The sequence below is a fragment of the Giraffa tippelskirchi genome, chromosome 3 (genome assembly GCF_054371585.1).
Source record: "Giraffa tippelskirchi isolate mGirTip1 chromosome 3, T2T-mGirTip1v1.2.pri, whole genome shotgun sequence".
Taxonomy (NCBI): Eukaryota; Metazoa; Chordata; class Mammalia; order Artiodactyla; family Giraffidae; genus Giraffa; species Giraffa tippelskirchi.
The window spans coordinates 41,375,035-41,640,400 of NC_137277.1; the positions used below are offsets into that span (position 1 = coordinate 41,375,035).

A 265,366-nucleotide genomic window follows, 5' to 3' on the forward strand; every position below is an offset into this window, starting at 1 on the left:
AATCCATGGTAAATTGCAAATTTTCATTTTCACCAAAAGCTTCAGTCTCATTTTTTTTTTAACTTTTTATTTTGTATTGGGGTATAGCTGATTAACAATGCTGTGACGGTTTCAGGCGAACAGTGAAGGGACTCAGCCACACGTATACATGTATCCATTTTCCCCCAAACTCCCCATCCATCCAGGCTGCCACACAACATTGAGCAGAGTTCCATATGCTATACAGTAGGTCTTTTTTGGTTATCCATTTTAAATACAGTAGTGTGTACATGACCATCCCAACCTCCCTAACTATCCCTTCCCCCATCAGTCTCATTCTTAATGCTAATTACCTGGGGAAAAATCATGAGATACCCCATTCCACTCTCAGAAGCTCTATTTTATTTATTTATTTGGCCACCCCATGCGGTATGTGGGGCCCTGGTTCCTTGACCAGGAATTGAACCCAAGCCCCTTGCAGTGGAAGCTAGGAGTCTTAACCACCGGACCCCCAGGGAATTCTCCAGAAGCTCACATTTCTTGCCCTTAGCTGTCCTTATCAGAGTTAAAGACGGCTGCCAGACCCCCGTGAATGGTCTCTCCTTCCCTATATCAGCAAAAGAGGGAATGAAGGAGGCGTAAGAGGCCAGGTTTCTGACCATTTAAACACAAAAATCTCTTCTGTCAGGTCAGCTCTGCACCCCTGCCTCTGTTGATATACTTATGAGCATTACCTCTCAGTTTTAATTATGACATAACTATGGCAGCAATCTCTGTTTCCACTTAAAAAACTTTATTTACTTGGCTGTGCTGGGTCTTAGTTGTGGCATGTGGGATCTTTAGTTGTGGCATGCAAGATCTAGTTTCCTAACCAGGGATCAAACCCGAGCCCCCTTCATGGGGAGCATGGAGTCTTAGCCACTGGATCATCAGGGAGGTCTCTCTAGCTCCAAGGAGTTGATCATTAGCTGGATTGACTGCAAGGCCATGTTGCTAAGCAAAAGTAGAGATGAGATTCAAACCCCTGTCTTCTAACTCTGGGTTAATGCTCCCTCCTCCTTGGCTGGCTGCACCCCCAGAATCCTAGTCATGCTCCCCCCTCTTCTCCATCCATCTGGGTACCACCAAGTTCCAGGTCCAAGGCGAGGCCCCCTTTCTTCAGGAAATAAATGCTGCAACTTAAAGCAAGATGCTTTTGCCTGATGTGAATATAGTATTGCTTAGCTACATAATGTGCTTCTGGGCATTGAAAGCTCAGCCCCAAAAGAGCTCTTTCAGGCAGCGTCTGCTGAAGTCTGTGGCTAATTGACTGTCTGGGGAGGCTGATGCAGCTGTAGCGAAATGCTGATCTTCCAGTCTCATCACTCAGAGTGAGCTGTTGAGCTGGGATACCGCTTCCTCCATGTGTCAGCATTTTTGAAACAGCTGCTGACGACTCTGGTAAAGCCCGGTGGGAAGTGGGGACTCCCCGAGAGCAGCCTGCGACCTAAAGACATTCAGCCCCCAGGCCAGTGATCCCAGCCCTACTGAAAGCCAGAAAGCAGAGGTTCTCAGCCCTGGCTGCAAGCTGGACTCACCTAGAGAGCTTACCAAAAATTCCGAAATCTGGGCTCCACCCCAGTGCTATTGGATTGAAACTTCTTGGGGATAGAAATGGAATGTGCATGCGTGCCCAGTCGCATCTGACTCTTTGCGATCTCATGGACTGTAGCCCGCCAGGCTCCTCTGTCCATGGGATTTCCCAGGCAAGAATACTGGAGTGTGTTGCCATTCCCTTCTCCAGGGGATCTTCTTGACCCAGGGACTGAACCCACATCTTTAGCATTTCCTGCATTGGCAGGTGGCGGGCAGGTTCTTTACCATTAGTGCCACCTGTGAAGCCCTAGAAATGGAATATACATATATTCATATATATATAGGGTTGGTCAAAAAGTTCATTCAGGTTTTTCGGTAGGATGTTAATGGAAAAACCTGAATGAACTTTTTGGCCAACTCAATATATAGTTAACTGTCTCCTTCCCAGGTGATTCTAATATGCCACAAGGATTGAGAACGATCATTGTAGTGAATCAACAAATAGGAGATGGAGTGTTCCAAAGAATGAACAGAACTGTAGTTCCTTTTAAAAGAAATCTTGCAAGAGAGGTCACTGAGCTCCCCTCACTCAGCCCTGCTTCCATAAAGCCAACACCGGTTCGCTCTAAGTGGGCGAGTGCTACTCCCTCCACTCTGGCACCTTCTCCTTTGGGCTCCCTTCTTACTTGACAACCAGTAGCCTAGACCTTTCTTCACAGCAAACTGGAGAGCTCAGCTGGGTTCAATTTAAAAAAGGCAAACAAATACACACACTCATCCAGAAAGAAAGGATAGGGTTGCAGATGTAACAGTAGTCTGGGAGTTGGCAGAATGTATCCTGCTTTTAAGATTTTTAAAAAGAAAAACAGTGTTGCTCAGTTATTTATAATGGGATAAAAATGGGAAATCACTTTATAGTTTAAAAAAGAGTGCTATATCCAGGGACTTCCACTGGTGGTCCAGTGGTTAAGACTCTGTGCTTCCACTGCAAGGGGCACGGGTTCGATTCCTGATCGGGGAACTAAGATTCCGCATGCCTCAAGGTGTGGCCCACCTCCCCTCCCAAAATAGTGTTTGCTGTTGTTCAGTCGCTAAGTCGTATCTGACTCTTTGTAACCCCATGGACTGCAGCATGTCAGGTTCCTCTTCCCTACACTATCTCTCGGAGTTTGCTCAAATTTGTGTTCATTGAGTAGGTGATGCTATCTAACCATCTCATCCTCTGCCACCCCCTTCTCCTTTTGCCTTCAATCTAAATATTGTAATATCTGTACAATTAAATAATCAGGAGTTGGGCATCTGCATAATGAAATTCAACACAACCATTGCAAAGAATGGTATGGCTGAAAATTTAATGACACTGGAGGCTCTATATGCTGTATTGCATGAAAAAACCTGGTCACAAGATAATACATACCATAGGATCCCAATTTTAAAAATATGCATGTAAGTGTTTAAGATATTTTTTAAAAATGAAAAACATTCCAAGTGTTAACAGCCAATTATCACAGAATGTCAGAGATAAATACTTAGTTTTTATTTTTGTTTTTCTACTTTATCTTTATTTCTACAATAAACACACATTAATTCTGTGAGGGGAAAAGCATAATAATAAGCTTAGATGCTGAGCCATTGAACTGATCCCTAAAAATCTGTCATTTTCAACAGAATGATGCAGAGTTTCAGGCTGAAATAAAGTTTCACAGCATAATTAATGATATTCAAATAATGACAACAATATAGATCCTTCCCTGGGATAAAGAATTTCTTTAAGGCAAATGTCCACATTTCCTTGGAGTTAAATGTTAATCTGATGGAACCTAGCCCCCTGGAGAGAAGATGGATTTTAACTTATGTGAAATTTTTATGAACTCATCAGTGGGTTGGAGCAAAGAGCAGGACCAGAATAGAGTCACAAAGAGGTCTAGGAAGACAAAGCATTTCTTGTTAATTCACTACTGCTTTGTTAAAAAGACATGAACTTGGATGAAGCTCTTACCTACCTGGGGTCTGCAAAACAACACCTACAAGCCTAAGTCACGTCCCAAGGTGGGAAGCAGGACTGGAAGCAGCAAGTCTGCAAGAAAGGAAAATTTACCAAATTCTTTACCATAGACAGGCTGGGAAAGCCATGCTTGGCATCTCTTGCCATAGTTCACCTTCTGCAGGGAAGAGAGAAGAAATTAAAAAACTGGAATAGTATTCACTTAAATAAAAATTATCAAGTTGGCTTGATGGGGTCTTAGAGGAGCCGTAGTCCAGACGTCACCACCGTAAATGATTAAATACGATACGTGAAATCCTCAATGTCTCACGAACAGTCCAGAGCTCTAGTTTTCTACCAGTGTGGATCAATCAGCTCACAGTGCCTAACTTCCCTGACTGAACCCAGGGAAAGGAACTTGAAGGGCTCGGCTGCTGTAAAGCAGGAAGGCGGCAGTTAATGAAGAGGCCATGGTGTCTGACGACATTCATTTCCAGCATTACGACCGCTGCACTTTGATGCAGGGCAACCAGGTTCTTCCATTTAACTTTCTTTCCTTCCTTCTCCTTCTCAATACTTACTGAGCACCTACTATGTTGATTGATAGGGGTTGTGGGATCACAGAGGAAAATAGCAGGCACAGAGGAGGAGCAGGTCAGAAAGTCTTCCCAGAAGAAAGACCATTTAAGTGGTTTTTTTTTCTTAATTGAGGTGAAATTAACACAGCATAAAATGTATCATTTATTTTATGATAAAGATTTTTAATTAAAATTTAAAATTAATTTTTATTGGCGTATAGTTGCTTTACAATGGTGTGTTAGTTTCTACTGTACAGCAAAATGTATTGGCCATACATATACTAAAAATAATCACTTTAAAGTGTACAATTCAAGGACTTCCCTAGTGGTCCAGTAGTTAAGATGTTACCTTCCAGTCCAAGGGGTACAGGTTTGATCCCTGATCGAGGAACTAAGATCCCACATGCCTCAGGGGCCAAAAAACCCAAACACAAGCAACACTGTAACAAATTCAATAAAGACTTTAAAAAATGGTCCATATTAAAAAAAAGTACGGCTAAGCCCCTTTGCAGTCCACCTGAAACTATCACAACACTGTTAATCAGCTATATTCCAATGTAAAATAAAAACTTTTAAAAAAGGAGCAAAAAGAGCACAATTCAGTGGCATTTAAAACATCCCCAACATTGTGCAACCGTCACCTATATATCGTTCCCATTCTGTCACCCCAAAAGGAATCGCCATACCCAATAAGCAGTTACTTCCTATACATAGAGTTTAAAAACAAGAAGCAAGCATTTCACAGGCAGGCTTGGAAAGAAGGCCATTCCAAAAGAGGAAATTCACAAAGCCCTTGGGACATCAGATCAGTTGGGATGGTGCAAATGTGTGTGTTGCAGAGGTGAAGAAGTGATGGGATGAGGCAGAAAGGAAAGGCAGGAGGGGAGGGAAAGATCACGGTGCCACCTAGGTCCCGTTAAGCAGCTCGAGTCAGTCAAGGGTGGTAAGGAGGAATCAGTGGTTCTGGGACACAGTTGAATAATCTTCAACTCTGGGGAGATAATGTCAACTTTAACACGAATGCAGTTTGAGCAAGGGTTTCTCAACCTTGGCACCACTGACATTTTGGGGCCTGATGACTCTTTGCTGTCCTTTGCACTGTAAATTTTTTTCACAGCATCTCTGGCTTCTACCCACCACCAGAAGCATCCACCCTACTCTACCCCAGTCCAGTCATGACAACCAAAGATGTCCCCAGAAGTTGCCAAATATCCCCTGAGGGAGGGGCATATCATTTCCCCACTTAACATACCATGGGGATCATTCAAGACCAGTACATAGCAAGTCACCTTTCTTTTTTAATAGCTGCATAGTATTCCATGATAGAGATTTACATAATTTATTTACCCATCCTCCTTCTGATGGATATTTAGGTTACCTACCATCTTTCTTTTACTGTCAGTGCTGTTATCAACATCTTATATATGTGAAGTGAAGGTGAAAGTCACTCAGTTGTGTCTGACTCTGTGACTCATGGACTGTAGCCCTCCAGGCTCCTCTTCCATGGGATTTTCCAGGCAAGAATACTGGAGTGGGTAGCCATTCCCTACTCCAGGGGATCTTCCTGACCCAGGGATTGAACCCAGGTCTCCAGCATTGCAGGCAGATTATTTACTGTCTGAGCAGCCTACATTATTTCTTGAAAACATTCTGAGCAATTTTGTCCCACTGTTACCTTTGATTTGCTCTCAACAACTGCATCAAGTTGCTCGAGTCCATTTTGCAGATAATAAAACTGAACTGAGAGTGGTAATAGTGACTTGCCCTTGGTCTAAGAGCATCACATCCAGTGCCAGAATACAGGATTTCTGACTCCAAGCCTTGTTCTTTCCATCATTGCACCCAGTGGCTCTGATGATTCTCAAGAGAGAAGGAAACTCTGGTTAGGCAAAGGGCAGCTGATGGCTATCAGGAAGACTCTGTGATCTCTTGGGCTTGTTTATATGTAAAAGGAGAAGGCTCCCTCACTAAGAGAACAGGATTTTGTAAGTGATGTGTGTACGCATGCATGCATGTACAAAGCAAAGTACTGGGTGTATATTTCACATGTTAATGTGCTATAATACATTGGCAAGGATGGAAGGAAGCTGCCAAATATTCTTAAACAGAATGATGAGAAATGAGAACTTGTTTAGGAAGATAAACTAGGCAGCTATGTGCAGAGCAGGAGGAGAGAGGTTAGATGGGAGGCGGGGCACCCTGTCTACAGGGTGGCTGCTGTGTGCGGTTTGGAAATGAATCACAGGGCCCCAGCTTGTGGGAGAGGACTCAGAACTGATTCCAGGGCAAATACTCCCCAAATGCTATATTCTCAGACTGTTATCTTTTTTTTGGCAGCATGCAGGATCTTATTATCCCAACCAGGGATCAAAGCTGTGCCTCCTGCATTGGGAGCATGGAGTCTTAACTACTGGATCACCAGGGAAGTCTGTGTGTGTTATCCTTAATGAGGAGAACTGTTAAAGAAAAAAAGTGCCATATTTACTAAGAGAGAACTTGTCACTTTGCAGGAAATAATTATGTTTAAACCGTATTTTCTTGGTACTGAGTTAAAAGGAGCTCCCAACCATAGTTGCCTGCTCTTCCTCAAGCTGTAAGCAGTTTCACCAGTAAAAGACTCACTCGATGTTTGAGAGAATCTAAAAGAAATGTACTAATTAAGAGAAAGTGACTGTTTCCTAAATAGCTGTATATCTCAAAGGAGGGAAAATGAATAGCACGGATCAGGATCACAAATTAGTAGGCGATTTTACAAGGATGATGAGAACACTGTTGAGGATCTCTGGGATTCCTCTAAGCAGAAAGTTAGGACAGCCTTTCAGCTCCCAATCTTCTTGGCTTTTAAGTGTCTTCGGAGAGTTAGTAATAAAGAGCTCTGCAAGCTCATCAGCTCTGCCAAAGTGGGAAATCTTAGCCGAGTGGAGCAGAAGGTGTCGGGCTGAAGTGTATTCCTCTCTGTTTCAACTCAGCTGGCAAATCTGTCTTCAGGAGGAGGAATACACTTGTTTTTCTCATGGCTCTTGCTTTAGAGAAAATGTCCTGAGAGCTAACACCTTTGGTGAGATTCCCTGACCTTTTTTTTTTTTTTTTTTTAAAAACTAGGCATCTCTGATAGCAGAGGAGGCATGACGGGGTAGAACCTCGGATCCTAAGGAACATCCAGGTTAAGTAGCAGCTGGCAGCCTGTTAAAGCCACGCCACCTGAAGGGAAAGACAACGTGGTCTGGGTGGCACTGCCCGAGGACTGTCCTGAGGTGCTTTTTCAGGATCAGCCTCAGCTCTCAGTCTCTAGGAAGACCTCTGAGGTTCTAAACTAGAAGAAATGGGCAGAAAGTTTGGTTCAAAGACACTAAAAAAAAAAAAATTTTTTTCCCTACAACTTCGGTGAATTAGTTCTCATAAAGAAATAGTAACTTACAAATGAGAACCCTTTATGAACCACTTGGCTAGTAGTTAGCATTCCTTGAAAATGAGCCACTGGGCTTTAAATATTCTAAATGCATTGCCTGTAATATCAGGCAAAATTGGTAGTTCTTCTATAGCTTCTTGATCATGAGTTAAAATATATTTTGCAGAACTATGACAGAACTGCAGCAAGGTTTTGAATCAAAGAGCCCTCAAGATTCAAATCCTTTAACTGTCCTCTCTGATTTTGAGCAACTTAGTCCTCTGTGCTACTTTGTTCATCTGTAAAAGGGAGGCCTCCCTCTCTAAGTGGTGTTGGATTTTATGTATGACTATGTAGGTGTACATTCACAGGGCTAGACACGTTAGGAAGCCAAAAAAAGGGTCAAAAAACCAAAGAGGTGGCTTTAGAGGCCATGTGAATGGATGGAAGGGAAAAGTTGGAGTGGCCCACAAAGGAGAAACAGTGTGGTCAGATAACAGGGATACAGGGGGCTGGGGAGTCATTACCAGTGGGGACAGGGTTTCTTCTTAGGGTGATGTACATGTTCTAAAGTTACACAGTAGTGCTGACTGCACAACTAACATACTAAAATCCATCAGTACATTTCGAAAGGGTGAATTTTGTGGTGTGTGAATTATCTCAATTTTACTGTTATTTTTAAAAAGGACGCAGAACACACGAGACGAGTGGCAACATTTGGAGAGGCAATGGGAAATGAGGAATTCTCAAATTCCTGGGGGTAAAGAACCAATTCCTGATCTGTAGGATAAAATGTCATTCTTTAGGGAGCGCAAGAACCTGTTTTTCTTGCTAAATTCTACAATTGGATATTTCTGTCATACTTCTTGAAGTTTCACTCTGATAGATTCTCCTTCACTTCTTGGGATAAATTATTAGTGGAATATTCCTATGATGTTTTTGAATGATAGTTTGATAGCTTCAGTGTCCGTATTATTTCACCTTGGGTTTCAGAACGCTGTGAGAAATACTTATTAACAACAAAGATGTCATAATCACTCTCCCAAACTGCCTCAATGGTACTGTTCCAATACAAAGAACCACAGACACACTATTCAGATTTCTAATTTATTATTAAATTACATAACAAAGCTTCTTCTATACAGTCAGAAAATGCACATTTAGATGAGAACAAAAATGAAGTACAAATACAATAAACCTGGTTTCAAGAAGCCATTTTAAAAGCAAAAAATTAAAAAGTGCATTTGGAATAGATTTTTAAAAATCTGTATTGGCATTTTTTTCATGAGGAAACATCTTCCATCATAGTAAAGTGTGATTGGAATTGATTTCTCTCCCTCCCTAAGAGCTAATAGGATAGGAATGGACGCAAATACTATGATACGAAAGTGACACTTTGCAGTAGACACAAAGAAAATAAGAAAGATGCCTCAGGACATGGCTCAGCTGTCTCAGCTTCTTATCCAGTAACATCCTCAGAGTCACTGGTTCCTCATTTTCTTTAGCCCTATAAAACTTATGGGTATGCAGGTTCATAAAGGAGTAAGATTAGTTTATAAAGATCATGATGAAAAGCTGTATCTTTTTGGAGATCAGGCTAAACAACTCCTACCCTCAAGGAAGAATGGAACACAATCATTTTAATTCCCAATAGAATCCATTTCCTCTTTACATTTGCCACAAAATTCAGTGTAACACTAGACATGGCCATTCACCCTCAATAGCTTCATATTGCAAGTCAGAAAATGCAGTCAGTTTCCAAGAAATCATATCTGGCTAGTGAGCAAACATGAGGTATTAGAAAACCAAAAAGGCTTAGTCCAGTTCTTTAAAGTCCTTTTCATCAGGTTGAGATCATTAACAAAGAAACAGAAAAATTCATGATGGGAATGCAAGTCCAAGGTGCCTCAGTTCCAGAGAGGCCAAAAGTCATTATTGCATCAAAAGGCTCAATAAGTACATTTTTGTATTCAGCATCCAACAGGAAAGAACTAAAGTCAGTATTATTTGGTTCCAGGTACCAAAAGGGCCCTCATGCTGACTTCTCTCATTACCCATCTCCACTCTCAGGATCCTACTCCCATGTCTGATATGAGTACTGGGCAGGATGTAAAAAGACATTTTCTAAAAAATTTTAGTAAGCAGGAGAAAGGAAGAATGGAGAAGAAAAGCCCTTTTCTAACATTAGAAAAATATGGGTGAGCAATGCTGCTTGTTACAAGGACTCCCTCAGTATCGTTAATAGTAACAAGAATATGGAAATATCCAGGACAGATCAACTAAAGTACTTGAATATCTGGGCTTGAACTTGAGTAATAGATTCATTAACCATTTTAAACTAAAGTTACTGGCACACAGTAAAGCAAACTCTCAGAGAAGTACGTCTTTTGAAATCTCCTGACCTTTATGTTGCCATGGTTTTTCATTTCAAGTGAAATGGAAAGCTGAGTGATTTAAGATCCCTAAAAGACATGGCTTATATAAGACATGACTGAGAGAGAATAACTTCCTGTAACAGGCAACATTTGGGACAAGGAATAGAAAACTCCTTGCACCTGGCTCCAATAAGCAACTTATTGTCAGCCCCTGAGCCTAGTAACTGGTTTGTAACGACAGAAAAAGTTGAGAAAAGTAAGCTGTTAAAAAAAAAAAAAGGCTAAATGGCATGAAACTGAAAAGAGTTCAAATCAGCTACCATGGGATCCACAGTGAGCCTCTACTTGTCAATGGCACACGTCTGTCCTTGCTCCAGGGCTTCCTTCCACAAAGGAAGGAACCGTAAAGGAGAAACGAGCCCTATGTTTGGTCCCGCGTCACCTCACTATGGGTTATACCACTGGGAGGTTAGTCAGACCTGTCTGACACCAACAGTTACACCACACTTTTCAACTTCCTTAGAAGAACTTGTTTATTTTCATAAAGAAAATAATCAACATAATTCTATTACTTCATTTAAGCATAACCCTAATGGAAAGGCTTACCAGCTATCAAAAGTGTTTGTTTGCTCAGCTGCAGCAAGCTAGATTAGTGTGGGTCCTAGTTTTACTCATGCCACCATCAGCTTTCATGAACACACCAAATAATCAGACCAGTAAAAAACACTGGTAGTATAATTAAATAAATAACTTTATTTATGATACTTCAGATTTTATAAATGCTGACTATATAGCAACCAAAGTCCCACAAATTCTAGCTGAGGCACAACCACCGATCAAGACCCTTTGAAAAATCAAAGATAAATAGAGTCAGAGGAGAGAAATTTTGTTCTCCCAGGAGAGAATTTAATAAATGAACTTACTACTTCTCTGATCTTTCAAGGTTCACAGTGGGAAAACTTAAATTTTCTTTTAAGGGCATCCCCAATCAACTGACTGATCAACCCATATTTAGAAAAATAAGCCCCATAGTTAAAAAAAAATATATGAATTGCTCTTCATACCCAGAACATAATGAAACTCTAATGCCAGAATGAAAAACCTCTCAGTTTCTGTACCCAACCAGAGGTTAGTCTGCCGATCAGCCTGTAATCAAGTTCATCTGAATGTCACCATCAACACACTGTGATGGAGTGAAGAACTACGTGCTAATATCCTTTTATTTTCTGTGGCATGGTCTCAAGCCAATACTATAAATACCACAGTACATTCCAGAGGTGAAGAGTAGCCTTCTTTCTTGGTAAGAACAGCAGATGTTGGAAGTCGTCGACCTATTTGTGGTGGTTCAGTTAGAAAAGTCGTAACATTTACAGAAACCGGGAAATGGTTAAACTTGAAAAGAATTCTGGTGGGCGGTTTAAGATTTTGTCACTGTCCAGGGTGGTAACAGAAGACAGATTCTGACAGTGCAGATAGAGACAGATTCTGGTTATCTTCTCCTTCAGTAGTAAAGCCCCTCATTCTCTGGATGTTTGGAAAAGCTAAACAGATTTGGAATGAATAGGTTTTCACAGAATACAGAATTCCTGGTACATAAGACAGGGGTTCTTAAACTTTTGCTCCTACATGTGGAACATTTACAAAAGGAATCATCTGAATGGTGGCCCCTCACTCAGTGTCTTTTTACATGTGGCTTGTTGAAGAGATCTCAATGAAAATCAAGCATTTTCCTCACTTGGTTGTCAGTGTTAATCATGACATGAGGAGGGAAAGTTAGGGGCACTGACAGATACTGGCTTTTTGTCGTGGCAGAACTGGAATTTTGTTTTCTTGTAGTAATAGATATTACTCAATAGAAGAAATTAACAAAATGTAAAAACAATGACTGACCGAAAAAAAGCCTGTCATTCTTGATGGTTTTTCCAGGAATACAGTTAACCCGAGTGTGGGCATGATTAACAAACAAGATAAAGTCTTTTTTGCAGTGTTTGTCTTCTGTTTCAGATAACCTCAACTGTGTTGAAGATGGCCTGTGAAAATCTCAAAGATTCTTTGAGAATTGCCATTTCTTTGAACACCAAAAAAGTTGGGGACAAAGAGTAGAAATTTATAGCACAGATTATCAAGAAATGACTTGGGATTTCTCATCATGAGTGGAAAATAAAAGGAAAAAGCTATTTTTATTCATAACTCCATCTGGTGGCTGAAAGGAAAGCAGTCTTTGGATATAGAGAAACCTGGTTTTCTGAAGAGTCTAGCCTCATGACCTGGCTTGTCATCAGCCTTCAACACTATCATCGACGCATGGAAATTCTGTTTCTGATGGGTTTACTTACCTCTTGGGGAGACAAAACATCTTTTTTTTCTTTAGAAACTAAAAACAGAGGGAAATGTGTGTTAGAAAAGATAGCACAGAAAACCTGTGACTTCAGCTCAACCTGACCATGTCAGAGTCCATAACTATCAGTCTTCAATGAATCCTGCCGGTCAGGCTAATTAGCAGGTCAGTCAACTTCTCCTTCCTATTTTTTCTTCTTCTGGATCAGGGTGTGAAAGTGGTGGCTGTCAAAGAGTCCCTGGAGATGTCCCATCAATGGAATGCATACAGCAGCAACAGAATGGTACAGACGCCAATAACACCACCCAGGATGAGGGAGTCTCGCCGCTTCCTAAGGTTGATTCGCTGGATGAGGCTGTTCACAGCAGGAAAACGATCTTTGGGAAATCTTTATTAAGGTCATATGTGGAAGAAGCCTCTTTAATGAAAAGTCATAGGAATCACAAAAAACAGAGATCAGTGGAGTCCAGAAAGACAAATGATGAGAAGAAACAGAGGGGAAGAAAATCACACTGAGGGAGCTGCAGCAAACACCAATGCCTTACTGCTCAAAGTCCCAAGCAAATGTGAGTCCCCTGGTACACGGTAGGACACAAGCAAGAATAACAGAAAGGAAAACATTGAAAGAGAGGAGGAGATAGCAATGATGACTGCTGCCATGTACTGAGGGATTACTGTCCGGGTAGGAGCCAGTGTGGACAGGAATGAAGGAAGCCTGCAGGGCAGGGAGGCAGAGGTACAGCCAGCTACCACCACCACCATCCTGCATTTCCTTCTCTTCCTCTCTCTCTCTCTCAAATCCCTTTCCTCGGGATACTGGGAAGTTCTTCCAGAAGGGTTTTGAGGAGTACGTGATCTCCCCACAGGGTGATAAGCCCCCCTGGATTCAGACAATTGGTGGGAACAAACTCTAAGGGTCTGTATAATCAAACACTGGTTAATTATTTAAAAATTTTAAATTCACTTAGCAGGAGTGGGCAGGAATAGGGTCAGAAGGTGGGTTAAACTGCTCTGACTGCCCTTTGTGGGGAATATAACAAAAGGAAAGAGGAAACTTTCAGTTTCAGGAGTTTTAGAGCAGTCACAACTGTATTTTATTTGGTATTGTAAAATATCTTCATATCTCACTTGGTAGTATGTCATAATCAAAGCACATGCCTGTGCATCCTATACTGTTTTGCATTTCCAGCAGTGGTTTCTGACTACAAAAACTTACGTGGTGTCAGGTACAAATCTCATATAAAGAAGATGCTTAATCTTTTCTGGCTTGGTACAAGAAGGATCAACACTGCCCTTAGAGGAAATAAGAAAACTTTTGACATTAGGAAACCCTGTCTGTAGTGAACACATTTCTACCTAATTTATCTTTTAGGGGACTCTCCCTGCTCCTTCTCTAACAATCTAATCTAGTTCAGTTCATGTAACTGGGTACGGCTGATGTTGTCCTCTGCCATCAGGTGTACATACCCACTCAGGGTTGGCAAGAGGGAACAGTCCCTCCTTGGCCAGTGGCTGGGTTAGCCAGTGACAACTGAGGGCAACCACAGTCCTCTTTGGACATGTGCCAGAGCTGTTAGAAATTCCATAATTTTTGATCTGGCAGGTGACCCTGGTAGCCATCTCATACCGGCACGAGGAGAAAATGTGCCTGAGAATAAGGCCATCACGTAAGTAAACAGAAATAAGAGATGGAGGAGAGGAACAGAGAGTGGAAAGGCAGATTCTTGATAATAAAATCTGAGCCTCTGCATCCAAGCTATCCATTAAGCCAAATTCTACCCCTGAATTTTACAGACATATGAACTTTTTTTTTTTTTTTTACAGACATATGAACAAATTAATTCCCTCCTTTTCCTCATTAGGTCAGTGTAAATTAGGTTTCTATTATTATCTTTCTATGGAGTCCTAACTAATCAAACCCATTTTATTTTTTTTTAAAACATATTTTTGGAAATGATTCTAATTTATGGTACTGATAAAATGAGATAATGTGTATCACAGTACTCTACTAGCTGCAAAGCCCTATATAAAACAGAAATGATTTTAGATGTATGGTTTTATACTTAGGGTGACAAAGCAAGAACAAAATTCACCAAAAACTGGAAAATATCAACACACTTCAGGATATTCTTTTCCTTAGGCAACTAAGGGTTCAAACTAAAAGTGACCTCAAATTATCTAGGATCAGATGATACTTAACTTTTGAAATTATAGGTCCTTTCCCTATTAGTAATCAGGAAAGGAAACTTTTTTCTCTAAAAGACTTGATTCCTCAAAGGAAACAGAATGTTTTTGGTCTTAGCAGTTTCCCTGCTGGATTTCTCAGAGTATAAGTAGTACTAATTTAAACTGGGAAACTGAAGAACTAAAAAAGGTAGAGGTCACAACAAACAAGCAGCAAATCTATACTAGAGTTCAGCTTGTGCAAAATGAAAATACGGTAATCAGCAGTGATCAGCACTGGCATGTATGGCTGTCTAGTTCCCTCCCTTTCTAAGCATATGCCACTGACTTATTCTCCAAAATGAAAAAAGAAAGAAGAAAAAGCACAAAATTTATGACCTCTGTGTAAAAATAGGGTACACTGTAGAGTTCTAACACGGATTCAAGAGCTTTTAAGATGCAAAATAATTTTGTGAATAGTTTGGAAATTATCATTTTTTTCTAGATCTACTAGTATGAGACTCCTGGTGTGCTATCTTTTAGAAACAGCACTAAACAGTATGAACCTTCACAAAGCACAAGTGCAGGGCATATTCATAACACAGAACCACAGATGACTCCTTCTGTCACTGACGATGGCAATCTGCCCAGGGGAGGGAGAGAGTGGTGAGGCACACAGAGATCCCGCCCCCCGCAAAACACCGATTTCAACCTGTCAAAAAGGATACTGGCCAAAGTGTTCATTTTACTCTGAATTGATTTCAACATTCCTCTCTGTGAAGTCATATTTTCTTTTGTTGCCATAGCAATGCTGCAAGGGAGAAAAAGAGAAGCTCATCAATTGACGTTTAATATGATCGTGCATGGATTCATCGTACTAATAAAAATGAACAGAAAACCAAGGTGAATGACATCAGCTTTGAAAAGCACCTGGGAAGGAACACTGAAAAAAAAAAATCATTTCCCAAGTCATCTTCCCATTGTTCTTTTTCTGAATGATCACTTTATCCCCAATGCTATCTTCTGATATTTTTTTGGACAAGGCAGTGGACCATTTCCTGTGTTTCGTTTTTTTTTTTAAATTCAAAGTAACAAATGAAATAAGACAACTGACAAATCATACATTACAAAAGCTTCTTAAAATGGTTTTAAAAGGGGCCAACTACCAAAATATCCATAATCAGGAAAAACTCTTTGAGAGGGAAGTAGGGAATTACAATTATAAAAATAGAACCAAATGTATAACATATCACAAAATATTTATATACAACCAGCCCTTAATTTATGAAAAGATTATATTTCAAAATTCTATTTGAGAATCAACTAGACAACGTATTAAAAAGCAGAGCTATCACTTTGCCGACAAAGGTCCATACAGTCCAAGCTATGGTCTTCCAGTAGCCATGTATGGATTTGAGAGTTGAACCATAAAGATGGCTAAGTGCCAAAGAACTGATGTTTTCGAAGTGTGCTGGAGAAGACTCTTAAAAGTCTCTTGGACTGCAAGAACATCAAACCAATTAATCCTAAAGGAAATCAACCCTGAATATTAATTGGAAGGACAAATGAAACTCCAATACTTTGGCCATCTGATGTGAGAAGCCAACTCACTGGAAAAGACCCCAATGCTGGGAAAGATTGAAGGCAAAAGGAGAAGAGGGTGACAGAGGATGAGATGGTTGGATGGCATCACTGATGCAGTGGACATGAATTTGGGCAAACTCCAGGAGACAGTGAGGGACAGGGAGGCCTGGCATGCTGTAGTCCACGGGGTCACAAAGAGTCAGACACAACTTAGCAACTGAACGACAACAGGAACTACACTTCAAAAAAATATAAATTGAAAGATAAAAGGAACCAGGAAAAATGCATGTTGTTGTTCCATCATTCAGTAATTGGCTACAGTAGGGCAGCTCCGTAGACCAACACATATTTCCACCACCCAATTCTTATCCTTGGTCAAGAACAGGAACCCCACTTGCAGTGTCTATAACTAGTATTCTACAAGCAACCCCCCTTCCCTTTTTAGGGGTTAACACTTACCCATATGACCCTCTCACAACTTACTGTTTTAAGTCATGGACAAGTTAGGTGATGGCACAAACTAACCTGCTATGATTAATATCATTCCACTTTTTCTAAACGTATAACTATACACGTGTCTGCCTTTTTTAATGAATATATTAATATTTTGAAAATCATTTTACATAGATATGAAGAGCTACATAGAGAAAAATATGGAAGCACACCAAATTATTAACCAATGAGGTTGTTGTATTTTAGGTGAATTCTTTTTCCTCCCTGCTTTATTTAGGTATATTTGACAAATATAAATTCCATATACTTTTAAAAAGAAGGATCAAGAAGGAGGGAAGAAAATGATAAATGTAAGAAAATTTCTCAGATCTAAAGGTAAGTTTTCAGACTGTAAAAGCCCACCAAATAGACTAAAAATGATGCATGTCAACCTCATCATGGTGAGATTAAACACAAATAAAAACATAGGGGAAAAGGGATGATCCTAAAAGATTTCAGAGGAAAAAAGCATACCATTTACGAAAAGTGAAAGTGAAAGTTGCTCAGTCGTGTCTGACTCTTGGCGACCCCATGGACTTATACCATCCATGAAATTTTCCAGGCCAGAATACTGGAGTGGGAAGCCTTTCGCTTCTCCAGGGGATCTCCCTAACCCAGGGATCGGGCCCAGGTCTCCTGCATTGCAGGTGGATTCTTTACCAGCTGAGCCACAAGGGAAGCCCATCATTTACGAAGGACATAAAATTTTAATTGGCACTGGACTTAAAGAGCAGTACTGGAAACAATGCCTTAAAAATATGTGAAAATTATTTTCAACCTACAATTCTGATTTTTAGCTAAACAATGAATCAAGAATATGGGTAGAATAGGGACTTCCTTGGGGCCTGGTGGATGGGAATCTGCTTGCCAATGCAGGAGACACGGGATTAATCCCTAGTCCAGGAGGATTCCACATGTGGAGCAACTAAGCTCATGTGCCACAACCACTGAGCCCATGCTCTAGGGCCGCTAGCTGCAACTACTGAGCCTGTGTGCCTAGAGGCTGTGCTCTGCAACAAGAGAAGCTACCACAGTGAGAAGCCCATGCACTGCAATGACGAGTTGCCTTCATCCACCACAACTAGAGAAAGCCCATGCAAAGCAACAAAGACCTAGTGTAGCCAAAAATAAAATAAATAAAATTGAAAAAAAAAAATAAGAATATGGGTAGAATAAAAACTTTTTTGAGATGTGTAAAGTCCAAAAAATTTACTTCTTATTCTTTCTGAGGAAGTTACTAAAGAACATGGTCCAACATAATGAGGGGATAAACTAAGAAAGTAGAAGACAGTAAATCCTAGAAATAAGTGATTCCATTTAAGGAGATCATTGTAGGATAATGGTAAAGACATCCCAGGACCCAGACAGTGAATGCACCAGGTCTAAAGCACAACCAGTCAAGATTTGAGCAGAAAGAGGCAGGCAATGTCAATTTTATAACACATTAAATTTTTATTTTTTTAATTAATTGATTTTAATTGGAGGATAATCACTTTACAATATAGTGATGGTTTTTGTCATACATCAGCATGAATTGGCCACAGGCATATATGTGCCCTCCCCCATCCTGAACCTCCCTCTGCACCCTATCCCTCGGGGCTGTCCCAGAGCACCGGCTTTGGGTGCCCTGCTCCATGCATGGAACTTGCACTGGTCATCTATTTTACATATGGTAATGTACATGTTTCAATGCTATTCTCTCAAATCATCCCACCCTCGCCTTCACATTGAATTTCAGATCCAAGATCATAAGAGTGAAACTAACAACATCCTTTGTATCACTAGATCTTATTCCTAATTTTTCAGGTTAAGTGTCTGTCTATGATAGAATATGATACATTTAAAATGTAGTTGTTTTATAGTAAATTTACTTTACCAGATATTTTAAAATAGGTACTATAGCCTTGAAAAAAGTAACAACTCAAACCTGGGCTGAGTAACAATCTTTGAATCACATATCCCTCTGTTTTCTTAAACTGGGATTATTACCATCTCCTATGCACTCTGACTCAGAAGTAGAGAAAATTAAAAAAATAATTCCCGCAAAGCACTTTGTATTCCTTGGAGAACAGATATTATCATCATACATTATGTTATTATCTTGTTGAATATGCATGATTTCCAGTACCACACAAAGTATATCTAGATAGCCTTTCCTATCTCATTCCATCATCTGGAGTCAAGTGGAGTGAAATCTAGGCTGTTGTTATTTCAAGGGTCAAATATGCAGGGACAAAACAAATTCCAAATAATATGTAATGCTTTTAAAATGATAAATCATTGATGTTTACTGGAACTACAACATCCTCACCTATCCTGTGAACTAAACTCGGACATTTATTTTTTTTTAACAATTGTTAAAAAAACAACAAATGACTCTTTTGCGATTGTAGCCCACCAGGCTCCTCTGTCCATGGGATTTTCCTGGCAAGAATACTGGAGTGGGTTGCCATTTCCTTCTCCAGGGGATCTTTCAGACTCACGGATCCAACCCACATCTCCTGCTTGGCAGGTGGATTCTTTACCACGGAGACACCTGGGAAGCCACTTTTTCAACAATAGATAATACTAATTATACATTTAAAGCTTAAGAATAAACTTATAAATATTAGGTCTTTTCAACAAATTGATGCCAGTTTATATTCAGTTGTGTACATTGTTTTTAAAATATAGCTCCAAAAATAAAAGGTAAAACTTTACAGGTAGAATTACAGGGAAAGTTTAAGAAAAGAATCTCTGATAAAATGTGACCCAACTTTATGCACTGATGAAAGCAAAGGAGCCACAAGGGAGATATTTCAGTCAACAATTAAGCAATTTTGTGAAAACTGTGGAGAGATGGAAGACTCAGTGTATGAAATTCAAACAAAATTCCAAAATATGATAAATTCATCTTATAAAATTATAATTTATGATTTTCAATTATAGGAATATACTATAATCCACTGAATAGAATAAGAATCCATGAGCTCATTTCAATATAAAAATTTCAGGATATGAACACTGAAACTGAAATATTTAGAGGTAAAGAGGCATCATGCCTGGAACTTATTTACAAGTAGTTCAGAAAAAAAATAGTGAAAAAGCAAATGTGGCAAAATGATAACATTTGGGGAATCTAAGGTAAAAGGTATGTGTAAACTCTTAGTACCACTGGAACTTTTCTGAAACCTGAAATATCAAAATAAACAGTTAAAAAATATTAATAATAGAGCTGCCATTTAAATTAACTTAGTAGCAGCCAGGGGATCTTCTCAACTAAAGGATTTTCCTTATATTATCTTTTTCCTTATATTATCTTTAATCTTCACAACAATCTTTTAGGGTGGGTATTATCATCAATTCCATATTTTTAAACACATAAGAACATGAAGATTCCAAGAAACTTGTTCAAGAACAGAGATCTAATTAAGTAGCAGTCAGGTTTCAAACCAAATCATACTCCAAAGCTCATCCTCTTTCAATAAGGCAGGAAATGTAGTAGTGGTTTAGACAGAGCTCTTGCTCTAAAGTTAAGAGACTCAGGTTTGAGGATCTGAATCCTCAATACTATTTGTTACTAATGTGATTACGGGCAAACTACTTACCTTAACTTCTCTTTTGTTTTGAAGATAGTACCTAGTGATCAGTGCCTATCTCATGAGTTACTGAGATTAAACAACACATAGCATGTACAACCCTTGAACACAACGCATGCTAAGTTGCTTCAGTAGGGTCCAACTCTTTGAGACCCTATGGACTGCAGCCATCCAGGCTCCTCTGTCTATGGGATTCTCCAGCAAGAAAACTGGAGTGGGCTGCCATGCCCTCCTCCATGGGATTTTCCCAACCCAGGGATCGAACCCACATCTCTTATGTCTCCTGCATTGGCAGGCAGGGTCTTCACCACCTGGGAAGCCCTGAACACAATACCAAAGTCTATGATAAGAATACAAATGTTTGTTGTTTCCATGTATTTCATGCTACCTTTCCTGAAAAAGTGCTTTAGACAGTGCTTAATTTTGAAGAGTTGAGACCATTACTAGTTAACTTTTTTTTTTACTGTCTTAAAATAGGTATTTAAAAATTTATCAAACCTAGGGAATTAAGCAGTTAAAACCAACAAACAAATTTCCCTTACATTAAACAAGAAGTTACTTCAATATTATTACAGATAATACCAATTACTGCAGACTTTCTATAGCTGCTATGACAGAAACCAAGTCCACATAAATGTTACACATAAGACACTTAACAAATCACATGTTCAAGACTGTTTTCCATTAAAAAATGAGAATAAAAAGACAGAGGCTGAAAATATTGAGAATGAATTCACTAGAAAAATTAACCTAGATAAAACACCCTAATTCTAATAGTTTCAAAACAAATGTTTTAGGCTTCAAGTATCTTATAAGGGGAAGTCATAGTAAAAATACATTACCATGTAATAAAATTCCCATCTTTAAGGAAGATTAACTGACTTTAACTCTAGTTATAGGATTAACTTGATCTGTTCATTAATGTGCAAACAAGCAAAAAAAACACCCCATTTTTCCTACCTTATTGTCTCTTCTATTAGACGATCTGAGCTGCAAATAAAAAGAAAATTCAAATTCTGGAATTATTAAAAGCACATTTAAAACTTGCACTTAATTTTTCTATATTTTACAGATAGATTATTTTTCCAGTCATTTATGTGAAAAACACCCAGACTTTTGAAAGCAGCAAGAGAAAATTCTGGACTCTGAAATTAATTAACCCACATATATAGTTTTCATCTTAATTTGTTGGCTTAAATCTCTTTCTTCCACAGAGATACTTAATGATTAAAGTCAGAACAGTTTTAATGAGAGCACAAAAAAATAAAACTACTTCTTTAATCTAGATAGCTCCATGTTGTCATCACTGTCTATCCAAAACTTCAGAATTACAGCCAACTTGTTGAGACAGGACAGGCAATATAGTTTCAATGCCTACAAGCAGTAATTATTTACTTAAAATTTCTTCCTTTTTTGAAAAACAAAATCAAATCTCAATACAAAACCTTGAATAGCCAAAGCAATCTTGAGAAAGAAGAATGGAACCAGAAGAATCAACCTGCCTGACTTCAGGCTCTACTACAAAGCCACAGTCATTAAGTCAGTATGGTACTGGCACAAGGACAGAAATATAGATCAATGGAACAAAATAGAAAGCCCAGAGATAAATCCACGCACCTATGGACACCTTATCTTTGACAAAGGAGGCAAGAATATAAAATGGAGAAAAGACAATCTCTTTAACAAGTGGTGCTGGGAAAACTGGTCAACCACTTGTAAAAGAATGAAACTAGAACACTTTCTAACACCGTACACAAAAATAAACTCAAAATGGATTAAAGATCTAAACGTAAGACCAGAAACTATGAAACTCCTAGAAGAAAACATAGGCAAAACACTCCCCAACATAAACCACAGCAGGATCCTATACGACCCACCTCCCAGAATATTGGAAATAAAAGCAAAAATAAACAAATGGGACCTAATTAAAATTAAAAGCTTTCGCACAACAAAGGAAACTATAAGCAAGGTGAAAAGACAGCCTTCAGAATGGGAGAAAATAACAGCAAACGAAGCAACGGACAAACAATTAATCTCAAAAATATACAAGCAACTCCTGCAGCTCAATTCCAGAAAAATAAACAGCCCAATCAACAAGTGGGCCAAAGAATTAAACAGACACTTCTCCAAAGAAGACATACAGATGGCTAACAAACACATGAAAAGATGCTCAACATCACTCATTCTCAGAGAAATGCAAATCAAAACCACAATGAGGTACCATTTCACGCCCGTCAGAATGGCTGCTATCCAAAAGACTACAAGCAATAAATGCTGGAGAGGGTGTGGAGAAAAGGGAACCCTCTTACACTGTTGGTGGGAATGCAAACTAGTACAGCCACCATGGAGAACAGCATGGAGATTCCCCAAAAAACTGGAAATAGAACTGCCATATGACCCAGCAATCCCACTGCTGGGCATACACACTGAGGAAACCAGACTTGAAAGAGACACGTGTACCCCAATGTTCATTGCAGCACTGTTTATAATAGCCAGGACATGGAAGCAGCCTAGATGCCCATCAGCAGATGAATGGATAAGGAAGCTGTGGTACATATACAGAATGGAATATTACTCAGCCATTAAAAAGAATACATTCAAATCAGTTCTAATGAGGTGGATGAAACTGGAGCCTATTATACAGAGTGAAGTAAGCCAGAAAGAAAAACACCAATACAGTATACTAACACATATATATGGTATTTAGTTAATCGGTAAAGATAATCCTGTGTGCGAGACAGCAAAAGAGACACAGATAAATAAAACAGTATTATGGACTCTATGGGAGAGGGCGAGGGCGGGATGATATGGGAGAATGGCACTGAAGCATGTAAATTATTATTATTATTTTTTTTTTTAATTTTATTAGGGGTGAAGTGAAGTCGCTCAGTCGTGTTCGACTCTTTGCGACCCCATGGACCAGGCTCCTACGTCCACGGAATTTTCCAGGCAAGAGTACTGGAGTGGGTTGCCATTTCCTTCTCCATCTGAAGCATGTAAATTATATGTGAAATGAATCGCCAGTCCAGGTTCGATGCATGATACAGGGCGCTCAGGGCTGGTGCACCGGGATGACCTGAAGGGATGGGATGGGGAAGGAGGTGGGAGGGGGGTTCTAGAAGGGGAAAACATGTACACCCATGGTGGATTCATGTCAATGTATGGCAAAACAAATACAATATTGTAAAGTTAAAAAATAGATAAATAAACTAATTTAAAATAAAAAAAAAATCAAATCTCAGCTTGCCACAATTTAGAATTCAAGAATCTGAATAAAGATACCAATGCACCATTAATCTGTAAAACATTTCCACTTATGCATCCAATACTGGAAAGAAAGACACCTCCAAAAAATCCATTTTAGGGAGGAATGCACAGGTAGCTAAGCTTGGTAAAAGGGCAGCTTTACAGCAGAAAGAAATAAAAACAAACTCCCAGACATATGTATCCATTTGGCATAAAGACAGCATAATCTAGTAAAAACAATTTAAAATTACTCTCCTTTGGGGATACATAATATATAATCAAGTGGAATCATCCTTCATAAACAAATACTTCATAACAGCCCAGAGGTATTCCAAAGAGGCATCTGTTGTCTATGATTAAGCAACAAGTTTCTGTTTCTTTCAAGAAACCAATTTAAACTAAGTGAAAACAATGAGCTAAATTTCATCATCAATTACTGTACCAAGGAATCACTAAAGCCACACTTAGATATTAATTCTGTTTAAAAGGTAATTCATTTCCCTCAATATGCAAACTGCAAATGATACAAATTTCAAGCACATATTTTAAAGCAGTTTAACAAAATGTAAGAACCTGGCAAAACCATTTAGGTTAATAACTAGTAAGAATCTTTTAAGAGAGGAGGTGAATAAAAGAATAATAAACAAGTAAATGAGTAAGCAAGCAAGAAAACAAACAAGTATGTAATAAATAAAACTTAAAAACTGATCCCTTTGTAAACTGTAAAAAAAATCTGATGAAGCTGTCACCAACCAATGAGATAATTTACATCAAGCGCTGTAGTGATTTCAGTCTTCCACCTACTTACAGTTAACCAGAGGGACCCTATGTCTTATTTACTTTTATATAAATATCTTCTAAGAAATGTGAACAATACTATTAAGCCACAATAGGACACAAAAAGTGCTAACAGAGTTTTATATTACAGATAACATTCAGAAGATACAGAAAAAACAAAGATGAACATAGAAATCATTTGTAACCGCTATTCCATGAACACTGATATTATGACACATTTGTTTCTTGTCTGGGTAGCCCAAGGAACATCTTTTTGTTGTTGTTGTCTTTCTTTCTTTCTTTTTTTGGCCACTCTGTACAGTGTGTGGGATCTTAGTTCCCCATAGGAGATCAAACCCGCATCCCCTGTATTGGAAGGCGGACTCTCAACCACTGGACTGTTGGGAAGTCCCAGGAATACCTTTACTTGTATTTTTCATGGTTTATTTAGTACAGAAATTTTGTTTTATGATCACATGAAGTTACCTAGAGACAAAAAGTTAAGCACCTGACAGAATTCTTCCCAGTTCAGTCAGAGGGAGAAAAAAGAGAAAAATTAAAGCTGAATTATTAGCAATGAAATCATAAAGTTACATTTTCTATTTTTAAAAAAATCAGTAGACTTTTTAGAACAGTTTTAAGTTTGCAGAAATATTCAGCAAAAAGTACAGAGTCCATATACCCATCCTCCCCCACCTACTATTAACATCTTATATTATTACTGAGGTACACTTGTTCCAACTGATAAACCAATATTGATACATTATTAACTAAAGTTCATAGTTTACATTAGGGTTTGCTCTTTGCAGCTGTACAGGTCTATGAGTTTTAACAAGTGTATAATGTAATGTCATGTATCCACCATTACAGTATGATATAGAATAGTTTCACTGCCCCAAATATCCCCTGTGCTCCAGTTATTCCTCTTTTTTCCTCTTCTTCCCACTCTGAACCTCTGACAAGTTGATCTTTCTACTGCCTATAGTTTTGCCTTTTTCACAATGTCATGTAGTTGGAATTATACAACATGAAGTATACAAAAAAGAAGACTGGCTTCTTTTATGCATTTCAGGTTCCTCCATATCTTTCGGGGCTTGAGCCTGTTTCTTATATCACTGAATAATAGTCCATCGAATGTATGTACTTAACAGGCTGTTTATCCATTCACTTTTTGAAGGACATCTTGGTTGCTTCCAACTTTTGGCAATTACAAGTAAAGCCGCTATAAACATTCATGGGCAGGTTTTTACTTAGACGTATTTTCAATTTGTTTAGGTAAATACCTAGGGCTATGATTGCTGGATAGTATGGTAAGACTATTTAGCTTTTTAAGAAAAACTGCCAAACTGGCTTCCAAAGTGGCTGTTTTTTATGATTTCAAGTGTTTTTTTTTATGATTTATGATTACAAGTGGCTTTATATTCCCACCAGCAATAAGAATTCCTATTGCTCCATTTAGTGGTGTCAATGTTTTGGATTTTAGTCATTCTAATAGGTATCTAGTTGTTTTAGTTTGCAATTCCCTAATGACATATGCTGAGCAGTTTTCACACTGTTCTTTGCCAGCTGCTTATCATCTCAGATGAGATAGGTTTGGATCTTCTGCCCACTTTTAAACTTCAGTATTCTTGCCTTGAGAATCCCATGAACAGTATGAAAAAGCAAAAATATAGGACACTGAAAGATGAACTCCCCAGGTTGGTAGGTGTCCAATATGCTACTGGAGATCAGTGGAGAAATAACTCCAGGAAGAAGGAAGAGACGGAGCCAAAGCAAAAACAACACCCAGTTGTGGATGTGACTGGTGATGGAAGTAAAGACCGATGCTGTAAAGAGCAATACTGCATAGCAACCTGGAATGTTAGGTCCATGAATCAAAGCAAATTCGAAGTGGTCAAACAGGAGATGGCAAGAGTGAACATTGACATTTTAGGAATCAGCAAACTAAAATGGACTGGAATGGGTGAATTTAACTCAGATGACCATTATATCTACTACTGTGGGCAAGAATCCCTTAGAAGAAATGGAGTAGCCATCATAGTCAACCAAAGAGTCCGAAATGCAGTACTTGGATGCAATCTCAAAAACAGAATGATCTGTTTGTATCCAAGGCAAACCATTCAATATCACAGTAATCCAAGTCTATGTCCCGACCACTAATGCTGAAGAAGCTAAGGTTGTAGGTCTATAAAGACCTACAAGACCTTCTAGAACTAACACCCAAAAAACATGTCCTTTTCATTATAGGGGACTTGAATGCAAAAGTAGGAAGTCAAGAAATACCTGGAGTAACAGGCAAATTTGGCCTTGGAGTACAGAATGAAGCAGGGCAAAGGCTAATAGAGTTTTGCCAAGAGAATGCACTGGTCATAGTAAACAACCTCTTCCAACAACACAAGAGAAGATGCTACACATGGATGTCACCAGATGGTCAATACCAAAATCAGACTGATTATATTCTTTGCAGCCAAAGATGGAGAAGCTCTATACAGTCAGCAAAAACAAGACTGAGAACTGACTGTGGCTCAGATCATGAACTCCTTATTGCCAACTTCAGACTTAAATCGAAAAAAATAGGGAAAACCACTAGACCATTCAGGTATGACCTAAATCAAATCCCTTACAGTGGAAGTGACAAATAGATTCAAGGGATTAGATCTGATACACAGAATGCCTGAAGAACTATGGACGGAGGTTCGTGCCATTGTACATGAGGCAGTGATCAAAACCAACCCCAAGAAAAAGAAATGCAAAAAGGCAAAATCATTGTCTGAGGAGGCCTTACAAACAGCTGTGAAAAGAAGAGAAGCGAAAGGCAAAGGAGAAAAGGAAAGATATAACCATTTGAATGCAGAGTTCCAAAGAATAGCAAGGTGAGATAAGAAAGCCTTCCTCAGTGATCAATGCAAAGAAACAGAGGAAAACAATAGAATGGGAAAGACTAGAGATCTTTTCAAGAAAATCAGAGATACCAAAGGAACATTTCATGCAAAGATAGGCTCAATAAAGGACAGAAATGGTATGGACCTAACAGAAGCAGAAGATATTAAGAAGAGGTGGCAAGAATACACAGAAGAACTGTACAAAAAAGATCTTCACGACCCAGATAATCACGATGGTGTGATCACTCACCTAGACCCAGACATGCTGGAATGCGAAGTCAAGTGGGCCTTAGGAAGCATCACTATGAACAAAGCTAGTGGAGGTGATGGAATTCCAGTTAAGCTATTTCAAACCCTAAAAGATGATGCCGTGAAAGTGCTGCACTCAATATGCCAGCAAATTTGGAAAACTCGGCAGTGGCCACAGGGCTGGAAAAGGTCAGTTTTCATTCCAAACCCAAAGAAAAGCAATGCCAAAGAATGCTCAAACCACCACACAATTGCACTCATATCACACGCTAGCAAAGTAATACTCAAAATTCTCCAAGCCAGGCTTCAACAGTACATGAACCGTGAACTTCCAGATGTTCAAGCTGGATTTAGAAAAGGCAGAGGAACCAGAGATCAAATTGCCAGCATCCGCTGGATCACTGAAAAACCAAGAGAGTTCCAGAAAAACATCTACTTCTGCCTTATTGACTATGCCAAAGCCTTTGATTGTGTGGATCACAACAAACTGGAAAATTCTTAAAGAGCTAGGAATACCAGACCACGTGACCTGCCTCCGGAGAAATCTGTATGCAGGTCAAGAAACAACAGTTAGAATTGGACATAGAACAGACTGGTTCCAAATCAGGAAAGGAGTACGTCAAGACTGTATTTTGTCACCCTGCTTATTTAACTTATATGCAGAGTACATCATGAGAAATGCTGGACTGGATGAAGCACAAGCTGGAACCAAGACTGCTGGGAGAAATATCAATAACCTCAGATATGCAGATGATACCACCTTTATGGCAGAAAGCGAAGAAGAACTAAAGAGCCTCTTGATGAAAGTGAAAGGGGAGAGTGAAAAAGTTGGCTTAAAGCTCGACATTCAGAACACTAAGATCATGGCATCTGGTCCCATTACTCCATGGCAAATAGATGGGGAAACAGTGGAAACAGTGACAAACTTTATTTTTGGGGACTCCAAAATCACTGCAGATGGTGACTGCAACCATGAAATTAAAAGATGCTTGCTCCTTGGAAGAAAAGTTATGACCAACCTAAACAGCATATTAAAAAGCAGAGACATTACTTTGCCAACAAAGATCCATCTAGTCTAAGCTATGGTTTTTCCAGTAGTCATGTATGTATGTGAGAGTTGGACTATAAAGAAAGCTGAGTGCTGAAGAATTGATGCTTTTGAACTGTGGTGTTGGAGAAGACTCTTGAGAGTCCCTCGGACTGCAAGGAGATCCAACCAGTCCATCCTAAAGGAGATCAGTTCTGAATACTCACTGGAAGGACTGATGCTGAAGCTGAGACTCCAATACTTTGGCCACTTGATGCGAAGAACTGACTCATTGGAAAAGACCTTGATGTTGGGAAAGATTGAAGGTGGGAGGAGAAAGGGATGACAGAAGATGAGATGGTTGGATGGCATCACCAACTCAATGGACAGGAGTTTGAGTAAACTTCGGGAGTTGGTGATGGACAGGGAGGCCTGGCATGCTGTAGTCCATGGGGTCGCAAAGAGTCGGACACGACTGAGCGACTGAACTGAACTAAAACTGTTGAGTTTAAGAGTTCTTTTTGTATTTTGTCTAACAGTCCTTTATCAGATATGTTTTACAAATACGTTCTTCCAGTCCACTTCATCATCTTGACAGTGTCTTTGGAAGAGCAGAGGTTTTTCATTTTAATGAAGTCTATCTTAACTTTTTCGTTCATGATGTTTTTGGCATTGCATCTAAAAACACACTGCCAAACCCAATGTTACCTAGATTTTCTCCTGTGTTATAAAACTTCTAGTAGTTTTGTACTTTATATTTAGATCTATGATCTGTTCTGAGTTATTTTGGGAAAAGGTATAAGGTCAGTGTCTATATTCATTTTTTTGCATGTTGATGTCTGGTTGTTCTCACACCACTTATTCAAAAGACTATCTCTTCTCCATAGAACTGCCTCTACTCTTCTGTCAAAGATTATTTGACTATATTTGTGTGTCTGTTTCTGGACTTTATCTTCTGTTCCACTGACCTATCTGTCTGTTCTTTCACCAATACCACACTGTCTTCATTACAAACAATACCCAACAGGAAGTCAAGTTTAATGGGGACACAGTTTTTGCTTCTTCTTTTCCCCCCTCAAAGTATTTTAACAAATATTTTGGTGTAAAAAAAATTTTTTTTAATGTCAACAAATTTGTTTACAGCAGAAACAGAAAGCCTAAAAGAAAACGTGAGGAATCACAGTTTCCATTTGTTGTTCTTTCGATAAATGGTATAAAAGGATTGAAATCATAAAAATCTACCTGAGTCATAAAGAATATGAAATATTAAGGAAGCATTTTATAATTTGTTTCTGAAATCTCTAAAAAAAACCTTGTATACCAATACAAAATAATCTATTATGTAAATTAACAACTGCCCTCAACTTCATCAGCTCATATTCCACTCATCAGCTCATATTCCACTCAACTTCATCCTGCCTCAGTTTCTTTCTGTATAGAATGAGCAAATACAAACTTTTTCACAAGATGCTGAAAGAAATATATGTAAAGTATATCCTACATAAAATCACCTGAGAAACAAAAATGGAAAATACCGTTTGATAGCCAATTTTACGGTTGTTTTTTATAACCCTAAACACATCATTTAAGCTGTGTGACCCTAACCTAATGTATTTTTCCCCCTGTAAAATGGACAGTGGGAACGGTTTTCTTTGAATTACTAAAATGAATGCAAAAGTAAAAATTTTCATATAAAATTTATGACAATGTGTTCTGAAATAAAGAATATTAATTTACATAACTGATAAACTCTTTTCAGCATCAAATCATCCTTAAAGTAAACGACTGCATTTCTGTTTAACTTCTTTTGGGGTTGAGGAACATAAAAATGTTAATGCAAGCTCATCTTTATTTTTGTGCTACTTGAGTATCCTATTCCTTAAATTACTTTGTACCCCAAGAATATATTAATATATTTTCAGATACAATGCAAAATTCTTTTTTGGTGGTCTTCATCAAATACAAAAAGAACTACCAAAGCTATAAATAACTATAAGCTACTCTAGGAAAGACTGCCCCCTTGTGCCAGTCAATAATATTTAACATACTAAGAAAAAAACACTAAAAACTTTCTTCTACTAAACTTTCTTCTACTAAAATGGTCTTGATCTTTCCATGTTCTGATTTCAACAGCTCATATTTAAAGTGGTGATCTTTAAAGAAAAGTAAATTGAACAGGACATGAAGCTCGTGTGGACATGACTAATTTATGACATTCAGCAGCAAAAGCATAATTCATATCATTTAACTATCATGGTTATTAGCTATTCAAGTGTTTAGAGGCTGAGTTCAGAGAGATTAAGTAATTTTCTGATCCTTAAGTTCTATAACAAAATACAAAGAAAATAATTAAAGAAACCAGTATATTTCAGAAGAAAATCAGACGAAGCAGGAATAGAGTATGGTGGTTTGTTTTAAAATATATGTATACATTCGTATATATATGTGTGTGTGTGTGAACATATATATATACATATACAGTTCATCCAAGGTTTTAGGAATTTTGAGTTCTTAGAAAAGATATTTTCTTTGAATTTGATGTATGGCTAATTACCCTTTATAAAGCTTCTTGACATATATAAGTAGTATCAGGCCATTCAAATATAAGTCAGTATCTATATTATTACGATTAATCTAGAGTAGTAGACAAAGTATTAGGGCAATAGACTTGCTAAAGAAAACAAACATTAAGGTAATAAAAGACATATTACAGTTACAAATACATTACAGATTACATTAACAAATAAGTAATGTGAATGCAGACTTTTGTGTATATATTTGACAGCAACCTATCTTTCCTAATTATGGTCAGAACAGTTGAATTCTATTTCTGCCAAATAGGATCATTAGAAGAATTAAATAAATTAGCATTGGTAAAGCATTCACTACAATAAACACCATAAAATGTTTGCTATATATGTAAATAAATTAATAAGTATGTACCACATAGTATGCATTTATTCAATAATACCTACTTTCGAAGGTGGTCATGTTCTTTCAAAAATAGTTCAGTTCTTCTGTTGTTTACTCCAGACCCACTTTTATATGACCTAGAAGAAAGAAAATTTTAGAACGTTTTTGGCAGACACTATAAAAAAGGATTAAGTGATTACTCCAGTAATATCCAAAGTGGACAAATTGAGCCTCTCCATATACAACTAAAATGTATAATCCTTTTCATCTCCTTTTAAAAATGGCATCTATGATAGATAAATATGCATGGCTCTCTAACCTAAGGATTTATTTTTCACTAAAATAATCCAACATTCTTAGACAAAAATCTTACTTTTCCTTTTTTAAATCTTAATATATACATTTGATAACTTCTAAAAATGTGTATTTTGTATCAGTTGCCAAAAAGTCCAACTCACTCAAGTTCATGAAAAGAGAATATATATTCATTCATTTGTTTATTCATTAACTCAGCAAATATTTATTCAACATCTGTTAGGTACCACACATTCTAACAGTAAAACATGCTACTTAGCCATGAGTTGTTCACAGTTTAAACAGGTACATAAATTATTTGATTTTAATTCAGTGTAATAGGAACTATTACTATAACATTTATACAAAAAAGAAGAGAGTAGTCATTACCATAGGGCAGAAGGTAGATTAGAAAGCTTGTGAGAAACACAGAAACCTTCTTAAATAGAGAAAATCCATGAAGGACATACTACAGAGCAAGTGATAATTTACAGTTGTACAAAGTGGAGGATTACTTCAGGAAGGAAGGATTTCATGTGCAGTGTCATGGGGTGTGGAAGAACACAGTGTCTTCAAGAAACTTTGTATCGTCTATCTTGCAGAGTGAGGTTTAGGAGGATACTGTAAAAGATGAGGAAAGCAGGGGCTTTTAAAGCCTTTTCCTTTCTCTATTATTTCCTCGTCTTTATTTTCCCCAAGTGGGAATAATATTCCTGATTGATTGCGACACAGCACGAGGTAGGGAAGCCACTGAAACAGAATGTTTCCCTAAAAGGAAGCTACAGATTTGCCACCTGTGGAGTACTTCAGGATTTCTATGCTGGCCTTCAGTTCATTACAATTTACAAGAAAATGCTTTTTATCATTACTACCAACATTTTCATGTTTCAGTTCTTTACTTACAAAGTATCAAGAACCACAACAAAAAAATTCAAGAACTGCACATATACTGCAGTGAGACAAAAGGGGGTCATGCCATTAAAAGTGAACCACTACCTGAGAGTAGGTTCTAATGTGCAAAGTGCAGCAGGAAAGAAAACACCAGGAAAAGCTTCACAATATAACCAACACCACACTGGACTGCGAAGACTAATGTTGTTTAGTTGGTCAGTTGTGTCCGACTCTTTTGCGACCCCACGGAGCCTACCCAGGCTCCTCAGTCCATGAGATTTCCCAGGCAAGAATACTGGAGTGGGTTGACATTTCCTTCTCCAGGGGATCTTCCCAACCCAGGAATGGGATTGAAATCGTGTCTACTGCTTGGCAGGCAGATTCTTTACCACTGAGCCACCTGGGAAGTCCATGAACCAGTTAACCTCAAACAAGACTCCTAATACCTAGTTTTATAAAATGGGACTAATAATTTATATCTATATCAAAAGATTATATGAAGCCAAAAGAGAAATAATATATGAAAAAGCAGTAATTGCAGGAAAAAACTTAAATATCAGTTATTACTACTATCAGTCACTCAGTTCAGGTGTTCAGTTCGTGTCCGACTCTTGGTGACCTCATGGACTGCAGCACACCAGGCCTCCCTGTCCATCACCAACTCCCAGAGTTTACTCAAACTCCTGTTCATTGAGTAGGTGATGCCATCCAACCATCTCATCCTCTGTCGTCCCTTTCTCCTCCCGCCTTCAGTCTTTCCCAACATCAGAGTCTTTTCCAATGAGTCAGTTCTTCGCATCAGGTGGCCAAAGTACTGGAGTTTCAGCTTCAGCATCAGTCCTTCCAATGAATATTCAGGACTGATTTCCTTTAGGATGGACTGGTTGGATCTCCTTGCAGTCCGAGGGACTCTCAAGAGTCTTCTCCAACACCACAGTTCAAAAGCATCAATTCTTCAGCACTCAGCTTTCTTTATAGTCCAACTCTCACATACATACATGACTACTGGAAAAACCATAGCTTAGACTAGATGGATCTTTGTTGGCAAAGTAATGTCTCTGCTTTTTAATATGCTGTTTAGGTTGGTCATAACTTTTCTTCCAAGGAGCAAGCATCTTTTAATTTCATGGTTGCAGTCACCATCTGCAGTGATTTTGGAGTCCCAAAAAATAAAGTTTGTCACTGTTTCCACTGTTTCCCCATCTAATTGCCATGAAGTGATGGGACTGGATACCATATTAGTTTTCGGAATGTTGAGTTTTAAGCCAACGTTTTCACTCTCCTCTTTCACTTACATCAAGAGGCTCTTTAGTTCTTCTTCACTTTCTGCCATAAGGGTGGTGTCATCTGCATATCTAAGGTTATTGATATTTCTCCCGACAATCTTGATTCCAGCTAGTGCTTCATCCAGTCCAGCATTTCTCATGATGTACTCTGCATATAAGTTAAATAAGCAGGGTGACAATATACAGCCTTGACGTACTCCTTTTCCTATTTGGAACCAGTCTGTTGCTCCATGTCCGGTTCTAACTGTTGCTTCTTGACCTGCATACAGAATTCTCAGAAGGCAGGTTAGGTGGTCTGGTAGTTCCATCTCTTTAAGAATTTTCCACAGTTTGTTGTGATCCACACACTGTATTACTTTCTTTAATTTAACAGTGATCCACAGAGTGTATTACTACTGTATCTCATCTCATTAACCATATTCTGCCATATATTATACTAATTTGAATATGTGCTTACTCCCCTCCAGCATCTAAAGGGCCAAGTTAATCTTTTCATTTCTACCTGCTACTGTGACTGACATATTATCTGACAGTTGGTAATCAAGAAATATTTTAGCAAATGGATGAACATGCTTCTTTCATGATAAACTTTAAGAAAACAAGTTATTACACTGGAATGTAGTCTAGCAATTCCCACAAATTGTGTGGTAGCTAAATGACTATACATTAAAGGCTGTCTGTTACACTGGTTCTCAATGCATTCTTTAAAGTATGTATGTATACAGACTACACAGAAACTAGACACAAGACCTACGTGTACCTGAGAACTAATCATATTACAAAATTCCAAATATAGCAAAAATGTTTCATTTTCTTTACTCCTGTATGTTACACAAAGTACATATGACTAAATATAAGAAAAACAGATAAAACAAACAATAAAAATTAATTTTCCAAGATAATTTCTTAAGGTAAAAACATAACTGATGACTGGACAATCCTGGGCTTAGAGTTTTGAGCAAAAATTTTGAATAGAATGAATATTAAGTGGTTTGTGCTGTAAAACTGTCTTACTGTTACAACAAAATAAAGGAACTCCAAGATAATGTTTATCAGAGTACACATGATATGTACAGTTCATAATATGGTAGTACACATCACAGTTCATGAATCATAAGTATCATACTTATGAAACCTAAATACCATAAGTCTATCACAGGTAAGACAATGAAAGGTCTCAACAGATGGCCTAAAAGTGGAAAGACTGCAGCTTTAATTAGATGCCCAATGGATTTGACCTTGTCAGTCAAGAACAGTTGTAAAAAAAATTTCAAAACTGTGTATAAAATGCTATATTATTAAAGGTGAGGTAAAGGGAGGGAGGAAAAGAACACAGTCAAAAAATTATGGATTAAGAGCAGCATAAAAATGCTAGGAGTCCTTAAATAATTTGATATAAAGCTATGAGTCTGTATAAAATCTGGAAAAAACAGATTTCGGATTCTGGGGCAGTAAAGGCTACTCTAATAGCTACTTAAGTATGTAATTGTTGTGGTAAGGGGAAGGGTAGAGGGACAGAAAGGGTCATGAGGAAGGGAAACGCAGAGAGCTTTGGTTATTGGTAATGTTATTAACATAATGCTCATGGTGGGTAGGAGGCAATCAGAGAAAAACTCACAAAGACATCATCTAAACTGGACTTTGAATTAAGACAAGAAAGCCATAGTTGGTAAGAGTCAATGATAAAACTAGGGTAAGCTGTAGATAAGACCAGCAAAGTAGATTAGGACCACATTGGAGCAGCAATGTTTAAAGAACTGTGAAATGTGAAATGGAAACCTTGAAATCTAAATCATGGTTCTGCTACTCAATTTGTTGTTAATCACAGATACACTTTAATTCTGAGTAAACACCCTACAAAATAATATAAAAGGTAACTTACTCAATATCCTTTCGTACTGATCCCATGAGATTCTCCCTTTCCCGTATTGCCACAAAGTTTGCTTTGGTTTTATGGAATTCATGTGTATAATCCTGCAATAAATTAATATCCAGTCTCAACATAAACTTTTACCTTATTGAGCCAGTTATGTATCATTATATTACAAATCTCTGTCAAGAAAACTGCTATTTAAGAAATCTAATTGTCAAGAGGTAAAAATACCATTATAATCAGTTTCCCGAAGAGTGACCAACTTTTTTCAAATGAGAATAGTTTGGCACCAGAGGGGTGGTGGTAGTGGTGTGTGTGTGTGGTGTGGTGTGTGTGCGTAGTCACTTCAGTTGTATGTGTGTATGTGTGTTTGTGAAGTCACTTCAGTCTTGTCCGACTCTTTGCAACCCACTGGACTGCAGCCTGCCAGGTTCCTCTGTCTGTGGGATTCTCCAGGCAAGAATACCAAAGTGGGTTGTCACGTCCTCCTCCACAGGATTTTCTTGACCCAGGAACCAAACCCATGTCTATTACATCTCCTTCCCTGGCAGGAAGGTTCTCTACCACTGGGAAGCCTGGCACGAGGGTAATAGTGCCATTAGATCAGCATCCTGTGTATCCTCTCATACCCTGTCTTACGGGGCAGAATTGTAAAGAAAAAATAATCCTCAGATAAAATAACTTCAAATAGCCTAGGATAAAACTTCGGAGGCTCTTTCTACTCATTAGTGTACCCAATGGGGCTTATTTTCAAATTTCATCTTTTTGGAACTCCTGCAGAAAGTTAATTTCTAAACCAATCAAATGAAGAGACTCAAGAGAGTTGTAAAGAATAAAATAATTTTAGAATATTTCCTTTTCTTTTTTCTACCATATTTTTAAGTTATTAAGGAATATTCATTGCTTTTTAAAAATTCAGATAAATATATTAAAAAGATAAAAAAAAATAATCCCACCTCCCAGAGAGCCCCTATTGATCCTTTAGAAGCAAAAATAATACATGGACATGGGGTACCATGAACTAAAAGAGCACCAAAGGAAATATAAGTAAAAACCATCCTGCTCCACAGTTCTTAATACTATCATTCTTTTCTTTCAGTTTCTTTCAGGAAATATGTTTTTGCATACACAAGTTTATTACTTCTTTCATTTATGCTAAAAAAAAAATCATACCATAGTCTGCTGTAATCTTTTTTTAAGTTCATAAAATATCAAGTAATCTTTCCCTATTAGCAAGTTGAATATATACTTTTTTTTTTTAGATGTTTTTTTGATGTAGACCATTTTTAATGTCTTTATTGAATCTGCTACAGTACTGATCTGTTCCACGTTTTTTGGTTTCTTGGCCACAAGGCATGTGGGATCTAGTTCCCTGACCAGGGATCGAACCCATACACCCTGCTCTGAAAAGCAAAGTCCTAACCAGTGGGCCACCAGGGAAGTCCCAGAATCTATATTCTTTTTAAAATTTAATATATAACTTTAAAATTATGACTGCATGCTAAGTGCTAAGTTGCTTCAGTTGTGTCTGACTCTTTGCTACCCTATGGACTGTAGCCCGCCAGGCTCCTCTGTTCATGGGATTCTCCAGGCAAGAATACTGGAGTGGGTTGCCATATCCTCCTCCAGGGGATCTTCCCAACCCAGGGATCAAACTCAAATCTCTTGTGTCTCCAGTGTTGGCAGGCGGGTTCTTTACCACTAGCGCCACCACTACTGTAATTTAATAAATTCCCTACTGATAAACACTTTAGTTGCCTTTTTCTTTCTCTGGCTGTTAAAAACAATAAACAAGCTGTGTATATATTTTACTGTACTCTCTAGGTATATTTAAACGGTAAACGGCTGGTAGAATAACTGGGTCAAACAATCTTACACAAAAATTTGGATAGTGCTAAAATGCTTTCTAGAAAGGCTATAACTTACATTCCCAGCAAATGGAAGAGTGCCTATTTTTCTACACTCTTGCCATAAATGGGTTACAAACGCTTAATATTTGCTAATCTGACAGGTGAAAAATCTTATCTCATTTTGATTTGCATTTTTTTCATTTGAGAATGTGGTTGACCATCTTTTTATAAATTTGGCCACTCATTTTCTGTAAATAAGTTTGAATCCTTTTCCTACTTTTCTATTGGGCTCCCTTTTTCTTATTTCTATCAATGTATCTCTGTATATTAGCAAATCAGTCACTTGCGGAAGTTTCTGGTAAAAGGTCTTGCTTAAGAAAGTTGTTTACTACCCTGAAATGTATAATTTCACCATGCTTTATTCTGAAATTATATAGTTTCTTTTTCTACATATAAATCTTAGACCCATTTGGAATTTACTCTGGATAGGAGGAATGAGATAGAAAGAGTGCTTCCTCCCTCCCTCGCCCTGTCAGAAATTAGCCAGTTGTAACAACTCCATTTATTTTATAATCTCTCTTTTCCCCATTGATTCAAAATAGCATCTTTCTCAGAAACTAAATTTTCATGCATATCTGGGTCTATATGAACTCTGTTGTATTCTATTAATCTAATTTTTTTCCAGAATCAAATGGTCTTCATTATTCTAGATTCTTAACAGGTTTTAGTATGTGGTAGAACTAGGCATCCTTTACTACTTACCTTCATCTTCACATGTTTTCTTCTTGATTATTTTTGTATGATATAATTCCAAATAAACTTTGGTGGCATTTTGCCATTTTGTTAAAAAAATGAAGCAAAAAAACCCCCAAATCCTGTTGTTCCTATTGGGATAACATTCAATGAAAGTGAAAGTCTCTCAGTTGTGTCCGACTCTTTGCGACCCCATGGACTACATAGTCCAAGGGATTCTCTAAGCCAGAATACTGGAGTGGGTAGCTTTTCCCTTCTCCAGCGGCTCTTCCCAACCCAGGAATTGAACAAAGGTCTCCTGCATTGCAGGTGGATTCTTTACCAACTGAGTTATCAGGGAACATTCAATGGATAGGCTGATTTAGAGAGAAATCTTTTACGCTCCTCAGCAGAACTTAAAAGTCCTTCCTATACATTCTTATTAAATTATACATAAAAACTTTCAGTTTCTTCCACTGTACTTTCTAACAGGGTATTGTTTGTGTGTAGGAAAACTGCCTGCTTTACATATTAATTTTGCAAGTCATCAAATTACTTTGTTTCTAATTTTTGTTTAGTTTTCTTGATTATATTAGCTATTTAATCTTATCACTGGTACAGAATACAGATCTTTGTCTCCCTTCCCAATATTTATATCTTGTTCTTTTTACTGTATAATTGAACTACAAACAACTTCCACACAATGTTAAATAAATATCTGTGGGGATTGTGGGGTATCCTTGTCTTCTTTTTTTTAATGAGAAAGCTTTTACTGCTTTATTATTAAGCATGATGATAGATTTTAATCTGATGTACACATTTCTGTACTAGGTAAATAAAGTATTCTATTTCTATTTTTTTTTTAATTAGTTTATTTTCTATTTTTTAACTTTACAATATTGTATTTGTTTTGCCATACATTGACATGAATCCACCACGGGTGTACATGTTTTCCCCTTCCAGAACCCCCCTTCCACCTCCTTCCCCATCCCATCCCTCCGGGTCATCCCAGTGCACCAGCCCCGAGCACCCTGTATCATGCATTGAACCTGGACTGGCGATTTGTTTCACATATGATAATTTACATGCTTCCATGCCATTCTCCCATATCATCCTGCCCTCGCCCTCTCCCATAGAGTCCTTAATACTGTTCTATTTACCTGTGTCTCTTTTGATGTCTCGCATACAGGGTTATCTTTACCGATTGACTAAATACCATATATATGTGTTAGTATACTGTATTGGTGTTTTTCTTTCTGGCTTACTTCACTCTGTATAATAGGCTCCAGTTTCATCCACCTCATTAGAACTGATTTGAATGTATTCTTTTTAATGGCTGAGTAATATTCCATTGTATATATGTACCGCAGCTTCCTTATCCATTCATCTGCTGATGGGCATCTAGGCTGCTTCCATGTCCTGGCTATTATAAACAGTGCTGCAATGAACATTGGGGTACATGTGTCTCTTTCAAGTCTGGATCTATTTCTATTTTTAATATGAGTCTTAAAAATTAGAAAAGACTGAATTTTTTCAGTATTAAAAAATTTGCTTTCCAATTTGTACTACTATATTTTCAGCACCCTCCCATGTAAATCCTTTAAGAGTTTATTTGTTTCATTGGTATATTTTTAATATTTTTCTTAAACAATACACTAAATATAGCAAATTACTTCTCTTCCCTGCTATCTTCAAAGCCTGATGAAAGTATACTAGAAACAATCATGACTGCTTATGTATGACCACTGGCTACTTAAATGCTTCAGCTGGGTAGCAAGATCTCCCACAGCAGTAACATACTTATCTACTGATGAATATGATTCAATTTTACCAGCAAAAGAAAGAGCTAATAAACATTTTTAGAATTTTATAATAACAACAACAAAAAAAAGCAAAACAGGACAAACTTCCATAGCACAGCATTTACCCTCCTGGAAGATTTTTCCCTTTGTTCTCCTAAATACATGTGCACATGTTCTCTTCATGGAGTAAAGAAAACTCAAAAACCTCCTATAATGACATAACACACAGTGATGTATTACCTGCAGTATGTCTCTGTGTCGCTGTAACGTGTGCATCAGAGCTGCATTCAAGGAGGGGACACCCGCACTATTGGTATACTCTGCCATCTTATCATTTACTCCTGTGAGCTAAAACAGAAAGAAAACAAAAAGAAAACCCAAACAAGCATTTCGGAAATCACAATAAAGAGAGAAAAGCAAATTAACGCCTATATGCCCTTCTGGCTAACAGCAAAAAACTAAAAACAAGAAGACAGCATGTAAGGATTCAGTATTTCCCCAAAATAATCCAAAAGGGCTAATAAAATAGGACCTTGGAATGGCTGTCATCAAAACTCAAGTGGCCTGGGGAGGCACACATCTTGAATGAAAGGGTAATTTCAATAAATATGTCTGCATTAATATAATCTAATACCATACCTAACAAGTACACAGTTACTAGGAAAATAATCCTTTAACAGAAGGTACTCACTCTTGCCAAAAGCTGTTCAATCTCAATTGCCATAGTTTCAAACATTCTGTCTTGGCTTGATCCATTTAAAAGGGGTGTTGTGTCAGAGCTAAAGAGAAGTTCAAATAAAGAGAATCTATTACTTAAACCTAATCCTTTAAAATATACTTAAAATGATAAGGTAATTAAAAAAGGTCAAGTGGAACCCCTGAGACATTCTTTTTGTTTCATAAAAAAATATAATTTTTATTGAAGTTTTCCTATAAAGATTACACATCCTGAATATTAAATTCAGTATAAAATAAAATTGAATGTATGACTGTCCCAATCTTAATAATGCAAAGAAATTCTAAATGCTTGCTTCCTGTTTCCCAAACGAAAATAACTTAAGCTATGACAGTGCCTAATTAAATGCTGGATCTGAAGGAACAAATTATGTGAAATAAAACCGCAGAACTACATAGTACAGCATGTAAGAGGAGCCATAAAATGTATTAGAGATTATGTTAGATCTGTGAGGAATAATCTTTAAATTTTTTACCTTAATTTAAGTTCTGTCTTCCTTCCATGACTCTTTCCAAAAAGAAAATTGAGATTTAAACAATCCACAAACCAGATAAATAATATTAAACAATCAGGAATTGGCTTTAAGTCTAATATAGATAGCCACGTCTGGCAGAGAAGTTTTAATACCAATCTTTTACCTTTCCTCTTAGGTTATATAATTACTTCTATTTTGCTTTGCAAAAATGTATTGAACTGTCTTCTAAACTCTGGAAAGTCAAACCTAATTTTTACAAGTGAAACTTATGTTTGACAGATTCAAATTCTAAAACCATATGTCTGGAAAGTTTCTGTCTCTTCTGAAAAACCATTAACCTTCATTAAGTCCCCAAGTGGTATATATCATCATATGAGCAGCTGTAGCTCAATACTGATCTTAGTCATACTGAACACAGATAAATACCAGACAGTGACTCTGTTCTCCAATCTTACTAAGACTTCGTCTTCCCCTGTGGCAGTTGCTTCATCAGTTTGCTTCTCTGGTGGCTCGGATGGTAAAGAATCTGCCTGCAGTGCAAGAGACCTAAGTTCAATCTCTGGGTCAGGAAGATCCCCTGGAGAAGGGAATGGCTACCCACTCCAGTATTCTTGCCTGGAGAATTCCAAAGACAGAGGAGCCTGGTGGGCTACAGTGCACGAGGTCGCAACGAGTCCGACACAACTGAGCAACTAACAGTTTTTTTTTAAATGGCAAAATTTACCTTGGCTCTTTCTCTTTTCTACATACACATTTACAGCAATAGTAACAGTGAAATAGCCAAAAAGTGGCTAATAAGGAGGGTTTTCAATTTAGGATGCTTAGGTCCAAATTTTTCTTTAAAATTTTAATTCATTCACCTTAAAATATCTCATTCTTTATGTCAGAGTCAACCCAAGGTTCTGTGGTTATCTCTTCGAATGTGCCCAGGGGAAATACTTTATACACTACTAATACAGATATATGAAAAAGCACAATAGACCAATGATATATGCTCCATCAGGAAGAAAACTGCCTCTGTCTTGTTCACAGATACAAGCCTACCACCTAGAACAGTGCTTGGCACATGGTAGATGCTCATTAAAATAGTTGCTGAATGAATGAGGAGGCAATCTTTACATTCACCACTCTCAGGGAGGTATGAGTCCAGGGAAATGAAGAAAAACATCCTTTCCACAATACTGAGATTCAGTTAAATTTAATTCATTTCATAAGTATGTGGTAATTCACAGAACATATAGTTCTCAAAACATAGAAAGTAAAAAAATAACTCCTGGAAGAAAAATTCTGGTCATCACCGAGTTTATTCATTATGATGTGCTTTCAACCTGGGCAACAAATACTTTAAGATGCACACTGGATCCTCATGGCCCTAGGTTTCTTGTTAAAAGGGACAGTGAGAGTGAAGTAACTCCACAAACTCACTCTCAATTTGTTGTAGAATTTCTGATGGAATGTTTTCGAATAGTTTCCCCTTTAAAGGAGTCATAAAAGTACAAGTATACCTCAGAGATACTGTGGGTTTAGTTCCAAACCACGACAATAAAGCAAGCATTTCAATAAAGTGAATCACATTAATTTTTTTGTTTCTCAGTGCACATAAAAGTTGTTTACACTTTACTGTAATCTGTTAAGACTGCAATAGTATTATTCTAAAAAAAACCAATGTACACACTGGAATTTATAAATACTTTATGGCTTAAAAATGCTAACCATCACCTGAGCCTTCAGTGAGTAATCTTTTTGCTGATGGAGGGTCTTGCCTTGATACTGATAGCTACCAACTGCCTCGGGTGGTGGCTGGTAAAGGCTGGGGTGGCTGTGGCAATTTTAAAAAATAAGACAACACTGAAGTTGTTAATTGATGGACTCTTCTTTTCATGATCGATTTCTCTACAGCATGCGATGCTATTTGACAGCATTTTACCCAGAGCAGAACTTCTTTCAAAATTGGAGTCAATCCTGTCAAATCCTGCTGCTGCTCTATCAACTAAAATGTAATATTCTAAATCCTCTGTGGTCATTTCAATGATCTTCACAGCATCTTCGCCAGGAGTAGAAGCAGATTCTATCTCAAGAAACCATTTATCTATAAGAAACTTAGACACACACAGATATATATTCATGCGCGTGTGCGTGCTAAGTCGCTTCACTCAGGTCTGACTCTTTGCAATCCCATGGACTAGAGCCTGTCTGTCCTCTGTTCATGGGATTCTTCAGGCAAAAATACTGGAGCAGGTTGCCATGCCCTCCTCCAGGGGATCTTCCTGACTCAGGCATTGAACTCACATCTCTTATGTCTCCTGCACTGGCAGCCGGGTTCTTTACCACCTGGGAAGCCCATATATATCCATAAGTATATATGTATCTGTATCTATCTGTAAATATATATAAGAAACAACTTGGCATCTGTGGCAGTTCAATCACAGCTTCAGACTCCACCTCTAACTCTAACTTCTAATTCTCTTGCTATATCCACTACATGCACAGTTATTTCCTCCACACAAGTCTTGAACCCCCCTCAAAGTCATCCATGAGGGTTGGAATCAACTTCTTTCAAATACCTGGTAACATTATTTTGACCTCTTCCTATGATCTTAATGCTCTTAATGGCATCTAGAATGGTGAATCCTTTCTAGAAGGGTCTCAATTGACTCTGTCCAGACCTACTGGAAGAAGCACTATCTGTGGAAGCCATAGATAGCAGCTTCCATTATTTATTATTTCTTCAGTAGTAAGACTTGAAAGTTGAAATTACTCCTTGATCCATGGGCTACAGAATGGACACTAACACAGGCATGAAAATAACATCAATCTCACTGTACATCTCCATGAGAGCTCCTGGGTGAGTAAGGTACATTGTCAGTGTGCAGTCATATTTTGAAAGGAATCTTTTTTCCGAAGGGTAGGTTTCATCAGTGGGTTTAAAATATTCTGTTGTAAACACATGTGCTGTCATCCAGGCTTTGTTGTTCAATTAATGGAGCACTGGCAGAGCAGATCTAGCACAATCCTTAAAGGCCCTAGGATTTTTAAAATGGTGAGCACTGGCTTCAACTTAGAGTCATCAGCTGCATTAGCCCCTAACAAGCGAGTCAATCTGTCCTTTGAAGCTTTCAGACATCAACTTCTAATTATGAAAGTCCTAGATGACACCTTTCAATAGAAAGCTGTTTCATCTATATTGAAAATCTGCTAGTTAATGTCACCACCTTCATTAATTACCTTAGCTGGATCTGCTAGATAACTTGCTACAGCTTCTATTAATATATCAGCACTTGTGGCTTCTCCTTGCTCTTTGATGTTATGGGGATGTCTTCTTTCCTTAAACCTCACAAACCAACCTCGACTAGCTTCTGTAGCTTCCCTTCTCAGCTTCACAGAACTGGAGAGAGTTAGTGCTTTGCTCTGGATTAGGCTCTGGCTTAAGGGAATGCTATGGCTGGTTTGATCTGTTCAGACCACTGAAACTTTCTTCGTATCAGCAGTGAGGCTTTTCACTCTCTTATCATTCGTGTGTTCACAGGAGCAGCAGTATTTAACTTCCTTCAAGAACTTTTCTTTTGTGTTCAGAATTCGGTTGTTTAGCCTAGCTTTTGACCTATCTCGACTTTCAGTATGAATTCCTCTCCAAGCTCAATCATTTCCAGCTTTTGATTTAAAGTGACTGACATTTTCACTTGTACACTTAGAGGGCACTGTAGAGTTATTAATTGGTCTAATTTCAATATTGTTGTGTCTCAAGGCATAGGAAGGCCTGAGACGAGGGAAAGAGAAGGGAGAACGACCTGTCCATGAAGGAGTCAGAACACACACAATATTGATTAACTCTGTCATCTTATAAGGGTGTAGTAGTTTGTGGTGCCCCCAAACAATTACAATAGTAACATCGACTAAGCCCATGTGCCACAACTACTAAGTCTCTGCTCTAGAGCTCAGGAGCCACAACTACTGAAGCCCATGTGCCCTAGAGCCTGTGCTCCACAACAAGAGAAGCCCCAGCACTGCAGCGAAGAGTAGCCCCAACTTGCCACAACTAGAGAAAGCCCATGCAGCAACAAAGACCCAGCAAAGCCAAAGATAAATTTTTTTTTTTTTAATAATGTTAAACAAAAAAGCAAGTTAAAAAGTAACCATTATGAACTGTTCAGGAACACAAATATAGGTAGTAAAAATATATGGAAATTATAGGGAGGGAGAAAATGGGATGCCATCAGGGGCTTCAAATGAATTGATAATGATTATTTCTTAAGTGGGAGATAGGCACACAGGGACCCATTATATTATTCTTTCTATCTTCCTAACTGTCTTAAGTATTTCCTAATATTTTTTTTAAATAAGTGGATGGCCTAAAGTGAGGTTCAAAGATAAGAATACATTTACATCTGTTCAAAGAGGAGTATACCAGTTTCTCAAAAAAGAACAAACATTACATGTACACACTGCTATATTTAAAATGGATAACCAACAGGGACCTACTGAATAGCACAGAGAGCTCTGCTCAATGTTATATGGCAGACTGGACGGGAGGGAAGTTTGGGGGAGAATGGATGCATGTATATGTATGGCTGAGTCTCTTCAGTGTTCATCTGAAATCATCACGACCTGTTAATCAGCTATACCCCAATAAAAAAAAAAAAAGAAGAACCAAAATTTAAAATAGCTTGGATGGTTAACAGTGAGGACATACACTGCATTAGATTAATTCTAAACCACCAGAATAGCAGTAAGTATACTTTGTATTTGAGTAGTCCCTTAGATCCATTTAGCAATCGGAAAATATAAGAAACACAATGTGGGCAAAGCAACATTTCCTATACGGGATGAAATAGAAATTTACTTCTGATGAACTCATTCTTAAGCCTTAGCATTTCCCTCCTGATGCCAACACAATATTTGCCTAAGGATTCCAAATAAATGTCAGTCTCTAGAATTAAGGATTTTTATAAATCACTTTAAAACCCATCAAAAATTTACCAATAGACCAAGTTACAGAGTTATATATTTTACTTTATTTTTTAAAAATGCTTTTAATTATATAAGGCAAAAGAGAGAGAATCTGGTAGTACCTATGTCTGTCGCGTCTTCCATCTCGGGCACTGCTGTGACTGTAACTTGTACACAGTTTACTGAAGGAGACTAGTTTCAGGTCAAGTTCATTTTCCAGCTGTCGAGCCTGTTTCCTGAGATCTTTAACAAAATTACAAAAGCAAATAATTAGACATAAAAAGTCCATCAGTAGATATAAAAAGCACAGAACTTTTCTGAAGAAAACAAACTATGCAGATGATCATAGATCTAGAGTACTAAAAGATGCAAACCAAACACTCCTGAAAACAAACTGACACTTATTTAAACTTCAGATGAGGCAAAAAGGGGAGAAAGAGTGGGAAATGCAAATTTTGGGCTTTATCCTAAAGACAGCTAGACAACAAATGCTGTTCTAACGTCCCTGAAATTATTTCTATAGCAGTAACTAAAATTTTGTAACTCAGGGGAAAACAGAAGAGAACAAATCACCAAAGGAGCTGAATATGGTTTATGATCAGCACTGTATCCATTTACCAGCTAATTTTATAAAAAAGAAACCATCACTATTTTTGACAGGGAATATCCTATCTCTTTAAGTGCCAAAGCTTTACTAGGCTTATGAAATTTATTAAATTCTTAACAATAGAGTGATTGTTAAAGAAAAAAAAAATCACTGACAAAGATTTAAAAAACTATCTTTCAATAAGCTTACTGGAAGGTATTTGAAGAGGCTGAGTTTAACAGCAAATGAACAATGTGCTACCGACAAGGTCAACTCTAAGTATGACAGAAATAAGAGCATAAGTTTGAAAAGAACAGAAGAAAACATACATGGAGAGAAACTGGTATCATGTAATAGTTTGGTATCTAAGTTGAGTGAGAGAAGCCAGTCCAGTAACTCTTATCTAGAAATGAGTCCTTTCATTCATGATGAAGTAGAGGTCAAAATAAAAGTGTTGGAATATAGAACGCTTAGTATAAACATCTCATCTTTCAGGAATAAGAATATAAAACATTATTTCAATGCACTAATCAGCAACCAGATGTAGGAAGCACCATGTAGGTAATACAGTGAAGTACATTTTCCCAGAGACCAAACTTCAGAATCTCAGCTCAGCCTAAAGTTCTGAAGTTTTGAGAACTGGCTCTGAGATTTATTCACAATCGACTTAACCTATGAATCTCTGCTTTTTGCTTTATAAATTACCTTCAGAGTTTTTCTATGCATTACTAATCATGTATTTAAAGCGCCTGGCACAGAGTAGACAGTCAGTAAGTCACTATAGATACAGGGAACAAACGTGCTGGACACAGAGGCAGGTGGGGAGGGTGGGGTGAACTGGGAGATTAGGTTTGACATAAATACACTACTAAAAAAAAAAAAAAAAATAGGGCTTCCCTCATAGCTCAGTTGGTAAAGAATCTGCCTGCAAGGCAGGAGACGTGCGTTCGATTTCTGGGTCGGGAGAAGGAAATGGCAGCCCACTCCAGTATTCTTGCCTGGAGAATCCTATGGACAGAGGAGACTGGCAGGCTGCAGTCCATGGGGTTGCAAGAGTTGGACACAGACTTAGCCACTGGAGAGAGAGAGATGCCTAAAATAGCTAGTGGGAACGTACTGCCTATAGCACAGGGAGCTCAGCTCGGTGCTCTGTGATGATGACCTAGATGGGTGGGATGGGAGTGGCAGGGGGGAGTTCAAGAGGGAGGGGATATATGTATACACATAGCTGATGCACTTCACTGTACAACAGCAACTAACAACACTGTAAAGCAAGTATACTCAATAAAAAAATAAGCTGCCATAATTATTATAGCACGATGCTTCAACAAAGTATAGCCTAATGACTAAAGATACCAATAACCACTTCTACATAATTTAAAAATATTTTCTAGCTAGCACACACATTTCAAATAAGCGTTTTAATACGTCTGAAACTATCAGCACGCTTCTCTGTAATTAGTAATTGTCTTCTCTAGTATAAAATATCAAGTAAAAGCATACTGAAAGTATGACAGGCAAGTACCCATGAACTTAGAATGAAGTATTTTAGATCAAGAGGCTGATAGTGACAATCTGCTATTTGTGGTGGTCTCCAGAGGCTTCAACGGGGAGCAAGAGGAAATAGGTTAAAAGGGAAAGGGGTTTCGGCGAGTAGTTTCTATCATATTTTACAGTAGAGCAAAGAGACAATTGGAAAAAAATAAACGTGAGCCTTCTCTGATCTCTGTTCATCATCATAGTCCAGAAATGAGTTTTACCTGAGACCCCTTATCGAATCATATTTTCAGGAATTAAATAAACGTACTTGTCAAGTCACAAGATGGGTTTTTGTTTTTTTGGCAGAAGTATAGCAGATGCAATCATTACAATTCACATTGATTCTCTCAACTTTCTCTTTTTAACAAAACCGATCTCCGGAGCAGGGGGTAAAGTTATTTCCTCTGCCTTCAAACGCGACTCGCCACCCAATCCTCGAAGTCCCAGCCCGAAGCTGCCAAGGGGACCCCACAGGAGGGAGACATTCCGCTCACACAACTTCCCTCGATGGACCGGACTGACAAGTTCCTCCTTTCTTTTTTCCTACTCAATTGTCCAACAGCGACCTCAACTCTAAGGCGCTGACTCCTCCAGTCTTCTGGACTCAACACTCGTTTCCTCTCACGAGTTCACACCCCAAACCCCTCCGTCAAAGTTCCGCGACCGCCTCAGCCCAGCTCTCCTCCGGAGAATCAGGCCCTCTTCCTGTCGGCCGCGGCTCAGCCTTCTCTGCCCAACACCTGCCCCAGGTCCCAACTGCCGATCAGATCAGCCTCCTCCCCAGACCGTACGGTTTCTACAACTTCTAGGCCCGAGGACTCCCACTAGACCAGCCCTACCCCTCAACTCAGCCGCTCTGAAGGCCAGGCTCTTCCCTCTGCTGCCTCCGCCAAGACTTGTCCTTACTCAGCCCCTCTGCCCCTTGGCAAGACGTACACGGAGGTCTCCCCTCACCTTCCCAGTAATTGCTCGTTCCTGCCGCCATCTTTGTTGTCCGACGTCAGTGGGGATAGGAGAATAGAGACGAGGCGAGCCAGAGAGTCACGTCCACGCCTTCTTCCGCTGGGCGCCAGGGCCGATGGGATACATGAGCTTCCACAGACACCGCCACCTGGTGGTCAATATATCATATTACACCTTTTGAGTAGCGAGACGGACAGCTTCAGATTTAGCGCCTGACACTCCCTGAACATCTGTCTTTTGGTGTCTGTATTCGCTCTCCGCGTCCCAAACCTGCATCATCGCCTTGAGCTGGCTGGGTTTATCCCATCTTTAGGCGATTCCTCCTCTGGAGAAGGACATGGCAACCCACTCCAGTACTCTTGCTTGGAAAATCCCATGAACGGAGGGGCCTGGTAGGCTACAGTCCATGGGGTCGCTAAGAGTCGGACACGACTGAGCGACTTCACTTTCACTTTTCACTTTCATGCATTGGAGAAAGGCAATGGCAACCCACTCCAGTGTTCTTGCCTGGAGAATCCCAGGGACGGGGGAGCCTGGTGGGCTGCCGTCTATGGGGTCGCACAGAGTCGGACACGACTGAAGCGACTTAGCAGCAGCAGCAGCAGGAGATACCTCCCAGGCTGAGAAGAAAGTCATCCTCAGACCCAACTATCTGTTTCCTTCACCTTCTCTCACATGTGTATCTTCAGCCACCTCTTTCTCTTCTTGGAGCCAGAGGCTCTTTTCTTTCCGACACCAACCTCTGCATCCTACTTCCGCCTTGTGTCATGTTCTGTTTCAAGAACCTTCTTTAGCCATTTGTTAAAAAGTAGTTCAGCTGGAGATAAATTCTATTAGTTTTTCTTCGTCTGAGATGTATGGATTTCCCCTTCATTCCTGAAAAATTTCGTTGCCAGATTAGGAATCTGGGGCTGACAATCGCTTTTTTCCCCCAGCACTTGAAAAATGTGTCAATTCCTTCCTGATTCCACAGTTTCTGATGAGAAATTGGCTGTTATTTGAATTTTTTTCCGCTAAAACTAATGTATCTCTTCTCTCTGCTTTAAAAACTTTTTCATTATCTTTAGTTTTCAGAACGTTGATTATGGTGGGTGTTAGTGTAGGTTTATTTGGTTTTAATCATTGTATTTTTCAGATCAAAAATTTTCATTTGGTTCCTTATTATATCTTCTATTTATTTGGTGAGAGTTTTTCTTTGTGGAGATTCTTTTTATCATTTATTCTAAGATTATTTGTAATTGCTCAGTGAAATATTTTTATTAATCCTTGCCAGATAATTTCCATGTCTGTGTCATTTTGATGTTGGCATCTGTTGTCTTTTTTCATTCAAGTTGAAATTTTCTGGGGTCTTGGCAGATGAGTGATTTTTAAAATTGTATCCTGGATATTTTAGGTATTATATTCAATAAGACTCTGGATCCTATTTAACACCTCTATTTAAGCAGAGCTCCTTTGACTCTATGCTGATGGGAAAGATAGTAGAACCTTGTTACTACTAACTGGGAGAGAAAGTTCACACACACACACCCCCCATCCCCTCCATCTTGACCTTTGTTGTTAACCCAGGTGGGAAGGGTGACTTGTTACTGCTCCCCACGTGCCCTCCACTGACACCACGAGAGGGAACTTCATTATCACTATATGGTAGTGAGAGTCCTAGCTCCCCACGTGGCCCTCTTTGATACCACCCAGGCAGTGGGGAAGAGTGCTAGGCTGCCTGTTCAGCCTATGCTGGCGGAGGGTAGAGATGGCCTCGGTTTTTTTCTGTAGCAATTGGCTGGAGTAGTACAATTGTTATCTAAGACTGTTCTGCCCTGGTAGGTTGCCCCTTTCCTGGTTCTTTGGCTGGAGAAGGCTTTTCTTTACTTTTTTTTGTCTGCGCCCTTTGGCATTTCTGGGTTGTTAGTGTCTCCAGGATCCACTATGGGATACATGAGGCAAGATCTATTATGAGATACATGAAGCAAAAAAGAAAACCCAGGGAACTTACCACTATGTCATTCCTTGGATGCAGGAGGTCACTTGGAGTTTCCTGGGTGGTCTGCCTTCTTCTCTCTCCCTGAGTCTCCTTTATTTTATGCATAATGCATGAGTTTTTTGGTTTTTTGCTGTGCTTGGTGGGAGGAATAAAACTACATCTAGTCCATTTTGTCCTGAAGTGAAAGTCTCTAATTTTTAATAGATGTTAATTATCTGCCAAGGGCTTCCCAGGCGGAGCTGGTGGTAAAGAACCTGCCTGCCAATGCAGGAGATATAAGAGACTCGAGTTCAATCCCTGGGTCAGGAAGATCCCCTGGAGGAGGGCATGGCAACCCACTCCAGTATTCTTACCTGGAGAATCCCATGGACAGGAGCCTAGCGGGCTACAGTCCATAGGGTTGCAAAGAGCTGGACACAACTGAGCGACTTAGCACAATTATCTGCTAAAATTCTTCCATCTTATCTTTTACTTTCCTGAATTTATTCCTTGCCATTATTTTAAAGTCTGATTGGTAACTGAAGAATCTGTGACTCCCATGGCACTGTTTCTATTTTTTCCCTTGATCTTTCATCATTCGAGATGGGATAATAAAAGGAACTTTTAATTGGATGTTATACATTATAGATTAAAATTTGTAGTAATCATAGAAGACTCTAGGGGGTATCTTCCTCCACACAATTTTCTGCTTCTTGTAGGCACTTCATGTAGGTGCAGATCAGTTTACTCCAGTGTAGGGTGGGACTAATACCAAGTGGGATTCTATGTAAAAATTGGCCTGTTTCGGTTACCTGTAATTACTGCTACTTGTAATGTGTAGTCATGCAAGTGTCCTAATTGAAAGTCTGATGACCAGTAGTGCCCCCTTCCTTGACAGGTGCTGAACTCACATTACTTGCCTAAAGCTTCTGTGTGGGTTCTCTGCTACTGTGTCTCTTACTCACCACTTACGAGTCAACAAATGCCTTAAGGTGAAAACTTCATTATGTTCACCTCTGAACTCCCTTTGCTAGGGTCTTGACCCTTAAGTCCTTGTTATTTTAGTAACTTTCCAATCCTTCAACAGGTTTTATCTTTTTTAAAAAAATTTATGTCTGCGCTGAGCCTTCCTAGTTGCGGTGAGCAGGGGCTACTCTCTAGTGGTGGTGTGTGGGCTTCTCATTGCGGAGGCTTCTCTTGTTGAGGTGCACAGGCTCTAGGTACGCAGGCTTCAGTAGTTGCAGCACGTGGACTCAGTCGTTGTGGCTCACAGGCTTAGCTGCCCTGTGGCTAGTGGAATCTTTCCAGACCAGGGATTGAACCCGTGTCCCCTGCGTTGGCATGCAGATTCCCCACCACTGAGCCACCAGGGAAGCCCAGTTTTCATTTATCTTGCAGGACTCTAAATTGTCCTCTTTCTCTTTTTGTTCTCATTGCCCAATTGTCAGAGGGTGCCTCTTCTTTTGTGCTTTTTCCTGTGTGTCCAACATTGACTCCTTGTTGTTGTTTATTGTTCAGTCACTAAGTTGCGTCTGACTCTTCTCGACCCCTGTAAGTTACATTCACTCCAAGGCCTCTTCTCTATGGTTTGTGCTCTGATATGATCTGCTTGGACATGTTGGTTTTTTTAGGCCATTCAGACTTAAGGTGCACTCTTTCTGGAAGTAGTTTTATACTAACTTGAGGCCCAGTGCTGCAATTCCTCCTCTGCCTTTTCTCCACAAACCCTTGTACTGGGCTAGGGTTGGGGCAGAGCGTGTGAGAGTGTATGCTGAGATTTGGTTATTTTTCTCATCTTATTGTTAGTTTGGAGTTTTGAAATTCTCTGTCTTCAACTTACACTGAGGTTTCTATTTACTTTTTCCTTCTTGTTTTTTGCATTATTTTCCAGTGAAATATTGGGAGACAGGTAGCTTAGGCTGCCACCAATGTTTTCAGTGACCTGGATGTTCACCTCAATGTTTATGACATAAACCAAAAGGTTCTTGTTCTTTCTGAGAAAACTCCAAAAATTCAGGAAAATACTTCATATATCGGGGGACAAAGAACCATCATTACTTGTTCATATTTCTTGCAGCAGTTAAGTAAGCCTGTTTTCACTGAGTAAGTATAAATATAATCTAATTTTACTTAAAACCAAATATGAAGCATTTGGCATAATTTAAAATTTTACTGCCATTCCCAGGCGGCGCTAGTGGTAGAGTCTGCCTGCCAACGCAGGAGACTTTAGAGACGCAGGTTCATTCCCTGGGTCAGGAAAATCCCCTGGAGGAGGGCATGGCAACTCACTCCAGTATTCTTGCCAGAAGAATCCCATGGACAGAAGAGCCTGGTGGGCTACCCAGTCCATAGAGTTGCAGAGTCAGACACAACTGAAGCAACTTAGCACAGCACAAGCCATGCTATATACAATTTATGGAACCACATAATGGAAGTTTTTATTTTTAGTATTCATGTCTAGGGACTTCTTCTAAATTAAAAAGGCACCTGTAAACCGATCTTTTGTTCATATATGTGATTAAAATAACTTTCTTTCAAAGGGATCAGAAAACAGCAAAGGATACTGGTTACCAAGGTCATTCAATTTCTGAGTTACATACAATGCTAGGCCCTTTGCTAATATCATTTTGCTTCATTCCCACTACAGTTCTATCAGGTATTATTCCTTAACCAGTAGAGAAACTGAGACTCAAGAGAATGTTAACAAGCTGTACAAAACAAAGTCACAGAGGAAGCAAGTGGCAGAGCCAAGAGTCAATGGGAGACTGATTCAGCTCTCAAGTCCATGCTCAACTCTGTGCTGTACCCCTTCCATAGCAGACTTTCTTTTTAGAGGAACCAGTCGCAACAGAAGTACAGCTTATTTCCATTTCTATTTCTCTGGCCTGGAGTATGAATTCCTGCAGAGCCCATATATTTTTTTATATATATATAACTTTGTTTTCTCAATTCCTGTTAGAGCAGCAGTATCAACAAATCATTGCTAAATGAAAAGGGGCTTTTAAGTTCATTACCACTGTGTCTAAAAGTGCCAGGATACATTACACTAACTCCACTTATCTATAAAAGGAACCAAATTTAGAACAAACAAGCTTGAGCTGGATACATAAACCTTTCCATGGCCAGTTTTATTATGTTCATTGTGGAATGACTAGACTGACACATCAATCTAGCTGAACTGTGGCTATTATGTAATTATTTCAGAAACATAGTTTTATGTTAAGCCAATTCGTGAAGACAGAAACACTCTGCGGCTAACAACCTGTATTCCTTGTCTGGTACTATTTTTCTCCTGGAATAGGTAGAAACACTAAATCCGTAAATTTTGAATTGAGACAATAACCTTTTCTGGTCTACTGCTTTTGAAAAAAGATTATGAGACAAAACACAAAGAAAGACAGACATCATAAAATAACCTTTATACAGGATTAGTAGATCTGTTTACATATAAAAAACAGAAAGGACCTCATTACAGTTAGATTTCACATAAATTACACAGATTGACTTTTTTAAACTACTATTCAGCTTCATTTAAAGTCCCTTTTAAAAATTTCGTTTTGAAGGCACAGTGCATGATAATAAACCAAAGACTGAAGCACTTGAGATGAAGGAGTCTTGGGCACCTCATGTAAATAGCTATAGATTGTTCTGGAGCTGGGGAATGTCACTCTGCAAAAGTGGAGAGGTGAAAAGTTGATTTTTAATCTGAGAGTAGAAAAATACCACTATGTCATACCTCCAGAAAATCTGCAGCATGGCCAGCAGAGAATGTAGCTTGTACACTCATATTATGCCATTTATAAAAGCCAGAGTCATACACATTTTATAGAATTTATACCCAACTGCCTCAAAATGGTAGCCTGTTTTCAAATTTCACAATAGATGCTGCCAAATCAAAATCAACTAGGATAATATTCTGAAAGTCAAGTGAAATATTCATGAATTATTGCTAAAAACAGGAGAATTGGGTATTGGGAAATATTTCTTCCTGAACTGGAAATCCAAGTTTAGCTGACATTAATCAAGGGCTCTAATCACACCCCCCAAATCTGCTTTAATTACAACAAATCAGAAATCCAAATACTTATCAAAAATTTGCTAGCTAGAAAATCACTGAACATCAACTGTAGTGGAATTTTTGTAGTAACATTAAAGTTGCTACTGTTAAAAACGATTCTGCTCGAGAACCATAACGTAGGGCACTATGAGGGCATTTGCAGCCCAGAAGCTTTTAATGCAGCAAGGACAAAACCTGGCACAAGTGCGTTTCTGGCCACAGGAAAATAAAATGATTTACTGCTGAGAATAAATGGAAATAGAAGAACAGGTCATGGTTATACTGAGTAACCTGGTGTTAGCTCAGAAACACAATAAGCTCAGTCATCAGCACTACCTTTTATTTATTTGCCAACTCATAGTTAGTTTTACGTTCAAGACTCGTTAATTCAGCAAATCTCATTCAGGTGAAAGTTACCAAAGGTTAACCAGTCAATCACACTGGGCCAAATATACATTGTTTCCTTTCTGGAGGATAACAAAATCCCAAAGCACATTCCCTCCAAAGAGAATTGTAAGTGTTCCTCAACTGGATGGGGTCCCAACCACTACTCAAATGTTCAGCAAAATACATCAAAACCAAAGGGCCTTTCCTTCTGAAATTAACTTGAGTTCATCTTATTGAACTGTATAATCAGTACAAGTGCATTTACACAGGCAGACACTTTGAACATGACCTACTCAGTCACTTTGCTTTTATTAAGGAGTTGCGAGGGAAGAAGGCTTACACACTGATCACCAGGACAAAAAATAAAAAAATGCCTTGTGAGTAAAAAAAGGCACAACTCAGGTTTTGGGAAAATTTCTTAATACTGTGATACTTACTTGCCTCCATGACTCCAGGGAAATGGAAAGTCTCTAGGAGAAATACTGAAGAAATGCATTCCCCATGCCATATGGCTTCAATGCCTTAAGCAGTTAATGTGGTCTAATATTACATTAGATCCACAAATAAAAGACCAAGCAGGGTAGAGAACACAGTCTTAGTAGTCATGATTCTGTACATTCATGTTAACAGGTTAACACAGGCTGAGAAGGCCTTGTTTTCCAGAGCAATGCATCATTTAGAAATTCATTAGAGATTCAAGATTTATAGCAGAATTTGGTTTTCCTTTCAAGAAACATTATTAAAAGAACTATTTGTATGTTCATCTCTAAAAATATTTTACACATGCTGAAAAGGCATGGAATCCAGTCACTGTGATGTACAGTGAAAGATATGTTTCATTCAAGAGAGAAATGAATTTAAAAGGCATCCTCTAGTGAAGACCAATGCTAATAAAGTTGAAGGCTGTCTCATCAACTTTGTTTCACTTCTACCTGCAATTGTCCCAAGTGGAGCCAGCCACTCACAGGCCCTTTGTGGGTTTTCTGACTTTGCACTCTTAAAAATAAAGCTGAAAAGAGCAATGCCACCACATCATCCCCTTAAGGAAAATGTAAAGTATTTATCAGAAGAAACTAAATCATGTATATTTCCTTAAGTTTCAAAACCCCATGACCTCTGTTCTGTGCATGTGGTGAGCTGACAGTAGGGTAGCAAGGGCTCAAAACTGAGAGTTGTGTTGATAACAGAATTAATACCAGAAGGGCTTAACCCTGAATCACCCAAATTAGACTACAGATACTCAGTAATAAATGTCATGACTTCATTACTCCTGCTAAACCAGATCTCTTTGCGTAAAGCTACTTTGGGTACATTTCTCAGGAAACTGGGTTGAATGACCTAGATGGGTGGTAAACCACTCCATGTGAAAGCTTTGGGATGACTGATACATGAATGGATATAGAATTCAACTTGAAAAGATGAGAGCAAGTTTTCTGATCCCCTGATTTAGTAGAAGTTCAGCAGCAGCTTGGCCATTAAAACATTCCAAGGTATTAAACCATTAGATCATTGGTAAGACTCATACCCACAAAAAAGCATCATTTCCATTGAATAGCATAATATCACAGACACAGTAAAATGCAAATCTTTTAGGCGTTTGCAATAACTTCAGTGGCACTGAAGGGATACTTTCTCACTGTGGTGTTTATGTTTGGTTTTTTTTTTTTTAATAGAGGGAGCCATACTTAAGTGCTTTCAACTGAACTTTCAACAAAATTGGTTGATCAAGAAGAGACTGCCAAATGAAACATTAGGACAAAGAACCCAATCACTTGTAGAGGCCTTTATGAATAAGGCTGGCCAAGCTATTTCAGTAATAGGATGCTATGAGAGGGTGCCGGCCTGGGTTGGACATGAAGTGTAGATATTTTGTGTTCAAATGTAGGTTAAGAATGTGCAAGGAGGTTTCTTCCATACTTCCAGGTATTTTCAGTAGAATTCAGATCTTGTCGATTGCCAGGTCATCTGAAAACCCTAAGTGTACGACATAGAAAAAAGGTTCGAATTTAGGAAGTATTAGAGAATTAGGCATTTCTAGAATAAACTAGTGCTTCACAGATAAAAGCAACAGCACCTGTGGGTTTTTACCGCGTTAAAAGATAGGCAACATGAGTTTTAGCTTTTGCTAGATCTCCTTCTTGGCTCTACTCAAGTGGACATTGAGATCTTTTTACAACAGAGTCAATGAGTTATCCCTTAAAATGAGGATGTTTAGAACTTTGCTAAACCTTAAAGAGAGGTAGAGAAATCCTCTGTGCTTAGAGCACAGCCCACTAGTTCTGATCTAGCCTTGGAACAGGTAGAAAGCCCAATACAGAAGCCCATTTATTCATTTCCTAATGCTCTATATAAGTTTCAAAATCAATTTAGCCTCCATTAGACCTGAATAATGAGAAACTCCAGCTATTCAATAACTAGAGAGAAGTATTCCTCAATAGGTTAAAAAAAAAAGTGAGTTTTTAAAGCTTTATGTCAGATTCTGACTGCTGTCCCTGCCTTAATGTTTCTGGATTCTTTTGGCCATATAAAATAAAGAGAAAAAGCTAAAGCCACTAGTAAACCACCTGATGTGCAAAAGACAACATCCACTAGTTGGCTTTGTGCAGTTGCAACATAAGCTCCAAACAGCTCATCTTAAATTATAAAAGAAAAACGAAGTGGCTGTCCCATCTCTGCTGTATAAATAGAAAGCAGATTTTTTTTTTTTTTTTAAAGGTAAGAGTATTTAAGGAGGGGAAGTTCAAAACTGCAGCCAAATTCACAGAGAATACAAATTTAGCAAGTTAACTTCCCAAAGCTCTTTGAAGAAACAAGACAGTCTCTCTCCTTGATGCAGTGTCTCCCGAAAAGAACTGTAACTTTGCTTGGTACTTATGCTGGGAGAGATGCAAGGCGTGTGTTTCAATGTTTGCTGGAATATAACGTTTCCTCCTCAGTGTCTGTTTCGTCCTGGAACTCGTGGCTTAAGAGAGACTTCTTGGAGCCAGTTGACATCATGCGAATTTCATCTTCATACTCATCGTGATGCTGCCTGAGCCGATGAAAGCCATCCTTGTGTCTGTTAGACTTGATTGAGCAGATGCACCAGATAATGCAAGCTGTTAGGATCAATGCCGACATGGTGGCTCCTGTCAAACAGAATCATCACATGAGTAGAGCTCTAGCTGAAGGGTGCAAATAAGCAACTGCTTACAATGGCACTTTTTAGCATATTCCCTTCATTTATTTATTTCATGCACTTAAAAACAACCTTTTATTATTATAGAAGTAGTAACATGTATTACGCACAAAATTAGAAAAATATAGATAAGCAAAATGCCAAAAACCCAAACCCCAAACTCTACTTCCTCACATTTCCATTATCCTCAGATCCTTTTTAACAACCCTAGTGCATATTTTTTCTGGATTTTCCTCCATGCATGTGTGTATGTATACATATACATTTTTTTCTTTTACCACAATGCAGAATTATGGCTAATGCTGTGCAACCCGCTTTTTAAAATCAATCAATGACTTCTACTTTTCCTTTCCAGTAAATTTTCATCTCATTCCAAATCCCTCATTTTTTATGTAAAATATTTTTACATAAGGTTATCAGAATAAGAGTCTAAGAAACAGAAAATACAACTAATGAAGTCATAATAAAAATTAAGCACACAACAGCAAATGGGTGGCAGAGTCAGATTTAAACTGAATCCCAGCTTCTGTCTTTCTAAGCACTTCGTGATTCATGCTTTATCTGGTTCACGTTAAGAACTAGTCTACTGTAGACACCACACAACAGGCCCCATGATTTGCCCATGTTTCCAATACACCACTCTGTCTCAACCAAGGGTCTCTCCCCAACACACCCTGTAATAAAACTTGGTTATTTTCTAACAGGTCCAAGCTCTCCTTAGAAATAAACCAAGGTTCTTTGTGTCCAAAGATACAATACAGCAGTGTTTATTGTTTTACCACATTTTTTCCTTCTTAAACTTTCAGTAATTCAAGCAATGGCACATTAATCCTGGAGGAAACAAATATTCCCTCCTTCCAGGATCGTGGGAAAAATAGAACTAATATAAGTCAAAGTCCAAAGTACTTATGATCTTAGCAAGTCATTCATTCAACCAACAGTGAAGTGGCTCTTCCTTAAGACCCACTACATGCCGCCCATGGTTCTAGGCTCTGGGGAGGCAGATAAAAGCCCTTTCCTGTCAGAGCTCATGCTTTAGAGAGGGAGACCAAATACAGACAAATAAATGACCAAACATATAATGTAATGGCAGCTAGTGAGAAGTACTTTAACCCAAGCATGTGAGGCAAAGACAGTGATAGGGGTATTATTTTAGCTAGGGTAATCAGGGAGGAAGGTCTCTCTGTGGAGATGACGTTTGAGTATAGACCAGAAAATGGGAAGGGGCAAGCTGTGAGAACATATGGGAAAATATTCCAGGAAAATCATGTTTAGGTAGGAGACAGTAGAGGAGAAGGTTCAGATGATTGTGGAGCTGATCCACTCTCAACCTGAAATGTCAGGATGAGTTTTTAACTTTGACTACTGAAAATTTACCTGATACAGTTACCACAAGCTCCCTTGGCAAACCAAAAATCCGGTTATCTGTGTCAAAGACTATTACCACAGAACTTGCGGCATCATGACGCACAAAGACCTAGGAAGATAAAGTGCAAGAATGAGGAAAAAGTTTACTTAAGGTATACTATATCCACACTATGTTCCTAGGGCCTTTACAGCAAACCAAGGAGATGGTTGGCTGTCATCTAAAGTATACAAAATGCTACAAAGATTTCCCTTTTGTTGCTAAAGGATAGAAAGATAACTATCATAATCAGGAGATGGTCCATTTTTCTTTGTTGCCTACAAGCTTCCTAACAAGAGTTTAATGTTAAACAGAAGTTTAATCCCTGGTAGCTCAGCTGGTAAAGAATCTGCCTGCAATGCAGAAGACCCCAGTTCAACTTCTGGGTCAGAAAGATCCCCTGGAGAAGGATAGGCTACCCACTCCAGGATTCTTGGGCTTCCCTGGTGGCTCAGGTAGTAAACAATCTGTCTGCGATGTGGGAGACCTGGGTTTGATCCCTGGGTTGGGAAGATCCCCTGGAGAAGGAAATGGCAACCCACTTCAGTATTTTTGCCTGGAGAATTCCATGCACAGAGGAGCCTGGTGGGTTATAGTCCACGGGGTCGCAAAGAGTTGGACACTAGGCAACTAACATATATATCTAACATATATATATTCCTGTTTCTAGAAGCATTATTAACAAGAATTTACGTTATACCACTCAAGTTGAGTTTCTTACCTGTGAATGTTGTTGCTGATACCCATCAGCGATGGCGTTGATGTTATGGACACCTGGGGCTAACAGTACGTGGAAATAACCTCCATCTTTTGTGTGTACCTTTATTCCTTCATTGAGCACAATGACTGCTTTAGAGATTGGTTTTCCAGTCTTATCTTTAACAAATCCATGAACTCCCTTATGAACCTGAAAAAAAACGTTTAAAATATAAATTTGTGTTTTTGATAAATGGAAATATTGCCTGCTATATCAGTAAACAAAGAATGTCACAGTCATCAGCGATTGTAGCCACAGCAGATGGTGAGCTGGTAAGCCCTGAGGGAACTTAGGAAGCAAAAGAATATTTGCCTTCTAGCAGCCATCAGATTGCAGCCACTCCCCATGGTGAGCCCTGAGAAAGCTCAGAATGTGAAAACACAGGATACTGGCCCCAGACAGCTGAGGTGCATATCAAAGGAATGATTTCAGTGGGCTCACACTCTTGCATCTTCCCATGTATAGAAAATGGCTAACTTCCTTAACTTGAGATAACTGGTTTTCTTTAATTAACAACAATCTTTTGATGTTAAGACTACCTGCCCTTTGTTGCAAAACTCCTATATATCCTGGCTCCTCCCCAACTTCCTTGGAGCAGTTCTTTCAGGGTTACTGGAGATCCTGCCTCCAGGCTTTAAGTCCTAAAAGCTCTCACTGAATAAAACATAACTCTCAACTTTTAGGCTGTGAATAATTTTTTAGTCGACATTTTCATGATGCCAGATATCTGAGGGGCAATAGATTGAGACATGACATAAACCAAAAAAAACCCTCCAGAAGGCTGGCTTATTTCTCCCTCCCCACTGACTCTGACCTTGTTTGCTACTCATTCACTGCTGCAGAGGCACAGAGATGGAAATAAGTGAAAAGAGGACTCTGATATAGTCAAGCCTAAAATGTTAGAACCCAAATCTCCTATGCTTTGAATGCTTCACTTCCCACCTCAGGAGTAACGCTGTGTGATATTTCAATGGAAGAACCTGTGACATCTCACAGGGTTAAATTACTTCATCATACAGCAGGTATGTGAACTCACGGCACCTATTTAGGCAATATAAAAGGAATAAAACTCTCCTTTCTACATCATTTAAAATAAATAATACTGAGGCTTCCCTGGTGGCTCAGTGGTAAAGAATCCACCTGTCAATGTCAGAGACATGCGTCTGATCCCTGATCTGGGAAGATCCCATATGTTGTAGAGCAACTATGCCCCTGTGCCACAACTACTGAGAGCCTGTGCTCTAGAGCCTGGGAGCCGCAACTACTGAGTCCACGTGCCCTAGGGCCCTGCTCCCCAACAAGAGAAGCCACTGCAGGGAGAAGCCTGAGCACTGCAATGAAAAGGAGTCTCTGTTTGCTGCAACTAGAGAAAAGCCTGTACATCAGTGAAGACCCAGCACAGCCAGAAATAAACAAATAAAAATAAATAAAATTATTAAAAAAATAATATCAATAACACAAAATTTTGGTAAAAGATGAGTAAAATGTTTTCATAAAAGTTTCCATTGAACATACTCCTGGGAGTTCGCTTCTAAAAGAGGATTACTCACCTCCACCAACATGCTGAGAAGAGATTTCTTATTTTCTGCCCACAACGAAGGGAGTTGTGCTGCACTAGGAAAGTAGCAGCAGCTCGTATACACTGTGATCTCTGGACAGTGGCCATAGGTGACACTATAATCCTGGAATATAAAATTCACAGACAAATGTAGGAAGATGAATAAGCACAAGTAAGAATGGGGCTTTGTAATGCTCAAATGGGATGAATGGAATAAAAAGATAACTTGGCTGATGTAAACAAAGAATCTGTAAAGCATTTCACAGCCAATATAAGCAAACCCCTTGGTATTATAATCAGTCACAAACACTTCTACTCCTAAGAGAATTCTTAAGACCAGGGGTTATGTCTAATTCATTTTTACATCTCCAGTGCTTCCTACAGTGCCTGGTTGGTAGAGGGGTTGTTGCTATGGTTTGTTGAATAAATGAAAAGTACATGCAGAGTGCCAGCTTCCCTTTAAATCCTGGAACTTCATTGCTGTTACTGCTGTTTTTGAAGTTCTTAGAGGCAGAAGCACAAGTACTTGCTCTCTGATACCTGAAACCTGGAGGCTCAAGCCTACCATACAGCAATATAGCAAATATTTAGGTGGGAACTACTTGTGTGGACAAGTTCCAAAACCTAACTTTCCACCTTCCCCCGACTGCCAAACCTCTTCTTCTTAATTCAATTCAGTTAATGACAATAACTCATTTTATCACACGGATATGAAATCTTTTGTCTTTGATTTCTTGCTATCATCTAGAATTTGCCAAATCTGGTGAATTCCACCTCTACAGTATCTCTGAAACTTCATCCCTCAATTCTACTCCCATTGCCACTTTTCTATTCTCGGCCGTCAGTGGTTCTTGTCTAGGCTATTCTAAACCAATCTCCCTGCACCACAGTCTCTCCTTCCTCCAAACCATCTTAACCCACTGTTAAGAGATTGATTTTTCCATAGCACAGCTCAGATCATGTCACCATATCCCTGTTCAAAACCTCAATGGCTTCCCATTCCTTACTAAAACAAAGCATTCAAAGCCTCAAACTCTCTTTCTATTCTTATCCTCTGTTGCTCTCCATTACACCTCATATTCTAACTAACTTAGGCTGCTTCTCTTTTAAAAAACCTTTATGTTGTATTGGAGTATAGCTGATTAACAATTTTGCGTTAGTTTCATGTATACAGCAGAGTGATTCAGTTCTACATATACGTGTATCTCTTCTTTTACAAATTCTTTTCCCATTTAGGTTATTACAGAGTATTGAGCAGAGTTCATTCACTTAACTGTATCAGAAAAGCCACCTATTCTTTCACTCCATGTCCATTACATATTTACAATCCCATTCTCACCGTATTCTATAAAACATACCTTCATGCTGCCCAGGTGACTGTGCCATTCTGCTCCACGCATTACTCCTCCTGGAATATTCTCATCTATAAAAGCATTGAGAGATGTAATGTCAATAAGATCATATAAGGCAAGTCCTTGTCCTCTCTCCAAACAGCAACAACAGTAACAAAGGGTAGGGAAAATACCTACCTGATTTATTGGGGCAACTGGGCTGACCTATATGCATCGATGGATGGTTGTTTGCATAGAGAGATGCCAGATGCTTTAGAGTCTCTTTGTTTTCCACTACAAAAAGAAAAATTCAAGTTAGCAGAGAAATCAAAAGGATTTTTCTCCAAGTTCAACTTCATGGACACAGAAATCATATTCCTTTCCTTCGAGTAAATCTTGTGCCTCAAGGAAGTTGATTGAGGAGTTATTATAATTAAGTACATGGTTCTGTTCACCCCAAATAGGGAAAGGAGTATGTCAAGGCTATATATTGTCACCCTGCTTATTTAACTTATATGCAGAGTACATCATGCTAAATGCTGAGCTAGATGAAGCACAAGCTGTAATCAAGATTGCTGGGAGAAATATCAATAACTTCAGATACACAGATGACACCACCCTTATGGCAGAAAGTGAAGAGGAATTGAAGAGTCTCTTGATGAAAGTAAAAGAGGAGAGTGAAAAAGCTGGCCTAAAACTCAACATTCAGAAAACTAAGATCATGTCATCTGGTCCCATCACTTCATGGCAAATAGGTAGGGAAACAATGGACACAGTGACAGATTTAATTTTCTTGGGCTCCTAAATCACTGCAGATGGTTACTGCAGCCATGAAATTAAAAGGTGCTTGCTCCTTGGAAGAAAAGTTACAACCAACCTAGACAGCTTATTAAAAACCAGAGACATTACTTTGCCAACAAAGGTACATCTAATCAAAGCTATGATTTTTCCAGTAGTCATGTATGGATGTGAGAGTTGGACTATAAAGAAAGCTGAGCGCCAAAGAATTGATGCTTTTGAACTGTGGTGTTGAAGAAGACTCTTGACAGTCCCTCAGACTGCAAGGAGATCAAACCAATCAATCCTAAAGGAAATCAGTCCTGAATATTCATTGGAAGGACTGATGTTGAAGCTGAAACTCCAATTCTTTGGCCACCTGATGTGAAGAACTGACTCATTGGAAAAGACCCTGATGCTGGGAAAGATTGAAGGCAGGAGGAGAAGGGGACGACAGAGGATGAGATGGCTGGATGACATCACCGACTCAATGGACATGAGTTTGAGCAAGCTCCAGGAGTTGGTGACAGACAGGGAAGCCAGGTGTGCTGCAGTCCATGGGGTTGCAAAAAGTCAGACACAACTGAGTGACTGAACTACTCTAGTCTGTTCACCCCAGAATAATCTGACCAAGAAGAGAAGCAACTTTCTTTTTTTTTTTTTTTTCCTTTTTTCTTCTTTTTCTTTTTACAAACCCTTGTGTCGAGGGGCAACTTTCTTATATTAAAAGGCACTGTGAGTTTAACAAGTCACTGCAGAAAAATACAAACCTATTTTGGTATGTTTTACTACATATGGGGGCAACTGTGGCCTAATTACAACATTCCTTGTAAGCTTGAAAATGTATTGAAAACAACACAAATTATCTCCACATACAATGGCCTCAGACAGATTCAACAGGCAACTGTTTAACTCCCCACAAAGTGCAGTCAGGCACAGTTTAAAGCAGGAGAGGGGAATTCAGTACCATTGCTTCCCTGATAGCTCAGTTAGTAAAGAATCCGCTTGCAATGCAGGAGGACCCTGGTTCAATTCCTGGGGTCAGGAAGATCCACTGGAGAAGGGAAAGGCTACCCACTCCAGTATTCATGGGTTTCCCTTGTGGCTCTGCTGGTAAAGAATCTGTCTGTGTTGTGGGACAGCTGCTCCAGTATTCTTGCCTGGAGAATTCCATGGACTGTATAGTCCATGTGGTTGCAAAGAGTCAGACACAACTGGGCAACTTTCACTTTCACTTTCAATGTTTGGTTACATGATACGAATTTCTTGGGGTGAGCATTGTGTCTTATTCACTTTTGTATTTCCAATATCTACAGACATAATAACTGTTCCATAAATGCTTATGGAGTGAACTGAACAGGTGTGACAAGATGGCTACACTGAATAAAGAAAGCTAGGCTCCCTCCTACAAAGAACTGTTTGAACTGTTGATGGATGTACAGTCTTCTTAGGCTGGTTATTCATGCAGTGTGCTCAAAGGCTCACCATTTTAAAAAGTTTCAGAAGGGACATTACTTAATTGAAATTTGAAATTTCCTATCTAAGCTTAAATGCTATATATGTAAAGTGACATTCTACATACCTGTTTGCACTGGCTTGTCATATGGGTATGTGACCAGCACCGAACCACCATCTAGAGCAACAGAAAGACTGAAGTCTTGTTTCTGAATCAAGTTTTCAATGATGGCTTTAGTCTCAGGTTGGGAGGCATTACCTAAAATATAGAAAAGTCAAACATAAAATACCGAGTTTTGAAATTTTAGTATGAGCAGTTAAGAAAATATTCCCTACTTGAACATAGTCAAAAGGTTAACTTACAAAATCTGTAGATATATACTTTATTACACTATAAGCCACGATCTCAAGAAAGAAAGATACATCCTAGAAGGCAGGTTATTTTGAGTTTTACATATTTTAGATAATACTGAAAGGTCAATGACTCTTAGCAAGTTTAAGAAAATTCTTACTGGAAACAAAAAGAGATAGAAATATCCTCTCTCAGAAAATGATAACCTGTTTTTGAAAGAAAATAAGATTTTCAGAAATTTTCTGCAGCATTGTTTGCAAGAACAAAAATTAGAACGAAACTAAATGTCCATCAGCAGGGAAATTGTTGAATAAATTAGAGTACTACAATACATTAATAGCATACTAAAATGTCATTAATAAGAATGTTAGAGATTTGTAAGTACTAAAATAGACAGATATCAGTGATGTATCCAGTGGAAAAAGTTGCAGAATATCTGTAGCTGATGATCCTTATATTTAAGTAAATAAGAAACAGGCCTCTTCAAATCGACACACACATACATCGTGTGTGTGTGTGTGTGTGTACACACATATATAAGAGAGTAGAGAGAGAGAATATCCATCTCTGTATAACTAGTGATGGCAACTTCTCCCCAATATTGGATTTCGAAGAAAAAACTTGAATTACCTTTGCAAATGAAAAACAAAGAAAACCTGCAAAGTTTTCAAGATGTCTCTATTCATTTATACTGTACATCCTAGACAAGACAGCACCCCTTACTCATTTAAATAATAGGCTCAACCGATCTCCTAGCAAAGAGAAATAAAATTATCTGCAAAGTACTTTAATGGCCTAAAAATAAGTCTTACTTGTGAAGTCTGTATCCAGGTCTTTGCCATGAGCATTTGTCTGTCCTGTCTTGGAAGTACAGTCTTTCTCTTGTGCTTTCTCTCGCCCATCTGGATTTAGAGAAGGGACAATCACAATTCTAGTCCTGTCAACCAACTAAAACAGAAACAAAAATAAATGGGTTTATTAGCTCTATGTGAAATCAAAAGATACCTTGCCATGCCTCAAACAGAAAGTCTTCATTATTTGTTTTAAACACAGATTTAAAAGGCAGAATTGAAAAATAAAATAAAATTCTTTCTTGCTCCAAATAAATTTTAAAAAGAATCAAAAACTGTATAACTAATGTTCCTAGAGACCTCCCGATAACTTACATCAAGGGTCAAAAACCACCGCCTATAGACTAAAATCCCCTGGAGGAGGAAATGGCAACCCACTCCAGTATTCTTGCCTGGAAAATCCCATGGATAGAGAGGGCTGGCAGTCTACAGTCCATAGGGTTGGAAAAGAGTCAGACATGACTGAGCACACATATACATAGGCTAAACCCAGCCTGATGCTTGTTATTGTAAATAAAGTTTTACTGGTGCACAGTCTTGCCCATTCATATGACTGTTTTCATTCTGCAATGGCAGAGTTGAGTAGTTGCAACACAGAACATCTGACCCACAGAGCCCCAAGTGTATATTATGTGACCCTTTACAGAAAATGTTTGCTGACCACTGGCTGGCTTAGGTCAATAATAATGGCAATATGGTATTTCCAGATTAAAAACTAGAACATATAATGTTCTAGTTGACAAATATCAATGTACATCTGGAAATGATGAGACAGAAGAGTTGAAATCAGCATATCAAAGAAATATGGGGTAGGATATTTGTCTTACCCAAATAATTTCTCCTTCAGATGATCCATATCCATTGGTGTTAATACCTATATTTATGGCATGAACTTCTTATGTAATTTATCCTAAATATTTCTAATAGTAAATCAGAATAAGTGATCCCTGGTTTATTTGTTCTGGTAAAACAGTCAATAGCTTGAAAATATATTTGTAATCCTTTAATTAATTTATTCTAGAATCTTTCCCCTGAGGGAGATTTTCTTCCTAAAGTATATATGTTTGGGCTTAACCACAGGTCTCTGGTTATATATATATTTCTTTGAAGTCTCCAGACAATTCTGACACTTAGCTCAAAACAAATGGCAATCTAAAGCATTGTTGTTGTTGTTTAGTTGCTTAGTTGTGTCCGACTCTTTTGCGACCCCATGGACTGTAGCCCACGAGTCTCCTCTGTCCGTGGGATTCTCCAGGCAAGAATACTGGAGTGGGTTGCCTTTTCCTTCTCCAGGGGATCTCCCCACCCAGAGATCAAACCTGTCTCTTGCACTGCAGGTGGATTATTTACCAATGAGCTACCTGGGAAACCCAATCTAAAGTGATCTAAGCCTAATTAGACCAGTGAGGCAAAATCTCATAAACTAGGAGTTTTGAAATTCATAGATGTTGTACCTTTTATAACCATAAGATCAGTAGGTAGCAATTGTGGCCAAATAATAGAATACTCTAAGGAGCTTTTAAAGGAATGTTGAAAAAAAAATAAATAAATAAAAAAAAAATAAAGGAATGTTGATGCTTCTGGGGATGGAGCCCAGCCACTGAGATTTTTAAAAACTTCCCAGATTTTTCAATGTGTAGCCAGGGTTGAGAACCACTCTCCTAGGTAATCTCCCATTTTTAAACAACAACATCAACAAAATCTTTGAAAACAGGAAGAAGTCAATGGGATCTCCTTTTTTGAAAATTTTTTGATCAAGTCTGATTTACGTTCACCTCACCTAATCCCATATCATGGGATCCTAATCATGACATCAGTTCTTTCCAAATTTCTCTCAGTGGAGGCAGTAGAGTAAAACAGAATAGCATAGGCTTTAGAGTGACACACACCTGGGCTTAAATCCCAGCTTTACCACTTAGTGCTGTGTGACCTCCTGTAAGTTATCAAATATCTCTGCCTCGGTTTTCACATCTATTAAATGGAGATAACATAATTGCAGGGTTGAGGATTAGATTATGATATATGTAAAGTACCTACAACATAGTAGGTATTAAACAAATACTACTTCCTTTTCCCTTTCCTAAGTTCTATACAGACAGTGCCAATTAGTGAGTGTTCTAAACAGAGGCGTACTCTTTCCTTCCTTTCTCTAACACAACACAGAAACTAGGCTGTTTAATCATATATAAGCAGCTTCTGGACCAGGATTATAGTCTCTAGTCATGGATGACTGGAGTTGGCACTGCTGTGCCACTTTTTCTAAAATCTCTTAGCATCCAAGGTGTCCAATACTTTGATCTTTATTACATGAAAAGAAAAACTATTTCTCTTCCACCTCATTTTTCAATATAGTACCCTAACTGTAAATAACTGGCAATGGAAATCCCTCAAATTAGAGTGTATATCACTGTGAGTGAAGAATGGAAAGGTAACATAAAGGAATAGAGGACTGGATGCAAATCTTTATTATTTCTTTTCCTCTCTGGCTCTTAATATATACAAAGAAATATAATAGACACTATTAACAACTGTATACCAAGGTCCATTTTTAAAGAGTAAAGTTTATAACGATCTTAAAAGTACCACTGTATAAAAATCTAACAGGAAATTAAATTTTTTAAAAAATGATGCCTTGATATCAGTACACAATCAGTGAGTCACTGAGCTTTATCCTTTTAAAGCATGTCAAAACAGGTTATTCTCTTACCTGTGTAACAGCTGGGTTCTTTTTGTAGTTTAGACAGAGAAATTCTGCCAAAGCCAAAAGAAGTTCAGTTCCAACTGGAGCATTGCCATGGATACCAGCAACAAAACGAATCTTTGGTTCTTCAGGCTCAGATACATTGGGCTTATTGGAGATTTCAAGGGACCAAATGTGACGATATTCAGCACTCTGTCCCAAACTGTCAAAAACCAGAATCAAAAAGTCAGTAAGCGATCAAGTTACTTACTTGATTGCTTGATTACTGTTAATGCTGCCTTACAGATTTTAAAAACAGAAATGAGAACAAAATTCGAAAAGTCTTAAAAAAATCTTTAAAGAATAAATCTCTGTGTCAGAATACTTAAAGAAAATTAGGTTCCCTTGATCAAAGAAAGTCAAACAGATGTGAGATACTATCAGATTTAGGAATGACTATGATTGAGAACTGCATTCCTTCAAGTCCAGTCATTCCTTGATCATCTTCGTGATGTTTACCCAATCTTCTGTAATCTGTACTATTTCTTTAGTTAGCATATGTCTCTTAAGTTAACTCACTTAAATTTTTATTACTGAAATCTCTAAATATACACAAATGCACAAAATCTTACTTTTAAGATCTAAATTAATTTATGTGAATAAGACATTTTATATTTTAAATGCAGTACCAGAATCACAGAAAAACTAATTTTAAAGGCCTGCTTTCTCTGATATAAAGAAAGACTTATTAAGAGTTAGATAGAAAAAAAAAATTGGCACTAAACCGAGGATTAATAGTATAGACAAAGCACTGCTTTTGCACGAAGGTATTTAATGATACTTAGTAACCACTGGAGGGCCACCTAAAACTGTCTTGCATCCCACCACAGGCAGATGTTGTACATTAGTGGGGAACTATTTTAACAAAAAATGCATGCTCAATTGCATTTAAAGGTTGAAAAACTTCACTAAGTAAACGGAAAGCAAAACAATGTCCAATTTTTTTTTATTTTAAAATAAGAAAGTCTTTAACCTCTATATTGCACTAAGATGGACAATATTAAAACATGACCTGGGCAGAAAAGCTCAAGAATCAGTTGAGGCAAAGGAAACTATAAACAAGGTGAAAAGACAGCCTTCAGAATGGGAGAAAATAATAGCAAATGAAGCAACAGACAAACAATTAATCTCAAAAATATACGAGCAACTTCTGCAGCTGAATTCCAGAAAAATAAACGACCCAATCAAAAAATGGGCCAAAGAACTAAACAGACATTTCTCCAAAGAAGACATACAGATGGCTAACAAACACATGAAAAGATGCTCAACATCATTCATTATTAGAGAAATGCAAATCAAAACCACAATGAGGTATCATTTCACACCAGTCAGAATGGCTGCTATCCAAAAGTCTACAAGCAATAAATGCTGGAGAGGGTGTGGAGAAAAGGGAACCCTCTTACACTGTTGGTGGGAATGCAAACTAGTACAGCCACTATGGAGAACAGTGTGGAGATTCCTTAAAAAACTGGGAATAGAACTGCCATATGACCCAGCAATCCCACTGCTGGGCATATACACCGAGGAAACCAGAATTAAAAGAGACGCGTGTACCCCAATGTTCATCGCAGCACTGTTTACAATAGCCAGGACATGGAAGCAACCTAGATGTCCATCAGCAGACGAATGGATAAGGAAGCTGTGGTACATATACACAATGGAATATTACTCAGCCATTAAAAAAATACATTTGAATCGGTTCTACTGAGATGGATGAAACTGGAGCCCATTATACAGAGTGAAGTAAGCCAGAAAGAAAAACAACAATACAGTATACTAATGCATATATATGGAATTTGAAAGATGGTAACAATAACCCTATATGCAAGACAGAATAAGAGACACAGATGCATGGAACAATTTTATGGACTCTGAGGGAGAAGGTGAGGGTGGGACGTTCTGGGAGAATAGCATTGAAACATGTATATTATCGTATGTGAAACAGAACACCATTCCATGTTCGATGCATGAGACAAGGGCTCAGGGCCGGGGCAATGGGATGACCCAGAGGGATGGGATGGGGAGGGAGGTGGGTGGGGGGTCCAGGAAGGGGAACACATGTAAACCCATGGCTGATTCATGTCAATGTATGGCAAAAACTATTATAATATTGTAAAGTAATTAGCCCCCAACTAAAATAAATAAATTTATAAAAAAAAAAGAAAAAAAGAATCAGTTGAGGAAGAGAGGTAATTGGTATCTTCCAATGGAAGAGAGGTAATTTCAGTTCAGTTCAGTTCAGTCGCTCAGTCGCGTCTGACTCTTTGAGACCCCATGAACCACAGCATGCCAGGCCTCCCTGTCCATCACCAACTCCTGGAGTTTACCCAAACCCATGTCCATTGTGTCAGTGATGCCATCCAACCATCTCATCCTCCGTTGTCCCTTTCTCCTCCTGCCCTCAATCTTTCCCAGCATCAGGGTCTTTTCAAATGAGTCAGCTCTTCACATTAGGTGGCCAAAGTATTGAAGTTTCAGCTTCAACATCAGTCCTTCCAATGAACACCCAGGACTGATCTCCTTTAGGATGGACTGGTTGGATCTCCTTGCAGTCCAAGGGATTCTCAAGAGTCTTCTTCAACACCATAGGTAATTGGTAATTGCCAAAGTAAATATGTGCAATTTATGTGCAAAAGTAAAATCCTTTGCAATCACAAACATTATAAACCAGAATTTGAGAAACTAAATTTACTGGCAAAATGAAAAGAAACAGTGAAGGAAAAAAGTGAAAAGTAAAAGGGTAGATAATGTTCATTTGGTTTGGAGTAGAGACTTGTTAAGCTCAGGGAAAAATGTAAAGGAAAGACCCTGCAATAGGCAAACAATAGGAATAAACAGATCAAGGAAATAATTTTGAAACAGTCAAAGTGAAGCAGAGAAGCACAATGAAATGAAGGTAAAACTTATCTCAGTCATCAGTTTCACATAAGCCAGTACTGCATGTTTTCTCAGAACCCTTAATCACATGAGCCCCTAAGGCTTCAGGGAACAGTAACTGTGAGTAGAGACTGAAGCACAGAAAATGACAGCCAACCAGACTTCATTTTCTAATTTGAAGAAAAGGTTAAACATTATTCCTGACAAGTGAGCTCATAGTTCTAAACCTATCCCTTGCCCCTAGCAAAATAAAACTAAATAATATTTACTCAGAACATAAAATCTGCAGCTGAGAAGTGGAAAGTGTTTTGAAATCAAAGTAATCATTGAAAGAGTGGTTTTACGTTTTCTGGAGGTATAGGCCGCACATCACTGAACTAACAAGTAGCTCTGCTCCAGTGTTTCTTGTAAAAGTGTCCAAGATTCATTGCTAGAAAGTTCTCCAAGCAAATATCTGTTTCAAAATAAGTTAACGCCAACTCTATACATTCAACCCAAATATTTCTAAATGAATTACAAGAATCATTTAATGTGGTTTATGCTGAATGTAACCTCTGTAAAAAGAATAAAGGTAGGAAGGAAGGAAGAAAGGAGAAAGAAAGGAAAAAAAAAGTCAGTAAGAAGGTGACACTTACTTGGTAAGATTTGTAATAAGTGGATAGTTCATCACAAGCCCTCTCAGAAACTCTGACAAGTCCTTGTATGAATGGTAACGATAAAGAGCCAGATTTGAGGAGGAGCGTAACATGAGGCGTTCCAAACCATTCTCAGCTGAAAGGTCTTTAATTAATGCTTCAAACTCTTTACTGGTCGGATCGCTGACATCATCAGTATTGGTACTGTCCCCCTTGCCTTTCTTTGATTCATTGTTTGAATCTGTTGAAGATCGGACAAGTGTGAAGTTGACCTGAACAGCACCTTCACTCTTTACGGTCACATTCTTGGTGACCGGGTTATACCTGCAATAAAGTAGACAGATCAGGGCCACACTTCTGCAGCTGGAATACCTAAGCCCTGGGAAGACAGGGCAACTCAAGGTTGCTCAGCCTCTACAGGGCTTTCTGGCGATAATCTTCCAGAATAGAGCTGTTTCTTTCATCCTCAAGCACTCAATTTCAGCGCATTCAGTAACTCACCCTCGAGCAGATGCGGTGATTTTATAAGTTCCTGGAACCAAGAGACGCCAGTAATCTCCATTTTTGTAAGTAGTTACTGGGTGATTAATTTCAGCAACACTAATGGTGGCATTTAATATACCTCTGCCATCTGTGGCATCTAGGATGAATCCTTTGACACCCTTATGGACCTGGATAAAGCACAAGGATACCCAGATTTTACTGATAAAGATTATCATCTAGTTATTTTGGGAGTTCACATCCAAAATAACAGATTCTTAAATAATGTAAACGTGTGGAACAAACAGGAATTCAGGACTTCAGAGTACAGCTAACATGTAACCATCCACTAAATAAAACATTTTATTTTCCGAAAGGCTAATTTTTCATAAGTTATATGTGTCTTTACCATGAGGAATATAAACAACTGTTTAAACTTCAGCACCAATTTCAGAATATAGGACATTCAACAAGAAAACTGCCCTGACCGCTTTAAAAAGGAAATGTCATTTTAAAAAAATAGAGGACTACTCTAGATCAAAGAGAGTAAAGACATGTAATAATCACACCAAATGCAATGCATGAATCTTGACAAGATTGTGGTTCTAAAATACAGCTATAGAAAGACATTTTGAGAAGGAGGAAATTTGAATGTGGACTAAGTATTAGGCAGCATAGGGAGTTAGTGTTAATTTCCTCAGGTGCTCTCTCTCTGCTCTGCTCAGTCATTTCAGTCGTGTCTGACTCTCTATGACCCTATGGAGTGTAACCCACCAGGCTCCTCTGTCCATGGGACATTCCTGGCAAGAATACTAGAGTGGGTAGCCATGCTCTCTCCTCCAGGGGATCTTCCCAAACCCAGGGATCGAACCTGTATCTCTTGCATCTCCTGCACTGGAGGTGGATTCTTTACCATTAGTGCCACCTGGGAAGCCCTTTTCTTAGGTGAGATAATAGCAATTGGAGATGTCAGGTAGGAGAATTAACTCTATTTTTAGGCTACTTTTAAATATTCTGAAATACTTAGGGATAAATATCATAACACCTGCAATTTATACTGAAATAGTTCAGCAAAAATATGTGTATGTGTATATACGTGTGTGTATATAAAAAATACAAATGCAGCAAATGTAAAAACTGTTAAACCTAGGTAAAGGAAAAGTAGTATTTATTGTGTTAGTCTTACAATTTTTCCCAATGTTTAAAATTTTTCAGAATAAAGTGTTCTAAGATATTAGTATGTAAAGTGAAAGTCACTCAGTCATGTCCGACTCTTTGGGATCCTCCAGGCCAGAATACTGGAGTGGATAGCCATTCCCTTACTCCAGGGGAATCTTCCAAACCCTGGGATCAAACCCAGGTCGCCCATATTGCAGGCAGATTCTTTACCAGCTGAGCCACAGGGAAGCCCAAGAATACTGGTGTGGGAAGCCTATCCTTTCTCCATCAGATCTTCCCAACCCAGGAATCAAAGCGGGGTCTCCTGCATTGCAGGTGGATTCTTTACCAACTGAGCTATCAGAGAAACCCATTAGTATATAAACTCACACCCTTTATGCCAGTTTACTCAGAAAAGTACTGGCACAAAGGAGTACTCAGATTATCCTAATAATTTTCATCATTATTAGCATATTTTTACAGTCTTTACCTATTGGCTACCATGCACATTCAAACAAAAGGAAACTAATCATTTCACAGTAAATCTATGGCAAAAGAAAGAAAAAAAGCACATTTACCCCATAGCCCATCTTTTGCTTCCTTAGTCACTCAGTTGAAACTGGCCCTTTGTGACCCCATGGACTATATAGCCCACCAGGATCCTCTGTCCACAGGATTTTCCAGCAAGAATACTGGAGTGGGTTGCCATTTCCTTCTCCAGGGGATCTTCCCCACCCAGGGATCGAACCTGAGTCTCCTGCATTGCAGGCAGATTCTTTACCAGCTAAGCCACCAGGGAAGCCTAAAATGATGAGCTTGCTCATCACTTGACAAATTTTTAGGTGTGTATCCAATTTACATTAGTCTTTTATAAAGACAAGGGTAAAAAGTGACACTGACCATTAAGTGTAAAACATCATCACTACATCATTTAATCATTTCAAACTTTTCTCCACACATAAAAATAAACTTATTTACATCCATAATTCTAAATAAATTTACTAAAGCATGAATAGGTCAAACTGGAATTCGAATGAGGTGTATTCCAAAATCAATGCATGAAAACAACATCTACACACAAAAATCTTGCTCTTGGGAGAAATTTCTGATGTCACTCCTGAATAGTCACCTGTTTCATAAACTGGATTAGGGATCTCCGATTCTGTGCCCAATATTTTGGCAGGTCTTTCTCAAATGGGTATTTCACACAACCTAGTTCAATAGTCACTTCAAAGCAATTTGTTTGCAAATAGTTCCAGTCCTGCATACCACCTGAAGGATAAAAACTTTAAATTAGTTACTCTGAAAAAGTTCTGACTAGCTCAGATCCCAAATGGTAAGCATCATTCCTAGTAAAAAGTCAAATTCATTCTTTTATCAGCATAGTTGAACACCAATAATGTGTTCATGTAAGAGCACTTCGATGCTTGTGGTACAGGTGAAAAACATCTAAACTTTCATGTTCAGGAAGAATTAAAATGTAGCTCACACTCTTCTAATCAGCACATCTAATGTTCTTTATAATAGCCAGAGGAAAAATATAACATTTTCATCAAGTACAATAATTTTACTCAAAACTCAAAGTGCACCAAATACAAAAAATAGTTGAAAAAGTAATTGAATGTTTTAAACTAATTATAAAATATGTTTAAAAGAATGATTATTTCTCAAAACTAAAAACTCAGTAACAAGCAGTACCATTGGGAGGACAGAAAATCCATCAAGTTGCATGGCCTTGATATAAAAAAATGTTTTACCTGGGACATTGTACCAACTGGCTCCATTTGTTATTCCATGAGGAAAATACTCATTAGGGTACATATTCTTACAAGGTCTACCTTGAAACATCTGCGAGTTTTCCTTAAAAAAAAAAAAAAAGAATCTTTACTTGTATTTGTTTGTATCTGCATCAAAAAAACATGAGGGGGATAAGGAAAGATAATAAGAGTGGTTACCAATAAGGTATATGTTGGGGTGGATGGAGTCATGGAAGCAGAGACTTTTCAATGTATAGCTTTCTGTGCCACTTTGATTTTTTACTCTATGGATTTATTACCTACTTTTTAAAACCAAAATTAAACAGTTTATGCTCTGTTAAAAAAAGACTTCATTTATTACTTGTAGTTACAAGAAATATAAAAATCTAACCCAGTCCCTCTCAAACACAAAACCAAACTGTTCATATTCATACTTTCATATCATGATCTCAAGAGGCTTAAAGTCCCTAAAAGGTAGTTTACAAACAAGGACAGGTAAGCATCTTTCTCTGACTTGTTAGGGACCGAGGCAGCCCCTCTGTGCTCTGCACTTTGTAGTTATTTTATTCTGCTGCAACTGGTTGCACCTTTTTCTTCCCTAAAGACAATACCCTGCTCCTTGAAACAGTTTGTGTCTTTGTGTCCTCAGTGTCCAGCAGTGTCTAGCACGGCATGTGTGCAATTGTTTGCTCAATACAGAGTAAAAAAAAAAAAATTCTACAGAGGCACAAATAAACACTATTGAAAGCTAGAGGAGAGAAAGATTATTTCTGACTGGAGTGACAGGGGAATTTTCCTGAAGAAACTGAGCTTTGAAAGATGGTCAAAACTTCATCTCTCTCTTTTGTAAGTAGAAAATAAAAACTACAGAAAAGTATAAAGAGAGCAATAATTTCTTACTTTCCCACCACTGAGAATTAACCATTTAACTTTAAAATATACAAAACAATCCCCTTCCATAAACTTAACATACCATTTACAGGCTTACCATTTACACCACTCTACTATCACATGAAAGTTATTACTTTGGATTACTGGAATATTTATGTACATGTTGTATATGTGTACAAAGGGAGAAGACAAGAGTGTTAGACTTAAAGTTTAAAATAGACTTCTGGTGACCTTTGAGGTGGCATTTCCAGGTGAAACAGTGTAGGTGGAAGATTGATGACAAGAAACTGAGGCATGAGAGAACAATAAGGACGTAGAGACAAGTGGAAACCATTCAGTTTTCTTATTCTTCTTTTAAACTAATTTTAGACTTGTAGAAATGTTGCAAAAATACTACTGAGTTTTATACAGCTTTGATCCAGTATTTCCTATGTTAGCATTTTCTATAATCATAGCACATTGATCAAAATAAAAAAACTAATTCAGTCGTGTCCGACTCTTTGCAACCTCATGGACTGTAGCCGATCAGGCTCCTCTGTCCTTGGGGATTCTCCAAGCAAGAATACTGGAGTGAGTTGCCATGTCCTCCTCCAGGGGATCTTCCCAACCCAGGGATCGAACCTAGGTCTCCCACATTACATGCAGATTCTTTACTGTCTGAGCCACCAGGGAAGCCCTAATATTGGCATGATACTATTAACTAAAATAACCTACATTTTATTCAAATACCACTAGTGTTCCACTAACGCCTGCTTGAAATTTTCTCCTCCCTTGATATCTGTCACACTGTATAGCTCTGTTTTTTCACTTTCACTTAATTGAATTAAAATTAAATTTCATTATACTTAAAACATAGTAAAAGTTATTGAAGAAAATTAGAAAATTGAGGCAAGCAAAAAGAAGAAAAATATAAAGCCAGAAATCACCAATCATTTCCTATTTTGGCATATAACTTTTGACCATTTTTTGACCCTTTTCTCTTTTCTCTTCACTAATTGTCAAAGGGCAGGCACTTCTTCATTTCTTTTTGCTTTTCTTCTCTCCCAGAAGCTATATGTTTGGAAGATTTTCCTTTAAATCCATCTGCCCTTTTAAATTGTGCTTATCCCTTTAAACACACCAGATCTTTTAATTTGTATGTACTTTGAAACCTCTTCCATGTATTCCACTGCTTTCACCTGCCCAGTTATTATGTTAGTATTTTCAGATTTAGGTTTCAGATTAAGGGCATATTCACTGCTTGGTGGTCATTCTGAATCACCTTAATGCCTACCTTTCCTTCAACTTCCCTCTTTTGTCTTCATTGATTTTTGGAAGGTTTTATGCTTATTTGAAATAAATCATACAAAGAAAGACAAATACTGTATGATATCACTGATATGTGGAATTTAAAAAATACAACAAATTAGTGAATATAATGAAACAGACTCAGAAATATAGAGAACAAACCAGTGATTATCAGTGGGGAGAGGAAAAGGGAAGGGGCAATACAAGAGTAGGGGATTAAGAGGTACAAACTACCGTATATAAAGCAAGCTACAAGGATATACTGAATAACACAGGGAAATAGCTGATATTTTATAATGACTATAAATGGAGTACAGTCCTTAAAAATTGTGAATCACTATATTATACACCTGTAACATAGAATATTACACATCATATGTACTTCAATTTTAAAAAAAATTAGAAAAAAATGAATATGAGTAAAACAAATAATAATTGAGAAGACAGAATCAGAATGAATGCATATCAGATTATTCACAGTTCTGCTTTAGTTCAAGGCAAAGTGATCTACTGAGAGAAAGACAGTAGATAAGAAGGGGATCAGAAGGCTCAAGTAGAGGATAAAGGCTCATGAATCACCATAGCGGTAAATGAGCCAGGGAGTCAAGTTGCTTGCTGGGGAGAACCAAGGGCTCGGCTGAAGTTAAAGTGCACTATATATACTTACTGTAGTCAACTGCCATAACTGTGTGACTTTTCTGGGATGTATCAGAGAGATAACTATAATTAATAAGGGCTGGCCATTGGCAAGGCAGATATGTCAAAAGGGCATAAAAGATCCTAAGACCCATCACTGAAAGGTATGTCCATGGGTCTAGGCTGGGTAGAAAAGAAACCAAATCAAAGGGGTTAAAGGTCAAAGAAAAAAAAAAAAGAGGCTAAGGAACACAAAGTTATGAAGAGTGTGAAAAGTGGAATGACAATAATGGGCAGAATGTGATGGGGATACGTATAAAATTTTATCTCTTAGTTTCTACTTTGATGATTTGGAAGTTTTCTCATTAAAAAAAAAAAATTATTTCAGGTATATCTCTCTAAAATGGCATGTCCAAATAGAAGACAACTATACTTTAAAGTGAAATAAGACACGCACTCCCTGTTAGAAACTCTGAACAATCTCACAAGGTCACCTTGTATGGAATGAGGGAGTGGGAAAAGTAGAATGATAGAAGGGTCTGACTAGAGCACAGCACTGCAGTAAGAAGTTTCACTCATCAATGACCAATAGCATCACAGACTGAGTCAGTAGTAAGACCAAAAACAGAAACTAACAAGCCTAGTTCCCAAGCCTCAACTTTTAACATGTTTTCTAAGAACAATTTTTAAAATAAAATTTCATACAACATTTCTGATTATGAAAGTAACATATATTCATTATAGGAAGTTTACAAAATACAGAAATTTCTACCTGCTCCCTTGTAGTATGTTACTAGTAGGTGCTTAAATACCTTAGACTATAGGTTGGCAATTTTTTTTCTGTAAAGAGCCAGACAGTCAAAATTTTAGGCTTTACATACTCCAAAGGTTCTGTTGTAATGACTTGATTCTGTCCTCTGCATCTATTGAGATGACTGTAGTGTTTTTCTTCTTTAGTCTGTGAATGTGGTGAATTACACTGACTTATGTTCAAATGTTGACTGAGAAAGCAGCAACAGACAATATTTCAAAGAATGGATGTGGCTGTGTGTCAATAAAACTTTATTTACAAGAACAGGTGGTAGGTTGGATTTGGTCCTAGAGCTGTAACTTGTCAACCCCACCTTAGACTACTTTATGAGATTTATAGTTAAGTATTTGTCAAATGAAATAAACTAGTAGGTTGTTTAGTTTATTACATTCCAGGTACTATGCTAAAAGCTATAGATGAAAAGACATTACCTGAGCTTAAAGGCTAATGGGGAAACACACGCAGTACATTTAGACGAGACTGGGAGCGTTCAGGGTGGTATGGCCGTAGACCACATGCAGCACATTTAAAAGGGGGGTGGGAAACAAAGAAGAAAAAGAAGTAAAGTGGTCTGCAAGGAAAAAAGGAAGGCTTAACAGAGAAGAAAGCACTTGACCTGAGACATGAAGGGCTTTGTCTTAATGCATCTTTTAATGAAAAATTAATTTTTATAACATTTTATGTTTGAGCACAAGCCTACCTTGGAATAAGAAAGTGCTATTTGTTGAAACACAGCATCATCTGGTGATTTACTATACGTGGCAATGCCTTGTTCATCATCATCAAAAGGGTAGTTAACCACCAAAGTACCTATAAGGGAAATGAGGAAAATGTATTGTGTTATTTCTCGCAAGATGGAGCATTAACAGAAAGTAAGCTTCATAATACTGCCAGGGACAGGACACCAATGCAATTTTCCAAGATTATTTTCCTCAATAGAAATGAAAAAGTTGCTGATTTCCTTGAGAGAAAATCAAAGTAGATAAATAAAATATTAATATTAAACAGCTGTGTATGACACTTAAAGGCTGCGTTAACTGGAAAGGTCTTGGGAGTTTACCTGAACTCACAGGCATAATTTACACATTAGAACTGAAATCAGAAGTATACAGGCTTAATTAAACAATTTCACTTTTGTAATACTAAGGATCAGAAAATGTGAGCAAAACTTGATATTTTTTTGTAAATTCAGACATTTATAAGCTCAAAGAAGTTTAAAATAAGAAAGAACTCTTGAAGTCCAATTAACCCACTCTCTTCATTTTGTAGATGTGGAGTCTAAATTGGAGATGCTAAACAACTTATGTTATGGATAGGAGAACTAGTCCCGACCTTTACCCAGAAACAAATGCTAAAAATTTCTTTTATGCTCATGTTATAAATTTATTAATTGGAGTTATATCATATGTTTTTTTCATGACCTAAAGTACAGAGAGTGTGTTTTAAAACATAAAGAAAGGATGTCAACTTCCTTCATGGTACCCACAGGCAATGAAGCAATTAGGATGCTTCTCTGGCAGGAGCCCTGAGCCTACTCCCCCACCATAGAATCAAATCCCTTATCTTCCTATTATTCACATCAATTTCACTTGTCCATGTGTCCATTTATTCTGCCTTCATTAGGCCATTCATTTTGCCTTTTTGTCATGCCACTTCCTGCGTGTGGAAGTGAAGGAACATACTCAACTTGAATCCAGATGAAGTAATCCTGTGGTAACAAATACCAGCAAACATCCATCTGTTTTAAAAAATTTTCTTTAAGAAACAAGTATGAACACTCATTTTATTTCTCAAAACAGTTGTAATAAGGTAAGTGTACTTCAACACTTGTTTTTAGACAAATTACTCCAAAAAATTCTTTAAATTTCACCCTGAATTGATGACTCAGGTTTAAAAATTACAACTGAAAAAAGTCAACTTCTACTTAATATTGCCTTTCAAATGGTTAATTTTCTAAGGCCAAAAAAAATTGTCATAAAAGACTTAGGATATTCCTATAAAAATTTATTTTTAAAAAATTTGTATCAACACAAAAAGCATGAGCTTTTTACAAAATTTACAAAAAGAGAAATCTGACTTCATCAATATTAAAAAAAGTGTGCATCAGAGGTCATTAAGAAAGTTAAAATATAGCCTATGGAATGGGAGAAAATATGTGCAAATAAGCAATTTGACAAGAGTCTAGAGCCCAGACTATGTCAAGAAATCCTTCAACTCAACAAAAAGATGAAAAATGGGCGAACAACTTGAACTGGAATTTCTCCAAATAAGATATACAAATGACCAAGAAGCACACAAGAACATGCTCAATATCATTAGGCATCAGGGAAATACAAACCTAAATTTCAGTAAGATATCACCTTTCAGCCACTAAAATGGCTGCGATCAAAAAAACACAAATTAACAAGGTAAGTAAGGATGTGGAAAAACTAGAACCCTCATATATTGCTGATGGGAACATAAAATGGTTCTGCTACTGTGGAGTAGTTTGGCAGTTCATCAAGAAGCTAAACATAGGTTAACCCCAAAGAATTGAAAACAGGGACTCAGATATTGTATGCCAAAGTACACAGTAGTATTATTTGTAACAGTAAAAAATAAAAACAACCCAAAGATCCATCAACAGATACATAGATAAACAAATTATGGTATATACTTACAATGGAATATTATTCAGTCATAAAAAGAAATAAAGTACCAATAAATGCTACAATGAGAATGATCTTTGAAAACATCATGCCAAGTGAAAGGAGACAGACACAAAGGGTCATATATTGTATGATTTCATTTCTATGAAATATCCAAAGTAGGCAAATCCATAGAGACAGAACTTACCTTGTTAATTTGTGTTTTTTTGATCGCAGCCATTTTAGTGGCTGAAAGGTGATATCTTACTGAAATTTAGGTTTGTATTTCCCTGATGCCTAATGATATTGAGCATGTTCTTGTGTGCTTCTTGGTCATTTGTATATCTTATTTGGAGAAATTCCAGTTCAAGTTTTTCGCCCATTTTTAGTTGGGTTTTGGGGAGATGAAAATGTTTTCTAACAAAACAGAGGTGGTTATGGCACAACATTGTGAATGCACTAAATGTCACCAAATTATTTACTTTAACATGGTTAATGTGATATGAATTTCACCTAAACAAAAATTAATATAAAATTTACAAAAGGAAATCTTACTTTTCTCTAAATTCTTTCAAAATCCTTCTAAATTGTTAAGTTGGCAGCAAAGAATTCCTCTGTTAAATTTTTTTTGCCAGGATTTCAAAACTCATTTAAAGATTTTAAAGATGAGAAAATGAAATATGTCATGGAAAGAAACATATCTACATGATTAAAGATGTATCCCCACCATGCCAAGGTCTTGATACCACATGTGTATATACATAAATTATTCTCACTAGAATGTAGCTAGAATTATGTTTTCAGATTTAATCAACATGACATTTGATGTATTCTGAGAATATTTTCAAAAGCTCAAAACAAAAAATATTTTCTGTCAAACGTGGTATACAATCAATAAAGTGAGAAAAAAGCAAAAAAAAAAAAAAAAAATTGCTAACCAGGCTGTAACTTCATAATTCCTATTTGTGTCTTTGAGAATGGTCCATGATTACCAGTTATAGAAGACTTTTATACTACTATTGGCAAACTTTCAAAGCCATTTTGGGGGAATCTTGATTTACTTCTTAAATACAAACATCCTTAAACACATATTTTCATTTCTAAAAAGGCAGGTTAATCTATATGCCATCAAATCTCAACTGTGATACTTTCTTGTATAATCTAACAAATGTTGACAGTAAATTTCTTACCCATTGCCCCTGGTGTTAATACTTTCACTCTTTTTTTTTTTTTTTTAATTTACTGAGATATAATTCAAATACTGTACAATCCATCCATTTAAAGTATAAAACTCAATGTTGTTCCATATATTCACAGGGTTGTACAATCATCCCTACTAACTAATTATAGAACATTTTATTACTTAAAAAACAAAAACAAAATCCATACCCATTAGCAGTGATCCCTTCTCTCCCACCTCTAATCTATTTTCTGTTTCTATGGATTTGCCTATTTTTGAGTATTTGATGAAAATATAATCATATAATATATGGTTTCTTATGATTGAATTCTATCACTTAGCATGTTTTCAAGGCTCATTTATGTTGTAGCATGCATCAGTACTTCATTCTTTTTCATTGCCAAATAACATTCAATTATATAGCATATTTCATTTAATCATCAGTCAGTCAACATTTGGGTTATTTATATTTTGGTGATTATGAACACCCACATACAAGTTTACATGTAGACATAAGTTTTCAGGTCTCTTGGATATTGACACTTATTTACACAACCATAGTTGGACATTGTAATGATTTTTAATCTTGACCTCTCATCCTATTCAACTGATAAATTCCAGCTGAATTATATGGAAGTGTATAAGCTCAGGTACTATATAAGAATGAGGTCATTATGTTGCAGTTAAATACACAGCAGATGAAAGACAAGAGAATGTCAAAATCTAAACCTACATAAAAGGGCTTATTAAACTTTAGGGAGAAATAGAACTAAACATTTGGATCTGTTAGTGTTTAATTTTTATGAATGACAAAGAACATGTTACCAAATTCCCAGGAAAAGGGATAAATATAAAACATGTGTGAGGGATAAATATAAAACATTTGTGAGGGATAAATATAAACCACAAAAAAAAATAAATAAAAATAAAAACAAAAAGAATATAAACCACTTGAAGAACTAGGTGAGAGAGAAATGGAGGAAGGGAGAAGGAGGAGAAGGGAAGCAGGGGAGAGAATGAGAGACAGAAAGAGGAAAGGGGTGGAGGTGATGGAAGAGGGAGCACAGAGGAGTACAGGGACAGAGGAGGGGCGGGAGGGGAAAACAGCCAGGAAGTTGGCTTAAAAAGTAATGAGAGAAGACCTTTGTTGTTGTCTGCCATAAAAGCAATAACAGGATACCCACTTTAATAGAGCCTAAGACAATAAACACATAAAATTCCACCAGGATTTTCAAATGCTCTCAACAAGAATTAATTAGTGGAATATCAAACTGCTGTTACCTCCATGCAGGTTTGCTGAGAGCACAAATGGATAGGTCTTCATCCAGCTCATTACAGCAATAGTTTCTGGTTGGGTGGGCTCTGTGATCTGAACAAACTGGTCTGGGAAATTCCGGTTCAGGTCAAAGTTGTTGCTGTTGTTTCTGCCGATTACACTTACTGGATCTCCTGTATGATAAAAGATTCAAATGTAAGCTATATTTCACTTACATTTTAATCCAGCACAAATGACTTCAGCTATTTTAACTCAAAGCAGACTGTGGTTCAGATCATGAACTGCTTATTGCCAAATTCAGACTTAAATTGAAGAAAGTAGGGAAAACCACTAGACCATTCAGGTATGACCTAGATCAAATCCCTTATGAGTATACAGTGGAAGTGACAAATAGATTTAAGGGACTAGACCTGATAGACAGAATGCCTGATGAACTATGGACAGAGGTTCGTGACATTGTACAGCAGACAGGGATCAAGAAAATCCCCATGGAAAAGAAATGCAAAAAAGCAAAATGGCTGTCTGAGGAGGCCTTACAGATAGCTGGGAAGAGAAGAGAAGCGAAAAGCAAAGGAGAAAAGGAAAGATATTCTCATCTGAATGCAGAGTGCCAAAGAATAGCAAGGAGAGATAAGAAAGCCTTCCTCAGCGATCAGTGCAAACAAATAGAGGAAAACAACAGATTGGGAAAGACTAGAGATCTCTTCAAGAAAATTAGAGATACCAAAGGAACATTTCATGCAAAGATAGGCTCAATAAAGGACAGAAATGGTATGGACCTAACAGAAGCAGAAGATATTAAGAAGAGGTGGCAAGAATACACAGAAGAACTGTACAAAAAAGATCTTCACGACCCAGATAATCACGATGGTGTGATCACTCACCTAGAGCCAGACATCTTGGAATGGGAAGTCAAGTGGGCCTTAGAAAGCATCACTACGAACAAAGCTAGTGGAGGTGATGGAATTCCAGTTGAGCTATTTCAAATCCTCAAAGGTGATGCTGTGAAAGTGCTGCACTCGATATGCCAGCAAATTTGGAAAACTCAGCAGTGGCCACAGGACTGGAAGAGGTCAGTCTTCGTTCCAATCCCAAAGAAAGGCAATGCCAAAGAATGCTCAAACTACCGCACAATTGCACTCATCTCACATGCTAGTAAATTAATGCTCAAAATTCTCCAAGCCAGGCTTCAGCAATACGTGAACCGTGAACTTCCAGATGTTCAAGCTGGTTTTAGAAAAGGCAGAGGAACCAGAGATCAAATTGCCAATATCCGCTGGATCATCGAAAAAGCAAGAGAGTTCCAGAAAAACATCTATTTCTGCTTTATTGACTATGCCAAAGCCTTTGACTGTGTGGATCACAATAAACTGTGGAAAATTCTGAAAGAGATGGGAATACCAGACCATCTGACCTGTCTCTTGAGAAACCTGTATGCAGGTCAGGAAGCAACAGTTAGAACTGGACATGGAACAACAGACTGGTTCCAAATAGGAAAAGGAGTACGTCAAGGCTGTATATTGTCACCCTGCTTATTTAACTTCTATGCAGAGTACATCATGAGAAACGCTGGGCTGGAAGAAACACAAGCTGGAATCAAGATTGCCGGGAGAAAGATCAATAACCTCAGATATGCGGATGACACCACCCTTATGGCAGAAAGTGAAGAACAACTAAAGAGCCTCTTGATGAAGGTGAAGGAGGAGAGTGAAAAAGTTGGCTTAAAGCTCAACGTTCAGAAAACTAAGATCATGGCATCTGGTCCCATCACTCCATGGGAAATAGATGGGGAAACAGTGGAAACAGTGTCAGACTTTACTTTTTTGGGCTCCAGAATCACTGCTGATGGTGATTGCAGCCATGAAATTAAAAGACGCTTACTACTTGGAAGGAAGGTTATGGCCAACCTAGATAGCATGTTTAAAAGCAGAGACATTACTTTGCCAACAAAAGTCCGTCTAGTCAAGACTATGGTTTTTCCAGTGGTCATGTATGGACGTGAGAGTTGGACGGTGAAGAAAGCTGAGCGCCGCAGAATTGATGCTTTTGAACTGTGGTGTTGGAGAAGACTCTTGAGAGTTTCTTGGACTGCAAGGAGATCCAATCAATCCATCCTAAAAGAGATCAATCCTGGGTGTTCATTGGAAGGTCTGATGTTGAAGCTGAAGCTCCAATACTTTGGCCACCTCATGCGAAGGGTTGACTCATTGGAAAAGACCCTAATGCTGGGTAGGATTGGGGGCGGGAGGAGAAGGGGACGACAGAGGATGAGATGGTTGGGTGGCATCACCGACTCGATGAACATCGGTTTGGGTAGACTCCGGGAGCTGGTGATGGACAGAGAGGCCTGGCGTGCTGCAATTCATGGGGTCGCAGAGAGTCGGACACGACTGAGCGACTGAACTGAACTGAAGTGTGAACACATCAGGCTTCACTATGATCAATCACACCACAACTGAAATGGAGCAGGACCCTGTGAGGCCTTCCCAGGTACAAAAGCTCCTCTGCATGCCCTGATTCTTGTCTGCAAAAAAAAGACTTTCATTTCTGAGGTCTTCCCTGAGTTCCACAAGCAGTGACTAATTAGGGAAGTGAGGAAATTCAGAAACAAAGGAAAAGAAGTTAACCAAAAAAAGTAATGACAACAGTTCAGGATAAAACTGTCCTAGTTCCTCCTCCAGGACACACATAATCTGACACATCTCCTTGAGTTGTTCAGCAGGAACTAGGGCCCCTACTTAGTAGGGGAAGATGACTCTGCTGAGCACAAGCATGTAGACCCCAGACTGGTTGAAACCAACTGGTCAACCTTCAACTGAGACACCTGATAATTGAGAGTCCTGAAACATCATCCTGTTACATCACCACCAACCTGAAGAAAGTCATGCACCGTACACCCTCACCCCAAATGTTGCCTTTAAAAACCCTTCCCTGAAAGCCATAGAGGAGTTTGGGTCTTTTGAGCATGAGCTACCCATAATCCTTGTTTGATGTCTGCAAATAAAATAAGTCCTGTACTTTACTTCACGGCAACCTGATGTCAGTAAACTGGCTTTGCTGTGTGGCAGGTGAGCTGACCCAAGTTCGGTCAGGTAACATGATTAAAACACACTGTTTTTACGTTTTTTTAAAAAATGTATCTCTTCTAGATCTTTTGAATAAGAAGGTAAAACCATTATCCTTTCATTTCTGCCTTTCATTGTACTTTGAGGAGGAAAAAAGCCCAATCATACGAATCATATGAAAATATTGCTCAATTGTCAATAATCCACATACAACAATGTAATCACAGTATTAAGTGGGCAGGACTGACATGAGGGGGATTTTATTGTACTGATATATAGGTCACCAAACAAAGTTAAAAAAAAAAACAAAAGACCAAATGAAAAGAAAAAAGTTACAGTATGCTTATATTAAAGTGATCACTATTAAAAGGTAAAGTTAGTCAAGAACACAGTTGGAAGTTTAACCTGATGGAAGAGAAAGAGTACAACCTGAGCTTATTCCATTTTACTAAGGGATAAGAAAATGAATGCAAGTGAGTGAAGAAAGCCTACTAGAGGGCTTACTAGTAGGAAGTATGAGTTCCATTTTTCAGAAAGATCTCAAGGGAGGAATGTGAAAGGGATTTGGGAGGCTGACAAAGAATGAGTTCCTTAAGAAAAGAATCTAAATAATATACATATATAAGGATTAACCTAGTCATTCACAAATCGATTCTCTCCGTGTTCAATCAGTGACAGTAACAAACCATGTGGCTGCATATTCATATTGTGGGATCTATTCTATTCACTGGTATCACTGTCTGGAAGGAACCACAGGTTAGGAAAAGACAGATTCTCACTCTGCAGTGTTCTGCATAAGGTGGCCCATGTAATAAAATTGCTCTCCTTGCCCTTACTGTGATGCCCCAGCAGAGACAGGCTAGCCCAGGGAAGGCACAGGAACGGGAAATCAGTAACTTAGCAGGTTTAGACTACATATACATGAAGAGTAGAACTGGGAGTCAAAAAAAATTTGGTTTGAATTTTCACTTATTAGATAAAGTTCCTAACAAAATAATTTAACAAAAATTAATGTTAAAATGGAGCACTTTATTAAAATCTTACATTATTTTAGTAAATAAGAACCATTACAAAAGTGGAGACTTCATTAAATATAAACTTGATGGCATAATTGTTGAATAAACCAGCCTATCTTATAAGAATACAAAAGCTAAAACCCATGATAAATTATAAGAATAAAACAGAAAGAAATTTAAGGGAAACAACCAGTTCAAATTATTTTCTATGCTCAAATAATTATGGCATATGATAAACAATGGACATGAGTCTGAGCAAACTCTAGGAGATGATGAAGGACAGGAAAGCCTGGCATGTTTAGTCGCAAAGAGTCAGGCATGACTTAGCAACTGAACTGAATTGAAATGAACTGAATGATAATCAAAATGATTAAGCATTAATAGACAGCTATTCTTTACCTTCCTGGGCCTTTTCATACCCATCAGGATTCATGGATGGCATAAGGTGAATTCTAGTGTTAAGAACCAAATCTGTTACTTCAGGATCTGTGCCAAAGTTCTTACAAAGGTATTCGATGAGGTTCAGTAGCAGTTCTCTTCCAACCACTTCATTTCCATGCATATTTCCAATGTACTTAAATTCTGGTTCACCTGAAAACAGAATTACATGGAAGACCTTTTTTCCTCTTCATTCATCCTAGACTTGCTCACTTTTCACCCAATACACAAAGACTTTGAACCAAAAATTAAAGCTATATTTTGACAAAAGAAACAGGAAAAAGCATCTTATAAAGCAGCTTCATTACTACTACATGTCAGATAGCAAGCTCAAAGTAAACATATATTATATATATATGAATACGTATATATACACATAAGGGCTTCCCTGGTGGCTCAGTGATAAAGAATCTGCCTGCCAATGCAGGAGACACAGGTTTCATTCCTGGGTCAGTAAGATCTCCTAGAGAAGGAAATGGCAACCCACTCTAGTATTCTTGCTTGGGAAATCCCATGAACAGAGGAGCCTGGTAGGCTGCAGTCCATGAGGTCACAAGAGTCAGACACGACTTAGCGACTAAACAACTTATGTATACATACATACATACATATATCTATCATATGCTACAAAAATAAAAATACCGTTAGCAGGAAGAATCTAATCTATGTGTGTGGTATGCTAAATATGCTGCATAATACATAAGTTGCTCAGTTGTGTCTGACTCTCTGTGACCCCATGGACTACAGCCTGCCAGGCTCTTCTTTCAATGGAATTCTCCAGGCAAGAATACTGGACTGGGTAGCCATTCCCTTCTCTAAGTGATCTTCCCAATCCAGGGATTGAACCCAGGTCTCAGTCCCCCACATTGCAGGCAGATTCTTTACCATCTGAGCCACCAGGGAAGCCCATGGTGCATAATATAGATTATCAAATGGATTTTTTTTTTCTAGCAGAAGACTGGTTCCATTTTCTTTGATCCAGCTATAAATACTACAAGTGACCTTTCTAGATGAAGCAAAGAAATATAGCCCACAGCTCTGAGAAGCAATAGGGAAATTATGTGTGAAACTACAGCAATTACCTGGTTCATGGACACCTGGGTTGTCAGATATCTCCATTACATAAAGTTCTCTTGACTCTACCGATTTTCCCAGTGAATAAAGGCGGGTGATGTTAGGATATTCATTGGCAAATCTTCTCAAGAAGATTTCCATGTCAGGGAAATGGTGGTGGTGAAAGTCCTGTGGTTGAATTGGCTGGTGGGTAGACTGTGTTCCAAGAGGACTATTAAGTGTAGCGACTGTGCTAGCTGTTACTACAGCCTCAGTTGTGTCAGGGATTACTGAAGCCACAGTCGGTCGTAGGGGAAAATTCACCTTTGTGGCTGGTCCGTCTTTCACTATGATATTATTAACAGTCAGTGGCATATACCTGAAAAGAAAAATTCGAAAAAGTAGATGGGCTTGGAGTTAAACTGAAACAGACAATGCTTTAACATTATAAAAGCACAACAGCCTCTTCATACTCTTGCACTGTCTCTCAAAAATCAAATCAAATAAAGAGAAATGTGCAAATTCAAGACTTTTAGGATATTATTTCACAAATAATCTCAGATTAAGTCTTTAAAGAACTATTTCTCTTACCATCCTTTCAGGTTCCACACATTAGAATGCTTATAAAAAGTTATACTCAAAGAAGAGAATACAATGAAAAATGGAGGTTGTTGATCCATTTGTAACCATTCCTACAATACTCAAAGTAGGGATAAATGATCTGATTCTTCGTAGCACCTTATCAAACTGACATTCCAACTACTTTACCAAATAGGAAAGTTCAAAACTGAAGGTTATTTATTTGCTACAGGTAAATCCTTAGCAAAATGAGCTTACAGAAAGGCTTCTAGAGGGCGTATGTAACCACACATTTTGTGTATTAGAAAGCTGATGGTAAGACAGCTCTTCAAAGTGTCTTTTGTAGAGTCCTGAGTTTTTTCTACCCTGGTATTCAATTAGCCTTGAGCTTTTAAAACTCCTTCCTCCCAATTTTACAACTATGCTTCATATCCAGTTGTATAGTTAATGTGACAAAAGACTCTACTATAGTATTTTCTTATTACAAAAGGGGGAAAAAAATCAGAAAACAAGGAAAAACAAAAGCCAGATATACTAAGATCTCCCTGAATGTACTTCTGTCTAGATATAAACAGAAGCTTGACATTTTAAGAGTCTATTTTAAATTCTTATCTAGTTATGTTTAGAGAAGAGCTAACATCCATCCTGCTCAAACTCTTCCAAAAAACTGCACCGGGAGGAACACTCCCACACTCATTTTACCACCATCACCCTGATACCAAAACCAGAAAAAGATAACACACAAAAAAGAAGATTATAGGCCAATATCACTGATGAACATTGATGCAAAAATCCTCAACAAAATTCTAGCAAAGAGAATCCAACAACACATTAAAAGGATCATACACCATGATCAAGTGGGGTTTATCCCAGGGATGCAAGGATTCTTCAATATACACAAACCAAGCAATGTGATACACCATATTCACAAATTGAAAGAAATTCTTACCCAGTTAAAACTGCTGTAATGTTATAAGTTCCAGGGACAAGTAATCTGTGGAAATCACCAAACCTTCCTGTTGTGATATTATGATTAATACCAGCCACTGAGATAGTTGCATTCTCTAAGCCAGCTCCTGTTACTGAATCTGTAACAAATCCTTTAACTCCAATGTGGACCTAGAAAAACAAGAATCAACATAGACTGCTCAGAGAGAGTCCGTTTGGAAGGCAAGAGAGAATAGCCTCTCTGCATTGATGCTGCTGCTGCTGCTAAGTCGCTTCAGTCGTGTCCGACTCTGTGCGACCCCATAGATGGCAGCCCACTAGGCTCCCCCATCCCTGGGATTCTCCAGGCAAGAACACTGGAGTGGGTTGCCATTTCCTTCTCCAATGCATGAAAGTGAAAAGTGAAAGTGAAGTCGCTCAGGCATGTCTGACTCTTAGCGAGCCCATGGACTGCAGCCCACCGGGCTCCTACGTCCATGGGATTTTCCAGGCAAGAGTACTGGAGTGGGGTGCCATTGCCTTCTCCAGCATTGATGCTAGAATTTCTCAAAAATAAAAGTTATTCCTCTAGCCCTCTGAAACATTTTTCAATCCCTCCAACTTAAAATAAAATACAGACCAAAAAGCTTAAATCCTGAAACTTAAGTCATCTGAAACCTAGACTGATAAAGTACTTTTGAAATTCCCTCTTCTCAAAGCTAGACTTCTGCTTTTCTCAACGAGATACTAGTTATAATATCTGGTATGTGTGCGCGCATGCTAAGTCGCTTAAGTCGTGTCTGACTCTTTGAGAATCTATGGACTGTATCACGTCAGGCTTCTCTGTCTATGCGATTCTCCAGGCAAGATTACTAGAGCGGTTTTGCATGCCTTCCTCCAGGATCTTCCCAACCCAGGGATGGAACCTGTGTCTCTTAGGTCTCCTGCATTGGCAGGCAGGTTCTTTAGCACCATCTGGGAGGCCTCAATTTCTGCTATAAGCAATAGTATATTAGCATGCTTGATATTTAAGTTAAACTTATGTTGTGGTTCATATGGTGGTAAAGGTTCTCTAGCAAATATGATCACATGGTGTTGTAAGAATCTGGTAATACAACTTTTGCTAATTATTTATTTATTTGCTAATTATTTCAAGTTGTAAAAGTGTTGTAAGATAGTCAAAGGAAGCTCTCCAGAGGAAAAGAGCTCAGGGGAAGGGTAATGGGAGGCTTAGAGTATGTTCTGATAGCTTCTAATACTTTCTAAAGATTATCCTCTTAAATAACAAAAAAAGACAAATAAAGGGTATCTAGCATAGACTTATTCATATACACAAATTTCCCCCCTATTTAATCAATTATTTCCATGCCCACCCTCCCATATAGCTGCTTTTACCTTTTCAATCAATGTGATCAAAGACTCACGATTGTTCTCCCATTCTTGTTGAAGTTGTGAAGCAGGTGGGTACTTGCAACAGGATAGTTCTAATGTGATCTCAAAACAATTGGCCCATACATAATTATAATCTTGCATACCACCTGAAACATGGAAGAAAAAGTAAGTTTATTCTCAGGATTCTACTCTCAAAAAGACCAAAGCCATCTCTGCCTATATAAACTCTCTTTCATTAAGTTGTTTGAAATCAGAGAAGGCTCTTGAATTACAGAGGAAACTAACAAGGAAGGTAAAAGGAATACACACTGGAAAGGAATATATATAAAGGAATGTATCTGATCAATAGGTAAACAGTTATAAAGAGCATGAATATACCAGTTAATAATAACAGTAATAATGATAACAGCTCTATATTTGAATGTTTACTGTATGCCAGTGTTACTGAGTCCAAGCTCCCTCTGCTCCCTCTGCCACATGACAGGCCAAAGTTGAGGCAAGAAATACAACTTTATTTGAAAAGCTGGCAGACTGAGAAAATGGCAGACTAATGTCTCAAAATAACCATCTTGCTGGGGTCTGGATGCCAGGTTCTCTTACAGACCCAGAGAAGCGGTGAGGAACTAAAGTCAAAAGGCACAATAAAGAGGGACAGGTAGTGAAGAAGTAAAGTTTTTAAAAAGGGCCATCAGTCTTGCAAAGTATCTCTAGGAATGGGCCAGCTAGTGAAAGGGATGTTTTAATTTCTTCTTTCTTGCAGCCATTCACAGGTTATCGATGAGCTGAACAAAGGCACTTTAGGTTTTTTTTTAAGTTTGAGATTTTATTCATTTATTTATTTTTATTTTTTGGCTGTGGTGGGTCTTCATTGCTGCACATGTGCTTTTTCTAGTTGCAGTAGGAAGGGGCTACTCTTTGTTGCAGTGCCCAGGCTTTTCATTGCAGTGGCTTCTCTTGTTGTGGAGCACAGGCTGTGGGCACTTGGACTTCAGTAGTTATGGAATGTGGGCTCAGTAGTTGTGGTTTATGGGCTCTAGAGTGAGTGCTGGCTCAGTAGTTGTGGCGCACAGGCTTAGCTGCTCCAGGGCATGTGGGATCTTCCTGGATCAGGGATCAAACCAGTGTCCTTTGCTTTGGGGTTCTTAACCACTGGGAAGCCTGGCACTTTAGTTTAACAGTCAGAAAGAGGGACAGAGTCCTTTGAGGCAGGTCAGTATGTATGATTATAATAACAAAAGCAACAAAAAGCAAGTCAAAGAAACAGTTTCAACAAGGAGTCAAAATTGGTTCTTCTCTGCAACCTAGCTCTGTTCTATGACCTTTACACATACTAACATTTGGTCTTTAGAACAACTTATGATGTAGGTATTGCTATTTCACCCATTTTACAGATGTGAGAAGTAAGGCATAGAGAGGTTAAGATTTCTGACAGAATGAACATGAAAGATACTCAAGTGATCTTCAAGTTATGAAGGTCATTCATGTCAAAACATTATTAAGGGCCTACTATCCATCCTAAAGGAGATCAGTCCTGGGTGTTCATTGGAAGGACTGATGTTGAAGCTGAAACTCCAATACTTTGGCCACCTCATGCAAAGAGTTGACTCATTGGAAAAGACCCTGATGCTGGGAAGAATTGGGGGCAGGAGGAGAAGGGGACGACAGAGGATGAGATGGCTGGATGACATCACCGACTCGATGGACATGAGTTTGGGTAAACTCTGGGAGTTGGTGATGGACAGAGAGGCCTGGTGTGCTGCTATTCATGGGGTCGCAAAGAGTCGGACACGACTGAGCGACTGAACTGAACTGATTCTAACTGTACTCTTCTGTACCACAAAGGTGGCAATAAGGGTCTGAATCAAAATGGTAGAGTAGAGGGACTTCCCTGGTGATCCAGTGGTTAAGAATCCACCTTGCAATGCAGGGGACAAGAGTTCAGTCCCTGGCTGGAGAACTAAGATCCCACAGGCTGCAGAGCAACTAAACCTGAGTGCCACAACTACTGAAGCCCACATGTTGTAACTAGAGACTCTGTGCATCACAATGAAATATCTCACATGACATAACAAGATCCCGCCAACTAAGACCTGATGCAGTCAAATAAATTTAAAAAAAAAATTTTTTTTTAAGATAAGAGTAGAAAGATCCTGAGCTCTCAACCTCACATAGCCAAAACTACTTACAGAACAACTATCTCTGAAAACAACCTGAAGAAGAGCAGAAAAGATTTTCCACAACTAAAGATATAAGAAGGAACCACAATAAAATGGGTAGGGAAGAGGCAGAGATGCTCTAGTGAGGACCCACACCTCTGGAGTAATGACTCACTAGCAGGAAGACTATCAGCATTGTGGCAGTCATCCCTGGGGAGCAAGGAGTCCAAGACCAACACCAGGATCCCCAGCCCAGCGTCCTGCATTAGGAAGACAAACCTCCAAAAAGTCTGGCTTGAAAACCAGTGGGGCTTACGTTCAGGAGCATCAAAGAGTTGTAGGAAGTCAAGACTCTGCTCCTAAGGGTGCATGCAAAAATACACTCGCTCCAAGTCCCATTACAGAGGCAACAGTTTGAAAGGCATCTGAATCAGACACACCTGCTGATCTTAGAGAGCCTCCTGGAGAGGCAGGAGGCAGCTGGGACTCCTCTAGGGGACTGAGATGCTGGCAGTAGCTATTTTTGTGATTTTATTCTATCATGCTGAGATGGGCACCATTTTGGAATCTTCCCTTGAGTCTGTTAGAGCTGGAGGCCTGCCTCACCCATCAGTGGTCAATGCTGAGCATCACCACCAGTGTACCCAAGCAGTTGGCCCTACCACAACTGAAAGGAACAAGCAGCCCACATAGGGAACACCCATGAAGTGTCTGGTTTGGGTAGCCAGAGGGGAGCATGTTGCTGAGCCCATAGGACTTCTCCAAGATTGGGAGACATATAGAGTTACTTTATACAAAGAAATCAACACAGAAAATCAGGCAAAATGAGGAGACAGAGGTATGTGCTCCACATGAAAGACTAAGACAAAACCTCAGAAGACCTAAATGAAATGGAGATAAACAATCTACCTGATAAAGAGTTAAAGGTAATGATCATAAAGATACTCACTGAAGAATGGATGAACATGGTGAAAACTTCAACAAAGAGTTAGAAAATATAAAAAAGGACCAATTAGGGTTGAAGAATACAATAAATAAAATGAAAAATACACTAGAGGAAATCAACAGTATTATATACAATGGAATATTATTTTTAAACTTTTAAAATTGTATATATACAATGGAATATTACTCAGCCATAAAAAGGAACACATTTGAGTCAGTTCTAATGAGGTAGATGAACCTAAAGCCTATTATACAGAGTGAAGTAAGTCAGAAAGAAAAAACAAATATCATAAACTAATACATATATATGGAATCCAGAAAGATGGTGCTAATGAACCTATTGGCAGGGCAGCAATGGAGATGCAGACATAGACAACAGACAGGTAGACATAGTGGGGGGCGAGGAAGGAGAGTGGGAAAAATTGACAGAGCAGCATGGAAACATATATACTACCATATATAAAATAGAAAGGCAGTGGGAATTTGCTATATGACCCAGGCAGTTCAAATCGGAGCTCTGTGACAACCTAGAGGGGTGGGATCAGGTGGGAAGTGGAGAGAGGTTCAAGAGGGAGGGGGACATGTGTGTACCTATGGCTGATCCATACCAATGTATGGCAGAAGCCAACACAACACTGTAAAGCAATTGTGTTTTTTGAAAAAATAAATAAATAAAATGTTTTTTGAAAAAAAGATGATGGCAAAAAAAAAAATACACTAGAGGGAATCAACAGTAGATCAGATGATATAGAATACTAGATCAGTGATCTGGAAGACAGAGTAGAGAAAAATCACCCAAGCTGAACAGGAAAAAGACAAATGAGGACAGTTTAAGTGACCTCTGGGACAACATCAAGCATACTAACGTTTATATTGTAGTGTCCCAGAAGGAGAAGAAAGATAAAAAAGAGAACTTATTTGAAGAAATAGCAACTGAGAACTTCCCTAACCAGTGGAAGGAAACATATATCCAGTCCAGGAAGCACAGACAGTCCCAAACAAGGTGAACTCAAGAGGTGCACACCAAGACATATTATATTTGAAATGCCAAAAATTAAATATAAAGAGATTCATAAAAGCATCAAGAGGAGAAACAACTAATTACATACAAGGAAACTCCCATAAGACTATCAGCTGACTTTTCAGCAGAAACTTAGCAGGCCAGTAGGGAATGACACGATATATTCAAAGTGCTGAAAAAAATACAACCAAGAATACCCAGCAAGGTTATCATTTGAAGGAGTGATAAAGAGTTTGACAGATAAACAAAAGCTAAAGGAGTTTATCACCAATAAACTAGCCCTTCAAGAAACATTAAAGGGACTTCTCCAAGCAGAAAAGTTCACAACTAGAAATAAGAAAATGATAAAAGAAACAAATCTCAATGGCAGAGACAAACATATAGAAAAGATAGTGGATCAACCACTCACAACATTAGTAGAGAGGCAAAAGTAAAGAAAGTAGAAGACAAAAGTAGTAAAATCTATTACTATCTTCCAAAACAGTTGTACCGTTTTGCACTCCCATCAATAATGAACGAGAGTTCCAGTTGCTCCACCTCTTCACAAGCATTTGCTGTTGTCAGTGTTCTGGACTATGGCCTTTCTGATAGGTTTGTAGCGGTAACTTGTTTTAATTTACATTTCCCTGTTGACATATGATGTGGAATCTTTTCATGTTTATTTGCCATCTGTGTATCTGTTGGTGAGATGTCTGTTAGGTTTCTGGCCCATTTTTACATGAGGTTGTTGTTTTATTAGTGTTGAGTCTTAAGTGAAAATGAAGTGAAAGTGAAAGTCACTCAGTCGTGTCTGACTCTTTGCGACCCCATGGACTATACACAGTCCATGGAATTCTCCAGGCCAGAATACAGGTGTGGGTAGCCTATCCCTTCTCCAGAAGATCTTCCCGATCCAGGAATTGAACCAGGGTCTCCTGCAATGCAGGCAGATTCTTTACCAACTGAGCTATCAGAGTTTTTAAATATATTTTAGATAATAGTCCTTTATCAGATGTAATTGCCTTCTTTTTTTTAGGCTGAATAACATTCCACTGGATGTATATACCACATTTTCTTCATTCATCTGTCAATAAACATTTAGGTAGCTTCTTGGCAACTGTGAATAACACTGCAGTGAACATGGGTATACAAATTTTCAAAATCCTTTTTTCAGTTCTTTTGTATTTATACCCATAAGTGAGATTGTTGAATCATACGGTAATTCTATTTTTAACTTTTTGAGGAAGCTCCATACTGTTTTCCATAGCAACTGCACTATTTTATATTCCTACCAACTGTGCAAAGGGATTGAAATTCTCCACAACTCCATCAAACTTGCTATTTTAATTCTTTTTAATAGTGATCATCCTAGGAGGTAGAAGGTGATATCTCTTTGTGGTTTTGATTTGTTTTTCCCTGATAATGATATTAAGCATCTTTTCATATGTGTGCTGGTCATTGATGTTTTTTGAAAAAATGTGTATTCAAGTCCTTTGTCCATTTACTAACCAGATTACTTGTTTTCTGTTGAGTTGTATTCTGAATATTAACCCCTTATCTGATAAACAGTTTGCAAATATTTTTCAGTAGGCTGCCTTTTCACTGTTGATTGTTTCCCTTGATGCACAGAACATCGCAGGATTTTGAGCAGAGGTGTGATATAATCTGAACTGCCTTTTTCAAAGATCATTCTGACTGCTGGGTGAAAAATAATGGTAGAGAAACAAAAAGAAAAGCAGGGAGATGAATTAGAAGAGAATGATGGCTTCAATTAGGTTGCTGGTAAAGGAGATGAAGCAGAGAGATCTGGGTGTGAGAAAAGATTTGTTTAAAAGGAATCAAGGATGACTTCTTGATTTTTGGCTTGAGAAACTAGGGAGACAGTGTCATTAACTGAGAGGATGAAGGAGAACAAAGGAAACGGATATGGCATGCCTAAGGTTTTGTCTTTGGTCCTCTTCTCTTACTTTACTTATTCCCTTGGTGTCTCATGCAGCCCCACGGGGCTTAATATTATCTACAGGCCGACAATTCTCAAATGTCTATGTCCAACTTACACCTCCTTCCAAAATCCAGACTTGTCCATCCAATGGCCTATTCAATATCTCCAGTTGGGTATCACAAACCTAACAACAGCCTCATCTTCCCTAAACCTGCTCCACCTGCAGCCTCTCCCACGATGGTCAACAGCACTGGAAGAATCTAGTTGCTCAGGGTCAAAAGCCTTGGAGTCACATCTCACATCTAAAGCATTAGGAAATCACGCTAGCTCTAACTTGAAGATATATCCAGAATCCAAAGACTTCTCAACTCTACTGCTGCCACCCTCATATAAGCAATGATCCTTTGTCCACCAGGACTTCTGCAATCACTCTTAAAGGGTCTCCCTGTTCCTGCCCTAGCATTTCTGTGTTCTTTTCTCCAGAGATGCCAGAGTAATTCTGCCAAAATGTAAGCCAAAGGTTATTCCCCTACACAATGACTTTCTGTTGCACTCAGACTAAAAGCCAAAGCCTAAGGCGCTGCATCATTTGTCCACTACCACTCCCCTTCCCTCTCTAACCACCTTTTACACTCTCCCCATCATCATCTCTCTGCACCAGCCACACTGGCCACCCCGCTGGTCACCAGATACACTAGGTACCTCCTGACTTTGGGTCTTTGCTCTAGCTATTCCCTTTGCCTGGTGTGCTCTTCCCCCAGATATCCCTACTTGACTCATTCCCTCACCTTCAGCTCTTTGCTCCAATTTCAACTTGACAATGAGGTTCATCCTGATCTCCCCACTTAGTTTCTAGTCACTTCCCATCACTGTCCCCAAGCCCATCTCACAAGCACTAACAATTCCTCTCACCCTTTTTCTTTCTATAGCACTTTAAAATTTACCTATTATGTTCATTATTTATTGTCTGTTTCTCTTTGCTAGATTATAAGCAACACAAGGGCAGAGATATTTGCTATACTCATTGACAGATAGTCCAAGCACTAGAACAGTACCAGGCACATGGTATTCCTTCAATAAATATTTGTTGAAGTAATGAAGGAAAGTAGCCTAGGACAGTGAGAAATTAAGATTTCTATTTTGAATGCATTAAATTTGAGATTCTCATTGACCATCCATGTGGATATGTCAAATAGACTGTCTTCCTAAAAGACATGTGCAGGTTTACCATCACTACAAGCCTGGTAACTTTGTCTTAACCTTTTTTTCTTAGAAGGCAAGCTATCCATCTCTGGTTTTCTGTTATCTCCCAGCATCTTGGCACTCACTTTGGGTCTGGCAGAAAAGGTGAGAGGATGATTTTTCACCTCCCTACCAGTCATATTTTAGGGCTTCCCTGGTGGTTCAGACAGTAAAGAACCTGCCTGCAATGCGTGAGACCTGGGTTTGATCCCTGGGTCAGGAAGATCCCCTGGAGAAGGGAAAGGCTACCCACTCCAGTATTCTTGTCTGGAGAATCTCATGCACAGAGGAGCCTCATGGGCAACAGTCCATGGGGTCGTAAAGAGTCGGACTCAACTGAGCGACTAACACTTTGACTCACCAGTCACATTTAGTCATTTAGTGACGTTGGTCACTTTCAGTCATTATTGACCTCTGATCGCCTTTGGTAACTCTGGCAGGCATGTACATATGCGGACATATGTATGCTATTCATCATAAATCATATTTATTAATCTCCAATATTAAGTACTATATTGGTCACAGTACGAATGGACACTGTGTGTAAGTCATCAAACTAAGATTATAGGGATTTATAAATAGGAGACATATTTCCGTTCCAGAGATTAGAGTCTTGAGGAAAACAAACACAGAACACTTAAAAATAATTTCAGAGCAATACAAGTGTGAACTAATCTATTTTTCTGCATATGAAAAACTTAATAGGAAAAAAATATTCTCATCTAAGGAAAAAAGAATAGCTGTACTAAATTGCAAACACAGTCAACTCACACTTTAATTATGCCAGAAGGCAGTGAAGTAGACTCTTATAATACTATAATCATCAGGCTTCATCCTAGCATTCTTTTGTTAACCCCTTAAATGTCTTACTTCAGCAGCAATTTAAGAAATACTAGCTAAGAGCAACAAGAAGACAAAGTTACATGAATTTCTGGGTTAAGGTCACGCCTATTCTAAAGATTTTATATAGATATGCTAAATTGTTACCCAGAAATATTCTCCATGCTTTTATTTTTATCCTTTTTTTAAATCTTTTTCACTTTTTTTAAGGCAGTTTTTTAATCAAGAGATATTTTACAATTTTTAGGTAGCTAAATTTATCATTCTTTTCCTTTTATGGTTTCATAATACTTTGCTGTCTAGAAAGGCTTTTCTCATTCTGAGTATAAAAATACTTGTTGGCTTCTGGTTTTGTTTATGGCTACATTTTTACATCACATTCCATATGGACTTAAGACTTTATTTGGTATGATCTGAGGTAAATCTCACCTATATTTTTGTCTCGAAGTTAACCAGTTATCCCTATAATTCTTTCCCCATTGTTTTAAATGTTTTTAATTATATCCCAAATGCTTTTGTTTCTGTTACTATGCTTTCTATTTTGTTCTGCTGGTCAATTTATTTTGATATCTTAATTACACTGATTTAGCAAGCATGGTTTTATAATACATTGTTCAGTTCAGTTCAGTTGCTCAGTCATGTCCAACTCCTTGTGATCCCATGGACTGCAGCATGCCAGGCCTCCCTGTCCATCACCAACTCCTGGAGTTTGCTCATACTCATGTCCATTGAGTCAGTGATGCCATCCAACCATCTCATCCTCTGTCGTCCCCTTCTCCTCCCGCCTTCAATCTTTCCCAGCATCAGGGTCTTTTCCAATGAGTCAATTCTTCACATCAAGTGGCCAAAGTATTGGAGTCTCAGCTTCAGCATCAGTCCTTCCAATGAATATTCAGGACTGACCTCCTTTAGGATGGACTGGTTGGATCTCCTTGCAGTCCAAGGGACTCTCAAGAGTCTTCTCTAACACCACAGTTCAAAAGCATCAATTCTTCAGCACTCAGCTTTCTTTATAGTCCAACTCTCACATCCATACATGACTACTGGACAAACCATAGCTCTGACTAGATGGACCTCTGTTGGCAAAGTAATGTCTCTGCTTTTTAATAAGCTGTCTAGGTTGGTCATAACTTTTCTTCCAAGGAGCAAGCATCTTTTAATTTCATGGCTGCAGTCACCATCTGCAGTGATTTTGGAGCCCAAAAAAATAAAGTCTGTCACTGTTTCCACTATTTCCCCATCTATTTGCCATGAAGTTATGGGACTGGATGTCATGATCTTAGTTTTCTGAATGTTGAGTTTTAAGCCAACTTTTTCACTCTCCTCTTTCACTTTCATCAAGAAGCTCTTTAGTTCTTCTTCACTTTCTGCCATAAGGGTGGTGTCATCTGCATATCTGAGGTTATTGATATTCCTCCCGGCATTCTTGATTCCAGCTTGTGCTTCATCCAGTCCAGCATGTCTCATGATGTACTCTGCATAGAAGTTAAATAAGCAAGGTGACAATATACAGCCTTGACATACTCCTTTCCTGATTTGGAACCAGTCTGTTGTTCCATGTCCAGTTCTAACTGTTGCTTCTTGACCTGCATACAGATTTTTCAGGAGGCATGTCACGTGGTCTGGTATTCTCATCTCTTTCAGAATTTTCCAGTTTGTTGCGATCCACACAGTCAAAGGCTTTGGCATAGTCAGTAAAGCAGAAGTAGATGTTTTTCTGGAACTCTCTTGCTTTTTCAATGATCCAACAGGTGTTGGCAATTTGATCTCTGGTTCCTCTGCCTTTTCTAAAACCAGCTTGAACATCTGGAAGTTCACGGTTCACATACTGTTGAAGCCTGGCTTGGAGAATTTTGAGTATTACTTTGCTAGCATGTGAGATGAGTGCAATTGTGCGGTGGTTTGAGCTTTCGTTGGCATTGCCTTTCTCAAGGATTGGAATGAAAACTGACCTTTTCCAATCCTGTGGCCACTGCTGAGTTTTCCAAATTTGCTGACATTTTGAGTACAGCACTTTCACTTGACTTTGTATTCCAAGATGTCTGGCCCTAGGTGAGTGACCACACCATCGTGATTATCTGGGTTGTGAAGATCTTTTTTGTATAGTTCTGTGTATTTTTGCCACCTCTTCTTAATATCTTCGGCTTCTGTTAGGTCCATACCATTTCTGTCCTTTATTGAGCCCATCTTTGCATGAAAAGTTCCCTTGGTATCTCTAATTTTCTTGAAGAGATCTCTAATCTTTCCCATTCTATTGCTTTCCTCTATTTCTTCGCATTGATCACTGAGGAAGGCTTTCTTATCTCTCCTTGGTATTCTTTGGAACTCTGCATTCAAATGGTTATATCTTTCTTATCTCCTTTTCTCCAGACTATACAGTGGAAGTGACAAATAGATTCAAGGGATTAGATATGATAGAGTGCCTGAAGAACTATGCACAGAGGTTCGTGACACTGTGTATAAGAGGCGGTGATCAAGACCATCCCCAAGAAAAAGAAATGCAAAAAGGCAAAATGATTGTCTGAGGAGGCCTTACAAATAGCTGTAAAAAGAAGAGAAGCGAAAGACAAAGGAGAAAAGGAAAGATATACCCATTTGAATGCAGAGTTCCAAAATACTACATTGTAATATCTGGCAATTAAAGTCTCTATGATCATTATCATAGAAATTCTCCTTTTAATTACTATAGACCCCATTGTATGGATGTAGTTATTGTTTAGTGGCCAAGCCGTGTCCTCTGTTTTGTGACCCCATGGATTGTAGCCCCACCAGGTTCCTCTGTTCATAGACTTTCTCAGGCAAGAGTACTGGAGTGGGCTCCCATTTCCTTCTCCAGGGGACCTGCTGGACCCAAGGATCAAACCTGCATCTCCTGCATTGCAGGCAGATTATTTACGGCTGAGCAATTGGGGAAGCCCTCTCTTTGTTTATTCAATCACTATGTGGTGGGTATTTGACTTGGTTTCAGCTTTAGGTGATTATGAATAAAACTGTGCCTAAGTCTTAACATGGATAAATTATTTCATGTCTTTTGGGTAAATACCTAGGAGAGGTGTGGCTGGATCATGTGGTAAGTGAAAATTTAACTTCACAAGAAACTGTTTTCCAAAGTGGCTGTACTGTTTCACATTCCCACATAGTCAGTAAAGCAGAAGTAGATGTTCCAGTAGTAGATGTTCCAGATGTTCCAGTCTTGTTCCAGGTATAAATGTTCCAGTTGCTCTACACCCTTAGCTAACAAGTTGCTCAAGCAATTGGTCAGCCTTTTGTAATTTTAAGCATCCTGGCAGGTGGATAGTGCTATCTCATGGTGGTTCCAACCTGTATTTCCCTGACAACTAATGACAGTTAACACCCTAAGGTATCTTTATTCGTGATCTATTTTGGGAGACCTTGGAAGTGACTGTAGACAGGAGAGATATCAAAAAAATGATCCTATAAAGTTTCCTGTGAACTCCTGGGCTCCACTCTGAATAGCATATGTGAGGGTCTGACCCTGAACAGCATACCAAAGTCACTGAGAACTGATCTACAGAGAGAGCACTGCTCCCTGGGTGGTACTCTCACAGGACAAATCTGAACAGGTAGGACAAAGGTGTTGAAAACTGAATTGACATTGGAATCACAGCCTACTGAAGGCAAGTAAAAACTTGCAATGGAACCTAAGTGGGTCATTCACTAACAGAATGGATAAACAAAAAGTTACCATTTTTATAGGGTTTAAACAAGGCTCCAATCTTATATGATTCAAAATGTCCAGAATATAATCCAAATTATTTGACATTTAAAGAATTACTCAAATGTCAACAGCTTGCAAGGAAAAAATAATGCACACCAACTCCAAGATGACCCAGTATGGGAATTATCAGACTAACCTTAAATTAATTATTATAGCCAGGTAAATATTAAAGACATAAGATTAAACAGTCTTGAAGTGAAATAAAAGAAACAAATAGAAGAGGTTAAAAAAATAGATTTCAGAAGTAAAAAATATAACCAAATTTTAAAATTTATTGGATGAGTTCAACAGAAGAATAGAAATGACAAAGCGGAGTCAATTTGAAGACAAATAAATAAAAATTACCTAATCTGAACAACAGAAAAAAAAAAATAAAGTAAAAGAACAGAGTTTTAGGGACAGTATCAGAAGGTCTAATATTCTAGCTACTAGAGTCTCAAAAGGGGAGGAAAAAAGAGTGCCATGCTGAAAAAAAAAAGTTGAAGAAACAATGGCTGAAAACTTCCCAAATCTGGCAAAAGACATAAACTTATATTTCAAGAAGCTTAGTAAATCTCAAACAGGAGAAATTCATGCCTAGATACGTCACAGTCAAACTACTGAAATCCAAAGACAATGGGAAAAATCTTGAAAGTTGTTAGTGAAAAATGATACATTTATATAGGAAGACAATTCAAGTGATTGTGAATTTCTCATCAGAAGCCATGAAGGCCAGAAGGCAAAGACATACACACACACAAATTTTTTTTTAAAGAATAGTCAATCCAGAACCCAGAGTTTTATATCCAAGGAAAATATCCTTTAGGAACGAAGGCAGAAATGATATTGTCTGTGATGGGAAGCTAAAAGAGTCCCCCACAGGCAGACCTGCTTTAAAAGAAATGTTAAAGAAGGTTTTCTGTGTAGAAGAGAAGTGATAGCAGAGAAAACCTTGGAACTTCAGGAATGAAAGAACAGAAATGGCAAATATTTGGATAAATATAATAAACTATTTTTTTCTCTTAAGTTTTCAAAACTATGTATATCAGTTGAACGCAAAATGTATAACACTGTCTGGTGGGAGTTTATAGATATAATACATAAACCACAACTGCAACATAAAAGTGGGGGAAGTAAAGGGTATGGTGGTAAGATTTGTGTGCTCTTCTTGAGGTGGTAAAATATTACTTCTAGGTAGAACTGTAAAAAATTATGCAAATTGTAATTTCCAGAGCAACTACCAAAACAAATTTTACAAAGAAATACAGTAAAAAAATACTATAGTTAAAATTATATAAACATCCATATAATACAATGGAAGGCAGGATAGAGGAAACAATGGAATAAGAAACAGAGGGACAAAAAGAAAAATAATTAAAAAGTAGAGCTTAATCCAAACATATCAACAATTACATTCAATGTAAATGATGCACATATACCAACCAAAAAAAACTGTCAAACTGAATCAAAAAACAAGTCCCAACTATATGCTCACTTTAAATAGAATGGTATGGGTAAGTTAAAACAATGAGAAAAATATACAACGCAAACATAAATCAAAAGAAAGATGAAATGACTCTATTAAGATTAAAGTAGACTTCTGAGCAAGGAAAAGTACCAGATAGAAGGAGGGATAGTTATTGTTCAGTCACTAAGTCATGTGTGACTCTTTGTGACCCCACAGACTATAGCTTGCCAGGCTCCTCTATACATAGAGATTTCTAGGCATGGGTTGCCATTTCCTTCTCCAAAGGGATCTTCCCAAATCAGGGACTGAACCCATATCTCCTGCATTGGCAGGAGGATTCCTTACCATTGAGCCACCAGGGAAACCCAAGGAGGGATAGTACATAATATTAAAAGAGTCAATTCACCAAGACAATATAACAATCCTAAATGTGACATCTAATAACAGAACTTCAAAACACATGAAACAAAAACTGATAGTACTAAAAGAAGAAATGAGCCAATCTACAGTTAACAGTTGCAGACTTCAATATTCCTCTCTCAGTAGTCAACAGAACAAGTAGACAGAAAATCAGCAAAGGATACACAAGAACTGAAAAACAGTGTCACTGAACTAGATCTAAATGACATTTATAGTAGATCCTACCCAACCACAGCAGAAAACATTCAAGTACATGTGGAACATTTAAACAGACCATATCCTGAGTCATAAAACAAACTTAATAAATTTAAAAGAACTGAAATGATACAAAAAATGTTGTTTGACATGATGGAATTTCATAGAAATCAGTAACAGAAAGCTATCTACAAAATACCCTTATCTCAATGAAACCTCATAAAAATTAAGCACATTTCCTGAGTCTATAATAATGAGCCATCCCCAGGAGGCAATTTGTGAGCTATGATATATACCTTAATCTATCTCTTTAGAACCCCATAGGAGTAAATGTCAGAAAAGAAGCAAACTTTTAGTTTGCAAAACAAAAATGACAAAGCTCTCCTACCTTTAGAACATCAAAAAGTCTTTATTCACCAACTTCAAGCTTTAGTTTAAAAATTACTTAAAAAAAAAAAACTCATCTAAAAAGCTGAAAACAAGTGGGGATATTAACTGAGTAATGAATAATTTAAGAATTTTTGCGAGATGCCACAAATAGGCATTATTTGCCATCTGTGTTAAACTTCACATAATTTTTCCAATACTAAATATCAAAACTGCATAGTAAGTAATCTTAGCTAAGTAGCTGGTTCAGATTCATTGTCTTTTTTTCTTCCTTAACAGAAAACGTACATATACAAAGTTCACTGTCACAGAGAACATTGATCTGCAGATACATCTGACAATACTGACTGCTGCAGCTACTGTCAGATTCAGTTAATACATGTGTTTATTTTTTAAGCTGATATGTTGTACGGCTCAACATAGACTAAAGGATAAAATGTCTGATATATCAGAACATTATCTTTATCCAGTCAAAGAAAAATGTTATTTTGGGAATGAAACACACACCACAGGCATACCTCAAAGCAATAAAGCACTTTACTAATAATATAAAGGATCTGTTCTTTATCCTACTTATTAACAATCATAAATAAGCAAGTCTGTAACATCCACTAGTCTTTTAAGGGGCTAGCTAAACTAATGACCTTCAAACTTTTTATTCATAGGAAAATAACTGAGAAATCATTCAACATCACATATTTTAAAGTTGGTATCTAAAAGATTTGATTTTAAATTTAAATAGTTGCTAACAATGTGATATTTTGCATAATGTCCATTTTTATTTATTTTTTATTTTTTTATCTTTTGGCTGTGCTGCACAGCATGTGAGATCTTAGTTCCTCGAATAGGGATAGAACCAGTGCCCCCTGCACTGGCAATTTGGTGTTTTAATCATTAGATCACCAGGGAAGTCCCAATTTTTACTTTTTAAATGAAAATATTACACTATTATTTTAGGTGGAGCCAAATAGAATACTATAGAGATTTGATTCCCAGAATCAACTTTTAAAACTTGTATGAACACTCTTCAACAGGAGGAATTTTACAGCTTCCCTTTTTCTTCTTGAACTTTTATTCCATTCCGTTTGCTCTACAGATTGCTACTCAAATGGGATATACTTTTATGCTTTAAAGTCCTTCATTGATCCCTATAATACTTCAATCTATAATAATACATATGTATGCATGTTTAAGTTTCTATTAATTTTCATTACCTTAATGCCCTGTTACATTTTTGAATTCTAGATTGAATTAGCACAATAACTACTGGTATACAATTTACCAATAAAGGCATAGTTTTATTACAGATTTTGATAAATAAACCTAAGTAATAATTACTGAAAACATATCTTTTAATGAGATGTTTCAGTGATGCTTTTATGATATGATTAATCACCAAACTGTCCCTTCTGTTTTTGGTGCACTGGAAGTTTGTAAAACTTCAACCTATACTGTGATTCAGATGGACAGAAAAATATGCCTTTCTTCAGTCGAGTGGGAGAAGAGGATGTGAGATTGAATCTCCACTTCCAGCATCTGTCTCAGGCAGACCAATATTAAGAATAGGTATGGAAGAGCTGGAAATTTATTTCCTTAAAGTTATCCAAACTAACTGTTCTCTTCCTTCTCCCCACATATACCCAGTTTGAAAGCCACTGATTTAGACTATTTCCTCTACTCCCAAGGGGAACTGGCAAAGAAAGACAAAAGGTTACGTTTTGCTCTTAAGCCTACATACCAACCCAGTTTTCTATGCTTAGAAAAAATTGAATGCAATGTTCTGTTACCCTATGTTTTCATTCCTTTACCAACACTAAAGAATAAAAGTGTAACCATTAGAAGTCTGTCCAGTACGACAAATTGTGATCAATGCTAACTGTATGGGTGGCTAAATCAAAGGATCATACTCACTCAATTCCTTCAATCCATTTGTCTCACACTAATGTTCATATGATTTAAGATGCTCAGTTCATTGCTATCATATCATGGAACCAATCCCTATTACTGTTTTCGCTAGAGAAGTCTAGCTTTAAGGAGATGGAGGGTATTTAAATAAATTCAATCATTCATTTAAATGACTCCCTCTAATGCCTCATGCAGAAAGTCAATGTAAAAAAATACAATCAATGCTATAATGCTGAGACTTAAACAGAGCAAGTTGTTGCTTTTTTTTAACTTGCCTTCAGTAGGCCAGCTATAAAGTATCAAACTTTATGATACAAGAACCCCATAAATCTTTTACAGAAAAAAATGCAATGTATTCTTTTTTTCATTAGGAAAAGTATTTTAGAATGTGTAAATATAGGCAATTTCTATTCTATATTTAAATTTGGAGCTTACTGTTATTTCTTTAATGAAAGTACTTCACAGGATCATGAGCAGTTCTCATAATTTTTACTTTTGTGAAAAACTTATTTATAGATAGTGAGTTATTAAATGATAATTTTGCACTCCTTGAGATATTTTTAAAAGCTAATGAGCATGATTGTCATACAAAATTTTAAGTGGAAGATCTAGGTCAAATGAATGGAAAAAAACAGAGATTGCCCTTGAAAAAATTTTCCCATATTCCTGGTCTTTAAATTCAAGTTTGCTTTGACCAAATCGTACTTGAACTTGGTCTTTGTATTCTGAACAACTTATCTTATGAAAATCTATTTCCTTCACCACTCCCACTGAATATATATTTGCTAACGATATGATTCTACAAAGTTAAAGTACAGAGTCCTGACTCTGTTTTCAGTTTTGTCTAACTTGGCCAACACTTTATCTCACATAATTCTTTGAACTGCATTTTCCTTTTTTAAGATTTTTTCAAAATTTTAAAAGCATTTTATTTGCCAATGGTACTTATTTTTAGTTATGGAATTTACTAAGTAAAATGATGACAGGAACAAATTGTTGTGTTCCTGTGTCATTCTGAAAGCAATTCATTTTCTGATCTTTTAATCCACTTCTTCCCGCTTGGTCTTGTCTGTTGCTGGCCAAGCTTCCAGAGGCAAGTCAGGAGCATGGGGGACAGAGGCTGCATGGGGAACACTGGAGGCAAGGTGGCTCTGGCAGCAAGGGCTGGATGGGGTAGCTGGGGTGGCAGCTAGTGAGCCTGTGGCTGGATGGACTAGGGTCAGAAGGGCTGCTGCATGAGCAATGGAAAGTTTGGCTGGTGCTGTTGGGTTGGATTCATGGAGTGTTGGCCAGGGACTGGCACCACTGGTTGCTGGGGGACTGTGGGTTGTTGAGTTGACACCATGGTGATGTGGTGATGAGGCTGCAGGGTGAGATTCTGGGAAGTCTGCTGGGACATCACAGGAATGATTTGGTGGTGCAGCCAACCACCCATGGGTTAGTAACCATAGGACGGGTATGGGTGTCTTATCATGTTCTGGTACCACTTCAGAGGGGTAAGCACTTCAGAGCTGAAGTTAATACAGCCAGGGTGCCCAGGATGAGGTGGTAGCTTTTATAGGGAGAGGGAAAGGAAAAGAAAAAGAATGAGGGAGGGGAAGGCAAGAGGGATAGGAAGAAGGGAGAGCAAAAAGGGGAGAGAGAGAGAGGTTTTTTTTTTTTTAAGTACTTTCTCATTTTCTACCATCTGTGTTTTAAAAAAATAAAAACACATCTAATTTTTAGACATTGTATCTGAAGATTTAGAGACCAAATCCTAAAGTGGTATTTATCATTTGGTTCTCAACCTTCATGAAAGTCTATTACTACATTACAAAATATACAAGCACACTGTTTCTGAAGGTGTGATTTTTTCATATGAGGGTATACTTCAGTTTGCTAAAGCAAACTGGTGACTCAAACAGAAGCAAATATCCTGTTTGAGTATCATTTTACATCTTTGCTTTCCTTTTAAACGAGGTGCCACTCAAGTTAAAAGACAGAGAAAAAAGGAAGAGGTCCAATGTACAAAAGCTCCTTAATATACAAAATCAGATAAGACCAAAAGTCCTTTACTAATGCACATTTGATTATCGATAGTATTCTTAACATATGAACAGGGTGAGAATATCTAAACTGTTGACATTCCTTAAAGAAAACATCCCAGCACAAAATGCCAGAAGTATATTCACTTTGGAGATGAAAAAGCATCCATCTGTTCATATATATACATATATATTTTTTTTCCTAGCTGAATTTCTGGCTCCAAGCAATTAAATAATGCCAGGAAACAATATCAATTCAATTTTCAAAATCAAGTTCACTGACATATGCTTTCCACATGTCTCATAACTCCTAAATGTCTTTATCATCTTAACCTCTTTCACAAGCCCCAGAGCCTATCTTCCAACTGTACATTAGGTACTCATAACTGGTACATCCAGTACCACCTCCAATTTCACTCTTCTCCCATCTAAAGAGAAAACACACACACGCATTTCTTCCAAGTAGTTTTTTTTTTTTTTTTTTTCCCATTTCCGTGATCATTCTTACTAATCCAGGCTCAAGGTCTCAAAGTTATGCCTTTCTCTGCATAGATACTCTGTCCTACTGTCTCACTGTTAATTCTGCAACTCTTCTCACACAACTTCTTATATATCTCATACTCCCTTTTCATTCCCATAGCATCCCTCTAGATAAAACGCTTATCTCCAAAAAAAGATCTTATTCCAAATAACTGTAAAAACCTCCCCAGTCTCACTTCCTGTAGGACTCTTCCCCTGGTGATACATTTTGTATGAACAGTACCACACTGTCCTTATCAAGGCCTTCCTGGGTAATTCAGGCGGTAAAGAATCTGCCTGCAATGCAGGAGACCCCAGTTTGATTCTTGAGTTGGGAAGTTCCCCTGGAGAAGGCATAGGCTACCCTAGTCCAGTATTCCTGGGCTTCCCTGGTGGCTCAGACGATAAAGAATCCACCTGCAATGTGGAAGACCTGGGTTCGATCCCTGGGTTGGGAAGATTCCCTGGAGGGCATGGCAACTCACTCCAGTATTCTTGCCCAGAGAATCCCAATGGACAGAGGAGCCTGGCAGACTGCATACAGTCCATGGAGTTGCAAAGAGTTGGACACGACTGAGTGACTAAGCACAGCACAGTCCTTATCAAAGAATTCACACTGGAGCAGAAGATACAAAAAACTAACAGAAGTAGATAAACATTTTACTGATGTTAAACAAAAAGCTCTAGGAAGGCAACAGAGTGACAATTACTGTAGCAAAGGTTTCAGAGGAGGTTACAGCTGAACTGGAGAAATGCATTCTAGATAGACAGCAGCCCAATACCTGGAGGTTCACATTTTTGGAGAAGGACAAATTGTTCAGGGCTTCCCAGGTGGCTCAGTAGTAAAGAATCCACCTATCAATGCAGGAGATGCAAGAGAGGCAGGTTCGATCCCTAGGTTGGAAAGCTCTCCTGGTGTGGGAAATGGCAACCTGCTCCAGTATTCTTGCCTGGGAAAATCCACGGACAGAGGAACCTGGTGGGCTACAGTCCATGGGGCTGCAAAGAGCCAGACATGACTGAGCGCAGCACAGCACAAGTAGTTCAGTGGTGGGTGAGAGGTAGGAGAGAAGGCTAGAAGCGTATACAAGGCTAGAAGGCTAAGTGTCAGACTGAAAAGTTCAGACTTGATCCTATTAAAATGGGAAATAAGCAAAGACATAAGAATGCTTTAAGTTTAGCATGTTTTAGTATGGTTGTTTTTAACATATATACTTTAGAACAAAGTAACACAAAGCACTAACAGAACTAGACACACCTACCTTAAGTGGGACCAATGGTAAACTCTTTATCGTATATACTTTGGATTATAAAAAGACTCTGCAGGAAAATTAGATATGAGGACAGCATTTTGTACATGTTCATTAGATCAGATTGGTTTATGTTATTTAAATCATCTGTGTACTTACTGATATTTTTGTCTTCATGATCTAAAAATTACCAAGAAAGGCATGTTTAAAATCCCCTACAGTAATTATGGATTTGTCTATTTCTTAAGATCAGATATTATATTTCTAGACTGTCCATTTGATTCTTTTTATTTTATATAGATTCCAATTTTCTGGTGACAGGAGAATTATAACTTAATGCCCTGCTTAATGACACAGATAATGCTACTCAAGAATAAGCTTTTCAGTCCATTTTTGGACCAAATCTAACCTTGTATGCTGTTCAAAACAGCTTGGTTTTCTTTCCCCCATGCTCTTTCCTTGGTCAGCAGTCTACTTCAAGCCAAACATACCTCAACATTTAGAGCACATTAGTGCTGCTCAGTCAGACCTCTACTTTATGCAGAGAATGGCTGCCCACATGATCAAAGGAGCTTAAATTCACACACACATACACACACACACAAAACCTGAATTAGTTACAAACACATTATCTGGTCACATTTCATACCTCTCTTCTTTTTATAGGTGGTTACTTGCCCTTTTAAAAATTCCTGTCAGTTGAAAGAGGGCAATTCTTAAAGTTGACTGAAACTATAATTCAGTTTCATTAAGTTTCCTTTAGAATAAGCACACTAAACCATCAGAGGATTTTTTTTTATAATGTCTTCAAAACCATGAAGAAAGAAAATAATAAAGAATGGTAAACAAAAGGCATACAAATCAGCACCTTGTGGTTTAAAAAAAAAATAGAACGAGGACTGCTGCATGAATAGGTTGAGCTTAGGCTGTCACAATAACAGGCTTTAGCAGAAGACAACGCCTATTCACAGGCCTTATTAGGATAGTCATTCCCTGGATGGAGCCTGAGGTTTGAGAGACATGTTGAGAGAAGCAAGGCCACCCACGTAGGTAGCTAGATATACTGAATCAATCCTGGCAAGGAAAGTGAAGGTTCTGGGGGCCAAATTGCCTCACACCCCCACTACTAATGTACTTCCTCATCCCCAGGAGCAGGAACTGTTTGTTTTGTTCACACTGTGTCCTTAATACAGTATATAGGATGTGGCAAAGGCTCAGTAAATATCCGCTCGGTAAATAAATGATGCCCACAAGTTATTTCACTGCTAAAGCCTTGATTTCCTATAAAGCAAAAGAGTTGGACTAGATCAATACATTCATTTTCAGCTCTAAAAGTCTCTACTTCTTTGAGTTAGAATTTCTCAATACATCACATAAAGTGTCAGTAAAGTTACTCCAGGACATCTGGGTTTGAATATATGCCTAGTCACAAGGTTTCACAACACCTTACTCACTCCAGTCCAGTATAAGATAAACAACAAATTTGCCCTGTTGAAACTACTGAAACAATATGTATGTTTCATGGGTACACATATATGTTGAAACTTACCAAACTGTACACTTTAAATTTGTCCAGTTTATTGTATGTCCATTACACCTTGATAATGCTGTTAAAAAACACACACACTCACACACACTCACACTCTCAAGAAACTACTCAATATTGCTAAGGCAGTAAGAGATACAAGCTAGTTATTGCAGAAATAACATAAAATATGTCTGACCACCCAGCTAAAACAGGAGAGAAGCAGATGCTCACAAAAACAAGAATAGGGACTTCCCTGGCGGTCCAGTGGCTAAGACTCCAAGCTCCCAATACAGGGGGCTGAAGTTCCATTCCTGGCAAGGAAACTAGATCCCATGTGCTGCAATTAAGACTCTGTGCAGCCAAATAAATTAATGTAAAAAAAATAATAATGGCAGCAGCAAAATTGAGCTCCTTTAGATGCTCGAAGATTCAGAAAAACCTGTTGCCTGGCTTAACCAAATGATCTTACTTACTGTGAAGGAAACACACTTAACTTTTTAAATAGTATAACATGTATTTATCTTCCTTAGTCAACTGTCAATTAGAAATTATTTTCTAACCTTTAACAACATTCTCCAAAAAGGAAAAATTAGTTTTAGTCCATTATTTTAGATAGGATCTCAAACAATGAAGCAACTTGACAACATCACAAAACCACTAGTTCAAGAAATCTGGTTTTATTAAATATATTTGCTAAAGGGAATTCCCTAGCAGTTCAGTGGCTAAGACTCCAAGCTTTCACTGTGGAGGGTGTAGGTTCAATCCCTGGTCAAAGAACTAAGACTCCACAAGCCCTGTGGAGTCTTAAAAATAAATATATTAATATTTGCTAAAGACTGAAATGAGATTAAACATTAAAGTATATCCCTTATCTTTAAGATTTATTAATGGTTTTCAAACCACCTCTAATTGTTACAGGCAGAAAGTTTGGCTTCTATATATTTCATACCCCTTTCTAAATAGTTCAACTCGCTAGTTATATATAAGAAACATGGGTAGAAACTATAGGAGAATCAGAAAACTACAGAAAGTATCAAGTCCTGAAACTTAGTACCCAATTTCAGTATTCTTGGCTTGACATAAAAAGTCACAGACTTATTCAAATATTTTAAAGAAGGCACATTAAGAGAAATGTCATAAGATACTTTCTAATGTGACTGACTGCCAATAAAAATAATAGGGTAAGCGAAAACCCAAGGCAGCGGTCCCCAACCTTTTTGACACTAGGTACCGGTTTTGTGGAAGACAACTTTTCCATGGAGGGTGGGGGGGATGGTTGTGGGATGATTCAAGCACATTATACTTATTGTGTACTTTATTTCTATTATTATATCAACTCCACTTCAAATCATCAGGCATTAGATTTGGAGGTTAAGGACCCTTGATCTAAGGCATTCATCATGGGTAGATTCTAATAAGAGAAAAAAATTTAACACTGATAACATTTTCATGGATTGACTGTTCCTTCTGATTACTCTTAATTAAATTGTCTAAGCCTGTGCATAAAAACAAAAAGCTGTTATTCAAAGGAAACCAAAAGTTTAAAAAGAACAATAGCTGTTTTTATAACACTTAAGAGAAATGGTAAACAATTCAAGCTGACTGATTTTATGTGCCTCTTCACGTGATCAGTGTAATGGTCTTGCTGGAAATTTGGACCTAATAATCTTATCATGAAGAAATTGACAAATCTAGAATATGGGCTGTTCTATGGGACAACTGGCCTGGACCCCTCAAAAGATTCACCATCATTAAGAAAAGAGACTGTTGACATGACTGTTTTAGATGAGGGAAACTAAAAAACACAAGAGGCACATGCAAAATGCTGGAAACTTGACTGCATCAAATCAGGAAGAAAAGGAGCTGTATGGGAGATGTAGGGGGTAATAGAGGAAATTCGACTTACATGTGAACAGCATGTGGGATGACAGCCCTGAGTTACTGTTGATTTCTCAATTACAGTAATGGTACAGGGGTTATATAAGAGAATGTCCCTGTACTTAGGAAATACAAACTTGAGAGGTATTTACAGGTGAAGTGTCATGAAATCTGCAACCTACTTTTGGATCATCTGACAAAAGAGAATGTGTGTGTGTGTGTGTGTGTGCGCGCGCGCGTGTGCGCGTGTGTGTAGGGGAGAAGAGGAATAACTGTCAGTGAATTTAAATAAGTATATACAGGTGTTCGGGCTTTTCTGGTGGCTCAGTGGTAAAGAATCTTCCTGCCAATGCAAGAGATGTAGGTTCGATCCCTGGTCCAGGAAGAGCCCCTGGACAAGGAAATGGTAACCCACTCCATGGAAAATGGAAATCCCATGGACTGAGGAGCCTGGCAAGGTCACAAAGAGTCTGACACGACTTAGCGACTAAACAAAACATACAAGTGTGTTCATGGAGTTTTCTTTCAGTTTTACAGTGGGTTTGAAATTTTCAAGATTTAAAAAAATCAGAATTCCTTGAAGTTTATTTGCTCTTTTCCACCCAGAGTATGCTCAGAAAAGTTAAATGAACAAGGAGGAATATAGCAAATTCAGGGCTTTACATACCTTCCACATCATACCAGTGCGCACCATTCGTGATCCCGTCTTTAAAAGTCTCATCTTCATCTCCAGGACAATGAGGGGCACCAGTTTTCATTATGGGATGGTTTGAAGCATAGGCTTTTGCCAGATATCTAAATACTTCATCGTCTGAAGTTTTGCTATAGACTCCAGTGGCCTTATGTTCTGGAGAATCATCAAAAGGATAGCTTGCTACCACCGAGCCACCATGCAGGTTTCCGGAAAGCACAAACCTTTGAAAATCAAAATCACACATCACTTTTTAAAAGGCACAGAAAACATATATTTTAAAATTCTACATCTTTTATCAATGAACTTAGATATTCCTCTTGAGACCTAGAAGACAATTCTATCAACTGCTATAATTTGACCAAACAACATAGAAAGAAAATGGAAAGAAAGCATTATCCATTCAACAAATTTCAAACAGTTTTTACAATTCCTTAACTTCAAACTTTAAAGAATTTTCCAATTATTGAAAAAAAATAGCTTAATAACACAGTAGAAATTAATGTTTTAGGAGATGTCTTATTCAGGGACCTCTTTTAGGTTGAACAATATGAACTTGCCAATATTCGACCATGTTTTGACCTACAAAAATGACAATTTCATAGAGTTCAATCTAATTCTTGTACTTCATAATGTGTCAATTTCATAGAAAGTGTGGCTTACATAAATAAATATTTGTTGAATATACGAGTTGGGTTAATAAGTTTCATGCTTTCTATACTACTATCCAGAGAGAATTTTTGAGATTCGGAGACAAATTAAAACAGGATGTGTTTTGCCTCATTCCAATTTCACAACACACTAAACTCACATTTTTGAGAGAGACACCATAGTTGAGAAGATTGGTGATGGGGTTGGGGGGGAGACCTGACACAGTGAGTTGCTTTCAGAGAAAAACAATACAGAACATTGCATCACTGTAAAAGCAGCTCTAGAAAGAGACCAAGGACCAAGTTTCCTGGTTGGGCCATTAAAAAATAAATTGACATGAAGATAAGGCTGCTTCTATAAAAAGAAACATTTTAATTCTTGTTATGTTTTTACTTTTAAGTGAACCCACTTACAATCCAGTAACACTTATAGAAATACTGAAGAACTCCTTTTATGGTAAAAGCTAAAGGCAAAACCATGCTGCAGCCCTATTTATACATTTTCCACTCATGTAACATCTAAACGTATTTCTATGGCTGGAGATTAAACACTTTTTTGCAGTTGAAATTGGATTTTTTGCTTCTGCCTTTTTGTGACTGGAAGAAACTGACCTACAGAAATTCTAAAGGGGGTTGATCTATAATATTTTATATGCTTGAAAGAAAATTAAGTCTATGATATGTTTAATTTGAATAGTTAAATATGATTAGTACCTCCCAGAGGAGGTCAAACAATGAAAATTACTTATAATACAAAATCTGTCCTCAGAAGACAGAAATGAACTGGTAAAGACAGTGAATAAATACCAGAATAGACTATGAAAAAAGCCGAGTTTAATAACTAATATAATTACAATTAGCACAATTCCAGACACCAGAGGAGAAGACCATTTGGTGTCGTGGTAATAGAACAGGCTTTGAAACCAGGCAAATATGGGTAAGAACATTTGGTTTCCCAGACAGGTCACTCACTACTAACATGATCAGGTAAAGTTGCTGCCTCTAAATCCATTGAACCCTAGTTTTTCTCTCACCAGCAAAATGGGAATTAATGCTACCTGCTTCCCAGGGTGGTTACGAGAATTAAATAAGGTAATACACATACAATATCTTCCAGCACAATGACTGCTTTCAAGCATCTGCTCAACAAATGTTCCTTTCTTTGGAGATATTTGCATCCTGCTCAGGGAATCACTGCCTCACAGACTATCATTCCACCCCCAACTTCCGATGCCAGAAAGAATGATACAGGAGCAAAAACTAAGTGTATATTCTAACACTCTAACTCCACTTTACCCAACCCTCCTCCATAGCAAGGCATTAACTATTTACTTTTTGGCTTCTATGCTTAAAATAATTTAAGTACTTTTCCCCCCAGCAATGACTTGGGGAAAGTTACAAAAAGGCCAGCCCAGTTCAAGCAATCCATTCAGCAACAAATTTTCTTGAGTGTCAACTGTAAGCCAAATGTTCTAGACACTAAGGAATACATCAGAGAAGAAACAAATTACAAAGATGCCCTCATGGCATTCATATTCTAGTGGGAAAAAAGCGGATAACTGAATATTCTAAGTAAGTGAAGCGTGCTATTTTAACTATATATTTTCAATTAAAACTTTAAATTCCAAGATTCTCTGCTAAAAGATATTTCTCACTTTGTCATTTCTTCTAACACTTCTCAGAAATACTATTAAAGTAGCCTAACTGAATACCTTTAGAACAATGAAATATTTGCAGTCTACTCCAGTGATAAATTATTAGATTTTCCTTACTCTACTTATATAGTTTTAAAAGTACCAGTGCTACTCTAGTAAGGACAATTTCAAGAGCAAGCGATATCTATTATAGTGGCTATAAGATTATTGCTTTTAGTCTTTGTCAAATAAACTTTGCTATCAATCCAATTTTATTTAAAAGGTATTTTAGTTTCCATTCAAATCAGTTCTCTTAAGTGTTTCTCACACTTGACTTCAATATCATATATCATTTCTTGCATAAGATTTAAAGTAGCTGCTAAATATATCATAAAAATTATAAACAAGTCTATAGATATTAAAAAATCCATCTCTAAGTTAACTCTATTATGGTCCCCAGATAAATCTGTAAATAACTGTAAAAAATTAAGAAACTTGATGTCTGATAAACTAAATTCTAAAGGTTTCAGGGAACTGTACTCACCCCAATAATACAATGCTTTTTGCAAACATACCCAAAAAATCATTTTTGCACAATCTATTAAAGTCCAAGCAGCTATATTTAAGTAAAGAAGTGTGCCAAAAATATGAGGGTCAAACAAACGATAAAATATTTAATGATGGAGTTAAAATCTTATATATTTTCCTAAGCATATGAGTCAACGGTCAACAGTACAAAATCTCTGAATGGGTGAAGTATAAAGTGAAACAAAGAAAATTAACTTCACTTTCCTAAGCAGGAGAAAATGAGTTTTAAAATTTTACATATCCAAAGCAACAATGACAAAAAAAAATCTATTTCTAATATAGCTGGGTGACTAGGATATTGAGAAATTATGCAAATAGTTTATTTCACAGAATACACTGAAAAAGGTATTTTCCCTATACTGTCTGTGGTTTTAGAATTTCCTCTCCATAAAGCTGACTCTATATTTAGGAATCAATCTCAGATCATGTGTGTGCTTGTTTTTTACTTTATTCACGTATCCCTTGTTACTGAATAATCATTAAATAATATGCATCTTGAGTTATTTATAATTGAGGATGGATGGGTATACTTTTACCCTAAATACTCACCTACTTTTCCTTCTGATTTAGAGTTACATTTGAAAAGAGGGAGGGTATGACTAGGGTAGTCCATAGCCACAAAAGAGAGCAACTTTCTGTGTAATACCAACCGACACAGATGAGCTTTTCAAATCTTCACAAGCTCCTATCATTGAACTACCCAGCCTGGGCCATACCTTGTAATCATTAAATACTGGTGATATGAAAGAGTTGTCCAGAGAGCACATTTTTGCTTCTAAATTTAAAGTTCAAAGCTTTCAGTATAGTCTCAAAGCGACTTGCACCAAAACAGAGCTTATTTTTATTTTTGGTCACAGCAGAACTAATACTGAACAGAAATATCTACTCACAGAATTTACATCCTTGTAAAGGTCATGATGGAGCATTTTAGACTGTTTGCATTGCTTAAAGTCACACTTCTTATCCAACTGTTCAGAGATCCTGACACCATTATCTTTAAAAGAAAAATCTTCCCAAAAAGTGTATGTGAAGTTAATGCCTCCCAGGGATTAACGCCTACTCCTCTCAGAAGGAGTAAAGTGAAAGGTGGGGAGAGAAAACGAATCTAGAATTGTCATAATGTCCATGAATTTTTCAAGGTCTGCTACACACAAACTGAATCTTGTAGAAGAGATGATTCTAAGTCCTACAGGAAAACACCTGAGTTCATTATTGCTTTTATTTTATCTATCACTCAGAAATCTTCAGATCAGGATAAAAAGCTTAATTGCTCCACAAGCCTATGTCACTGTTGTTTGGTCACTAAGTTGCATCCCATTGTTCTGTGACCCCATAGGCTGTAGCCCACCAGGCTCCTTCTGTCCATGGGATTTCCCAGGCAGGCATACTGGAGTGGGTAGGCATTCCCTTCTCCAGGGGATTGTCCCCACCCAGGGATCAAACCCATGTCTCCTGCATTGGCAAGCAGATTTTTACCACTGAGCCACCAAGGAAATCCTCTATAAGCCTTAGGAAGACACAAAAAAGAGTATATGTTGGCAAGGCCAATAGCTGAGAAAGGGAAGAGGTGCCTGGTCACTTTGGACATGATTCCGTAAGTTCCCTCTTCCTCTATTCCTCTCCTCTTCCTTTTTGCCAAAAATCCTACCCATCTCTCAAGACTCAAGTTATCCCTCTTTCACAGAGATGACCCCTATTATAGCAGCCCACACACGTTTTGCCAGTAGGAGCAATTCCTGTAAAGCTTAACTGGGTACATAAACACACCTCCTCTATATTTAGCATAATCTCATGTCATACACCTATTTCTTGAGGTCCTCATGATTCTTTTAATATTTTAAATCCCACGTGGCACTTACTAACACCTAAGGTGTGTTTGTGTGTGTTGCTTATAAGTGTGACAATTAGCCACTTGTCTCTGGTCCACTAATAATGTGCATAAATGGAATCAGAAACCCTTCAGAGTCTAAAATGAGGCTGCTCCCAGGTGAAGGTTCCAGATCTGGAGGAGTTCTCCGGCCAGCCATATCTACAGGCTCCATAGCTGAGTCAGAGGCAAAGACTGGAAGAGAATCAGTTTTTATCAAATAACCAAGAGAAAGACCCCATGGGTGTCATCTGTGGGCTACACACTCCCTCCAGGGCTCAGAACACTGACTAAATGCCTGAGTCCAATTCCAGCTTCTTCCATAATATGTAAATGATTTTCATACTATGTAAATTATTTACAGTCTGACTCTTTATTTCCCCCACATGCAAAACAAGGATGAGAATGCTGCCTGTCTCATCAGGTTGTGTCCAACATAAACTGAGATCATGCAGTCCACCGGGTTTAGCACAGTGCCATGACATAACCGCAATTTTGTCAGTTTATCTATAAAATAAGCGAGCTAACCGAGGTCATCCTGAAGGTCTCTTCCATCGCTTATTCTACTGTCCTGTGAGAATCGGGACCAGAAAGCCAGAAAGGAGTCTCCCCTCCAGCCAAACAGCGGCTCTCTGCATTCTTTGAATAAATGACATCCTCCAGGTAGCGCTTCTCCGACAATTATCATGGAGACAGAAGCTAAGCGGCCTGGGCCCGTTCCCGTTATGGGGTGTCGCCCTCCGCCCTCACTACCCCAGTCCCTTAGGCCTGCGAGCACTGTTTGAGCGCCTACGGAGTGCGGGACCCAGCCTGTGCCCCGGAGGGATGCGTGGATGGGGAGGTGGGTGGAGAGAGGGCGGTACTCACTTGTTCCTGCGGATCCACTCGATCAGGGCGCGCACCTCGGGCACGTCGTCCAGGGACGGGGGCTCGCCGGTGTTGAACTGGTCGGGGAAGCTGCGGTTGAGGTCGCGGCCGCGGCTGTTGTCGCGGCCGCTGGCCCCAGGAGGGCCGCTGTCGCCGAGGCCGCAGTCACCCTCGCGGGCGCGCTCAAAGCCGTCGGGATTGAGGCTGGGCAGCACGTACACGTCGGTGGTGTTGAGCAGGCGGACCAGGCGCGGGTCCCCGCGGCGGTAGCCGGCCGCCAGCTCGCGGGCCAGGTAGACGAGCACCTGGCGCGACACGGTCTCGTCCCCGTGCATGTTGCCCACCAGCTTCACCTGCGGCCGGCCGGGCAGGAGCGGCCCCGCTGCGTCGGGCCCCGGGTCGCCATCAGTTGGCGGTGGCCCCAGGCCGGCCGTGAGGCGCAGCACCCACAGCGGCCGGCCCTCCACCGAGCTGCCGATGCTGAAGAGGCGGGCCAGGCCCGGGGGCCCCGCGGCCGCCGCCTCCCTCAGCGCCGAGCCCAGCTCCTCTTCGTGGTAGTAGCGGTCAAACTGGCCCTCGTCCTCCTCGGCGCCCGCGCTTGTCGTCGTCGTCGTGGTCGCCTCCGCCTTCTTGATGTGCGCGGCCCGGGCCGGGCTCCGCAGCAGCTGCAGCAGCAGCAGTAGACACAGCAGCAGCGGGAGGCGCCCGGGCCGCCAGGGGGGCCGCGCGTCCCAGCCACTCGCCATCTTCCAGCAGCTCCGCTAACCCCGACTCCGTTCCCCCGGCTCCGCGCTCCGGGAGGCCGGGGCCCGCCGGATCCCCTCCGCTCCTAGCAACCCCATCCCGCCCTCCGGCCGCAGCCAATGGTGGGCGGGCCTGCCGTCGCGTCACTCCGTGGGCGGGGCCGTCCTTAAAGCAGCCGATCCCGCTCTGGGCGTGCCTTCCTCCAGTCTGAGTAGAGTTTGGTGACTCTCCTCTTCGGTCAGGGTTCCTGTCCCTCTCTCTCCCTCCTCCCCGTTTCCTTTTCTGCGTTTGCTCCGCTTCTCCTCTACTCGCTCATTCTCTTCTTTATGGGTTATCCCTTCACTCTCACCCCTTTTTCTCTGAGTACTATCACCGGCTTCCTTCCCATCTTTGTTGCAGCTTTCCCCAGCTGCGCTTTAACGCTTAGAACCGGGAATAGAAAGAATCAGAAGGTTCGAAAAGAATCAAAGGACTTGAAAAAAAAACCTCAAAGGTTCGAAAGAATCTACCTTAGAAGAGACCGAAGACGTCGCAGCCCTTCCCACCGTGCAGCTTTTCCATCGGAGTGGGTCTGCCTTAACTTGAGTCCAGCGCCCCGCCAGCCAGCGGTTGAAGGGACTGGGTCACTTGGAGTGGCCAAGGGTTCATTACCTCTTTTCCAGTTTTCAGTCTTTATGTTGAAAGAAGACGTCTCCTTTATGTCTAGTGAAAATCTTCTATGTAGTAGGCTCTCTTTGTGTTGATGGATGTATTTCCTCGGTGTTACCCCAGTTTATTTCACTGCCAGTTCCAGTGTGGGCTGGTCTCAGCCCTGTAGGCTGAATTCATTTCATGGTTCACCTGCTCGCCTTTCACACTTTTCCTGAGCGAGTTACTTGTTTAACTGTGGCCTTAGAGTAACATTTCAAAAGCAGCAGGTATGACATTTCTGGAAACGCTTGGTGAGTAGAATTCCAAAATGCCTTAAAGCTGGCAAATACAATGTGTTATCATCTAGAGAAGAGGCCTTTAAACTGGTCTTTAAAGTAGGCTTAAATCACTTTAGCTTGAAGAAGCACAAAACCTCCTAATTCTTTTATCAAATATGAAATTTTACCCATCAAAGAACATAATTACAATAACTGTTGTAGTTCCTTCTTTCAGAGCCAGGCGTTTCCAGGCTCCTTCCTTGAACTATGATTGAACCCTAATATGAATAGTAAAGAGTTAATTCATTCATGTATCAAATATTTATTGAGCAACTATTGTGTGCCAGAGCTATGGTGCTGGGAAGCAGTTCACTCTACTCAGGACTGGATACAGTTTGTGGTAAGTTTACAATTAGGGATGTAGGAAACTTCATTCAACCCAAGGAGGAGGAGCACAGGAGGAGAGAATTTAGGAGAGGAAGTAGGTAGGTATTCTGGGCAGAAGGAGGAGCAAACACTGAAAGCTTAAGAGCAAATACTGCACATCCTAGGAACTGCATACAGGTCAGGATTGTGAAGGAGCTCACCGGTATGGAGCACACAAAACAGAGAAGCAGAGTCAGAACTCAAAGAGCCTCACGAGCTGGACTCTGGGGAGCACTTGATCCATAAGACCATGGAGAGCCACTGACAGATGTTAAGCTAGTTTAGAAAAATCCCAGGACTTCCCTGGCAATCCAGTGGTTAAGTATTTGCCTTCCAAAGCAAGGGATGCAAGTATGATCCCTGGTCAGGGAACTAAGATCCCACATCCTAAAGGGTAGCTAAGCCCATGTGCCAGGACCGAGGACCCAGCGCAGCCAAAAATAAATTAATAAAAAATAAAGTGAAGGTGTTAGTTGCTCAGTCGTATCCGACTCTTTGCAACCCCATGGACTGTAGCCCACCAGGATCCTCTGTCCATGGAATTCTCCAGGCAAGAATAAAGAGCCCCTTAAAAAAAAAAAAAAGATAACAGTAACAGTGGAGAATGAAGTGGAAGGCCTAAGACGTGAGGCTGAGAAACCTATAAGGAAGATATAATCCAAAAAGACCATGATGAGGCTCTGAACCCTTGAGAACAGTGCCAGTGGAGATGGAAAGGAGGAAATGGATTTGAAAGACCTTTAGGAGAGAACGTAGATGGGCAAGAGAAGGTGACAGATAGAAAAAGAAGCTGTAGGCCGACTTCAAGTTATGGCCAAAGCAACTTGCAAGCTTTCACTGGGGAAGAGGACAGGAGAAGGCGCGGGCTTAGGTGAGGATGATGAATTTAGCACAGTCACTGTGGTCCTGTGAGCATCTCTTCTCCTCCATGCCCGTTTGGTTTCATGTGCCTCTTACACACCAGCTGCAACTCATCAGAAGCAAAGCCCCAATTCTGCACAGAGACCACCTCCCCCCGCCACCCCAGGGAGTACTTAATCATTACTCTGTGCACTTTTACAATAATCCAAATCAAAGAGGCCCCAGGGGGCATGTTAACCTCTAATCAAATATTTCCTTTTCTACCATTTTCACTCTCCTTGGAAGCCTCTTCCTGCCAACTCACTCCTGCAGCCTCAGCTAGGGAGGCAGTAAATAAACAGTGAGGGCTGTGAAATAATGTGATGTAACTTGAGCCAGCGCCCTCCCAAGAATCCCCAGGCCTCCCGCCTCGCAATTGCAATCTCTTTCTGGTTTGGAGCCTCCATCCTAAGCAGGTATTCTGTGCTGGTGGTTCAAAGTGAAATCCAAAGCTCCCGACCCGGTCACTGCTCACTGGAGGGGAAGGCTTCAACTAAATAACTCCAGTTGCCCCTGAGAAATCCTAACCTTGTGACAGGTGTCCCTTTTCTCCTTCCCACAAGGAAAGTCCTGGCTTCACAAGTGAAGGAACTTGGGGAAAAGTTTCCAGTTCGCAGAAGCTGAGTGGTAATGACCTGGCTTTTGAAAAACAAAGCAAAGCTTGTTGGATGGCCTGCTGGTCTTCAGTAACCACTTTTTCTAAAAGACTCATAGGTAATCGAAACACAGCATAGATTATGAACTTGTAAATGTCACATGGTCTGGCAGAAACACCCACAAACTGACAAGTTCAATTTGACAAATGTTTATGAAGCATCCATCTAGCAAAAGGTCTGCTCTATGGGTGACGGAGGGTTGGGGATAAATAAAGGATTGTCCTCTGCTAGAAGGCCAGAGTCTAGTGAGAGAGACAGAACACAGGCAGAACAGGATGCATCCGTGGGGCCAGTGCTATGTAACAGCTGCTGCACTAAACCTTTTCATCGGTTGATGAATTTAATCCTCACAACAATCTAGAGGTAGGTACTATTAACTCTCCTGTTTCAAAGATAGATACACTGAGGCACAAGATCTCACAGCTGGCAAACCACAGATCCAGGACTCAAACCCAGGGAGTCTGGCTCCAGAGTCTGTGTGTTTACTCAATAATAAAACTGCTTCTATGGAGTGAACTAAAACAAAACAAAATGAAACAAAAACGGGAAAACCTCGCTCCTGAAACCCAGAGGAGAAAGCAACTAATTGTGATGAGGCATCAGAGAAAACTTCATCAATACTGAGTTCATGAACTGATTTCAAATTCTAGATCAACCATTTTCTAGCTGTTTGAACTTGGGGAAGTTATTTCATTTTTCTGAGAATTAAGTGAGATAATACAGGTATAATATTTAATGTAATTCTTGGTACTTGGCATATAACAAGCTTTCGGAAATCATCATTATTTTTTTGTTGTTGTTGTGTTTAGTAAGAATTCTCAAACAGGGAAGAAAATGGAGAATAGAGCAGTCAAGGCAGAGGGACCAGTGAGAACAGAGGGTAACGGTGACTGGAATATAAGGTGTGTTGGGAGGAGCAGCAGGAGCCATAGCTATGAAAGAAGAATGGTACCAGATGATGAAAGGCCTCAAATATGCTAAAGGAGTTTTGCTTTATTCCACAGCAAATGAAAAACTTACAGAGTTGATTATGAAGAGAGTGGAATGGATCATATCCATGTCTCAGCAAGAGAATTCCAGGGGCTGTGTGGGGCAGACTTAAAAGCAGTTGCCATCTAGACAAGAGCTGATTCTGGCAATATTAGAGAGGATAGAAAGGAGATGATATGTTAGAATGATGTTTGGGTTATTGGATTGACAAGATTTAGCAACTACTTGGGTAAAAGGGAAGAAGTAAAAGACAACTTCACAGGCTAGTGAAGGTGACCAGGTAAATGGCCTTGTCAGTATCCAAGACAAGGAAGGGCATAGGATCAAATACACCAGCAGAGGCTTGGTCTTAGGTAAGAACACAGACACTTCCCTGGTGGCTTAATGGTAAACAATCCACCCTCCAATGCAGGAGATGCGGGTTCAACCCTTGGTCCAGAAAGATCCCCTGAAGAAGAAAATGGCAACCCACTCCAATATTCTTGCCTGGGAAATCCCATGGACAGAGGAGCCTGGCAGGCTTACAGTCCATGGGGTCGCAGAAGAGCTGGACATGACTTAGTGACTAAACAACAACAAACTCTTCACCTGTATTCACAAATGGAAAGGCAGAATGTTTAAGTACAATTAAGTGAGTAGATGACATGTTGGGAGCTGGTAGATATTCTCTGCTGATTGCTTTTATTTTCTAAATGAAATGGGATGTTGTAGCCATCAGTTGAGGGTAAGGATGTTGTAATAGCTGTTGGAGGTTTGAGGAAAGAGAGAAAGATGTGAAATAATCATCACAAGGAGTGGGAGAGAGAAATGGAGAGTAATAGTTTTCAGCCATTGACCATAGGGACCAGCAGTTTTTTAACATGTCATCAAGACCTGCTAATGGGATGTGGAACAGAGGGGTTTGTTGGCTTGTTTTGTTGGTTGTTTTTCATTTTTATAGCATTTGCTCTTACTTCCTCAGAGTCCTTGTCTTTCCAGGCCAAAGAGAAATGAAAGGTGTTTATTGAAATCACTTTCAAAAATTGCCCTTGGTTAGGTCAGCCCATTCTATCTTAGTCAGGCCTGATTCTAGGGCATAGATAGGCTGCTGCCCAAACATGAGGCCATAATAATGATTTTCATCTGTATTTCAAAAAAAAAACCTCTCTATTTGCCAGCACCAAATGGACAGCAGTTCTATTCTCATGAGGTAGAGAGGGAGGGAAGCAGGTATCAGTTACTTTCGGCTGTACATATCAGAAAACCTGACTCATTCTAGTTTGAATAATAAATGGAATGTATTGGCTCATGTAACTGAGAAGTCCAAAGGAGAAGTCTGGATTCAGGCATAGCTTTATCCTGTGGCTAAATGGTCACCAAGCACCTGCTTTCTTTTTGTCTTTGACCCTTGCCTTCTATAATATAATGTTCACTTTATTCTGATTCCCTTTGTGGTCCCAAGAGGGCTACTAGAAGCTCCTAAAGCCACATACTTTCTTATTCACTTGCTGTGCTTAGTCACTTCAGTCATGTCCGACTCTGCAAGTCCATGAACTTCAGCCCACCAGGCTCCTCTGAGTGGAAGTCCATGGGACTCCAGTCTCCTGGAGTCCATGGGATTCTCCAGATGAGAATATTAGAGTGGGTTGCATTTCCTGCTGCAGGGGATCTTCCCAACCCAGGGACTGAACCCGCGCCTCCTGCATTGCAGGCAGATTCTTTATTGCTGAGCCACCTGGGAAGCCCCTTCTGATTCATACTCAGCAATAGAGGATGCCCTTGTGCAATCAGTTTTGCTGATCGCTTGAGGTCACATGCCTAGCTCTGAACCAACACTATGGCCAGTCAATACCAAACTGCTTCACCAACCAAACCTAAGCAGCAGCAGGTTTTATTTATTCAACATTATGAAGCATGTCTGCGGGCCCTGCCCTGGGATGAGGGTGGAGGAATGTGAAGGAAGAAAAAAGGGATAAGGAAGAGGAAGTGCTGTAACACAGTGAAATAGGTAACTATGTACAAAGTGCCAGTAACTAATCCCAATCCTCTTAATTTAGAAAAGGAATATTTGTCCTTATTTTTGACTGTCCAGCATCTGAAACCCTTGCCCCTCATTTGGGGAACCCTCCATCTTTGGGGTCTCGGTGGAAGGCAGGGTCTGAAAATGCCTCCTGGAACAGGGACCTCAGTTTGGCCAAGCAGATAAACCCGTGACGGGCTTTGAATTGGGAGCCAGTCTTCCCTGGCAGCTTAGTCGTAAAGAACCCACCTGCACTGCAGGAGATGTGGGTTTGATCCGTGGGTCAGGAAGATCCCCTGGAGAAGGAAATGGCAATTTCCCACTCCAATATTCTTGCCTGGGAAATCCCATGAACAGAGGAGCCTGGCAGGTTTCAGTCCATGGGGTTGCAAAAGAGTCAGACAGGACTTAGCCACTAGACAACAACAACGACGCAAAGAAGCAGAGACTGTGAATAATTCTTTTTAGCTGTGATGGGTAAGGGTGGCGGCAACATGCAATCTCTGGAGTGATGCAGGAAACAGAGCATCTATCCAGCTCTCAGAGCCAGTGGTGGTGATGTGGGGCAGTAGGGGAGACAAGTTACAATGGTTGGTATTGGCGACAGTGGCAGCACTTTCCCAAGTTCTGCCACTCACTTTGGGGCATTGTCCCTGGGCTTCCCTGGTGGCTCAGATGGTAAAGAATCTGCCTGCAATGCAGGAGACCTGGGTTCAATCCTGGGTTGAGAAGATCCCCTGGAGAAGGGGATGGCAACCCACTCCAGTATTCTTGCCTGGAGAACTCCATGGACAGAAGAGCCTGGCGGGTTACAGTCCATGGGGTCGCAAAGAATCGGACATGACTGAGCAACTAACACTTTCACTTTCTGATTTTTCAACTCTTGTAGCAATTCTGTGAGTCAGCCAATATCTTTTCAAGAAACCAATTTTCAATCAGAATCAGTTTCTGAGGCTGCAATTTATTGAAATATTAGTACAATCCTTTGAGGTCAGTATCATCATTCTCGTTTTTCAGATGAGAATGCAGGCTCTGAGAGATTAAGTATCTTGTACCTAGCAGTCCATGGGGCTGCAGAGTTGGACGCGACTGAGTGACTGAGCACCCACACACACATAGATCATTTGTTTAGTCTCTAAGTCGTGTCTGATTCTTTGCGATCCTATGGACTGTAGCCTACCAGGCTCCTCTGTCTATGGGATTTCCCAGGCAATAGTACTGGCGTGGGTTGCCATTTCCTTCTTCAGGGGATCTTCTTGACCCAGGGGCTTGAACCCACAGTTCCTGCATTGGCAGGCAGATCCTTTATCACTGTGCCACTTAAGAAGCCCTTAACAAATGTTTAAGCATTTATAAAATGAGCCAGCAGGGAAGACCAACCACACTATCTTCCAACTTTAAACCCCATACTTGTTTTAGTAGATGCCTCTTTCGTAGGTAAAGAAGAAACTGAGAAAGACTCATTCATTCCTGAAACAGTCCTTTTCTCTCCCATCTGTCTAGTACCTAAAGGGTACCCCTAGACAGAGGTTCCTCTGTGTCTAAAAGGCTTTCTCCTCAATTTAAAGGCAAACACCAAGGATCTTCAGCGTTTTGTCAGCTGACACCAGGATGGACTTGTTTAATAGCTGCTTGAGAGTATGGACCCATGAGAAGGGCATGCAGGTGGAAGGGACAGGAGAGAGAGAGAAAAATGCTAAAAGGGGAGGAAGAGGGTTGCCATGGGACTGGATCTAAAAACAGAACTTGCCCCTACATTTCTTTGGCTTGACTGCTTAGCCTACAGGGTAAAGAGTGGAGATGTCAGGAGGGGAAGCTCTTGGAGAGACTAGATTGTATCAAACTGATGGTTCTCAACACCATTTACCCTTTAAAATCACCCAGGGAGGCTGTGTGTTTGTGTGTGTGTTGCCATATATATATATATATATATGTTGATATATATATATATGCTGCTGCTAAGTCGCTTCAGTCGTGTCCGACTCTGTGCGACCCCATAGACGGCAGCCCACCAGACTCCACCGTCTCTAGGATTCTCCAGGCAAGAACACTGGAGTGGGTTGCCATGTCCTTCTCCAGTGCATGAAAGTGAAAAGCGAAAGTGAAGTCGCTCAGTCGTGTCCAACTCTTAGCGACCCCATGGACTGTAGCCTACCAGGCTCCTCCATCCAGGGATTTTCCAGGCAAGAGTACTGGAGTTATATATATATATATATATATATATGAGGTATAGTTGCTTTACAATGTTGTGTTGGTTTCTGCTGTACAAGGAAGTGAATCAGCTGTATGTATAGATATAATCCCTCCCACCCCCACCATCCCACCCCCTAGATCATCACAGAACACCGAGCTGAGTTCCCTGTGCTCTACAGCAGTTTCCCATTAACTATCTATTTTGCATGTGGTAGTAGATATATGTCAACCCCAACTTTGAAAATACAAGTGCAAGGGGGAATGAGAGGTACTTGATGGGCACAGGGTCTTCTTTTGGGCAGTGAAAATATTGTGAAACTAGATAAAGCTGATGGTTGCACAATATTATGAATGTACTAGATGCCACTGAACTGTACACTTTAAAATAGTTAATTTTATCTTATGTGAGTTTTATCTCAGTTAAAAAAAAAAAAAAAACTAGCACTCTGCCTTCCCTAAGAGTGGGGAGAGTAATAAAGAGCATGCATGAGGGAGGAGGAATTTCAAAAAGATAAGAAGTTGGAGGAAGGTCTTGAGAAATGTGAGACTTTAACAGACACACCTTAAAGATAACTTCTGTAAAGACTTACCATGCTTTACTTCTCAGGTGTTTTATGGGAGTTCCAGTAGAATTTCTTTGGATGCAACAGTGCTGAGATAGGGCTGAGTATAGCTTAGTTTTATTTGGGTTACAGCTTATTTTCTTTTAAAAAAAAAATGATTTGTTTACTGGCTGCACTGGGTCTTCATTGCTCAGCAATGAAGGTTGCGGTTCCTCTAGTTGCAGTGAGCAGGGACTATTCTCTAGTTGAAGTGCATCGGCTTCTCATTGGCGTCTCTTGTTGAAGAGCATGGTCTCTAGAGTACAGGGGGCTTCAGTAGTTGCGGCACACAGGCTTAGTTGCCCCATAGCATGTGGCGTCTTCCCGGACCGGGGATCCAGCCCATGTCCCCTGCATTGGTTGGCAGATTCTTAACCACTGGACCACCAGGGAAATCCTTATACTTGTTTTCTAGTTCTGCCCAAAGCTAGTCCTACAGTCTAACAACAAATTCAAATGGGACTAAGTGCTCTCTTGTCCGGATGTAGTCAGGTCTGCCCAGATCCAAAGACATCCTCCAATATAAACAGCAATAAACTGAGACTGTGAGCTCTTGCATAAAGGCCCCAGAGCACAACTCACACCTCCCAGCCAGAAAAATATTCAGTTACCAGGGATGCTCTGGCAGTCAACAATTTCAGCCTCTAATTTTGATGAAAATACTTGCCAAGACTGAATTGGCACAAACAAAGCACATTCACACCCAGCCAGCTGGACTGTATCTCAAAAGTACAAGACAAATCTCCAGAAGGTGAAGAAACTGATGCTATTTATGGGAACAATTTGCAGTCCTCTCTCTGTTATAGGTTTGGGTGGAAACGGGGCAAGAGAATGATACCAGTGACAAGGAGAAGGCCGCTGCTGAAATGGTGCGAGCCCACACAAAAGCCAAGGCTCCCCAGGAGACACCGAGTGCCAGGGACACAGGATAAACCAGTGGGTTTGCAAAATGACCTTCATAAGAAGCAATTACTAGCTCATTTGCTCAATAGAGAAGGGAAACACTTCACACAAAAAGGAAAGAACAATGAAGTCAGATAAAAACAAGTTGAAATGGGGACTACCCTGGCAGTCCAGTGGTTAACACTGCATGCTTCCAATTCCTGGTTGGGAAACTAAGGTCCCGCATGTTGCACAGCAGGGCCAAAACAAACCAACCCACAAAATAGTTCAAAAACCAGGTTGAACCAATGCAACCAAAGATAACACAGAACAGATGGAAATTATAGCAAATCTCTAGGGGCACCAGAGCAGATGTTCCAGCAGGTTCTCTAATGCTGCTTCCCAATGCAGCTGTACGCCCACTCTCATCACTCTTCTAGCATTTCATTCTACTCTGTGGGTCTTCCACCCATTTATTAATCTATCCAATAGAACTTGACTAAGCACTGTCTCTATGCCAGATCCAGATCCAAGCTCCAGACATAGAAGTAAGGAAAACACAATTCAGGCCAGATTAAGAAGAGCCTCAAGAACTAAAGAAATTATGGTTTCCTATTCCCAAAACAAAATTCAAATTTTATTTTTCAAAATAACACAAACCTTGCATATGTTCTAGAATCAAAATAGCTTCCTTCTGGATTTAAGGATTACAAAATTCAGATGACATGAAAGATGACTGTTTCTCTCATTCTGATGCTCTTGCTTTGCTGATGCCTTAAGGGGTGCCCTACCTGTGGGCACCTTCCCAACCCTTAAAAAGCTCTTAAGAGGAGGGATGATATTTGCCTTTCTCAGTACCGTGGCAACTTTTCTGTCTCCCAATTTCTGGTAACTTCAATGGGTGTTAATGAGTAGAAGGAGTATAATTTGGCAACAGGGAAAGGAATTTTTTTTTTAATGTTTATTTATTTATTTGGCTGTGCCAGGTCTTACTTGCAGAATGCAGGATCTTCAATTTTCATTGCAGCATGAAAATTCTTAGTTGAGGCCTGTGGGATCTAGTTCCCTGACCAGGGACTGAACCCAGGCCCCCTGCAGTGGGAACGTGGAGTTCTAGCCATTGGACCACCAGGGAAGTCCCCCAGATGGAATTTTGGCTACCGAGCACAACAGAATGTTGTTTAAGTAGCACTTCCCTCCCAGTTCCTAAGTTTGCCTAAAAGGACATATAAGCCATGAAATTAAAAGATGCTTGCTCCTTGGAAGAAAAGTTATGACCATCTCTTGCCTGGAAAATCCCATGGACGGAGGAGCCTGGTAGGCTGCAGTCCATGAGGTTGCCAAGAGTTGGACACGACAGGGCAACTTCACTTTCACTTTTCACTTTCATGCACTGGAGAAGGAAATGGCAACCCACTCCAGCGTTCTTGCCTGGAGAATCCCAGGGACGGAGGAGCCTGGTGGGCTGCCATCTATGGGGTTGCACAGAGTTGGACACGACTGAAGTGACTTAGCAGCAGCAGCAGACAGCATATTAAAAAGCATAGACATTACTTTGCCAACAAAGGTCCATCTAGTCAAAGCTATGGTTTTTCCAGTAGTCATGTATGGATGTGAAAGCTGGACTATAAAGAAAGCTGAGCACCGAAGAATTAATGCTTTTGAACTGTGGTATTGGAGAAGACTTTTAAGAGTCTCTTGGACTGCAAGGAAATCCAACCAATCCATCCTAAAGGAGATCAGTCCTGAATATTCATTGCAAGGACTGATGCTGAAACTGAAACTCCAATACTTTGGCCACCTGATGTGAAGAACTAACTCATTGGAAAAGACCCTGATGCTGGGAAAGATTGAAGATGGGAGAAGAAGGGGACGACAGAAGATGAGATGGTTTGATGGCATCACCAACACAATGGACATGAGTTCGAGTAAACTCCAGGAGTTGGTGATGGACAGGGAAGCCTGATGTGCTGCAGTCCATGGGGTCACAAAGAGTCAGACATGACAGAGTGACTGAACTGAACTGTACTGAAGCCAAAACCTAAATAGAATTGGTTCATGGATAGTTAGATACACCCATGGCTGAGAGATGTACAAATTGAGTGAGATTAGATGTGCCTGGGCTCCACTCCTGAGCATATATCCAGAGAAAACCCTAATTCAAAAAGATACATGCACTCCAATGTTCATAGCAGCATTACTTATAGTGGCCAAGACATGGAAGCAACATAAATGTCCATCAACAGACCAGTGGATAAAGAAAATGTGGTGTGTGTGTGTGTATACAGTGTACTACTACTCAGCCATAAAAAAGAATGAAGTAATGCATTTGCAGCAACATAGGTGGACCTAGAGATTATACTAAGAGACATAAGTCAGAAAGAGAACAACAAATACCATATGATATCACTTGTATGTGGAATCTAAAATATGATACAAATGAACTTATTTATAAAACAAACAGATTCACAGACATAGAAAACAAAGTAATGGTTACCATAGCAGAAAAGGGGTGGGGGTGGGATAAACCAGGAATTTGGAATTACCAGATACAAACTACTATGTACAAAATACACAAACAGCAAGCTACTGTATAGCACAGGAAACTAGATTCAATATCCTGTAATTAGCCATAATGGAAAAGAATATGAGAAAGAATATACCTATGTATGTATATATACCTGAACCACTTACTGTACACCTGAAACTGATACAACATTGTAAATCAACTATACTTCAATTAAAAAAAATTTTTTTAAGTGTCTGGGCTATATCACTGATTTGTGGTTTCAGTGAATTGAAGAATGAGTGTTCCAAGACATTTGTATTTCATGGAAATATAGATTTTCCTTAAAAGTCAGGCATATATATATATATATAGCCATTTATTGTTTCATCTGCCTCAAAAGGTACTCTGCTCCTCTGGAAACTGTCCTTCCCCATTCCAAACATATCTATGGCAGGGTTGCCCAATCACAGTTTCTCCAATCTCCAGCCCTAGAGCAGGCACACAACCCAGATAGATCTCCACCATAAATATGATGATTGGTTCAGGGATGGCATGAATCCCAAACCAGGATCATCAGAATTCTCTAACTGCAACTGAGGGGAAAGTGCTTTCTTCTCTGCTCAGTTGAAGGCTATGTGGATGGAAGCCTAGACTTGCTTGAAGACAAAGTTCTGGTCTCACAGGGACAATGGAATTTCAAAAATGAAGCCAACACGCAAAGAGAGGCAGAGAGGAGAAGATATGCCAGAGAGTGATCTGAAGAGAACCAGTCACTCCTGAGGACAGCTCCACCTCTCCATCCGTGGTTTGCTTGCAGGAGGCAATACTTTCCGCTTAAACTGGTTTAAGCTGTGTTTCTTTAACTTTTATCTAAAGAATCCTGTCCTAGCAAAGCCATCTGGTAGAATATTCCTGAAGGAAGTTAGGTTGCACAGGTACTACTGAAATGGATTGGTGTCATTTCAGGGGGGCTCTGAAGAGCTCTGGTCAGTTCAGTTCAGTCACTCAGTCATGTCCGACTCTTTGCAACCCCATGGACTGCAGCACACCAGGCCTCCCTGTCCATCACCAACTCCCGCAGCTTGCTCAAACTCATGTCCATCGAGTCAGTGATGCCATGCACCCATCTCATCCTCTGTCGTCCCCTTCTCCTCCTGCCTTCAATCTTTCCCAGAATCGGGGTCCTTTCCAATGAGTCAGTTCTTCACATCCGATGGCCAAAGTGTTGGAGCTTCAGCATCAGTCCTTCCAATGAATATTCAGGACTGATTTCCCTTAGGATTAACTGGTTTGATCTCCTTGTTGTCTAAAGGGACTCTCAAGAGTCTTCAACACCACAATTCAAAAGCATAAATTCTTTGGCACTCAGCTTTCTTTAAGGTCCAACTCTCATATCCTTACATGACTACTGGCAAAACCATAGCTTTGATTAGATGGATCTTTCTCAGCAAAGTAATGTCTCTGCTTTTTAACATGCTGTCTAGGTTGGTCATAGCTTTTTTTCCAAGGAGCAAGCATCTTTTAATTTCATGGCTGCAATCACCATCTAGAGATTTTGGAGCCCAAGAAAATAAAGAGCTCTGGTATCATATGCTTTATTAGAATAGAATGCTTATGAGGCTTACAAGAAGGTGAGTGAGAAATTCTGCACCCTGAGAACTTATACAGTTTTATAATCAAAGGAAAAATGGGGAGGGGGAGAAGAACTTTGTCTTTTCTTGAGTAGACATCACATTTCCATCATCAGTTCCTCCCCCAGGTAGGGCAGGGAAGTTTACTTGTCCCTCCCTATATGGTCAGGCCAGGACTGTCATAGCACTTTGGAAAAATATTTTTAGGGCTCAGTAAAATGAGGGTCTTTTCATACTGTTCATACTGTTCATGGGGTTCTCAAGGCAAGAACACTGAAGTGGTTTGCCATTCCCTTCTCCAGTGGACCACATTCTGTCAGACCTCTCCACCATGATCCATTCGTCTTGGGTGGCCCCACATGGCATGGCTTAGTTTCATTGAGTTAGACAAAGCTGTGGTCCGTATGATCAGATTGGTTAGTTGTCTGTGATTGTGGTTTCGGTCTGTCTGCCCTCTGATGCCCTCTCTCAGTGCCTACCGTCTTACTTGAGTTTCTCTTACCTTGGACGTGGGGTATCTCTTCACGGCTGCTCCAGCAAAGCGCAGCTGCTGCTCCTTACCTTGGACGTGGGGTAGCACCTCCCGGCCACCGCCCCTGGCCTTGGACATGGGGTAACTCCTCTCTGCCATGCTTCCGCACCGCCGTCGCAGCCGCCGCCGTGATTGCAGCCATGAAATTAAAAGACGCTTACTCCTTGGAAGGAAAGTTATGACCAACCTAGACAGCATATTAAAAAGCAGAGACATTACTTTGCCAACAAAGGCCCATCTAGTCAAGGCTATGGTTTTTCCAGTAGTCATGTATGGATGTGAGAGTTGGACTATAAAGACAGCTGAGCACAGAAGAATTGATGCTTTTGAACTGTGGTGTTGGAGAAGACTCTTGAGAGTCCCTTGGACTGCAAGGAGATCCAACTAGTCCATCCTAAAGGAGATCAGTCCTGAATATTCATTGGAAGGACTGATGCTGAAGCTGAAACTCCAATACTTTGGCCACCTGATGCAAAGAGCTGACTCATTTGAAAAGACCCTGATGCTGGGAAAGATTGAGGCAGGAGGAAAAGGGGACGACAGAGGATGAGATGCTTGGATGGCATCACCGACTCAATGGACATGGGTTTGGGTGGACTCCGGGAGTTGGTGATGGACAGGGAGGCCCGGCATGCTGTGGTTCATGGGGTCGCAAAGAGTCAGACACAACTGAGCAACTGAACTGAAAATGAGGGTCTTTGATTTTGAAAAGTCGCCTTCCCATAAATGATTGGTTTTTTGTGGGCATAGAGCCTATTTTGTGGGTCATTAACTTGATAACACCATTGGGCAGGTTGTAGGCCTTATTTTCTACTATTGTTTTATTGTTTGGGGGGTATTGTGCAAAGAACATGTCTTAGGGGCCAAAGAACATGTTTTGGCGGTACTAACTCACTGAGCTCACTGGGCAGGATGTAAGTCTTATGCAAACATCATTTTATTATTTGGGGGCATGTCTCACGCTTTTGTTGCATGGTTTTGTTGCTAAGCAAGCCTGCTTGGTTTTGTGGTTAAGCAAACCTGCTTTCTGGAGTAATCATTAACTTTCGGGGTCTCTCCATATTTTTCTATTTACAATCCCCTAGTGGGATTAACTATTTAATCACCTATTTTGTCCCTTCATTCTGCCCCTATCACTGCCATACATCAATTAGAATGGTTAAAAATTTTTTTTTTCATTTTCTCTTTTTTCCATCAGTTTTATTGTGTGAGGGAAGAAAAGCTGGTATAACTGCCAAGTCAGGGTAGGTTTTTTTTAATTTATTTTAAATTGGAGGATAATTACTTTACAATGTTGCATTGGTTTCTGGTATACAACAATGTGAATCAGTTATAAGTATACATATATCCCTTCCCTCATGAGCCTCCCTCCCACTCCCCACTCCCATCCCACTCCCATCCCACCCAGCTCCGGTCTGGGCTCCCTGTGTTATATAGCAGCTTCCCACTAGCTATCTATTTAACATATGGTAGTGTAATATGACAGTGCTACTCTTTCAATTTATCCCACTCTCCCCTTCCCCCACAGGTGTCCATAAATCCATCCTCCGTTAAAATAATTTTATTTGACAATACCAAATGGTGAAAATGTGGAAAAACTGGGACTCTCAGACATTGCTGAGGGCCAAGGGGTAAAATGGTAAACTTAAAACAAAATAAAACACTTAGGAAAACTTTTTGGCATTTTATAATAGCTACACATACACCTCTCCAATGAGAGAGATTCCATTTCTAGGCCTTTACCTAAGAGAAATGAAAATATATGTCCACAAAAAGATATACAAGAATGTTCTTAGCAGTTTTATTCATGATAGCTCCCAACTGGAAGCAACCCAAATGAGAATGGATAAACAAATTGTATACATTTATACAATGGCATAACACTTAGCAATGAAACGTAATGAGTTACAGTAATGTGGCTGAACCTCCAAAAACTTTCTATTGAGCAAAAGATGTCAGACACAAAAGAATACATACTGTATGATTTCATTTTTATTAAGTTCTAGAACAGGCAAAACTAATTGATTATGGTGATAAAGATCAGGAGAGTGGGAGGAGTTTGTTTGGGAGGAGACACTGATGAACTTTCTGAGGTCAAAGAAATGTTCTATACGGTGGCAGCTATATTGATCAATATGTTTGTCAAAGCTCATCAAACATCGTTAAAGTCTGTATATTTTATGTAAATCATACATCAATTAAAAAAAGAATATTTGTATACCCATATTTATAGCAGCATTATTTACAATAGCCAAATGGTGGAAATAATACAAATATCCATTGACAGAAGAACGGATAAACAAAAGTGATGTTTACGTACAATGGAACATTATTCAGCTCTCAAAAGGAAGGAAAGTCTGACACTTGCTACACCATGGATGAACTTGGAGGATATTATGCTAAGTGAAAGAAGCCAGTCACAAAAAGACAGATACTGTATGATTTTACTTATATGAGGTACCTAGAGTAGTCAAATTCACAGAGGCAGAAGTAAATGACAGCAGCCAGGGGCTAGGAAGGGGAGGAGGGAATGGGAGTTAGTGTATAATGGGTAAAGCAAGACAAAAAAGAGTTCCAGAAATGAGTGTTGGTAATGGTTGTACAACATTGTGAATGTACTTGATAACACTGCACTGTATACTTAAAAATTATTCAGATGGTAAATTTCAAGTTATGTGTATCTCAGTACAAGTTTTTAAAAAAGAGAGTATTGAAAAATGTTGGACAGAGACTATGATTGTCTCCTTTTTATTTTTCCAAACAAGACACACACAAAAAACAACAAACAACCCACCATTTACTATCACCTGCATTTCTGCATTTCACAAAAGGAGGGATATTTCTGAAACTATAAAAAAAAAAATGTAAGGGGACTTAACTGGTGGTCCAGTGGTTGAGAATCCATCTTCCAATGCAGGGGACACAGGTTGGATCCATGGTCAAGGAACTAAGATCCCACATGCCTCGGGGCAACTAGAGAAAGCCCTTGTGCCTTAATTAAGATCCAGTGCAACCAAAAACAAACAAAAACAAACCCCAAAACTTAAGGACACAGTCTCAGGATAAACAGTTCTTTCCCCCCAAACATCTGGACATGTTCTCCCACATTTTTCCTACTTGTTTTATTTCATTACAGATTAATTTTTTAAAAATCTTCTCATATCAGCACCAGTTTAGAGGCCAGAGATTGGAACTGCTGCTGATGGAGCTTGATAGCACTGAAAGCAATAATAAAAACCCTGAGCCCACCGAACCATTATTCTGATCCTGAACGGCACTTCCGGTGTCCTAAACACAAGTTTTCATTCACGTGAAGAGACTATCACCCCCAAAATATCTCCAAGACAGTTTGTGAACGATGGGAGATCAGAGTGACCTCACCGGAGGTGGCAGCGAGGGCTGGAGGAACAAGATTCTTCACATCCCAACATCATCAGAAAGTGCCCTTGTGGCTTTTCTGCATCTCCGCTCTAATTTGTGTGTCTTATATAGGGCACCTGCTTAGCCTGCGAAAGCTCTTACAGCTGTAGCTTCCCCGAAGCCAGGAAGTGAAGCAACCCACAGTTGACACAGCCAAGAAGGCTGAGTCTGCGTGGGTAGTGGCAAGGTGAAAAGAAAATGCAGTAAGTGTGAAACCACAAGGAAATTCAGAACTGGTTCCAAAGTTCAAACTTGGCAGTGGATGGTGTCCCAGAAAACCCTGAATGCTGACTGAGCTTCATGGGCCTATTTAGGAAAGAGGTGAACAGGGCATTGCAAAGTGAGGTGGTCCCGGAATTTTCAGGGTCTTTATGCAGCCTACCAAGTTTACAGTCTTTAAGTTGCGTTAAAATATTTTATTATTAAATTAGCACAACAAATTCCTTATTGATACACTAAGAATTATTTATGTACTACTAAGGCAAGATAGGAATCAGTGTCATGTGATCTAATATATTAATCCCACCATTTGTAGACATTCAGTAATAAGACTTTGAATCTATTTTCTATGTTGTTTCCTCCCAGGTAAATAGCTGCAATATCAGGGGGAAAAAAATCTGATGTGTTAAAGCACATTTAAAAAATGAAGAACATACTTTCAGAAAAATCATAATAAAAACTTTTATGTTCCTCCATTGGGGATTCCTCTTCATCCTGCTCAAGCTCTCACAACCTACGCCAGTCTGTGCACCCCTAGGGAGGCCCTCCTCCACCCTGTATGGGCTCTGATACCCTCACTAGGTCACCCCCATGCATGGACATTTTCCTCATCTGGCTCAGAGTCTAAACCCTGCATTGAGCCTTCACCACCACCACCATCACCGTTCCATGTGGCACAGGCTCAAACTCCTTGCACTCCAACACAGGCACCGTGCTTAGATTCGGATGGACACCCAACCCTGTGCTGAGTTGTTCCCCTGAGGGAACCCTCTCCTTGCTTGCTCCACCCGGCTCTGACACTCCATACTGAGCCACCCCACTGCATGGATGTCCTTCTTCCTTTGCCAGCCAGCTTTTCTTCCTTGTTCAAACATGTAGGTCATATTTTGCAACGCTGCAGTTCTTTTGCCTTATTTTTAAGTGTACCTAGATTCGACTTCATGACTAGTCTTGTTATATCCTATTTTCCCTGTCCCCTAGTTTTTCACTGTGAAATGTCTTAATTGGCTGGATTTCTTCATTAGGTAGCTTTTCTGGAAAGTGTTGAATGGGACTTCCCCTGGTGGTCCATTGGTTAAGAACCTGCCTGCCAGTGCAGGGGACATGGGTTCGATCCCTGGTCTGGAAACTATAAGATCCCACATGCCATGGGGCAGCTAAGCCTGTACAGCACAACTGCTGAATCCACACTCTAGAGTCCATGTGCCACAATTAGAGAGTAGCCCTCACTTGCCACAACTCAGCATAGGCAAAAATCAAGAAATAAACAACAACCAAGAAAAAAAATTTTTTTAAGCATTTGCATGTGCCTTACCTGAGCCAAGCCTTTGCGTATTTGAGACTATTTGTTGGCTGCCTTCATACACAGAATTTTGACCAGGTATAAAATTCTTGGATCACCCTCATTTTTCCTTAGAACTTTATAAATATTGCTCTAACATCTTCTAACATGGATCATTGCTGTGAATAAGTCTGAACCCAGATTTACCTCTTCCTATTACAAGTGACTTGTGTTTTTTGCCTAGATATATGAAGGATTATTCACTTAATTCATGAGTTTAGTCATTGTATGCAGCCATGTCATGTTTCTATTCATCTGTGTTAATTTTTCCTACAACAGAGTGTATCCTTTAAATTTGTAGATTCTGCTCTTCATTTCAGCAAAGTATACTTTTTTTCTTTGAATACTTTATTCTCCACTTTCTGTGCTCTCTACTTCAGGGACTTATGGGCTTCCCAGGTGGCTCAGTGGTAAAGAACATGCCTGCTAATGCAGGAGACTTGGGTTCATTCCCTGGGTCAGGAAGAACCCCTGGGGGAGGAAATGGCAACCCACTCCAGTATTCTTGCCTGGGAAATCCCATGGACAGAGAAGCCTGGCGGGGTACAGTCCATGGGGTCACAAAGAATCAAACATGACTGTGATTGAGCATGCACGTACTACCTCAGGGACACTAAATGTATTTATATAGTAGATTTCTCTTGTCTTTTATTAATGTATCAATTTCTATAACTGCAAAATTCTATGTAGATGTAAGATGTCTTAGTTCAGTCTTCCACAACAAATTGTCATAGTCCTGGTAGCTCATAAACAGCAGAAATTTGTTTCTTGTAGTTCTGGAGGCTAGGAAGTCCAAGGTCAAGGCACCAGCAGATTTAATGTTTGATGAGATCTCACTTTCCGGTTCATAGACGGCCATCTTCTCTCTGTATCCTCACATGGCCAAAGGGGCAAGAGCACTCTCTGAAATCTCTTTTATTTTTATTTTAAAAATTTATTTGGTTATGCTGGGTCTTAGTTGGGCTTCCCAGGTGGTGCTAGTGGTAAAGAACCTGTCTGTCAATTCAGGAGACGTAAGAGTTGTGGGTTTGATACCTGGGAAGATCCCCTAGAGAAGGAAATGGCAACACACTCCAGTATTCTTACCTGGAGAATCCCATGGACAGGGGACCCTTGCGGGCTAGTTCACGGGGTCGCAAAAGTGGAACACGACTGAACCTATTTAGCATGCACGGGTCTTAGTTTCATCATGCAGGACCTAGTTCTCCGACTAGGAATCTAACCCAAGACCCCTGCACTGGGAGCAGAGTCCTAGCCACTGGACCACCAGTCCCCTGGAGTCTCTATTTTTTTTTTTTTCCTGGAGTCTCTTTTATATGAGTGTTAATTTCATTCATGAGGGCTCCACTCTCCTGACCTAATCACCTCCCAAAGGCCCCACCTTCTAATATCATCATATGGGGGATTCAAATGACAACATATGAATTTTGAGAAGGACACAGATATTGAGTCCAGAACATAAGGATACTAATTATTGTTATAAGTATAATCCAAATATGGGAATTTTAATGTTCTTTTTCAGTTCAAGTCTCAAATACCAAAAACTTTGTGAATGACCTTTAGGTGTGTGTCTTTGAGTATGTGTACACATTTAAGCATATAAGTATATACATTTCTTATGAAACAGTAGAAGAAATCAAACATATGCTACATGGGTGCCACTGTTTACAGCAATATTTAAGGGGAGAAAATAATATTTGTTTAGGAACAGACATACCACATGGTCCAGGTTTTACAAGCATGTGAATGTGTAGATAATGATATAGTAGACTGAGATAAAAGATAACACAGTAGTCAGTTTGTTTTCCAAGAACTACAGGGACTAAGCAATATTTAGAACTAGTTTTTATTTATTTATTTATTTATTTTACTAGTTTTTATTTAACCTTAAATAAAGCTTCAGAACTGTACAAAACAACGACATAAGCACTTTATTACACATTAGCTTATTCAGTGCTCACAATAACTATACAAACAAATATTATTTGACCATCACTCAATAAAAATGAGACCAAGCCTCAGAAGAGTTAAATGAATCCCCCAGAGTGGGTTTGGAACCAAAGTTTCCCAAAGCAGTGTTTCCACATTAATCCTCTCTCACACCCATCTTTTGCTATAGTGGGAAGTTCTGAAGAAAAAAAGAGCCATGTGTGTCTTAAAGGGTATTCATATTTTAAGAAGTCAAGTCGGTTGGTTCCCATGAATGCATATTATCTTTACAGCAATATATGTCAGAATTGTAAAGCATATGGACTGTAAAACTTCCTTAAAAAGTCAGTTTTAGTCACTGTCACTCAGTCTTTTCTCAACTCCTCCTTAGATCCTTTAGTTCATGTTCCAAAAGGCACTCAAGTTCAACGTATTTAAAGTGAAATCCATTGTTTTACCCCCAAGAACTTTTTCTTCCTCCAAGTTTAGTCACTGACATCTCAGTGCTTTCTTTCTTTCTACTTTCTATTAGTCACCAAAATTATTGCTTCTGTTTTTTCATTCCCTCATTTTCCTGAATCTGTGCACACTCGCAATGCAGGGGGCCCAGGTTCAATCCCTGGTCAGGGAACTAGATCCAACATGTCACAGCTAAACAGATCCCACAACGAAGATCAAAAATGTAACTAAGACCAGGTGCAGCCAAATAAATACATAAATAAATAAGTAAATTTTTTAATGTCACCACTCTAATTTTGCCTCTTCTTATACCTGACCTGGAATGTTGCCTTATGGGAGAGCTTGATTAGTCTCCTGTTCTGTCATCTTTCTGCCCTCTGTCTTCTTTTATCTCATACACAGGTTCAGACCTGTCTTTCTAAGCAGTGGTCTTCCAATTCTTTTGAAAGCACACTCTAGCAATGTGGACATGAATTGCTACTATATGGATTTATTTCTGACTAATGTACACATATGACTAAACATACATGTACATTGTAAAATGTACACAAAAATAAAAATCCAAAAGAAATAGAGGGGAAATGAATACCTTAAATTTTTATTTGCTTTTTTAAATGTACAAGGCCATTTTTGTTCTCTTTATAATTGAATAAATTGTCACTTTTTAAAAAATATTGGTTTAATAATTTGTGATTCAGAGATTCACAAGTATGTTTCTAATTTCAGTTTCTTTTGAAATAGGTTTTAATTGTCATTGTAGCTGAAGAAGATATTCACAAAATCACATAGTACTAAATGCATCAAAAATGTACTACTGAATGCTAATATTCATTTTCATCCACCAATTGTGCAAGCTTTTATTGAAATTCAGCCAATAAATGTACTGATGTCAAAGACTTATTCTTGCAAACTCATTGAAAGGTATTATAGGAACTTCCCTGGGGGTCCAGTGGTTAAGACTATGTGCTCCCAATGCAGGGGGCCCAGGTTCAATCCCTGGTCAGGGAACTAGATCCCATATACCTCAACTAATAATTTGTATGCCACAATTAAGACTTGGCGCGGTCAAATAAAGTATTTTTTTTAAGGGAAAGGTATTATAAGTTTATGTCTGGAATATTAATAGGTTAGAAGATTCTGTTTCCAATTTTTTAAGCATACAAATTAAATTTTTCATAGGCAATGATACAGTTGTATTAATTTCAGGAATAAAATAAAAATGGAAACATTTCCAGACATTTTAAATAAAATGCTCTCTCAATAAAAAGTGTGTCTTTGAAAAAGCAGTAACATTCATTGTTAACACCATCTTATCTTTAAAGGTACTGGTTAAATAAATGTATTTATTATTTTAATATCTGCTAGGTAGCACAGTCTTTTGTGGCTCAGACGATAAAGAATCTGCCCACAGTGCGGGAGACCTGAGTTTGATCCCTGAGCCAGGAAGATTCCCCTGGAGAAGGGAATGGCTACCCACTCCAGTATCCTTGTCTGGAGAATTCCACAGACAGAGGGGCCTCAAGGGCTACAGTCCATGGGGTAGCAGAGAGTCGGTCATGACTGAATAACTAACACTTTCACTTTCACCCTCAAATGACTGGTGAATCTATTTTTTTTTGTTTGTTTTTCTTTATTTTTTTTCGTTTCTTTCATTTGGCTGTGTCAGGTCTTAGCATGGGCTCAGCAGCCCCATGGCATGTGGGATCTCATTACCTGGATCAGGGATCAAACCCATGTCTCCTGTATTGGAAGGCAGATTCCCAACCACTGGACCACCAGTGAAGTCCCAAACCTATTTCATACAGTTGATTTTTACTGTTGCTCCCCATCTCATTACACAATATTATAAGGACTCTATCACTTAAAAATTTGGGCGTTTGGGGTTTTTTAAACATTTTTTAAATGTACATTTATTTGGCTGCGTCAGGTCTTAGTTGTATTTGGAAGTATGTGGGTTCTTAGTTCCCCAATCAAAGACTAAACCCACATCCCCTGCATCGAAAGCAGATTCTTAAAAACTGGACCACCGAGGAAGTCCCTGTTTTTGTTTTTATGAAAATGGTCTTAACAGTGATAAACTAGAGCACACAAATTCCTCTCAGATTTCTCTTATCATTAAGACACAACTCGTGTACAGAGAAGTTAGCTAACAGCATCTGGCTACCAGCATCAGTCCATATGTTAGATATCAGTAAAGTTTAATTAAAAAAAAAAAGAAATTGTAGTATTTTTTCTGTACCCCAGGGCAGCATCTATTGCACCCCCAGGAAAGAGCACATGTGCCCTTTAGAAGATCACTGTAGTAAAGTATTGCTCTGATCCTGATCCTCTCCTGCCAGGAGGCCAAAGTCAGTAACTCAGTGTTTGGCCTGGGCCATTCTTTCTACAGGACATGGCCTGACCTCAGCAGATAAGTTGCCAGTTATGGCTTTCCTACCTTATATTCTCATTCATCAATGCTTGGGTTTGAGTCTCAGATTTTAAATAAATTGATAGATAAATGGATAGATAAAATAATAACAACAACAATAAAAGCAAATACTACAGAGCTTACTTCTTGCTTAGTATTGTTCTGAGTTTTTACGTTAATTTAATCTTCATTATTCTCTGAAATAATATTATTATCCCCATTTTGAAGAAGGTAAAATTGAGACACAGAGATTATATAACTCCTCCAAAGTCACTATCTAGTAAATGGTGGAAGTGGGTGGATTGGAGTCTGGATGGTTTAACTCCAGAGCTTGTTCTTAGAGCACTTGATTATTCTTCCCTGTTTCATGTAACACATCATGGATTATTATAACAGAGCTGGAGAAGCAGTGCTAAGCTAGACAGCTTTCAGCTAATCCCAAATTCAATATGAGGCAGTGCTGCTTCTGACTGGATCAGATACTCAAGTTCAGAAACACCGGCACTGGTTGTGGGCTGACATATGAAAGAAGACTGGGAACCAGAAATGGCTTAAAAGCTACAGCGAAAAACAGAGATTTATGACTGATTCCAAGGAAAAAGAAATGAAAATAAGAAAACAGTTTCCATTTCCATAGCACCAAAAAATTAAAACAATTAATAACTGACTCAACAAAAGAAGTGCAAGAATTGTACACCAAAACTACAAAATATTGAAAGAAATTAAAGACAATTTAAATGATTGGAAAGACATCCCATACTCATGAGTCAAAACGTTTAATATTGTTAAGATGGCATTACTCTGAATTGCCTTACAGATCCTATGAAATTCTTACCAAAATATCAGCATCCGTTTTTGCAGAAATTGGTGAGACGATCTTAACATTCATATGGAAATACAAGGGGCTTGGAATAGCCAAAACAATCTTGAAAAAGAAGAACAAAGCTGGAGGAATCATGCTTCCTAATTTCAAAACCTAGTCAAAAACTATAGTAATGAAAATAGTGTGGTAATGGCATATGGATAGACACATAACTCAATGGACTAGAACTGAGTGTCCAGAAATAAACCTTCTCATTTTTGGCTAACTGACTTTCAGCAAGGATGCCAAGACCATGTGATGGGGAAAAAATAGTCTTTTCAACAAATGGTGCTCAGACAACTGGATATCCATATATAAATGAATGAATTTGGATTCTGATCTCACACCGTAATATGCAAAAAATTAACTCACAATGGATAATAGGCCTAAATATAAGACCTAAAACTGTGGAACTCTTAGAGGAAAGCATAGGAGTAAATCTTTGTGACCTGGGGCTAGGCAGTGCTGTCTTAGATGTGACACCTGAAGCACAAATGACACAAGAAAAAAATAAGTAAATTAGACTTCAGCAAAATTTTTAAATTTTGTGCTTTAAAGAACACTACTAAGAAAGTGGAAAGGCGCCCTCCCTGTCTGTCTTGGCAGAGATGGTACTTGCGGTCCTTGTTCCCGTAATGTTTGGAGTAGAAGGAAAGGAGTAAGACTCTGGTCCCCTCAGTATCATGTCTTTGGTACCGGCGGCTTCTAGTCTCCTGGTTCTGTTCTCAGGTACCAGAACATGTGGGGGAAAGAAGTAGAAAAAAGATAAATAAGTAAATAAATATAAGTGAAAAGACAACCCACAAAATACTTGCAAATCATTTATCTGATAAGGGATTTGTATTTAGGATATATAAAGAATCTAACAACTCAACAATAAAGAGAAAAATAACTTCCTGAAAAATTGGCAAAAGACTTGAATAGCTATTTTTCCAAAGAAGATGTACGAATAGCCAATAAGAACATGAAAAGATGTTCCACATTATTACTCATCGCTGCTACTGCTAAGTCGCTTCAGTCGTGTCCGACTCTGTGCGACCCCAGAGAGGGCCGCCCACCAGGCTCCCCCATCCCTGGGATTCTCCAGGCAAGAGTACTGGAGTGGGTTGCCATTTCCTTCTCCAAGACATGAAAGTGAAAAGTGAAAGTGAAGTCACTCAGTCGTGTCCAGCTCCTAGCGACCCCATGGACTGCAGCCTACCAGGCTCCTCCATCCATGGGATTTTCCAGGCAAGAGGACTGGAGTGGATTGCCATTGCCTTCTCCTATTACTCATTAGGGAAATGCAAATGAAAACCACCGTGAAATTGCTAAAAGGTACAGAGTTTCTTTGAAGGATGACAAAAATGTTCCAAAGCTCATTGTGGTGATGGTTACCCAACTGTGACTGTACTAAAACTCACTGAATTGTGCACTTTAAATGGGTAAATTATAGGCAGGTGAATTATAAGTCAATAAAGCTGTTACCAAACACCCACAATGAGATACCACCTGCTACCTACCAGGACGGCTAAAAGAGAAAAAATAGACAGTAACAAATAATGACTAATATGCAGAAAAATTGCAACCCTCATACTGGCTGGTGAGATTATGAAATGATGCAGTCACTTTGAAAGTTCCTCAAAATGTTAAACAATGTTAAACACGACCCAGCAATTCCCCTCTTCGGTATATACTCAAGAGAAATGAAAACATACTTCCACACAAAAACTTGTACATAAATATTCACAGAAGCTCTAACCACAATAGCTAAAAAGTGGAAACAATCTAACTGTGCATGAACTGATGAATGAATAAACAATATGTGGTATATCCACACAGAGGAATAATGTTTAACCATAAAAAGAAAGGAAGTAATGATACATGTTATAGCATGGATGAATCTTGAAACCATCATACAAAGTAAAAGAGGTCAGACATAAAAGACCACATATTGAGTGATTATATTTATAGGAAATGTCCAGAATAAGCAAATCCATAGAGACAGAAAGTAGATTAGTGGTCTTCAGGGGCTGGAGGAAAGGGGAAATAGAGAGTGACTGCTAAGGTACACAGGGTTTCTTTTGAACTGACAAAGATACCCTAAAATTAGATAGTGATGGTTGTACAACTCTGTGAATATTCTGAAAACCACTGTCTTGCACACTGTTTTAAAATATTTATTTATTTGGCTATGCCGAGTCTTAGTTGCAGCATGCAAACTCTTAGTGGCAGCATGTGGGATCTAGTTCCCTGACCAGGGATTGAACCTGGGCCCCCAGCACTGGGAACGTGGAGTCTTAGCCACTGGACCACCAGGGAAGTCCCTGAATTGCATACTTTAAAAGGGCAAATTTTATGTGAATTATATATCAATAAGCTTATTATTAAAGTTTTTTTAAAATCATTAATATAGTAATGTGATAGCACAAATCAGAATAGAATTAAAAAGTCAAATACTGAATAGGGCTCTCATGAAAATATAGGGTATGACTTTGAATATTATAGAATAAGCATCTGAAAATATGGTTAACTTGCACAAGTAAGCCAAAGATAACAGTGAGTACAGTAGAAAAGGATGATGAGTGTCTGAAATTGATTGTTTCTGGGCTAGCAAGTTACTTATCTCTATTCTCAGTGTATTGTTTATGAACTTGTTCATATCCGAGCATAAAGCCACCCTTTATTTTTTTATTGTCATTTTCAAACAAATGTGACCTCTCTAGTAAAGAAATAATACTTTTTTTCTAGAAAAAGAACTTTTCAAATTGAAGAATTTTGCTTCTAAAGCAGACAGAAAATATCAGAACTATGGCAACATCGTTTCTATAGTAATGAAATCTACCTTTCTTCAGCAAAACAAGGCTATAAATCATTCTATTGCCAACTAGATATGAATCCAAACGAGAAGCTAATGACATATTTCATGCTTGAAGAGAAAGCAAACAAAAGTCCTTTATAAAGTCTTTGTTGTGTTCAACTGCTAAATTGTGTCTGACTTTTTGCGACCCCACAGACTGTAGCATGCCAGGCTCCTCTTCCCTCCATCATCTCCTGGAGTTTGCTTAAACTCATGTCCATTGAGTCTATGATGCCATTAATATCCAACCATCTCATCCTCTGCCTCCCCCTTCTCCTTTGCCTTCACTTTTCCCCAGCATCAGAGTCTTTTCCAATGAGTCAGCTCTTTGCATCAGGTCGCCAAAGAATTGGAGCTCTAGCTTCAGCAACAGTGCTTCTGATGAATATTCAGGGTTGATTTCCTTCAGAATGGACTGGTTTGATCTCCTTGCTGTCTAAGGGATTCTCAAGAGTCTTCTCCAGCACCATAATTCAAACGTATCAATTCTTTGGTGCTCAGCCTTCTTTATGGTCCAACTCTCACATCCTTACACGACTACTGGAAAAACCACAGCCTTGACTATACAGATCTTTGTTGGCAAAGTGATGTCTCTGCTTTTTAATACTCTGTCTAGGTTTGTCATAGCTTTTCTTCCAAGGAGCAAGTGTCTTTTAATTTCATGGCTGCAGCCATTACCTGCAGTGGTTTTGGAGCCCAAGAAAATACAGTCTAGGCTGTTGCAAAAACTCAACGGCATATGATGTGAAAAAACAATTACTATCACGTGTGCATCCTGGAAGCTATTTCCCATCACAGAGGAAGGAAACAGCTGGTGTGCTATGTACAAATCAGCCTTTGACATATGTTTGCTACATATATGAGGGGAAAATGCTCCATGACATTTAATTCTATTTATCACTCCAGATGCATGCTATGGGAGAAGAAATTTTTCATCTATAATACTAATATTGTGAGAAAATACATGTTGGAGTCGGTACTGATGGAAAACCTGGCCATATGTTTAGCAAAGAAAGGTGTGATGGTAGGAATAAAAGGTTGCACTTGAATGCCAGTCTTCTACTTCATTCCCAGAGAACAATTAGCAGACAACATGCCCCCTGACCCTGAATCAAGGATAAAGGGAAGAGTGAAGATTGCAAATATGATCAGGTCACAACCACTGAGTGAATGTCTTCTTAGTGAGGAGGAACAAGATTCTGCTTTTCTAAAGGAAGGCATGTTGTCTGTTGAAGGAAGGCACTCCCACACATATTTTTAAATAAAGGAAGGGATTTATAGTATTTCTTCCCGACGACGCTCATAATGCCTGCAGAGATATTTCTCTCTTTTCAAGTGGATTATCTCAGCTCTGTGTTCACATTCTTGCAAGGCCTGAACCTGCCACTTCAAGATGCATATAGCAAGTTTTAAAAATTAGGAATAAACCAGCAGAATTTCTTAAGAAGATCCAAACAAGCTGTATGGATTATTTATTGCCACATAACAAATTACCCCAAAGCTTAGCAGTTTAAAACAATAAGCATTTATGATCTCATAGTTGCTGTGGGGCAAGAACTTGGGCGCAGGTTAGCTGGGCAACTCTGACTCAGGATTGCTCATGAGGTAGTGGTCACTGGAGTAGTAGTCTCAAGGCTTGGCTGGAGAAGAATCCATTTCTAAGCTCACTGGGGTGGCTGTTGGCAGGACTCAGTCATCCCTGGCTGTGGACTGGAGACAGCAGTTCATTCACTGCCGCGTGCTCCCTGCCACAACCTGCCACTCCCCTCTGCAGGGCATCTCACAACAAGGTGGCTGGCTTCCCTCAGAGCAAGTAAGAGACTGAGAGAAGGCCAGCAAGACAGAAGCCAGAGTGTTTTTGTAACCTAATCTCAGAAGTGACATCCATCCCTTCTCCCCTAACTGCTTTGTTAGAAATGTGTCAGAGGACTTCCCTGGTGGTCCGGTGGTCCACAGGACTTTGAGCTTCCACTTCCAGGGGGCATGGGTTCAGCCCCTGTTCGGGGAACTAAAGATCCCACATGTCATGTGTTCATGCGTGCGTGCTAAGTGGTTTCAGTCAGGTCCGACTCTTTGGGACCCCATGGACTGTAGCCCACCAGGCTCCTCTGTCCATGGGATTCTCCAGGCAAGAGAATACTGGAGAATCCCATGGACAGAGGAGCCTGGTGGGCTACAGCCCATGGGGTCACAAAAGAGTTGGATACTGAGCGACTAACACTTCACTTCATGGAGACCGAGAGAGGTTTGAATTAGGGCAGTGAGTCTTTTATTGATCTGCTCTACCAGGGATGAAAGACTGTTGTTTGCCTTCCAATATCTATTTCCCTCTTTGTCCTTAGTAACAAAATTCCCATTTATTATACTGGGCACATGGCTACCTGGAGTAAGGACAACAGTGATCAGTTTTCCTGCAGTTAGATGTGGTCACGTGACTGTTCTGATCAATGAACTATAAGCAGTAGTTGGTACAAGCAAAGTAAGGAGTTGGTGTGAGCAATTTTGAGGAAGCAGCCCTACGGGAAAGCAGTGTACCCTTTTATAGGCTTTTGTGTTGGCTAGAATATGCATGTAATGACTGACACTCCAGCAGCCAAATTGAACCACGAAGTAACCTTGGGAATAGAATTCATGAAGGATGAAACAGCACGAAAGGAGGACACTCTGAGAGGCCACACCAATCCTGGGATGACTGTCTTTGGATTTCGTATATATGGAAGAGAAATAAATTTGCCTTTCTGTTGGAGTCATGCCTACTTTTTCCCATTACTCCTAACTGATGATGTGAGTTTGTTCAAGTCCAGATCCTAAACATGTACAAGTCACATTTAGCCCTGCTATGACCTGAGCTGCAGTTCAGGTCATAGCAGGACTAAATGTGAATTGCACAACGTCTCTAAGTACAGGGCAAAAAGCTACAGCGAATGTTGCCAGGTTCCCACTGGTAACGGGTCAGGACCTAGGATGGGCTGACTGGCTGTGTCTAGATTATGGGGGTAATTTACAGCGAGCTGGATGCACCTGTTGAACCACAGAGGCAGAGTTAGGTTAGGACAGGAACTAGACTTTTTTTTTCAAATTGTGTCTTCTCCTTCATTTATTTTCCTTTTGATATGTACACACTGCTTTATTTATTTTTGGCTGTGCTGAATCTTCCTTGATGCCCACAAGCTTTCTCAGGTTGCGGAGAGTGGGGACTATTCTTTAGCTGCAGTGCACCGGCTTCTCATTGCCATGGCTTCTCTTGTTGCGGAGCACAGGTTCTAGGCACATAGGCTTCAGTAGTTGTGGCACACAGGCTCAGTTGCTGTGTGTGGCATGTGGGATCTTTCTGGATCAGGAATCAAACCCATGTCCTCTGTATTGGCAGGCTGATTCTTATCCACTGGACCACCAGGGAAGCCCAGGGCAAGGACTAGTGTCTGGGGTTCTCTTCAGGTCACTGAACTAGCAGGAGACTGTTGGATCCTGAGCATTCCTGCCGTCTGCCATGGGTGCTGCCTAAGTCCAAAGGCCTGACAGGTTTACTATCTGTAGGTCAAGTGTCCGTCTGACTCAGATATGCAGAGCCAGCAAAGACCTTTAAGAACAGGGAGTGGGAGCTGCCGGAGACAAGGAAGTACAGATAAAAGCAAATCCGTCTTCTGAAAATAGTCAGGGTAAAGACACAAACAAAAAACCTGTATCAAGCACCAACGTGGACAGTGTTTGTGTGGTGTGGGTCAATGCCAGGCAGAGGCCCCTGGGAAACAAAGGCCATGTCTGTTTTCCTTTCATGGCCTCTGCTCCACGGTATCAATGACCTTCTCTAGTGAAACCCACATCCAGGCTTATGCCAGGGCTATGCTTAGCTCCCACTCTCCTTTTCATGGCATACCAAGAAATAACTTGCCTCAGGGCATTCATATGGGGTTTTTCTGGGGCATTTTGTGCCAAGGAGAGCAGTGGAGAATCCAAGATGCCCACCAGTTTCTTAGGCTCAAAATATCCCTATTGTAAAATGCAAGCCCAGCCTAGTGGGAAGGGGAGAAATTCACCTTAAGGAACAGAAAAGTTTCAGCAGTTTTATAACCTGTCATCAAAATTCTGGATTGTGCACATTTTTTGGAATGCTTCTGAACTAAGCAACTTTAGTTTGATAAACTTACTCCACTATCTTCAGACTGTTCTATCCAGGTATACACTGGTTCAAGAATGCCTGTAGATAACAATCCATTCCCAGTGTCAATTATTTTAAAATATATTCCCCCAATCAGGCAGAGACACCTTCACTGGTCCAGAAGGAGTCAGTGTGGACTGCAAAGTATTTGGGTCTTCAAGTCAGGCAGACCTTCTTTGAGATCAAGACGCTCACAATGGAGTCCAAAGATATGATCCATAGTTATGGAACAAGAAATGAAGGAGTACATACATTACTTAATTACAAAGATGATCAACTGAGGGGTTATAAATATTGATAAAACCTTAGCAGGTTGCTGTATAACACAGGGAACTCAGCCCGGTACTCTGTGATGACCTAGAGGAGTGGGATGAGGGGTGAGGGAGGGCCAAGAGGGAAGTGATACACATGTACTTATGGGTTGATTTGTGTTACTATACGGCACAAACCAGCACGACATTGTAAAGCAGTTATCCTCCAGTTAAAAATAAATTTAAAAATAAACAAATAAAAACTTGTACTCTTAAAAAGAAATCTTAGCAGGAAGCAACTGGGGAGATGAAAAGGAAATGTTAGTGCACTAAATCCTTCTCTCTCACAACAGGAGGTCAATTAATAAATCAAAAAATGATGGTATACATGCATTGTTAGTGGGAATGTAAATTGGTACAGCCCCTATGGAAAGCAGTATGAAGGTTCCTTCAAAAACTGAAAATTGAGGGACTTCCTTGGTGGTCCAGAGGTTAAGAGCCTATTCCCAATGCAGGGGGTGCCTGTTAGATCCCTGGTCAGGGCTAAGATCACACATGCCTTGTGGCCAAAAAACCAAAACAAAGAACAGAAGCAATATTGTAACAAATTCACTAAAGACCTTAAAAATGGTCCACATTAAAACAAAAATCTTAAAAAAACTAAAAATTGAGTTACATATGATCCTACAATTCCACTCCTTGACATATATCTGGAGAAAACTCTAATTCAAAAAGTTGCATGCACTTTTTACAACAACAGTTTTTATAGCAGCACTATTTACAACAGCCAAGACATGGAAGTAACCTAAACATCCATTAACATGAATGGATGGATAAAAAAGATGTGGTATATATACAGTTGGGTGGAATATTACTCAGCCATAAAAAAGAATGAAATCATGTCATTTGCAACAATGTGGATGGATCTAGAGATGATCAAACTAAATGAAGTAAGTCAGAGAAAGACAAATATATGACATCACTTATATGTGAAATCTAATATATGATACAAATGAAAGTGAAAGTGAAAATGAAGTCTCTCAGTCGTGTCCAACTCTTAGCAACCCCATGGACTGCAGCCTACCAGGCTACTCCGTCCATGGGATTTTCCAGGCAAGAGTACGGGAGTGGGGTGCCATTGCCTTCTCCCTTTAAAGGCATAAGTCATATTTTCTGTTCATCTTAATTGTTTTTTAAAATCTATTGTCTCAATATTTCCCAGGTGGCCTAGTGGTTAAAATTCCACCTTCCAGCAGAGGTGACGCAGGCTTGATCCTTCTGGGAACTAAGATCTCACTTGCTGCCTGTGTACAACTACTGAGCCTGCGCTCTCTAGAGCCTGTGCCATCCAACAAGAGAAGCCTGTGCTCAACTCGAGAAAAGCCCAAGTACAGCAACAAAGACATAGTGCAGTCAAAAAAAAAATATCTTGAGTATAAACCCAGTGAATGCTGAAAACATACAATCAGTTTCTTAATCTAAAACACTTTTTTTTTTTATCATTATGGGTAATACACTGAGAGTGCCAATGCAAATGGCTGAGACAAAATGTTCAATATTATCCTATTTAAAAAGCAGAATAGTAAAGAAAATAACCAGTTAGCAACCATCAGAGCAATAACTGATTGAAGTGAGAATCATCAGTGTATTTTCTGGGGGGCAGTGCTGGATCTTCATCACTGCGCGGGCTTTTCCTCTAGTTGCAGCAAGTAGGGACAAGTTCTTTGCTGTGTCCGAGCTTCTCACTGCAGTGGCTTCTCTTGTTGCAGAGCGTGAGCTCTAGGGCATGTGGGCTTTAGTAGTTGCAGCAATGCAAATGAACTTATTTACAAAACAGAAACAGACTCATAGGCATAGAAAACAAATTTATGGTTACCAAAGGGGAAAGTGGGGAGATAAATCAGGAGTTTGGGATTGGCAGATGCAAGCTACTGTGTATAAAATAAACAACAGGATCCTACTGTTACAGCACATGAAACTATATTCAATACCGTAATAAACCATAATGGAAAAGAATTTTTTAAAAAGAAATGCTGGTATTTTTTGACAAAAATTTATGATGTGCTATGATGCACTGTTCTAGGTATTCAGGATACAAATATAAAATACTAAATAAAAAATCACTGTCTTCATTATTCTATACTAATAAGTCTATTGGTTAAAGATAGCAACACTACCAGAAGAAACAGCAAAAGTCTGAAAAGAGTTGCTTTGAGGAGTGGATTTAGGATATGCATGTACACATACATTCTTAGTTATAAAATTTTTTCAATTATCAACAAAATATTCTACTACCTACTAGCTATGTATCTTTGAATAGGTTAAATCCCCCAGGTCTCTGTTCTTTTTGTCCAGAAATTGGGAATAATGACGATTTAATTACAGGAATACCTAATATTAAGCAGCCAGGAAAATGTCAGTCTCCTTCCCTCTGTCTCCCATGTAATATTTTGTAGCTCAATATCTTCAGGCTGAGAAGTTCTTGGATCTGGCAGGCCTGAGAAAGCCACATGACTTTTCTCTGCCTGCTTCTGTCCATCTGACACAAAGTTTCTCATTTTCAATTTCTCCAAGTGCTATAAGAGCAGGCTGTCCATTGGTGAAAACTGAGCATCTCAAAAGTTCAGTTCAGTTCAGTTCAGTCGCTCAGTCGTGTTCGACTCTTTGTGACCCCATGAATCGCAGCACGGCAGGCCTCCCTGTCCATTACCAACTCCCGGAGTCTACCCAAACCCATGTTCATCAAGTCAGTGATGCCATCCAAATATCTCATCCTCTGTCGTCCCCTTCTCCTCCTGCCCCCAATCCTTCCCAGCATTAGGGTCTTTTCCAATGAGTCAACTCTTCGCATGAGGTGGCCAAAGTATTGAAGTTTCAGCTTCAACATCAGTCCTTCCAATGAACACCCAGGACTGATCTCCTTTAGGATGGACTGGTTGGATCTCCTTGCAGTCCAAGGGACTCTCAAGAGTCTTCTTCAACACTACAGTTCAAAAGCATCAATTCTTCAGTGCTCAGCTTTCTTCACCGTCCAACTCTCACATCCATACATGACCACTGGAAAAACCATAGCCTTGACTAGACAGGGACCTTTGTTGGCAAAGTAATGTCTCTGTTTTTAAATATGCTATCTAGGTTGGCCATAACCTTCCTTCCAAGGAGTAAGCATCTTTTAATTTCATGGCTGCAATAACCATCAGCAGCGATTTTGGAGCCCAAAAAAATAAAGTCTGACACTGTTTCCACTGTTTCCCCATCTATTTCCCATGAAGTGATGGGACCAGATGCCATGATCTCAGTTTTCTGAATGTTGAGCTTTAAGCCAACTTTTTCACTCTCCTCTTTCACTTTCATCAAGAGGCTCTTTAGTTCTTCATTTTCTGCCATAAGGGTGGTGTCATCTGCATATCTGAGGTTATTGATCTTTCTCCCAGCAATCTTGATTCCAGCTTGTGTTTCTTCCAGCCCAGTGTTTCTCATGATGTACTCTGCATAGAAGTTAAATAAGCAGGGTGACAATATACAGCCTTGACGTACTCCTTTTCCTATTTGGAACCAGTCTGTTGTTCCATGTCCAGTTCTAACTGTTGCTTCCTGACCTGCATACAGGTTTCTCAAGAGGCAGGTCAGGTGGTCTGGTATTCCCATCTCTTTCAGAATTTTCCACAGTTTATTGTGATCCACACAGTCAAAGGCTTTGGCATAGTCAATAAAGCAGAAATAGATGTTTTTCTGGAACTCTCTTGCTTTTTCGATGATCCAGCGGATGTTGGCAATTTGATCTCTGATTTCTCTGCCTTTTCTAAAACCAGCTTGAACATCTGGAAGTTCACGGTTCACATACTGTTGAAGCCTGGCTTGGAGAATTGGGAGCATTACTTTACTAGCATGTGAGCATCTCAAAAGAACACTGGCCAAATATTAACATGCTTTTCACTTGAATGATACTGTGCAGTCATTGATGTCATGTTTACGGCTCACTTAGGGCAGCTTGGGGAAATCCGTTGTCCTGACTATATTATTGCCTCAGAACTTTCACAGTTGGGCCTCATGATGTAAGGGAGAGAACAACTGTGAATTCAAGAGAGGGAGAGAGCGAGATCACTGTCTGGGATCAGGAAGTAATTAGTAGAAAAGCGCTGAAGATGTCAGCACGACAGAGCAAGGGGGAATCGCTGATGTCTAACCTGCCTGTAAAGGGGAAAGTGTACACAGGTGATCCTCTGTGTGTCTACACACGTACACAGAGGGATGTGCCTGCAGGTAGGTTCTGTGATGTGTGAGTGGCTGGGGTGGGGCGGGGGAGGAGGAGAGGAGATTAGAAGTAGGGTGCATGCTCAGTCACTCAGCAGTGTCCAATTTTTTGCAACCCCTAGACTCTAGCCTCACAGGCTCCTCTGGCCATGGAATTTTCCAGGCAACTGGAGTGGGTTGCCATTTCCTACTCGAAGGGATCTTCCAAATTCAGGGATCAAACCCATGTCTCTTGCATCTTCAGCACTGGCAGGCAGATTTTTTACCACTGCGCCACCTAGGAAGCCCTCAGGGATAGGGTGCAGGTAGTAATGTTCTGGTAAAGTCTAATCACCAGTCCTGGAGAGGAGAGCCCTGATTTGTAACGGTTGTTACTATCACTGGTGTAAATGCTCCTAGTGGGGCCAATTTCAGGCTACCAAGTTGAAGTCACTGAAAGCAGAGTTGAGAAGAGAAGCGCAGCGTCAGCTCTGCTAGTCAGTACTAGCAGTTCCAGCACATTGCTGGCTGCAGGTTTCCAGAACATTCTCTTTCAGAAACAGAAAAAGCTCCTTACACTCATCTGCTTCTAATGTTGTGGATATTGCTTTGCCTTTTATTACCAAATCCAATCCGTACATCCCAAACAGAATTGTTCATTCAACCCTCGTTGATTATCCAATCCTTTGTAAAGTTCATGGCTCATCACAACTTACAGAAATTCTGGAGCTGGAATTTTGCTTGTTTGGGTTTTTTTCTCCAAAATCTAACACAATGGTTGGCAAGAGCATTTGTTTATTCAGAAAGCAGCCAACAGGATGCTACAGGTCTGTGAGTTCACCTAAAGATTTGGCAAACTTCCGCAGGCCAAGGAAATTAGGAGGCTCTCTGGTTTTTTGGCACATATACGAACCTCTTCCTCATCTCACAGGAAACACTCTCTCATTAGTCTCTAGGGAAACGTCCCTTTGAAACTCTGCCCCACCTCCTTCCTCCCTGAAATCTGTATCCGGGAGCCAGACAGCACTAGATCCAAGGCCTATGGAGCCTAATGTTTATATGCTTGGGGGCCTTCTTTAAGGAAAGAATACAAAATTACAACTATAAAGCTACCGAGGTCAAGGCCTTTATAGAATGAGCCCATACAAATGAAGGTCTCTTGCAGAAGCATCCCAACTTCCAGTAAATGTGTCCCTGGAGCCAGACTACACTCAGAAGGAAATTGGATGTTTGCCTGGTGTGGGTGAGGGGTGGAATGCCCTGCATTTTCCCCTTTTGGTTGAAGAGGAAGCTCCAGGCCCCTGTTTCTGCTTAAAACTCTGCCTTCGAGCCTGACACTGGAAAACGCTATCCAACTTCTTAGGAAACCGTTTTATTCTGCATCATTCATGCTGGATCGCATGGCTTCTTCCCACTGCTTGATATAGAGTACCCCAATTATGCTTGTAACAGGCAGAGATTGGCCCTATTAGTCCAAGGAAATTTCTTCTCTCCCTGATGGCTCAGATGGTAAAGAGTCTGCCTGAAATGCAGGAGACCCAAGTTCGATCCCTGGATCAGGAAGATCCCCTGGAGAAGAAAATGGCAACCCACTCCAGTATTCTTGCCTGGAAAATCCCACGGAGGGAGGAGCCTGGTGGGCTACAGTCCATAGGGTCGCAAAGAGTCAGACACAACTGAGCGACTTCGCTTTCACTTTCTTTCTGTCAACCTCTGGCAAAGTCTAACTTCAGGATCACTGTGGTTGAGAAAGGACCTCTAGTGGTCAGTCTCAAAGATCACATCCCTGCTTCCTTCTACCTATTCTCTGAAAGGTGTTCTGACCTGTCAGCTCTGGGTTGCCAGTCTAAGTGGAGGGAGGAAAATACAAGATGCAGTTCAGTTCAGTTCAGTCGCTCAGTCGTGTCTGACTCTGCGATCCCATGGAATGCAGCACACCAGGCCTCCCTGTCCATCACCAACTCCCAGAGCTTGCTCAAACTCATGGCCATTGAGTCGGTAATGCTATCCAACCATCTCATCCTCTGTCGTCCCGTTTTCCTCCTACCTTCAATCTTTCCCAGCATCAGGGTCTTTTCTAATGAGTCAGTTCTTCACATCAGGTGGCCAAAGTATTGGAGTTTCAGCTTCCGCATCAGTCTTTCCTGTGAATATTCAGGACTGATTTCCTTTAGGATTGACTGGTTTGATCTCCTTGCTGTCCAAGGGACTCTCAAGAGTCTTTTCCAACACCACAGTTCAAAAGCATCAATTCTTTGGCACTCAGCTTTCTTTATAGATACAGGATAGATAAGAAGCTTCCTTGGTAGTTCAGCAGTAAAGAATCTGCCTGCCAATGCAGGAGACATGAGTTTGATCCCTGGGTGGGGAAAATACCCTAGAGGAAGGAAATGGCAACCCACTTCCAGTGTGTTTGATCTCTGATTGAGAAACTAAGATCTTGCATGCTGCGTGGTGCAGCCAAAAAAAGAAGAAGATGTAGTGGGTATTTTTTCTGTATCAGTTCAGTTCAGTTCAGTCGCTCAGTCGTGTCCGACTCTCTGCGACCCCATGAATTGCAGCACGCCAGGCCTCCCTGTCCATCACCAACTCCCGGAGTCTACCCAAACCCATGTTCATCGAGTCGGTGATGCCACCCAACCATCTCATCCTCTGTCGTCCCCTTCTCCTCCTGCCCCCAATCCTACCCAGCATTAGGGTCTTTTCCAATGAGTCAACCCTTCACATGAGGTGGCCAAAGTATTGGAGCTTCAGCTTCAACATCAGACCTTCCAATGAACACCCAGGATTGATCTCTTTTAGGATGGATTGATTGGATCTCCTTGCAGGCCAAGGGACTCTCAAGAGTCTTCTCCAACACCACAGTTCAAAAGCATCAATTCTTCGGCGCTCAGCTTTCTTCACCGTCCAACTCTCACATCCATACATGACCACTGGAAAAACCATAGCCTTGACTAGACGGACTTTTGTTGGCAAAGTAATGTCTCTGCTTTTAAACATGCTATCTAGGTTGGCCATAACCTTCCTTCCAAGGAGTAAGCATCTTTTAATTTCATGGCTGCAATCACCATCAGCAGTGATTCTGGAGCCCAAAAAAGTATTTTTTCTGTATACTTGTACACAAAATCTACCCATCTCCTAGAATGTTTGGACCCAGTGCTGTGCCAGGGGATGAAGGGATGTAGGGCAAGAAGAAATGCAATTTCAGCCCAAAGTCATAGATGTTCTTCATTTTGAAAGCAGAACATAGTCCTATGAAAGAGTACAGTTTAATATTTTATTAAAATCATGACTCTTGAGAAGCTAATTGAAAGAGCAGAGACTTCTTGTCTGCAGAGACCATGCACTCTCAACTGCTCTTAGTCTCTAAACAGGCATAACAGGAAAAGCCCTGCCAGTGTTGGCAGGAAGTATCTGGTAGAGTACCATCTTTAGAGGTGCAGCAGCAGTACCTCTCATGGGATGGGGATCTCTTCTGACTCTGAGGTTCCTTACTGGAAACCCATTTGCCTATAAATACAAGCCACATTTCCCAATACATTCTTTTTCAGTAATGAAGTTGATATTTTGGTAAAATAAATAAATAAAAGCAGAGACTATCTCCCCAGAAAAATACCCACATGCACTTGCACGCACACACACATACACACACACACACACACACGTGTTTTTGCCTAAAATTTAGGGGCTTTACAAACACTCTAAAACTCATCCCTAGTGGGTCAAGGAGCCAGGTTGGGAATTCCCTGGTGATCCAGTGGTTAGGACTCTGCACTTTCACTGCTGAGTCTGGGGTTCCATCCCTGGTCAGGAAATTAAGATCCCACAAGCCACGCGACATATTCAAAAAACACTCCAAAACAAAACAAAAAAGCAAAGAAGCCGTGTAAAGAAACTCTGAAGTAAGACACTGGGAAAAGGATCCTTGTGGCAGTGAGGACTCTTGAATGGATTCTAACTCCATGTCACTTTGGACAAGTCGCTTTATGTCTCTGAACTTCACTTCCTCACCTATTAAAAACAGGAGGATTAGCCAGAAGTTGAGTTGCCCAATTAAAGACAGAATACCTAATTAAATCTGAATTTCAGATACACATGACTTTTTTTTTAGTGTAAGCATATTCCAAACACTGGCTTTGTCATAAATTAACAGATGGCAGTTGCACAGCACATACTTATACTAAAAAATTATTTGTTACTTACCTGAAATTCAAATGCAGTGGATGTCTTAGGTGTTTATTTGCTAAATGCAGCAACCCTAGACAGGCAGCCTTTCAGGTCTTGATTTAAGGTCTAAGATTCTTGGTGATGAAGGAATCTAATAGAGGATGAGAAGTTAGAGGATCATTAATCACTGTTTAGAAGCTGGAAATTCTGAAGTTCCATGACCAATTTTAAGCAGTTTGGTAAATACTGCGTCGAATTCTGGATGGAAAAGCACCACGCTGGGTCCCTGAGTGGCTCAAAGAAGCACTCAATCATTGCAAGGCTGTGACGACTCGATTTCTCGTTACGTTAAAGCCCTCAGTGGTATTTCCAGCGACCTGGCCTGACCCTGCTGACCTGTGACCCTCCTGCCTTTTGCTGAGCTGCTGCCTCTGTCACATCAAGCTTGGTGACAGCAGATGCGGGTGCAGCTCAAAGGCCTTTGGGGATGGGATGGTCAGCACCCAGCTGTGCTGCACCTCGTCTCCCCTCCTGGTTGTTTTCCTCCCTGTTCTCCATTCCCACATGACAGAAGTATTGTGAGGTCTGTGCCCGGCAGGGTCAGTTTCCCCCAGGGCAGTCCTGGGTACACATTCTCTTCCCGGCCAGAGCACTCAATTCATCTCCAAGTCAGCACCCTCCCCGTTTTTCCCCTTCTCCTCCCCTCCTTCCTTGCTCCTTCCTCCCATCTTTCCTTCCTTCCCTCCTTCCTTCTTTCACTACTGTTTCTTTTTTTCCTTTTTAAAAATGTTTGTTTTAATTTTTAATTGGAAGATAATGACTTACAATATTGTGATGGTTTCTGCCATACATCAACATGAATCAACCATAGGTAAGCATATGTCCCCTCCCTCTTGAACCCCCCTCCCCTTACTTTTTGGCCATGCTGTATGACATGTGGGATCTTGGTTCCCCAACCAGGGATTAAACCCACATCCCTTGCACTGGGAGCACGAAGTCTTAGCCGCTGGACCACCAGGGAATTCGCACTACTGTTTCTTGAGTACCCACCAAGCATTAGGCACTGAACTAGGCACTTATCCTGAGCTAAGGGGCTCCTACCTTCATCACCCTCATCAATGCTTAGTCTCATAGGCCATGGTTTTCAAAATGAGACCCCTGAACCACGGTGTCAGTCACCCTGGAGCTTGTTAAAGATGAGATTCCTGATGAAAGAAAGGTGGCCGGAGACTCCCTAGGTGCTTCTCGATGCTCACTTAGCTCAGACCCCCATGGCTGCCCAGTCTTGGACACCTCCTCTGTCCAGAGTACAGAGGTCTGATGTGGAGTGAATTGTTTCTACTCCTGGAAATTTCCACATTCAAGGTTGCCTGTCTTTTCTCCCTCTGGGCCTGAGCTACTTGCAGAGGACATGGAATATTGGACTCTGTTAATACTCCAACCAGCTGAACTACTTAGGTTTAATGGTTAACTATTAAGCTTAACTTCTAAGGGCTGAATGATTTCTTCTTGCTTGTCATCCTAGGAAAGAAAGAAGAATGTTCCAGGGACAATGTACATGGTCCTGGGCAAATTATATCACTGCTTTTACTCTCCAGAAGGGGCGCCATGATACTATTTTTTAATTTGAAAATACACCCTAACTGGTTCCTGACCATAGTTACCTTTCCCTTCTAGAATGGAAGTCCCTAGAAGACCAGGAGCTTCTTTGCATCATCCAGGGTACCCATCTAAAGCTGTGAAGTTAAGGGGGTACCATTCATTTCATAGACATCATTGATTTGTAGTTATTAAAACAGTTCTCCACAGTGGCAGTTGAGTGACTTGAAAAGCCGAGTCTTAGTAATTCATAACAAAGAAACCCATCTTGGTTTGGATGGGACAGGCATCCCCAAGGCTTAGAGTACTCAGCATACAGTAAGCACTCAGTAAAGTCTGCAAAATACTTTCCCTCAACATTTCAGTTATGAAACTGTGAAGGACTTTCCTGGTGGTCCAGTGGTTAAGAATCTGCCTTCCACTTCAGGGAATATGGGTTCAATCCCTGGTTGGGGAACTAAGATCCCACATGCTGCAGGGCAACTAAGCCCACGAGCCACAAAGACCTGACACACACACACACAAAAATAAATATTAAGAAAAAAGAAAATATCAAACATACAAAAGAGTTGAAAGAATAGTACAATGAAGATCTATATACCCCAACCTGGACTCTAGATTCAGTAAACGTTAACATTTTGCTGTATTTGTTTTGTGTGTGTGTTTATTTATTTTTGCTGAATCATTTGAAAGTCAGCTGCAATCATCGTGACACTTAACTCGTAAATATTTCAGCAGGCATCTCTTAAGAATGAGGACATTCTCCTATATAACCACCATATCATTATCACATCTAAGAGTAAATTAACCATTATTTCCTAACATCATCTAATACCCAGTTCTAGAAGTTGATGTTGTTACCTTTCTCACATCCCTTTGGCCTGCCTAGAGGTCACCTGCAAACAGTTCCCCTATGACCAGTGACTTCCTGTCTGCCTGGACATTCACAACCAGACCAGGAGAGTGCACTGTACCTTTATAGAGTGGGTTGCAAGTGCTGGGGAGCCAACACCCCAAGAATGCCCCTTAACCAATGATGGAAAGAAGTTGGTGGATAAATACTCAAGCTTCCTTTCCTTACAAGGGTCAATTCTGAGGTGTGTTCCCTAGGAAACTGTTCATTAACACATCCTTTATTTGTTTTCTTTCCTTTCTCATCTCACTTCCATTCTGTGCTTCCTAAGATCACCTTTAAGTAAACTAATTGCATGCAAAGTTTTATCTTCAGGTCTGCTTTGGAGGGACCCAGAATCAAGACATCAATCCTCTGTTAAGTTCTAAATGATAATAGTAAAACCCTTAGATCCGTACAAAAATAAACTCAAAACCTGCTTCAAGACTTCCCTGGTGGTCCAGTGACTAAAGACTCAACACTCCCAATGCAGGAGGCCCAGGTTCTCTCCCTGGTCAGGGAACTAGATCCAACACGCCACAACTAAAGATCTCGCCTGCTGCAACTAAGACCTGGCACAGCCAAATAAACAAATAAATAAATACATAAATAAATAAATAAATATATATATATATATTTTTTAAACCTGCTTAGACAGTGCTTGTAACCCAGACAACAGGAAATGCTCTTAGTTGTGATTCTTACTGAAACAATGCTACAGTGTGGCTATGTTTATTACACCTTGCCCAGATTATATTAATAATGATAATACCTACTGCTTAATAAGACCATATTGTGTGGCTGCTTCGCATGCTTTATCTCATGTAATCCTCAAATGACCTTGTAGGGAGGACACTATTATTAATCACATCGTATTGACAAGGAACCTAAGGCCCATAGAAGTAAGATAACTTTATGAAAGCACATAGCTAGCAAGCAGCAGGTCTCTGATGTTCTTAACCAATGTTTTAAAAATGTACCGATAACCATAAATTTTTTTTTATTCTATTCTTGTATGAATGGGAACAATAGTACTTGCCAGATAAAATTTATGTTGGAACAACACCATAAATGAGCTGTGGTTTTTTTTGGCCATGCTGGGTCTTCACTGCTGCACTGGTTTTTCTCTAGTTGTGGCAAGTGGAGGCTACTCTTTAGCTGCAGTGTGCAGGCTTCTCTTTGCAGTGGCTTCTCATGTTGCGGAGCACAGGTTCTAGGGCATGGGGCTTCAGTAGTTGTGGCGAATGGGCTTAGCTGCTCTGGAGCATGTGGGATCCTCCCAGAGCAGGGATTGAACCCGTGCCTCCTGCATTGGCAGGTGGATTCTTTACCATTGAGCCATCAAGGAAGCCCCCTAAATATGTGTATTTTTAAAACTTTATTTTATCGAAGTGTAGTTGATTTACAATGTTGTATTAATTTCTGCTGTACAGAAAAGTGATTCAGTTATAGATATAAATATACATTCTTTTTCATACTCTTTTCCATTATGGTTTATCACAGGATATTGAATATAGTTCCCTGTACTATACAGTGAGACCTTGTTCTTTACACATAATAGTTTGCATCTGCTAATCTCAAACTCCCAATCCAGCCTTCCCCTACCCTTGGCAACCACAAGCTTATTCTCTGTGAGTTTCTTTCTGTTTTGTAGATAAGTTCATCTGCGTCATATTTTATATTCTGCATTTAAGTGATATCAGAAACATACATATTTTTTTCATAAGTATGTGAATTTTGTTATAAACACATAAACATGAATTTCATTAATTATATAACAAAATTATAAAAATGTATAATTGCTTGCTTTTATGTAAAATTTTATGTTACATGAAAATAAAATTAGAAGTTTAATTTTAATTATTATTTATGAGCTATTTCATATCCTCAAAGGTGATGCTGTGAAAGTGCTGCACTCGATATGCCAGCAAATTTGGAAAACTCAGCAGTGGCCACAGGACTGGAAAAGGACACTTTTAGTTCCAATCCCAAAGAAAGGCAATGCCAAAGAATGCTCAAACTACCACACAATTGCACTCATCTCACATGTTAGTAAAGTAATGCTCAAAATTCTCCAAGCCAGGCTTCAGCAATACGTGAACCATGAACTTCCAGATGTTCAAGCTGGTTTTAGAAAAGGCAGAGGAATCAGAGATCAAATTGCCAATATCCGCTGGATCATCAAAAAAGCAAGAGAGTACCAGAAAAACATCTATTTCTGCTTTATTGACTATGCCAAAGCCTTTGACTGTGTGGATCACAATAAACTGTGGAAAATTCTGAAAGAGATGGGAATACCAGACCATCTGACCTGTCTCTTGAGAAACCTGTATGCAGATCAGGAAGCAACAGTTAGAACTGGACATGGAACAACAGACTGGTTCCAAATAGGAAAAGGAGTACGTCAAGGCTGTATATTGTCACCCTGCTTATTTAACTTCTATGCAGAGTACATCATGAGAAACACTGGGCTGGAAGAAACACAAGCTGGAATCAAGATTGCTGGGAGAAAGATCAATAACCTCAGATATGCGGATGACACCACCCTTATGGCAGAAAATGAAGAAGAACTAAAGAGCCTCTTGATGAAAGTGAAAGAGGAGAGTGAAAAAGTTGGCTTAAAGCTCAACATTCAGAAAACTAAGATCATGGCATCTGGTCCCTTCACTTCATGGGAAATAGATGGGGAAACAGTGGAAACAGTGTCAGACTTTATTTTTTTGGGCTCCAGAATCACTGCTGATGGTGATTGCAGCCATGAAATTAAAAGATGCTTACTCCTTGGAAGGAAGGTTATGGCCAACCTAGATAGCATATTTAAAAGCAGAGACATTACTTTGCCAACAAAGGTCCCCGTCTAGTCAAGGCTATGGTTTTTCCAGTGGTCATGTATGGATGTGAGAATTGGACGGTGAAGAAAGCTGAGCGCCGAAGAATTGATGCTTTTGAACTGTGGTGTTGGAGAAGACTCTTGAGAGTCCCTTGGCATGCAAGGAGATCCAATCAATCCATCCTAAAAGAGATCAATCCTGGGTGTTCATTGGAAGGACTGATGTTGAAGCTGAAGCTCCAATACTTTGGGACCTCATGTAAAGAGTTGACTCATTGGAAAAGACCCTAATGCTGGGAAGGATTGGGGGCAGGAGGAGAAGGGGACGACAGAGGATGAGATGGTTGGATGGCATCACCAACTCGATGGACATGGGTTTGGGTAGACTCCGGGAGGTGGTGATGGACAGAGAGGCCTGGTGTGCTGCAATTCATGGGGTCGCAAAGAGTCGGACACGACTGAGTGACTGAACTGAACTGAACTGAACTGAACAGAAGAAAAAGTACAACTATATTAAATTTTAAAATCATTTTTGTTTTAAACTTTCTGAAATGAATTCTTGGCTTTATTATCACCCTGATTAGTTTCCATATGTGAATCAAACAGAAATGAAATGAGAAAGCCTTAAGTTTGCTAGATAACTTACAGAAATTTTTATGTAAGTGTCACAGTACAATGTAGCTATTTTCTAAATTCAGATACTATTATACAATATATTTGGGCCAAATAACTGAAACCGTTTCTTTGTATTCTTCTAGTTCAGATTTCATAATCTCAGAGATTGTTATAAATCAGAGATAACATGCTTAGAATAAAATATTGATTAATATGAAAAAGGACAGCAATAATATAATGTGTGATAGTTAATAAAGATAAAAACTATTTGCAGATTCTATAAGCCGTATTTGGTGCTGATTATCTGTTAGAAGTAAATCTGAAGTTTTGGGGGTTAGATCTGAGGTAAAGGGGAATTAAAGAAAATGACCAAAGAAAAACAATCTATATATTTCCCATTTTATTCTTCTGTCCTCTATGAGCTTTCCCTCACACATATTTTATTAAATACACAAAGTGGGGCTTCCCTGGTAGCTCAATGGTAAAGAATCTGCCTGCTAATGCAGGAGACATGGGTTTGATCCCTCATCCAGGAAGATCCCACTTGCCTCAGGGCAACTAAGCCTGTGCTCAACAGCGCAAAGGCCTGCACAGCAACGAAGATCAAGCACAGACAAAAATAAATACGTAAATTATTAAAAAAAAAAAAATACACAAAGTGCCTCTATTTTTTTAACTTTCTCAGTTGAACATCATACCTTATCTAACACAACATTTTAAATTACAGTTTTATAATTTTTAACATACTAAATACAATGTTCTTAAGTACCATACACTGATTTTCTCCTTTATGATATCTGTGGGTTTTATTGTTTCAATGGACCAGGCATGAGTGAATTCCATCTACATTTTTTACTGATGTAAATTATCCAGTGTCATTTATTTTAATCAATGCAGCCCTCAGCCATTTCAGGTCCTTAAGGGAAGGGAATGGAAATCTCTAGAGAAGAAGAAAACTGAAAAATGTGAATCACCTACATTTCTCATTTACCCATGCTAATTAAGACCAAGCATTTGAAAGTTACCATCTGAAGGAAAATTAAGCCAATAAACCACTGATGAAGATAATATTCAATATTCTACCAGGAGGCAAAAGTCTTCACCAGCCCTTCTTATTCCTACTGTGGAGGCAATTTCCATACTGTCCCTGAGCACTAAGAACTCAAACCAGTGTCATGCCAGTTCTGGTGGTTCTAATTGTAACTTTTATTTAAATCCTGATTTTCTGCCCCACAGCTTGATTTCTGATTGGCTGGACCTGATTGCTTTCAGACCTGATCAGATTTCATTTGTAGGCCCTTGGAAACTTGCATGGAGGAACATTCTCTGAGTTTAGAGGGAAATCCTCCTAAGATCTAGCTTTCCATGTCAACTGGGACATAAGAACCACTAGAGGTTCTTTAGGAAAGGGATTAATTTAAATAATTAGGCAAATAATTATAGCCTATGTATGGAGATGGGGAAGGCAATGGCAACCCACTCCAGTGTTCTTGCCTGGAGAATCCCAGGGACAGCGGAGCCTGGTGGGCTTCCGTCTATGGGGTCGCACAGAGTCGGACACGACTGAAGCGACTTAGCAGCAGCAGCAGCAGCATGTATGGAGAAGGCAATGGCACCCCACTCCAGTACTCTTGCCTGGAAAATCCCATGGATGGAGGAGCCTGGTAGGCTACAGTCCATGGGGTCGCTAAGAGTCGGACACGACTGAGCGACTTCACTTTCACTTTTCCCTTTCATGCACTGGAGAAAGAAATGGCAACCCACTCCAGTATTCTTGCCTGGAGAATCCTAGGGACGGCAGAGCCTGGTGAGCTGCCGTCTATGGGGTCACACAGAGTCGGACACGACTGAAGCGACTTAGCATAGCATAGCATATATATAAGTTAGTCATGAAGATGTATTTCTAGATTTAAAGCTGTTTCTCAGATGAATACATTTCTTTTTAATTTTAGCATATGCAGCATTTCGGAGAAGGCAATGGCACCCCACTCCAGTACTCTTGCCTGGGAAACCCCATGGACAGAGGAGCCTGGTAGGCTGCAGCCTATGGGGTCGCGGAGAGTCGGACACGACTGAGCGACTTCACTTTCACTTTTCACTGTCATGCACTGGAGGAGGAAATGGCAACCCACTCCAGTATTCTTGCCTGGAGAATCCCAGAGACGGGGGAGCCTGGAGGGCTGCCGTCTATGGGGTCTCACAGAGTCGGACACGACTGACGCGACTAAGCAGCAGCAGCAGCATGCAGCATTTCGTTTTTTATTGTTTTTCTCTACGTCTGCAGCCAGCTAGTATGACTAGCGTAAGAGACATATTACAGTAAAAACGCCTTTGCTAATCGAAATTGAGCAAGTTACTTTACCTGTTTCTCTGCAAAATCTTTCCTTGTTTTGGGGAGGGGAGATTTCAAGAGTTAAATGAGATAAACAGATTATCTCATAAAAAACCTGGAGTCTTTTAGACATAAATATTGTAATTACTATTTATCTAAATATTTAAACACTTTTGGTCTTCCAGACAACGATGAACTAGCTTGCACAGAATAAAATTAAATTTAAATTGTTATTTTATGTGTGGCCCTGTTCATGCTTTTAAATGATCTGCAGACTGAGTTCACGATCCTTGCTCTGGGTTCTCCACCACCATCATATATGTCCATTCAGCCTTGCTGGTTTCCAGCTCAAACGCTTTTGGAAAAATATTATTAACTCTACTCAATAAGGACAATAAAGCAACAATATCTAAGATCCCACTAAAACTAAACCATCTTAAACTGCCCTCAATGTAAGCAAAAAGAGATAATACCTCTATGAGTCTCTGGAGACAGAGGTGGATATTTTAGGATGATTTTTTTCTTAAACAGCAAAAATTTGATTTTTACTCACTTAATATTTTAATAATAAACTTTTAAAAATAAAACTTCAAGAAATTTGACTATAATACTACCACATCAGAGATGTTCAAATAGCCTTTAGGAAAGCTGTTTTTCCTAATCAATCATTATAATCATCTGTCAATGGAAATAACTGAATATTTATTCAGTTATTATAGAAATATACATATTTTTAGCCAATTAAAAAATGTTATCTTCAAACAGCTAATTCTTGAAAGTGTAACGCAAGGATTCCCAGTCAGTTGAGAGCCTCAGAGGGATAAGACTTTCCTGGCCATGGCTGCCTCAGTATGGCTTGTACTTACATTGCCAATGGTAAGTAATATTTTTCCAGCATTATTTAAGTTGCATGGAATCTTAAAATGTTTTAGCTACTGTGAAAATGAAACCTCCCTTTGGACTTGCTCCATTAGAATTCTGAAGTTGTCAGATTATCAAGTACAGTCACCTAACTTTGAGCAGGACAGCATCAATGAGATGTGCCACACATTTATGCACAAGGTCAGGCTTTCTTGAAACAATTACATCTCTGTTAGTAATATCTGGCCCCACCCAGTAATGTAAGTGCACAGAAGAACTTAGATCTCAAAAAGATGCCTTTCCCAATTACTGTCTTCTCTAAGAACCCACAAAGAGAAACAGACTTTGAACCCAACGTATCTGATTTACTGGACCCTACTGTCATAAAGTGTTCGAATTCAAGTATTATAAACATGGCAACAGGGAAAGAGGTCAGGGTTCCCAGACGGAGGAACGACTGGACACGGAAGTCAGTTTTTCAGAGCTCAGCAGGTAAGTGGTAAGACTTTGCCTTGTATAGAAAGTAGAGTGTCATGAAAATTAAAATTAAAAACAAGTCAAGTGGGGGAAATTCATTTTGAAAAGTTGCTGTCTTAATGGGGCAGGAGGGAGAGGGAGACAGCAGTCTTCTTCCTTAAAAGGGTAGGGTGAGGTCTTCCCAGAAGCCCACACTCTCAGTTTTTATTAAGTACCTATAGTGGACAGTGCTTGAGGAAACTCAATCAATGATCAGATTCTGAGATCATCACTGTTAAGAGTGCTGTGATAGAAATCTTACTGGAAAATTTTTTAAATGACAAAAGGATCAATCTAATATCATCTTACTGAAAGATTGATGCAAGCTTGCCAGCTTGAACCTGGCAGGAACAAAACTTGCTTCTGTCAGGACAGGCCTGGGATGGGGAGGAGCAAAACCAGCCCCCAAGTGTCATAGGTACGTTCCAGCTCTTGAAGGTTAATATTTGTGTAAAGAGAACAAAACTCCAAGTTGCTAAGGCCCGTGCAGTGGCTAGGGACCAGAAAGAATTAACAGTGGCCTCTTTTTATTTTTATTTTTTGGCCACACAGCATGTGGGATCATAGCTCCCCAACCAGGAATTTAACCTGTGCCCCCGCCTCCCCAACATTGGAAGCACAGAGTCTTAACCACTGGATAGCCAGGGAAGACCCAACAGCAATTTCTTTGATTTAAAAAAAATTTTTTTAATTTGAGGATAATTGCTTTAAAATGTTGTGTTGGTTTCTGCCATACAACAACATGAATCAGCCATCAGTATACATATGTCCCCTCTCTTTTGAACCTCCCTCCCACTCTTCACCCCATCCCACCCCTGTAGCTTGTCACAGAGCATTGGGCTGAGTTCCCTGTGTTATACAACAACTTCCCACTAGCTATCTATTTTACATATGGCAATGTATATGTTTCAATGCTACTCTCTCAATTTGTCCCACCCTCCCCTCTGCCTTAAAGGAAGAAAATATTCACATTGGCAGCAGAGTGGTTAAGAACATTGCCTTAGGAGTCCTGGGTTAGAATCCTCACCCTAATATTTACAGATGATATAATTTTACCAAATGTCAAGTTATATATCTCTCCAGACCTTTAGAAATGACGTCAAAAAGGTTGTTAGGGGCTTAACTGAGATTGAAATATTGAAATAATGTATGTAAAGTGTTTAGCACAATGTCTGTTCTTTAGAAAACAGTCCATGTGTGCTGCTACTGTATTTTTAGTGGTCCTCTTGAAAGGAAGTAATAAATACATGTTTCTCCCAGATGGAAGCAGGGAGTATCTTTAGGAGAGGGATGACAGCAGCAAAAACGCAGAAGGGAGAAAAGAGAACTTCGTTACTTATTATTTTTAGCCTATACTGGGTCAAGAGGGAGGAGTGTTAAGACAGAGTCCAAGGAAGCAGGAAAACAGATGAATGTGGTTTAAGACTAGAAGCTGTGTCAGAATTTAGTCTTTTCTAAGGCACAAACCATTTGAATCTATGGGATTTGGAAAGTCTCAAAAACCCTCTATTAGCAGAGAGCAACTTTACCAAGAACGAGTCAAGAAAGCCTTTCAAGATCAGAATTACTTTGTGCAGTAGGGGCTATCTGAGAAGAAAATAAATTGCTTTTCTCTCTGTGTTAAAATGACATTCTAACAGGAGAGGGTGAGATGTATGGAAAGAGTAACATGGAAACTTATATTACCATATGTAAAATAGATAGTCAATGGGAATTTGCTGTATGGCTCAGGAAACTCAAACAGGGGCTCTGTATCAATCTAGAGGGATGGGATGAGGAGGCAGATGGGAGGGGGATTCAAAAGGGAGAGGATATATGTATACCTATGGCTGATTCATGTTGAGGTTTGACAGAAAACAACAAAATTCTGTAAAGCGATTATCTTTCAATAAAAAAAAAAAATTTTTTTTTAAAAGGCATTCTATCTAGGGAAGACTAATTTTACCTTCCCCAGGGCTTGCTCTGTAGCTGCCCCCTATCCCATAGCCTATTTCCTTGTGGTTTCCTTTTTTTGCTGTCTTAAAAAAAAAACCCTGAATACTAGAAGTACTTTGAACTTAGTAGTCAGAACAGGATTGTTTAATTAAAAACTAGAAATAGTACCGTTATAACTGGAATGACTCATCTGGGACTTTTTATTTTAAATATATAATAGACGAGAGGAAGGTTCATAAGCTCAGTGTAGACCAAAGTGCAGAACCAACTGCTCCCTTTTTCCCTTGACAGATCAGACTTAAATTCATTAAAGATGGCACAGAAGACCAGCGGCCTAATACAAAGATGCAGATTTCTTCTCTTAATGATTCTATTTCTGCCACATGTGATGACAAGTAAGTTAATATTCTTTGGGGCCTCTTTAAATAAAGAAAATTTCAGATTATAAAATGATCAAGGGAATTGGGAAAAGAGAAAATCCAAACTGGAAGGATTACACAGTTGGTATGGTTCAGAGTAGAAAAGTCAGATAAAATAGTGAAAAATTAAATGGAAAAATGTTTTTATGGTTCTAACAGTAGAAGACTGGGTGAAATAGTTTCTTCTCTTCAGAGCCACAGCCAGAATTTTCCTACATTTTAGTGTATTTCATTACTAATCATATTTGGGCTTCCCTGGTGGCTCAGCTGGTAAGAATCCACCTGCAGTGCAGGAGACCTGGATTTGACCCCTGGCTTGGGAAGATCCCCTGGAGAAGGGAACAGCTACCCACTCCAGTATTCTGGTCTGGAGAAGCCCACGGACTGTACACTCCATGGGGTCGCAAAGAGTAGGACACGACTGAGTGACTTTCACTTTCTTTCACTAATCTTATTTAAAATAAACCTCTGCTGTTTATTTGAGCATACTACTTACATGAAAATCTTTTCTGCATTTGTTCCCCACCCCATCCTGAAAGAAACCTTTTCCTTCCTGATTTAAAAAGTAATAAGCAGTCATTGTAACATAAGTTAGGAAATATAGAAAAGAATAAAGAAAAGTAAAATCCCATCATTAAGAGATAGCTACTCAATGTTTTGATGTGTATTCTTCCAGGTTTTATATATATGAAAGAGAGAGAGTGTGTATGTATGTATGTATAAATGGGACAATTCCATACATATTGTTTTCTAACCCAGTGGTTCTCAAACTTCACTGCATATTAGAATCACCTGGAGACTTTTTAAAACCCTAATGCCCAGGTTACACTAATATTAATTAATCAGAAAGTCTAGGGGTGGGAGCTAGGCAGATGATTCCCATGTGCAGCAACATTTGGTAACCATCATTTCAACCTTTTCTTTTTTTAAATTAATAATTCATTATCAATCTTTTTCCTTGTAAAATCACATAGAGCAATATGGCTCTTTTTAATTGTTGCAGAGCATTTCATTGTACTGATGTAGCATAATTTATTTAGCCAATTCTCTAATGATGGCCATTTAGATTGTTCACTCTATCTTAATAGTCTCTTCCTGCACTCCTAGGTTCTGTTTTAAGTGTGAATGGTAAAACTGAAAACTATATTCTGGACACTGAGACTGGCCTCCAAGAATCTCTGAAATGTGCTGTTCAAAACCACACCCGAGATGAAGAACTTCTCTGGTACCGCGAAGATGGGAGAGTGGATTTGAAGTCTGGAAACAAAATCAACTCCAGTTCTGTCTGTGTCTCGGGCATCAGTGAAAATGACAACGGCATCACCTTTACCTGCAAGTTGCAGAGGAATCAGTCGGTGTCCATTTCAGTGGTGCTGAATGTCACTTGTGAGTGAGGGGAAAGAGACGGCTAATCAGTCTGTGTGGTCTGTACTACACTAAGTAGTAGATGAAACTTCTGTCTAAAGAGTATGGGTATATATATATTGGCTGCACTGGGTCTTTGTTGCAGTGCATGAGCTTTCTCTAGTTGCAGTGCATGCACTCTAGAGTGTGGGCTCAGTAGCTGCTGGTGCATGGGCTTAGTTTCCCCATGGCATGTGAGATCTTAGTGCCCTGATCAGGAATCAAACCTGAGTCCCCTGTACTGGCAGGTGGATTCTCAACTACTCAACCACCAGGGAAGACCCTAAGAGTATGCATATTTTAACATTTGGTTGATATTGCTGAACTGCCCTAGTTATGACCCCACAACAGCGCGGGAGGGTACCTATTCCCCATACTGTCATGAGCCTGAGTATCCCTCAAATCTAAGAATCTGCCAGCCTGATTTGAAATTTTATTTTCATATTCTAAATTAAAAATGAGGGTGTTCACCTTTTCATAAATGCATTAGCTTTTCATGTCTCTTTCCTATGAAATGCCTGTTAATGTACTCTACCCATGTTTCTATTTGGTTATTTGCCTTTTTCTTATTGATTTGTTTAAGGGCTTTGTATTGGATTGGCCAAAAGTTTCGTTTGGGTTTTTTGGTGAGATGTTGGTGAAACATTTTGGCCAATACAATACATTAAGGAAATTAGCCATTTTCATTTTGAATTACAATACAAGCATTTCTTCTATTTATTTTTGGTATTTTAAAATACTTTTTTTTTTTGCTATATTGAAATTTTAAATGTTTACATATTTAAAATTACCAATCTTTTCCTTTGTGGTTTCTAGTGTTTGTATTCTACTTAGAAAAATACCCATTGGGGATCTTTTAGCATCACTTTAAACTCTCAAAGGTGAAACTCGTTGATGGTTGGGTTACAGGTATTGGTAACCCATTGGTGGAACTATCTGAGGTTGGCATCCTTTGAATACGTTCATGGAGGTGATCATTTAGGTGGTTTGGGTGGAAAACTGGATCTATGTGAGGCAGGTGTGGCTGATGTGGTGAGGGGTGATGTGAGTAAGGATAATAATATGGCATGGTCTGGTAGGAAGAGCTCTGGACTTGGAACCTGGTAATAAAAAGTCAAAGCCATTTGATCCCATGAGCTCAGCAAACTTTTCTGTGAAAAATTGATGCCATTGCTCCTGAGGTAAAAGGGTGCAGAAAATGACAAGGAATTCAGGTCTGGAATCTGCTGGCATCCTTTCAGAATGAATCACTTACATGTTCCTGGGCAAAGGAGTTTTTATTTCCTATGAATATAGGAAATAAACTCCGATTTTCTTTACACCATGTAGGATCTTAGTTTCCTGGCCAGGGATCAAACCTGTTCACCCTGTATTGGGAGCACAGTCTGAACCCCTGGACCACCAGGGAAGTCCCAATAAAATGTGATTTTTAATAAACTATCCCTTGGCGACTTTGTTAGAATCCAAGACTATCAGGGCTACCTTGGAGGTTTTGAAATCCTTATAAAATGACAGATGAGGAAACTGAGGCCCAGAATGAGAGCCCTAATGATCACATCTGGGGCTGAGAACAGAACACATAATCTCCAGTCTCCTAATCCAGTGCTCTTCCCATTGTACCTTCTTAATAGAGACACAGTAGAAATGCTGATAATATGATCCAGTGGCTTAAAAAAATGATTTTCAGTTTTCCAGCCTGATTCTGTATTTAATATTATCTTCATAATAACCTCTTAAATATCATTGTTGCACATATATTAAAAAAACAATTGGTCAGTGATTCATAGTGACAATAACATAAACTCATCAATCAATAAATCAAAATGAGATCATAAAGTGTCAAGAATATCATGTACAATCTTGAGGAAGTGTTATGGATTATTGTTATAAATGGCAGACTGAGAACTGAATGGAAGCTTCATAATACACTATTTGGTGGAGGATGTTCAGAAGCTTCTTTTATATGTGATTGCTGAAAGTATAAATTGAGACCACCTCTTTTGCAATATCCATCAAAATTTAAAGTGCACCTGCCCTAACACCCAGCAGATCTGCTTTGAGATGTTAGTTAACCCTGGAGAAATACATACACATTTGCACAAAAAGACATAGACAAGGATGATTACTGAGGCATTGTTTAGCATTTTAAAAATGAGAGTAACCTGATGCCCATCAAAATAAAATGAGTAAAGAGTCACATATTCTACTATAGCACTCTAAAAGCAATGGGCTAGAACTCTGTGGTTCAACATGAATATCTCTCAAAGTATGCAAGTTATTGAGAGAATGAAGTTTTTTGTGTAAATCCTTCTCACCCTCCTAAACCAATACATTTCCTATGGGTATATCATCTGTATTTTTAAAACAATATTTAAAAAAAAAATCTGCAAGCATTTACATTAAAACTTGTAGCATTGGGTAACTCTGGGCAGTCAGAAGTGACCAGGATGGAGTCAAGGAGGACCTTAACTTTATCTGAAATGTACTAATAATTTTAAAAGGGACTATGCATGTAGAGCTGATGTGCTCTAAAATTCATTTTAAATAGTTAAATAAAAAGGAACAACTAATAGGACCTGTCCATAAGTGGAACTGGTATAGTTGGCCATCATGTTTTCTATTCTCACGGCTTCCTACATATCTGAATACCATATAACATCCTTGTTGGACCTGGATACAAAATTCAAGTACATTCCAAAGAGCAACAAAATGTCATTCTTCTGAGAGAGTTATTAATAACACAGCCTACTTAGGACCTAATTATTCAGCATGCAGATTATACAAGCTCCTTTTTTCCCTCATTCTCTGCCTCTATCTCTTTCCTACTGCCCACTTTTCATGCATTTTTTATTAGCATATAATTGCTTTACAGTATTATGTTAGTTTCTGCTGTACAGTGAAGTGAATTAGCTATATGTATACTTATATCCCTTCCCTCTCGGGTCTCCCTCCCACCCCATCCTCTATCCCACCCCCCAGGCCATCACAGAGCAGAGTTGAGCTTCCAGTGCTACACAGCAGGTTCCTACTAGTTACCTATTTTACACATGGTAGTTTTTATATGTCAATCCTAATCTCCCAGTTCATCCCACCCTCCTCTTCCCAACCTTTGTCCACATGTCCCTTCTCCACATCTTCATCTCTATTCCTGCCCTGAAAATCTTTTGAACAGCAAAGGAACCCAGAAATGAGAAAAAAAGACAACACTCAGAATGGGAGTAAATATTTACAAATGAAGCAACTGACAAAAGGTTAGTCTCCAAAACACACAAACAGCTCATGGAGCTCAATATCAACAAAACAAACAAACCAATCAAAAAAAGGGGAAAAGACCTAAATAGACATCTCTCTGAAGAAGATATACAGATGGCCAAGAGGCACATGAAAAAAAAGATGCCCAACATCACTAATTATTAGAGAAATGCAGGTCAAAACTATAACGGGGTATCACCTCACATAGGTCAGAATGGCCATCATCAGAATATCTACAATGAATGCTAGAGAGGGTGTGGAGAAAAGGGAACCCTCTTGCACAGTTGATGGGAATGTAAATTGATACAGTCACTATGGAGAACATATGGAGTTTCCTTAAAAAACTGAAAATAGAGCTACCATATGACCCAGCAATCCCACCACTTTTCATGCATTTTATTACTCTTCTGTACCTTGGCCAAAAAAATGCAAGGGGCATGGAGAAGAGGGGAGACTCAGTTTGGCCATTCTCCCTCTAGATGTTGAAAAACACTGGTGGGAGTAAGGGTTGGAATTGTTTGGTGAAGAAAAATGTGTTTGACACATGGGTTTACAGATGTCCTTATGATGAAGGGAATAAGAAGTTGCTTACAGGGAACTCCCTGGTTGGGGAGCTAAGATCCCACATGCCTTGTGGCCAAACACCCAAAACAAAACAGAAGCAATATTGTAACTGATTCAATAAAGACTTAAAAAAAAAAAAGAAGTCGTTCACACAGAGCGATGAGAGGGACTCAAGGTCACGCTCACCTATCATGGATGCCAGAGTTGCCACAACTGGAGTACCTTCTGAGAGAAGGACATTATTTCTGGAAGATCATTGTGGAAATGCAAATATGCATTGGTAAATCTGTGGTCAAGGGCAAGTGTGATTACATACAACGCAAAACTAGAGGGTGTGAGGAACCCTCAAACCGCCCCACCTCTACCACCACCACAATAATAATAGTAACTAGCATTGCGGTAAATCCTTCATAGGTATTCTGTCCTTTCATCTTCACAGCAACTTGTAAGGTGTTATCCCACTTTTTAGATGAGAAAACTAAGCAGTTACTTTACAGTTAAGTAGCTTTCTCTAGGTCACAGTAAGTAATGTAGGTAGAACTGGGGCTCACTGCAGCACCTGCTTTCTTAATATTACACTGTTTTATCCCAAAGTAGCACAGATTGGCTTTTAATATCAGTTCTCTGAGAGCAAAGTCTCAAGGCTTATATGCTTCCATGTGTTACAAATCATCTACTTGACAGAGATTCGTGATTATATACATTTGTTTCATGGTTTATCTTCCCCACCACATTAAAAGCTCTTTTAAGTTTGAAAATGGATGTATGCAACTTCTCTGGCCATCCAGTGGTAAAGACTCCATGCCACCAATACAGCAGATGCAGGTTTGATCCCTGGTGGGAGAACTAAGATCCCACATCCTGTGTGGTATGGCCAAAAAAGGAAAAGAGAATGGATGTATGTTATTTACCATTGTATTACTGGTTCCTAGCCCACTGCTTGGCATACGGTAGGTGCTAAATAAATGTTTGTAAAATGAATGAGATAGACGGAAGGAAGATCTTGAACACTGACAATAATGCTTATCTGCTAATTAAACCTAAATGTTTCAATCTTGCAGTTCCTCCTCTCCTAAGTGGAAATGACTTCCAAACAGCTGAGGAAGGCAGTGATGTGAAGTTGGTTTGCAATGTGAAATCCAACCCCCAGGCTCAAATGATGTGGTATAGAAACAGTGGCATCTTGAATTTAGAGAACCATCACCGAATCCAACAGACAAGCGAATATCTTCAATTGTCAATCACCAAAGTCAAGAAATCCGACAATGGGACTTACAGCTGTATTGCCAATTCATTGATAGAAACAAAGACCAAGGACTTTCACCTTATTGTCAAAGGTAACTCTCTTGTTTATTTATTTACTGAAATATAGTTGATTTACAATACTATGTTAGTTTCAGGCATAATGCATAGTGATTTAATATTTTTATAAATGATACTTCCTTTCACATTATTACACAGAATATTATTATTCTTTATTATATATTCTTTATATATAATATATATAATTAAATGTATATTATTTCACAAATATTGCCACAGAACAATGGCTGTATTTTCCCGTGTTGTACAATATGTGTGTGTGTGCTTAGTCCTGTCTGACTCTTACGCAACCCCATGGGCTGTAGCACACCAGGCTCCTCTGTCCACAGGATTTCCCTGGCAAAAATACTGAAGTGGGTTGCCATTTCCTCCTGCAGGGGATCTTCCCCACCCAGGGAGTCTCTGGCATCTCCTGCATTGGCAGGAGGATTCTTTACCACTGTGCCACCTGGGGAGCCCCTGTTGTACAATATACCTTGTTGCTTACACAGAGTTTGTATCTCATAATCCTATACCTCTATCTTGCTTCTCCATTTTTCCCTCTCCTCACTGGTATCCACTAGTCTGTTTTCTGTATCTGTGAGTCCGTTTCTGTTTTGTTTTATACATTCATTTATTTTTATTCCACATATAAGAGGTAGCATACAGTATTTGTCTTTATCTGTCAAATGGACAGAGGCATAATACTCTCTAGGTCCATCCACAAAGGTAACACTCTTTTTAAGTAATATCTAACGGAGTACAAAGGGCTTCCCTGGTGGCTCAGACAGTAAAGAATCTGCCTGCAGTGCAGAAGATCCAGGTTCAATCCCTGGGCCAGAAAGATCCCCTGGAGAAGGGAATGGCTACCCACTCCAGTATTCTTGCCTGGAGAATTCCATGGACAGAGGAGCCTGGTAGGCTACAGTCCATGGGGTCGCAGAGAGTTGGACACGACTGAGCGACTAACACTTTCACAGCACAGTACAAAACTCAAACAGATACTCGATAAATCTTTTTTTGTGACAACAAATCATGATGGCCATTATGATTAGTAGCTAGAATTTTCTTTGGAGAATTATCTCCACCCCAGGAATTCTAGTCCTTTCTTTTAGGGGAATTATTCCCATTCCAGATAGGATACTGCTTTTTGAGCAAAGACTCTTTTCTGGAATCAAGTAGTAGAAGATAGATCTGCTTGGCTTTCTGGAGGAGTATTTCCGTGAATTTTCCTGGGCAACAAGCTTTGTAGGAATTGGACTTTTGTGTTAACAACTTAATGAAAAACAGGAGAGAAGTCATAAACACATAGAGAAAAAAAGATACTAACTAGATAAGAAAATGGATCTCTAAAATCACTCCTAACTCTGAAGTGTACCCTATAGACCAATCAGAAGAGGGAGAGGGGGAGAATGGTGGGAAACAGGTCCTTTCTCTTGGCTTCGTGCTTACTCTACCCAGGTTTATGACCTCTGAGATGACAAGGAACAAATAAAGTGCCAAGTGTCTTGCCGTCCTCGTATTTCTCCTTCATACAGAAAGAGAAAGGCAAGATACCTGGTGGGGCAGGTGCATAAAATGCTCATGCACACATTTCCTGGTCTGGGGCCAGGATGCTAGAAGCAGTCAAACAAGCTGAGGCTCCTGTATCTTGATAGAACATGATTCTCTTTGTCACCTGCCTCCCTGTGCCCCCTCATTGTTCCTGCCAGGCCTCGGGAAGCCAAACGAACCCCTGTTGGTCATGTAACCACAGGGATTCTTACTGGGCTACCAATAGAGTGGATGGTGAGGAGGAAGGGCTGCCAGTTGAATGCCCATCACTGTGATTACTGGTACTTTCAGTAATTTGTTCTGTGGAACAGTGACAGTATTCCCAGGGACTATTTCCTTTAAAAACCAAACCCGCAAACTCTCGATTAAAAAGGAATCGTAATTGCTCCATGTCACATTAAACAGGCAGCTTGTGCAGCAAGCAGGATGCCAGCTTGGCAAATTAGCTTTCAGGTGGGTGGTATCCTGTTTTGGGTGGAGTGCTTCCAAACCAACTGGCTTTTCTGATTTCTTGCTGCCTTATGACTTCCCCGGCTCTAGGGGGCCCGAGGAGCAGAAGCGCTCCGCGGCTGGTTCCCCGGGCGAAACGCCAGGTTTGCCATGGGCTCTTCTAGCTTCATGGCTCAGTGGGGGCAGTTTCAAAATGAGGCCGTGCAAAGTGGGAGATGACATCACGGATCTTTTCTTGAGCACAAGACTTTAGCCACATGTTGAGATTATTTTACCATAATGAATATGGGCGGGGCGGGGGAGGGGGAGAATACCAGATCTGTTTATAAATAAGACAGGGAACGGAAGAGATGCAGTTACAGTTGCCAGACTCACTTTCAACAGAAACTTGGAATCCAGAGTGAGCCAGTGGGTCAGGCAGTTTGTTTCAGGTTTGTGTGTGGAGTGAAAGCTGTTACGTGTGGCTTCATGTTATTCAGCTTGGTAAAAACATTCCGATCGGTGGCTGATTTCCGATTTTTTCCCCCAGTTGCCTCCCCTTCATTTTGACATCTTTCCTTGGCACTCACTGCAAGTACAGGGTGTCCCCCGTAAGAGGTCCTTTGCTGTATCCCAGGGCTGGCTGTTACAGAGTCAGGGCTTTCAAGGAGTCCAGTTGAACAGAGCTTCTCCAGAGGGTTGATGCTACCCATACCCTCATAAGGATAATTATTAGCAACAACCAAAAGGGAGCAAGAATAAAAGATGCTTAATCTACTCTCTAAAGTTATCCTGAACCAGAACTAGACACATAATAGAGAAGAAAACGATTAAAAGGTAAATAGTAGGACCTCCCTGGTGGTCCAGTGGTTAAGACACCATGCTTCCTCTCCAGTGGGCACGGGTTGGATACCTGGTTGGGGAACTGAGATCGATCCCATGTGCCTTGTAGCCAAAAAGTAAAATTAAATAAATAAATAAATAAGTTGGGCAAAGATTTTTTTAAATACTATTAAAAAATTAATAGTGTGTCATACAATTATGAAGGGATAAACCCATTTCATAACCCTGAGGCATATAGGGCTTGGACTTTCAAAATTAATCTAAAATCTTCTCTTCCCCTTGTCTCTTCCTTTTATCCCTCAGGTATTGTACTATTTCTTGACTCTTTGTCCTTTACAAATACTACCTCAATCTGTAGTTTTTGTTTCTTTAATGTCTGTCTCTCCTACTAGAATATGAGATCCTCAGAGACTGGATCCTTCCATGCCTGTTCTATTTTTTGCAGGGCTAAGAACAGCACCTAGCACACAGTCGTCATTTAGCAAAAATCTGTTGATGGCACTCACTGCACAAACTCAATTATACAGTAAACAGCACACTCTTTATTTCCTATAAATTCCAAAAATTTTATCATAGCCATGATTGGAGCCCTTCTCCCTCCTATGGTGGGCATCAGAATCCAGGAGCTTAGACAGAGTCATTTAAATAGCTTTTCTGACTTTAAGCATTCTTGCATTTGTAAGTTTCATCTCATATCATATCAACTATATTAAAATGAAGTAATAACTATACTTTTTTGCTCTAAAAATTTGAAAGGGCATTTAAAACTTGCATACATTTTGAATTTGATTGTAAATAAGTTATTAATTTGGTTCTTGTGGTTTAAACATTATTCAACAGTTGGGTTATAGTTGAAGCAAAGTTGCATTTTATAAATGCTTAAACATTTATTAAAGGCTTCCCAGGTGGCGCAGTGGTAAAGAATCGACCTGCCTTTGCAGGAGGCGCAAGAGACGTGGGTTCAATCCCTGGATGTATTCTTGCCTGAAAAATCCCATGGACAGAGGAGACTGGTGGGTTACAGTCCATGGAATTCACAAGGAGTTGAACATGACTGAGCGACTGAGCAACTGAGCACACACACATAGCACACAAACGTTTATTAGTTCTGATTAATTTTGCCACTTTATTTTCATACTTAGGAGCCAATACTTTTTTTTTTCAGGTCTCAAATATTTCATAAGCTCTTGGAGAGTGTACAAGCACAGGCACTGTACCTGTAATACAGAAGAGCTCTGAGTTTACCAGATATTCAGAAAACAAAATAGGGAATGGGCTTTCATTTGTAGGCAGCTGGTGCCCTACCTCTAGTTAAAAGTAGACTCTCTGTTCTTCCATATCATGTAATGTGTGTGAGTGTGTGCCTACTCAGTTGTGTCTGACTCTTTGCAACCCCATGGACTGTAGCCCGTCAGGCTCCTCTGTCCATGGGATTTTCCAGGCAAAAATACTGGAGTGGGTGGCCATTTCCTACTCCAGGGGATCTTCCTGATCCAGGGATTGAACCCACATCTCTTGCATCTCCTTCGTTGGCAGATGGATTCTTTACTACTGCGCCACCCAGGAAGCCCTAGAGAGAGATGAAAATCTTTGCCAAGATTGGGAAGGCTGATGTTCAGAGTTCTTCTTCCCTAGGGGCACCGTGCAGCTACCCTGTATAATGTCTTGTGTCCTACTGGGGGCACCATCACAGCACAGCTACAAGGGTCTTGCTGCTCCTGGGACCCACAGACCTCTCTCTCCTTAGTCCATCAGGTTCCTTACCTTTCCTCTTCTTGCTCTTAAAACCTCCTCTCTCTCTTTCTCCCTGAAGGAATCCTCACAATATCATTCGGGTTTTGCAAAAGACAGGAAAAAGTGTTGATTTCAGCCTACTTCTGCGTTCTGCATGGCAAAAGTTATGGCTCATGCACAAAAAGATCTGACTTTGGGGGAGTTACTCATATTAATAATATGAATAATATAGATAATAAATTATATCCTTCCAAAAAGAAATGGATTCAAAACCTGTCTCTGCTAGTTACTAATTCTGTGATCTCAGACAAGCGTTCTAACCTCTCAAAGCCCCTGGTTCCTCGCCTGTAAAAAAAGATGATAATACATTTGGGAATTGTTTGGAAATTTAATTAAGAGGATGCAAAATGTTAAGTGCAAAGCACTGTGGCTGGGACATACTTGGAGTACATAAATTACAAGCATATAAATGTTACTTTCTTATTTCCTATCTTTGCATTTCCAACAGATAAAGCCTTGACTGTACCAATAGAACCCATTATTGCTGCATGTGTTGTGGTCTTTCTGACCTTGGTCTTTGGACTGGTTGCCAGAAGAAAAAGAATAATGAAGGTATCTGAGTATTTTAAGCTATGTGCATGCGTGCTAAGTTGCTTCAGTTGTGTCCAACTCCTTGCGACCCCATGAACTGTAGCTCATCAGGCTCCTCTGTCTATGGGATTCTCCAGGCAAGAATATTGGAGTGGGTTGCCATGCTCTCCTCCAGGGGAATCTTCCCATAGAGTCATCTAAATAAAGGCAGAGAACTGGTGATATAAGTGACTACAGAGTCAGGAACCATACTTGAACAATCTGGTCTCTCTACCATGAGATCTCAATTGGAAGTGGCTCAAGGGAATAAAAGCTGTACCTATATTATGAATACAATTTTACAAAGGATAGAAGTGCATATGGACCAGACCTGAATGAAAATAGTTGCAGTGTTAGAAGTAGGGGCTGATTTTTCTCCCTTTAAAATTTCTCTTGATTCTTGTTATGGTGCCTTTGGTACAAGAAATAAATATAGAGGCACATAAGCTCTGGATTCAGAGATCTGTGTGAAAAAGATGGTACTTGCTGCTCACCTCTTGGGCACAGCCACAGGCCCTGGCTGCAGTGCACTGGAGTTTGAATTGCTGAATGGGTAACCTTGTTGGTTAGAGTGATGCAGAGTTCATAGGTTAAAGCTATGCCTTTGACTTCACCAGTCAATCCAGTCCCAAAGGAAGGCAAAGGTGGCAGAAAGTCTCTAAAAGGCCAGTGTGGAATTACATTTTCTTAGGTTAAATAAAAATGATAAATGTGGTCAAAGAAATAAGACCTAGACCCGTGCAGAGGTGGCTGTTTTTCCAACCATCTCTGCATTGGTGTGTATTTTTCTAGATAGAAGATTAACAGATGTTTGGGTTTCCTGTCCCTTGAGCCACCTCGAGGCATTCAAAATGTTTATCCATTAGCCTTAGCACAGCAGCAAACTCATTGTCCCTTGTTGTGTTTGCTTTCAGCTCTGCAAAAAGGATCAAGGCCCTCAAGGCAGAACAGCTCTGTAAGTACTCCAGGCTGGGGTCAATGATTTCCCATAAGCAGATGGATAGCAGTCAGTTGCGTGCATCGTAAAACCTATCACGGGCAAACTCCTCCAGAGACGGGAGGTGCTAGAAGGGGAAGCGGTCCAGAGGAGAGTGGAGGGCGGAGGAGAATCTGCCTTCACTCTAGAGGAAGATGGGTGAGGCAAGGTTGGAAGGTTGCTTAGAATGGAGAACACCTTTGATCTTCTTGTTTGTTTATTTTTCGCTTTACTTTTTTAATTTTATTATTGGACTATAATTGCTTTACAATGTTGTGTTAGTTTCTGCTGTACAATAAAGTGAATCAGCTATCTGTATACACATATCCCCTTCCTCCTGAACCTCCCCACTTTTGGTCTCAAGCCTACTCCCTTTTTAAGCAATTTCAGGCTAATGCATGTCCAACTGCCTTTTATTGCCATACAGTGTAAGCTTCCTAGAGAGTTTAGCCTGGGGGAAGCCACCGCTGCCTTCTCCTTCACAACCAGGTCAGAAGCCACATTTCTCATCCAAAACATTGCCTTCTTTTTGGAGCTTCCTTTAGTCTGTTAGCTCCAGCATACCTGAGTTAGACAGTGGGTAGAAAGAAAGGAGGCACTCTTTCCAAGAGTATGAATTTTCAAATTTTTAAAGAATCACTAAGAGAATAAAGTTTCTAGAATTTTAGCAGTAATACTAGATGCCAAAATACAAGGAACTATATCAAAGTTTTGAGCAAATATAAATTAGAAATCTGGCATTCTATTCATCAAGAGTATGATTTTGGTCTGATTTTTTTTCTTTAGTGCTATGATCATCCTTATGATTAATTTCTTGATTCATTTCAGATGAGAAAACTGAGATGTCATCTATTACAGCAAGAGTTTTGCATCAGGACCTCCTTGATTTATGTCATTCCATCTGTATTTATTGCTATTATTAAATTCATTCCTGTCTAATTGTCAGAGGTTTTGAAGAAGTGTTTCATTAAGCACTTAGCAGTAGTTGTTGTGACTAATTTGATACACTTGTGGAACATTTTCAGGAAGAAAGCTGTTAAGATTGAAAAGTAAGATTTTTTAAAGTCTTCTCCTTGAAGGATATGTTAATTAATTGAAATTTGTCCTGAAAAGGTTGGCAACCATTCACATTTATTGTGTATTTTTCCAGGTAGGAGATTAACAGACATTTGGGTTTCATGAAACAGGATGCTACCAAAAAAATACAGGAGTTGGGCACAACAAAGAAGGATCAATTTCTAAAGTCACCAAGGAAACACATAAGTAATATTAATTATATCTACCTTCACTGTCATTTCAAAAGAGAAATGTTCTAGGACTAAAAAAGGAATGATATAATCTCAGAACATAAGATATTCCTTTAAACGAAAGAATTCAGTATCATAAAAAACTCAACATATGTCCTTATTTTTCTCATCTTACCATGGTTGACAGTCACAAACTTTGTGAGATTTATGTAGTGAAAAAGATGAAAACAGCAAGGGACAAGGGCTGGCCAGAACGTTTGTTTCCCTTGTATCCTTTGCCCCTTTTGCATAGATCCAGCAAAATTTTGAATCAGCCTGTACTCATCTCACATGTTGTTGTTTAGTTGCCAAGTTATGTCTGACTCTTTTGTGACCCTATAGAATGTAGCCCACCAGGCTCTTCTGTCCCTAGGATTTCCCAGGCAGAAATACTGGAGTGGATCTTTACCACTCCATGGGGTTGCCATTTCCTTCTTCAGGGGATCTTTCCACCCAAGGATCAAACCTGCATCTCCTGCTTGGCAGGAGGATTCTTTACCACTGAGCCACCTGAAAAGCCCCACTCTTCTCATATACCTCAATTTTATTTATTTTTAAATTTTTGGCTGCATAGCACATGGGATCTTACCACAGATTGAACCCACACCCCCTGCACTGGAAGCACTTGACCACTGACCACCAGGGAAGTCCCTATCTTGGTTTAAAATTTCAGCTCTCATCATTTATATGCTGACTTTGCCCACTTCCATTCTCTCTTCATTTTTTCCCCCTAAGCGTCTCTGCTTCAGTTTCCCACACAACTGGTGTGGGTTATGGGGAAAGGTAGGGCTTCCCAAGTAGCGCTAGTGGTAAAGATCCTGCCAGGCAATGCAGGAGACATTAGAGACACGAGTTCAATCCCTGAGTCCGGAAGATCCCCTGGAGGAGGGATTGGCTACCCACTCCAGTATTCTGGCCTGGAGAATCCCATGGACAAAGGAGCCTGGTGGGCTATAGTCCATAGAGTTGCAAAGAGTCGGACACGACTGAAGTGACGTAGTGCACACACACATGGGCAAAGCCAGCCCTGACCAGAAGCACCTTTGAGGTCTCTGCTGCGTTCTCACTCTAACTTAGAAAAAACTATTTTGCCTAACGTTGCAGCAGCTAAATGTGCCACAGTGAAAGAGAGAGAGCTGTGATTAAAAGAGAGGGGTGATTAAAAGCCCCTTTATTGACATAGAAGTAAAGAGAAGAAATGAGCAGAATGTATGAAATCTTCACAGTCTTGTTTCTAAGAAGAATAGACACATCCTACTGTTAGGCTCCTCTTTGCTTCCTTGGAAATGTCAGCATGAGATGGGGAGAGAGACAGACACTGTTAAAGACTGTGGTGCGCAGATTTCTCTGTCTTCTTGGAGGCCCCAGTAGGTTTTGTGGGGAAGCCTTCATTCAGGATTTCTCAAACTAGAATTTGGAAGCCCTGTGAAAATGCTGTAAGGATAAGGTAGGAGTATTGTGAAAAGTTGCAAGACTTGGCCTTTGGAAAATGAGGAAGTTGGATTAAGAGGAGAATTGAAATTAATTTCCATTTGAGCTTGAAAATTCTACAATCCTCAAAAGATACATAGTTTAGTTAAATGTTTAAGGGAGTTAGCAAGTAAGACTGAGAATGTAATAGCTTTGCCCCACCTAGTAGATTTATGAATCAGCTTTGTACTCGGACATATAACAATCCTTGAGAATTACAGGTCATCAAGAAAGAGTTTCTTCACCCTTATTAAATACAGTGACCTTGTACATTAGCACAGACAGGGAACCTTAACAAGTTTTAACAGAGCACAGCAATATTACAAATGGCCATTGCCTCTCATTTTGCCTTACAGTTTGGAGAAACACAGAGGCTGTATTAAAACTATGTGTATTATTTACAATTAAAATTATGCCTAGAGCCTGTCTTAGAAAGACTTGAATTTCTAGGACTCAGCAGAAACCCCATATGTAAATAAACTATACTTCAATTTAAAAAAATTATAAAAGTTTTTAAAAAGGAAAGAAGTCCCATAAGCTTTCCTCAGTGTTTTCTCTACCTACTATGAGATTCCTGAAATTCCAATTCCTCATCTGATTTTAATCCTTTGGACTACAAATACCAGTGGAGAAGTGACAGAAAAATCCAGTTGTTCTCTTAACATTTTTATTAATAAGGACACCTTTCATAATTATTTCTTTTTTGGCCCCATATTTTGAACGAACTGGCCTATCAAACAAATTTTATTTATTAAATAATAGTCATCTGTTTTCCCAATTTGAAAACCATTTATCAATGCTATCTACTTGTCAGTCTGAGCTTCTTTATAGAGCAACACAATTACCCAGTTGATGTAATTCTATTTAAAAGAAAATAAATCCCATACTATCATTAACCTGTACAGCCTTTTAGAGGTTAAAAATATAATCATTGCAATTAGGCTTTCTGAATCATTGAAAGTAGCTTACAACTATTACCAAATAGCTAGCCAACTTTACCCTTGTCATCACCATGTTTGTGACTACTTTCCTGAACCTTTAAGCCAGGGGTCATAAAGTCAAATTCTTACAGGGGTCAAGTTGATTAATGGGTGAAGCAGGCTAGATGTAAAACAATAGGGAGTGGTGGAGACTGTGGCAAATAGCACGTCTATGTGTAAAAGAAGGCTAATCGTCACCACTGGGGACAGATCTTACTCTTTAAGAGAAGTCAGAAATCTGGATTTTTATGTGTAATTCTCCTAATTTAAAAAGCTTTTTAAAAATCATGCATGTCTAGGAGTAGAAGAATCCTCTCATGCCAATATATGTCACTCTCTGCTAGGGAAGTAATTACAACCTGGTATTGACTGGGTTTTCATGGTCTCGTGGAGATTCTTGTGAAACATCACTCATAAATTTGACTCATAGCCTGCTAGCCCCCAAAGTTCAAGCATGATCCTGAAGAATCAAGTCAGAGGACGGTTAGTTATTTGTGGACTCAATTAGCCAAGATGGCATGTTCAGTCTCTCTCACCCCACCTTTTGTAAATAATGACTACGTAACAGTTGAGCTCATTTGTAGCACTGTGCATGCGCCTCATGAAGTACTCGCTTGGCTGTGGGCTACTTTTGTTCTGTAAACATATATAAACATCATCTGAGAAAGCTTTGAGACTTTGAGGTTATACTGTGTTATAGTTGTGTTATGGCTATGTTATGTGGTGTTATTACTCCTGCATCAGGGCTGTGTCTGTTGGGTCAGCCACGAGAGGAGAGAGGTTGTGATATGGCTGCTGTGCCAGCCAGGAGAGAATAAACATGTCTGCAGTTCCTACAGACTTCCCCGATACCTCAGTTGGTAAAGAATCTACCTGCAATGCAGGAGACCCCGGTTTGATTCCTGGGTCAGGAAGATCCGCTGGAGAAGATATAAGCTACCCATTCCAGTATTCTTGGGTTTCCCTTGTGGCTCAGCTGGTAAAGAATCCACCTGCAATGCAGGAGACCTGAGTTTGATCCCTGGGTTGGGAAGATCCCCTGGAGAAGGGAATGGCAATCCACTCCAGTATTTTTGCCCAGAGAATCCCATGGACAGAAGAACCTGGTGGGCTACAGTCCATAGGGTCACAAAGAGTTGGACATGACTGAAGTGACTTAGCACACTTAGCATGCAGTTCCTATGGCCCTTCACGTCTTCCTCCAGCCTCTAAGCTGGTGCTTTGCCTACACTGGGTTCAATGAACAGTGTGCAGGGTGTGAACAGCAAGACAATTGGCGACACAAACAAGATCAGCATATAGTTAGTAGTACAGGAATACCTCAGAGATGTTGTGGATACATTGCAACAAAGCAAACATTGCGATAAAATGAGTCACAATTTTTTTGGCTTCTTGGTGCATATAAAAGTTATGTTTACACTTTACTGTGTAGTCTATTAAGTATGTAATAGCATTATATCTAAAAACAATGTACATACCTTAGTTTAAAAATACTTTATTGCTAAAAAATGCTTCACCTGAGCTTTCAGTGAGTTATATTCCTTTGACTGGTGAAAGGTCTTGCCTCGATGTTAATGGCTGCTGATAAGGGTAGTGGTTGCCGAAAAGTTGGAGTGGCGGTTAGCCATCTCTCAAAATAAGGCAGTAATGAACAATGAAGTTTGCCACATCAATTTATACTTCCTTTCACAAATGACTTCTCTATAGCATACAATACTGTTCGATAACATTTTACCTACAGTAGAACTGCTTTCAAAATTGGAGTCAGTATTCTCAAACTCTGCCACTGCTTTATCAACTAAGTTTACATGAAGTTCTAAATCCTTTCTTGTCATTTCAACAATCTTCAGAGCATCTTCACCAGGAGTAGTTTCCATCCCAAGAAATCACTTTCTTTGCTCATCCTTAAGAAGCAACTCCTCACCTATAAAAGTTTTATCATGAGATTGCAGCAATTCATCACATCTTCAGGCTCCACTTCTAATTCTAGTTCTCTTGCTATTTCCATCATATCTGCAGTCACTTCATCCACTGAAGTCTTGAACCCCTCAAAGTCATTCATAAGGGTTGGAATCAACTTCTTCCAAATTTCATTTATGTTGATGTTTTGATCTCTTCCCATGAATCATGAATGTTCTTATTGGTATCTGGAATGCTGAATCCTTTCCAGAACGTTTTCAACTGACTTTGCTTAGATCCACCATAGGAAAAATTATCAATGGCAGCTACAGCCTTACGAAATGTATTTCGTAAATAATAAGATTTGAAAGTTGAAATGACTCCTTGATCCTTGGGCTGCAAAATTGACGTTGTTTTAGCAGTAATGAAAACTAAATTAATCTCATTGTATATCTCTATTAGAGCTCTTGGTGACCAGGTGCATTGTCAATGAACAATTGTATTTTGAAAAGAATCTTTTTCTGAGCAGTGGGTATCAATTGTTGCTGTTCAGTTGCTGAGTCACGTCTGACTCTCTGTGAACCCATGGACTGCAGCACACCAGGCTTCCCTGTCCTTCACCTTCTCCTGGAGTTTGCCCAGGCTCATGTCCATTGAGTCGGTGATGCCATCCAACCATCTTATCCTCTACCTTCCCCTTCTCCTCCTGTCATCAATCTTCCCCAGCATCAGGGTCTTTTCCAATGAGTCGTCTCTTCACATCAGGTGGCCAAAGTGTTGGAGCTTCAGCTTTAGCATCAGTCTTTCCAATGAATATTCAGGGTTGATTTCCTTTAGGATTGACTGGTTTTGATCTTCCTTCTGTCCAATGGACTCTCAAGAGTCTTCTCAGGAGGCAGGTAAAGTGGCCTGGTATTCCCATCTCTTCAAGAATTTTCCACAGTTTGTTGTGGTAGGTATCGATGATGGGCTTCAATTATTCAGTAAATTGTGTTGTAAACAGATGTGTTATCATCCAGGCTTTCTTGTTCCATTTATAGGGCACAGGCTTTCAATCAATACCAAATAACTGGAAAACACTTCAGGTAAGATATTAATGGCGCAAAGACAGACACATGCCTCAGTGAGACAGACAGACTTTTATACTAACTAAACAGAGAGAGAAATGCTCTGTAGGCCTGTGCTTTTCTGAAGTAAAGATTATCTGTTTCTCAGTGTTTATTCATCTACTACTTTCTTGGTGCTAGATTTGATAGGTGAACTTTGAAATGTTGGCCCCAGTAATGACTATGCTAGTTCATAATCTTTATTAGATTGACAGTATAACTCCCCAAAGTGTTAGAAATATTTCCAAGCAGTTTCTGATCTTTATTCTGCATTTCTGGGCATGTAATATGGTATTCTACATGATGTATTCTACATGTAAACATGATTTACATGTTTTTAATTAAAGTTTATGTTTAGATTATGATTTAGCATAATTCTTAAGGGCCCTAGGATTTGGAGAATGGTAGGTGAGCATATGGCTTCAACTGAAAGTCCTCAGCTGCATCAGCCCCTAACAAAGAGACTCAGCCTGTCCTCTGAGGCCAGGCATTGACTTTGGTTCTCTGGCTGTGGCATCTCCTTCCAATGTAAGCCCGTTTTGTCTACACTGAAAATCTGTTGTTTAATGTCTCCACCTTCATTCACTGCCTTAGCTGGATCGCCTGGATATCTTGCTGCAGCTTCTGTATCAGCACTTGCTGCTTCACCTTGCACTGTGATGTTATGGAGAGAGCTGCTTTCCTTAAACCTCATGAACCAACCTTAACTAGCTTTGAACTTTTCTTCTGCAGCTTCCTCGCCTCTCTCAGCCTTCACCGAATTGAAGAGAGTTAGGGCCTTGCTGTGGATTAGGCTTCAGCTTAATTTCGTCTGAAATTTTCTGCTCGTCTGATTTTTTATCCAGACCTCTCAAACTTCCCCCACTTCAGTGATAAGTCTGTTTGGCTTTCTTATCATTTGTGTGTTCACTGGAATAGCATATTTCATTTCCTTCAGGAACTTTTCCTTTGCATTCACAGCTTGGCAGTGGGGCACAAGCGGGCTAGCTTCCAGCCTATCTTGGTTTTGACATGCCTTCCTCACTAAGCTTAAAGTGAGAGACACGCACCTCTTCCTTTCCCTTGACCACTTCGAGGCCCTATTAGGGTTATTAATTGGCCTCATTTCAATAGTGTTTTTTCTTAGGGAACAGGGAAGGCTGAGGGGAGGGAGAGAAACAAGAGAAGAGCTGGTCAGTGGAGCAGTCAGAATACCCACAATGCTTGTCAACTGTTTGCCATCTCACATGGGCACAGTTCATGGCACCCCAAAACAATTACAAGAGTAATATCAAAGATCACTGATCGTACGGAACTTCCTTGTGGTCTAGTAGCTAAGACTCTCTGCTCCCAATGCAAGGGGTCAGAGTTCAATCCCGGATCGGGGAACTAGATCCTGCGTGCAGCAACTGAGACCTGTTACAACCAAATAAATAAATGTTTTTTTTTAATCACAGATCACCATAACAAATATAATAATAATGAAAAAGTTTGAAATATTGCGAGAATTATCCAAATGTGACACAGAAACATAAGTGAGTGAATGCTATTGGAAAAATGGCCCCAGAGACTTGCTCGATGCAGGGTTTCCACAAACCTTCAATTTGTAGAAGACACGATACCAGTGACAAGCGATGAGGCAAAGCGCAATGAAACAAAGTATGCCTGAGCTGTGCTGAGGACTTCTCCTGCATCGTTTGATCCTGTAAACAGCTCTGTAAAGTAGTCATGATTGTCCCAACTTTGATGATGAGGACACTTGGGCTCAGACAGCTTAACTAACTTATAGAAAGTGACTAAGTTGGAATTCATACCAAGCTGATCCAAAGCCTGGGGACTGGAGTAAAAGCGAAGCTATCGTTAAAGGGGCAAAGGTTGGAATAATAAAGACAAATCACCTCTCATAATTTGCCAAGAGTTATGTCAGCATCAATCCAACTTCTAATGATTTTGTTGAGTAAAGGGAATTTAAAACAATCTTAGTTGTAGAGCCTTTTGAAAATGTTACAACACTCCTTCAGATAATTTGAGATATCCTGTAGTGTTGCAGAACTGGAGCTAAGAATTGCTGTCCTAAATATTTGCTCATCTTTTTGATGATACTAATCACCAAGAATTACTTTTTGCCAAAGTGTTGTATAGATCATTTCCTGTTGTAGCAACAACCCTAACAGGTAGGTGTTGGAATCCCCATTTTACAGATGAGGAAAATGAGGATTGGAGAAATAAAATAATATGCTCAAACTCACAGAATTAGCATGGATTATAGTTGGGATTCAAACCCAAGGCAGTCTGACCCCACAGTTCATGCTGTTTCCTCTGCAGTGTACTGTCTTGGAGCCAAAGGATGAGGATAAAGGTAAGAGAATGTGATTGAGAATATCTTACTGCTTTAGGAGTTTGGGGGGTTGTGGCAGAGACATTCAAAATTCACTGAATATCCTTGTGCTCCTCACATTTTCCTGCTTCCTTTCCATTAACTAGCCCACGTGACTAATTCTAGTCAAGGGGCGATAGAATTAATGGTGTCACTTTTGGACCAAGCAAAGCAGAATGGATGCATGTTCTGTCATTTCTTTCTTCCTCTGACATGGCAACTGTGGGGAACACCTGTCAGTCTTGGATTCTGAATAACAACATGGAACAGAGTTACCTGCTCAGATGTAAGTGAGAAATAGACCCTGTGTTAAACCACTAGTCTTTAGGGTTAATTTGTTACTGCTGCATAATTTAGCCTATTCTGACTAAAGCAGGTATTTTCATTGACATAATTCAAATACAAAACTTTCATTATAATAAGAATTTAGGGAAAGTTTAATCTAGTTTAATGAAAAAATGCTTAATTTTAAGGGCAAGTTCAAAATAATCCCATTCCTCCTACCAGGGACCCTGAGTCACATAAAATGCTGAATAACCTGCAATAAAATCATAATTTTCCCTTTGAATATACTTGCATCTATTGAAAATGCATCTTTAAGGAAATAGGGCAGCAATAGTGCAAGTCAGAAAAAAATCATTCATTTGTTTTATTTAAAAAGACAAATTATACTTAATCTCATGCCAGTGACTATAGAAAACAAAATCTGTAAATTAATGACAAATTCCTTAACCCAGATAATCTTTCTTCAATAGCTTATTTCTGCAACATCAAAGTTGTTGGATAGCAAACATCATGGGTAGTTTTCCATATGTAATACTGGAAAATATGAAGGCCACTGTTGTGAATTCCCAAAAACCTGAGTTCTCAGAGAATTGTGTACATCTTAAGAAGAAATCAGAGATCTGGTGTTCCTGGTAACACATTCCTAGAGTATTACTGTGGAAACGCATGAATTATTTGTCTTTATCTCTTCAGTAAAGCTTGGTAGTTTCAATAGTATCAGCCTATGTTTAAATTAAAGGTGTTAACAGCAATCTCTTACATTTTCATGTTACCTTATAGTTTATAAAACATTTTCATGTTACCATATAGTTTATATATCTTGTTAGATCCTCGCAGCCACTCTGTGAAACAGGTAGTGATGTCATTATTTACGATGTGCAGCTGGAGATACTAAGGTTCAGAAAGGTTAAATGATTTGTCCAAGGTCATAGAGCGTGAACAAAGAGTCACTCCTCTCATCATCCTGACTTTTGGCTCTAGGTAAGTACTACAATGAGTTTCCCTGGTGGCTCAGCAGTAAAGAATTTGCTGGCCAATGCAAGAGAAGCAGGTTTGATCCCCAGGTCAGGAAGATCCCCAGAAGAAGGAAATGGCAACCCACTCCAGTATTCTTGCCTGTAGAATTCCATCAACAGAGGAGCCTGGCGGGCTACAGTCCACAGGGTCACAATAAAGTCAGACACAACTTAGCGACTAAACAACCACAATAAAGTACTACAATTGTTCTCAGTTTTGTACAGGACAATCATGCAGCCCTTTTGTCTTGTGGGTAATCACTATAAGCCATTTCCTTCTCCAGGGTCCTTCCTGACCCAGGGATCAAACCCAGGTCTCCTGCATTGCAGGCAGATTCTTTACCAACTGAGCTACTAGGGAAGTACCAATCACTATATGCCAGTGATTGGCATACCCACTCTAGTATTCTTGCCTGGAGAATTCCATAGACAGAGGAGCCTGGTGGGCTACAGTCCATGGGGTTGCAAAGAGTCAGACATGACTGAGTGACTAACACACACACTGTATGTCAGTAAGAATTGAGACAGGAGATGAGAAATGAAACTAACACACACAATTTTTAGAATTTCTCAAAATTGAGTTCTCTGAATAACCTGAAGTATAATGACATCACATAACAATAGTTACACTTCCTATGAACACTAATGTTATACTATCCTAAGCACTTTATATATAACTCAATCTTTATAACAATCATATAACAAGGGTCTTATATTTACTGCACCCGATTTACAGGGAACGAAAATTGAGGCATAGAGAATTGAAGTCACTTGTCCTGGGTCACACAGCTTGTTAGTGGCTGAACAAGAATTTAGACCAAGGTTGTATGGCTCCTGGGTCTTAAACCATTAGATAAAATTGCTTCTTATGTTAAGAACTAACTTATAGGGACTTCCCTGATAGTCCAGTGGCTAAGACTTTGAGCTCCCAGTACAGGGGGCCTAGGTTTGATCCCTGGTCAGGGAACTAAATCTCACATGCTACAACTAAGACTTGATGCAGCCAAATAAGTATTTTTAAAAAATCAAAACTAACCTATATAGTACTTCTTATATGGCAGGAACAAACATATAAAGAAACCCATCTAATCCCTTTTAGTGACACATTTAACATTTGAATTCAAACTGAAGTTAGACTTAGAGACAGAGAGAAAAAAGAGGATGGATAAAAAAGGAGAGAGAGAGAGAAACAGACAGACAAACAGGAAGAACAACTAAAAGTGCCTGCAATGAGGGCTCCCATTCAACTCAAAGAACATGTGTCATGAAGTTAGCATAAGACAGAGAGGACCATCAACTCCCCTAGCCGGTCCCAGTTCCCACCTGCTGAGGATCAATCTAATGTTCACAGATTTGCCAATTACTTCATTTGGTTCTCAACCAAAGAAACAGCAAGCTCTTCCCATACTGGAATAAAAATCTGCTCTGCTGTGCTTAATTTTTTTTTAGGGTTTTTTTTTTTTTTTGGTGTGTCTCTTAATTTTTATTTTTAAATTTTATTTTTAATTGGAGGATAATTACTTTACAATATTGTGATAGATTCTACCATACATCAACATGAATCAGCCACAGGGATACCCAGGTCCCCTCCCTCCTAAACCTCCCTCCCACCTCCCTCCCCATCCCACTCCTCTAGTTTGTCACAGAGCACCAGTTTTGGGTTCCCTGCATCATACAGCAAATTTTCACAGGCTAACTAGTTTACATATGGTAATATATATGTTTCAATACTACTCTCTCAAGTCATCCCACCCTCTCCCTCCTCCATATTTTTAGGGTTTTTTTTTAATATATTTATTTATTTTAACTTGTTTATTTGACTGCCTCAGGTCTTAGTTGCAGCATGTGGGATCTAGTTCCCCCACCAGGGACTGAACCAAGGCCCCCTGCACTGGGAGTGTGGAGTCTTAGCCACTAGACCACCAGAGAAGTCCCTCTGCTATGTTTATTAAAAGGAGGTGTTTGAGTCTCTGAAGTGACATTTTCCCAAGGAATTTCCAAGGATAGTGTTGACTAGAATCTATTTTTGCCTGACTTTGGAACTTAATCCTTGAGTAAGCCGCAAGCCACTTGTATCACTGAACACGTCCGGGGCTAAAAGGAGTAGCTGGATTCCTGGAGTTTGTAACACAACTCTGCTGTGTATATTCAACATTGCTCATGAAAAAGTTTCAGCAACCAGATAAACATGAAACTACCACATGTATGAACAATTGCTTTGAAAAACAGGCCTCTCCTCCTGGCTCGGCCACTGACAAGTTGTTCAGCTCAAGGACATTACTCAATCTTTCAGAGACTCCAAACTAAGGAACTAGATCAAAGGACAATCTCTAAGATCCTGTGAGCCCTCATTTATTGACATTTTAAAAAAATTTAATGGTAACAAAACTTAGGAAGGCTGACTACCTCCTTGCATGTCATTCTGCATACTCTGTGTTCCTTTTGCAACAGATTCTCATCCCAAAATGGTCATTTTTCACTCCAGTTGTGATTTGTAGGTTTTATAGGCAGCTAAAGGGCATCATTTAAAACACTGTACTAAAGAGGATATAAACTTTGCTGTCTCAAATCATAGCCTTGAATTCCTGAATTTTATAGTTATGGTACTCATAAAAGGGTTTAATAACAAACTTGGCTTGCTTGGAACTCATCAGTCTAAAGGACTTTGCCCTAATTGGACATGTGGATCATATTTGTTTTTTTAAGACAATATTTAATCATCTATTGACGATTTCATATTTATACTAATGATCCTTGCACAATCTCTTTCAACCACTCTAAATGTAGAAATAATGTTTCATGATTCCACAATGCTATTAAGCATCTAATGAAGGCTTCTATCACTGATCATTTTTTGTCACGATGAGTGGTCATCAAGATTTTCTACCTATATCAGACAAATTAAAATGGGCCAGGACCTCCCTGGTGGTCCAGTGGTTAAGAATCCACCTGCCAACGCAGGGAACACTGGTTTGATCCCCAGTCCAGGAAGATTCCATGTGTCAAGGAGCAATTAAACCCGTGTGCCACAGCTACTGAAGCCTGTGCACCCTAGAGCCTGGGCTCATCAATAAGAGAAAGCCCTCACCCAGCAACAAAGACCCAGATAGCCAAAAATAAATAAATAAATATACAGTGTTTTCAAAAAATTAAAATGGGCCAATGAGAAACAGCTGCATATGTATACACCTGGGCTTCCCAGGTGGTCCTGGTGGTAAAGAACCTGCCTGCCAATGCAGGAGACACAAGAGATGTGGGTTCGATCCTGCGGTGGGGGAGATCCCCTGGAGGAGGGCATGGCAACCCACTCCAGTATTTTTGCCTAGAGAATTCCATGGACAGAGGAGCCTGATGGGCTACAGTCCATGGGGTCGCAAAGAATCAGACACAACTGAAGCACCTTAGCACAGCACAGCACATGTATGTACCCAAGAAAAACTTCCTGATCATGTTCCATTTGTCAAAATCTAGGGGAAAAGCACCCATAAAACTAAACCATCCACAAATGGAATATCTACAATGGTTGCTTTCCTGCAAATTGAGAAATGACACACAACACTCAACAATTTATAAATCTGCAAGTTTATTATTTAAACTGACATATCTTAAGTACTCATTTCAAAATGCTTTCACTTATATTCTACCTTTTGATCCTTAGGCATGGAGAGCCTACATCCTTAGTCTCTGGAATCAGATTACCTGGGTATATATCCTATCTCTACCACTTTATTAGCTGTGTGATGATGGGGAATTTACCTAATCTCTCTGCTCCTGCATTTCCTCTTCTATAAAATGAGGATAGTAATAGAATCTACCTCCTGATTTATGGTTACTATGAGGATTCAGAAGCTGAGACATGTACACTGTGAGATACACTAAGCACTCGCTAAATTTTAGCCATTACAGAAAATTTCATTCATGGACCAGGGAAAGTAAAGATACTGCTTGGGAGCAATAAATAAATAAACTTTAGCTATTATAGCTACTACCTCACTTTTCAGAAGAAGAAAAGTTCTTCGTTTTCTTTTTATAGTTTTTTATTTGCCCTGTGAATGTGTTCAGTTTTACTTCTATTTGATGAAGTATTCTTCTTGGAACAAGGAAGAAAAAAACTAAACAAAAGAAAAATAAGATGCACAAATGGAAATCTGATGAGAAAGTATTATAAAGGATGTGTATTAGAAAAGGTGGATTTGAGTCATCAGCTCCTGCATGTTAACTTTATTTCTGAGATTTGGATGCTTTGTCTCAAGAAACACCTCTGAAAAGAGTACAAGAATGCCATAATTATTACACTTAAATATTTGCTTAAGATAGCAAAGTATGTAGTTCAAGAACAAAAGAAGAGTTAAAGCTCTGGATTTTGTCAATTGCAGCATTAAGGAAAGCCAGTCTAACAGCATTCCTAAAGGGAAACCAGGATCTATGGCCTCCAGTGATGTTTAATTATTATTTTCTTTCAGATCTAATTTCTCCTTTTTCATCTCTATCATTTTCTCTTCCATGTGCCTTTCTTTTCCTTTCACACTCATTTCAGTCTTCTGTAATGCTACAATTTAGGTTTTGGTGATTACGGGTGCGGGTGATGATTTATAAAAATGTTTAGTACAAACAGAAGCATTTTCGGGACTTCCCTGGCCGTCCTCTGGTGAAGACTCCATTCTCCCAATGCAGGGGGGGCGGATTGATCCATGGTTGGGGAACTAAGATCCTGCATGCTTCACAGCGCAAGCAAAAAAAAAAAAAACAGAAGAGAGAGAAGCCTTTTCAGAGTAGCCCAGCTAGGTTTTCCTTGCGGCTAGAACTTCACAGCCTTATATCAATGGCTTATTTTGTTGTTCCCAAGGATCTGACAAAAGGAAAGGAAAATAGGGGGCAGTTTCCTTGCATCTTCCAGAATAAAGTCTTAACCCCCAGTGGGTACAATTGGCCCTTCATGGTTGGCCCCTGCCTTCTTGTTCTTTAACTCCAACTATGCTCAGTCTTCAGTTCCCAAACAGAGGCTTGCTGCCTTAAATTCTTACTGTGAGACATCACCTCCAAGTAGAAGGCCAATGCCCTTCCTCAGTCATTATCATTTAACAAACCCTTAATTGTTCCAAACACACACCATCTGGCTCTCTTCTAAGGAGCTCTCCCCAAAGCTCCCAGTCTGACTTACATCTTCCTCTTCCATGCTCCACATTACACCACAAAAGGCTCTGCCAGATAATAATAGTTAGGATTAGGGTTAGAGTGACTCATCTCCAAAATATATCCCGTATTCATCCACTTCTTTTCATCTCCATGGCTGCCTCTTGATCCAGATCACCATTCGCCTTTCTCCTGGACAAATCATAGTTTCCTGACAGATCTCTGTGGGCCTCCCTGGTGGCTCAGTGGTAAAGAATCCGGCTGCAATGCAGGAGACGTGGGTTCATCCCTGGGTTAGAAAGATTCCCTAGGGAATGAAACGGCAACCCCACTCCAGCACTCTTGCCTGGGAAATCCCACGCACAGAGAAGCCTTGTGGGCTGCAGTCCAGGGAGTCACAAACAGGCAGACACAACGTAGTGACTTAGGACACAACAACAGATCTCTGGCTTACTGCAGAGAATGGCCCATCTCCTGTCAGTCTGTCACTTACACTGCAGCTAGAAAGATCTTCTTAAGAGGAAATAGTTCATATAAACAAAAATACAGAGAATGTATGAAATCAGGTATAACAAATGGGATGAAAACCCAGGTACCCACCACCAGTTTAATTAAACACAAGCTGGCTGTGTTTAATTTGAAGCTGGCTGTGTCTCTTTCCCAAAAGGCAAACACAACCTTGAACTTGGAGTTTAATATTACTTTATTTTAAAAACTAATTCTTTTACTATGTATGTCTTTATGTCTAAAAAATTATTTAGTTTTGTTTGTTGTTGAGCTTTTAAAAAGTAGTCTGTGCCATCTGCCTTGCAGTTTGCTCTCTGTACTCAACAGTAACATTTTTGAAATTCACCCATGTTGATTTTCTTCTTCTCTGTAGTATTCCACTGTATGAATATGTCATAATACAGGCATACTCCTGTTGATGAACTATTGAGTTTTTTCCACGTTCTATGCAATCACCAGCAATGCTCACATAAACAGTCATGACTGTGATGACTAGTGCATGTATCTGAGAATTTCTCTAGGGCAGGGATGTCCAAAGGAACTTACTATGATCATGAAAGAATTCTATATATACGCTCTCCAATATGGCAGCTTCATGTCATTACTAAGTACTTGGAATGTGACTATTACTACTAAGAGAGTAAATTTATACTTCAACTTTAATAAACAGATTTAAATAGTCACAAGTGGCTAGTGACTACCATGTTGGATGATACATTTTCGAATACACAACCAGGAATAAAGCGTCTGGGCTATAAGAGTACATGCATCTTCAACTTTACAAATATTGACAAATGTTTCCCAACTTGTAGATAATGTAATTTTTATCTCCACAAGCAGTATGTAATAATTGCCAATAGTACTTTTTTACTACCTGCCTTTAAATTTTTTACCTATCAAGAAATAACGTGGCATCTTATTAGAGTTTTATTGTGCATTTCCAACATTACTATTTGTTTCCCATTCATTCCTCCTTTTGTGTGAAATGCCTGTTTAGATCTTTTTCCTCTTTAATTGGATTGGTTTTTTTCCTATTGATGTTCAGGAGTTCTCTACATATTTTCAGTATTATTTTTTAATTTGTCTTGACACTGGATCTGTTTAATTATGGAAGCCCCATGGAAGCAATTTCCTTTCTAAAATTGTAGATTTCACATTTCCTAAAATTGTAGAGTTCTGCTGCCAGTAGCTTTGTTCCATGAGGTGACACAGGGCTCAACAATATCTCTTCCGGATGGAGTTGGAGGGGTAGGTTTGAAGAATCCTATTCTTAGGGAAATGTCTGCCTGGCTAGGTCATCTGGAGTAGACCGAGTGGAAAACCAGTTTCCCTCTGCTCTTCTCTATGTCTACACGGGGGCTGAGTGTATGGGTGTGACTTGCTGGGTGGAAAGCTGGTACTGTGGGTGACGCCTGGCAATGAGGGCAGAGCAGGAGATCTGGCAAAGTGATGATGATAGTAATTTGGGGGCATGGGATGGGGAGATGCAGTCATTGTCATGAAAAGGGTGGCAGGAGCTTGTAAAACTGGCCCCTCCACCTTCCCCAGTGATTCCATCTCTTCTTTTCTAGAGGCTTCTATTTTAGCAATTGAACCTTCCCTGCCATGTATTTAATCTCTCATCTGAACCGGTTCCTGTCTTTCATCCTCCAGGTAGACATTACTTTAGTTTGCCTTTTCTCCCCAAAGACCCTCCTTGATATTTCCTTCCCTCTCAGCTTACTGCAATGTGGTGGCTTCTGCCCATCCCACCGTTCACTGAAGCTGTTCTATGGTCGCTGTTCTGAGACTTAGACTTTCCAATGATCTATTGTATCTATTTTATCAACTGTAGGTCCCATCCAAATATCTCACAAAGGGTTAAAATTTCAGAGCACAGAAAACGTTAGTAGAAAAGGTCCTCCATGTTTGGACCCTGTTGTCTCTGGGCTTCCCTGGTGGTTCAGCTGGTAAAGAATCCGCCTGCAATGCAGGAGACCTGCATTTGATTCCTGGGTTGGGAAGATCACCTGGAGAAGGGAACGGCTACCCACTCCAGTTTTCTGGCCTCGAAAATTCATGGACTATATAGTCCATGGGGTGGCAAAGAGTCGGACTCGACTGAGCGACTTACACTTCACTTCACTTCTTCAGTTCCTGCTGCTGCTGCTGCTGCTACATCACTTCAGTTGTGTCCGACTCTTTGCCACCCTATAGACTGTAGCCCACCAGGTTCCTCTGTCCATGGGATTCTCCAGGCAAGAATACTGGAGTGAGTTGCCATTTCCTTCTCCAAAGGATCTTCCCAACCCAGGGATCGAACCCGTGTCTCTTACATCTCCTGCATTGGCAGTCAAGTTCTTTACCACTAATGCCACCCAGGAAGCCCTAACAAACCCTTAACTGTCCCAATTCAGATGATGTGTCCTCTCTTCCAAGGAGCTCTCCCTAACACTCCCACTCTGACTTACCTATTCCTCTTCCATGCTCCACATTACACTATGTAAACCTCTACCAGATCCTAATGGTTAGGGTTAGGGTGATTCACCTGGAAAATATATCCCCTATTCATCCACTTCCTTTCATCTCCATTCTTGCCCTCTTGAGCCAGGTCACCATTTACCTTTTGCCTGGACAAATTACAGTCTTCTAACCAGTCTCTGACTTACTTACATTCCCATCTCCCTTCAGTCTGTCATTTACACAGCAGGTAGAGTGATCTTCTTAAGAGGAAATATTTCATACAGACAAAAATAGAGAATGTATGAAATCAGATATAAAAAATGAGATGAAAACCCATGTACCCACCACCAGTTTAATAAACTTGATATTGCTAACACCTTTGAAGCTGTCTGTGTCTCTTCCCCAAAGGCAAACACGACCTTGAATTTGGTGTTAACTGCCTTGTTTTAAAAGATAATTCTTTTACCATGTATATTCGTATGTCTAAAAAATACATTATTTAATTTTGTTCATTGTTGAACTTTTAAAATGTGGTTGTCTTCCATTTGCTTCCCAATTTGCTTTTTGCCTTCAATGTTATATTTCTGAAATTCACCTGTGTTGATCTTCATCTTCTCTGTAGCATTCCATTGTATGAATATGTCATAATGCATGCATACTCTTGTTGATGAACTTTTGAGTTTTTTCCAGGTTCTGTGCAATCACCAGCAATGCTCACATAAACAGTCATGACTCTAATGCCTAGTGCACATATGTGAGAATTTCTCTAGGGCAGGGCTGTCCAGTGGAATTACTGTGATGATGAAAGAGTTCTATATCTACGCCCTCCAATTTGGCAGCCACATGTCATTACTAAGCACTTGGAATGTGACTACTACTCTTGAGAAAGTAAATTTTTAACTTTAATTTTAATAAACAAATTTAAATAACCACAAGTGGCTAGTGGCTACCACTTTGGATGGTGTAGTTTTCAAATACACAACCAGGAATAAAGTTTCTGAGCTATAGAGTACATGCATCTTCAGCTCTACAAATATTGACAAATGTTCTCCAACTTGGCCATATTATTTATATATCCACAAGCAGTATGTAAGAATTGCCAATAGTCCTTTTTGATAACTGCCTTTAAAAGTTTTGCCTATCAAGAGATAATGTGGGGCTCACATTATTATATTCCTTGGCTCAGTGACTAAGAATCCACCTGCCTGTGCAGGGGACATGGGTTTGATCCCTGGTCCAGGAAGACTCCATGTGCCTGAGAGCAACTAAGCCCATGCACCACAACTACTGAGCGCATGCTCTAGAACCCATGAGCCGTAACTACTGAGCCCACAAGCTGCAACTACTGAAGCCCAAGTGCCTAAACTCTGTGCTCTGCAACAAGAGAAGCCACCACAAGGAGAAGCCAGTACACCACAAGGAAGAGTAGCCCCACTCACCACAACTGGAGAAAGCCCATCTGCAGCAACAAAAACCCAGCACAGCCAAAAATAAATTTTTAAAAATTGAAGAAAAAAAAAGAGAGAGAGAGATACTTGGAGTAGGAAATGGCAACCCACTCCAGTATTCTTGACAGGAAAATCCCCTGGACAGAGGAGCCTGGCGAGCTCCTACAGGGCTACAGTCCATGGGGTCACAAAGAATTGGGACATGACTTAGTGACTAGACAACAACAAATGTAAAACTCAACCCACCCAAGTCCCCCAACATCCTAGTTTCCCCTCCCCACCTCTTCTTATCTTCAGTTAATGTCCCCAGGGTTCAGCCTGGCTAGAGTTGGAGGACAGACATAACTTTCAGAAGCAGGGGGGTCTCCGGAGCCTCTGCAGAGAAAAAGGCTGGAGGTGGCTGTGTGACTCCACCCAGACCCTGCCTCTTCCCCCAGTTAGAAAATAAGTCCCCGGTGTCTACTGGGAGAGCAGCGCGGTGCTTTGGAGTAGGGCAAGTTGGGGCCTGCCTGGATTGGCCATTCCAGCGACCTAGCCCCTGCATCGCCTGGGGCAGGGAGGTCCCAGGAGTGCCGCCTCCCGCCCCTACTCCTATATCCAGAGGCAGGGGTTTACATAGTTTTTGAGTGCCTCCCTTCCCCTGCGGGAGTGCATGGGCTGCAGTACACTCAGAAGGTGGCCCCTCACTCCATGCCATTCCCCCAAAGCAGGTTGGGAGAAGGGGTAGCTGGCTGGACCAGACTAGTTTCCCAGATGACTGGGAGGTAGTGGCATCTTACTACAATTTTATTATGCATTTCCAACATTACTGTTTATTTGCCATTTATTCTTTCTTTTGTTTGAAATGCCCGTTTAGATCTTTTTTCCATTTTTTTTTATTGGGTTATTTGTCTTTTTCCTATTGATGCTTTGGAATTCTCTACATATTTTTAGTATTCTTTTTTAACTTGCCTTGACACTAGATCTGTTTGTTTAACTAGGGAAGCCCCATGGAAGCTACAGGCAAAAGGCATAGCTGAAACGGCAGGTGATGTCATTCACTGAATTCACATAGATTCTCCTTTCAACATTTGTAAATTTCATGCTAGAGTTCTGCTTCTGTTAGCTTTGTTCCATGAGGTGTCACAGGGCTCAACAATATCTCTTCTGGATGGAGTTGGAGGGTTTGAAGAATCCTATTCTTAGGGAAATGTCTCCCCGGTTAGGTCATCTGGAGCAGACCGAGTGGAAAACCAGTTTCCCTCTGCTCTTCTCTGTGTCTACATGGGGGCTGAGTGTATGGGTGTGACTTGCTGGGTGGAAAGCTTGTACTGAGGGTGACACCCTGGCAATGAGGGCAGAGCAGAAGATCTGGCAAAGTGATGATGATAGTGATTTGGGGGCATGGGATGGGGAGATGCAGTCATTGTCATGAAAAGGGTGGCAGGAGCTTGTAAAACTGGCCCCTCCACCTTCCCCAGTGATTCTATCTCTTTTCTTTTCTTTGTTTTTATTTTTATTTTTATTTTTTTTATAAATTTATTTATTTTAGTTGGGGGCTAATTACTTTACAATATTGTAATAGTTTTTGCCATACATTGACATGAATCTATCTCTTTTCTTTTCCAGGGCTTCTATTCTATCAATCAAACCTTCTCTCCTGTGTATTTAATCCCTCTTCTGTATTGGTTCCTGCCTTTCATCCTCCACAGTGGATTTAAGTTTTCCTTTTCTCCCCAAAGACCTTCCCTGCTATTTCCTTCCCTCTCAACTCACTGCAATGTGGTGGCTTCTGCCCACCCCACCATTCACTGAAGTTGTTCTCTCTAAGGTCACCTGTGATTCAGTTGCCAAACTTTTCTGAAGCTTTCAGTCCTGTTCACCGTCTTCTCCTTGTCTTCCTGGGATTCCAGGGCATAACTCTATGGGTCTTTTCTTCCCTCCCTCACTGCTCTTTCTGTCTTTACTGCTGGCTTCTCTGTCTTTACCCACTCTTTAAAGCCACTATTTGCAGAGTTAATGGCACCCCCTTATGGCATCCTTGTAACAAATAGTAAAAGGTGCACCATAATCTGGCTGGGCACAGCCTTGGGCCAGGATGCATGGTTTCAAGCCTCATTTGTCCCACTCAGCCTGGCATCCTTGTGCCATTAACACCCTATACAACTGCATGCAGCTGCACAGGGTACAATTCTTGGTGCTCATCTTTTTTTTTTTTGCTTTATTCTCTTTCTCTTTACAATCTTGTTGACTTTCATTGGCTAGAAGACCTATGTAATTTCAGGCATCTTTTCATCTGTCTCCTTGACTTCTCTGCCTGAGTATCCTGTGGGTACTTCAAATTTGCCAAGGCCAAAACTAAATTCATTATCTGCTCACTCACATTTTCCCACATATCAATTTTTCTGAATTCTTCTCTAAGTTTGTGATGAGTGAGGTGATATGCTCAGCCGTTGTGGCCCCATGAGCTGTACCCCATCAGGCTCTTCTGTCCATGGATTTTTCCAGGCAAGAATACTGGAATGGGTTGCCATTTCCTCCTCCAGGGGATCTTCCCAACCCAGGGATCAATGCAGGGACTTCTCCTATGTCTTCTGCATTGGCAGGTAGCTTCTTTACCACTAGTGCCACCTGGGATGCCCAAGTTAATGATATCACCATCCATCCACTCATTCAAGTGAAAACTTCCAGATTAGCTGTGCCTCTTCCTTTTCCACAGTTTCAAGCTTCTGTCACTCCCCCAAGTGCACTGCTGGATTAGCTGTCTATAATAGTTTCCCTATGTTCAGAAGCTCTCCCTCCAAATCACTCTCCTCACTACTGTTGTTGTTGTTAAGAATCCAACATTTTTATTTAATGTTTATTTACTTAGCTGCACCAGGTCTCAGTTGAAGCATGTGGGATCTTCCATCATCGTTGCATCATTTTTGATCTTCATTGCAGCATGCGGGATCTTTTAGTCACAGCCTGTGGGCTCTAGTTCCCTGACCAGGGATCAAACTCAGGCCCCCTGCATTGGGAATGGGGAGTCTTAGCCACTGGATCACCAGGAAATCCCTGTGTTTCCTTCTTTACATAGAAATGAGCATGCATACTCAGATGCTTCAACTGTGACTGACACTGTGGCCCTATGGACTGTATGTAGCCTGCCAGGCTGCTCTGTCGATGAGATTCTCCAGCTAACAATTCTGGAGTGGGTTGCTGTGGCCTTCTCCAGAGGATCTTCCTGACCCAGGGATTCAACCTACATCTCTTACATCTCCTGCATTGCAAGCAGATTCTTTTACTGCTGAGCCACCTGGGAAGCCCAGAAATGAGCATATTGCTCCCTTATTCAAAAACCAATGTTGGCTTCTAGTTTACCACAAGACAAAGTCGAGATATGCAGGAATGGAAAATGAAATCTTTCATATTCTGGCCCAAACCAATTTTTCCAGTCCTACACTGTCCCTGATCCTAACACCTTCCCTGATCTTAACCACAACAGACTATGAAATCAGTTTCTTGAACGTGATTTTCCCACATGCTTTAGTGCCCCAGTGCATTTGGTGGTGTCTTGCATGACCTTCCTCTGTGTTTTCCCCTACGAGATTCCATCATCCACTCTTTATGCTCACAAGTGACCCCTTTTTTCAGGCACCTCTGGTTCTAATTAACGGCCCCTTTCTCACAGCTTCTAGCACTACTGGTGTATTAGTATGAACTGTCTAGAAGTTATTTTGCATCTTTTTCACTACATTTTGTTTCTGAAGGGCAAGTTTAAGCTTGTTCATCTCCATATCATCGGCAGCTTGCCTAGTACCTGTACATGGTGGATACTGCATTAAATTTCATGAGTTGAATTGGGCAGGATGCTTGAACATCACTTTGTGAAAGGGCCAATGACTGCTCTCAGCATAATTTTCAACTTGTTCCTTTTCTTCAGACATCAGAAGAATCTCAGAATGGGATAGTCCATGGGCCCTATTGGAGACAGTTGCTATGTCATATTCCCAAACTTTAGCCAGGTCTCTCCAGGGATATAGAGGCTGTGATTTCTCAAATGACTGACTGGTGTCTGAGTATGGTTTTCCCCAGGTATTAGAGTTCCTTGGAATCAGCAATTTTCAATCTAGAACCTAGATTCTAGGTTCCACCGAAGACTCTCACCATTCTAAGAAGCTAAGCAGTTTCTTCAGTGGTAGAAAGATCAATATATATTATCACCTTTGGGTCCCATCCCAACATCTCACAAAGTTTTGAGATTTTAGAGCATGAAAAACAAAAAGAATGACTTCACTATCTCAAAACCTTGTTAAACCTCTCAGTTATCCTGCAAGCTTGGGGATGAAAACCCGCTCATTTGCAGGTTTTGTAGAGAGCCGAGCAAAACAGTATAGGTGAATCAGACTGGCTTCTGTCATTACCCTTAGTTAAACCCCACGCACGGTACTTGCTGGTCTAGGTAAGACACCCTCACCGACTCTATGAAGCCTAGAATGAATATTTCCTCAAAATGAGCAATTGGATGCTTGTAGAACCAACCGTGGTAGCTACTGAGGGTAGGAACTAGCTTGATTCCAATTTCCCCTCAAACACAAAAACGTGGTTCTACTAGAATCAAAGCAACAAGTTGCCACTGAAAGTGCAGTGACCGGTCAGCAAAGGAGGCCTATTGGAAGCGCCATTGGGTTCATTTTTGTGACAAGTCAACACACCCTAAGCCCAGTGTTTAATTATGCGACCCCTCAGCCGGCTCCACCGCCTGGAGCCCTCTTTTGGCCTCTGAAAAGGTTTAATGGGATCAATCCACAATGCTAGTGTATTCGGCCTCCGAGGCCCAGCACGGAATCTCTAAGGTTTCCGCCTCGGGGCTGACCGGATCCTAGGAGGGCGCCCCGGCGGTCGGGAAGCGTAATCACAGCGGCCCACATGGGCCGGAACCGCCGGGGGACCTGCCGGGGGTTGGGGCGCGGGCAGCTCTGAGCGCGGCAGCAGCCAGCCCCCTCAGCCCTCCCCTGGGCGGGGCCAGCCCCGACGGCGCTGACTCAGCAACGCATGGGGGGAGTTTTGTCCCTCCGCGGACCCCGTTTCTCTCGCCCTCCGTCGCCACAGAGCCCGTTTCCTCTTTCCGGCGCTCCGGGTGCTAGAGGCAGGTCGGACCCCCCCCAGCCTGCGAGGCGCTGTGCCGTCCCGGCGCTGGCCTGAGGACCCCGAAACTACCGTTTCCCCGCCGGGCAGCGTGGGCGCCATGAACGGCGCGGGTGAGGCGCCGCTCTTCCCTGCCGAGGCTCTGCTGCGGGGCCTCTAGGGGCTCCGCTGCGTCCCGGAGGCCCGGTGGCGGGGAAGGGCAGGGGCTGGGACCCCGAGCGACAACGGGGATGGAGCTTTCTGGGTGGGCTGGAGAGGCCCGGAGGGAGGCAGCCTCGTGGGCGAGGACGCCGGTGAAGGGCTTCTCCGCTGCTCTATGGTCACCGCGGGATGCTCTTACCAAGTTAGAGCCCGAGTGTAGGGGATGAGCCCTCCTCAGCCTCTTTTTAATGTTATAATCCCATCAGATATTCCAGTAGGACTGAATTCGGAGAAGGTAGCGGCTCTGCTTCAGAAACTGAATTCCGACCCTCAGTTCGTACTGGCCCAGAATGTCGGCACCACTCACGACCTGCTGGACATCTGTCTGAAGAGGGCCACAGTCCAGGGTACTCAGCATGTATTCCAGCACGCCGTGCACCAGGAAGGCAAGCCCGTCACCAACCAGAAGAGTTCAGGTGAGGTCTTCAAACTTCTTGCACAAGTCCCTTGACTTCCTTGAGAGCACACCATTGTGGCGTCTTACCTAAGAACGGTCTTAAAGGGAGCAGAGGTTTGGATGGAGAGAACTTAGGATAAATTCTTAAGAGAATAGACGCAGATACAGGCAGGTCCAAGGAAGCTACATTGTGACTTGTTTTGCTGCTCTGTGGCTCCTTGGTGTATTTGATTTAAGCACTCAAGTGACTGACTAGTCCAAGGTCATCTGTTTGAATGTACTTCACGGATACTCTGTCCTGAAGTTACGTGATTGCAGTCCGATAGATGTCTTGGAGATACTCTTTCTTGGTACAAAACATGCAAAAACGGGACTTCCCTGGTGGAGCAGTGGATAAGAATCCATCTGTCAATGCAGGGCTCCTGGGTTCCATCCCTGGTCTGGGAAGATCCCACACACCTGGGAGCAACTAAGCCTTTGTGCCACAACTGCTGAACCATGCTCCTCAACTAAGACCCAGTGTAGCCAAAAATTTAAAAAAGAAACATGTAAAAATATTCATACTCTAGAGAATTCCTCTATGTTGCCCTGAAGGCCATGTGTGGAATGGAAAAAGACACAATGTAATTGCATCAAAACATCATCAAATGTTTTTAAGCATGCCTTTTGGTTGCAACTTGAACAAATGTGCTAACGGCTCAATTCCCATTGAGAGACCAGTTTGTATGCCTTGCCAGTCAAGAGCTCTTGTTCTACAGTCTGGCACCACGAGAAAAACAGCTACAGTGAAAGATGGGTTATCTAGGAACCTAAATAAGGAGGACATTCTTACAGCAGAATTATACTAAAAGAACTTTTTAAAGCCTGTGTATGTTAGTTGCTCAGTCGTGTCTGAGCAACCCCACGGACTGTAGCCTGCCGATCCATTTAAAAACTTCTCCCAGTCTCTTTATTTTGGCAGAAAGCAGATCAGTGCTTGTTTGAAGCCAGCCAAAACTCAGAAGTGTACATTTATGACATAGATGTATTTTATTATATGTAAATTATACCTCAGTAAAGTTGATTTTTAAATTTTAAGGAAAAAATTATGACCTTGCAATAATTAATGTTTTGTCATCATAGAAAATGCTTGGGGTGGTGTAGCCTGTGAGGCCACAAATTATTCAGTTAGTAATGTCACAGCGGTCTTACATGGTGTTGAATTGCAGTGACCTCTTAGGGAAGAGCCTGGAAATGTGCATCTGCAACAAATCAGGTCTTACATGTTCTGTAGTGTCACTTTTATTTACAAAAGATATAGACAGCCCATGAGCTGTGTAGTTTATTTCATGCAGTTTTCACATTAACAGTTCATCTAGATTTCCTCACTAGGAAATAATATTGGTGAATGAGAGAGGTAACTACGTCATTAGTAATTTAGGTATGCTAAATCATTAGTGATTTTGAAAAACACGGTATGTGTGCTAGTGGTAAAGAACCTGCCTGCCAATGCAGGAGACATAAGAGACATGGGTTCGATCCCTGGGTAGGGAAGATCCTCTGGAGGAGGGCATGGTAACCCACTCCAGTATTGTTGCCTGGAGAATCCCATAGACAGAGGAGCCTGGCAGGCTACATACAGTCCATGGAGTCGCAGAGTCAGACATGACTGAAGCACAAAGTTGGTACAGAAGATGGTGACATTGTGGAGTTTGTGGTTATCCACTTATAGGACAAATGAAGAATATGATTATATGCTTGGGGGATAGCATAACATTTTTAGACCCAGCTTTATGCATGGATTCAAAACATTGCTGTCTCAAAAATAGTAGATGGAAGAAAGATAATGTGTTCTGATTAAAAGAAAAAGCTATGACAAACCCAGACAGTGTATTTAACAGCAGAGACATTACTTGGCTGACAAAGGTCCATATAGTCAAAGCTATGGTTTTTCCAGTAGTCATGTATGGATGTGAAAGTTGGACCATAAAGAAGGCTGAGCGCCAAAGAATTGATGCTTTCGAACTGTGGTACTGGAGAAGACTCTTAACAGTCCCTTGGACTGCAAGGGAGATCAAACCAGTCAATCCTGAAGGAAATCAACCCTAAATATTCATTGGAAGGACTGATGCTAAAGCTGAGGCTCCAATTCTCTAGCCACCTAATACGAAGAGCTGACTCATTGAAAGAGACCATGATGCTGGGGAAGATTGAAGGTAGGAGGAGAGGGGGTGACGGAGGATGAGATGGTTGGATGGCATCACTGACTCAATGGACATGAGTTCGAGCAAGCTTTGAGAGATGGTGAACCACAGGGAAGCCTGGCATGCTGCAGTCCATGGGGTCACAAAGAGTTGGATACGACTCAGCGACTGAACAGCAACAACATGATGACAAAGGCACTGATGCCAAGATGCGTGTGAAGAATGTGGAGTAGTGTGACAATGATCTGTGAACGTGGAAAACGCAGTGCTTCTATGTCAATTTATTACAATGACATGATTTTAAATATCTATATATTTAAGCTACTAAGTTAAATATTATAGGTAGTTACTATTTCATCTATATTTTTAAGTGTTCATATAATCCAGTTAACTAAATAACTTAAAAAAAATTTCTCCTTGGAGGCATGGGGATTGACTTATGTTAGAGTCACCTTATATTGAGGCGTGTACTGTGTATTCCAGATTAAAGAGTAGGGACTTTTTAAAACTTTTGCCATATACTGCCAAATCACCTTCAGATACTTTTTACCTGTTTAGATTCTTATCCAAGGTGTGTAAGAATTCTTTGTCCCTGGGTCCTTGCCAATACTGGGCATTATTAAGTGCTTCCCCACTTAACAAGTATCTTATGAGGAACTTAAAAAAAAAATGTTTCTTGGCTATGTGTGTCTTTTTTGACTATTAGTTATTCATGATCTCTACTCATTTCTCTATCAATATTTCTTTTTCTAATTTTCTTACGCGGTTTGTAATTGATTCTTTATATGATATGTAAAGAGGTTTTTTAAATATATTAAGGATATAAAATTTTGTATATATATTGCAAACAGTCATTACTACCTTTATTGTTTTTGTATCTTTCTGCTTTTTGATTGCTCTTAAATTGTCCAAGATGTTATCATACATTCAGTGTTGGGAAATACAATTAGAACAGTGTAGCCTGGTGGGCTGCCGTCTATGGGGTCCCACAGAGTCAGACACGACTGAAGCGACTTAGCAGCAATCTATGTGAACACTCACCCTGATTTCTTGATTTGCTTTCTCCTTTCAGGGCGATGCTGGATCTTTTCTTGTCTGAATGTTATGAGACTTCCATTCATGAGAAAATTCAATATTGAAGAATTTGAATTTAGTCAGTCTTACCTCTTTTTCTGGGACAAGGTATGGAACTGATATTTCAAGAGTCTTTTCGTTTCAGCATCAGCCTTGGTAGGAACTGCTTCTTCATTTCTTGCTTTTCCAGTTGTCGTCTGCCTTCCATTATAGACACAACACCGTTTGTTCTGATTTCCAAAGTATCAAAAATTGACTCTTTTCAAAGGCAGAACCACTCTGGGTTGGTAGGTGGCTTTTTGCAATGAAATAATAAGTCTGATGACTTATTGTACTACTTCCCTGTGTCTTTCTTATTTAAAACTTTTTGTTTTCAATAATTTCTCCTGTTAGCATCTTTATGTAGGTCATTTGTCTTTCTAGGACCTAATTCCCTTTCTCTGGGTAGTACTTGTCTGAAAAACAGTAAATAATTTTATTCCTTTTTTAAAAAAATGTTTAAAGTATACATTGTATGTGTCTGTTAGATATTTATTGATTGAAGGCTCTAAGTATCAGATTTTTGTTTCAGAATAAAGCACTGCCTTGTTCAGGATAAACTATTACAATGTGTACACACATTAAAGAAAATCCTTCACATATTCTTATGAAGCCAGATATTCCTCCTTTTTTTAATTTTTTTGGCCACACTGTGCAGCATGTTGGATCTTAGCTACTTGCAACTCCTGTGTCTCCTTCATTCCAAGCAGATTCTTTACCACTGAGCCATCAGGGAAGCCCTTAGCTCCCCAACCAGGGATCAGACCCATGCCTCCAGCAGTGGAAGCATAGAGTCTTAACCACTGAACCACCAGGGAAGTCCCAGAGATAGTGCTATTTAGATATCAACTTTAGTTTAAAAATACCTACTCTGGCGGGTCTGTAGTAGTTCCAGGACTCCTGTTCTGCCGATAATGCCATTAAAGTTGTTAGCTCTTTTCTCCTTTAATTTTGTTTAACTTCTCTTACTTTAGGTTGAACGCTGTTATTTCTTCTTAAATGCTTTTGTGGACACAGCTCAGAAAAAGGAGCCTGAGGATGGTAGGCTGGTGCAGTATTTGCTTACAAATCCTGCCAATGATGGAGGACAATGGGATATGCTTGTCAATATTGTTGGTAAGAACCTTTCTGTAAGAGAACTGAAACCCAGCTTCATGAAACAAGGCTCTGTAGTTCAGCCTATGCCATTTCTTTGGTGTTTTAAGTATAGAGTAGAACTGGTCCCCAGAAGGGACCAGTTAGCTCTAAGAACCGTTATCTCACATTCTTACCTAGTAAATACCTTTCTTAAATTGGAGGTAAAGAGATAGGTACTTTGAAGTTTAGATTAGAGAAGAAAATGTATTAAGTATGACTAACTTTCTATGAAAAAGTTTCTCTCTTATCTATTGATGTAATCAAGAAACACATTGAAACCGCAACTGTTTGAAAATATCCTCTTTCAAAAAATTGTCTTTGGGGGAAACTCCTTCATATTGAGTACTTTACAAAGTGTGTTAGACTAAAAACAGAATTAATTCTAAGATGGATGGATAAATATGCAGATTAAATGCCCTGTTTAATAATATCGTGAGATTGTTCAGTTTTCTGGGTTTTGTTTTTGTTGTCATGTCTGACTCTTTGTGGCCCCATGGACTGCAGCACACTAGGCTCCCCTCTTCTTTACTATCTCCTGGAGTTTGCTCACGTTCATGTCCATTGAGTTGGTGATGCCATCCAACCATCTCGTCCTCTGTCGCCCCTTTCCCTTGCCCTCAATCTTTCCCAGCATCAGGGTGTTTTCCAATGAGTTGGCTCTTCTCATCAGGTGGCCAAAGTATTGGAGCTTCAGCATCAGTCCTTCCAATGAATATTTAGGATTGATTTCCTGGTTTGATCTCCTTGCTAACCAAAGGACTCTCAAGACTCTTCTCCAGCACCACAATTTGAAAGCATCAGTTCTTTGGCACTCAGCCCCCTTTATGGTCCAACTCTCACATCCATACATGACTACTCAAAAAATTGTAGCTTTGACGATACAGACCTTTGTCGGTGAAGTGATGTCTCTGCTTTTTAATACTATGTCTAGGTTTGTTATAGCTTTCCTTCCAAGGAAAAAGTGTCTTTTAACTTCATGGCTGCAGTCACCGTTAGACTAGCAAAATATGGCCTATTTTTAAAAGCAGTAGCTGTTTTTGCCCGAATTTCTGACATTTGAATTTATATTTACTTTATGGAACATTAAAATTTGTTTTCATGTAGAAAAATATGGTGTTATCCCTAAGAAGTGCTTCCCTGAAAGTTACACAACGGAGGCAACCAGAAGGATGAATGATATTCTGAATCACAAGGTACAACATACGGAGCACGGCGGGATTGCGTGTAATGTGCTTACCTTAGAACTCCTAACTGATTTTCCAGGGGCATTCCTGGGCATTGCAGTGTACATGGACTATATATAAGATAGCTACTCAGTGTCCATCCAAGGCAGTGTAGCTGCATATTAACTTTAAAAATAACTGATGGGACTTCCCTGGTGGTCCAGTGGTTAAAGATCCACCTTCCAGTGCAGGGGACAAGGGTTTGATCCCTGGTCATGGATCTGAGGTCCCACGTGCTGTGGGGCAACTAATAAGCCCACCCACCGCAACAAAGACCTGGTACAGCCAAAATAAAAAAATAAATAATTATTTTAAAAAAATCATGGCAATTAGTAGGGTGGTTTTTTCTTCGCTTTAAAAACATCCCACTTCTATTTCTGTTGATTTTAATTCTTTCTTATGAGTACTGAGGAATGAAAGCCCCACTCTCAGTGTGGGGCAAGCACATGGGGTGCTATGCCTCTCATTTGGTTCTAGTGGAGGCAGACTGGGACTGCGTTATGGTCTAGTAAAACCAAACACAACTCTTTGGAAGACTTCCTTAAAGACTAGGCAGAGTTCTTAGGCTTCCCCACACTACCTCAAGTGTAGTTTATTCACTCACTAAAACATTTGATGTAGTCTCTGAACTGCTTTTTATTGCCTCAGTTATCTTAATGAATCATTCTGTCTTCTCTACGTAACCCATTTTCCTGGGGAGGACTGTGAATCCTACAGGGATGCTGCTCTGCCTGCCAGATTTCTTTTTTAAGAACTGGGAGTTGCCAAAATCTGCTGTCTTGATCTATGAGGCTAAAAATTGGATTTGTCATCCCTGGAAGAAAGAATACATTTTAAAATAAACTGTAAAATGTGTTTCCCCAATATGAGAAGTAGGTTATTTTCGACTCAGGAAACTCTGGGGAGTATTATCCACAGGCTAAAAGATCATTAATAGTAAGGCATTGGATTCCATTTCAGGTGGGAACAAGATCCTCTTTAGCCCTGTGGCTAGGTTTATGACTCACCTTTATCTTAGGCATCTCCCAAAATTGAAAACAACAAAAATCAGAAGTATATTGGGGTTTGGCATAGTCATGGTCATAATGATTTTACAGAGCAGAAATAGACAACCAGGAAAATTCTAAATTAAAACCTATTAGAGTGAATTAGTGGCATAATCAGCTTATCTCCTGTTTTTTTCGTGATAGGCATTTTGAAATCACGTGTTTTCCTCATTCCCAGACACTTAACAGAGGGTACCATCAGTTGCAGAGCAGAAGCAGTTCCGTCTAGTATTTTAGGGGAATCATCCATGTCTTTTCTCCTTATGGAGAAAGTTTTTCTGTCTGTGTTTAAGTGGAGTTGTTGGGGAAAACACATTTGCTTTTATGAAGTTTGCCCTGGGTCTTCACTGAGTTACACTTCAAAACGGAGCTAGCATTGGTCTGTTAGTCTCCTTTACAGTTGAATTTGGGTAACTGTTGGAATGCTAAATAAATTTCTGTCATAGATGAGAGAGTTCTGCATACGACTACGGAACCTGGTACACAGTGGTGCAACCAAAGAAGAAATCTCAGCCACACAGGACTCCATGATGGAGGAGGTATTAACAATTACTGGATTTTTTGTGTCCCTTTTATAGAACTCTGAGAATGTTCTTATCTGTTAAATTGATTAGGAAGCATGGTCATTGTCATTAATGTTGAATTGAAAATTACTTATTTTACAGCTAAAAAGGCTGAGGTATAAACTTTGCAGTTTAGTACGGGACTTGTGGGATTCCTAGGTGGCTCAGCAGTAAAGAATCCACATGCCAACGCAGGAGACGCTGATTTGATCTTTGGGTCAGAAAATCACTGAGAGGAGGAAAGGGCAAGCCGCTCCATTATTCTTGCCAGGAAAATCCCCTGGACAGAGGAGCCTGGCGGTCTACAGTCTGTGGGGTCACAAGGAATTGGACACAACTGAACAACTGAATATACATACACACAGGACTTGTACTTGCATCTTCTGTTTCCCAATTTAGGATTCTGTATAATTTCATTCTTTATTCATTTCATAAGTATTGAATACCTGCTAGGAGTTTGGCACTGGGAATACAGAGATGAAAAAGACAGTCTTTGCTCTCAAGGAGTTCAACTCCTTGGTAAAAAAAAAAAAAAAAAAAAGCACATGAATGTATAAAAAAGGACTTGGTGGTCATAGAGGAGGGAGTGAATAAGTCAGTGAACTGAAGGTTTCATGGGACAGATATTTGAACCAGTTCTTGAAAAAGCAGTAGAGATTTACCAGATGGAAAACTGGGAAAACCATTCCAGACAACAGAACTTGCATGTACAGTGGCATGAACAAAGGTGAAATCTTCAGACAACAGAGTACCTGAAACATAACATTTTGTGAGTGTGTTTGGTAGCAAATTAAGCTAGAAAGGCAGAGCTGTGAGGGATCTTAGGTAGATGCCGGATCTTTTGGCTTTATTCTGTAGCAATAAAAATGGGAAGCTATTGATGGTTATAGTGGTTAAAACAATGTATGTGAAGACATTTTGGAAAACTTAAAGAGCGTTAGACAAATACCAGGCTGCAATATTTATTATCAAGGCAGTTAAGAATCTTTATTACATAATTACATCAGTGATTACATGTAACACTATCCATAATCCAAGTGAATAAGTATAAAACTGTGAAATTGCATTAAGAAAAATACAAACATTTGTATTTTTCATCTAGTGGGCCCATTACTCAGAATCACTCAACTAACAGTTCTTTCAGGACTATTTTTGTGGAATTAAAATGGTCTAAATTTTTTTTTTTTTTACTACAGTGGACAACATTGATGCTTCACTCGTGTTTTCCTTTAAATTTTAGAGAGGCTGCATAGTGTAGTCCCGAGCATGGTCTTTGAGGTCAGACCATCTCACCTTCTCATTATTTAACAGCCATGTGACCTGGGATAGGTTCCTCAAACTCTCAAGTCTCAATTTGTTCATGTGTAATGCCTCTACCCTCTCACTTGATACAATTTAGTTTCTTAAATACTACTGCCCAGTGGCTGAATACAGAGGTGTCATTTTGCCGGATATATTTAAACTATCTCATATTCACCTCTTTCTTTAATGCCTCTACAGCCTCTAGCTTGACACAATTTAGTTTCTTAAATATTGTTCAGAGGCTGAATACAGAGGTGTCATTTTGCCTGATACATTAAAATTGTCTCATATTTACTTCTCTCTCTACTCCTTAAGTGTTCTTTGTTGAGAAAGGTATCTGTAGTAAAAGAAATAGGCTTTGGAGTAAGACATGGGTTTCATCTCTATCACTTAACAGCTCTGTGATCTTGGATAAAATTACTTAACCTGTCTCAGATTCAGTTTGAGTTTAAAATACATTCCTCATTGGATTTTTGTGGGGATCACAAAAGGAATTAAATATCTGAGCGTAAGTCCTAGTGCCTGGTACACAGCAGTTGTCCAGTAAATGGTAGTTTTCTTCCTTAGAATGATCTCTCTTCTTGAGGCCATCTCTTACATAATTTGCCTTTATGATTATACTAAGATGGTGGGGTGTAGTAGGGAGGAAGGGTCTGTAAAGAGCTACGAAAACAGGCTCAGATGGTACTTATTGCAGATCACAAACATCCTGTTGACTTAAGATATTTACTTTAATGATCTTTTAAATGATGTATCTAAAGTCCATGATCTGACCCTGCGATTAGCTGCTAAGAGGGCAGATATTTTCTACATATCTTTTCTCTCCTTTCCTAACCTTGGAAAAATAGTAAAACACCACCTTGCCAAGTCCTGAGTATGAATGTTTTATAGGATTAATGTTTTATTAGGATTATTATTAAGTAAATCATTATTTACTTAGTGATTCTCTGTAAACTGTTGATTACAGAATTCTGTGGTAGGTCTTTAGATTTTTACAAATCCCTAGATGAATCCTCATTAGTGAACCTGACTCTTCGGTAATGAAGAGTCTAGTTGTGGTTTTAAAGCAACAAATTAGTACCTATGATTTGCCTAGCCTTGCAGGCACATCAAAATGATGACTTGAATCAACAGCCATGAAGCTCACATAGCTTTGAATGAGATGTATTTATGCTAAAGGCATTCTTTCTAAGGAGGCTTCCCTGGTGGCTCAGCGGGTAAAAAATCTGCCTCTGCGATTCAGGAGACTCAGGTTTGATCCTTGCGTTGGGAGGATCCCCTGGAAAAGGGAATGGCTACTCACTCCAGTATTCTTGCCTGGAGAATCCCATGGATAGAGGAGCCTGGTGGGCTACAGTCCATGGGGTCAGAAAGAGTCAGACATGAGTGAGTTGACTGAGCACAGCACAGTACACACCTGGTTATCTCTTTCTTTTTATCTTTCTTCCTTTCTTCTGAAGGGATACCCGTTTATTTTATTTTTTCAACTGAACAGTTAACTTCTTAGTTTGAAGCATATAATATATTTGAATTATATTTACTAATCATTCTACCTTGTTGCACATTAGAGGCTTTTGAGTATTATACCAGGAGCATGAATAAGGCTTGTACTTTTAAACTTTTATAAATATAAGAAATTACATACTAACTAACCCAGGGCAGGATGACGTAGAAAGTCCTTGTGATCCAGGGGTTATTGCTGCTAACTCTCTGATGCTTTTCCTTATGTACTTTTTTTTTTCATTTAAGATCATATAAAATTGAGCTTAAAAAAGGGATTCTATACACTGTTAATAAGTTCCTTTTTTCATTTTCTTTGTCTTTCTCTAATGCCTATAGTTTTTTTAATACACAAGCTTTTTTAAAAATAATTTTTTAATTGAAGGATAAGTGCTTTACAGAATTTTGTTGTTTTTCTGTCAAACCTCAACATGAATCAGCCATAGGTATACATATATCCCCTCCCTTTTGAACTTCCCTCCCATCTCCCTCCCCATCCCACCCCTCTAGGTTGATACAAAGCCCCTGTTTGAGTTTCCTGAGCCATAGAGCAAATTCCCGTTGGCTATCTATTTTACATATGGTAATGTAAGTTTCCATGTTACTCTTTCCATACATCTCACCCTCTCCTCCCCTCTCCCCATGTTCATAAGTCTATTCTCTATGTCTATTTCTCCACTGCTGCCCTGTAAATAAATTCTTCAGTACCATTTTTCTAGATTCCATATATGTGCGTTAGAGTACAATATTTATCTTTCTGTCTCTGACTTACTTCACTCTGTATAACGGGTTCTAGGCTCATCCACCTCATTAGAACTGACGCACATGCATTCCTTTTTATGGCTGAGTAATATTCCATTGTGTATATATACCATAACTGCTTTATCCATTCATCTGTCGATGAGCATCTAGGTTGCTTCCATGTTCTAGCTATTGTAAATAGTGCTGCAATGAACAGTGGAATACATGTGTCTTTTTCAGTTTTGGTTTCCTCAGGGTATATGCCTAGGAGTGGGATTGCTGGGTCGTGAAAGAAAATGAAAGTGAAGTCGCTCGGTTGTATCTGACTCTTTGCGACCCCATAGACTGTAGCTCGCCAGGCTCCTCCATCCATGGGATTTTCCAGGCAAGAGTACTGGAGTGGGCTGCCATTTCCTTCTCCAAAGGATCTTCCCGACCCAGGGATCGAACCTAGGTCTCCCGCATTATAGGCAGACGCTTTACCGTCTGAGCCACCAGGGAAGCCACCAGGGAAACGGAGTTATATGGTGGTTTTATTCCTGGTATTTTAAGGAATCTACATACTGTCTTCCATAGTGGCTGTATCAATTTACATTCCTACCAACAGTGCACAACTTCTCCAGCATTTATTGTTTGTAGACTTTTTGATGATGGCCATTCTGACTGGTGTGAGGTTATATCTCATTGTAGTTTCGATTTGCATTTCTCTAATAATGAGTAATGTTGAGCATCTTTTCATGTGTTTGTTAACCATCTGTATGTCTTCTTTGGAGAAATGTCTGTTTAGGTCTTTTTCCCACTTTTTGATTGGGTTGTTTGTTTTTCTGGTATTGAATTGTATGAGCTGCTTGTATATTTTGGAAATTAATCTTTTGTCAGTTGTTTCATTTGCTATTATTTTCTCCCATTCTGAGGGTTGTCTTTTCACCTTGTTTATAGTTTCCTTTGCTGTGCAAAAGCTTTTAAGTTTAATCAGGTCCCACTTGTTTACTTTTGTTTTTATTTCTGTTACTGTAGGAGGTGGGTCATAGAGGATCTTGCTTTGATTTATGTCATCAAGTATACACAAGCTTTAAAGGTTACTTTCCATTTACAGTTATTATAAGATACTGGCTATAACTTCCTTGTTGTACAGTACATCCTTGAGCTTGTCTTACAACCATTAGTTTGTAGCCCCCACTCTCCCATCCTTATATTACCTCTCCCCACACACACACTGTTAACCACTAGTTTTTCTCTATATCTATGAGTCTGCTTCTTTTTTGTTATATTCATTAGTTTGCTGTTATTTTTTAGATTCCACATATAAGTGATGTCATTATAGTATTTCTCTGTCTGACTTATTTCATTTAGCATAAAAATCAAAAATATAAGATCTACAGTGAGCTAGCCACTGGGGGGTTTAAGCTGAGGAGTGATGTGGCTTAATTTTTGTTTTAAAAAAGACGTCACTCTGGCTGTTTTTAGAATGCATGGTAAAATAGCGGGAGAGGAAGAAGGGAGACCAGTGTGGAGGCGATTGTTGTGTAGGTGAGATATGGTAGTGGTTCCCACCAGATGGATAAAAATGAGGATGAAGAGAAGTGGATACATTTGAGGGTGGTATATCTTCGAAGTGAAGATAACAGGACTTGCTGATGTGGAGGACAAGGAAGAGGGAAGATTTGGGGTGATGTAAATGTCAATGGTTTCCAGTTAGGGGAGAGAAGGCTTTCGGGTGATTGTGAGGGAACCTGTATGTGGTCAGGGATAGCAGTGTGAATGAGAGAAGTAATAATTGAAGAAGCAAGATTTGGGAGGAGGGGAAGAGTAAATGTGCTTAACATAGTGCTTTCAAACTTTACAGTCAAATCCCTTGGGGATCTTGTTAAAGTGCAGATTGACTCAGTAGATCTGGGTGGAGCTGGAGAGTCTGAATTTCTCATTATTTCTTTGATCCAAACACAGACTCTAAAAGTAATCTGAAGGTAATCATTTGACTCTTAGTTATCATCTTTGTGAGCTCATTTCCTTTAACATCACAGAAGGGGACACACCTTTTAAATGTAGGTTTTTATGTCTTTCCCTGCCCTAAAATATATCTAATGCCTCCAGGAAGTTTCTCCTCCACCTGCTTTTGCTGGCGCAAGTAGGAGTTTTGTTTTTAAATCAGATCCCTGCCTTTCTTTCATTCCCCACCAGAAAGCAGTAGAGAGCTGTCTCCTCTCCCCTTTCTCTGCATTGTCAGCAGTCACCAAGGTCTCCACTCCTCTCTTGTGACTGGTTCATTTACCCTCAGCACCGAACTTTCTTCAAAGTTCAGCTATTTTCTGTGACCACTTCTGTGTCCTGGCAGTCATTCTCCTCCATGATCAATAGGTCACTTTACCTTTGAGCCTAATTTCTCCATCAGTGAAACTAAAAGGTCAGAGTAGATGATTTCTTAATGGCACTGTAGCTCTGTGTTTTTACAATAGAAGGAAATCATATTTCTACAGTGCTTCAGACTTTACTGGACAATCCAGTATTGTAAATACAAATGAAGATTCCAAGATTCTGTCACTTCTGCAGTGGTTCCAGGCACTAAACTCTTTCAGCTTTACCAGTTTTGCTCCATTACAAGTAGCTTGGTTGTTACCATTGCACTACCTTCCCATTCTTTTGGGTTGAACAGAAAGTTCATTCAGGTTTTTCATAACATGCTATGGAAAAACCCAAACGAACTTTTTGGCCAAGCCAGTAACATTTCTAATTACTATGGTTTCCTCCATTCTGTGTCTGCCTATAGCTGGCTTTAAACTCTCACCCTTCTAAACATTCATGACTGACTCTCAACTGTTGCATCCTGCCTTCCTCCTCTCACTTGGTGTCTGTCTTCCAGGTTAGCCATGAGGATGGGAATTGACTCTATCCAGCATCATTTGTCTCTAAATTGGGGTCCATACATTCTTTCCCTGTGTCCTATATTTCATGCTTTCTGTGTCTTTTTTCTTTTTTCCATTGCTTTTTGGGTTCTATTATTCACCAGTATTCAGTTCTGTATAATGACTTGTGTTCAATGTCCAGTATCTTTTATTGTCCTGAATGTCAACTTCATCTTGTTCGAGAAGCAGGTAACACTCCCGAGATGTCCACCAGAGAGCAGACTCAGATACCCAAAGCTCGCTGCCAGCTTTGTATTTTGGGAACAGGGAATAGTTTTTCGGAACAGCAGAGTCTCTTATCAAGAATTGAAGTGTCATGGGCCCTGGAGATTATAATTTGGAGAATTTTTAAAAATTAGAGCTTGTTTCACTATTGTTAGTTGACTTGGAGCCAAACATTCCTTCCAAAGTATTTTAAACCAACTTGAATGTGAATGGCTTTGGATAATTTATTGTCATGGTAAACAAATAATATGAAACAAAGCAACATTGTCTCAGATTACAGTTTTACTAAAATACAAGAGAAAGAGATGTCACCCTTATCCTCATTCATCCCTTGTATATATCTTTGATCAAAATTCAGCTTATAAAACATGCAGTAGGGCATAAATATTTGTATTCCATAAAAAGATGAATTATAGAATTCATTTAGATAGCTAAAATGCAGATTTCCTTTAGTGCATTTTTGATGAGAAGGAAGGAATGATTTCACACTTTTTACTATAGAGAGGGAGTCAGATGCCCAATAAGGTATATGTAAATCATAGTGTAAAACACTCATTTATATTTAGAATGTGTTTAAAAGTAAACAGAAGTTTACTTACTTGTCTTAATCTTCATTAGACCTAGCCCTAGTCTCCCCCATTTTTTCACCAGGGCCTAACTGAACTGGATAAACCAAGTGGATGACTGAGAATTAATTAAAATGACCCCATATAAAATGTTCATACACACGTGACAATGATTATTAATTAAAAATACACATCATTTAAGTGTATAAAACCTTCCTTATTTAAACATATTATACACTTTAATTGTCTTGACCATAGTTAACCAGTGGGAGGGTCCTCATGATGAAAGTTATCATTTGTAGCCTTGGTGCTGAGGAAATACAAAATGACTCTCTGGTCCTTATGAATCTCAAAAAGAGCTCATTAATCTGTGGCTAGATTAGCTCAATTACAGTTGCTCATGTGATGCCCTGCTGCTGCTTTTCTGTATTAGAAACCAGCCCGAAAATGATATGTTAAAAGAGAGGCAGTTGGGCCTCCCTGGTGGCTCTGTGGTAAAGATTCTTCCTGCCACTGCAGGAGACATGGGTTTGATCCCTGGTCCGGGAAGATCCCACATGCCACAAAGCAGGTAAGCCTGTGTGCCACAACTTCTGAGTTGCTCTAGAGCCTGGAGGCTGCAACTACTGAAGCCCATGTGCCCATGCTGCCCAACAAGAGAATCCACTGCCATGAGAAGCCCAAACACCACAACTAGGCAGTAGCCCCTGCTTGCTACAGCTGGAGAAAAGCCCTACAGCAACGAAGACCCAGCATGGCCAAAAGTAAATAAATAATTTTAAAAAGAGAGAGTGGTGGTTTAAGGACCACCTATTCAGGCTCATATAACATAAAGTAAATCCTAGTAAAGGAAGATTCTCTCTTGGAAAACATACATACAATGAAAGGCACACATAACTTCATCTGTAGGTTAGGTTAATGTGTTTCTGTTAAGGTGGTAGAATCAGGCTCTGTCTTTCATATGACATAAGAGTCTTTTTATCCTTAATTATAGGCCTGAAGTCATAGGCAGGCTTATTTCTAATTTTCTAGCTTTGGTTCAAAGAAGAAGTTTGAACCTTGCTTATCAGGGTATCTGTCCCAAAGCTTTTTTGAGGCCTGATTTTGTGATTTACTGGCTTTAGGACATCAGTCAAGCTATTTATTTTCCTGAACCTTGGTTTCTTTACCTGTCAAATGTGAATAGTATCTACCATTTTTGTTGAGAAGACTGAGAGACATGGTATTCACAGATTGTGGTACAGCGCAGTAGACAATATTTCCTTTTTTTGTTTTAAACCCTGTACCAGTGGAGCAACACTTTTGTTTTTTTGTTTTGGACAGTGTGTGACTTCAGATCATGATTCTGCCAGTTACTAGCTCTGTGATTGCTTGATTTCTTTGAGTCTTTTGGAGGAGGGAGGAAGAGGGGAAATTACGCCTTGAGAGAGTTCTATGAGAATTAAGTTAACCTAGCAGATATATAGTGGCTAGCACAAAACAGTCACACTTAATAAATACAGGATCCATTTCTTTTAACTGTAATGGAGTATACAAATGTAAGGAGCAAATAATGCAGGTAATAAGTGATGAGATTGGATCAGGGTGGTGACTGGGGTGGAGAAAGAAGAGGCAGATCATAGTGTATATTTTTTCAAAGGTAAAGGAAATTTGATACAGAAGAGAAAGTACTTTCTGTGCTCTGACCTTATACAGGGTATGTCTCTATACTTCTATTTCTGTCATTCTGTAGGATGAAAATAATATAAAATATATCCTTGGATTGTAATGATGCTAACTTGAAGGTTTTATGACATCATTAGAGAGTATGTTACGGTCTCACAACCCCAGAAATGGTACCTTACTACTCAGTGTATTCTTGTTCTAATATTACTTTTGATAGACATTGTCATCTAAGCTCCACCAAAAAGTTAGTGACTTTTCTTGGAGTAGAGACCCCCTTCATAATCAAAGCAAAACCTGGAAGCATAAAGGGAAGGAAATCTATTTATAAAATGTATGTAATTATTTGTCACTTGAAATACAATCAGCAAAGCAGCAACCCAGATCTTGCTGTGGATCAGTGGTGAGTGATTTCTTGGCTAAGGAAGTTTGACTTGCAGGGCAAATACGAAGCACTAAATATTAACATTTCAGAATTGTATTGTTCTGAGTGTTTATTTAACAACTCAGAAGTTTGCTGATATCAAATCCTGGACATCAACCTTCCAATTTTTGGAGCAATATTAGATTTCCTGTGAAATCTCTGACTTGAATATAGCCTCCGATTTCTTATGTTCCCCAAGCTTGAAACTTGAAGAAAAGAGGTAAAAAAAAAATACTGCTTCTCTCTAGCCATTGCTTATCTGTCCTCCTTTTTTCCAGATATTCAGAGTGGTGTGCATCTGTTTGGGTAATCCACCAGAGACGTTCACCTGGGAGTATCGAGACAAAGATAAAAACTATCAAAAGATTGGCCCTGTAACACCCTTGAAGTTTTACAGGGAACATGTCAAGCCACTCTTCAATATGGAAGATAAGGTTAGAGACTGGCGATGGCAGCCACTGGCTTTTTATTTTCAAATGCCTGTTGACTATAAGAAGGAGTATCCAGTTCCGGGGTTAATATGCATGGTCATCCAACAAGACACTAAACCAAATTTTTCCTCCTTTTTCTGAAGTATTTTATATACCAGTTCAGTTGGTCACTCAGGATTCCCAGTGCTCCTCCTCAAAGACTTTTCCAGCTGTGGGTCCGCAGTCAGTTTAATTCCCATCAGCTCCCCTCATCTGGGCCCTGAGTCATTCTCCGGTGCAAAGACAATAAAAGTCTATTGGGCATTTCTTACCATGGGTTCAGAACATCATTGTTCTGTGGGCCCTCTGGGGACTCTCTCGTGGAAGGGAGCAGTATCTCAGCCTGATTTTTCCCACTAACTTCAGGATTTCACCTGCCTAGCAGGTGCCAGTCCTCCCTTCTTTATTGGTATCTTGACCCTCTTAGAGGGCTTTCCTGGTAGCTCAGATGATAAAGAATCTGCCTATAATGCAGGGTTTGATCCATGGGTCCCAGGAAATCCCTGGGAAGATCCCCTGGAGAAGGAAATGGCTAACCACTCCAGTATTCTTAGCCTGGAGAATTCCATGGATAGAGGAGTCTGGCCAGCTACAGTTCATGGAGTTGCAAAGAACTGGACACAACTGAGTGATTAACACCTTCACTTTTCACGTCACCCTCTTAAAAGCAAATGCCTTTGTTTTATCGTTGGAGTCCCAGTTCAGCTGTACTCCCAGGCATTGAGCCTGTCTTGTAACTTGAGAGCAGAGGTCTTGTAGTGATGGGCTCATGAGTTACCATCTTGCCTTACTTGGTGCACACAATTCTTCAGGATTAGTTTTGGGGTGACTTTTGCCAGGAGGAAAAACAGGGTGATGCAGCTCCAAAATGTCTCCCTTCAACTAAATAGAATATACAGAGACCTCTCTCAAAAGGACCTGCCACCTTTTGTTTCTTGGTTATTTAACAGTGTGTTTGTAATGCTTGTTCTTGTAGGCAGAGGTGATGAGCTTGATACAAATATATGAACTTGGAGGGGAGGTCTATATCTTGATATTCCTGGTGTTATGTTCTGATCAACATATTCTTGATCTCCTAGATTTGTTTAGTGAATGACCCTCGGCCTCAGCACAAGTACAACAAACTTTACACGGTGGACTATTTAAGCAATATGGTTGGAGGGAGAAAAACTCTGTATAACAACCAGCCCGTTGACTTCTTGAAAAAGATGGTTGCTGCCTCCATCAAAGATGGAGAGGTTGGTATTATTTCTGTGTCTTCTACATACAGAGTTAAAACCTCTTCCAAATCTTTGGTGTAATAGGAAGATAGGACATATGTTGACATTCTGTCTTCCTCTTTCCTCTGTTTCTAGGCTGTATGGTTTGGCTGTGATGTTGGGAAACACTTCAATGGCAAACTGGGCCTCAGTGACATGAATGTGTGAGTACAAGAAATTTAAAATAGGAAATCATTTGTGGGTTGTGGCTGTTGGCGTGCACTCTTGGTACGAAGTGACTCAGCTGAGGTTCATTCAGAGATTAAGCCTGAGGGTGGGCCTGTTTCTTTCCATTTTGTAGAGTTTGAGGATTCATAGCCGAAAGGCTGGAATGCTACATATTTATATGCTCTAACCTGGGAAGTCAAGATCATATCTGAGTTGAAATTGTTGGATGCTCCTAAAAAGTCATACTACGTGAGGAAGAAACTTGTTTTAAAACTTTTTATTTTGTATTGGGATATAGCTGATTAACCATGTTGTGGTAGTTTCATGTGGACAGTGAAGGGACTCAACCATACATATGCATGTATCATTCTCTCCCAAACTCCCCTCCCATCCAGGCTGCCACATAACATGGAGCAGAGTTCCATGTGCTATACCGTAGGTCCTTGTTGGTTATTTGTTTTAAATGCAGCAGTATATTCATGTCCATCCCAAACTCCTAATTAGTCCTTCTCCCCTGGTAAACTGCAAGTCCTTCCTCTGAGTCTGTGAGTCTCTTTCAGTTTTGTAAATAAGTTCATTTATATCATTTCTTTTTAGATTCCACATATAAGGGATATAATACAATATTTCTCCTTGAGGAAGACAGTTTTAAAAAAAACTGATTAATGTGTAAATCTGTTAAGTGTGTTTGGGATGTAACAAAAGGTTTTCTAGGTCTCTTGTTTGATGTTTGATTCTTCTTACTACTTCTATTATTTTGATACCTTATGTATTTTGTCTTTATGACAGCTAGGGCTAATTTGCATACACACTTTAAAGCATTCCTTCTTGTTGTTGATGACAATGAAGGTTTGTTTGTGAATGAAATCATACCAAATCCTTGACTGTTAAAATTTATCACATTAGTGTTACTTTTAAGTAATTATTGCTTGTAGGAAATGAGCTTGATACAAATATATGAATAAATATATTCATATATTTGAGTAAATATCTTGACAGTGAGTAAATATCTTGACAGTTAACAGTAGGAGAAAGGAAATCTGCTAGAAGAATTCATGAGGTTTTTCTAAACTTTGAAAATATTCTCTAATATTTTGACATTTATTTAAATTTCACAGTTAGCCATGGTCTACATGAATTCAGAAACTGAATTCTACCAGCTAAAAGTGAAAGTCACTCAGTCGTGTCCAACTCTTTGGGACCCCATGGACTATACACTCCATGGAGTTCTCTAGGCCAGAATATTGGAGTGGGTAGCCACTCCCTTCTCCAGGGGATCTTCCCAACCCAGGGATCAAATCCAGGTCTTCCGCACTGCAGGCGGATTCTTTACCAGCTGAGCCACCGGGGAAGCCCAACCAGCTCAAAAGAGACCATTTTTTAAAGAAATACTTCGAAAACTTTTTGTTGTTGTTTTCCTTCCAAATTGACAGTGCAGCCTTTCATTGGTTTTTTGATTAGGGGAATTTATGTTTAATAACTTCTTATTTTTCTGAGTGCTCTTGTGACACAGAGAGAATGGAATCCCAGTGAGAGACTAGATTCTGCACGTACCATGCTCTCAGAAGAGCTGCAGCCCAGATTTGTCTGGAGCTGCTGAGCTCCTTCAGTTTCTTCTGTGATCTTCTTATAGCCAGAAGCCAATTATCCCCCGTGATTGTACTTTCTGTATTCTGTGCTATTATTCTTTTTTTAATAGCTACGACCATGAGTTGGTGTTCGGTGTCTCCATGAAGAACATGAATAAAGCTGAGAGGCTGACTTTTGGCGAGTCACTTATGACCCACGCCATGACCTTCACTGCTGTCTCAGAAAAGGTATGACCCCCAGCATGCAGACACCAGTGTCTGCACAGGTGGACTTCCATTCCCCCGCAGGCCATTTAATCCAGCAGAGCTTCTTCACAGTGTATGTGCTTCCTGTTAGAAGTTAGCTTCCAAGCAAGACATTGTACCCACCTCCCTGGGGGGTTGGCTGCATGCTCTCAGAAGTAATAAAAATAGGAACTTTCCATGAGGAACAGAATTTGGGTCAGCAGGGAGTAAGGAAGTAACTGCTTTTCTGTAACTTTGGAAATTCTCCGTGTGAAAAGAGATCAGCAAGGAAACTTGGAAGAAGACCCCTTCAGTTTAATAAGGAATTACAGTGTGCCTTGAAAGTGTTCATATCTTGATGATTTATATTCAGTCTCACCTTTGTCATTCAGATTCTTCTGCAGTAAAATGTCAATAACAGTAATTGGTGGACTCCATGGCCAGTACTGAGTTTATTCAGAGCTTCAGGAAATTGGATGGTAGAGTATTTTGGATTTCCCTGTGGAATATTCTGACTAGTAATACCACTGTTTCTAGGATACAGTGTTGGAAACAACAACTGCAGTATTATCTTTCACAAATAAGCCTCCTCATTCCCAGTCTGTAGAAGAGAGTTTTACTCCTGTGCTCAGGGATCATAAAGAAGAGAAAACGTTCTTTACCACTGCAACCAAAAATGTTCTTTCCAAGCCTATCTAATTACTGGAAAGAATGCCACAGAATAACTATCTTGACATTAGAAGCAAAATATTGGAAGGAACTTTTCATGAAATACTATAAATTTTGAGGTAAAATGCAATCGTAAATAAACTAGAATAAAGTACTATTAAAATACTTAAATATGAACAACTTGGTATTTGGTTCTGTTTGGGCCTGCTATATTATAAAATTCAGTGGATTTACAACTAAGCTCCTTAAAGTTAAACTTTTTAACTATTTAGAGGACTATTAAAAAGGAAAACAAAAACTTGATAATTTCCAAGAGAGTTTGGTTTTTTATCATTTTCCATCTCTGTTATAGAGTATTACTACTTTTCAGAAATAAAAATCATACATACTCCATGTCTTTTTCTCTGGAAGTTCGATTCTTTAATTGACATGGTTTAGTAATACGCTGTTTTTCCCTCTGGGAAATGGAGCTACATTACATGTTAATATTATAAAGCAGAATTAATGTTATCATAACTGGAATTTTATATTGAGATTTTTCTCTTCTCTCCACTTTTGACCGCTATAAAACTAGTTTGCATTGCATTTGAATGATAATGTGGAGATAAATGCTTGTAAGTATTCTGGGATATCCTTTCTCGTTGCTGATTTCTTGGAATCCCTGAGAGGGAGTTCCAGATACTATTCTATATTTGTAGATGACGTGGCTTGATCTAGGTCATGCAGGAATTCATTGGCAAAGGCAAGAAGAGGAAGCATTTTCAAACTTACTGTAATAAATGACTTTAGGTGATGTAGATTCTAACAGTGATATTTTAAAAGGAAAGTAAAGATGGACTACAATGCAGGGAGTAGAAAACCAAAACATTCAATAAGCTTGACCCAGAATGTATAGTTTGTTGATATGGTTTTGAAAATCTCTGGGGCTAAGATTAAGGGGTAGTCCAGATAAGGGTATTTGAAAGTTTTGGGTTTGATTGTTGGCTATTTCTGAGATGGAAAATTTCTGAGAGTCAAGAAAACTGTCAGGAGTAAAATTGAATCCCATTTAGATGTGATTCGTGCAGTTTTATGCAAGTGAGAGTTGACAGATGAAATCATTAGGAGATAATTCAGGAGCTAGTTCTCTTCTCAGGCTACAAAGATTTAAGTTGTTTTGACATCAGCTAATGCTCTGGGTAAACATGAAAGAGAACAGTCTTTTCCCAAATGGAACCTTCTTATCCCTCTCTGTGTCACTGTAATACAAACTATAAATGAAAATTATCATGATGAGCATCATTTTATTGATAAAGATAGAAGATGAACAGAACTGCCTAGGTTTTGTTTTATGGAAATAATGTTTTGCTTTCCTATTCCATCTCTGCTGTATTAAATTCAATATTTGTGTAACCAAATCAGTAAAAAAGCATATTTGGGAGAGTATCATTTCTTGGTCCCCCTAAGTAAGAAAAGTAGGCTGTGTGATGGGAATGTGTTTGTTTTCTTTTTTAAACTCTTGACTAGGTCTGAGATTCATTGCTAAAATAAATACAGTGAGATTCCTCTGCAAAGAATGCTAATTGAAAGCAAGAGTCCCTGGATTCAGACGGTGTTCACTGCTTTTCATAATTTTAACATTTTGTTTTTCTTAGCCAAGAGGCATTTTAATGTGCTTATTTTCTGTATACCATAAAATGTAAAGGAGAAAATAGTAGTATTTATTGCTTGGTTGGGTTTATTGCATTTTCACCTGAAGGGATTCAAACTCCACCTCTAATAAAACATTCTCTTTTAATGAAGGTATATGGCCCTGGTCATGTGTAGTGTTGCTGTATAGAGAAGGCTGTTTCTTCTGAGTGGCTGAATAAAAGCTAAAATTACATGACACCTCATCAGGACAGATGTCATTTCAGACTCTACGCTGTCATCCACTCTTTTGCAGGATGATCAGGAGGGCGCTTTCATGAAGTGGAGAGTGGAAAATTCATGGGGTGAAGACCATGGCCACAAAGGTAAGCTTACGCTGGTAATACTACCAGACTCAAAGTGACTGGGTTCTGTTCTACTCTCCGCCTCCCAAGAGATATGGAAAGAAAGAGTTGCCCTGGTGTGGATCGTTTTTATTTTTCAGGAATTGGTCCAGTTAGCTAAATTATTAGCTGGACTATTCTAGAGAAAAATCTGAGGATCTCATTTGCCCCCGGCATTCCTGCCAGCAGTGTGGTAGGCCTGAACGCCCTGGTTGGCTCTGAGACCAGTATGTGCTGGCATTTGTTCCAGACCACAGTGACCCTTCTACACCTCTCTGTACTGGAATCCCTTGGCCAATAAGAAACTTGCGTGCCCTTTGCCAGGACTGTTGGCCGTACAGCATTTGGTGCTTTTTTGTTGGCTGCACTAACTCTAGAAGATCAGAAGCCTTCCAAGGAGGAGAATGGGCCTGGCAAGAAACTTGAGGCATTTATTGGAGACTCATTAGAAGTTGTGAAGTCTAAAGAGGAAAAGAATGCTGTGGTTACCATTTAGAACTGTTTTATTCTGACAATCAAAAGCCAGGCAGAAGTCTTAAGTAAATTCTAGTAATTGGGCTTTAAAAAAACAAACAAACACAGATATATGTGAGTTGTAGCAAAATAAAAACTACAGATAAGCCCAAAGTCAGGGTGGGGGGGGGGACCTCTAATAATCCTGCCACCCAGAGATCACCATTGATTAACTGTTTAGGGTGTATTCTTGCAAATCTTTGAAACCATATTTTTTAAGACTGTTTTTCATGGTAGATAATAGTAGATAAAAGCCTTTTAAGGTGGTGTTTGCTTTAATTTTTAGGGTTTCAAACCAAAAAGTGGCAAATGCCTTAGAACATGATGCATGTCAGCTTGTTTGCCTGGGTGCTGTGTGCATCTTATAGCACCTTCTTCCCAAAGTCCACATTCCTTACCTTAGCCAGTGAATTCCAGCTAGGAAGGACATGTTAACCACAGCTTACTTACTAGCTAGAATGCTGGGAGGAATTAGATAGGGAATCCAGTGAGATAACCCAGACACTTGGAATCAAACTTCAGCCATCTCACCCAAGCAGGAATCAGCTAGAAATTTTCTTTAAAAAAAATAAAGAGAAGAAAAAGAAATTAGAGATCTCAACAACTCTCTACCTGCTACTTCCCTCTCTGTTTAAATGATTTTCCAGCTAAGTCCTTTGGAGCTCTAGGATTTCCAGGGGTAAAAAGGTGGAAGAAGGAGGGATGTAGAGGCTTGGAAGTGAGCACGTGGAGCTTCAGTCATTTGTATTTGAAAACTGCTGTCTTAAAAGAGGCGTGACAAGGCTTGTGTATGCCCCGATTGAGCAGCATAGGCTGTTGTGCTGGCCAACACCGAGAGGCCATTTCGTCTGTCATTCCAAGTCTTATCATCTCCCTGTGAAATGATGATGGGTGGATTTTGGCTTAACTGTCCCTGGGGTCTGCTATGGAACTCTGCAGCTCAGTATTTATATGTAAATGAGTATCAGCAGTGTTACTCTGTTAATCATCACATAGTTGCATGTCCCCCTTCTGTGATTTCTGTCATTGTTCTGTGATTACGCGACACTTGCTAAACTATTATGAATTAAAGTGCAACATGTATTTTAATTGGTGATTTCTTATAAAGTGAGCTCATTTTAAGACACAAAAACATTGGAATTAGGTAGAGATGGGTTATAAACTTTAAGAAAGCTAGCAGAAAGATGTAAAATAAGCAATCAGAATTCAGTTATATATGTAAATTGATGATAGTTAAGAAATGAATGCAAAGGAAAAGCCTGAATTGGAAGAATTTGGTGAACCCCTGTATGGGATAACGGATTGGTTCAAGACTGAGAAAGGAGTACGACAGGGCTGTCTGCTGTCACCTTGTTTGTTTAATCTGTATGCTGAACACATGAGAAATGCTGGGCTGGATGAGTTATAAGCTGGAATCAAGTAGGAGAAATATCAACAGTCTCAGAGATACAGATGATACCACTCAAATGGCAGAAAGTGAAAAGGAACTAAAGAGCCTCTTGATGAGGGTGAAGGAGGAGAGTGAAAGAGTAGGCTTAAAACTAAATATTAAAAAGACTAAGATCATGGCATCCAGCCTCATTACTTCATAGCAAATAGAAGGGGGAAAGGTGGATGTAGTGACAGATTTCCTCTTCTTGGGCTCTAAAATCACTGCAGATTGTGACTGTAGCCATGAAATCAGAAGACGATTCCTTCTTGGCAGGAAAGCTGTGACAAACCTAGACAATGTGTTGAAAAGCAGAGACATTCCCTGCTCACAAAGGTCCATACAGAGAAGGCTGTGGTCTTCCCAGTGGTCACGTACAGTTGTGAGAGCTGGACCGTAAAGAAGGCAGAATGCCAAAGAATTGATGCCTTTGAACTGTGGTAAAAGAGAAAACTCCTGAAAGTCTCTTGGACAACAAGGAGATCAAACCAATCAATCTTAAGGGAAATCAACCATGAATACTCTTTGGAAGGACTGATGATGAAGCTAAAGCTCCAGTATTTTGGTCATCTGATGCGAACAACCGACTCATTGGAAAAGTCCCTAATGCTGGGAAGGATTAAGGGCAGAAGGAGAAGAGAGCATCAGAGGATGAGATTGATGGATGGCATCACTGATGCAATGGACATGAACTTGGGCAAATTTTGGGAGATGGTGAGGGACAGGGAGGCCTGGCTTGCTGCAGTCCATGGGGTCACAAAGAGTCAGAAATGACCGGGCGACTGAACAACGTTTTAAAACATAAGATTGTTTCAGATGAAACTTGTAGCTTCTGTTTCATTTTTGGTCTTATTTGGTCCCTGTAAATGGTTTGTTATCATAAAGATTAGTGTGTAGAAAAAGGACTAAAGTTATGGTTTGATTTGACCAGCCTGGACCATTGGCTTGTTTCTGAGATTATTTTTCTATCTATAAAGAGTCACTGAGTGTAGATAGTAGTGATATCCATTTAAGAGAGGACAGACTGCTTGTAAAGTCAGGCAAAGATTCTGTTTTGTGTAGGGCGAGTTACTGTCTTTATTATTTTGAACCTAAATACTTATTCTTAAAGGGGATTCTAGGTTACCTTGCTAATTTTTTTTTTTTCCATTCAACTGTACCTCTACACCCCACTCAATAAAAGTTTGGTTTCTGTTCACTTACTCATTCCATTATTATGTTGAGAGAGCTGGGGTCTTGATCTCCCTGATCTGCCTATAATCCTTCCTAGTGAAGCCTGCAGCTGTCGAGTTAGGACTAAACTAATTTTTTTTGTTGTTCTTGAAAAAGTGAAATGCCTGAGATTATACAGACTAAAGCATTTCAGTAGAGAGCCAAAAGATAAGAAATTGAACTGAGTGGGTGTAGTGAATAGTTTGTTCAAAGCCAAAAATAAATTATTCTCCTGTGTTTCTTGGTAATGTTCTTTCTGACTTAACAGGAAGGAAGGAAAGAAAACATGATCTAATTTAATTGGCACACTTGGCCTGACCTTAGGGAGAGTACGTGGTATGTTATTATGCTGGCAATGTGTGTTTACCTCAGCAGGGCCCTCCCGTCCGTCATCCTGGTGGGCATTGGCCGCCATGTCCGAGACAGAAGCCCTTTGTGCTCTTTTAGGAGATGTGACAACCTGAAACACCATTGCTAGGATTTTGTTTCTGTAGATATAGCATTGTTAGCAGTTTGTTACTGTGCTCTAGGGGATTTCTGCTTGTTAAAATTGATGGTTTCTCAAAAAGCACTGTTGGTAATACTACAAGCTGGCGGTAAACAGAGCAGAGAAACTTGGGCAGGCTGCCTTTTTCCTCCGCCCAGCTCTGGCTTTGGGCTTCCCTGTTAGCTGATAAAGAATCTGCCTGCAATGGAGGAGACCCCAGTTCCATTCCTGAATCGGGAAATTCCCCTTGGAGAAGGGATAGGCTACCCACTTCAGCATTCTTGGGTTTCCCTGGTGGCTCAGACATTAAAGAATTTGCCTGCAGTGCAGGAGACCTGGGGTTCGATCCCTGGGTTGGGAAGATCCCCTGGAGGGGAGGGCATGGCAACCCACTCTAGTGTTCTTGGCTTAGAGAATCCCCATGGACAGAGGAGCCTGGCAGGCTACAGTCCATGGGGTCGCAAAGAGTCAGACACAACTAAGTGACTGAGCACCGCACAGCTCTGGCTTTGGTCTTCCCCATTGGTCATGTTCATGTCCCTTTCTGCCCAGAGTCTAGTATCAATGATGAAATCCGATAAACTGTTTCCCAAAGGGGATAAATATGACCTCTGCCCACAAGAGACATAAAGGGAGAAATTAATTCTTATCTTACTGAATCCATTGAGTTACTTTATATTGGTGAACACTAGTATTCTTAGTCAGCTGGACTGAAAACTGAATACATATCTGAGATGGCATACAACCTACCTGACTTTTCTCCCCTTCTTCTTGAAATACTTGACTGTGCATTTTGTACCTTCTTTATGGATCGTATTAGCTATGGATTCCATAGCTGAATGAGGGAACAGACCTTGGGACCTGTTACATTGTCTTTCATTTTGAAAAGCTGACAGGCTTGTTAGAGTTAAGTAGTTTGTAAAATGTTTAGGAATTCAAAATAGGGGAAATAACCTTTGGTGCTTTTCGCTCTTAGTCAGAAATTCATCTAAGAAGAGCATAATCTTTATGCCAGAGTGACCTACAGGTCATCTGACTAATAAATGGTAGATCCAGAATTATAATTTGGACAGTCTGACATTACTCTTTATCACTAAACTGTGTTTCCTCCTAGCTTCTCTGTTCCAGTATTATCTGGTCTGCTCATAGAAATAACATGGTTATAGCATGTTTCTTTGATTTTTTTCATTAACTTTTTTTATAACTTAGTTCTTTGATTTTTTTTCCCTTAACTTTTTATCATGGGCAATTTCAAGCCTATACAAGCAGAATAGTATTCAGAAATTCCCCATGTGTTCATCACTCAGCTTCAGTAGTTATAAACATTCTGCCATGCATGCAACAAAGTATTGATAGTCAGTAAATTCAATTCTTGGATGGTCACCCTGATGAACCAGTCTTGTTATGGAACTTCTTTTTATTATTGGTTCACTTAGTCATGAGATGGTATTCCAGTTCTAAAGTCTGATACATCAGAGCCCTGAAGGTAGAATGGTCATAACATACTTCTTAATGCTTGTCTAGTCTAGTTTCTTAATATGCTAAATAGCACAGCTTCTTAGTGAGGTTAGAGGGAATATAATTTTCTGACTCTTCAATGGTCACTGAAGGAAAATCTTTATCTTTTAAAAATTTTGTTTCTCTAAGTTTTCATTTTGAACCAAGATTAGTTTTTCATTTTTCAAACTGCTTTTTTGCCTTTCAGCTTCAACTTTGAAGTTGTTTTTAACTCACATTCTTCATCTTTTCTTACATGTAAGCCTGTTCTTGATTTCATTTTAGTAAAATTTCCAGACTTCCTCATGAGGCTTTGGCATGTTAGAGATTAATCTGGAAAGAAACTTAACGAGACTGATTCACATAACATCTGGAATTCTGCTGCTTCGTAAAAACCAAAAGCATGGCCTTTAATTGCCTCACCATGTGATTTTGGGAACAGAATGTTCAAAGCTAGGCACAAATTTCATCATATCTTTCATATAATGTTATACGGTAGAACCAAGAGAGACAGTTACTACTTTCTTGATTATAGATCCTGGACAGTAATTTGCCTTCTTGTGGTTTCACATTTCTCTGTCGGTAACATAGATAATGACTGTTTTCCTTATGATGTCCTATAGTTTATGTGTAGCCATCTAAGTGTACACTGTTACATAACTCTTAAAGAGTTCAATGAATAGTCTGTATCTCTATCAGAGGTGCTCAGAACCTATAGTTCATAGCATCTTGCTTGCTTCATAAGAATTCAACATCTGCTAATGCATTTGTCCCATCCTCCCCACCCCCACCTTGCTGCTCATGGCATCAGAGTAACTTAGGGTATGAACGTGGATAATTGCACCCATGTTTTATGGGAATAAGTGAAAACATGCTGAGAGGTTGTGACTTACCCAGGTTGCACAGTGTTGGAGATAGAATTGGGATTGAGATTTCTTAATTTGACACAGGCAGCTTCCCTAAAAATGTATATTACCTACGAAAGATAACCAGTTATTTGCAGGTCAGTTTGAGATTTGGTTTGGATTTCTAGCACAAATGTAAATTATAGACATTATTGAACTGAACTTGCCAAAATAAGAAAATTATATGAGCCAAAAGCAGAGGCTTCTGATTTCCTGTAAAAGAGCAACATACAAATTTGTTTTGTCACCTCAGGGTTTTCATGTCTCTCCAGGCTTACATGTCTCTCTCTGACACCATCAAATTTGGGTATCTGAGTTCTCTCAGAGGGACTCCTCATCATCCGTCTTCATTAACCACTGAGCCTGGTTGACACAAGCTAAAAAATAGTGAATGTGAGTGGAAGCTCGTGCTCTCAGGCGGACAGTTGCTTCCTTATCCAAGTATGTGACTAGGACAGGGCTGTGCCTGCGTGCTAAGTTGCTTCAGTCGTCTCTGACTCTTTGCAACCCTATGGACCGTAAGCCTGGCCGGCTCCTCTATCATGGGATTCTCCAGGCAAGAATACTGGAGTGGATTGCCATGCCCTCCTCCAGGGCAGCTTCCCAACCCAGGGATCAAACCCACACCCCTATGTCTCCTGCATTGGCAGGCAGGTTCTTTACCACTAGCGCCACCTGCCTACCGTTTGTGAGAGAAGGCTCCTCATAGCCTACAGGCCGAAATCCGTTTCAGGGAGAAATCCTTTCACGTTCAATGTAGATTGGTGTGTATTTCCTTTGTCCTGCAGAGAGGATTTGTCATTTTCCCAGGTGGTCTCCAAGGTATGTCTGCATTGCTTTGAGAAAGATAGAGGTCAGACATAGAACCCGGCACTAGACGCCTGGGAACACATCCTGGCTGTCCCACCTATTGGCTGTGTAGCCTTGGTCATGGTGTTTAACCTTTATAATCCTTAGTCTTCTGATCTGTAAAATGGAAATAGTAATGGTACCTACCTCATAGGGTGTTTGTGAGAACTATGCCAGGCATATAAGAAATGCCCGAAAACATTAGCCATCATTGGTACCATTGTTAATGTTCTCTGTAGACAAAAGAGAGTGGGAGAGCAGGAACATAAGATCTCCTCCCTCTGAGAGAGGGCTGTCTAACCTGCCCATGGTTCTAGCGTCAGGTCTCTTAAGAATTCAGGACCCTTGGTGACCATTGGACTACATCTCCGGTTTACTGGGTAGATGGCTTGTCACCTGGGCTTAGGCTTTCACGAGAGAAAGCAGCAGAGGTGAAGAAACTAGTGCCAAGGAAAACCCATTAGCAACAGTGTCACCTCACATTTATCGACGGGATGCAGGGAGCCGTGCACAGACCACGGTGCAAACGTCTCTGACCCTCAGAGGAATTCATGCTTCTCCACCTGGGATGTGGAAGGGGATTGGAAGAGGGCTGTGATGTGACAGAAGTGGCAGTTGTGGTATGCTCCTCTGACTGTGAGATACAGGATAAGTAGACCAAGAAAAGCCAGAGAAGGGGTGATTTCTCCAAGAAGGCGGATGACAGCAAAAGAGGAGGAGCTGGGGAGAGCCCCCTCAGTGGGGAGACAATAGAAAGACATTGAAGCTGAGGTTACTGAAGTCGCAGGACCAGGTGAGAAGTCACGGGACTAGGTGATGTCAGGGAAAACTTGGTGGAAAATCGCATTGCAGAGGGGCAGCCAGAAATGAGTCAAGTGAGGAGGCCTTGGGATTGGGCTTTAGAGCAGGTTTGGGACACTGTAAGTGGAGGGAGGGTAGATCCCCAACTGTGCTGTTAGTGCCATGCCAGAAACATAGTGTACTTGCTTCCTCCACATGCTAGGTATGGGGAGTGGGCAGGCTGGGTATTGAGCTGGGACCATTAGGCTGTAAATCGTGCTCCATATGTTGTTTGTAACTTACTATAAGAGAATAAATGCACAATAACATAGGGGATAAACTACAAGAGAGATGGTGAGTGATTGGAACTGGGGAGGCTCCTTAGCAATCCTTCAGAGGTGAGCAGAGTTTTAGGAAAGATGCTTGGGTTGTGGGTGTTTTGGGAAAGGACGTGGGAGGCCAGCCAAGGGGAGAGGGGCTGAGAAGCGTCTCTCTTGACCTGTGGAGCGTGGTTCAGGCAAGTCCGAGGCGTGGGGCCAAGAAATAACATGGCCTGTCATCCATGGAGCTTTTGAGGAAAGAGCAAAAAGCCGACTTTGCCTGAAACAAATAGGAGTAGTAATGTTTGGGGTCAGAGAGAAGTCATTAAGTTTTGGCGAGAAAACAGACCCTTGGATGACACCTGAATTTGTGTTTTCTCTTCCTGTCCAACATCGGAGATGCTGGCAGGATTTTGTGTGATCTCAGACTAGCCTGGATAGTGCTCACAGTCCAGGGAAACAAAACAGTCAGACTGGCTGGTACATTGCCTTCTCTCCGCAGCCCAGAGGTGGACAGGCTTCTTCTGGGCTCCTTAGCAGCAGGCACTTCCTCAGGAAGTGTGCACTTCTGCAGACTGAACTTTGTTGTGGTTGATGGTTTTTAAAAAAATGCAACCCACAAACCAAAACAATCCTCTTTCCCAACCACATTTTCCACTCTGCCTGCTTACCAGGGAGATGAAATCTTCCGTAGCCTTCTTTCTGAACGAGGCCACAGGTAATACCCAGCTGTAAGAGTAGCCCTTCCCTTCTCGGCAAAAGGTTCAGGATCCTGAATGTATGCTCACCACAAAACCAGACTTTGATGTTTGGCCTGGAGGAAAAAGAGGCCTCTCCTCAGATCCCTGTCCAGATATCTGTCTTATAAGCGGTAGGTTTGTTTTCTTTACAAAACATCCAGCCCATCCTGTTCTCCAGGCTTCTAAATAAATGTACTTAGAACACATGACATCTCTTTAATTTAAAGAAACGAAATACCTCATAAACAAACCCTGCAAAACCTGGGCGCGTGACCATCAGTGTGGGGTGTGTGGGCAGATGGAATTGGTTCTAGACAGTGCCTGGATTAGAAACTAGATTACGTGGTATCTGTTGGCCAGAGGATAACTACCTGCCACTCTCTTTGCCACTGAGTACTCTTTTGGAGGAAGCTGAGCCCCATGGAAAAGACTGAAGTTAAGACCTGGATTTGAGTATGGGCTTTACTTACCAGCTATGACTTTAAACAACTCATACCAACCCCGCCTACCTCATAGTGTTGCTGTGAGGATTAAAATCGAAACAAGGATAGATAGTGGATATAAAATTGCACTCTGAAGTGTAAGTTCCCTACAGAGCTACCTGTGAGTTTTGTTTCATTTTGCTTACTAAGGTATAATTATTTTACTAAATAATAAAATTATACTGTTCCAAAATCGAAATACAAAGAAATATAAAAAGAGGAATCTTGTTTCCATCTCTGTCACTCTGTATTCCTTTCACCTCCCACGTCTTTCAGGTTCCCATTCTCTTCATTTCTGTTGTGACTTTCCAGTGTGTTTTAGTGCGCCGAAGGTAGCATATCTGATCTCCCCACTCTGCATCTCCTTCTCACTTCACTCAGCAGCGTGTCTTGGAGGCCTGTCAGTACGTTTCCACATCAGTACAGTTTTATTAGTTTGCATTGTCTGGATGTACCATAGTTTACTTAACCAGTTCCCTTACTGATGGAGCTTGGGTTGCTTCCAGGCTTTTGCTACTACAAACAGTATTTCACTGAGTTTATCATAGAGTGCTTAGAACAGTGCCTGACAATAGAAAGAGCTGGATGTTGTTGTTATTTAGTCGCTGTCATATCAGACTTCTGGACCCCATGGACTGTAGCTCACCAGGCTCCTCTATCCATGAGATTTCCCAGGCAAGAGCACTGGAGTGGGTTGCCATTTTCTTCTCCAGGGGATCTCCCTGATGCAGGGATTGAACCCACAACTCCTGTGTTGGCAGAGATGTTCTGTACCACTGAGCCACCAGGGAAGCCCAAGTTGAATAAGTATTAACTATCATTGTACATAATTACATGCATATTGTGTGCATGCAGGTACTGTGTGTCTGTAGGATGAAATTCCAGAAATGGCATTGCTTAGTAAAGAGGACAAAGGCACTCAAATTTTTCCCATTCTATAGGGGTTGTGTCATTTTGTATATTTTGTAGCATACTCCATACAAATGTAAGGCATGCTTTACATAGTGGGTAACTAACAGAAGTGGTTGACAGATTGTTACTACTTAATTACCTGTGAGATTGTATATGTTCATAGCTGTGTCAAGGCCTTAATGAGTGGTTTTCATGGAGACTGTGTTTCTTACATTTTCTTACCACTTACCCCACTTTTCTTTCAAATGTTTTTTAATATAATAGCAGGGAAATGGTTATCAGTTCAGTCCAGTCGCTCAGTTGTGTCTGACCCTTTGTGACCTCATGGACTGCAGCACGCCAGGCTTCTCTGTCCATCACCAACTCCCGGAGATTGCTCAAACTCATGTCCATCGAGTCAGTGATGCCATCCAACCATCTCATCCTCTGTCGTCCCCTTCTCCTCCTGCCTTCAATCTTTCCCAGCCTTGGGGTCTTTTCTAAGGAGTCAGTTCTTCGCATTAGGTGGCCAAAGTATTGGTGGCCAAACTGGTTAAACTATGGTACATCCAGACAATGCAAGATAATGAAACTACTGATGTGGATACATCAAACAAAAATGTTTATAAACATAACAAAAAAAACTTGGAAGCCATAAAGGAAAAGATTGATAAATTTGACTTCATAAAAAACAAAAAAAAATTTAGTACACTAGAAAACATCATCAACTAAATTAGAAGGCAAATTACATAATAGGAAAAATGTTTGTAATCATTGTATTAATATAGAGAGCCCTATTACTGATCACTGTGAAAATGGCAAACATACCAGTTAAAGTTAGGCAGAGGTCCCAAACAGACTCTTTACAACAGAAAACTGAATAGCAAGCACCCACAGACAAAAGTTCAGATTGGACCCAAAAAGAAAGTTGTAATTATATATACCCACTATTGATAAGGACATAAAGAAATTAAGTAGATGATTAAGGATGTACACAGAGGTTTAATTATGAAATTGTTTATAGCAGTGTTGTTTCTAAGCATGAAAAAATAATTCAGATTCCAACAGTAGGGAATTAAACACGTTTTGGTTTTACTCATAAATTCAGCACTTAAAAATTATGGTATAGATAGTTTTTTTATTAATATGAAAAGAGCAATATTGGAAAACAGCATATGTGATACTCTGTGGTATAAGAACATTATGCTATCTCATTTTTATTAAATGTATAGCCTCTACAAATATAAATTTTTATCAGAGGATGTACTTGGGATTTTCCAGGCAAGAGTACTGGGTGCGTTGCCATTTCCTTCTCCAGGACATAAAATCTAACTAGGGCCTAACCTGAGCTTCCCAGGTGGCACTAGTGGTAAAGAACCTGCCTGCCAGTGCAGGAGATATAAGAGATGCGGGTTCGATCCCTGGGTTTGGAAGATCCCCTGGACAAGGGCATGGCAACCCAGGTATTCTTGCCTGGAGAATCCCACGGATAGAGGAGCCTGGTGGGCGAGCTATAGTCCATGGGGTCACACAGAGTCAGACACAACTGAAGCGACTTAGCACGCACGCACAGGGTCTAACCCAGGATGGTAGGATCGTAGGCAGTTTTAAAATGTATATTTGTCATCTTTTCATCCACTTCTTCCTTCTGCTCCTCTTCCTTCATTTTATCATCTTCCTCCTCCTCTCCTTCCAAGATTTTTTATAAGGAGCATTAATTATTTGGATAATCTTTAAGGAATCAAAAAGCAATATAATATTTCAGAATTTTGAGCGGAAAATCACCTACCCCGTGATATAAAATTATCATTGTTTTTCATGTTTTCTCCCCCTGTGTATTTGGAATTTTAACATAGTTATAAAGGATATACTATTTTTAAATACTTTACTTTTATCACTTAAACATTTTTCCATGTTACTGCATAGTCTTTGCAACTTCATTTTAAATGACTGATTAATATTTTGCAGAGTGATTTCTCACTATTTATTAGGAAGTTTGAAATATGAGACAAGTGTCAGTGAGGCTTTCCTTCCCTTTCTGGGAGCCTTTCTTCAGCCTTGAGTTATCAGCATCAAGTGAAAGATGGGCAGTGACTTAATGAGGCCTCAGTTGTCTGGCTTCCTTAGGTTCAGGCTGCCAGACAGATTCATCACAGCAGAACAGATAACTTGATTTTGTCATACTTTTTTTAAAAATAGCAACAACAACAAAAATTGAACCACAAGTAGTTTGTTAGTGAGGTGAAATATTTCATAGAACTAAGCAAAACATTTCTCTCATTTATAAATAATAATATTTTATCACCTTAATTTACGTCTGAAAGGTTTAAAACTTAGATCTTTGGTAGGATTTCAGAAAACTGATTTTTTAGGGTAAAGTTTTTCTTTCCCTTAAACGAACCCATCGGAATCCCATCTGTTTCTGAGTGCATTAGGCCTAGTCTGTCTAGAGCTGTATCTACAGATGCTGTTTCTCCCTTTACAGACCCATGCTTCTCTTTCTCTTAACAGATATAGAAACATTGCCAGTGTCTTTGAGGGACTGTTCACTTATTTTATTTCTTCCTCTTCCTTTCTTTATTTTCTTTCTTGCGTGTAAGCAAGACATTTAATGTTTAAACAAAATTTAATTTCACCTTAGTCCCTAAAGCTGACTTTCTTTATCTATTTATCTATTTGTTTCTCTGAATGCAATGTCAGGATCCTTGGAGCAGATTTTTTTTATTATTAATTTATTTACTTTTGTTGGAGGCTAATTACTTTACAATATTGTAGTGGTTTTTGCCATACATTGACATGAATCAGCCATGGGTTTACGTGTGTTCCCCATCTTGAACCCCCTCCCACCTCCCTCCCCATCCTATCCCTCTGGGCCATCCCATTGCCCCAGCCCTGAGCACTTGTCTCATGCATCAAACCTAGACTGGCGTTCTGTTTCACATATGATGATATACATGTTTCAATGCTATTCTCTCAGATTGTCCCACCCTCACCTTCTCCCACAGAGTCCTTAAGACTGTTTATGCATCTGTGTCTCTTTTTCTGTCTCGCATATAGGGTTATCGTTACCATCTTTCAAATTCCATATATATGCATTAGTATACTGTATTGGTGTTTTTCTTTCTGACTTACTTCACTCTGTATAATGGGCTCCAGTTTCATCCATCTCAATAGAACTGATTCAAATGTATTCTTTTTAATGGCTGAGTAATATTCCATTGTGTATATGTACCACAGCTTCCTTATCCATTTGTCTGCTGATGGGCATCTAGGTTGCTTCCATGTCCTGGCTATTATAAACAGTGCTGCAATGAACATTGGGGTACACGTGTCTCTTTCAATTCTGGTTTCCTCGGTGTGTATGCCCAGCAGTGGGATTGCTGAGTCATATGGCAGTTCTACTCCCAGTTTTTAAGGAATCTCCACACTGTTCTCCATAGTGGCTGTACTAGTTTGCATTCCCACCAACAGTATAGGAGGGTTCTCTTTTCTCCACACCCTCTCCAGCATTTATTGCTTGTAGACTTTTGGATAGCAGCCATTCTGACTGGCATGAAATGATACCTCATTGTGGTTTTGATTTGCATTTCTCTGAGAATGAGAGATGTTGAGCATCTTTTCATGTGTTTGTTAGCCATCTGTATGTCTTCTTTGGAGAAATGTCTGTTTAGTTCTTTGGCCCATTTTTTGATTGGGTCGTTTATTTTCTGGAATTAAGCTGCAGCAGTTGCTTGTATATTTTTGAGATTAATTCTTTGTCCATTGCTTCATTTGCTATTATTTTCTCCCATTTTGAAGGCTGTCTTTTCACCTTGCTTATAGTTTCCTTTGTTGTGCAAAAGCTTTTAATTTTAATTAGGTCCCATTAGTTTATTTTTGCTTTTATTTCCAATATTCTGGGAGGTGAGTCATAGAGGATCCTGCTGTGATTTATGTCAGAGAGTGTTTTGCCTATGTTTTCCTCTAGGAGTTTTATAGTTTCTGGTCTTACGTTTAGCTCTTTAATCCATTTTGAGTTTATTTTTGTGTATGGTGTTAGAAAGTGTTCTAGTTCTTGTTTTCCTTTTTTGTTTGTTTCTTTGGTCTTTGGGGAATGCCGGTTTCCAGTGACCAAGGTAAATGAGGGCTAGAAGCCACAACTTTCCTCAGATCAAGATGGCCGCTCCAATCCTGCCTGAGTGGCCACCTTGCTGCTCCTCTCCACAGCACTCACTCGAGTTTCAGACACACTGATCCTAATCTTCTCAGTCAAACGCCAGGACATGCAGTATCAACAGTTACAGCAGCCACAAGGTCATTATCTACCCAGAGTGCAATTACTCGGCAGCCACCTAGACCGTGAGGTTTTGTGGGCCCCCAGAGAACTCATATCCTGAAGAGAGAGACTAATCAAGGCAGGTCTTCTTGGCAGGGACCCTGAAAGGGAGGATTACAATCGATAGGAGTTTTAATTTGTGAGGACTTAATCTTATCTCCTGCTTTTGGAACAAGATAGCATAGATGTACTTATTGTCCATTTTCTCCAGGCATTTTTTGAAGACTCATTTGATTGTGTGAAGATAGTATTGTCAAAAGGACACAGAACTTTATTACATGAATCTGCCTCCATCCTTCACCTGCCTCGCTGCCTGCCCCGAGCCCCTCTCAGGATTTATTCAGCGAGCATTAGGGTGAGGGGAAGGATGCCTAATGTCTCAGATGGTGTGGCACTTAGTAGCCTGGTCCCCTGCCCACTGAAAACTCCTCGTGGGCAAGGCAGATGCTAAAACTTTTTCTCAGAAAGCATTTACTTAGGATGCAGCAAGAAATGGTACCAGCTGGCCCTTCAACTGACCAAGCTTTGGCTGTTGGAACTCAGTGGCAGTGACGTGAGTGATGTGAGAGGGCAGGGACTTGGGAACGTTTGTTTTTGTTCTTCCCGGTGTCTCCTGTCGAGAATGGAGCCCTGGATCATGAGGGGATCGTCGTGATCTGACTTGGCGTGAGCCCTTGCGCACTTTTCCTGGCATTTTTTGGAGAGGGCAAACACATGGTGCCATATCAGGATGAGCTGCCTTGACTCCGTCAGGGAGGGGCAGAGTGCAGCAGAGACGAGCTCCCCGAAGCAGTCCTGTTTTCAAGTTAAATAATGTCCTCTGTCATACCATTTAGTTTATAAAAGTAGACTTACCATCACGTTGCCTTTTAATTATTTAAATCAGCCTTGCTTTTAGAGTAGCAGTTCTCAGAGTGGGCCCTGAGGACCCCTGCCAGGTCCCTGGGACCCTTTTAGGACATCTACAAGGTCTTCCTTCCTCTGACAGCATATCTGCATGAGGCCAGATTTGCTTCTTCTGCTTCATCCAAAAGCAAACTGCACACAGAAGCAGATATAAGAATTCAGCTGTCTTCTGCATCACAAAGTAATGCCACTTTCCTTACTAAAATTTATTTTGTATTGGAGGATATAATTATTTTTTCCTAATTGAATCAATATTTTTAGCTTTCTGTTTTAATTTTTAATGTGGTTAACATCATTAAGTATAACCCATATCAACAACTTTTTAGGGTCCTCAATAGATTTAAGTGCACAGTCGTGAGCCTGGGACCAAGAAGTTTGAGAACCAATATACTAGAGGACCACCTTAGGAGGAATACCTACCTCTTCTCCCTCTCTCTCGGTCCTCTGTAGTGGAAAGTGATATAGCACAGACCTAGATTTGCACATTTGCCAAGAAAAACAGCTCAAGTGTCTAGTATATAGCAGGTGCCAGCTATGGTAAGATGATGATGAAGATCGCTAGTTACTGTGAGTGCTCGGCGTGTAGGTAGTAACCTGTGTAGGTACACACTTTTGTCCTCTGCTCTCTCCATGGCCCATCCTTATTTTAAATACACACACTTTCATCTCTTGCCTTAATTTCATTCTTTGTATTAGCAATGCCTCAGGTGAAGCGTTTTCCCATTTCAGTTTGGTGGTGGCATGATCCTGAAGAGGAATTTATGTTTTCCTGGTGGAGCCTACGGGCTTCCCAGGTGGTGCTGGTCATAAAGAACCCGCCTGCCAGTGCTAGGAGGCATACGAGACACAGGTTTGACCCCTGGGTCAGGAAGATCCTCTGGAGGAGGAAATGGCAACCCACTCCAGTATTCTTGCCCAGAGAATCCCATGAATAGAGAAGCCTGGTGGGCTACAGTCCATAGGTTCACAGAGAATCAGGTATGATTAAAGCAACTGAGCCTACCACCACTAGTGGAGCCTGGGATAGTCTCCCTGATGGGAAAAGGCAGGTATCTGTCATCAGGTACCTGATGACACCACACTTTTTCTCAGCTAAGCCTCAGTCTGGGGTGTTAGTACTGATGTACCCCTGTTCATACCTACCACTGGAGAGATCCATAAATCCCAGGGCCTCAGCAAGGAATATAGGTCAGATTTCCTCCTAAGAAAGCAGACTCACACAGTATCATCTGCAAATAAGTGGCTCCCTGAGAATGAAGACCAGACTCTGTCAGGATTCCCCTGATGGCTTAGCTGTTTGTTGGGTAGAAATTTATGGTAGAGAGGAAGGAGAGAAAACAGCCAGTGATGCTGAGAAGGTGGGACGGGTATGCTTGCCCTTCTGACCCTAGAGATTAACCCCCTACATATGGCTGTGTGAACAAGAAACATTTCCTCCTACCTTCAGGGTCATTGACTCACCCTCAGTGAGGCAGCCGGAGCATGGAATAGCACAGGATCTTCGGTCCAAGGCCCAGCTCTGAACTTCACCCATGTGACCTGGGCTCATCACTTAGTTACTCTGAGCCCCAGTTTTTCTAACTGGTTAAAACATAACCCTGCTGTCCTGTCTGTTTTGTAGATTGCTAATAAGACTTCATCAGGGGGCTTCCCTGGTGGTCCATTGGTTAGGAATCTGCCTGCCAGTGCAGGGGACAGGAGTTCAATCCCTGGTCCGAGAAGATCCCACATGCTACAGAGCAGCTGGGCCTGTGAGCCACAACTACTGAGCCTGAGCTCTAGCGCCCAAGGACCACAATTGCTGAAGTCCACGCACCTAAAGCCCATGCTCCAGAACAAGAGAGACCATCTCAACGAGAAGCCTGCACACCACAACAAACAGTAGCCGTGCTCGCCACAACTAGAGAAAGCCTGCGTGCAACAACAAAGACCCAGTGCGGCCAAAAATAAATAAATAAAATTTTTTTAAATAATCGGGTTAAATGAAATGACAGATGGGAAAGGTGAAAAACGTGTGCAAATGCTAGCTTTGTTAAAGATTTTCTCATAGTGCCAGTAAGGTTTTTGCTCTTTGCCCCTTTCCCTCTGGATTCATGAGGCTCCTGTTCTCTTCTCCAGGTTACCTGTGCATGATGGATGAGTGGTTCTCTGAGTACGTCTACGAAGTGGTGGTGGACAAGAAGCATGTCCCTGAAGAGGTGCTAGCTGTACTAGAGCAGGAACCCATTGTCCTGCCAGCCTGGGACCCCATGGGTGCTTTGGCCAAGTGATGTTGCCTCCAACTTTTCCTCTTCCCATGGGACCTGAAGTAGCTGCAAAGGACAGATCCAGGGACTGAAGCCAAAGTGATATAGATGACTGTGTGTTCCCATAGGATACAGTCAGACTCTTGGATTTCTACTCCAGGAACCTCTTTGGGAAAGTGTGCTTTATGCTGAAACAAAATATTCTTAAAGAAAAAAAGGGAAAGATCAGGTCACTCTATCTACTCTCCTCATCTCCAACAGCTCAGGATCTCTTAGCATTTTAATCAGATGTAATTGTTTGTCTTAACTCTGTCACACCAGTTTGGTTCTGTGTCTGTGTTAATAAGGCAGGAGAGGATGAGCAATTGAGATGTGTGGAGAGAAAGCAGACCTAGTGCTCCTTGTCCCTAGAGTAGAGTGGGGGGAGGGTGCCCTAATAGTTGAGCTCTCAAAACTGCATGCTGCCTGACAGTATCACTGTCCCTCCTAGGTGGCAGTCACTGAATTCAGTTTTTGTCAAGGTAATTCTATGTGCCTCGAATAGCCCAGGAATGGGAGGTTGATCAAAACTGACATGATTCCTTCCAGTTGTTCTGAACTGTGGAGACCATGGCTCTACTTGAGTCGTGGTTAAGTAGAGGGTTAGAGAAAGTGGATGAGAGAACAACCAAAACCTTATCATGATCTGAGTTATAATCATTAGAGGGAGCTCGCACCAAATGGTTCAACTTCTGCCTCTGGAATTGGGAGTTGGGTGGGCACAAAAAGGGGATATCATCCATTCTTTCTGACAACTAGATGGTGCTGAGAAGCTTTTGAATAAAATACTTTGCTAAATGAGAGTATGTTGGCTTATTTGACCTAAGAAGTGTGTGTTTATTTGGCTATAAAGGAAGGTAGCCAGATGGCTCGTGTTCTTGAAAGTGAAGAAACGGCAAGATGGTTCAGAGCTTCTCTGCCTTGGCTTCTCTGTGGGATGTGTGATTCTTCCCAGCTTCTGCGGATCCTCACTGGCTCCTGCAGAGGGCTTCTAGGCACCATATTTAGGAAAGCTGGTGCCTCTGCTGCTTAACCATGATTTCTCCCAAGCTCTAGGGTCACTGCAAGAGTGGGAAGTAAGGCTCGGCTGGATCCAGCCTTAGAGTGGGCTGAAGAAGATGTATTTGACTAAGACTGGCCTCTCTTGTCACTGAAAGCAAAGAAATACAGCATCCTAATCAACATTTCTGTCAGTGCCTGAGTCCCCTACCTTTCAGGCTCTGAAAGAATCTTCTCAATTCTAGCATGGAATACTGTTTGTCACAGCACTTTCCAAGATAACATTAGTTACAGGCTCAAATGTTAATCAGTGTTTACAATACTCTAGTAATCCTGTTCCAAGCAGGATAAATCCATTTCCAGACACACCATGGTGAAACCTCAGAACAAATCTTAAAGGCATCCAGGAAGAAACGACACAGATTGCCTCCAAAGAAAAAACAATGAGATTGACTGCTGACTTCTCATCAGCAACTATATATGTCAGAAGACTGTGAAAAGTGCCTTCAAAAGACAATTAGAAATTAACCATGAACCTAGAATTCTATACTGAGCAAAACTGTCTATGAAGAACAGAGGTGAAATAAAAGACAATTTCAGTCAAAAATTGTTACCCAAGCAGAACAACAGTGATCTCTTAATGCAGAAGTTCTGAAATTCAACAGTGGAATGTAGAATTGAAGAAAGTGATAAACATGTACACGATCTAAACAGGAAGTGACTATGGGTAGTCTTATACAGTTCCAAACAAAGATAAAACCAAAATACATAAAAATAGATAACGAGGGAGATGATTAGAATAAGCATACTCTAAAGTCCTTAATGTCATTCAGGAAGAAGATAAGTATATTGATTAACTTTAGGCTTTGCTATGTTTATTGTATGTGCTAGAAGTTTCCAGATTAACTACTAAAATAAGACAGGATGTACTTTCCCATCAAGAATATTATATATATATATATAAACAAGATAGTGGAGAGAAAGAAAACACAGGACAAGTACTGTGTCCAAAATAAGACAAACCTAAAAGTGTCAATAATTTCAATGTTCATAAAAGGCTTAAATGTTTCAGAAAAAAGCTAATTGTCAAATGGAATTTTTTTAAAAAAACTGATGGATTTTATTTTTATTGTCCTTTGTTGTTTATCCATTCTAAATGTAATAGTTTGCATCAACTAACCCAAAACTCTCAGTCCGTCCCTTTCCTTTCTCCTCTTCCCCTTGGCAACCACAAGTCTGTTCTCTTATGTCTGTGAATCTGTTTTGTACGTAGGTTCATTTGTGCCATATTCCATATATAAATGATATCGTGCAGTATTTTTCACTTTCTGACTTCACTTAGTATGATAATCTCTTATTGCATCCATATTGCTGCAGATGGCACTGTTTCTTTCATTTTTGTGGCTGAGTAGTATTTCACTGTTGTATTCTATTGGAGTTGGTGATGGACAGGGATGCCTGGTGTCCATGGGGTCGCAGAAAGTCGGACACGACTAAGCAGCTGAATTGAACTGAGTATTCTATTGTATACGTGTACCACATCTTTATCCATTGATCTGTCAGTGGATGCTTAGGTTGTATCCATGTCTTGGCTATTACGAGTAGCTATGAACATAGGGACACATGTATCTTTTTGAATTATTGTTTTGTCTGGTTATGTACCCAGGAGTGGGATTGCTGGATCATATGGCAATTCTTTTTAGTGTTTTTGAGGAACCTCCATACTGTTTTCCATAGTGGCTGCACCAATTTACATTCCCACCAACAGTGTGAGAGGGAGGGGTTTCCTTTTCTCCACACCCTCTACAGCATTTGTTACTTGTAGACTTTAAGGATGGCCATTCTGACTGGTGTGAAGTGATAGCTCATTGTAGTTTTGATTTGCATTTCTCTAATAATTAGTGATGTTGAGAATCTTTTCATGTGCCTATCAGCTATCTGTATATCTTCTTTGGAGAAATGTCTATATAAGTCATCTGCCCATTTTTCAATTGGGTTGTTTGTTTCTTGTTATTGAGTTGTATGAGCTGTTTGTATGTTTTGGAGATTAAGTTCTTGTCAGTTGCATCATTTTGCAAATATTTTCTCCCATTCTTTAGGTTGTCTTTTTTTTTTTTTTCATTTATGGTTTTCTTTGCTATGCAAAACTTGTAAGTTTGATTAGTTTCATTTGTTTATTTCTGGCTTTATTGCTATTGCCTTGGGAGACTGACTTAAGAAAACATTGATATGATTTATGTCAGAGAATGTCTTCTAGTTTTATGGTGTTGTGTCTTATGTTTAAGTCTTTAAGCCATTTTGAGTTTTTATGTTTGTGCATGGTGTGAGGGTGTATTCTGAATTCATTGATTTACATGCAGCCCTCCAACTTTCCCAGCACCATTCGCTAAACAGACTGTCTCTTCTGCATTTATATTACAAGTGGTTCTTGAAAAAAAAAAAAAGCAAATTAACATATTGGGTAAGACTGATCCCCCCAAAAGTACAGACACACACAAAAGAAGTTGAGAGGAGGCTACCATTATTCTGCAGATAGAAAAATATAAGATACCCTTAATGTTGTCAGAAGTGACAGTGAAGGGACCTGTTTGGAAGACATATATCCCCAAGCCCCAGAAAAAAGGGAGAGAAGAAACAAACTGAAAAGCAGAGTGAGACATTGAAAGATTTAGCAGAACTGAAAAAGTTGAATCCTGATTCAGCAGTGGAGACAGCTAGTGATAAGCAAACCAGTTTACACTGTATAACCCTCTCCCCCCACCCCCCCCACCCCCAAAGCTCAGACATGCTAGCATCAGAGGGCATTACTCTGGGTTACTGAATGCTAGATTCCTTGGGTAACGACCTTGGGTAACTAGGTGCTTGCCCCTCCCCCTCTCAGCAGGCATCAAGTCAAGATTTATTCTCCAGAGAGAAAACTAGTTTATGGCCTGGAGGTCAGAAACTGAGTTGAAGATGAAAGAGAACACTGCAAGTGTTCTCTGGGGAATTTCGATTAGATTAAGAAGAAGGACATAAAGAGCTATTCTGTGGCATAAAGGATTATTTTATGAGGCTGCCATAACCCTAACAAAAACAGTAAAAGAAAAAAGTACATGCAAATCTCCTCCATAAAGAGATGCAAAATTCCTAACCAAATATTACTAACCGAATCCAAATATATAAAAGATAATCTCCATAACCAAATATTGAATAGAAGCTATTTTCCAAATAAAATTAGGATCCTGTGGAGAGAAACAAAGGATGGCGGGTATGTCTTCTCTACTGAAGATGAAAGGAAATGGGCCAGGGTTTTAGCCAGACATCTGAACTGGGAGAACTTGCTAACATTTGGGTGACTGGTGAACTGGGAAATGAGAAGGTGTGAATTGTCTTCCTGTCGCTCTTTCAATGATACTCTCACCTCTGGAAGGTCCTTGCCAGCTCCAGGAACCCTCTTGAGACATGTAGAGTCATGCTGACCCTACACATGCAAGAAGCCAGAACCTGATAATGAGACATCATTCCTCCAGGATGTGGTTGTGGATCCATCAGCGTGCTCCGGCTTGTTGTCAAAGAGCCACTGAATTCTCTTTTGCACTTGGCAGCGCCAGGGCACTTGCACTTTCATTCCCACTTCTCTGATCGTGTGGCCTGAAACTTGTTGCTGACTGTGGCCACAGTCATTGATTAAGCTAGATTTTTTTCCTTGTAAGTAATACCAGATGGGCATCCCCATAGTTGAGACCGCTTGTTCAGAACCATTGCTGCTTTTCATGAAGATGACCCTACTTCCTTGGTGTCTGTGACACAATTTGATTGAAAACTAAGAATCAGTTGGCCAGAGTTGTTCTTTTTTCCTTTTCAAAATTCAAAACCTTTACACATGACCACAAAGGGAAAGGAAGAGAGAGGGGGAATGTCATTCATAGCAGCCACAGGTATTTGCAAACAGGACTGTGTGAAGACAGGAAGCCCTTCTGCACGTTTGTCTTCCTTGGTACAGTTTGACTACCACCTGCTTTCTCTCTCTCTCTCTTGCTTACTCCTTTAGAAAAACTATCTAGTAGCTCCTCTTAAAGTGGATGGAGTGGGCTCTGGAGCCATCTCTCAGCCTATCCTAAGACAATGTTTTGTTTTATTTTTTTTAATTATCTGCTTTGCAGAAGAATGGAGTGGCTGAGACAGGGTGGGTACATAGTGGAAAGTATCAGAGTGTGCTTGACTTAAATTGCAGCCCACTTGCCTCTCACCGTAGAGGGCCCTTAGAGGTCATCTTGTCTAGACTTCTCCAAGATGGATAAGGAATCCTTGAAGTTCTACATGGACACATTCAGTGACAGGAGCACACAGCCTCCTCCCTTGGGGCCCCTGCCCACCTCTCCAGACTCCATTCCCTTCTTGTTCACTCTGCATCAGTCATACCCCACTCCCACTTTGTCCTTCAAACACACCAAGCGCATTCCCGCCTCCTAGCTCTTCCCTCATCCTAAAACTGTTCCCTCAGCCTAAAGGCTGGCTTCTTATGATTCAGGTCATGGCTCAAACATCAAGGCTGTTACCTCACCTGAGTAGCCAGCTGCCCCCTCCTCACTGCCTCCACCACCTCTACCCTTGCCTCCATACCATAACTGGGATCGATTTCCTTCACTTCTATCACTTTCTGAAATTCTTGTTTGTTTCTATGTTTATGTGTCGATACTTCCTGTCAGTTCCCCAAGGGCAGCGGCTTTGTCTTACTCGCCACTGTATTTGCAAGCCTGGCTCATGGTAAATATGGTTGGTTGACTGATGGAAAAGGCCCTATATTCTGACAGCTGTGTTCAATTATATGTAGATCTGAAGTGGGCTTCGCACTAACTTGCTCAGGAGGGACAAGTAGAATGAGAACAAAGCCCCTGTGGATCTTCATACATCAGTGCTTAACAGAAAGGTCTGGATTTCAGGGTGACTGGCCTTAGGGGAGTTGAAAAGGGAGGTAGAAACCCTCAAAGATTTTCTTCACTTTCTCACTGCTTGCACCTTTCTGGCTTCAAATCAGCCCAGCAGGGATTCCCTGGTGGGTCAATGATAAAGAATCCACCTGCCATTGCAAGAGACACGGGTTCAATCCCTGGTCCAGGAAGATCCCACGTGTCTTGAAGCAACTAAGCCCGTGCGCCACACCTACTGAGCCTGTGCTCTAGAGCCAGGGAGCCTCGACTACTGAAGCCCATGCACCCTAGAGCCTGTGCTCTGCAAGAAAAGAAGCCACTGCAATGAGAAGTCTGTGCACCTCAACTAGAGAGTTACTCCCACTTGCCACAACTAGAGAAAAGCCCGTGCAGCAGCCAAGACCCCGCACAACCAAAATAAATAAAATTATTTTTAAAAGAAAAAGTCAACCCAGGAGAGGGAGAATCCCAGCGCCTTTGGACTCAGGCAGGAGGGTTGGCTGAGCCACTTGGAGCTATGTAGGGCAGGGACCAGTCACCGACCCTCTGAGTCTCAGTCTCCGTACCATCTTGATTGAAAAGCTTTTGAAATGTATTAGATAGGAAAGGTCACAGCTCAAAAAAGGAGAAAAACCAAAATCTATTTTTAATAACATAAAATACAGCCAAAGGGTTGAAAAATGCATATTACCCATGTGGCAGGAAAAGAACAAAAAAGGAGGCAGATAATGTACGTGAGAGACACATGTTCAATAGATGGGAGCTATTGGTAATAACCAGTTCTCACAGAGCTTCTCCAACATGTCCATCATAGAGCAAGGCTCTCTGGGGTTTAAAGCAATTCCCTGCCCTCCAGAAGTTTATAGTGTAGTTGGCAAAATAAGATGTATATACATGAGCCCGTGGCAAAAGCAGATGACTTGCTATGAGTGAAGTTTTCCAGTAAATGTCATCATAGTTAGGAAAGGGCTCGAAGTTGGAGAAGGAAAAGAAAAACTGACCCATTTTAAACTAACTTCTAACCACAGTGACCACAGACATCAAGGATGAGGGTGATCTGTTTTCCAAGAAGAGACTGAAGGGAGAAACCTCCCTCTATGCAGAGGCCCCAGTTATCTTGAAGTTCCTGGAGGGGAAGAAGAGCTAAAGAGAGGGTGAATGTTCTGTCGTCTTGAGCAGACCAAGAAAGCTGGGAGTGGGAGGAAGGAGAAAGGAGTGACTTCAGGGGCTAGAAGCAGAGAACCTGGGTTCTAAAAATAATTCTGTCCCTCTTGCTCAGACCCTGAGCAAAGCCCTGGATGTCACAGCATCCTTGTCCTTATTAGTAAATTAGAAAGAAAATATTTGCCTCCTTCCTAAGGGAACCAAAAAAACTACAGTGGTACTGAGTAATTCAGCCCCATTTGGGAAGGAAACAAGTTTGCACTGCAAGAGATGGAGCTGCCCTGAAAATCCTCCAGGCTTCTCCCTTGCTTTGCCATAGCTTGGGGCCCCTTTCTGTTTTCTTTCTTATCCTTCTGTTTCTGTACTCTTTCTTTTCCTTCTCTTTCTGTTTCTTTCTTTTTTAAAATTATTTTATTGTTCTTATTGTTATTTTGTTCATTTTTATTTTTTGGCCGTGCGGTGCAGCATGTGGGATCTTAGAAGAGATTGGAATTGGAATCTCTTGCATTGGAAGCGCAGAGTCTTAACCACTGGACCACCAGGGAAATCCTTTCCTCCTTTTTTTTTTTTTTTTAACTTTTACAAATTTTTTAAAATGAAGCTTTTCTGGAAAAGTTGTAGAAAAATATTACCTACATGACAAATATTTAAGTAGTATGAAAGGGAATACAGTGAAAAAGCGGGGTTCCCTCCTGCCCTTAATGTCCTTTCCCTCCAAAGCACTTAGGATTCCCAGTTTCCTCTACATGCTTACAGCGACTTCAATACACAGAGAAAACTGCCTCACTGCTTTCACTGCGGGGCAGTTCTCCAGTGTCAGATACTCCATGATTTACTCACCAGTCCCAGAAGCTCTGCTTCTTACACACTTGAAGTCTGCTAAGAGTAGAAGGCATCTCCCCTAGCCATCCATTGCCAACACTTGTCTGTGGGGCGTGCTGTGTGCTAATGCAGGGATGGGTGTTAAGATCTGGAGAGAGGCAGAGCCCCTTCCCTTGGGAACTCAGAGCCCAGTGGAGGAGGTGGGCATTTAGGAAAGATCTGAGGGCTCTCACGGGTCTGTGTGTGGCTGGGGTGAGGGTGGGGGTGTCCTGGTACTTGTGCTTCTCCTGGCTTCGACTTCTCTGCCAAGATGGAAGGTAAACACAGCTGCCTTCCAGACCATGGCACCAGAGAAAGTGTTTATAGTCAGGGGAGGGGATCCTGCGGGAAGGAAGTAAAACCAGAAACCTTGACCCAAAGATATCATAGAGCATACGGTAGTCACGACACCTGTCAAATATGGGGGAACAGGGCCTTGTCTAGCAGACGTAGTAGGCTCATCAGGAATGGGAGATCCAGGACCAGGAAAAAGTGACCAAGGACACACATCACCTACTTTCAAACGTTGTCGGCCTTCCTCGGGGCATTCCTCTCCCACACTCCCCTGCACATCCCACCCCTGGCACTCCTGAAGGGCTTTCCCTCCCCTCCCCTTGGTCTTGCTTTACCTGGATCAGAGACGGCCTCCTCCCGGGGGCTTCTAGGTAGAACCCTATGGGGACGAGCCCAGGGCTCACAGTGGCAGCAAATCCTGCCCTGGAGGATTTGCTCACGCATGGTTGAGCATGGACCCTGTCACCTGAACTATACCATGTCCCAGGAAAAATAAGCGGGGGTGCTGGGAGGGAGTCTGGACGCTGGAGAGAGACAGGGCAGGTGTGGCATGAGCATGGGGAGCAAGACAGAGAAGGCTGTGCTTTAGGAAAGCGAGAGTCTGGATTTGTTGAGGCGAAAGTGTGGCAGTGGAGGCCACCTGGTCTCTGTGGGATGACACCCACGGGGAGGAGAAGAGAAAGCACCTGTGGAGAGTAGATGGCCCGTCTGCAACAACTTGTCATGGACTCTTCCAGGGAGGCCGTGAAGAACAAGGGAGAGGTCGCGTCTGTGTAATCCCAGCGGCTTTTTCTGATCATGCTCTTTGGCCAGAGACTAAGAGGGGAGAAGACTGGCCCGGGTGGTCCAGCAGAGGAGAGAGGGTGGGTGGGCAGTATCCCTCAGGCGGAGAGGGCACTGATGTTACTGCACATGTCAGCCCCTTCCCGCCCGGCACCCGGGGGTGCCCACCACCCTCGTGATCCCTGTTTTACACACCAGGGAGCCAAAGGCCATACCAGTCGAGAAGAAGGAACTTCCTCGTGTGGGAATAAACCCGTGCAGACAGTATAGGGTCAGAGCTGGGGTTTCACCCAGGTCCCGTGTTCTAGGTCAGCACTACACCCAAGAAAACAATCCTGACAGGGGCTGGGGGGTGGTGCAGGATTGGGCAGGAATGGGTATTAGGGTCTCGAAAGAAGGTCATGAGAGGTCAACAGGCTCGTGAGACTCTGGCATGGTGTTAAAAGGGCACACAGAGCCAACGTGGAGGAC

General features: G+C 40.0%; 4 protein-coding genes, 1 long non-coding RNA gene, 1 other non-coding gene and 1 pseudogene across 10 annotated transcripts; 4 read left to right on the forward strand and 3 right to left on the reverse strand.

Annotated features, from left to right (window-relative positions):
- Positions 1 to 8,597: 8,597 nt before the first annotated feature.
- Positions 8,598 to 49,144, reverse strand: GOSR1 (golgi SNAP receptor complex member 1). Of its 2 annotated transcripts, none has more exons than XM_081580192.1 (9): positions 49,094 to 49,144; positions 46,137 to 46,257; positions 40,548 to 40,635; positions 40,097 to 40,204; positions 35,482 to 35,573; positions 31,191 to 31,265; positions 20,995 to 21,024; positions 15,109 to 15,191; positions 8,598 to 12,594 (listed from the first exon to the last, which is right to left on the reverse strand). In XM_081580192.1, the coding sequence occupies exons 1-9, from the start codon at positions 49,122 to 49,124 to the stop codon at positions 12,470 to 12,472; spliced, it is 753 nt and encodes a 250-aa protein (XP_081436318.1). In that variant the 5' UTR covers positions 49,125 to 49,144; the 3' UTR covers positions 8,598 to 12,469. The 2 variants fall into 2 exon arrangements, with proteins under 2 accessions (XP_081436318.1, XP_081436317.1); XM_081580191.1 differs by having other exon boundaries at positions 49,076 to 49,144.
- An 80-nt stretch (positions 49,145 to 49,224) lies between these two features.
- On the forward strand, positions 49,225 to 53,553 carry LOC145542087 (uncharacterized). Its single transcript, XR_014079575.1, has 2 exons — positions 49,225 to 53,162; positions 53,245 to 53,553. It is a non-coding gene; the product is annotated as an uncharacterized LOC145542087 (long non-coding RNA).
- A 3,718-nt stretch (positions 53,554 to 57,271) lies between these two features.
- CPD (carboxypeptidase D) lies at positions 57,272 to 124,495 on the reverse strand. Of its 2 annotated transcripts, XR_014079574.1 has the most exons (22): positions 123,707 to 124,495; positions 118,077 to 118,324; positions 93,996 to 94,138; positions 92,623 to 92,792; positions 91,124 to 91,473; positions 90,003 to 90,194; positions 85,528 to 85,695; positions 81,140 to 81,249; positions 76,815 to 76,917; positions 76,187 to 76,329; positions 73,921 to 74,090; positions 73,420 to 73,743; positions 69,875 to 70,070; positions 67,129 to 67,264; positions 66,092 to 66,223; positions 63,931 to 64,026; positions 63,760 to 63,824; positions 62,394 to 62,525; positions 60,808 to 60,993; positions 60,059 to 60,158; positions 58,292 to 58,631; positions 57,272 to 57,477 (listed from the first exon to the last, which is right to left on the reverse strand). XR_014079574.1 is itself a non-coding variant. In XM_081580190.1 (21 exons), the coding sequence occupies exons 1-21, from the start codon at positions 124,450 to 124,452 to the stop codon at positions 58,405 to 58,407; spliced, it is 4,137 nt and encodes a 1,378-aa protein (XP_081436316.1). In that variant the 5' UTR covers positions 124,453 to 124,495; the 3' UTR covers positions 58,278 to 58,404. The 2 variants fall into 2 exon arrangements, 1 of the variants encoding a protein (XP_081436316.1); XM_081580190.1 differs by lacking the exon at positions 57,272 to 57,477 and having other exon boundaries at positions 58,278 to 58,631.
- Positions 109,081 to 114,180, reverse strand: LOC145542387 (amelogenin-like; annotated as a pseudogene). Its single transcript, XR_014079822.1, has 2 exons — positions 114,163 to 114,180; positions 109,081 to 111,762 (listed from the first exon to the last, which is right to left on the reverse strand). The product of XR_014079822.1 is annotated as an amelogenin-like (transcript).
- Positions 124,496 to 149,904: 25,409 nt separating the features above from the next.
- LOC145543972 (small nucleolar RNA SNORA57) lies at positions 149,905 to 150,062 on the forward strand. The gene has a single exon (XR_014081201.1). It is a non-coding gene; the product is annotated as a small nucleolar RNA SNORA57 (small nucleolar RNA).
- A 26,799-nt stretch (positions 150,063 to 176,861) lies between these two features.
- Positions 176,862 to 189,638, forward strand: TMIGD1 (transmembrane and immunoglobulin domain containing 1). The gene is made up of 5 exons (XM_081576104.1): positions 176,862 to 176,943; positions 178,075 to 178,353; positions 183,249 to 183,524; positions 188,558 to 188,661; positions 189,594 to 189,638. The coding sequence occupies exons 1-5, from the start codon at positions 176,862 to 176,864 to the stop codon at positions 189,636 to 189,638; spliced, it is 786 nt and encodes a 261-aa protein (XP_081432230.1).
- Positions 189,639 to 214,674: 25,036 nt separating this feature from the next.
- Positions 214,675 to 256,682, forward strand: BLMH (bleomycin hydrolase). Of its 2 annotated transcripts, XM_081580193.1 has the most exons (12): positions 214,675 to 214,805; positions 215,100 to 215,309; positions 218,546 to 218,655; positions 219,561 to 219,702; positions 220,828 to 220,916; positions 222,439 to 222,531; positions 232,157 to 232,312; positions 233,428 to 233,586; positions 233,704 to 233,771; positions 235,475 to 235,592; positions 238,183 to 238,252; positions 255,715 to 256,682. In XM_081580193.1, the coding sequence occupies exons 1-12, from the start codon at positions 214,793 to 214,795 to the stop codon at positions 255,864 to 255,866; spliced, it is 1,380 nt and encodes a 459-aa protein (XP_081436319.1). In that variant the 5' UTR covers positions 214,675 to 214,792; the 3' UTR covers positions 255,867 to 256,682. The 2 variants fall into 2 exon arrangements, with proteins under 2 accessions (XP_081436319.1, XP_081436320.1); XM_081580194.1 differs by lacking the exon at positions 218,546 to 218,655.
- The last annotated feature ends 8,684 nt before the right edge of the window (positions 256,683 to 265,366 follow it).

Excerpts from the sequence above, each read along its gene's own strand:
- GOSR1 (XM_081580191.1), bottom strand. The coding sequence starts at position 49,124 with ATGGCGGCAGGAACGAGCAATTACTGGGAAGGTGAGGGGAGACCTCCG. Across the intron at positions 46,258-49,075 it reads AGGTGAGGGGAGACCTCCGT|ATCTCAGGAAACAGGCTCGA; the intron begins GTACGTCTTGCC and ends ATTTTGTTAAAG. Across the intron at positions 12,595-15,108 it reads TAAAATGAACACTTTGGCCA|ATCGTTTTCCTGCTGTGAAC; the intron begins GTATCCTTTTTG and ends GATTTCCCAAAG.
- CPD (XM_081580190.1), bottom strand. The coding sequence starts at position 124,452 with ATGGCGAGTGGCTGGGACGCGCGGCCCCCCTGGCGGCCCGGGCGCCTC. Across the intron at positions 94,139-118,076 it reads GCACTGGTATGATGTGGAAG|GTGGTATGCAAGATTATAAT; the intron begins GTATGTAAAGCC and ends TCCATGTTTCAG. Across the intron at positions 81,250-85,527 it reads CTCAGCAAACCTGCATGGAG|GTACTTTGGTGGTTAACTAC; the intron begins GTAACAGCAGTT and ends TTTCCCTTATAG.
- TMIGD1 (XM_081576104.1), top strand. The coding sequence starts at position 176,862 with ATGGCACAGAAGACCAGCGGCCTAATACAAAGATGCAGATTTCTTCTC. Across the intron at positions 178,354-183,248 it reads AGTGGTGCTGAATGTCACTT|TTCCTCCTCTCCTAAGTGGA; the intron begins GTGAGTGAGGGG and ends TCAATCTTGCAG. Across the intron at positions 188,662-189,593 it reads GAAGAAAAAGAATAATGAAG|CTCTGCAAAAAGGATCAAGG; the intron begins GTATCTGAGTAT and ends GTTTGCTTTCAG.
- BLMH (XM_081580193.1), top strand. Across the intron at positions 222,532-232,156 it reads AGGACTCCATGATGGAGGAG|ATATTCAGAGTGGTGTGCAT; the intron begins GTATTAACAATT and ends CCTTTTTTCCAG. Across the intron at positions 233,587-233,703 it reads CCTCCATCAAAGATGGAGAG|GCTGTATGGTTTGGCTGTGA; the intron begins GTTGGTATTATT and ends CTCTGTTTCTAG.